Raw genomic sequence first — 242,900 nt, 5'->3', positions numbered from 1 at the left:
AGATATAAGTTGCCCTCTGGTGTCATATCCTTTTCTCTTGAAGAACTTCTTTTAGCCTTGGCCAGCATGCTCAGTGGTTAGAGCGTTAGTCTGTGCACTGGAGGGTCGGAGGGTTGCAGGTTTGATTCCCAATGAAAAGCATGCAGCTGGGTTTCAGGTTGCTCCCCTGGCCCTGGTCAGGGTGCCCGTGGGAGGCAGCCAATCAATGTGTCTCTTTCATCTCTCTCTCTTTCTCTTGCTTTCTCTTAACCCTTCTCTCCACTCCCTTTCACGCTCTCTAAAACTCAATAGGAAAAAATGTCCTCGGGAGAAAATCTAAAAGAACTTCTTTTAGCATTTCTTACAGTACAGGTCTGCTGGCAACAATTCTCGGATTTTTCCCCCCGTTGAGCATGTTTTCATTTCAACTTCTTGGTTATTGATCCATTTTGAGTTCATTTTTGTGTGTGGTGTGAGGTTGGGGCCCACATCGTCCTTTCACGTGCATACAATCAACTGCGCTAGCACCGTTTGTAAAAATACTATTATTCTTTTTCTACTGAATTGCATTGGCACCTTTGTTGAAAATCAATTGACCGTAAATATGAGGGTTTATATCTGGATTCCAAATTATACTGCATTGCTGCTTTATGCATTGATTTTTTTTAACTGAAAGTTTTAGAGAGACAGAAACATTGATTGCCTCTTGCATGCCCCCCAACTGGGGATATATTGATTCATTTTTTTTAATTAAATCTTTATTGTTCAGATTATTACAGTTGTTCCTCTTTTTTCCTCCCATAGCTCCCCTCCACCCGGTTTCCACCCCACTTCCTGTCCTTACCCACCCCCCACTGTCCTCATCCATAGGTATATGATATTTGTCCAGTCTCCTCCCACACCCCCCATACCCTTTTCACCTTTGGGGAATATTGCCATTTTAATAATATTAAGTGTTCTAAATCATTATTAATATTGGCTATTTTTTATTTAGTTAGTTTTTTATTTCTTGCAATCATGTTTTGTATTTTTCAGAATCTAAGTGGTGTACTTCTTTTGTTAAATATATTCCTAATATTTTGTTCGTTTTTTTTTTGTTTGTTTGTTTTTTTAATATTGTAAAGGAAATAGCTTTCTTAATCTAATCTTCGGATTATTTTTTGCAAATGTTTAGAAATAAAATTAATTCTTGTATATTGATCTTGTATACTGCAACCTTGCTGAACTCATTTATGAATTCTAATAGTTTTTTAGTCATCAGTTTAATGTAGTGTACATTTCTAAGAATAAAATTACTGGTTAAAGGGTATATGCATTGGATATTTTTGTTTTATTTTTGTTTTTAAAGGATAGGATGTAATATGCCAAAGTAAATGTTTGTTATTAACATTGTAAAATACTGTTTTCTGATGTGTTTTTTAATTAAGTTCAGTGATCAAGTTTACTGGTTGATTGATATTCCCAGAGAAAACATTGCAACAAATACAGGTAAGAGTGATCTGAATCAATTATTATAGCTATGGGTCTGGATTGCCAAGTTTAGTAAATAAAAATATTATATTACCAAATTGTTTACTATCCCATGTATATGTCTCATGTCATACTGAAAATTGTGGTTAACCTGAAATTCAAATTTAATTGAGGTTTCTGTATTTTTTCCAACAATTGTTTTATAGATTATTCTGACATATATAACATTTATATTATACTTTTTTAGAACTTGAAAATTAAAGTGTTGAGGAATTTGTACACCAATTAATTTTACTAAAACGGAATCATTAATCTTAAAATGTTATAGGCAATAATATATAATACTAGAGGAGGGGGACAGGGGTGTCTCTCAGCCCAGCCTGCACCCTCTCCAATCTGGGATCCCTCGAAGGATGTCTGACTCCCCTAAACGGGCAGTCTGACATCCCTCTCACAATCCAGGACTGCTGGCTCCTACTGCTTACCTGCCTGCCTACCTATTGCCCCGAACCGCTTTTGCCTGCCAGCCTGATCACCCCCTAACCACTCCCATGCCAGCCTGATTGATGTCTAACTGCTCCCCTGTCAACCTGTTTGCCCCCAACTTCCCTCCTCTGCTGGCCTGGTCACCCTAACTGCCCGCCCCTGCAGGCTTGATCGCCCCCAACTGTCCTACCTTGCAGGCCTGATCCTTTCCAACTGGCCTCCCCTGCTGGCCATCTTGTGGTGGCCATCTTGTATCCACATGGGGGCAGCTATTGTGTGTTGGAGTGATGGTTAATTTGCATATTACTCTTTTATTAGATAGGATAGAGGCCTGGTGCACAAGTAGAGGCCAGCCGGTTTGCCCTGAAGGGTGTCCCAGATAAGGGTGGGGGTTCCCTTGGGGCATGGGTCACCTGGGCAAGGGGCTTGTGGTGGTTTGCAGGCTGGACATGCCCCCAGCAACCCAAACGGAGGTCCTGGTATCTGGAATTTATCTCCTGCAATTGAAACTTTGTACCCTGGAGTGGAGCCAAGCCTTCTGCTGGCTTCATGGTGGCAGGGGATTTATTTACCTTCTATAATTGAAACTTTGTTGCCTTAAGTGGAGGCCTGGGCCGGCCAGCGTGTGTGGAAAGCTTGGCTTCCTCTATCACCTGGGAAACCAAAGCCTCCCTCCTGCTTTCTCTGTGGCAGCAGCCATCTTGGCTGGGTTAATTTGAATACTTGCTCTGATTGGCTAGTGGGTGTGGCTTTGTGGGTGTAGTGGAGTGACGGTTAATTTGCATATTACTCTTTTATTATATAGGCTGTTATTTTACTATGGAATCTGCTATTAAGTGTTATGTGGCAGCCTATCTTTGTGCCCATTTGCCATTTGGTGAATTATCTACTTAAATCTTCCTTGTTATATATTCTGTGTACAAGTCCCTTGTCAGATACATGATTTGCAAATATTTTCTGCCAATCTATAACTTGTATTTTTTCATCTCTTAAGAATGACTCTTGAATATCAGGGATTTTAATTTTGATTGGGTCTAATTTAGCAGTCTTTAATTTATGGATTATATTTTTGACATTATAGCTAAGAAATCTTTGCCTAACTCAAGTTTATGATTCTAAGTTTGGTATTTAAATTGCTGACTCAACTTGAGTTAATTTTTGTACCTTACATGAACTGAGGTTAATTTGGGGAGGGGATGAATATGTAATTATTCCAACACCATTGTTGTTCAAGCTGTTTGTCTCCATTAAATTGCTATTTCTGAACTCTCTATCTTTTACCAATACCACACTATCTGGATTACTTTAGCTTCCTAAAATGTCCAACCCAGTACAGAGAAATAAACATTCAAGCACTGGAATAAACGTGGTGCTATCTTTTTTCAGAGTGGGACACTATCACCTTGGTCACTTATCTAATGCCTAAGTCCTCTTTACCCAAAGTAACATGGGTTTTAACAGCCACATACTAGTAGTCCTCTTCCCTATAACTCTTCATATAATTCTGAGGTTGTTCTGAGTTCTTGAATAGCGTGTGAGAGCACATAAACTTCCTGAATACATTTGTCTGGCTTTTGGGCACTGAACTCTTCCACTTCCAGTTCTGGGTCTACCAGATAACACCGTTTACACAGCCTCCTGGCTGTTCTGTATGCATCTTTCACTAACTTGCCAACATCACATGTGAGATTAATGCTTCCTATGTGTTTGGGATGAGCAGGATCGGTACCGCCACCAAACAGAAATGTGTGCTGGGTAATAAGCATGTGGAAAGAGATGCCGTTGGTATAAAACCAACCCAGAAAATATTGGCTACTACTTCCCATGAAAGTATCAAACCAATACTTTTCCTTATATTCAATCATTCCATGTACCATTTATAGGGCCCACATCATTATTTTTGTTTCTGACTTTAATTGAGACTTATAAAAAGTTATCCAAGATGTGTGGATCCTCAGGGCTCTTCTTTTTAACTTTTGTTTTTCTTTATTGATTAAGGAATTACATATGTACCCTTATCTCCCATGCACCCCCCCACCACCACCACCACTCATGCCCTCACTTCTCTGGTGTCTCTGCCCATTGGTTAGGCTTATATGCATGCATACAAGTCCTTTGGTTGATCTCTCCCTCTTACCCCCACCCTTCCCTACCTTCCTTCTGAGGTTTGATGGTCTGATTGATGTTTCTCTGTCTCTGGATCTATTTTTGTTCATCAGTTTATATTGTTCATTATATTCCACCAATGAGTGAGTTCATGTGATATTTGTCTTTCTCTGCATGGCTTATTTCACTTAGCATAATGCTCTCCAGTTCTAGCCATACACTGCAAATGGTAAGAATTTCTTCTTTTTTTACAGCAGTGTAGTATTTCATTGTGTAGATGTACCAGTTTTTTAATCCACTCATCTGCCGAAGGGCACTTAGGCTGTTTCCAAATCTTAGCTATGGTAAATTGTGCTACTATGAACATAGGGGTGCATATATACTTTCTGATTGGTGTTTCTAGTTTCTTGGGATATATTCTTAGAAGTGGGATCACTGGGCCCAATGGGAGTTCCATTTTTAATTTTTTTGTGGAAACGTCATACTGTTCTCCACAGTGGCTGCACCAGTCTGCATTCCCACCAGCAGTGCACAAGGGTTCCTTTGTTGGTGATAGCCATTCTGACAGGTGTGAGATGGTACTACATTGTCATTTTGATTTGCATCTCTAGGATGACTACTGACTTTGAACATGTTTTCATATGTCTCTTGGCCTTCCTTTGGTTGTTTATCTTCCTTTTGTTAAGTTGTATGAGTTTCCTGTAATGTTGGAGATTAAACCCTTATTGGTGATAACGTTGGCAAATACGTTTTCCCATGCAATGGGCTTTCTTGTTGTTTTGTTGATGGTTTCTTTTGCTGTAAAATAGTTTTTTATTTTGATGTGGTCCCATTTGTTTATTTTCTCATTAGTTTCCATTGCCCTAAGAGCTGTATCGGTGAAGATATTGCTTTGGCATATGTCTGAGATTTTGCTGCCTATGGATTCCTCTAATATTTTTATGATTTCCTGTTTTATGTTTAAGTCCTTGATCCATTTTGAGTTTATTTTTGTGTATGGTGTAAGTTGGTGGTCTAGTTTCATTTTTTGCATGTATCTGTCCAATTTTCCCAACACCATTAATTAAAGAGACTGTCTTGGCTCCATTGTATGTTCTTGCCTCCTTTGTCACACCCTTTATTGATTAAAAACCTTCAGCAAAATGGGAATAGAGGGATTATACCTCAACATAATAAAAGCCTTATATGACAAACGTATAGCCAACCATTAGGTGAAATGGGCAAAAACTAAAATCATTTCACCTAAGACAGGAACAAGACAGGGATGCCCACTTTCACCATTCCTGTTTGACATAGTACTGAAAGTGCTAACCATAGCAATTAGACAAGAGGAAGAAATAAAAGGTATCCAATTTGGAAAAGAAGACTTAAAACTGTTCATTATTCACAGATGTTATGATACTGTACATAGAAAACCCTAAAGACTCCACCAAAAAATTATTAGACTTAATAAACGAATTCAGCAATGTAGAAGGATACAAAATTAATGCCAAGAAATTTATGGCACTTTTATACACCAATAGTGAACTTACAGAAAGAGAGATTTAAAAAAAACAATTCCATTTACTATTGTACAAAAACAAAAAAGATATCTAGGAGTAAACTTAATTAAAGAAGTAAAAAGCTACAGGACACTGAAATAAGAGATAGAGGAAGACATCAACAGATAGAAGAACATATGTTCATGTATTGGTAGAATCAACATCATTAAACTGTCCATACTACCCAAAGCAATCTATAGATTTAATGCACTCCCCATTAAAATAACAATGGTATGTTTCACAGACCTAGAACGAACTCTCCAAAAATTCATATGGAATAAAAAAAAGACCCCGAATAGCTGCAGCAATCCCGAGAAAGAAGAACAAAGCAGGAGGGATCTCAATACCAGATATCAAGCTGTATTACAAAGCCACTGTTCTCAAAACTGCCTGGTACTGGCACAAGAACAGACATATAGACCACTAGAATAGAGAACGCAGAAATCGACCCAAACCACTATACTCAATTAATACTGTTATGTTTAAAATTTTTTATGTTTCACGAAAGTTATGCATATGCCAACTTTGATCCAGTCCCATTGAAGGCCAGTTAGGTTCTCCATCAGAAGACTGACTTCCCTCATTGTGTGAGCCAGTTGCGAAGGAAGCTCCTTTTGTAGAGGCATATATGATGTTTCTCACACCATTGCCCCAAGTCCAGGAACTGCTTGATAAAGAGTAGTGGCGGCAAGAGCACAAATAGCAATTGATCTCCTTGGGTCCCAGGTGCTTCAGCAGTCACTGGAAGAGCCATGTCCTTGCTGTGATATAGATCTACCTCAAGCCCTGGGTGGATATGAGCGCTTGTGCAGCTGAGCTGTTTGGGTCAGGCATGTTGTTCATGGGTGCACCCTGGGTTCAGCCTCGGCCGCAGTCTTGGCCTGTTGGCGCAACCACTGCAGGGGCAACCAGGCTGAGTTCATCATCTTTGGGTTCTCTGAGATACCACTCATACTTTCAACTCATCTATAATTTTATATTTAAAGTGGATTTCATAGAGTTAGCATATAGTTCAGTCTTGATTTTTACATCTAATTTGGAAATCTGACTCTTAACTGGTATTATTAGATCAATTGCATTTAATGTAATTGTTGGTATGGTTGTACTAAACACACCATCAGGTTGTTTTCTATTCATCCCATCTATTCTGTTTTCCTTTTCCTTTTATGTCTTCATTCATATTACTTATTTTTTATGATTCGATTTTATCTCCAGTATTGACATGTTATTTATGCTTTAAAGTGTTCTTATTGTCAGCCCTAGAGCTTATACTACATATTTTAATTAATCACAGTCTATCTACTTTTAAATAATATTATACCACTTTACCCAAGTGCATAATTTTCTTTTTTACAAAGCCATGACTGCTCTTAAAGAAAAATTATGATCTAAAATATTATCTAGATTCATTGCTGTGGTGATAGAACACTTCCCAATTCTTTTTTTCTTATTGTATCATCAAAATATTTGTAGGCAGACTAAATAAAATATATATAAATGCAATCAAAATGGTTGAGAAATGAAGGGTCATAATTGTTGATAATGTTCATATGGACTTAAATTTTACCAACATGACATACTAATTAGTTAATTATTTGCCTTTTGTTTTCAAATAGATATTGCAGCTGTAGAAGAATGGGTAGTAAGAATTTCTTTGCAACACGGATTAAATTCTTATACTACTGAAGGAACATTACTGGATAAAGTTCGAGGTAAAATGGGATTTGTAATATTCTCGCAACAAATCTTGTAACCTACTATATGCCTAACTTTGTGCTAAGTACTAGAAGTAAGTAATTAGGAAATTATCATGACTCTGAAGGGGCTCACAATCTTAATGAAGCAGACAAAGAATGAAAAACATGTAGGTAATTGTTAATAGAGTGATATAAAGGGTGCTATAGAAATATGGAAATACGTTCTCTCAATAGCCACATTGCAGGTCAGAATAAACAATGGCTTTCTAACGTTAATTCTCGCATCTTTTATAAAGATGTTTTAGAAGATACTGTTCATTGCATCAGTCTTCTTTAGGAGGACCATCAGCAAAATTTCTTGTTCAGTCTTAATTTCTTGTTCAGTAAGAACATTTCTATTTTTTCATGAAAAATTGGTTAACTTTAAGGTTATAAACACTGAGTGATATAACTGACTAGGTGTTTTGTTTTGTTTTGTTTTTCAGTTGTCTGTTTCATAGCCCAATTTTTGAATTACCTATAATGCTATAGTATAATTTTTTAAAAATTCTCAGCCCTTGATTTTGTATTTATCCTCACTTTCCTTTTTACTTTTATTCTTCACTCCCACTTTAATAGGATGCTATGCAGAGTAAATATAGATAGTACATTTTATTAAAAGATCACCTTGGTAGCTTTAAGAAAAGTAATGATGTCTGTACCACCCCTTATCCCCAATTAAAATCTCATCTCCATAAGTGGGGTCAGGCATCTGTTGTTAAAAGCAAAGACTTTCTCACAGCTGATTGAGATGTGCAGAGCTGCTCTTGAGAAAAGATTCCATAGGTACCAAGAGACATATACAAACCTATTTAATGCAACATTTTTTGTAACAAGTAAGATGGAAAACAACATAAATGTACAGCAATAGGGAAAGGACAAATGTATGTGATATGTTCTGTTAAAACGAAGCAAATAGACCCATGTATGTCATCAAGAACAGAACTCAGAAACATTGAGTGAAAAATCAAGTTTCAGAATAAAGTAGGAAAGCATTTATCTAAAACTCAGAAAATTCATGCCCAGCCATTGAGCATCAACCTATGAACCAGGAGGTCTTGGATTCGATTCCTTCTCAGGGCACATGCCTGAGCTGCGGGCTCGATCCCCAGTAGGAGGTATGCAGGAGGCAGCCCATCAATGACTCTCTTTCATCATTGATGTTTCTATCTCTTTCGCCCTCTCCCATCCTCTCTAAAATCAAGCATATATATATATCAGGAAATTTATTCAAGAAATAAAGCAATGCTATATCTTGTTCATGGGTACATATATATAGTAGTGAATAAAGAAAGGCATTGGACTAGAAATGCACACAGCAATTTCATAATAGCGGTTGCGATTGGGAAGAATTTGGGAATGGGACTGTGGAGGGGAGCAGAGGTATCTTCAATCATATCTGCATTATTTTCTTTCTTTAACTTAAATGAACGTATCTAAAACAAAAGAACAAAATGCTGTCTTTCCTGTTGTCATATTGTCCACAATTTTTATCAGTAGCGAGTCAGTTGTTCAATAGTCATTGCAGGTCTTTGAGACTGTGATATTTTGATGTCTTATGCTACTTTTAAATACTAAAATAACAACATAAAGTTCTATCCATTTAAAAAATAATCTGAAATCTGAATCATCTACATATTGAGATGTACCCAGAGTGTTACATACTGCATTAAAAACTAACGTACACTTATTTAGAGTGTACAGAGCTTAACAAATGAGTAGTTCCTAAAGGTTCCAGATGTAGCACTGGGATCCACCTGTCAGAGGATCTGAGAGGTGACTGGTGTTGGGGGAGCATAGTAAGTGACAGGCAGAGTCGTGTATAATGACCTTGGAGAGGCTGGCAGGGATCATGGTAAAAAGTCTGGATTTTATTCAAGTTAGAGTGAAAAGCTGTTGGAGTGTTTTAAGCAGGAGAGTGATAAATTCTGATTTATGCCTTATAAAAAGATCACGTTGGCTGCTGTGTAGAGAACTGAATATTGGGGGAAGGATGGCAAGAATAGAATAAAGGAAATTGGTTGGCAGCTGATGCCCTATTCCACTCAAAGAATGGTCCGGAAGTCCTTGGGCTGTGGGGTTAGCAGTAGAGGTGGTGAGAAGTAGGGGTCTTCAGAATATGTTTTGGAAGTAGAGCTGATATGACTTCCTGGTGGACTGGGGGTGAGGGAAACCAGGCATGGAGGATAAATCCTAGATCTCTTACTGGAGCAACGCCCTGGAAAGTCAGCTGCCCTGCCCCACATTTCTCTGACTTTTGGCGTGGATTCGTTTGGTTATAAATCGTGTCTCTTTTCCTTCTTGGCCATCCCGACACTATGTCAACCCAGATGGAAATCTAGTTCCTTTCCTGGCTTTGCGCTCCGTGAAAAATATATCATGTGCTGTCTTTGGTTTTGTAGCAGATTTTATTAAAAGTCTGGGGAGGCGGAGGAGGTTTACACTGAAGAAATGTAAACAGTTCAAGAATTGATTATCAGATATCTCTGTTCTTTAAAGTACTTTGACTATGTTTTTGAAACTCAGAGAGCAGTATTCTGTCAGATTTCCCTGGCTTACTTTTTGGATGTTCTTTTCTCATTTCTTTTCTTTTCTTTCTTTCTTTCTTTTTCTTTTCTCTCCCCCCCCCCCTTTTTTTTTTCAGAAGAAAAGAAAGCCTCCCGTTTTCTTATGCAGTAAAATTTGACTTTATTCGGCTCCAACCCTTTGTACATCCAAGAACAGATTGCTGGGTTGAAGCTGTCCCACCTCTGATTGGTTTCTCCTGTAGGTTCCACCCTCTTTCTGTCTCCCAGAATTCCGAGTGTCTTGGCCACTAATGATAACTTCCCTGTTCTCCACTGTTACTCTGGATTTATTCTTGTTTTTATGTCTCTACTGCTGATGAGATGGTGTTGGGAGAAGAGAACAAAAAGTAAATGTAACCAGGCCAGTGTGGCTGAGTGTCGGCCTATGAATCAGGAGGTCAAGGTTCAATTCCCAGTCAGAGCACATGCCTGGGTTGTGAGGTTTGACCCCCAGTGTGGCAGCAATCAAAGATTCTCTCTCATCATTGATGTTTCTATCTCTCTCTCCTTTTCCCTTTTTCTCTGGAATCAATTAAAAGATAATAAAAAATAAAACATAAAAGTACTAAATGTATGGATTCTTGAAGCAGAAGTTGTGCTCCAGTTTATAAATGTGCATATCCTGTGCCCCAAAGATTCAGTTTCTGGGGGTAGATGCTGTGGCCAATTATCCAATTTTCCAAAGATCGCCAAGGCAGTCAGTATGTTCCATCTCACATGCGCTTCTGCAGGGTGACCTTGCCAGGCCCCCATGAAGGGCAATTAGGCTTCATTCTTCCTATTCTGGGAAATAAAATTTTACCTATTTTTAATGAATGAAGAGTGAGGTAATATTCCCATCTTTGGAACAATGGAATCGTTCATTCACGTTGTTGCTCTGAAATCCTTAAAGGAAAGAAGCGATCTTCCATCTTCAAGAGAGCTGCCGCTATTTACACACCTGCACTTGGTTTTCACAGAGCCCATTCTTCAGTGGAACCTCGGGACTGTCATAACAAAAGACAACATCGAAAAGATATTTCCCCAGCTGGCTGACCTGGTAGCCACAAAATGCCCCTGCGCCAACGACGTGGCATTGCTTGGCTTCCTTCTGGACCCGGCACTTAACGGTAAGTGAAGGGCTTTGATGAAAGTGAGAAGTGAGGTTTTGGACTTTGGAACAGCTGGTATGTGTGTAACTGGTGGTACGTGCTAAATGTATGGACATGGGAGTAAAAGCACTTCCTAAAAATACCTAAGGGTTTACCTTTCCTCACGGCACCCCGTCTGCTTGCAAGTGTGATTTACGATTTTTCTCCCTGTGACTTCTTGCCGTTTTGACTTGAGCATCTTTCCTGATTTCCTTTGTCCTCTGCCTTCCACCAATGCCTCACTTCCTGCCAGAGATCATTCTCGGTGATTCTCATCCATCTACTTGTGCATGGCTGTTCCTGCCATGTGTAAATGGGCCCTGCAGTTCTAAGGTACCACAGCATCATTATATTTATTATGTATGTGCTTTGCCATTACTACTGTAATGCTAGGATCCTTTCATTTTTCAACTACTAATTGTATTATTCAAGTTGTTTATCTCAGGTCCTTGATGACCTCCTGGTCCCCCAAAAACCAGTAAATATGAAGGTACAAGTAAATAAATAAATTTTTAAAATAAGAAAATTTTATCACTCATAGTTAATATATATATCCACATACAAGTTCGAAAGACTCCACTGAAAAGCTCTCAGAACAAATGTGGGAGTGCCACAGAATTAAAGGCTATAGTAACAATTGATGAAATCCACTCCACCAAAGACAAAAAAATTTTAAATTTTTATTCAGAAAGTAACAAACCCTAAAAGGTACCTAGAAAGAAACAAAACAAACAAACCCTAAAGAGTTGCAAGGCCTGTTGTGCAGAAATTATAAAAGTTTAATGGAGGCCATAAAAATGACTAAATAGCTGAAACCGGTTTGGCTCAATGGATAGAGCATCGGCTTGGGGACTGAAAGGTCCTGGGTTCGATTCCAGTCAAGGGCATGTACCTTGGTTGTGGGCATATTCCCAGTAGGGGGTGTGCAAGGGGCAGCTGATCGATGACTCTCTCTCATCGATGTTTCTAACTCTATCTCTCTCCCTTCCTCTCTGAACAAAATCAATAAAATATATATTTTTAAAAATGACTAAATAAATAAAATGTTTATGTTCATGAACAGGAACTTCTAGTATCTTAAAGATGTTAATCGTTTATAAATTTATCCATCAATTCAATACAATTCCAAGAAATATTACAGCAGTGTGTGTGTGTGTGTGTGTGTGTGAGAGAGAGAGAGAGAGAGAGAGAGAGAGAGAGAGAGAGAGAGAGAGAATTGACAACCCAATACTTGAAATCATATGGGAGAGTGAAGCAATATGAATAACACAATTTTTAAAAAGAATAAAAAGAACATAAACTTGCCCTACCATGACTTACTATAAAGTAATAGATTCAAACTATGCATTGGCACAGGGAAAGACGATTAGGCTTGCCCCAACTTTTTTTGCACTTCCAATGGCTTTCAGTCTTTGCGATCTCTAGCTCAGTGCCTGCTTATGCCAAATTGTTTAGTTAGAAATGTGTCTCTTTCCCCTCCATCTCAGCTCACGGAAGTTCAGTCCTTGTCCGGCTTGTTCTATGGATGCCAGGCTATGGCCCCTCCTCCTCCCCTTAAACCCCTAATCCTGCCTTACTTCTGTGAGCCACAGGAGAGGAGCCGTGTTAATGCCTTGAGCTCAATATTGCCACACAAGTGAGAATACAGAGAGGGGACAGTCTCTGCTTGCTAAGGTCTCTCTCAGTAGATCACCACCAGGTCTTAAGAAAAAAACTGCTTCAGCAACGTGTTTTTTAAATATGTTTTATTGATTTTTTACAGAGAGGAAGGGAGAGGGATAGAGTTAGAGACATCAATGAGAGAGAAGCATCAATCAGCTGCTTCCTGCATGGCCCCTATTGGGTATGTGCCTGCAACCAAGATGCATGCCCTTGACCGGAATCGAACCTGGGACCCTTCAGTCTGCAGGCAGACTCTCTATCCACTGAGCCAAACTGGTTAGGGCCAGCAACGTGTTCTTTAGATGAAGCCACCTTTCCCCCAGCTGGCCACCACTGCACTCAAGCAAAAAAGAGGCTCCCACAGTATGAAGCTGCCACTGCCACAACTAGCAGTTCCTAGGGGAGGCCCTTGTCCAGTCCCGCAGCCTTCGACCTCATGGAATTAATGGTGGGGACAGGTATCCAGGAGCACAGGGGGTGCTCCAGTTTGCACTTATGACCTGCTTCTTCCTCAGGGACACTGCTTACACCCCTGCCATGCCTCCCATCCTAGTGTTACCAGTCACCCAGAAACCTCCATCTCCTAGGCCACCGATGGTCACCCAAACACACCAACTGTTCTGGTTTCCTTTCATTTCACCCAAAATCTGCCCCTCTCCACCTAGCCAAATCCATTCAGGGCAATTTGTGGTCTGTCATCTGTAAACTCCCCAACACTTCCAATCTTTACTCTGAACACCTCCCTCACTTCCATGCCACAAAGAATAACCTGGCCATTCCCAGGTACCGTTCTTCCTCCTGTAGCCTCCTCCCCCAGGTGTCACGTGTCTCAGAGCCTGGGGGCAGGGTTGTCATCCCTGTTTCCCAGGGCTACTTCTGAATAATAACAGCTCTTGTCTTCTTCTCTGAAATACCCAGTTCCTTTGAACTCAGACTTGCCTCCCTCTACCGCTTCTTATTGCCAGCCTGTGGTGACCTTCTCATCACTCACACTCACTCACTTAGACCCCTGTCGTCCTCTCTGCCCTACTTCTGTTACTATTGTCCCAAACTTATGAATGACCTATGCCATACTCAGTTCCAAGGCCTCCTCTCCTTCACTGATCTTCCCCCATCTTCTATGGTCATATTCTTGACCTCGTTGTCTCTAATAATGTTACTACTCCCAAATCTCCACTGCAGGCGTCTCATACTCTGCCCACTGCCTCCTGTTCTTTCAGTCTCCCCCGGTACTCTCACTCCAACTTCTCTTTGATTTCATTGAGACTTCACCGTGGTGTCCCTCCCACTTTGTTCATCACCCAGAATTTTTCCTTCTTTTTTTCCACCATCATTTGCATAGTCCATCCTTATAAATACTTCTATAACTTCCTCGCCCTTCTCTATCTCCCTTACCTGCATTAACCCAGCTCTGGTTAAAACCACCTCTACCCCTGCCCTGGAATAGCAGAATACTGCTAGAAAAAAAAAATGTATACTAATCCCACTTTAATTCCAGCAGCTGGCCTGACTGTAAAATTTGGGATCACAAGTCTCAAGTGGGTACTCAGCACAGTCCAGAAATCCTCTCTCTCTTCCCTGGTATGTTTATTTTCCCTCTTGGCAAAATGAGCTTAGCACACCTCTTCCCATTTCTCAAACCCTCAACATCACCTTCATTTTCTATTCACTCTCAGCTGCTCCTGTAATTCTTCATGTAAAAATCAAGACTGATTGCAAGAACTCTATCCTTGTGCCTGCATGCTGCCGTTTCACCTGTATTTGTACTCCCCTGCTTTGTCTCTTTCATTGTGGGAAGCGACTCTGCTTGCTATCTAAGGTCACTCCTCACCCTTTGTGGTTTGGATCCCAAGCCCTGCCCAGCCATCTGAAGAGTCTTACTCCTGCATCTGGCCTGCACATCTCACCTTTCATGTATGTTCTTCCGTATGGGATCAGGTCGTCAGCATACAAGCATACCCTGTTATCCCACAGCTTTAAGCAAAATCTCGCTTTATTCCCATCCCCCATTTTTCTGTTTTCCTTCAAAGCCAGAAATTCTAGAAAGAATTTATTTCAGATGGCGGCTCCATTGTCCACTGCCCATGCATTTTCATTTCACCACACATCAGACCTGTTCCCACCACTCTACTGACCGGTTCTTCCCAAGGCCACCCACAGTCTCCACATTGCCAGTTCTCTTTCAGCAGCATTGACCCAACTGACCACTCATTCCTCAAAACATTTTATTCTCTTGGCTTTCTTGACACCACCTCCGATGTCTTTTCTCTTGCCTCTTAATCGCTTCTTAGTTTTCCCAGCTGGCTTCTTCCAGTGTGACCCTAAAATGCTGATGAGCCCCCAGGCTTGGTCCGTGGCTCTCCTTCCTGAGGTAACCACTTTCTCTCCCTGGGAAACCTAACCCAGTGCCAGGGCCGGGAATGCCATTTTCAGGCTGACAGTTCCCACATCTGCATTTCTGGTGCTGACCACACCTTGAAGACCAAACTCCTTTACCTGACTGTCGAGTTTACATTTGTCTTGCTGTGTGATGAGCATCCCAATCCAGAACTCTTAATTCATCTCCCTCTAAAATCAGTTCCTCTTCCTAATTAATATCGGGTAACTCGAAACTACTCTTCCTAATTAATATCGGGTAACTCGAAACTAGAATCTAGGACACATTCTTGACTGCTCTGACTCCTGACATTCCAGGATGGTGCTATATCCAGCGTCTGTCCCCAAGGTGACTACTTTTCACCTCCACTACAATCTTATGTCAAGTCAACATTGTTTTCCCACAAGACTAATTGACGGCTTCTAACATGGTCTCCCCCTTTTCTGGTCTTGTCCCAGTATACTCACCCTCCACACAGCCACCAGAGTGATCTTCTTGAGTGTCAGTCAACTCACATCACTTATCAACTTCCCTTTGCCCATTAGAATAAAATCCAAACTCTTCACAAAATAGGTTTTCACGAGGCATTAGCAAATATTTTTCTATTTCTAAAATCACAAATATTGAAGTAAATCAAACATAATTTCTTCTCTCTGGGAGTTTACAATTTAATTTTTTTCTTTAGAGATTTTTTTTTATTGTTTACTAAAGTTGTACTAATGAGATAGGGACATATTAATGCTCAGAGGGATTTTAGGAAGGAAAAACTCTTCATCTACTTTTTTAGGTTCAATCCCAAGGGATGTGAATTAGACTCTCAAAGATTACCAGGAGAAAAGGAGTGCAATTTTTTATTTTATTTATTTATTTATTTATTTATTTATTTTACTGATTTTTTACAGAGAGGAAGGGAGAGGGATAGACAGAAACATCAATGAGAGAGAAACATCCATCAGCTGCCTCTTGCACATCCCCAGTGGGGATGTGCCCACAATCAAGGTACATGCCCTTGACCGGAATCGAACCTGGGACCCTTCAGTCCACAGACCGATGCTCCATCCACTGAGCCAAACCGGTTTCGGCGGGAGTGCAGTTTTTATTAATATTTACATTCAAGGGAGTTCACAGAAAATAAGTGAATGAAACTCAAAGTACGTAGTAGTTAAACTCAGAAGTTTCCATGCCATTTGAGCAAAGAAAAGGATGATAAAGTGTGGGGAAGTGACTAGGAAATAAGCAGGTTGGGGAGGGGGAATACTAATTAGAGTTATTTTGTAAGATCTTTTTATATAAACCTGTCTCAGTGTCTACTCTAGTGATAAGAGTGTTCTCTTTCTGGTACAATAGGGCACTTTTCTCAAGGAGAAATTTATGCTCTGCTTTAGGCAGAAGAGGGGAAGATAGAGAACTCCTCCTGCATCTATTGATTTCAGTGGCCTTCAACTCAAAATAATCCTGAGGGCTAAGTGGCATGTTTTGGGGTGGCATATTCTGACCCCACTTCCATATAAAACAAAATGCTTAGGAATTAAATCAGATGGTTGGCTAACATCCTGTGGCATAACCTGAAGTTACTTCATCTTCCCAGTGCTTGGGGAGGTGAGATTCAATCTGAGGGCAGTGGAGGGGAGGTTGGAAGATGGAGCAGGCTCTGGCCCATGAAGACCTCGCACCACAGAAGCAAGTTACTCACTTTACCTTAATTTTCCTTCCCTCTCCTGATAGGTGTTTACTTAGGCCTCACCTTTTCCGGATTTTGGCATTATGATGATACCACCTGGTATAACCTGACAGATATGATCTATTCCAAAATTGGAGAAGGTAAATCCTCTAACAGTGCCCTCGTCTTCAACATTTCATCTCTGTCAGCATTTGATCAATATTTCACCTTCTCCTTACTTTGTAATCCACGGTATGATTTCTTCCTTTAGAACATACACAGCTTTCAGTGGTGGATATGGTTTTAACAAATCATTTCTTAGTTATCCTCACCTCGTTGGGACTTTTTATAAGTGGAGATCTTCGTTATCCATCATCCCCTGTTCTAAAGGTATGTGAACTGCTTTGTAATGAATAGTTAACCTTAAATGTCTTTCATGACATAAAGTAGAAACATTGAATACTTGAATTACATATGGTATATCTTAAAATTGAAATGCTCCTTCCTTTTAAAAAATGTAAAAGCATAATATTGTGACTTCTTCTTTTGCCTTATTATTAATATTGTGTTGAATATTTTGAAATGGTGCTAGTGTTGTTATTATACCAATTTATAGTAATTTTTAAATACATATAAGTAGAAAATACCCTATCTATCTATCTACCTATCTAGCTATAGTTATATATGTTCCAAAATGCTTTGATGTGATTTGTAAAGCTAAATATCATAGTACAAAGTAACATAAATTAAATTAACTCTTGTGATTGAGAGAAGAGAATATACATTTTGGTGAAATTATACAATATGCATAGCATGAAATTTTTAAGCATGTTGATGAATACCTCTCAAAAATTACCATAGCAGAAATATGCGTAATAATAAAGATTTAGAAACAATAGAAGAAAAGATGAGTTAAGTATGGAAAGGGCAATTGTATTGGTTGAGAAGTAGATATTTCTTATGCATGATAATTATTACTTTTCTTCAGCTATACCAGTATTCACAGCCTCCCCGCTTTCTCCCCTATCTCTGAGAAAGTACCATTTGTTGCTCAATTAATCTGGCCTTCCGTGTGCTTATCACGGGATTGCTGAAGCAGAGAGTTGTGGACAAAGCACAGAGGGCCTGACCCAGGGACTGCACTGGGCTGGGCAGAAGGAGGCCAAGGAGAAAAGGACAGATTTAGGGTGTGCCTTCCTAATCCCAAGTGGGTGACAGACTTAGTGTATTTCTACACACTTCTCAGCTCCTCCATTTAAATCATCAACAGATGGGGTTTGGATTTCAGGCCCTTTCTGGAATTAAGTTAAGGTATAAAGTAATCAAATGGTGAAACAAGGCAAAGACTGAATAGGAAATCTCCAGGATATTGTGTAAACCTGGTAAGAGGCTGGTTTCAGCGCGACTCTCCTGACCACTGGGATATAAAGGAAACCTTGCATTTAGTGTCACTTCAATTGCTGCAGTTTGTTATGCCTTTTCATATCAAGCAAACATTAAAGTTCCTTTTCTTTTCCTTCTAGTTTTCAAGGGCAGGCTTCTGTGGCTTTGAAAGGGTAAGGAGCTTTACATTTCCAAGGGTTGGTTAAAAGATATGTTTTCCTTTGTGCCCTAAGGAATGAGTACAAGGCAAGAATTCACAATATCCCTGTTAGTATAATATTACTTATTATTTGAGCTAAAAAAAAAATTATATATATAGTATTTCTACCAACTATCAAGCAACGATTACTCTTCTGGTTCCAAGAAAAAAAAATGCCTTCCCTTATTTCAGAGGCCACCGCCATCCCCACCCCTGCTGACCAGGATTGTTTTGGGTGTTCGGGTGTTTTCTGCAGGGCACCCAGTTGAAAAGGTGTGGGGGGGGGGGCTGAAATATGACTAACACTTTATGCCCCATCCATCTACCCCATGCAGGAAGTCACTTTCTAATTTGCATGAAAGGCCATGTAAGCTAGCCACACCTCGGTGTCTGGCTTTTTGTGTGGATCTTATTCTATCAGCTATCTTCCCTCTCTGTTACAAGGTCAAGGTCAAGTTTCATGATTCAATGGGTCATTTCCATCAACATAGAAGCATGCTTTCCTTTGGAAAGCACAACAAAAATGTTGAGTATTCCTAGCCTTTGCCATGACTCCTCCTCAATCCTTCCTCACATAAGGGAAGTAATTCTTAAAAATGATAAGGATTATATGCATGGCTTGGGGACTGAAGGGACCCAGGTTCGATTCCGGTCAAGGGCATGTACCTTGGTTGCTGGCATATCCCCAGTGGGGGGCTTGCAAGAGGCAGCTGATAGATGACTCTCTCTCATCAATGTTTCTAGCTCTCTATCTCTCTCCCTTCCTCTCTGTACAAAAACAATAAAATATATTTTTTTAAAAATGATAAGGATTTACCTTTAGATAAGACCTTTTTTATGATGACGGAAGGAAGGGTGGTAAGAATGGGGTGCTCGTGGCTGTTTGGGCAGGTTTGAAGGAGTTACTACTTGATGACTTACTTACTCATCCATTTTGCAAATATGTGTTGAGTACTTTCTATAGTCTATAGTTGTTTAGACAAGAAGAATTCCATAATTAATAAGACACAGTCCTTGCTCTCAAGGACTACTAAGGGAGATAAGCACACAAAAAATGCATAAAATGATGATAGGTAGTAATCAGGGCTTATTGAAATTAAAACAGGTAATTAAAGCAGGTTAATAGAGAGTGAAGGGAAGATAGCATTCTGCTTCAAATGGGGTGATTATAGCAGACCTCTCCAAGGAGGTGAAGTTGAAGCAGACACTTGAATGACTTGAAGAAGCACATTCGGATAGAGGATAGAGGTAACAGCAGGTACAGAGATGCTAAGTTGGGAAATTGGCATGAGAAACAATTAGGCGCCATAATCCGCTCAGTAGAAATAGTGGGGACTGCCGAAACCAGTTTGGCTCAGTAGTAGAGCGTAGGTCTGCGGACTGAAAGGTCCCAGGTTCGATTCCTGTCAGGGGCGTGTACGTTGGTTGCGGGCACATCCCCAGTAGCGGGGGTGCAAGAGGCAGCTGGTCGATGTTTCTCTCTCATCGACGTTTCTAGCTCTCTATCTCTCTCCCTTCCTCTCTGTAAAATATCAATAAAATATATTTTAAAAAAAGGAAAAGAAAAGAAAGAAATAGTGGGGACTGTGGCCACTTCCTCAAGGATACAATTCTAACTTGTATAAGACATACAAGCTCCTTTGCGGTCGGGGCCTTCCCTACTTCTTCATTCCTGTCATGCCTACACCTCCCCTCAAGCCATTAGCTTCATTCTCAGGAAGTTTCCTCTAACTGTGAGTAATAATAGCCACCAGATTCACAAGCAATCTGTCTAGCAATCCCAACAGGAACACAGTTTCTCTTTCCCAGTAGTTCCATCAAGCTTTCAGGACAGACTCATTAACCTGATTTGGGTCACGTGTTCCATCCTGACCAATCCTTATGACTTGAAGTCGGACCTGGGTCATGAGCTCCTCTTCCGGAATGAGGTCAACATGATTGGATGAGATTACTCCACAGATATTGACTGGGCTCTTACCTGTTTGATTACAGGTAGGAAATACATATAAGAAATCTAAAAAGGAGGAAAAGGAATAAGTCAAGGCCCAATAAAGTTTCTATATTAATTGCTCAGATAGTATAATGATAACCAGGGTGTCCTGCAAACCTGAAGATTTATATAAGAAGTTTCATTTAGTATAACACCTTACCACACCATTCAAACAAATGGTTTATTCTGTTTTGAAAACCTATTTTGTTTGCTTAGCAGTTGTATTGAGGTGTAACACACGCAGCATAAAGTTCACCCATTTAAAGTGTAAATTCAGTGGACTTCAGTCTATTCACAGAGTTGTGCAACCATTCCCGTAATCAATTTTAGAACATTTAAAAGGATTTTAATGCACAGATTATACAGATTTTATTACTGACCTCTAAAAATGTACAAAGGTCTCTCTTTTGTCTCAACAATAATTTGAAAGTCAGACTCTGCCTATAACCAAAAAACCACCTCAAAGTCTTGCACATAATTCATATACAACATTATACAATCTCCCTTTCTTAAAAGCTTCTCTTGTATGACCAGTTTTTCAAAACCTATATTTTTGTGGCTTTCTTCTTATTGCTTCTTGCCCCTGTCAGGCTTCTGTGAAGAGTCCTTAAGCCTGGCTGCAGCTAATGAAAAATAGAGGATACACATGTGACCCATTGTGACTGTGGTGAAAGGCTAATAATTTCTGTGGCTTCCAAATGACTAGTTCAGAGTCTGGGACATCTGCCATCAACACACGCTAATTCAGAAGAAATTTCTTTTTATTTGTGTGTGTGTGTGTGTGTGTGTGTGTGTGTGTGTGTGTGTTGTTCAAAGCATTAGTCTTGTTTCTTGTCCTCATTCTACAACCTTTTATTTGCATATAATTATTTCTCTCTTTACTTGCCCCCATTCCTGAAATATTTAACTTTAAAATCTTTTAAAGGTTTTCTAATTTATATCTTAAATCCATATAATGCCTAAATGATATTTTTATTTATTTATGTAGGAAGACTATGTCAAAGGAAAACTGTGGTATAATGAAAGATGTTTTGCTAACAGAGAACACTTTGAAGGTAAATTTTAGGTAAAGAGATATTAACAGGCTTTTTATTTTCAATCTGTATAGCACATATAGATGAAATAAAATCCTATATAATAAAAGCCTAATATGCTAAGTATGCGGTCCACTGTTTAGCTGTTCAACCAATCAAAACGTAATATGCTAAGGATATGCTAAGGCCACTATGATATGCACTGACCGACCACCAGGAGGCAGACAGTTGACCAGCCAACCAGTCGCTATGATATGCACTGACCACCAGGGCGCAGATGCTCTGACCGGTAGGCTAGCTTACTGCTGGGGTCCAGTCGATCAGGACTGAGCAAGATGGGCTGGACAGACCTTGGAGCCCTCCCATAGTTCCTCCCTGGCTAGCCAATCTCTCATGTTTCTCCCCAGCCCTGATCATGCACCAGTGGGGTCCCTCAGCCTGGCCTGCATCCTCATCTTCTCACAATCCGGGACCCCTCGGAGGATGTCAGAGAGCTAGTTTCAGCTGGATCCCACAGGGGGAGCACCACCCAGCCAGAAGCCAGGGTGACAGCTATCAAGTGCAGTGGCAGTGGCAAAAGCCTCTCTTATCTCTGCAGCAGTGCTAAGTATGTCCGACTGCTGGCTTCAGCCTGCAGCCACAGTCAGACATCCCCTGAGGGCTCCTGGACTGTGAGGAGGGCATAGGCTGGGTTGAGGAACCTCCCCTCCACACACACACACACACACACACACACACACACACACACCCAAGTGCACGAATTTCATGCACTGGGCCTCTAGTGACCAAATAAGGTAAAAATAGAATAAAATGTAAAAATAAGTTTGTTTCATATAAGTTCATGGCTTCAAACTAAGAAGAGCAATTCATTTAAATCTGAAACAACAGACATGTCCTGCAAGAAAATTGATTCTCATATATTTAATGATGAACTTAGAAATATAGATGCTGCTTGTAATTTCTATACCTTTATATTTTATAGTTGACTATATTACTGTCACCTTTGAGAGAAACAGGACTTTAAGTGAGGTATGGCATTGAATATTTTAAAAGGTAAGAACTTCTATTGTGCATGATTTTTATGGATTGTTATTCATCAAAAACAGTGGCAGTTCTACAGCCTGAGAGGCTTAACAACCACTCTTTGCTCCCAGTGGTACCTCTACTGAGGTCAAATGGTGATTACCCAGTCATGCTCAATCTAGACCTGCACAGTGGTTTCAGAAAAACCATCTGTGCCAGAAAGGGATGCTTTCTGAACTCACATCCCCCAGGAGAGACGCACAGACATTAAAGATTTAACACTTTTGCCGAAACCGATTTGGCTTAGTGGTAGAGCGTCGGTCTGCAGACTGAAAGGTCCCGGGTTCGATTCTGGTCAAGGGCATGTACATTGGTTGCAGGCACATCCCCCGTGGGGGGTGTGCAGGAGGCAGCTGGTCGATGTTTCTCTCTCATCAATGTTTCTGGCTCTCTATCTCCCTCCCTTCCTCTCTGTAAAAAATCAATAAAATATATTTTAAAGATTTAACACTTTTATTTTTAGTCATTTCATTTGCTTAAGAGAACTAATTAGAACTTATATGTCAAAAACAACATTAACTTCTTTCTCTTTTTGTAGTCAAGCTCTTGTTTTTACAGTAAAGAGCCATTTCTTGAATGGTTGGCTTGCTTACCTCACCTTGAAAATGAAACGAGAACTGCCAATCCAACTGTAGTAACATTCCTGGTTGACCAAGAGCATAATTCTGGAATCTATCTCTTACATAACAAGGTAGGCCTTACAGCCCGAAAGTAATTGATCTTGATGCTACAGCCATGAAAATTTAACTAAGCAAAACAATTTCTGAGTTCTTGCTATCTTTGGCAATAGAAATTGATAAAATTAGCTACAGCAAAATGATTTATGGCTGATAATATAGATTAGGACACTTTAGAGATTTCTTTCCTCTGCCCTTCAGTTTGATGAAAATGGAAAATACGATACTACTTGTGTAATGATTCTTTGTTGATTATTCTCTGAGACTATAAACTGAGTTAGGTCTATAGAAATGTAATATTTCATAAAAGTGGTTAGTTTAGATTAACAAATAATGGAACTAAGTTGTCATGGATCTATATTTCCTACTAGAGGCTCGTTGCAGAAAGATTCCTACAATAGGGCTCCCTGCTGCAGTCGCTGACCCGCCTGCTCCCCTCCCTTCTTCCCCTCCTCACCTGCTCCTTCCCTTTTCCCCCGACCCACCTGCTTTCCTCCCTTCTCCCCAGCCCAGCTTACTTGCTTCTCCGTAGCTTCGCTCCTTTCTGCAGCCTTGGCTTCTTTCTACACTGTCTTCAGTCTTTGCTTTAGTCTAGATATGCAAATTAACTGCCATCTTGGTTGGATTAATTTACATACCCGCCCTGATTGGCAGGTGGGCATGGCTTGTGGGCATAGAGAAGGTATGGTCAATTTGCATGTTTCTCTTTTATTAGATAGGATTCCAAAGAGTCTTAAACCTAACTGTGATTTGGAGCTATTAAAAACATATATAAGCCCTAGTTGGTCAGGCTTAGTGGATAGAGCATTGGTCTGCTGACTGAGGGTCCTAGGTTCCATTCTGGTCAAGGGCACATGCCCAGGTTGTAGGCTTGATCCCCCATTGGGAGCATGCAGGAGGCAGCCAATCAATGATTCTCTCTCATCATTGATGTCTCTATCTCTCTCTCCTCCTCCCTTCCTCTCTGAAGTTAATAAAATTCTATTTTTTAAAAAAGTGTATAAGTTCAGCCCTTCCCTTTGATTTTTAGGGGAAAAAATAATTTTGTCTACCATCTTAGGTTCAGAAACCGGGGGTCCTTTAAATTAACTGACAAAAGACAGAGTAAAAGAAGAAAAGAAAACTATGTGTGTAGTGCATCTATAGGCAGGTACAAATCAGTGATGAGTAACTCAAAAAGGTGGTTAAAATTGTGGGATTTTATACCATCTTAATAGATTAAGGGGGGTAATAAAGGCACTTAAGGAAAAAAATGAAAAGATAATGGCTTTGCAGGAGATACTAAAGTGGATTTATATAGGTGTGAGTGGTCTTTCTGTCTTCTTCAGCTTATACATCTTCCATGAAGGAAGGAACTGGGGTAGGTTTTATTCATATTCTCCCTCTGAAGAAGAATTGGTGGTGATCTTATTTCTCAAAGTTGCTGCTTTTAGTCAGATAAGAGAAAGCCCCCCCTTTTTTTTTTCCTGCATCTGTTGAATCTCAGATGTCTTCCGCTTAAAATAATCTTCATAACAAAGTGGCATATGTTGGGTTGCATATTCTGATCCCCTTCAAGATCATGATACAGTAGAATTGGAGTATAGGCCCAGGGCCCACAGTTTTAAATCATAGTTTAAAGTGATAGTTATGAGCCTAGGCATTGGAGTCTTTCTGCTGAGTTCAGTCATTCTGCCATTTATTACAGGTCCTTGGACAAATTATTTAATCTTCTAAACTTCATGTTCAACAGCTGTTAAATGGATCCATATTGGGGAAAGCAGAGTAAAGAGGTGTCAGGGGCTGCTAATCCTCCCAGTTCTAGACTTTGTTAATTGGTCCCTATCTTAATCAGCACCTGAGTAGTAGGAAACTCTAAAAATTGTAACACAGATTAGTATTACTAATGGAAAATTTCTTATGATTGCTCATGCTTTATTTCTAGAAAGAGACAACTGCCTCTGTACACATCCTAGAAAATAACAAACCAAGAGTAAGACGAAAATTTCCACTTTTCACGTTTCCTTCATCATTCTCTTCTCCCGTTGGGATGAAATTCCATCCACGGAGCCATTTTCTGTATGCCTACGGCAATCAGGTGCGTACACGTGACATTTCACTTTATGTGGGTATGAGTCATGCTGAGTGGTTATACATCAAGTAAAAAAACCATCACTGGTGATCAGGGAGGTGGAAAGTCCAATGAAGTGTGATTGGGAGAAGCCCTGGCCAGTTTTTCTCAGTGGTTAGAATGTCGGCCCTCGGACTGAAGGGTCTCAGGTTCAATTCTGGTCAGAGGTACATGCCTCACTTGCAGGTTCCACGGGGATCCTGGGGAGGCAACCAACCCATGTGTGTCTCTCACATTGATGTTTCTCTCTGTCTCTATGCCTCCCTTCCACTCTCTATAAAATCAATGGGAAAATGTCCTTGGGGAGGATTAACAACAGCAACAACAAAAATGCATACATAGATAAGGGAGCCTAAGAGGAGAGGAATTCGAGACATAAAATTCAAACAACTCTTTTTAACATTTTTTTGAAAAGTGGATCAGTAAAATAAGACAATGTTTGAAGGACGAAAGGTCTTTTTTTAATGATTGGAGAAATTATGTTGTGTGATGATGGGAATTATTCAATAGGAGACGGAAATTGATAATAGAGGAAAGAGAGGGGAGAAATTTCTGGAGTGATGGATATTTCTAAATGGGTGAAAGAAGAGGTGAACTATGCACTAGTGGAGAAGTTGGCCTTCGGCGGAGAATAATCCTACAGCAACAGAGGGAAGGAAGGGTTTATGGGTTTAAAAGCAGTAGGTGTATAGATGTGGTAATGGAAGCATGCGGGAATCATTTTATCAATAAAAAAAAAATCAAAGTCATTATTTGAGAGTGAGGAGGGAGGAAGAATATTGGGGGTTTGAGGAAAGAGAGAACAGAGTAGAATGGTTGCCTAGGAAGATGGGAGGATGAACTAAGGGAATACAGTTTTTATGCTCATGATTTAAAGTGTGACCAGGACAGCATTACTGACTGTTCTTCTCTATGTTCAATTGTGGAGTATACAAATAGTACAGAAGACAGAGGGTTGTATTTAATTAATGTTGGAGTTCTATTAAGAAATTTATTTATAAGAAGTAAAAGAGTGAAGAAAATCAAAATCAAAAAAGCAATAACAAAAAAAAAGTAAAGGAGTGTACATATGGGAATGCAATAAGACAAAGAAAAAAATAAGTCTTAAAAATTAAAAAGTAGAAAATAAACTCTAAAAGATATGATGGAAGAGTAAATTACCACAACTTTTTAGGAAAACAATTTGGCATTATTATCACCCTGTAAATTTTAATATTGCCTATTCTGTGACCTGCCAATGTCATTTTGGGGGCAAGGAAAAATATATATATGGGGAAACATTTAGAATTTTCATCACAGCACTGTTAACAATAGCATTGGATAACTAAATATAATCCAGATGCCCATGATCAGCAGAATGGATAAATTACATTTTATTCACATAATTCATTAAAAGAAAATTAACTGAACCATATCAAATTATATTGGGGGGAATAAGTTTTAGAAGACAATATATGTATAATTCCTTTGAATCAAAAAAGATTATAAAGAGCAAAAGTAAAATCAAGCAATACATTAAACATACATATGTACTAAAACAAAAAAAATAGCAAGGGAATAAAAAAACACATATTTTAGGACATTGAATATTTTTGTGGAAAGAGGTAGAGTAATAGGATTGATAAGAAATATAGGAAAAGGTAATTAGCAATAAGCTAATTCTTGGGTTAGGCTGTCAGTTTACACATATTCATCATAATAAGTAACATAAGAAAAATAAAAGTGAACATAAATAGAGTAATAATTTAAAACATTTAGAACAATGCTATGAGATACCATTGCTTTCACTCAAGTAATCAGTAACAATTAAAAATAAACTTTTGATAAAATCAAGTATTGATGAGGTTTGGAGAAATGGATACTTACATACATTATTTATCTATATATATAAAAACCTAAGTGACCATTATGACTGGTCCACCATTATTCAGTCAACCGATTGCTATAATGCACACCAACCACCAGGGGGTCAACACTCAGTTCAGGAGTTGCTCACTGATAATCAGTGCACTCCCACAGCCAACATCCCACAGTCCCTCCCCATGGCCCGGTCAGCCAGCCCTATTCAGCCCCAATTGCATCTAGTAAGACTATGATCTGGTCTTGGCAAAATTCAAGAACAGTCTTGCAGTATCTATTAAAATTATAGACATACTAGTACTAGAGGCCCAGTGCATGGGTGCACTGGTGGGGTTCCTTGGCCTGGCCGGTGGGGATCAGGCCAAAACTGGCTCTCTGACATCCCCGGAGGGGTTCCAGATTGCAAGAGGGCAGTTCTCAGGTGACACACCCTAGTACTGAGCTCCCTCCTCTCCGGTTCTAGGTGTGTCACCCGAGAACCACCACTGTCAAGTGACCACATCTCAGCAGCTCCTGCGTTGAATGTCTTCCCTTGGTGGTCAGTGCACATCATAGCTACTGGCTGATCGGCCGGTTGCTTAGACTTTTATATATATGGATATAGATATAGATGCATAGCCTCAGACTCAGCAACTTGGTTTTTCAGTACCTGCTCTAGAGATACACTAACATTAGTATAAATGAGCAGGCAGAAAGGTCATTGTCGTATTATTTATGACAGTGAGCATTTTTATGCAACCTTTAAACTCTCATTCATAGGAAAATAGAGTATCTCAAGTATAATATATCCATAATTATTGGATACTATGCATCAGTACAAAAGAATGTGAAGATCTACATGAGCTAACAAAATGGACTGAAATATATTGAGTGGAAAGTATAACTTACAGCCCAACCGGAACAGGAGGATGCCGTTTTGAACCTTTTGTTCAGAGCTCCCTCCTCTTCCCACCACACCTCCCCACCCATTACTATGCTCACTGGTAACATTTGCATGATCCAAAGCAAGAGTGAAGATGGAGGCTCCAATATCCTATGTTTGGTTCATGGATTGGGCTATGCCAGCAATGAGTGCCACACCCCTGAGTGATGGAAGCGCCCACGTGCTATTTAATAAACTTTCTCTGTGGTGTTTGAAATATGTAGACACACTAAGTATGCAGTCCAGGACAAGGGTCCCTCTTGCCCAAGTATAAAGGTGGTGCCACACTCAGATACATGCTTCCTCCCCTCCTCACCATACAGTGAACTGTTGTTGTAGGTGGTGGTGGTGGTGGTGGTGGTGGTGGTGGAGTGTGATTGTGTGAGAATGTGTAGAAATTTCAAATTGATAACAGTAGTTACCTCTGGGAAGAGATAGAGGAGACCATAAATTATATCAGATGGCATATAAAAAATTATTTAATGGTAGTTAAAGAGACTTCAGACATATTATAATGTTTTAAATGTAAGAAAAGCCTATTTTCAGGTATAACTTACCACTAAAATTAATTTTAAGAAGAAATTGAAAACCAGAAATACTCATTTGAATAACACATAGGCCATTAAAAGAAGTACCAAGTAAGACTCATCCAACCTATGATCTGATTTATCTTTTAACAGCCCTTAACAAATGATGGGGAACAGAAACTTACATGCTACGTATGGTGGAGTATATTTGAGGATTTACTAAGGTCCCACGACACACTTTTACAAATGTCAAGGGCTCTTCCTCACCAAACATGTTTGCGTACATAATTGCCAGGTGCCTAGAACGTGAAGTCTCATGTCGATACGGGGTCAACTCTTCCCCCCCCCCTATCGAAAAGCACCAGCACTTCATCCTTTTATAAACAGATAGATCCCACTTGGGAGATGATGGGAGTAACCTCATTCTTTTATGCCTGCACCATGCACACTGTGCAGACCTGAGCCCACCACATACACTGTCATACAAACTCTAAGAAGGACACACAGAGTAGTAGACTGAATAAGAAAGAGTCCGTACGTGTCAGAGGGAGGAAAGGTGGGGGGGGGGGGCCTAGATTGATGTGGGAATATGGACAAGACCACTTAGGAGAGTAGGCTGATAAGTAATTGCCTACAGTCACAGGGCGGCTCGTTAATGAGGTGTTATCTTTTTATTCCCTTAGATATGGCTTTCAATCGATGGTGCCAACACGTTTGATCTGTTAGCGGACTTTCACGATGATGTCATAAAGAATGCTTACCACAGTTTCTATAATTCCGAGATCACCTTTGTTTCCCAACGTGGAAAGGTTTACTTGACAAAAGCAGGTGAGGAATTCACTTTTACTGGTGTCAGCACTCTATGTGAATCAGGAATTCGAAGACACATGAAAAAAAAAAATTGGCTATCTTAACAAATCTTAAAGTCTAAAACTTATTAAGAGTGATAGATTTATTTTTAATTTAACTGTGGTAAAATACTCATAAAATTTACCATCTCAGCCATTTTTAATTATACAGCTCAGTCACATTAAATACACTCAAAATGTTTCGTAATCATCACTGCCATCCATAGTCAGAATTCTTTCTATCTTGTAAAACTGGAACTATACCTTTAAATGTTTAATTCCCCTCTCTCCACAGTCCCTGGCAACCACCATTCTACTTTCTATCTGTATGATTTTGACTTTCTAGGTCTCTCAAATAAATGGAATCATAGTACTTGTCCTTTTGTGACTGGGGTATTTCATTCAGCATAACGTCATCAAGATTCATCCATGTTGTAGCATACCTCAATACTGCATCCCTTTGCCTGGCTGAATAATGTTTCATTGTAGGGATAATGCACAATTTGTTGAGCCATTTATTAGGATATTTGGGTTGATGGACATTTGATGTTTTTCCACATTTTGTTCTTATGAATAATGTCTTTATGAACATTTATGTACACGTTTTTGTGTAGCAATATGCTTTCATATACTCAGAAGTATATACCCAAGAATCTAATTGCTATGTCCTATGTTAACTCTTTGCTTAACATGTTGAGGAATTGCAAACTGAAGCTGTCCCATTTTACAGTCCTACATGCAATGTGTGAGGATCGTTTCTCACATCCTCACCAGCAGTTGTCATTGTCTTTTTTTTTTTTTTTTTTTTTTTTAGTGTAGTAACTCTAGTGGGTGAGGAATTGTATCTCATGTTTTTGACTTTTATTTGCTGAATGGCTATTGATGTTAAGCATTTTTCCATGTGTTTATTGACCATTTGTAGAAATGTCTTCAAATTCTTTGCTCATTTAAAAATTGGGTTTATTGTCTTTATTGTTGAGTTGTGAGAGGACTTTATATATTCGATTCAAGTCTCTTACTAAATATCTGATTTGCATGTATTTTCTTTCATTCTGTGGGTAATTTTTTTCACTTTAGTGATGGTGCTTTTTGAGGTACAAACATGTTTAATTTTGATGGTTTAATTTTTCCATTTTTTCTTTTTTTTTATGGCTTGGGTGTCATATCTAAGAAACCATTGCCTAATACAAGGTCTTGTTTTCTTCAAAGAGGAGTCATAAGATGATGAAGCTACCAATTGCATAAAAGTAATGCTGAAATTCAGTAACATAAAAGGCAAGGAAGATTACCTTCAGAAACAGAGTCCCAGTAACGCTCAAGTAGCACTTTCATAGAGTATTGATTACGTTTGGAGATTGGGGTAAACTTGGAGATGCCTGATAAGGTCTAACCAGAATGTCCCAAGACAAGCATGAGACCGGTTTCTTTTGGTTTGTTTTTTATATTGTCACCATTCTTGACTATCCAGCTTAAAACCAAATTTTTTCTGGTCTTGTAAGCCTCTGATAGAATTTTAAACAACAAGCTCTCTAAAGGTTTCTGGTCTGACTTCAAAAGCCTGGTTTCTTGGACCTCAGTATTGTGTCCTTGGGGTTCACTGCCAGAATCGGTGCTATCACCATAAAATCTCTGTTGGTCCATCCTAATTCAAGGATAAGGAAAGACTACAACGTTCTGATTCTGTTTCCCCATGTCTTCACCACTGTGTTTACTTATTCTCGATTACGTCAATAAAACTTTTGTTCAATTTATGCTGGTGTCAAGGTTACCTTTGTGGTTTATTTGTCTGAATCATTTGTTGAGACAGCATTAGTGTGTTGGCATACAAGAATCTGACCATCGGCCATCATATGATTATGAGATAAACAAAAATGACTCTGAGTATCATTAGGAGGGGTTGGGAAGAGAATGAGACATGGACCATTTCCCGTCCTCCAGAAAGCTCCCTCCAGCCACTCTCCTTTCAGTGTATCTCTAAGGCTTGCCAGTATTCTGACTTCCAATCCCATAGTTTTGCCTGGTTTTGAGTTTCATATAAACAGAATTATGTGGTATATATTCTCTTGTGTCTGACTTTCCTCGGTTGACATTGCGACTCTGCAATTCCTTCATATTGTCGCACATATTAGTACAGCTTTGTAGTCTTCCATTGTCTGAATATGCTATCATGTATTTATCCATTCCACTGCCTGTGGATGGGTATTTGAATCATTTCCATTTGGGTCTATTATTAAAAAAAGTAACTCTGAACATTTTTGCATAAGACTTTTGCTGGACAAAGTTTTCCTTTGTTTGGTATATACCTAGAATAGAATTGCTGCCATCACCAGTAGAAGTTTGCTGAGCTTTTGCTGAAGGAAAATGAAGTGCTATCAATACTTTTCCAGAGTGAGTGTACCAATTTCCTGTCCTATCAGCAATGGGAAGGCATCCCAGGTACTCATCCCTCTCACCAGCTCTTAGGATTATTAGTCTTTTCAATACTGAGCTGTTGTGGTGACTATGTAATGTTATCTTGGTGAAAATTTAGTTTGCATGATTAATAATGTTGAGCACATTTTCATATGTTCATTGGCCAATTTTTGTTTACTTATTTTTTGATGAATTATGTCTTCATGTCCTTTTAAACCAAGTTTTGATTGAATTGACTTTTTCTTATTGACTTCTATGAGTTTTTAATGTATTATGGATCTGAGCCCTTTTTTTAAAGAAATATACCTTGCAAACATCTCTTCCCAATCACTTTCTTGTCTTTTTTTACTCTCCTCATTCTATCTTTTGATGAGCAAAATTATTAATTTTTAAAAGTTAAATTTATGAATATTTTCTTTTATGATTAGTGCTTCTTGCTTCTTGTATCCTGTTAAGTAATTTTTGCCTGTACCAAAGTTAATATTGTTTCTAATTTCTTATATAGGTCAATAGCTGTGTGTGTGGTATGAGGTAGGTTTATTTTTCCCCATAAAACTCTCAGGGTGTCTACTCTGGCCTTCAGTTGGATATTCAAGGTCATAAGCTTTTTCTTTTCTTTTTTTCTTTTGCAGGCTCTCCAATATATCCATAAAATTTATACCACCCCCACAATCTTTGTAAAAACCATGATTGTCATTGTAATCAAGAACACCACTCCTGTCCCCTAAAGTCTTGCCCTCCACAAGCACCCTAACCATTCTACGACCAGTAATCATTTAAGTAATTGTGATGCCCTTGCTTGCTGGGGATGGCAAGTGTCACAATACCTTTGCATTCCTTAAATGTGTGAGCTACTCAGTCCCAGGATCCCACCTTGATATTCTATTTTCTAGGGACATTTCTAATTTTACAAAATATTGTATCAACCCTAACTGGTTTGGCTTAGTGGATAGAGTGTTGGCTTGCAGAGTGAAGGGTCCCAGGTTTGATTCCAGTCAAAGGCATGCACCTTGGTTGCGGGCACATCCCCAGTGGGAGGGGGGCGGGTGCAGGAGGCAGTTGATTGATGTTTCTCTCTCATCGATGTTTCTGATTCTCTATCCCTCTCCCTTCTTCTCTGTAAAAAATTAATAAAACATGTTTTTTTAAAATATTGTATCAGTTGTAATTCTGGCTGGAAACATAATTCCACTCAAGTGTTTCACCTGAAGAGCAGTAGATATAGTTAAAGAAACCAACAATGATAGCAAAATATCCCAACACTAGCAATGGAAAGAAGTCATTACAGTCCCTTTGATTAAAGGGGTGATGCAAATAAATAGATTATAGATAGATAGATAGATAGATAGATAGATAGATAGATAGATGATAGATAGAGTCCCTCTCCTTCCCTTATTTGTATCTCCTGCTAGTGCCTTTCATTAGTCAAATCCACCCAGAAGCCAGCTAGAGACAGAGCACAGCATTGCAATTCATAGGGGTCAGCCTTCCAATGTACTGGGCAAGAAAGAGAAAGCCCAAGAATGGGTCTGAAGAAATAGGGAGATAGATAATAAGCAGCACGTGCTGTGAAATAAAAATCAAAATAGACTAAGCAAGATGACTTTGAGAACAGTAAAAATAATTAACAGCTAAGAAAACTAAACCAAATTGGCAATATGGATCCTAAACTCTTATAAATTATAGATACAAGCTCTAAAAACATGTCCAGGAGAATCCAAGATGGCTGCCCAGGTAAACACCTAGCCGCAGCCACACACAACAATTTCAATAAAATACTACTAAAATATAAAATGGACATTACCCAGAACTACAGGAAAGTCGGCTGACTGGAAATTCTACAACGAGAAGCAAGGAGAAAACCAGAAGGAAGCGCGGAGGAGCTGGAAAAGCCTAAGGTACGGAGACACGCGGCGCACGGAGAGGACGGAGCCAGAGAGGAGGGAGGCTGAGTGCCTGGCTGGCGTTCCCTAGCAGGAAGGAGATAAAAGCTCCGACTGTGCTGGGCCCCAGTTCTGACTGCTCTGAACCCCAGTTCTAGGCCAGACCCCGGGGACCCAGGCTCATCCATAGGGAGTTGGGCTGTAAGGCGGAACCCCGGGGGAGCTGCGAAAGGAGGTCCCGGAGGCGCACACATTGCACGCAGAGAAGGGATGGTTGGCTGTGCCGCGGGATTGCCCTGGCGGGAAGGAGACAGGGGCTCCAGACTGCTCTGAACGCCACCTCCAACTCCACTTCCAACTGAACTGAACCCCAATACCAGGCTCATTGGGGGAAAGCCTAGACTGTTTGGTAGCAGGCGAAAATCCAGGGCACCTTTCTCTCAGAGGCATTTGCAAGGAGTACTGAAGGACCCTGAGACCCAGGAGCCGCATAGGGCGGGGCTGACGGAAGCCAAGGCTGCAGGCTCCACCCTGAAACCCCGCCCCATCTGTAGCTACGAAATGCGACAACAAAATAGATCACAAACGAAAGAAATGGAGGACAAAAAGCGACTGGATATAGAGTTCAAATCTACGCTTATAAGGTTTTTCAAGAATTTCCTAGAAAAGATCGATAAGACCTATGAGGATATGAAAAGAGATCAACTAGAATTAATAAGGAATCAACAAGAAATGTTAAGGGATCAACAAGAAATAAAGAATACATTGTCTGAAATAAAAAATATTATACAGAGTCCTAAAAACAGAATGGAAGATCGCAAGAATCAAGTCAAAGATTTGGAACATAAAAAGCCAGAAGACACTCCTCCACAGAAGCTAGAAGGCAAGAGAATCCAGAAAATTAAAGATAATGTAAGAAACCTCTGGGACAACTTCAAGCGAACCAACATCAGAATTATGGGGGTCCCAGAAGATGAGAGAGAGCAAGATATCGAAAACATACTGAAAGAAATAGTGACAGAAAACTTCCCCCACCTGGTGAAAGAATTAGACTTACAAGTCCAGGAAGCTCACAGAACTCCAAACAAAAGAAATCCAAAGAGGACCACACCAAGACACATCATAATTAAAATTCCAAGAACAAAAGACAAAGAGAGAATATTAAAAGCAGCAAGAGCAAAGAAGGTAGTTACCTATAAAGGAGCACCTATACGATTGTCAGCTGATTTCTCAACAGAAACAATGCAGGCGGGAATGGCAAGAAATATTCAAGGTGATGAATAGTAAGAACCTACAGCCAAAGATAATCTATCCAGCAAAGCTATCACTCAGAATCAAAGGTCAGATAAAAAGCTTCACTAATAAAAAAAAGCTAAAGGAGTTCATCAACACCAAACCAGAATTATATGAATTGCTGAAGGGGGTTCTTTCAGAAGAGAAAGTAAATAAAGATAAAAATTATGAACAACAAATACATAACTATCAACAAGTGAATCTAAAAACCAAGGAAATTAAAAAAAAAAAAAATCTGATGAACAGCCGAAGCCGGTTTGGCTCAGTGGTAGAGCGTCGGTCTGCAGACTGAAAGGTCGCAGGATCGATTCCGGTCAGGGGCATGTATGTTGGTTGCGGGCACATCCCCGGTAGGGTGTGTGCAAGAGGCAGCTAGTCGGTGTTTCTCTCTCATCGATGTTTCTAGCTCTCTATCTCTCTCCCTTTCTCTCTGTAAAAAATCAATAAAATATAAATTTTTAAAATCTGATGAACAATATTAACTGTTGAATATAATAGAATCAGAGGTATGGAAGGGGAGTGAACAGACGATTCTTGGGGAAAAGGGGAGAGGGGGATGTGGGAAGAGACTGAACATAAACTGTGCACCTATGGATGAGGACAATGTGGAGTGGGGAAAGGGCAGAGGGTGGGGTGGGAACCCGGTGGAGGAGAGCAATGGCTGAGGGGGGAAAAGGAACATTTGTAATAATACGAACAATAAAAATTTATTAAAACAAAAAACAAAAAAACATGTCCATGTGCAGAATGAAAAATCAGTAAGTGGAAAGAATCTGAAATGACAAATATGGGTGCTAGAGATTGAAAAACTGCCAGCTGTAGAAATTTCCAGGGATGCATAGAGAGGGTGGCTCTGTGAGGAATCCAGCCCTTTTGCTTCCTACATTGATAAATGAATGAAGACTGAAAATAAGAATAAAGAAAATCAAAATTGATCATAAAACATTACTTTTTAAAACTAAAAGCAAAACCAATAATAAAAGCAAAAACACTTCTTAATTATTTGAAATAGAAAATGTAAATCAATTTTAAAGCCGCCAAAAAATCAAGCCAGCCTTGTATTTTCTGCTGCAACAATGAATATCCCATGTTTATCTAAAGAACCTCAGAGAAAAATAATATTACCTAAGAATTTAGAGCCACCTACACTAGTTTATTTACATGCAAAGCCAATAAAAGAACGTTATAAACATCAAATCTGAGGTTCACTGACGGTAAGATGCACCCTTAAAACAAAAACTGCAAAGCTTTTTCAATTAAATTTTAACACAGTGGGTTTCCCCCCCCCCATTTTTTATTAAGATATTATATGTGTACATATCTTACCATTGCCCCCCCCCTACCCCACTCCCATACATGCCCTCACCCCCCAGAGTTTTGCCTCCATTGGTTATGCTTATATGCATGCATACAAGTCCTTTGGTTGATCTCTTATCTCCCCCAGATCTCCCTACCCTCCCCACTGTAATTTGACAGTCTGTTTGATGCTCTACTGTCTCTGTATCTAACTTTTTGTTCAATAGTTTATAATGTTCTTTATTATTCATATATGAGTGAGATCATGTGGTATTTTTATTTCATTGACTGGCTTATTTCACTCAGCATAATTTTCTCCAATTCCATCCAGGTTGCTGCAAATGGTAAGAACCCCTTCTTTTTTATGGCAGCATAGTATTCCATTGTGTAGATGTACCATAGTTTCCTAATCCAATCATCTGCTGATGGGCACCTAGGCTGTTTCTAAATCTTAGCTGTTGTAAATTGTGTTGCTATGAACATAGGGGTGCATATATCCTTTCTGATTGGTGTTTCTAGTTTCTTGGGATATATTCCTAGGAGTGGGATTACTGGGTCAAATGGGAGTTCCATTTTCAGTTTTTTGAGGAAACTCTATACCGTTCTCCACAGTGGCTGCACCAGTCTGCATTCCCACCAGCAGTGCATGAGGGTTCCTTTTTTTCCGTATCCTCGACAACATTTGTCGTTTGTTGATTTGTTGATGTTGGCCATTCTGATAGGTGTGAGATGGTACCGCATTGTTGTTTTGATTTGCATCTCTCTGATAATTAGTGACTTTGAGCATGTTTTCATGTGCCTCTTGGCCTTCCTTCTGTCTTCTTTTGAAAAGTGTCTATTTGGTCCGTTGCCCATTTTTTTTTATTGGATCATTTATCTTTAATTTAGTTGTATAAGCTGTCTGTAGATGTTGGAGATTAAATCTTTATCAGTGATAACATTTGCAAATATGTTCTCCCATGCAGTGAGCTTTCTTGTTGTTTTATTGATGGTTTCTTTTGCTGTAAAAAAAGCTTTTTATTTTGATGTAGTCTCATTTGTTTATTTTCTCTTTAGCTTCCATTGCCCTAGGGGCAGTATCAGTGAAGAAGTTCTTTCAGCATATGTCTGAGATTTTGCTGCCTGTGGATTCCTCTAGTATTTTTATGGTTTCCCATCTTACATTTAAGTCCTGTATCCATTTTGAGGGGTTTTTTTTTGTGTGTGTATGGTGTAAGTTGGTGATCTAGTTTCATTTTTTTGCATGAATCTGTCCAATTTTCCCAACACCATTTATTGAAGAGACTGTCTTGGCTCCATTGTATGTTCATGCCTCCTTTGTCAAATATTAATTGAGCATAGTGGTTTGGGTCGGATCCTAGGTGATGCATCAATTATTACTATGACATTATTTCCCCTGCCTTTAGTTAGTTGCATTGCTTGGTGTATAAGAAGGCAAATTTTGCATGTCATTTCAGAATTAAAACATAATGCAATTTCACCTGCTTGTGAGTTTCCTCCTTTCTGAGGTCCCGTAAAATACTTGGTGGTGGTTCTACAAGAAAATGTGGAGTTGTGGTCACTCTTCCAGTCACATTTGGCTTCATTGGTAAATACATGCTCTTCTTTGTTTTCCTCTCAGTAACACACCCACAATAACTGTTTCAATGTCAAATTACAATGGAATATTTTTTAAAGCATTTTTAAATGGCAATAACATTCAGCATGCATTACACCAGTGATTCTGGGAAACTCAAAGTGATGACAATGTAAAGGAAGAGCAGAGGCAAAGTACATGCATGTGTAGCCAATTGACCACTATGGCATGAGTGCCCCCTGCTGGACAATGATTGTAAGACACATCAATGATTCAATGTACAAGATGTTAAAATGTGAAAAAATATATATAGAGCTTGTGTTTATAGATGAAATATGGCATATTGAGCCTTAGCAATTGTAGTAGTTAATTTTATGTGTCAACTTGACTGGGCCAAGAGGTTCCCAGATTAAACACTATTTCTGGGTATGTCTCTGAGGGCGTTTCTGGATGAGATGAGCATTTGGATTGGTGGACTCAGTAACTCCCCCTTCCCGCCCTCCCCTCCCCCCCCCCCCACCTCCCTGGAGTGTGGGTAGGCATCATCCAGTCCTTTGAGGGTCAGAGTAGAACCACAAGGTGAAGGAAATCACCTTTTTGCTTCCTGCTTATCTGCTGGACAGGACGCTGGTCTCCTGCCCTTGGACAGGGACTGGCCTCAGTCGCCCCCTGTTCTCTGGCCATCGGCTCCCCTAGTGCTCAGGCCGTTGGCTCTCTTGGTTGCAGATGGCAGATTGCAGGACTTCTCGGCCTCCATAACTGCACGAACTAAATCCTCACGATCTCTTCCTTCCTATATCGTATTGGCTTGTCCAGGGTGATGGTGGTGAAGGTGGTGAGAAGTGGTTGGGTTCTCTGTATATTGTGAGACTAAAGTCACCAGCAACAGCCTATGGATGAGATATAGGGTGTGAGAGGAATTAAGAACAACACGAAGGTTTTCGCATGGAGCAACAGGAATACTACAGTTGCCATAAATGGAGATGCAGAAGCCTAAGGATGAAGGAGAGCTGCACAGGATGGGGAGTTCAGTTTGGGATGAGTCCAGTCTGAGATGCCTGCCTGACCTGGGTCTGGAGCTGTCAGCAGACAGTTCGATATAAATCTGTTGTTCAGGGAAGAGAACGACTTGGGAGTTTTAAATTTGGGAGTCATACACATAAAGATGGCTTTTACACCCTAAAACTGGATGAGACTTCCAGAGACAGTGAGAGATGAGATATAAGATCTGAGAGCTGGGGCACTCCAGTGTTCAGGTTGTCAGCGACAGGAGGGCAGGTTTCTCAGAAGAGCCTGGCCCAGCTTGGGACGTGTGTGTGTGTGTGTGTGTGTGTGTGTGTGTGTGTGTGTGTAAACCACTCTTGTTCATCCTGAGACTCCAGCTTTCCCTCTGGCTCCACCCTCCATCCTCCAACCTCCATCCTCCATCCTCCATTCAGGGGACTCTCTTCTGGGTGGGCCTATGTCAGTCTGCCCACGGGAGTGCTGCTCCTCTACCAGAGAACTCCCAGTACCTCTCAACATGTTGCCTTGAGGCATGAGAGGAACACACGATACCACATTTGAAACAATATCTAATATAGTTTATGACCCAGTGCTCTTGACTATAACTCCCCTTGCCTGCCTGAGGGTTCTTTTCTCATTGCATCCTATCTATTCAGGAATCTGACATCCTGGTATTAGGAGGAGACACCCCTGTTAAGGGGAAGGTCCCCTCTTTTGTGCTAGACACCTTTAACATCAGCTCACCTGTCTGTCCTTCACCTACTTCAACACATGGGTTCTGTAATAAAATGGAGCCTGGAAAAGACTTCTGAGGGACTTAACAAAAACTGGCATGTATTTTACTAATTCTGGGGTCCTGGAGCCCTAGCCCCACCCCTTATTTAAATGAAGGAGATTTTATAAAGGACACTATTAAAAGTTCTCTAGTTATATTAGGTCAATATCAAGAGACCTTTGTGTTGTTGTTGTTTTTTTTCCCTAACAGGATTACTAAGATATAGTGAAATTGGATCAATTACTGATAAAATTTTCACATTATACTATGATCATATGGGATTCATACATAAACTGACTCCGGGTCGTTTTGAAGCTAATGACAGTTCTAACAGTATTTTTGGAAAGGTCAGTGATATACTACATTGAAGCAGTTGGCCATGTTTTAAGAACAAATGTCACATTTTATGTACAGAATGGAAAAGTAAATTCTTTGGGACAAACTCCTGTGAATGCACCTTACTATCCTTTCTAATAAAAGAGTGATATGCAAATTGACCATCATTTCAACACCCAAGATGGCTGCCCCCATGTGGTCAAAGATGGCCGCCATAAGATGGCCAGCAGGGGAGGGCAGTTGGGAGGGACCAGGCCTGCAAGGAAGGGCAGTTGGAGGCAATCAAGCCTACAGGGGAGGGAAGTTAGGGGTGACCAGACCTGCAGGAGAGGGCAGTTAAGTGCAATCAGGTTGGCAGGGGAACAGTTAAGCATCAATCAGGCTGGCAGGCAAGTGGTTAGGGAGTGATCAGGCTGGCAGGCAGAAGCAGTTAAGGGCAATCAGAAAGGCAGGCAGGCGAGCAGCTGGGAGCCAGCAGTCCTGGATTGTGAGAGGGAGGTCCAACTGCCTGTTTAGATCTGATCCCACCGGCATCGGGCCTTAAAAGGCAGCCACACATCCTTCGAGGGATCCCAGATTGGAGAGCGCAGGCTGGACTGCAGGACAGCCCCCTCCCGCTCCCCCCCTGCATGAATTTCATGCACCGGGCCTCTAGTATGTAACTGAAGGGAAACACCTCCATACACCAGAGCACATCTCCCAAGTCCTATTCAGGGTTACGTAGATTTAACTTTACCCTGGGCAGCCACACCCAATTTCTTCACAGCAAAGCACCACCAAGTAGTCTAAGCCAGACCCATTCCTGCCCCTCAGGTACCCGGTGGATGCTCTTCCTCCCAAGGCTGGCTTTAAGCAGACATGAGTGCTGTTTTTCCTACTGGTTTGCCCTTCTCTGCATGAACCCCACCTCCTCACCTCTTCTTTCTCTAACGCTAGCATAGGAAGGAGTTGTTATCTTTTTCACAGATGGAACTACATGCAGACTTTTCTAATAATCTTAGTGGATAATGTGCCCCTTGTGAAGGTACATATGCCAAAGAACGCATAGACAGGCAGGGAAAGGAGCTCTCCTCAACACATGGGCCAAGAAACAAACAGATTTTTTAAATTTATTTTTATTTTTATTTTTTTGCCTGGGGTGTAATAAAACCTGCCTAAAAAAAGAAAATAAAGAATGGAATAGAGCAGTGGTCGGCAAACTCATTAATCAACAGAGGGCAAATTGCAGTTTGCTGACCACTGGGATAGAGCACTCCAGATCTCCGGGCCAAGAAGGCGGTTGAAAAGACGGTGCTTTAGTCTGCATCCACATGGATGGACCTAGAGGCTATCGTGCTGAGTGAAATAAGCCCTACACAGCAAAACAAAGGCCGCACGCTTTCACTTAGATGTGGAATCTAAGAAAACAATAAAGACCTACAGGCAGAACAGAAATAGACTCATAGATACATGAGAACATTTTGGCAGTTGCTCGTGGGAGAGGGGCTGGGGAAGGGTGAAAGAGGTGAAGGGATTAAGAAGTACAAATTGGTAGTTCCAGAATAGTCACAGGGACATAACGTACAGCCTAGGGAATATAGTCAATAATATTCTAGTGCCAGGTAAGTAGTAGATTTATCAGGTGATCACTTTGTAAATTACATAAATGTCTAATCACTATGTTAGACATCTGAAACTAATACAATATTATTATGTCAGGTGTGACTGGGGGAAAAAACATTTTTTTTAATTATTTCAAGTAGGAAAAAAAAACAAAAGACAGTGTTTTGACTTCCCATCTGAGATACTGGTAGAGAGCAAGGCGGGAACCTTCTTGTGACAATAAAATGCAGCCATGTGACTCCCTGTGTACTTGGCAGTCTGTGGTGTGGTCTATGCATAAATACAAATCCCACTGAGGTGAGCAGGAAGGCAGAGCTAACCAAGAAGGTGGAACTAACTCAATTTCTTTCGGCCTTCGCAGTTTATAAAAAGATGTCTTCGTTCTCTTATGTAAACGTTTAAATAATAAAAATCAACCACCAATAGAAGTTTTTATTATAGTCAGGATGCGTTTAAGGAACTGGCACTCAATAGTCTCGCCTCCCTCCACCCCAAACAGGCCGTGTCTGCATCCTGTCTGGGCAAAAACAATCCCCGGGCTGTATGGGGCCCCGTGGCGTGCCAGGCGCTGTTGTGAGCTCTTAGTGCGAATAACAACTATTTACTTTCTGATGAGGAAGTGAGGCACAGCAAAGCGAAATAATCTATCCCAAAGTACGCCTACCCCTGGCTAGTGACTGGAAGCGGGCGCCTGTCCAGGCCCCTGGTGCCGGGGCCCGTGCGTTCAGGCGTCAGGACGCTGCCTTTCGCTGGACTGCACACACTTTTCGTGGCATGTTCTTGGCATCCCCGGGCCAGAATGTCATGCAGAATTCTAAAGCCTCTCAGCCTTCTCAGGGTCCTTAAGCCATCTGTTCTCAGTCCGCATCGATTCCCCTGGCATGTGTTTCCCATTCTCTCCCCTTCCCGGCGGGCTCCCAAATTTAGGAAACCAGGGAAAGGCGTAACAGAAAATCCACTCTGCACCCCCAACCAGTCTGCCACCCCTCACACCTCACCGCAGAGCAAAAAGGTCAGCTCCAACACCCCCTGGAGGGCTGGTCTCCATCTCTCCTCTCACCCCCTGAGAGTTCCCACAGGGACAGGACCAAGATCGGAGAGGGAACATTAGAAAAGAGACCCTAGAGCCATGGTCCGCAAACTGCGGCTCGAGAGCCACATGTGACTCTTTGGCCCCTTGAGTGTGGCTCTTCCACAAAATACCACGGCCTGGGCGAGTCTATTTGGAAAAAGTGACCTTAGAAGAAGTTTAAGTTTTAAAAATTTGGCTCTCCAAAGACATTTCAATCGTCGTAGTGTTGTTGTTGATAAATTGTTGCTCTGTTGACTAATGAGTTTGCCGACCACTGGACGAGAAGTCAGAAATCGGGCTGAAGGTGCCCGTGCTGAGTGTCAGGGAAAGGCTTGGGACCCAGAAGAAGTGAGACTGGCGTGTGCCACCAGAGCCGGGGCCTCCGCTGGGGCCAGAGCCGTGCGGAGCCACTGGCGTGGGCCTGGGATCAGCAGCTTCCCCGCGCGGACAGGCACTTCCCAGCTCCTTCCCCAAATGACACTGAGCAAGAACCGAGTTTAACACCTGCACCTCCGACTCCTCCTCCAGTGCCCAGGCACCCTTCGGCTCCAGCCTCCTGAAAGAGCGCTGGGCCCTACAGGAAGCTTTGACCCCAGAATTCCTTTTCCTCCTCCGCAGAAAAACCCCTCTTCCACCGAAACCGGTTTGGCTCAGTGGTAGAGCGTCGGTCTGCGGACTGAAAGGTCCCAGGTTTGATTCCAGTCAGGGGCATGTACATTGGTTGCAAGCGCATCCCCGGTGGGGGGTGTGCAGGAGGCAGCTGGTCAGTGTTTCTCATTGACGTTTCTAGCTCTCTATCTCGCTCCCTTCCTCTCTGTAAAAAAAATCAATAATTTTTTTTTTTTGAAAAAAAGAAAAACACCTCTTCCCGGGCACACACGGCTATTTGAGCATATCGCTCCCCTGGGTTAAGCAAAGCAGCCTTGTTTGGCGGTGGGACTGGAAACAAATCTGCTGCCCACGTTTGGTCATAACTGGAGTACAAAACGGTTTAAATGCACAACTTTTTCTCCTGCGCCAGGCTGCTGATATGGGCTTTGAGACTGCACTGGCCCCAGAGTTTATTACCCTGAACGAGGTTATCTTTTATGCCTACGTGCCTGCGAATGAATCCCAGGACACTGTCCACACCAAGAAATTCAGCAACATTCACCTGGGAAAAGTGATCAACTCCAGGTAGTCAACTGACGGTGCCTCCTCTCGTCTCCTTAGACTGCACCCTGGTTTCTAGATTCTCGATTCTGAGGTTGCTTTTTGGAGTGGTTTTTCTGGGTAAAATATCTGGCCTCCCAAGGCCCAATATATTTGTAGACTTTGCAGCTTTAACACACGTACATGTATTAAATATGTTGCTTGATTTGACTAAATGTATTCTTTAGCTATGGTTACCTCCTCCTGTGATTTGCCTTTTTCATACCACATTATGCTTTTTGAGTTTCATGAGCTTCATAAATTACTTGATATTGATATATGCATCTATAATTGACTCTCATGAACATACCACAATTTATTGAACTATTCTCCTATGTTGTCTGATGGTAGTTGTAAACTTTTGCTATTTATTTTTAAGCTTCTAACCTACCTAGAATTGATGTGTGTAGTGGGAAGTGGGAATCTGAATTCTTTCTCTCTCTTTCTCTCTCTCTCTCTCTCTAATCAATTGTCCTAGGGATCCCCACTGATCTACAGTGTCACCCCATGACATATCATAGTTTCATATATGCATTGGCCTGTTTCTGGCCCCTCTTTTATTTCATTACTGATGTATCTTCCCTATGTCACGCTTCTACGCATATTCTCTAACCATATAACAAGTTAATAGCACCCCCTCCTGGTTTTTCTTGGCCTTTGTTCTTGCATTTACATGTGAGATTCAGCATGTCAGGTTCATTAAGGGAAAAAAACCACCAAAACCCACAACTGTGAACAGAAATGACCTCTCGCAGCCACATGCTGCCCTCCATCTGCAGTCAGATCTTGGGTGGATGTTCCTTGCTCTTCTCGCAGTGAGGCTGCTCTCCTTGGTTCTCTTAGAGTGGGAGGCCGAGACAGTGGCCGGCCCTCCTACAGAGAGAAGGGGTTATCATTCTACGCTTCCCTCTTCTGCAGTGTTTCCTTTCCTCTGCCCCAGGGGTGGGTGAGTGGCTTTGCTTCCCCACTCTCTCAGTAGCTTACAGCTTTTGCTTCCCCGGGGAGAGAGGGAGAGAGGGAGGGGGCCGGGCTTCAGCGCCAGCACCCCCAGACACTTTACCCCACCAATGATCACCTCTTCTGAGGCCTGGGTGCAAGAGTGTCTGATGCCCACCCCTCTGTGGCTTCAGGCTTTTGCTGTCTATGAAAGAAGGTTCAGGGAAGTGGGTGATGCTTCCTGCCTGTTCCCTCCTCATCCTCGGATTCCCCGTGCTGCCTGGTCTTCAGCTGGCACCGATCTTCCCCGTGAGCCTCCAGGGAAGCCCGGGGAGGGAGCTTGCGAGTACAAACTCCCCTTATAACGGTGCCACTCCCACCCACCACCCCCAGCTACTGTTGGCATTAACTATTACTTCATATTAGTTTCAGGTGTAAGCCATAATGGTTAGATATTTATATAACTTACAAAGCAATCCCCCCCATAAATCTAGTACCCACCTGGCACCAAACATGGGTATTAATGATCGTATTGATTCTATTACCCTCTGCTGTACTTTACATCCCTGGTTCTGTTTTGTAACTACCAATTTGTACTTTTTTTTTTTCTTAAATATATTTTATTGAAATTTTTTTTTTTGAAGGAAAGAAAGGGTATAGAGAGTTAGTAACATCAATGAGAGAGAAACATCCATCAGCTGCCTCTTGCACACTCCCTACTGGGTATGTGCCGGCACATGCCCTTCACCGGAATTGAACCCGGGACCCTTGAGACACTCCATTCACTGAGCCAAACCAGCGAGAACCCAATTTGTACTTCTTAATCCCTTCATCTTTTTCACCCAGCCCCCCAGCCACCTTCCTGCCACAACTATCAGACTGTTCTCTGTGTCTACAAGTCTGTTTCTGCTTTGTTTGTTCGTTTATGTTGCTCTTTAGACTCCACGTGCAAGTGAAGTCATGTGGTGTGTGTGTTTCTCTGACTTCTGTCACTTAACGGTGCCTCGGCATTTCCGGATCCATGTGCCCGCCTTTGGCGGTTTTAGCATTTTAGCTCACTCTGCCCTCTTGCCTTGTGGCCAGCACTGCATTTCCGCCTCCCCTGCTTCTACGGAGGGAAGGCTGTCCCGTGTCCACACCTTCCTTGGGGTGGCTCATTCCCCTGGACTCCTGGTTAGTTGGTTATCTTGTGGCCTTGGTTCAATGATGGGCTTACGTGTTGACTTTGTGCTTTCTCTATTTCTTCTTGTTTGGGTGTGCATCTTTCTGGATTTAAAGCAAAAGTAAAAGTCTTGCAATTGACTTTGTGTATTAAAAACTTTCAAATTTGCTCAATTCTTTTAATAATTCCAGTACTGTTACTATATATTCCTTTGGGTTTTCTGAGTAGAAATTTTTCTAGGTAGATAATCATATCACCTGCAAAGAACTTGTTTTGTTTATTCCTTAACGCTTCTTAGCATATTGTACCTTTTTCCTGTTGCAGTGTCCAGGACCTTGTTAAATAGAAAAGGAAGATCCTGGGTGTCTTTGTCCAGTCAGCTCCACCCCCATGGCCTAAATCACATCCGAAAAGCCTCACTTTCTAACACCATCACCTTGGCGTTAGACTTTCAACCATCTTTATTAAGATGCTACATAAGCTGCAAGTTCTACCCTGTTTCCCCGAAAATAAGACAGTGACTGATATTAATTTTTGCTCCCAAAGATGTGCTAGGTCTTATTTTCAGGGGATGTCTTATTTTTCCATGAAGAAGAATACGGTACACATTTATTGTTAAATGAAAATAAAGGAAATTTATTACCTGTATACGGTACGGTAGTATGGTAGTTCTCAACACAAACCAGACAAACTGTGAATCCTACAGTATCAAGGATTTACTCATTTATTCAATGACAATCATGTCATCATCTTCTGGAACATCATCATAACAATCCAATTCCTGAATTTCCTGGTGAATTTCTTGTGACCCCATTTCTTTCAGAATCAGTGGACCAAATCTCTCATGTTTAGCCTAGGGGGGCCTTATATTTCACTCAGAAGGGGTATGCCTTATATTTTACTCAGAAGGAAACCTGTAAGTAGGTCTTATTTTCGGAGGATGTCTTGTTTTCGGGGAAACATGGTAACCACTCCTTTGAGTTAGTAATCACTGAGTTTCTCCTGTGTATGAGCATGCCACACATGTGTCTTTTGTCAGTTTGATTTGCAAGGTCCCGGCCACAGAACCTAGGAGGGTAGAGGAAAAAAAGGCTCCTACAGTTTATTTTGGTTAACAGTTCTTTTGTCAGATATGTCTCTTGCAAATATTTTCTCGAGGTCTGTGGCTTGTCTAATTCTCTTGACCGTGTTGTTCATAGAGGAGAAGTTTTTAATTTTAACGAAGTACAGCTTATCAATTATTTTCTTTCATGGATTGTACCTTTGATATTGTAGGTAAAAAGTCACTGCCATACCCAAGATTATCTAGATTTTTTTCTCCCTAGGTTATCTTCTAGGATTTAATAAGTTTGAATTTTATATTTAAGTATATGGCCCATTTTGAGTTAATTTTTGTAAAGGATGTAAGGTCTGTATCTAGATTTTTTTTTTTTTTTTTGCATGTGGGTGTCCTAGGTTAATATTTTTTAAATAGATTGTTTTTTTCTTGATTATAAAGTACATGCCCATTGTAGAAGTTTCTTAAATACAGATAAATATAAAGAAGAAAATGGAAATAATAACTGTTAACACTTTGCTGAATTACTGGTTAGTTCTTTTAATATGCATTTTAACAGTCTTCACTTGCTTCTTTCCTGTAGACATTGTAATATAACCACCTTCCACGTGTAATTAAAAACTCTGTAAATATCATGGTAATAGTAGCATTGTGTCTAAGAAGGTCATGTACCGTAGTAACATCTACTTAATTTTCTTATTGTAATTCTTATTTCTAACTTTTATCATAATTCTGTGATGGACATCCTTATGTGGAAAGATTCCACTCTCACATTCCCCGCTGCTGTGTTATTTCCGTAGGATGGAGCCTTATAAGTAGACTTATGAAATCAGAGGGAAACAAATAATGCTACCGCTCTAAGTGGATATCAAATTACCAAATTTACTTTCTAGGAAGTTTGCATGGATTTATAATACCTTTATTAGTGGACACATGCCTTTCTCCACTCAAATCTTACCACTCCTGAACCTGACATTTAAGAGATCTTTGCCAATTTGATAGGTGAAAACTTGTGTTCCCTTGCTGTAGTTGGCATTGTGTTAGTTAATGAGATTGAAGTACTAATCAAATGTTGCTTTGGTAGCCATCTGTGTGGTATATTTTGTTTGTAAATTATGTGTTCATAAACTTGCTCATTCAAGCCACAGTTTTATCCACATTCCCTAATGTGTGCTGCTTTGTTTAGGAAAACTGGACATGCATACATAAGGAAGTTATTGCAACACAACATTCCTGAAGGGTTTTTGTCTGCAGTTATTGCAGAAGTAATCGATCCTTTTGATGTAGAAGATGTGAGTGAGAGCTCCTGTTTGTCTAGTTCCCTTTCCATTAATCAAGAAGGAAAATTCTATAAACTTACTCTTCAAACACAAAGTAAGTGTGATAATATAATATAGTTCTTATGGCTAATAAAAATTAAAAATTATCTTTTGAAAAGGCCATTCATGATCACTTATGGAACAATATATTTCAAAATTTAGTCCAATTGGCAATCTACAGAAGTATACAACTATGTAGTTTTCTGAAGGAATTTTATATTTATTATGTAATGAAACCTAGCTATAATTTCATTGATATTTACATCAATAGTATTATTTATTATTTAAACCTATGAATTTTTTTATTAAATAGTATTCAGGAGGAACAAAAAGAAATGGGATGTTTGTGCAGACGTTGCCCTTCATAATAAAATAATTTTGAATAACTATTATGTAGGATGTTTCTAGTCCAAATGGTTATATGATAGATACATAGCAAAACTTAGTATAATTTTTGTAAAAATTTTGGTTTTACTCTGAGTAAATAGGAAGTCATTGGAGGAGTTTTGAACACAAAGTGACATGACTGGACTTACGTTTTAATAAGATCCACTTTGGCTTTTGTGTTGAGAATAGACTGGGCAGATGATGGAGAAAGGGCAAGAAGGAAAGCAGAGAAACCAGGAGACCATTACAATAATCAGGTGAGAGGTCATATGAAATTTAAGAAGCCTGTTGCTCATCCAAGTGGAAAAATAAGGCAGATGTTTAGAAAGACAAGGCTGGCACTCAGGTGTAACATCTGGACTGGAGAGATAACTTTGAGCAGTCAGCATACGCATGATAGTTGATGCTATGAGACCAGATGAGGAAATGATTGTAGGTATAGAAAGGAAAAGGTCTGAGGTCCAACCCCTGGAATTCCAACAATTAGTAGTTCAGAAGATGCAGAAGAATTAGAAAGGAGACCGGAAGCTCTGCTCAGAGGAGAACTGAGTGAAGATGTTTAGATGCTCCCAATAAGTCAGGTAAGGTGAGGAAAGAAAACTGGCCAGTGGGTTTCCTGTGAAAGTCATTGGTAACTCTGACAAAAGCTGTGGTTGGGTGGAGTAGTACAGGCCAAAATCTAATTGGATTAAAGTAAAAAAAACATGGGAGGAGAGAAACTGAAGACCCATGAATAAAGTAACTCAGGGAATCTCCCTATAAAGGGAAGGAGAGACCTTACCTGGCAGCTGAGGGGCAGGGGCGGGGGTGAGGATTTGTTGGTGTGTCTGATATGGGAGAAATTAGAGCATGTGTGCATAATCCAGGGAATTATGAGGTTCTTTTCCGACTACTTCTAGTTATTATTTCAGGATAAGGTAAGTATTCTTGATATGTTTCATGACCTATTTAAAACCCTTGATAATGAAGAGGAAAAAAGAGAGAGAGAGAGAGAGAGAGAGAGAGAGAGAGAGAGAGAGAGAGAGAGAGAGAGAGAGAGAATATTTGATAATGATGCCCTCCCTCTCCTTGAAATAGCCTTATTTTGGCTTCTCTTGGATTCTCTCGGATGGCTTTTCTCTGATCAGTTCTTCTTTGTCTGCTTTTCGGAGTCCTTCCATTCCTTACATGATTGTGTTGCTTACATTCCCGCCCTAGAGCTTCTTCTCTTCTAAATCTCCATGCTCTCCCTAAACAACCAATTATTCATCCATTCAACAAGTATTTTTTGAGCACCTTCCATGTAATAGGCAGACCTTCAGGTACCGGGAAGCACTGACTATGTTATCCTTCTCTTATAGAATCACAGTCAGGATTCAAGGTCAAAACTTGGCAGTTTTACAGTAAAGAAATCCGCTTTCTTATAATTACTTAGGCCTGCATGTTTGTTTGTTTTTTCTCTCTGTTGATAATGTTACAAAATCCATTTCACCCTTCACACTGTCTCATTTCAGAAGGTAGTGACTTTACCAGCCCGAGTGTCTCTAAAAACAAAAAGAAACAGATTCAAACCCCTAGCCAATCTGCAGTGGACATATAGCATGAGATAGACCAGATCTTCACTTTTTAAAGCTAAAAACAAATTTAAAAAAATTAAAAAAATCCATTTCATAATCAAGTGTAAAGTATAGGTTTGTGCTTGACGTATTCGTGACACACTTTCTATAAAATAATTTGATTTATAATCTGAAATCTGGCAGATGTGTTTTATGGTTAAGACCGTAGTTTAAAAACTTGCCCTGGCCAGTTTTGCTCAGTGATTAGAGCGTCGGCCCTCGGCCTGAAGGGTTGTAGGTTCCATTCCAGCCAAGGGCACGTACGTCGATTGCAGGCTCGATCCCTGTCCAGTCAAGGTGCATGCAGGAGGTAACCAGTTGATGTATCTCTCTCACATCGATGTTTCTCTCTGTGTGTCTCTCTCCCCTCCCTTCCACTCTCTCTAAAAATCAAGGGGAAAAATATCCTCAGGTGAGAATGAACAAAACATACACACACATACACACAAAATAAAAATGCAAATAGTGTGTTCATCAGTTTTGTCTGCCAGAATGCTGGAAGAACAGTGGCTGTTTTATTTCATAGCAAATCATTTCTGTTCTAGCTTCAGGTGTTGTTTCTTCATTTCAAGATTCGGATATAGAGAAGACGGTGCTGCTTCCTGGTCACAGCAGCTTCCTGATCACAAGCATTGTAGATAACAAAACTGCTCTAGCTATTGCCACCATGCCTGGAAGAGTTCCCAACGGCAAGACTTTTGTAACAGAGTCCTGGTTCTTATATGACTTTAGAGAAAAGAATGGACGAAAATGGAATATATACTCAAAACCATGTAATTATTGGTTTCAGCAACATGATGATTCACTATCCCTCAGTGTCCTGAAATACATTGATCTGGGGAAATCTCAGACCTTAGAAGTTAAGGTCATACCTAATACTAAAGGTAGGTTTATTTTTATTGGGAAACATCAAAAGGAAATGTTTTTGTTTGCCTTGAATGTGAAATATGCACTAATATTTTTCTTCTTTTTAAAAACATTTTTTATTGATTTCAGGGGTGAAGAGGGGAAGGAGAGAGCGAGTAAGAGAGAGAAATATCAATGATGAGAGAGAATCATTGATCAGCTGCCACCTGCATGCCCCTCACTAGGAATCCAGACTGCAACTTGGGCATGTGCCCTGATGGGGAATTGATCCGGGACTTCTAGCTCATAGGTCAATGCTCAATCACTGAACCATGCCAACGAGGATATTTTTCTTTATCTTTGGTTTCCAGAATAGCTGGCATCCTACTTATAACAGTATTAGCTTCTAATTATTGAGCACTTACTATGTGTGAGCTTCTGTATTAAATGATTTTTATATTTTTTAATTAAATGTTTATAACAACTCTAAAGGGCTAGACTATAACCCTCATTTTACAAATGAGGAAAAAGAGGTTCCATTAGCAGGCCAAGCTTACATGGGATTTTAGTTTAGATTTTTTGCTTTCCTCTGAAAAGAAAACCTTTTAGTAACCTTGGATTTTTATAATTATTTAAAGTATTTATTTAAAGCCAAATAATGGTTTTTAAATAAAATTTTAAACCTTTCCCCACTTTTTCAGTCATTTATTTATTTAAAAAATAATAACAAGCCCTAGCTGGTTTGGCTCAGTAATAGAGCATTGGTCCTTGGACTGAAGGGTCTGAGTTTGATTCCAGTCAAGCGCATGTATGTTGGTTGCGTGCTTGATCCCTCATGTAGGAGTCAACCAATTGATGTGTCTCTCTCACATCAATGTTTCTCTCTTTCTCTCCCCCTCTTTCTAAAAATTAATTCTAAAAAATAATGAAATATTAATTATGATGGAGAAATGGCATACTGGGGGGAAAAACAAAACAAAAAATTTAAGTATTAACTGAGCTAGAAAGAGAGGAAGGAAAAGAGGAAAGAGAAGAAAAGCTTGTCACCAGAAATGAAGAGGGTGACAAAAAATGAGCTAATGTGTGGTTTCCCACAGGATCTGAGGGGTATAGGCTATCTAAGCAGAGGGATGGATTATAATTCCCAAATCTCGGCAGAAGATGTGGCTTCTTCCTACTTTGTGTTAGGAAATTGGAACTGAGACCGTTAAACCATAAAGAGGGGATTAGGAAAACTGTACATACCACCACTCAAAGAGGAACTAGGGAGATGATCATTTCCATGGGACTCAAAGGGGAGAAAAAAAATCTCCTGTGAAAGACCCAAACCCCAAGGCTGAGCAACACCAGAAAGTACTCACCAGATGCAGGAATCTGAAGCTGAGAAATGATTATAACCCCAGAGAACCAGCATAAGCTAGCACAAAACCCTTTGTAGGATATTTTCATAACCCAAGTAATGTGGACTTGGGTTATGAAAAAATTAACCTTCACTAAACATGAATGGAGGACAAAAATTCAAACTATGCAAAAAAATGAATCTGCAGAAGAGAGGATCAATAGGCACAGGAGCCGAAACCAGTTTGACTCAGTGGATAGAGCGTCGGTCTATGGACTGAAGGGTCCCAAGTTTGATTCCGGTCAAGGGCATGTACATTGGTTGTGGGGGTGTGCAGGAGGCAGCTGGTCGATGTTTCTAGCTCTCTATCCCTCACCCTTCCTCTCTGTAAAAAATCAATAAAATATATATATTTTTAAATAGGCATAGGAAATAGAAAAATTTAATCTCCAAGAGCTTGACGTAATAGAAATATCCAAAAGACATTAAAAAAAATAAGCACACATAAAACTTTTACAGAGGTAAATGAAGATATATGAACCATAATAGAAGCTTATATGAAAAACAGAACCAAATATAATTTATGTAAATGAAAACTATGTTTTTTGGGGGGCGGGAGAGAGGAAGACATCAATTTCTATTTTCATCATACTATGAACTAAATATCCTGAAAAACTTCTTTCTGAAACCCTTGAAATTCTTTCTCATTGATTGTAATACTAATTGTCCACATTTCATTCATTAGGGTTTCGATTTTATGATTTTAGCTTTCCATTTCTTTAATTTGTGTAGATTTGTTTTGGCGCGTTTTTAAGTGGCTAGCTAGTTGTTCCATCATCATTTATTGAATAGTGTATCTCCACTGATTTCAAAATACAACTTTATCTTAATATATAGCTTACCTATTGTTTTTACCATTTTTAGACTTTCGGATTCTGTTCATTTATTGTCTCTTTATAAACTGGCCCAAATTTCACAATATTCTAATTATTTTAGGTTTAATATACAGTATACCAAATTCTTGTTAAATGGTGCAGTTTTACTTATTGAGTTTGATGGAAGCACATAGTTATCAGCAAATTAACTTAGTTGCCTTCTTGTGAAGAAAAGCATTCAAGGAATGTGTCATTCAAGGAATGGTCCTGGGACCAGTCGCATCTGTGCTACCTGGAGCTTATGAGAAATTCAAGCCCAGCTGGTGTTGCTCAGTTTTTGAGTGTTGATTCATGAGCCAAGAGGTTATAGTTTGATTCCCAATTAGGACACATGCTCAGCTTGTGGGCTTGATCCCCAGTTAGGAGTTCTCTCTTATCATCATTGATATTTCTCTCTCTCTTTCTCTCTCTCTCTCTCTCCTCTTCCCCTCAAAAATCAAATAAAAATATTTTTTTAAAAAAGGAAAGAAAAAAAGAAAGTAATTCAACATCTTTTGTGGTTTCACTTGAGTTTTAGGGTTGTTTTCCCTATTTCTGTGAAAAACTCCATTGGAATTTTGATAGGAATTGAATTGAACCTGTAGGCTGCTTTAGGTAATATGGACATTTTAACAATATTTATTCTTGCAATCCTTAAACCCACGTAAAGGCATTCTTAGACCCTATTTCCCCCACACTAACAAACAATGCTCCAGGCTCCAGCTGGCTGTCCTATAAATTTAACTCAGTTCTGACACTATCTTTCCAGGATGGCATCAGAGTCGATGACAGTTTTGTTCCACAGAACTGCCCCATTCAACTTCAGAATACCAGTTGCAAGCCCAGGTTGCTACCTGTGCTTCAGACTGATGGGCTACCCCCTCGGGTTCAATTACTGTGCTAGAGCAGTTCACAGAACTCAAAGAAGCATGTTACTTACTGGATCACCAGTTTATTATGAAAGGAGATGATAAAGGATGCAGGAGAACCTCCAGATGGAAGCTCTGCAGAGGTCAAAGTATGGGGAAAGGGTGCCAGGGTTTTTATGCCTCTGCAGGCACCCTCCTGCCCAGTGCCTCCCTGTAGTCACCAACCTGGAAGCTCTCTGAATCCTGTCCTTTTGGGTTTTAATAGAGCTTGATTACATACGCATAATTCATTAAATCTTTGGGCATTGGATTGATCTATCTTGTGTGTTGGGGAAGGGGGTAGGAGAAGGATTGGAAATTCTAATCTGCTAATCATGTGGTTAGTTCTCCTGGTAAGTGACTCCCTTCATGAGAGAGTCATCTTATCAGCCTAATAAAATGCATTTTATGTGATTCTCCGCCCTTAGGAAATTCCAAGGGTTTTAGGAGCTCTGTATCAGAAATGGGACCGAAGACTACATATATACTTGCTATTATAAATCACAATACCACAGCAGGATGTCTTTCCACTTACCATGTCTTCCTCAGTATCTTTCATTGATGTCTTATAGTTTTTTGTGGACACATCTTTCGATTCCTTGTTTAAACTTATACCTAGGCATTTTATTCCTTTTGATGTTAGTAGCCATGGAATTGCTTTCTTAATTTCTCTTTTAGATAGTTCATTGTTAGCATATAGAAATGCAACCACCCTGGCTGGTTTGGCTCAGTGGATAGAGTGTGAGCCTGTGGACTGAAGGGTTGCAGGTTTGATTCCCATTAGGGCACATGCCCAGGTTGCCGGCTCAATCCCCAGCAAAGGGGAGGTGGGGGCGGGGAGGAGGCATGCAGGAGGCAGCCAATCAATGATTCTCTCTCATCATTGATTTTTCATTCTCTCCCTCTCTGATATCAATAAAACTTTTTTTTAATGCAACTGATTTTTATATTTTGATTTTGTATCTGAAACTTTACTGAACTTGTTTATTCTAATAGTTTTTTTGGTGAGGTCCTTAGAGCTTCTTGTATGTAAGATCCCGTGATCTGCAGAGGCAATTTTACTTCTTCCTTTCTGATTTGGAAGCCTTTTATTTCTTTTTCTTGCCTAATTGGCTGGATAGGAATTCCTGTTCTATGTTGAAAAGAAGTGGCAAGAGGTAGGTATCCTTATCTTATTTCTGATCTAAGAGGTAAAGCTTTAAGCTTTGAGTATGATGAATGAGTATGATGACCTGCAAGTATTGTGAGAATAAACAAGTTATCTTTTCTGTCAAAGAACAGTTTAGGCAGCTGCCCTTTTGGACTGCATGACTTGGCAGCCACCATTTTGTCTGCATGACTTGCAGCTCCCCTAGGGCCGCCATCTTGAAATGGCAAAGGTCAACCCCTTCCTTTGAATTAGCCAATCATGAAAGACTGTAAGCCTGAGCTCCAGTCAAGAGTAAGGGTCAGGCCAAGACTGGTTTGGCTCAGAGGATAGAGCGTCTGCCTGTGGACTGAAAGGTCCCAGGTTTGATTCCAGTCAAAGGGCATGTACCTTGGTTGCGGGCACATCCCTAGTAGGGGGTGTGCAAGAGGCAGCTGATCGGTGACTCTCTCTCATTGATGTTTCTAACTCTATCCCTCTCTCTTCCTCTCTGTAAAAAAATCAATAAAATATATTTAAAAAAAAAAAAAAAAAGAGTAAGGGACAGACAGGTCATGTGAGACAGGATCAAAAAGCTGAGCGGACCCCCCACTCAGTGTGCACATGCTTCCAGACCATGTGTGCGTATTCTCCTACAGGAGTAAAGATATTTGCTTGCTTCCTGGCTCCCAAGTATGCTTTGTGTTCTTCCAGGACCCCTGAATTTGGGGGCTCACCTTATTTATAACAGTATAATGTTAGCTATGGGCTTGAATATGATGTCATCTATGGGTCTGCCATATATGGCCTTTATTGTGTTGAGGTATATTCATTATATATCTAATTTGTTGAGATTTTTTTTATCATGAATGAATGTTGGATTTTGCCAAATGCCTTTTCTGTATCTGTTGATGTGATCAACAATTTTTATTCTTCATTCTGTTAACCTGGTAAATCACATTCAAGACCCCAAGAGGCCAACACAATTTTGAGAAAGAACAAAGCTGGAAGCATCACACTTTCTGATTTCTAACTTTATTACAAAGCTATGTTAATGAAAACATACTTACTTAAAAACAGACAACCAATGGAATAGAATAGAGGGCCCAGAAATAAACCCATGCGTATCTACTCACCTACTCTTTGACAATGGAGCCAAGAATGTACAAGAGGGAAATAATCTCTTTATTAAATTGTGTTGCACGTGCTTCACTGGACCTGTACATCACTCACAAAAATGGACTAAAATGGATTAAAGACTAAATGTAAATCTGGAAAGCATAACATTCCTAGAAGAAAACTAAGAAGAGAAGCTCTTTGACATTGGTCTTGTTAATGATTTCTTTTAAAATGACACCCAAAGCACAGGCAATAAAAGTGAAAGTAAATAAGTGGGACTACATCAAACTAAAAAGCTTCTGCACAGAAAAAAAAAAAAATTCAACAGAATGAAAAGGCAATCTATGGAATGAGAAAAACATTTGCAAACCATGTACCTGATAAGGAGTTAATATCTTAAAAATATACTGAACTCTTATCATTGAATAACAAAATAATAATAATAATAATTCAATTAAATGTACAAAGAGCCTGAATATAGACATTTCCCCAAAGAAGTCACAAATAGACAACATGAAAAGGTGTTCAACATTGCTAACCATCACAGAAATGCAAATCAAAACCACAATGAGATATCATCTCACAGATGTTACAGTGACTGTTATCTAAAAGACAAGATCACAAACGTTGCTGAGAATGTGGAGAGAAGTAGGAATGTAACATGGTTGGGCCACTATGGGAAGCATTAAAAATAGAACTACCATATGATTTGGCAATCTCTACCCTTCAGTTTCTCTATTAAGTTATCCAGAGTGACCAGTACTAATCAAACGACCTTTACATGCAGAACCTGGCTGACAACTAAGGGGTTGAGCAGAGCAATAATTTTGTGAAAAATGTGGAGAAAATATTTGCTGAGTTAAATTTTTCCAATAACTATTAAAATTAACTCTATATTAACTGTATTCACAGCCATTATGCAGTCTTCATAACAGATTTTGTAGTAGCCAATTATTATTAAATTGTTTAAAACTTTTATGATTTAATATTAACCATTAGCTTTGTTTCTATAGGTGCTCGTACACTTGAAGCACCACTACTGAAAGTAATTGTTGGAAATCCAAATTTGTTGGATATTACAGCTAAAGGCTCTTTTGACAATACTGATAGATTCTTAATGGAAATTTCTGCAGCTAGCACAGTTTTGCATCAAGTAAGATTTTCTTTAATTACAGAGAAATCATTAATTATAGAAAATTTAGCATGTAAGCTAAGGAAAAGAAGAGTTAGGGTTAGGTTTTAAAAGAGTGAGCTCTGGAAAAGACTATCTGAATTAGATCTCATTTCTAGTACTTTCTACGTGAACTTGAGAAGGTTACTTTGCTGTGAGTTGTGTCCTTATCTATAAAATGGAGAAGATAACAATAATACCTACCTCATAATGTTGTTTTGAGAATTAAACATGATGATTCAAGTAGGGTATCTAAAACAGGAAATGTTCAATCACTTTGAGCCTACAGTATTTTTCCCTAAAATTGGGAGAGCATTATATATACACTTTAGAAAATTTGCTTCTACCACTTAACTATATTTTAATCCTTGAGTCAATAAATTCTTTTCTACATATTCTAAAGCTTTTTTTTTATCATGAAAACATTAACATGTAGATAAAAGTAGAATTTCCATGTATCTTTTAAACGCAAATCAGTTAAGATTTTGCTTGTTTTGTTTTATCATCCCTGTCTAATTTTTTGTTTAGATTCTGACATTTGTAAACAAATAGCAAACATCATGTCATTTCTCTCCTACTATGCTTCAATATACATCTCTAAAAATCTGTGTATTATCCCTCAGTGCCATTATCATCCCTAAAACTTTTATAACTGAATTTTTGTCTTACAACTTACAAGTCCTATAAAACTCAATCTATAATCAAATTTCCCCAATTTTCTCAAAAAGTTTTATAGTTGGTTTGTTTGAATTGAGATCCAAACAAGATCCACATAGTATATAATTAGTTTATCCCTTAAGTCTCTTTTTAGTTGAAAAATACTATTCCATTTCCTTCCCCTGCCACTGAATTTGTAGAAACTGGGTCAGACATATTATAGAATGCCCAACATTCTGGCTTTTTCTGTTTGCTTCCTTGTCTCTTATTTAACTTGTGCTTCCCTGCCATCCCCAAATTTTCTTTAATGGTATAATTATGCTTACATCTGGTTCAACGTGTTGGGGCAAAAATTCATTAAAAATAGATCAATTTTAATGGCTACAGAATGTGGGAATAGAAGCAAAACGACTACTACCAAAGTGTACTATACCACTGGCATTATTAGTATTTCTACATTCTTAAAATTCCAAAAATATTGTAAATTTCAAAGAGAATTTATCAAATTTTATTGAATGTTTAATATTGTTCCAGGTTCAAATATACTTATTGTGCATAAATTCCCACTAAAAGCAGATCTGTGTGAAATACAGTTTTTGCTAAGTGAATAAATGTTTTTTTCCAAAATGTGTCCCAATCTGAATTATTTTATTCATATCATCAAAGCAAATAAATATCCAGGTGCCCCTCAGTGACTGGGGGAAGCCCCATCAATGTGAGTTGGATGTGACTATGCTGTTTCTTTAGAAAGGACTTCCTGATGCTTGCTCATTTCCAAAAGTTGTCCATATCCAATTTGATTGGAATGTTTTTCTTCCAGGAAAACAATGTGTTTTCTGTTACGATTTATTCTGACACAGATCTTTTTGTCAAACTTATCACTCTATTTCTGTTTTGTCTTGTTTCCTTTTCCTATTACTTTTCTTTTGGTTAATATGTTATTTTGCTAGGGCTACCATAATAAAATCAACAGACTGAGTGGCTTACACAACACAAATTTATTTTCTCTCGGTTCTAGAGGCTAGAAGCCCAAGTCCAAGGTGTCAGCAGGGCTGGTTCTTCTAAGGCCCCTTTCGTTGCCTTTTTCCTGTGTCTTCACATCATCTTCTCCGTGTGTGTATCTCTGTCCAAATCTCCTTTTGGTATAAGGACACCCATCACATGGAATTAGGACCTATGCTATTCACCTCATTTTAACTCTGGTACCTCTCTCAGGGGCCTGTCTCCAAATGCAGTCACGTTCTGAGATGTGAGCTGTTAAGATATCAGCATATGAACTTTGAGTGGGCACATGCATCCTGTAACAGTTACTTTAAATAACCTTCATTTCTTTGGATATTTCCAGGGTTCAACTTCACTGGCACTTATTATCTGGGGAGCATCCACTGACTGCTTCGTTACAACATTTATACCTACATTGAAAAGCAGCTGTAGTTATCTCAAGTCTTTACACCACATTCCTAGCATAGTTATCCCAATGGAAAACTGGATCAGTGGAAGCTACTTGGACAGTCAGGATTTTAATATGATCAAAACTTTGCCGGTAAAAAAAATATATCTATCTATATATATATATATATATATATATATATATATATATATACTAGAAAAACCTAAGCAGGTTGTTTTAAGAGTACCAGTAAGGTATTACTTTTGTGTGATTGGCTAGCCATTCAGTCTTAGCATTCTTTTCTTAAGGTGCTCACAACATCCCAGTTATTGCTCAGTCCTCATGTCATTTTAAGGATATGATTATTATTTATTTCTAAAATGTAAAAACTTTCAGAAATAATTATTTTTCTTGCTACATTAGTTTCATCATTATTAACATCATTTCTGTATATTAATAGTGGCATAATCTTAGGATTTTGCAAAATGTGAAGTTTTTTGCCCTTATTTTGACCCATCTTGAGTGTGTGTGTGTGTGTGTGTGTGTGTGTGTGTGTGTGTGTAATATATATGCCCCATTTCAATGTAGTGACAATTTTAATTTTTACCTTGTCAGAATCTGTGACTCTTTTTTAAAATATAAATGATTACTCTGCTAACTAGCTTACTAATTATAGTTTTTGTGACAAAAAAAAAAAGCAAATAACTAAACTGGAAGAATTATTTACTATATATGTCACTATGACTTTTTATAAGATGTTTAAACTATTTTGCATTGACTTAATGGCCACTGTTTAGGGTACTAAAAAGTTTTTAACTTATTTACAAGATTCACATTATAATGCCATGGACTAGGGTTGTTGAAATTCCAGAAAATACTGAATTGGGAGTGGAGAATAAACAGAAATTTACTTTAATACCTGGAACTAAAAGCAAAATATTTGCTTTGAATGCTTTTCTGGAAAGTTAAGATATGTAAGTTGAGGACATAGTAAATAATGAGTTCTATATTTTCTTTTTGTTTAATAATCACCTGCAGATAAACTACAGGCCTCCATCTAATATGGGAGTTGCCATTCCACTTGCAGATAATTTTTATAATGTAGATCCTAGCAAACCCATACCAAGAAATCTATTTCACAAGTCAAAGGTAAGTAATTTTTTTATAACTAAGCTAGAGGCCCAGTGCAAAACTCGTGCCCAGGGTGGGAGGTGTCCCTCAGCCCAGCCTGCACCCTCTCCAATCTGAGACCACTTGAGGGATGTTCAACTGCCTGTTTATATCTGATCCCAGTGGCAGTTGGACATCCCTCTCACAATCCAGGACTGCTGGCTCCCAACTGCTCGCCTTCCTGATTGCCCCTAACTGCTTCTGCCTGCCAGCCTGATCACCTCCTAACTACTCCCATGCCAGCCTGATTGATGTCTAACTGCTCCTCTGCCAGCCTTTTTGCCCCAACTTCCTTCCTCTACCGGCCTGGTCACCCCTAATTGCCCTCCCCTGCAGGGTTGATGGCCTCCAACTGCCCTCCCTTGCAGACCTGGTCCCTCTCAACTGCCCTCCCTTGCAGGCCTAGTGCCTCCCTACTGCCCTCCTCTGCTGGCCATCTTGTGGTGGCCATCTTGTGTCCACATAGGGGCAGGATCTTTGACCACATGGGGGCAGCCATCTTGTGTGTTGGAGTGATGGTCAATCTGCATATTACTCTTTTACTAGATAGGATAGAGGCCTAGTGCATGGGTGGGGACCCAAGAAAAGGCCCTGGTATCTGAAATTTATTTACCTTCTACAATTGAAACTTTGTAGCCTGGAGCAAAGCCAAGACTCCTGCTTGCTCCATGGCTGCAGCCATTTCTGTATGGATTTGTTTACCTTCTATAATGGCTGCCACCATTTTTCTTGGGATTTATCTTCTATAATCAAAACTTCGTATCCTTGAGTGAAGGCCTAGGCCGGCCAGGGTGTGTGGAAAGCTAGGCTTCCTCTATTGCTGTGGAAACCCAAGCCTCTCAACTGCTTTCTGTGGCTGTAGCCATCTTGGTTGGGGTTAATTTGCATACTCACTCTGATTGGCTGGTGGGCGTGGCTTGTGGGTATAGCAGAGTGGTGGTTGATTTGCATATTACTCTTTTTCTAAGTAGACTAGTATTTATTTGAATTAAAAAAATCATTGAGTAAAATTACAGTTGTACATAGCTACAGGGATTAAATGAAAAGGTGCATTTAGTACAATGCTCCATCTGCTCTTGATGGTGATGATAATGATGATGATGGTAGTGATGATGCTGCTGCTGATGATGATAGTGGTGTTGATGGTGGTGGTGATAGTGATGATGATGATGGTAATGGTGGTGGTGATGGTGATGAAGGTGCTGATTAATGGTGCTAGTGGTGATGATAGTGGTGATAATGATGGTAATGATTATGATTAATACTATTACTATGGCTACCCGTTTCTCCTACTACTACTTTAGTTCCTCTCGTTTTACTGCTACTTCTGGATATGGTTTTAGAATCAAGGACTCTAAAGAGGTCAGAGAACAAAATAGATTTTTTTAACACACACACACACACACACACACACAACAACAACAACAACAACCCTGCCTTATGTAGTTTACTTTTTTATGGAATATAGTAAATAAAATATGAAAAATTATAATAAGTACAAAGAGGAAAAATAAGGCAGAGGGGTGGGGATGGGTAATAGTGGGGCTGGGAATTACAACTCTAAATAGAGTGGTTAAGGAGGGCTTCACATGACAGTAACATTTAAGCAAAAACCTAAGAACAGTGACAGAGTATGCCGTGTCATATCTAGCCGAAGAACATTGTTCCAGACAGACGAATTGTTTGAAACAGCAAATGCCCAGAGTTGGAAATATGCCTGACATACTTGGAGAACAAAGAGCATTCCAGGATGAGGAGGCCAGTGTGGCGAGAGCAGATCGACCTTGAAGAAATTGGGTCATATATAATGCCAAGGCCAAGTCACGGAGGACTTTCTAAATCATTGAAGGAACCTGCCTTTTACTCTGTGAGATGGGAGGACAATGGGCTTTTAACAAAAGAAGCCATTTTATGTCATGTGTGTGTGTGTGTGTGTGTGTGTGTGTGTGTGTGTGAAAGAGAGAGAGAGAGAGAGAGAGAGAGAGAGAGAGAGAGAGAGAGAGAGAGAGAAAGAGTTCATAAATGAATATGAATGTCTGTACACATAAATAGGCAAGTAGGTGCATTTTTCTAGAGAGAGATTCCACCGGCATCTATAAAATTTCCTCAAGAAGCTACCCTATAATGTACTTTTCCTCTATTCTCTACCTAGTTCTCTCCACACTCTGGAGAGACAGGGTGCTGCTGGGCTGTTTTCCAGGCAGAACCTCTCCAAGAGTTTAAATGTGGCTCTGTTGGGACAAGCACTCTCCTCTGCTTACGGACACCATGCTTTTCCCTGTGCTGGAGATGCGAGATGGGCCTGGGGCTCTTTTCACTTGAGAAAAGATGCTTTCATCCCATTGATCCCATTTGAAATCCTAGTGGGAGCCAAGAGAGGGGTCAGGGGTAAAGACTCCTATTTTGTTATCTTCCTTATCTTTAGTACCAAGAACAGTGCCCAGCATGGGAAATGCTTGCAAATTGTTGAACAAACTAATAATACACATTTACATTCATACTGTTACACGCACATCATGAGGAGGTTGACTTTTTTTTTTTTAAATATATTTTATTGATTTTTCACAGAGAGGAAGAGAGAGACAGAGAGTTAGAAACATCGATGAGAGAGAATCATCAATCAGCTGCCTCTTGCACACCCCCTACTGGGGATGTGCCCGCAACCAAGGTACATGCCCTTGCCCAGAATCGAACCCGGGACCTTTCAGTCCGCAGGCCGACGCTCTATCCACTGAGCCAAACCGGTCCCGGCGAGGAGGTTGACTTCTTACTGAATCTTAGATTTCAAGATAGTCTCTACTCCAGAGAATGAGCAACTATAATATCAAGTTCTTCACTTCCAGTTTCTCACATTGATTCTAGTAAACCTTGTGTCACTGGAGTCAAGCCTCCTCTATTGAAAGATGATCTTACTAGAGTTACATGGGAATCTTTAGGGGTTTTTCAGGTTTTGGCAGGGGAGATTTGAATAAGAAATGTATTTAATGTACACCTAAGTCGATGAGAGTTTTTTATGCATCTTTTTAAATTCAACAAATGCTAATTTCAGCATTTCCAGTGTTCTCAGGTGCTGTGCAGACATGCTCTGAGGACACAGCAATGAACATGATAAGCATGATACCTTTATGGATCTACACTGTAATGGGGGAGAGCAGGCGTTAAAGAAAAAGTTACACAAACTGAATAGCATGATCCAGTGTAGTGTTTGTGAATAGCATGGCCCTGCAGAACTGGAACCAGGATCACTTGGGAATGTTTCTAAAAACACAGCTTTCTCATTCTCACCACATAGCTACTGATTCAGAAACCCTGGGCTGTAGTCCTGAAATCTGAATTTTTTTTTTAAATAAAATCTCCCAGTTGATCTTTACCCTAAAGTTTAAGATAGACATGTAGCAGAGACACACAAAACACACGATACCACTGTGGGTCAAGGATGCCTCACCTAGTCTAAGGGAGCCAGGCTGAAGATGCGAGGAAAAGATGAGGAGGAGTGCAGAGGATAAAGGGCAGACAGAGAGCATTCCAGGGTGAGGCAACACCACAAAGAGTTGGGGAAGGGCTCAGTGACTTTACTCAACAGTATTAGTTGAAAGTTGAATAAAAACTACCATGAGATACTGTTTCACACCCATTAGGAAAGTGATCACAATTTATTACTGGCAAGCAGCTGAGTGATACTTGGAATCAAATTACAAAGCTGGTCTCATTCTCGGTTCTTACAAGTGTATTTCTTGTAGCACATGATCTCACACATCTAGGGGAAATAATGAGCATCATAAACTGATGAACAAAAATAGACCCGGAGACAGGGAAGCATTGATCAGACCATCAAACCTCAGAGGGTAGGCAGGGGAGGGTGGGGGAAAGAGAGAGAGATCAACCAAAGGACTTGCATGCATGCATATAAGCCTAACCAGTGGTCACGGACAACAGGGGGGTGGGGGCATGTGTAGGGAGGGTTTTGGGGTGGGAATGGGGGGATGAGGACAATTATGTGATACCATAATCAATAAAAAAATAAAATAATTACAAAGCTGGGAGACAACATTCAGAAAGACTTATTACTATTAGACTTTTCCCTCTTTCTCAGGGACTTTATTTATTCAAGGGACAAATATTTATTGAAGATTTACTCCGTTTGTAGAAATCCTGCCACAGGGGGAAAAATAAAAAGTCAATCTTTATTTAATTTATTTGCAGAAATCTGGTAAATTCAAACAGTGTGCTAATAAATCTACTCGGGAGCAGTGTAATTGCACAACTTACCAGAAGTTTTCATACTCTGTTACTTTCTCAGATTGCAGAGAAAAGGTAAGGTAATTTTTAATTACCTGAAAACAGAATGCTGTCATATTACTTAGATTTTTTGAAATGTGCGTTTTGGTTACATATGAAAACTATGACATAGAAATAATGTCATCTTATGATATAGATCTAAATGTGATACAGAGATAAAAAGATCTGGATTTAATTGTCCTCACACAAGTTAATTAACATCACCTGTAAAATAGAACAATACTGGCACTGCCCTGTCCATTTCACAGGTTCTTATAGACATACCCATTCATATCTACATGAAAACAATTTGTAACCTATCAAACACCCCATCCACTGCATTATGGCGAACATTGATTCATTCAAAAATATTTAGTATATCAGGTCTTGGATAATAGAAGTTGAAACCCTTATTGTCAAGAAGTTCAGTCTGGTAGTGGTAACAAAATACATCCTCTATAATAAAAGGCTAATATGCAAATCAACCAAACAGCAGAACCACTGGTTGTTATGATACACACTGACCACCAGAGGGCAGTCGCTCAACGCAGGAGCTGCCCCCTGGTAGTCAGTGTGCTCCCACAGGAGGAGCACCACTCAGCCAGAAACTGGGCTCACAGCTGGCGAGCACAGCAGCAGTGGTGGGAGCCTCTCCCACCTCCACGACAGTGCTAAGGAAGTCTAAAGACAGCTTCAGACTGGGCCTAAGCCATCAGTTGGATATCCCTCAAGGGCTCCTGGACTGCAAGAGGGCTCAGGCCGGGCTGAGAGACTCCTTCAAGTGCACAAATTTCATGCACCAGACCTCTATTGACAGTATAAGATGTTGGTGAAGAAGATGGGTTGTCTCAAATATTTCCTTCTGTTAGTCTCAAAGCATTCAAGTTCATGTTGATGTTTGCATTAGCCAAGTTCAGTGTGCACTTGGTAGTGCTTTCAAGTAGATATATCTCAAATATCTTGTAAGACTATATATACTACAATCCTAAGTGATTTATCTTTATATGTAATAAGATATATAGGATAATATTAAGTGATTTATCTCAATAATTGGCATAGGGTTAAAGGCAATAAATTATGAGGGTTGTTGTTTCATACCTCTACAATTCCCCTTTCCTGAATTATAATAATATTTCTCAAGCATTTACTATTTATTAAACACTGCTCTGAGCTGTCACCATGATTTCATTTGAAGAACAGCAAAGCCAGGTAATTTGCCAAAGGTCACGTGGTTCGTATGTGATGGAGTTAGATTTGAACTCTGACTCCAGAGCCTGAATAAATGAAATCCCCAAGAAAGGAGGAAAGGTCCAATAATAGTAAGTCTTTCTGAATTTTGTCCCCTTGCTTTGTAAGCTGCTTACCAGTAACAAATGGTGATAGCTACCCTAATAAGTATGAAACGGTGTCTCCTGGTGGTTCTGAGTTGCCTTCCCTCATAACTAATAATGTTGAGTACAGTTACTGAGCCCTTCCCCATCTCTGCCCTGTGTGCATGGTATTTGACTGACAGGGAGAGAGGTCTGAGGGAGCCAGACAGTATTCAGGCCATGCAGTGGCTTATGGGATCTATGTTAGTCAAAAAAGTTTGTATATCCTCATAGTCAAGTCCTGTGAAAAAGGCCCAGAGAAAGTTATGAATTTTGTTAGCACGATGTTTGCAAATTACTTTTGGAGTTCACATTGACTTTGCTGTATATAAGAAGCCCGTTTCATTTAGAGTAGCTTAACTCTTGAGGATGTAGCTATGCTTTCTTTACCAGGAAATCAAATTAGTATTGAATTTTCCAAATTTACATTCATTCTTGGCATTTGTCTTTTAGGTTCCTCGTTTTAAGTTTCCCGTTATGCATTATCCAATTTCTTTGGAAATTCACAATGATTATGGAAATATCCCAGTGGAAGCACCATATCTGGTTACTGTGGTGGAAGTGAATGGGAGGAAACTCTGGGAAATCAGTAGGATTTGCTTCTTTTCTAAAACTATTTTATCTTATATGTGGTGTTGTTATTAACTAGATAAGTGGTTACAAGAATTTCACAAAAGACAGCCAGGAGATCTTTGGAAAAGAATTTGAATTGTAGCCGAAACCGGTTTAGCTCAGTGGATAGATCGTCGATCTGTGGACTGAAAGGTCCCAGGTTCGATTCTGGTCAAAGGCATATACGTTGGTTGCAGGCACATCCCGGTAGGGGGTGTGCAGTGCAGGAGGCAGCTGGTCGATGTTTCTCTCTCATCGACATTTCTAGCTCTCTATTCCCTCCCTTCCTTTCTGTGGAAAATCAATTATATATATATATATATATATATATATATATATATATATATATATATATATATAAATAATGAATTTGAATTGGTTCACACATTGCTATTCATTCTACTCCTACTGTCTTCCACTTATTTCATCATCGCTTCCAGTGACCTGGGCTCTTTGGCATAAAAGCATTTTTGAAGAATTTAAATGTGGAATATTTGAACTCTCTTCTGTAGATATGTAGCAAAAATGATTGATTGGATTTCTGCTACTTGTTGGCCTAAGTGTCCCCTTTCACAGGAGACTACAAAAGGTTTTGCCAGATAATCTATTGGATTTATCTTCTAATCATATAAGAAAATTTCTTAAATATTTTATGGTAAAATAATTGGAAAGACACAGAAATATTTTTAAATAAGAATAACATTTTCCACAATTCAATTTTATCTCAAATATGTAAGCTTTTATTGCATGTTTTGTGATTGTTTTATTGCATGTTTGGTGACTGATCAAAACAAAATTTTGATCAGTCACCAAATATCCAGACTTTTGATATTCAGTGAGTCTTACTCTACCCTACATATGCATTTTTGAAATGAAAAATTAATAAAGAAAACTAAATATTTTGCTTTAACTAACATCCCATTTTCTGTGGCATGCCAGAACCTGCTGTTACCAACTTTTGAGCATTTTTAATACTGGTTGTTAAAACATTGGTAGCTTGAAATTAGCTATGGTGAGAGTATTTGCACCATTGCAATTGGAAAATGCTACAATCATAGCTTTTTTTTTTTCTCTTTAGATCCTGCAATTTCTAACTCCATTACTATACATCTGGGTTTAGAAAGAACTATAAGAAAGGCGGGAATAACTGCTAACTTTGTGGGGAAAGGTTTCAAATATCTAATTGTAAAACTTTCCAGCCACCTTATTTTAAATCACTTACCATCCACTAAGGTGGCCCTGAAGTTATCCCATTGCCAAAGACACAAAGTATGTGTAGAGTAGGACTGGTCATGAGCCTGAATTTAGGTGATTGGAGGTCTTGTCTGTTTCAATAATGCCGCTGAAAAGATGTAATGCAAGATGTGAGGCCTACTCTCCCGTAAATGTATACTCCACAAAGTCAAGTACAACTAAAAATATAGGATAGCTTAGTCATGTCATGGAGTGGAATCTTTTGTTGTACCTCAATGTATGTAACCAATTTTATACAAAATGAGAAAATAGCATACGTGTGCCTAAAATACACTTTTTTGTACTTTTAGAAGACATTGTAACAGAAAATGTAGAGAGGCTGCAAAATTACTTACAATCTATGCTTCGTGTTCCAGTATATAATCCTTCAGGCCTCAACTTAAGCATAATGGTAAGTTGGCAGCATTTTTGTTTCTCTTGTTTTGAGTGTAAATAAAATGTATATGTCTAGCCCTGGTTGGGTAGCTCAGTTGCTTAGAGTGTCATCCCAATACTCCAAGGTTATGGATTCAATCCCTGGTTAGTGCACATACGAAAATAAACTGGCTGGCTGGTGTAGCTCAGTGGTTGAGTGTCGACCTATGAACTAGGACAGTGGTCGGCAAACTCATTAGTCAACAGAGCCAAATATCAACAGTACAATGATTGAAATTTCTTTTGAGAGCCAAATTTTTAAAACTTAAACTATATAGGTAGGTACATTGTTATTAACTTAATGAGGGTACTCCTAAGCTGGCCTTTGCTAAAAACCCAAGGGGCCAAAGAGCCGCATATAGCTCGTGAGCCCCAGTTTGCCAACCACTGAATTAGGAGGTCACAGTTTGATTCTTGGTCAGGGCACATACCCAGGTTTCAGGCTCAATCCCCAATAGGGGGCGTGCAGGAGATAGCCGATCAATGATTCTCTCTCATCATTGATGTTTTTATCTCTCTCTTCCTCTCCCTTCCTCTCTGAAATCAATATATATAATATATTTTATTTTATATATATATATAAATTGATTTTATATATATAAAATCAACCAGTGAATGCATAAAGAAGTGGGACAACAAATCAATCTTTCTCTCTCTCTCTCACCTCCATCCTCCCTTCCTCCCTCTCCCTTCCTCTCTCTCTAAAAAATAAAATTTTTAAAAATCAATAAATAAAAATTTACAATTCTTTAAATGTATATGCCTAAACTTAAAGTATATGAAGAGTGTTTATTTTTCCTACATTTCCTTCTATGTTATTAATTCTAAAGATATATGTAAGTTAAACTTAGCATTAACTTAACATTTTTTGAGCTGATAGACAAGACCAAATCATTATCTATCAAGGTGGAGCAAATGGGTATATCAGAAGCTAGGGGGAAATGGGCTCTGGTTCCAGCTGCCCATTCAGACACATGAAGTTGGTGTGATCTAAGTAACTGTTGAGAAAGCCAATAAAAGTTAGGGGACCTATTGAAACCATGAATGTGAGGATTAGCTCAATGTACGCATCAAGGCCATGTTGGGTTTCACATTTCTGTTTCATCACTCTAAAAGTACAGTAGCAGCGATCTGATCCCTCTGTTTCAAACTCTTGTCCTTCTCCCTCCGTTTTTATTTTACAAACACAGTATATGCTCAGAGCCTTCAGGGGACTGGAATTTTTAACATAACGTCTATGGGGAAAGGGGCCCCAGTGTATACTTTTACTTAAAGGAACATACATGTCGATGCTAATAATGGTCCGGTATGCTTATTCCACAGGGCTCCGAGCTTTTTCACTTCAGAGTGTCCGTTGTTCCAGGAGTCACCTTTTGTAACTTTGTTGAAGAATTTCAGGTACAGTAAATACACAGGTGTCAAATGGAGTGGTGGCTGAGGAAATAACACCACAGGCATCTGTCCAAAACACACTGGAGGTTAAAAATGGCAGAATCTGGGGCTGGCTTTAGCTCAGCGGTTCCTTCGACAGCAAAAATGGCAGAATCTGTGTGACGGACAAGGCTTGGAGACAGGGGACCTGTAGAACGAAGGTGACATTGTCAGGGATGATGTTGTTAGGGCGAGTGACAGGTGGCAGGACCCATCGGTGCTGGGGAAATTTTAATAAGCATCTGTATTTATTTTTGTTCCCTCTCCACCTGCCATATTCATCTAGGTTTCCTGACTTTTAATGCTCTTCCTCTCACCCTCCCCTTCCCATAGTCACATGTGTCTGTAAAAATCACAGTTTTCAGTGCTACCCTGCCTTTGGGTAGGAGCATTGTAAGAGTAAGGTTTTAGATCTTCCAAAAGCTATCAAGGTCTAAAGGATGTGGAACCCAAATCAGCCTTCCCACATCCCCCTATGATGTGCAATGACTCGCTTTTGCTGACTCATACATTGACATCTGCTGCCAGTGGGGAATGGGAAGGGATGAGGATCTGATTACATTGATTGATTACTCATTCATTGACAAATACTGATGCAACATTATCAATAACAAGATCAACCCGCCCCGCCCCCACCTCCTTTTCTTTCGCTGTCCTGGCCCTCCCCTAAGCCTCACCCCAGCGAGGGATCTCAGACCTGCGGTGCTGAGAGGCCATGGCGGCAGTGCAGAGGCCCAAGATCCTGAGAGAAAATCCTTCTGGCGAGAGAAAGTAGGAAAGAGGCGCTTGATCTATGAAGCTCATCAGAGGGAATCCCATGATTTTCCTCTCCCTTTTCTCACCTCTCTGTTCCAAAGGCAGCCCCAGTTTCAGGGAACACCACCAAAGAACAGGGACTACGAGGGAACTTAGCGAACACTGAGGGAGCAGAACAGAGCGATGGAGAAAAAGACGTTTAATTACAAGGTTTCCGCTGATGTTCCCTAACCTTGGCACAGAAAAGAAAAGTCGCCTTTGCAATTTCATGTGGCACACGATTGTCTTTCTCATTGGCTACAGACCAGATCTTTCTTCATAAAACCAAATATCTGGTCTCCTCTGATGACCCAGCCCCAGGAGAGATTTTTTATTATCTTGTAGTGCCATAATGAAGACCACGTTCAAAATCTAACATTTTTCTCTCAAATCTCCAACAATTCCAGTACCATTGGGTACATAATCTGAGCTCTAAAGTACAATAGGAGATGGTTAAACCAGTGAATCCATTCTGATGACGATATTATCTTTCCATATTGGAAAGAGGTTTCTCACTGCTCTCCACACCACTGGGCCAGATCTACCTTTCAAATTGTGTTGATTATAACACCTACGTCTGCTACTAGTTCTATATGTTCAAGATTCTTTTAGTTGCATAAAGCAACCTCACTTTTTTTTTTTTTTAAGTGTTTTGTAGAGAGGCTGGTAGTTAAGATTACTCTGACAATGTGTTGCGCCCATATGGGCTGACAGCTTGGCCAGGAGTAGCTTTTTATACAAAGTGAGACAATAAAGCTCGAGGTAGCAATATTGGAAGTGGGCTGAAAATGATGAGTCTGAAAGGGATTCTGGGAGAATTGATGGCATAGGGGGTCTGATCTGAGAAAACAGCTACCTCCTCGGGTCACTGGGAGGACGGTGGTACCTTTAACTTGCCTTTTACCCCAATCCAACCTTTTTCTTATCCATTCGCACCTTCCCATATTCCCCACTGTTCTATTTCCATTCAACTCCACTTTTTTTCTACCTCAAAAGATGCTCTTGCTTCCTACTTCACCCAGAAAACATAAGCACCTGGGTTTGAAGCACCTTTGTCCCCATATGCGCCCCCTTCTGCATGTCACAGGAATGGAACCCGTCTTATCCAGAGGCTCAGAGGAAAAGGCATTTCTGTGGGTCCTGTCAGTATCCATCTCTCCTCCAGGAACTTGTCCACTAATTACCCATTCAGGCAGAGAAACCATTTGGAATACAGAGAAACTTTTCTCTATTTTAGCACTCAAGTGGAGGGTTTTCTAAAGAGAGGATAGCTTGAGCGAGCACATGCTTATTCCCTCTACCTGGAATGTCCCCTCTGCTCCTTCTCTTCCGGGAGCTCGCTTATTGGGTGAGATTCTGCTCAGGAAGCGCCTTTCCTGACCATGTGGGACCGTTCAACATGTCCTGGTCATGTTCCCACGGCACTGGGCGTCATCCTCCAGAACCGAATTTAGGACATTGTCCCGCCACCTGTGCTTCTATCTGCCCACCTCTGCCCCTAAAGACACAGGATAAAGGCCTAGGACAATCAGAATTCTCCTTTCCTGTCTATTGAGTGCAAGTTCCTGCGTAACCAAATTATCAAGAGACTGGTTCCAAATCTAACATTGTGGCTGCTGAATAAGTCTGGGCGGAATTTTGCTAAATGCTTGCTAGTGTCTCCATTGTGTGGGAACCATAAAGTTCAGTGTTTTGAGTGATTAGGCTCAGAAAGCTGAGAGACTTTGCTTCTTCTGTTGCAGATTTACGTCGACGAAGTACCGCTGCAATTCCCAGGACACACGCTCATTGCCATCACCACCGCTGTGGTCCTAGGGGGCTTAATTTTTATAGTATTTATGTTTCAAATTCATAACATAAGCCTGGGCGAAAGATACCAAAAATTCATTATAAGAAACAAAGTGAATTAACCACATATCAGTACCAGTTGACTAAATCATGAAAATCTGAATAGTGAATTTAGGATTATCTTCATTTTTCTCTTTCTTTCCTCGTTTTACTAGACAATTCCTAGAACAATGCATTTAAACGTTAATATAAGAACTAGATAAAATACTACAGAATTGTCATTAAAACTCAAAATTGCCATTTGTCTATGTGTTTGCCATTTTGTTCTCCTATTTTATTTTAAACACATAGAATATTGTTCTGTTGACCCTTATATATAGGATTTTCCCTCGAGATTCTTAGAAAAATATTGAATGATAACCATCTCAGGGGGAATTGGATTTTCTGTATTTTTCAGCTTTTATTGACTGGAGCCCATTCTGTGGGACCTGGACCCCTGAGCCTGCTGGGGTATGGCAGGTGGTGAAGGAGACTAACCTGCAGGTGTGCTTGTAGAGCATCTTGAGAATTAAAGTCGGAGCCAGTTGGGGTTCTCAAAGCAATCTCACCAGCAGATTGTAATACAGCAAGAGACACAGGACCTCCCTCTTGGGGGTGTTGGAAGGACATCGTGTCTGGGCGCATAATGTTTGACAAACCTCTGTGCAGAGTGTAGAATTCCAAAGATGAATCTCTGTGTGCTGTCCGACTGCCCGTTCCCACACTGTCAGAGGATGGCCATCCATTCATGGAGCAGTCAAGCTCCTGGGGAAGCTCAGGAGCAGCAGGACGGGAGGAGAGGCGAGGATCTAGCCCAGGAGAGCCAGTTCTGAGAGCTGGACATCATGGCTGTGCTGTCCAACATGCACATTCTTCTGCGAAGCTTGGGAGCAAGGCAGGTACAAGAATGAGCCTCAGGAGCCAGACATCTGTGGTTTGCCCCTGCATCATCACCTGGCATGATGCCAATACTGGGCAGGGTTTACCTCAGTTGGTCCAATCCCCAAGAAGCCCAGCTACAGCCTTAGCCGGCCTACTGAATGCCAGTACAGAGTCACTGTGACAATGAACTGAGAACATGTTATGTTCTTCAGTCTTTGATCAAACATCTCCTAACTCCCAGCCCAGGAAAACTTCCCCAGAGGGTTGACAATAAAATGAACACATCTCTATAACTTGCAAGTGCATGGTGTAACTCTTTTCTATTCTGATTTTGCTTAACACCCTCCCTCCATTTACTTTGAATCAGAATCCACCATTTGATGAAGAATGGGGCACAGGAGGGAGTTTGAGCTTTAGCTACATGGGCAAGTGGTGAAGGTTTCACCAAGGGAAGCATTTTGATATTTGGTTGCCTGAGTAGACAATCAACGTTTACAGTAGCAGCACCCTTCCGATCTCAGCTCTCAGTGGGCGTGGCAATAAACATGTGTTTCTTGCTCACCGGTCCGTGGACAGGCCGTGGTGGTTCTGCTCCAGGCAGGTCTGTCCCACACATTCGCCCTCTGCAATATGGACTGAAGGCCATAGTCACCTGGCAGCTCTTCTTATGGCACAGGCCCAGACACCAGACCCAGCCCAACCATCGGGACTGTCTAAAGCAGTGGCTCTCACCCTTCCAAATGCCTCAACCCTTTAATACAGTTCCTCATGTTGTGGTGACCCCAACCATAAAATTATTTTCGTTGTTACTTCATAACTGTAATTTTGCTACTGTGTTTTCCGATGGTCATAGGCCAGTGGTCGGCAAACTCATTAGTCAACAGAGCCAAATATCAACAGCACAACGATTGAAATTTCTTTTGAGAGCCAAATTTTTTAAACTTAAACTTCTTCTAATGCCACTTTAAAGACTCGCCCAGGCTTTGGTGTTTTGTGGAAGAGCCACACTCAAGGGGCCAAAGAGCCGCGTGTGGTTCGCGAGCCGCAGTTTGCCAACCACTGTCTTAGGTGGCCCTGCTAGCAGTTCTCGGCCCACAGTAGAGCCTAAGACCATCGGAAAACACAGATATTTACATTACGATTCATAACAGTAGCAAAATTACAGTTATGAAGTAGCAACAAAAATAATTGTATGGTTGGGGGTCCCCACCACATGAGGAGCCGTATTAAGGGGCCACGGTATTAGGAAGGTTGAGAACCACTGAAAGCAAGGGACGCACGTCATGCTCCGTTAGCCAAATCAAATCACGCTGCCGCTTGCCCTGTACCAGTGGACAGGGAGGCGTACTACTCTCATTCCAAATACCAAGTGTTTAGGATTCCACTCTTACCCGGATGCTTAGGTATCTGTTGCCCTGAGACCACCTCCACAATTCAGTGACACAATAACCATTTTATTGGCTCAAGGTGGCGTAGTCTGGGCTGAGCTTAGCTGCCTGGTTCTTCTGGTCTTGCCAGTAGTCATTCGCACATGGACTTCAGCAGGCAGGGGCTGGGCCCCACTGAGCACCTGGTGTCTGAGCTTCTTTCTCTCTCTGGTCTCAGGGCATCTCCCTTTTCAAAAGGCCAACCCTCTTGGACTGCCTATCTAGCATCTCTATCAGGGTAGCTGGGGCCCTTATATGGCCACTCAGGTCTCCTAAAAATGCAAAAGAGGAAGCTGCCACACACGCCTAGTACCAGCACAACATTACCCATATCTTATTGGCTAAAGGATGTCTAACCCGGATTTAAAGGGAGAGGACTATGCATGATTATGAATATTGACAGGTGAGGTTCCTTGAAGGCCACTTATGCTACAGACTATCAGAAACCACCTGCTCAGCAAGCCCAGGCTCCTTTGTATGCTGGGGCTGGAATGTGCAAGATGGCTTCCGAACTCCCATATCTGGCTCCTCAGCTCGTTTGACTGGAGTAGCTGTGGGCTGGCCGGCATCTGTCTCCCTACATGGCCTCTCCATGGAGGTAGCTTAGGCTTACTTACAGACTTATGCTGTCATAACAAGTGGACTTCCTACATGAACGTTGGCTTCCAAACCACAAAAATGGGAGCTGCCAGACCTTCTTTAACATTTGGATAATGAAGTCTCAGAATGTCTCTTCTGCTTCATTCTATTGGTCAAGGTGTCTGAATGCCAGCCCAGATTCAAAGAGAGGATAAATACACTCCATCCCTTTGGAGCTGCAAGGTGACATTGCAAAAGAGCCTGTGGGTCAGGAGGAATTGTTTTGGCCATCTTTGGAAATGTAACCTGCCACTTAGATGTTCACCAAAGAAATCTACTTGGGCTGTGAATTCAACTAGCAATCCACTTTGGAGATCCACAATATCAGTTTTGTACCAGCTCTTCATCATCTCAGCTTTTTTTAAAATATATATTTTATTGATTCTTTACAGAGAGGAAGGGAGAGGGAGAGTTAGAAACATCGATGCGAGTGAAACATCAATCAGCTGCCCCTGCGGATGTGCCCACAACCAAGGTATGTGCCTTTGACCAAAATCGAACCTGGGACCCTTGAGTCCGTAGGCCGGTGCTCTATCCACTGAGCCAAACCAGTCAGGGCTCATCTCAGCTTCTGACCAGCAGGCAATGAAAGCTTCATTCAGACGGATCACAAAATAGCTCTGACCAAGACTATTTTGTATAGACCGGTGATTTAGAAATTTCAGTTTGTCAGCACCATCAGAAACAACCATTCAAACCTGAAGAACCAACATTCCTATATTCAGTATCCACCCCCTTCACCGCAACCCAGCCCCATGTCATGTCACACTCAGTGGGCCCAAGACCCTGCCCTACCCCAGGCAGCTCCAGGCTGCAGCAGCAGGCATCCCTGGACTTTTTCACACACGGCCATTGTGTGACTAACTGCTACCCCACCACAACTTCCTTCTCTGGGTCTCTGACCCACATTAAAAATCCTAAGCAAGAATTGGCTGAAGGAGTCTAAAGCATTTGGTTATTCATAGGTGGATCAGCTATGGTCAGGGCACCGGGTCACGCAACACAGACCTAGCGCTTCTGTTCGTTGGGACCATTCCCAGAGAAGAAAAAAAATAATCATTTTCCAGCTTGGCAATGCCTCCACTTGGCAAGGAACAGGAAACGGTGCCTGCAGCCTATGGAGAGCAGAGAGGATGCCTGAGAGGTGAGTATCAGGGACTATGAAAATGGAAGCAATGGGCTAACTGCAGTGCTGTGCAGACGGAAGGGAGGGGGGAAGAGCTGGGATTGGTGGACCAAGCTGGAAGTGGGACAAACATTTCTCCTTCCACCTTCAAGCAGGTAGTGTGCTCACCCCATCAGCCCCATCAGTGCACCAGTCTTTTCACCTGTAGCTCCCAATGTGCAGCCGTGGCCCCGGAGGGGCAGGGCAGGGGTGCTGCCAGTCACCTAAGCTCAGCACCTTAGTTTGGTGGTGATGAACTCCTTTAGCTTTTTTTTTATTTGTGAAGCTCTTTATCTGGCCTTCGATTCTGAGTGATAGCTTTGCTGGGTAGAGTATTTTTGGTTGTAGGTTCTTGCTATTCATCACCTTGAATATTTCTTGCCATTCTTGTCTGGCCTGCATGGTTTCTGTTGAGAAGTCAGCTGACAATCTTATGGGTGTTCCTTTATAGGAACCTGCTTTGCTCTTGCTGCTTTTAATATTCTTTGTCTTTTGCTATTGGAATTTTAATTATGATGTGTCTTGGTGTGGTCCTCTTTGGATTCCTTTTGTTTGGGGTTCTGTGTGCTTCCTGGACTTGTAAGTCTAATTCTTTCACCAGGTGGGGGAAGTTTTCTGTCACTATTTCTTTCAGTATGTTTTCTGTATCTTGCTCTCTCTCTCTTTTTCTGGGACGACCCCCATATTTCTGATGTTGGTTTGCTTGAAATTGTCCCAGTGGTTTCTTACATTATCTTCAACTTTCTTGATTCTCTTGTCTTCTTGCTTCTGCAGAGGAGTGTCTTCTAGCTTTTTATGTTCCAAATCTTTGACTTGATTCTTGCGATCTTCCATTCTGTTTTTAGAACTCTGTATAATATTTTTTTATTTCAGACAATGTATTCTTTATTTCTAGTTGATCCCTTTTCATATCCTCATAGGTCTCATTTATTTTATCAGCCTTTTCTAGGAAATTCTTGAAAAACCTTAAAACCATGTTTTTGAACTCTATATCCAGTCTCTTTTTGTCCTCCATTTCTTTTGTTTTTTATCTGTTTCCTTGTCTCAGCATTTTCGCTGCTTCCCTCAGTTGGTAGGGTGGCTTTGTGTGTTAAGGTGACCTATATGGTTCAGTGGGTCAGCCTCCCAGTTACCTGAGGTGGATACTCTTGGTACACCCCTTTGTGGACTGTGTGTACAGCCTTATTATAATAGTTAAGTCTTGATTGTTGTTGGTATCATTGGGAGGAACTGACCTCCAAGCCAATTGGTTGTGAGGATCAGCTGTGTCTATGCCGAGAGACAGCCTTATTTGACTAGACGTGGAAAATTGCAAAAGCCTCTGTGTTCAGCTTGGATGGAATGAAGTTTCAGGGTGGAGCCTATAGCCTTGGCTTCCTGTCAGCCCCATCCTATGAGGTTCCTGAATCTGTGTTCCTCAGTGTCCTTTGATACTCGCTGCTTTGGTACTCGCTGCAAGCACCTCTGAGAGAAAAGTGCCCTCGAGTTTCGCCCACTACCAGACTGTCTAGTCTCTCCCCCAATGATCCCGGAACTGGGGTTCAGTGCAGTTGGAAGTGGGATTGGAAATGGGGTTCAATGCAGACCGGAGCTTTTGTCTCCTTCCCGCTAGGGCAATCCAGCGGCACAGTCAAAAGTCCGTCCTCTGCGCACAATGTGAGTGATTCTGGGGCTCTGCCTTTTGCTGCTCCCCAGAGTTTCCACCTTATAGCCTAGAATCCCTCTGTATGAGCCTGGGTCCCCAGGGTCTCGCCCAGAACTGGGGTTCAATGCAGTCAGAACTAGGGTTCAGCACAGTCCGGAGCTTTTATCTCCTTCCCGCTAGGGAACACCAGCCAGCCAGGCACTCAGCCGCCCCCACCTCTCCAGCTCAGTCCTCTCCCCATGTGCGCACCGTGTCTCCATACCTTAGGCTTTTACAGCTCCTCTGATTTTCCTTCTGGTTTTCTCTTTCCTTCTAGTTGTAGAATTTCCAGTCAGTCAACTGTCCTGTAGTTCTGGATAATGTCCACTTTGTATTTTACTTGTATTTTTTTGAAATTGCTGTGTGAGGCTGCAGTTAGGCATTTAACTATGCCTCCATCTTGGTTTCTCCTGTCTGGGACATTTAATTTTTTAGCATAATGGTAAAACTTTAGGGTAATAACGGTAATGCTATAAAGGCCTTTGTTGATGATGGCTAATTTGGACTCTCTTTTCTAAAATGGCAAACATTTTCCCCTCTCCGATCAAGACCTAGGAACACACTCATGTGTTTTTGCGTGGTGGCAGGTGTCTGTAATAAGGGGGCCTGCTGGAGAGGATGCAGGTTAATTGTGCTGACTGGGGGCTTCTGGGCATGTTGGACTAAAGGTGTCTTTTTCTGATGAAAAAGAACTTTTCTGGCAGAGAAAAGTTATAACCACAGTCTTTCTGCCTTTAGACTTGTAATTTGACCTTCCTCAAACATTCCTGCATTCCTAGAATAAACCCTACTTGATCGTTATGTTTTGTTTTTCTAGTACACTGTTGAGTCTGGCTAACTAATAATTTATTCTGGACCTTGCGACTGTCAGTGTAACTGAAATTAGCCTATAATTTTTTCTTTCTGGAACTGTCTGTGTCTGGTTTTGGCATAAATGTAGTTCAATCATAAAATGAGCTTGGCAGCTGTCCCTCTCCTCTTTCATGGAAGTGTTCACTTAGGACATGGGTTGTGTGTTCCAGAAAGATGTTATAACTCATTGGGAGAAAAGATTGACAGCAGCCTCCCTGGGCTTCCCTCTTCCTTATACTTTATCCAACCTCCTGGATTTACTAATGTTTCATTTTACTGAGTAATCTGTTTTTCATTCTCATTTTCTACCCCAACGGCTTTTAAAAGCACTTCTTCTCTTGGTCTTCCAGCTTAGTACGTTCTTCTTCCGTTATTCATTTGACCATTTATTTATTCCATATGTTGAGTTTCTTGAGTTGACATTATTCACTTATTTGACAGATATTTATTCAACTCCAGGCGCTGTTCTGGGCCGCCACTAATAAACCTGGATAAGGGACAAGGAGCAGGTTGTCTTTCCCTCCTCCAATAGGTATTTCCCCCTCGGTGATGGAAGTGACATTTGTTTCTTAGTTCAGCCCTTGTTTAATATCGGAACAGATATGTTTATTGTGGTTCTCCTGCTTTCCATTTTATTCTATACTAAAGATGCCTCTTTTTTCTAATATCTAATATATATTAAAATTTATATTTCAGCTTTGAGGTGCCTTTTTTCTTTCATTTTAGAGTTTAGAAATAGCGTCTACATCTTGAGGTAGGTTCTAATCATTTGTTTTAATTTGGTAGAGAGAATTTTCTCTTTGTTTTCTTTCCTAATTTGAGAGCATGAATACCTACTCATCACAGGCATTCATTCATTTGTAATAGATAAATACGTAATATGTACTTGTTTGGTTAGCATGTGTGCTCCAGGCCACATGCTAGGTGTTGGGGCTGTAAAGGTGCAGAGAGTGTGTCTTCTTCCCTTATAGAATCTGGGATCTACCAGGTGGAAAAACATAAGTTTAACCAAAAATATTCAGGTATAGTGCCATTACAAAGAAGTTGTTAGCAACATGAATAAATGTAAAGGAAAGAAGGATTTAAACTCAATAGAATTAGCAAAGAGTTTGAATAGGGTAAAAGGCTTGACCTATCTATAATTACAGGGAACGGTGTGCCTGGGACGTGGGTCTTGAATAAGAAGAAGGAAGGGTATTGACACATGGGAAGAATAAGTTGTTGTTGTCATCATTTTTGCCTTTTTCCTATGGTATTTTTTCAGATTATGGTTACATTTTGAATAATATTTGGGCCTTGCTAACTTTCCTAGAAATAAAGAGTCTCATAGGTTGATAAGCCATTCAGGGTAATGCTGACCATCATCATGGCCCTCGTGGTCATTTTTTTTTTTTTTTTATCAAAATATGTCCCTTCCCCACAACTTCATACAGCCCAAAAGAGTAGGGCTTAAAACCCTATGTATTTACTTTTTAACATTTTCTTTAAACAGGTGCCATTAAGATTAGAAACGCTTTTTTTCCATGATGTGTTCTTTGTTACAGAAAACTGATGCTGTTACCTGATTGGTATTCCAAGAGAAAAAAAATAAATCACAGTACAGGTAAAAATAGGCTGTAAGTAGGTGATAGTTTAAATGTCAATTATACATGTATTAAAATTTATTTTTGACTAAACTATTTTGAACCAAACTTTGAAGTTCATAAAAAGGTTAATAATTGGTTTTAATCGCTTCACAATGTTAAACTTAAAACATTTCAGTCTAGCCCAGTTGGTATGGCTCAGCAGGTCCCAGTTCAATTCCTGGGGTTGTGGGCTCAATCCACAGAAGGGGGTGTGCAGGAGGCAGCTGATCAATGATTCTCTCTCATCATTGATGTTTCTATCTGTCTTTCTCCCTCTCCCTTCCTTTCTAAAAATCAATTAAAATTTTTTTAATTATTTCAGGATAAATACTTTCATACTAAAAAAGTGTCATGTAACCCAAGTTTCTAATACTATAAATATTTAAATTTGTTATTCTCAAAAAAATTTTTAAATATATTCTATTGACTTTTAACAGAGAGGAAGGGAGAGGGATAGAGAGTTAGAAACATCCATCAGCTGCCTCCTGCACACCTCCTACTGGGGATGCGCCCGCAACCAAGGCACAGGCCCCTGACCAGAATCGAACCTGGTACCCTTCAGTTCACAGGTCGACACTCTATCCACTGAGTCAAACGGGCTAGGGGCAAACGTTTTTTAATTCAGTACTTCCATATGGACCAATGAAGAGATTAACTTCAGCTAAAAAAATTTTATTAAGAGGAGTAAAATTAAATAATTTTTCAAATGATAAAAGCAATAATGCCACTGAGCCACACCAGCCGGGCATGATGGTAGTTTTAGAAGTTCAGTTATAAAGGAGCAACAGGGAACAAAAACTTGGATGTAAAGTATTTAACTTGGCCAAAACCAGTTTGGCTCAATGGATAGAGCATTGGCCTGTGGACTGAAAGGTCCCAGGTTCAATTCCGGTCAAGGGCATGTACCTTGGTTGTGGGCACATCCCCAGTGGAAGGTGTGCAAGAGGCAGCTGATCGATGATACTCTCTCATTGATGTTTCTAACTCTCTATCCCTCTCTCTTCCTCTATGTAAAAAATTAATAAAATATATATATTTTTAAAAGTGTTAATGAGAACAGCTGTTTGAATGTAGGTTGGTAGAATGTGACAGGAAGGTAAATTGGCAATATACTTATAAGCTTTGGATATAGTCATACTATTTGTCTCAATAGTTCCGCTCCATGAAGTTATCCCAATGAAACAACCTTAACTAACCACTAAGAATTAGGGGGAAGAAGGGCTGATAGCCAGAAATTTAAACAATTACTGTGGCCTACAACCAACCACTCAGCACGAACACCTTCCTAATCAGATGGGTCACTGTTTGTAAATAACCACTTTCCTTATACTGACACATACGTATGAGCCAAATGGCAGCCTGTATGTGAGGGTGTTCCCCACAGGATTGCTTAGACTAGTAATAATTAGAAGCCACTTAAATGTACAATAATAGGAAATTGGTTAAATTAGTGTTGATACATCCACATGGTAGAATACAATAAAGTCAGGATTCTAGGGAATAACATAATAAACTTAATGCCGAGTTACAGAATTAAGTAATTATAAAATACTATGCACTGTATGATCCAAATATGCAGTGCAATCCAACTTTTATTTAAAACATACAAATTGAGAAAACAGACTGCAAAATTACCAGCGGTTATGTGCAGGGTAAGAGAATCACAGCTGTTTCCAATTTTTTAAGTTTTGGAAATTTTTACAACCAACTTGCACTAATTTCACAAAAGACGAATGTGTTGACCAATATTATGAGAAGAGATATTTTTCATATTTTGTGTTTTCTCTAGGGAACAGGGCTTTATTTGGAGACACTGATGATGAAAAAATTGTGGCGATTCCTGGGTACAGTGATTCCTGGTTAGTTTCCATGTTACTGAAATTAGGGATAAGCAGAAAACTCTGGTATTTGCCACAGGCCTAAAAGAGTGCCTGTTGCAAAGACTTGATCCTTATGTGACTTTAGATGTCAAGATGACATTAAATGGTTGCTTCATTCCAGCAAATGTCAGCATTGGGTTGAAAAGTCTCTTCTACAGAATGAAGTGGTCTTAGCATATTGACCTGTGGTCATTTCAGGATTTTATCTTTGAAATCATCCCAGCTGGTAAAGGTGAGCTTGATATGTGTCCTCTATCTTTCATATCTACCCCAACTTTATCCAAAAAGTCTGTTTACTATGTTTTATTAGATGCACAATGAAATCTGGTTGATTTTAGCAATTATAATTCATTCAGAGAAGACATTTTTCTTATTCCCTTGAATTTTCAAAATTCTCTCATCTAAAAGTGCTAGTATTATTTTCATACATAGGTGACTTTTTAAAAACAGCTTTATTGAAATAGAATTTATATACCAAAAATAATTGACCTGTTGAAAGCATATGGTTCAAATATTTTTTGCATATTTAGAGAGTTGGGCAACCATCACTATGATCTAAGTTTAGAATATATCATCACCTCAAAAAGGAACTTTATATACCCAACTAGAAGCCCAGAGCATGAAATTTGTACATGAGGGGGGCAGCAAGATCATCCCCAACCTCCCTCCCCTGCCAGCCAGATCACCCCCAACTGCCTTCCCCTAAGGGGCTGAAGGGACTGGAGGATGCCAGCTGGATAAGGGGGAGGAGAGGCTGAAGGAACTGGGGAATTCCAGCTGGATGAGGCATGCTCTGCCTGCCGCCCCCAGGCAGGGCTGAGGGATTGGGCACTGCCATCTTGTGAGGGCATGATGGTTAATTAGCATATTCCCTGTTTATTAGATAGGATAGTAGCCAATCCCCATTCTGTACAACCACTAATCTATCTTCAGTCTCTACAGAGTTGTTTTTTCTGGACATTTCCTATACATTGAATCACATAGGATGTGACCTTTTGAACTTGCTTCTTTCACTTAGCATAATTCTTTTAAGTTTCATTGCTTTTTATTGTTCAATTCTATTCTATTATTTTGAGTAACACCACATTTTATTTATCCATTCCTCGGTTGATGGATATTTAGGTTATTTCAACTTTTATGCTATTATGAATAATGCTGCTATAAACATTCACATCCAAGTCTTTGTGTGGATATATGCTTTCATTTCTCTTGAGTGGAATTGCTGAGTCATGTAGTAACTTTAGATTTACTGTTGCAGTGTTTGTACATTCTCACCAACAATGCTAAGAGTTTCGGTTTCCCCACATCCTTACCAACACCATCTATTGTCTGTTTGGTTCAAACATGAGGATAAAATATCAAAAGGCCGATAGCTTGTTGTGTTCTCAAGAAAGGAAGCCTAAAGCATGTTCTTCCCTTTCATGTTTAAAAAGGGGAAGGAGTAATGGGGTCTCACTTAGCATATTAGAGAAAGAAGTCAGGGCCTCAGTAAACCCCTGAGGCACGGCAGCCAATGCATATTGTTGGTCAGTACAAGTGAAGGCAAAAGGTCTTATGAATCGGGTGATAAAAGCAGAACATAAGTCAATGGCTATGAAGTGAGTGGCCTGTAAGACTGAAATGGCATGGGGTTAGGAACTAGGGGACAACTGGGTTTGACGTCCCTTTTCTTGTTCACAAGGCTTGCACTGGCCAGTCTCTATTGGCAGTAGCTTTGATGAGAGGATGAAGGGACTAAGAGCCCGTTGTCAAGGAGACGGGAAATTACAGGCTGAAAACTGGAGGGCTTCTGCTTTTAGAGGATATGGCAGAGCCCTGTCTGGGTAGCTCAGTTGGTTAGACTGTCCTCACCATACACCAACATTTTGGGTTCAATCCCTGGTCAGGGTACATAGAAGAATGAATGCATAAATAAGTGGGACAACAAATCGATATTTCTCTCTCACTCAAATCCATAAACAAAAAAGATAATTCCAATGTTATCTGAACACTTGCACAAGAAAAAGAAAAAAGTGAAAACTGCCCAGTTCTTTTATAAAGCTTAATAACTTTAATGATAAGAATGAGCAAGTTTACTTTTGAAGCTAGATGCAGAAATCCCAAGTAAAATATTGGTAAAGAGCACAGCTGTGTCTCAAAAATAAATAAATAAATAAATAAATAAATAATAATAATAATAATAATACATAATCAAATAGTATGTTTCAGGAATATATGAATCAGGAAGCTATTTCATTACAATTGCAACAACAAGTTGAAAGATTTGACCATCAAATCAGAGGTTTGCAACCTCTGACCTGTAGATGGAAAGGTTCTCCTGGTAAAGGACTTACAAGGTTAGACATACAGAAATCAGACGTATGTTGGTTATTAAATTTTAACTGACAATAGTGGCCCGGTGGTTCATTGGGCCTTCAATTCTGTTCTTCACCCCCTTCTCCTCATTTAGAAACATAAAGGTATACTTAACTTCAAATCTGTTTAAAATGCAGCTCTCCACCAGGCACTCTCACATGGAGTTTATCGAATGAGCCAACACTCTTTTAATGTTTTGTTCTTTTTAATTAAGTTCATGCAAGTGGTGTTGGTTAATAAAATTACATAGGTTTTAAGTGTACAGTTCTATGATACATAATCTGAATATTGCATCGTGTGCCCATCACCCAACTTTCCCCCCATTATTTAATGTTTTAAAACTCAAGAAGTGAAGGCCATTATGAATTTTCAAAAAGCGGACTCCCGAATTCAAAGAGAATGTTGCAAGTCTTGAGTCAGGGACTACCAGGGGCTGTATTGGGAGGGGGGGATGATCATTCTAGTGAGGAACATCTCCACCTTCTGGCACAAATAGGAAATGCAACAGAAAACAGTATAGGGAGCCACTAGACATGATATGCTCAAAGATCGAAATCCTTTGAAAATTAGTATAACGTTGCACTTTCTTTTTTCTTTTTCTTTTTTTCTTTTTCCTTTTTATTTTATTTTATTTTATTTTATTTTTTCAATTTCAGTATGTATACACTTTGACTAAGTGCTTTCATAAAAAGTCCTGAGAATGGATACTGATATTTGAGTCACTGGCGATCCATTATACAGAACAGTCCTCAAGGTATTCTGAATGGATATCCAGTTTTGAGAGCAACCATCGCTCACATTTCAGAGGTAGCATGCCCAAATTCTATGCGGCCTTATTTATTTTTGTACAGAAGACATAGTGCACATGTAATCACTCTTTTCAGTAATTGGTTGTAAAAGGATATAACAGTCATTATTTAAGAGGCATTCAGGGAAGGTGAGAGAATGAAAAAGTATAAAGAACACTTGGATACTTGAATCTGACCTAGAGCAGCCCTGATCATGTCAATTGTTTCATGGGGTTTTTTTGTTTTGTTTTGTTTTGTTTTGTTTTTTGGTTCCACATATAAGTGAAATCCCATGGTATTTTTTTTTTTTTTTTTGTGTGTGTGTGTGTGTGTGTGTGTGTGTGTGTGTGTGATTTATTTCATTTGTCCATCCATGCTTTTGCAAATGGCAAGATTTTGTTCTTTTTATGTCTGAGTAATATTCCATTGTATATATGCACCACTTCTTCATCCATTCATCTATCAATAAACACTTAGGTTGTTTCCATATCTTGAATATTGTAAATAATGCTGCAATAAACATAGAGATGTATATGTCTTTTCGAATTCACGTTTTAGGTTTCTTTGGAAAAAATATCCAGAAGTGAAATCGATGAATCCTTATTTCTCTCTTATTATAATCCTTGTTTTAAAGTCAATTTTGTCTTATATAATTATTTCTACCCCAGTTTTTCAAAAATTTTCAATTGCATCACATATCTCTTTCTATCCCTTTACTTTCAGGCTGTGTGTCTTGATCTGCAGTTGGTCTAATGTAGGCAGCACAGGTTTAGGTCTTGTTTTCTTATCCATTTAGCACTTTATGTCTTTAGATTGGAGCATTTAATCTATTTACATTTAAAGTAGTTTTTAATATTAATGTAGTTAATGCCATTTTAGTCATATTTTTCCCCTTCTTCATCTTCTTAAAGAAGGCCTTTTAAAATTTCTTGTAACACTGTTTTGGAAGTGCTGAGTTCTTTTAGCTTTTTTTTGTCTGATAATATTTTTATTAAGAGTGCTTCCTTGCCGAAACCGGTTTGGCTCAGTGGTAGAGTGTCGATCTGCAGACTGAAAGGTCCCAGGTTCAATTCTGGTCAAGGGCATGTACATTGGTTGCGGGCACATCCCCGGTAGGGGGTGTGCAAGAGGCAGCTGGTCGATGTTTCTCTCTCATCGACGTTTCTAGCTCTCTATCTCTCTCCCTTCCTCTCTGTAAAAAATCAATAAAATATATTTTAAGGAAAGAAAAAAAAAAGAGTGCTTCCTAGATATTGTTAGGCTAATTGTTGAAAATGTAACAAATAAAGTTCCAATCATTTTTTCACAGAAAACTTAGAGGATATGAAATTGTAAAAACCCCTTTAGCTTTTGAAGCATCATATCCCCAGAGAATGTGAAGTGTGTAAACCTTAGAAAAATCTTACATGTAAATTAAATTCCTCTTCAGAAGTTACAATATTTCCAAAGAATCTTTCCAGGTAGTTTTTTTCCCCATAAGTAAATTAACTGTAAAATTTGTAATTCAATATCAACTAGTATTCAAATAGTTGCAGAACATAAATTTTTATCATTCATAGGCTACTAAACAGGATCGAAACTTCTGCACACATTTGTTCACTTTGTATTTATCAGGCTTTTCATTTAGGACTACTAGTGGATTAGTAATTGCGTATTACTATAGCTATGTAATTTATACTACAAAATGACATGTTGACAGTACTTAGTTTAAAAAATGGTGTTTGCCGAAGCCGGTTTGGCTCAGTGGTGGAGCGTCAGTCTGCGGACTGAGGGGTCCCAGGTTCGATTCCCGTCAAGGGCATGTGCATTGGTTGCGGGCACATCCCCAGTGGGGGGTGTGCAGGAGGCGGCTGGTCGATGTTTCTCTCTCGTCGGCGTTTCTGGCTCTCTATCTCTCTCCCTTTCTCTCTGTAAAAAATCAATAAAAATATATATTTTTTAAAAAATAATAAAAAAATAAAAAATAAAAAATGGTGTTTATAAACTGGATTCTATTTAATATTATCAGTTAATGTTTAGCACTCAATTTCTAGTTAGTCAATATTCTATTTGACCTTACAATTTGCTAATGTTTAGAACTCAATATTCTTTTTCCTTAAAAAAAGAATAATTTTCCTTTTTCCTAATAGAGAGTCATAAAGATATCCTTACAGTCAAGTATTTTATATTGAACTTTCTCTTCCTTAGTTGTCATTAAATGTAGTTTGATTATGATATTTTCTCTGAATTCAGCATTACTTCCTCTTGGTTCCATGTTCTCACCTGCATGTTATGTATAAACAACTGTTTTGAACTTGAAAAGCATCTGTAGTTATATTGAAACCTTGTATTTTCTTTCCAGACATTCTGTTCCTTTAAGTGACTGGGATAAGGTTGGACACTGAGACTAATATGATCAAAACACTGCTGGTAAGAAATGTAAGTAAACTGGATTCAATTCCATTAGTAATATAAATATCAGGCTACTCTAACTTAGTTCCTTTTCTTTGAGATACTTAAAACCCTTTATGACTATTAATATAAAGACTTTCAAAAATTCTATTTATTGATTTTAAGAGAGAAGAGGAAGAGAGAGAGAGAGATTTGTTGTTCCACTTATTTATGCCTTCGTTGGTTGCTTCTTGAATGCAGCCTGACTGGGGATCCATCCATAACCTTGGTATATTTAGGGTCAACACTCTAACCAAACTGAGCTACCCAGCTAGGACCTAGAGAAAGACTGCTTAAGATTTTCAGCCTACCTAGACAGAAAACAATGATAATATTCAAATTGTTTCCTAATGGCTATTATTAACCTTAAGATATCATCATAAGAGTAGCTATATTTAGCCCTAGCTGATTTGGCTTACTGGATAGATGGCCTGGAGACTGAAGGTCCCAGGTTCGGTCAAGGGCCTGTACCTTGGTTGCGGGCACATCCCCAGTGTAGGGTGTGTAGAAGGCAGCTGATCAATGCTTCTCTTATATATGTTTCTAACTCTCTATCCCTCTTCCTCTCTGTAAAATATCAATAAAAAAAATATATTTTTTAATGTATTTTTATTGATTTTTTACAGAGAGGAAGGGAGAGAGATAGAGAGCTAGAAATGTCGATGGGAAAGAAACATCGACCAGCTGCCTCTTACACACCCCCCACCGGGGATGTGCCCACAACCAACGTACATGTCCTTGACCGGAATCGAACCTGGGACCTTTCAGTCCGCAGACCGACGCTCTACCACTGAGCCAAACCAGTTTCGGCTATTTTTTTTTTTTTTTAAAGAGTAGCTATATTTAACTTTATTTTGCATTATATCACCTATAGTGAGGTCAGTGGTGGCCCTTAAAAACACAGACCCATGTCCTACTTCCTGAAACTTCTGAATGTTCTTATTGGTGGGAGAGGGGGCAAAGGTGTGGGGGTGGGGGGTCTTTGCAGAGGCAATTAAGTTAGTGATTTTGAGGTGGGGAGGCTGTTCTGGATTATCTGAATGAGTCTTAAAAGCCATCACAATTTCTTATAAAAGAAAGGCAGAGGCAGGTTTGACAGACACACAGAAGACACAGCCGAGGAGGAAGCCATGTGACCATGGCGGCAGAGACTGGAGTGAAGCGGCCATGAGCCCAGGAGCACCTGCATCCTAGAAGCTAGAAAAGGCCAGGAGCAGATTCTCGCCCCTGGAGCCTCTGGAGGGAGTGCAACTCAGCTAACACCTCGATTTCCGGCCTCTGGCCTCTGGAACAGTAAAAAGTGGGGTTTCCATTGTCCTAAGTCAGTGTACAGAGCACTAAGTTAAGTATACAATTTTACCTATATGTTCCCAAAAATTCTAGTTTAGCACTTCTTAGTTGGGATTCAGGAATTTGTATTTTAACAACTCCACCAGGTGATTCTCCTCATGAGAGAAGTTTGGGAAACACTGTCCTAAGTCATGCAGTTTGTGGTAATTTGTTACTGCAGCTCTAAGAAAGGAATTAGATAATTATACCCATAATCAGCATCTGGTTGGTGTAAGACAGGTGGTTAAATACATGCATAACTATTGTCATTGACCAAAACATCTTTTCATCCCATTTACAAGAGCCGTTTCTTAGAATGTAGGATGTAGTACATTTTCAAGAATGAAATAGATGGGATTTAAATAGTCTTGTATTTCAAAAACTTTCTTCTGATATGCTCCTTATGTTTTATAGAACTCTTTACTTAAGGAGATACCATGACTGTATGAAATAAATTTTTGAGCACAGTCTGGATCTCAAACTTCTGACACAGGCTCCAACATTTCATTTGGGAAATATAGATCAGCTCTATTAAAACAACCTCACAGAGAGTGCATAGATATTTTACAATATTAGACTTTTAAATGTCTCTGTGTTTTACATAGGTGTCTTGAATTTTTTGCTTAAACCTTTGTTTCCAGCAGTGTCAGCTCCTGCCCAAGTTCTCAGCCTGCTGCTGACCTGCCCTATGGATTTCAGACTTGCTTAGTTGAACCCTACTATCTATATGCAATTCCTCAAAATCTCTGTACAAATGTATCCTACTGGTTGTTTCTCTAATAGGACCCTGACTAATACAACTCAACTGGTTGGTTGGTTTTTTTTTTAAGATCATATTAAAGAGTTCATTTAAACATAATTAATTTCTTTTTTTAATTTAAATTCTTTATTGTTTAAAGTATTACATGTTTCCCTTTTCCCCCATTGATCTGTCCCGGGCTGTTCCCAACCCCCAGCACATGCCCTCACCCCCTTACTGCCTGTGTCCATGGGTTATACTCCTATACATGCATACAAGTACTTTCATAATTAGTATTTCTTATACATAATTTTAAATCTTTTTTATTCAACAAATAACCCCCGATATCCAATTTACTTTAAAAGTACATTATAAGAAAACATGATTTTTCCACAAATTATTTCAGGTATGGTGTAGGGATCAAATAAGCAATAACACGAGTAGATTTAACGATGTCTTTCTGGGTCAAAGTAGATAAAATTATTGCCATGTCTTGATGCTTGAAATTTTTGCATTTTACTTTTTATAAAAAAACAATGACTTTGTTTTTTATGATTTTCCAGGATTTAAAAAAAATAAACTATTTGCCATCAACCTTATTTCCGTTCTGTTATGAATTTGTGGAAGAACAGCTTAGGACCACTCCGGTTGTTCCTACCCATTTGCTGGCCTGCGCAGGGGGGGCTGCAAACAGGTCTTCAGTGGCAGGCTGAGCAGGAAACTGCATTATGGGCACAGAGGGCACCTGCACACCTTCAGGCCTGTCTGCCGACCTCAGGCTGAGCAGCAGTGAACTTGGGAGCGGGAGCAGCCCATTCACCCTGAAACTTCTCCTTGGTCACAGCCTTTCCAGCAGCAGCTTGCTCTTCCTTTTCAATCTCTTCAGTGTCTCTAATTTTCATTTTGTTTGTAAATGATGGAACTCTCAAGCTGCCTTCTCAAACACTTCTTTGTATTTGAGCATTGGGGAAGAAAGAGCTCAGGCCTCCTTCTGAATAGATGGTTAGAACTCAAACTAAGTTGCAAGTTTGATGTGAAATTCCTGTTAGTGTTGAACACCTGAACCTGCCATAAGGGTAGACATAGCCACATGTGGCTACTGAGCACTTGAAATGTGGTTAGAGGAACTGAATTTTAAACTTTATTTTTTTATTAAATTTTTAATTAAAAAATTGGTAGTTGATTCAGTTTGGAAACATTTTAAGTATGTTTGAAATAACGAGAATGTGAATATTTTTCTATGGTAAATTTAATTAAATCTAAATACAGGTCAGGTATTTCCAATGAAAAGTTAGCATGCAAATAGAACTTACACAAAGGGTAATATACACATTGCATTTTAAACTTATATGCAGGGTAATATGCACATTGCATTTTAAACTTAGTACAAAAAAAAGGAATGTAAAATGCCTTATTATTTATTTACTAGAGGCCCAGTGCACAAAATTCCAGCCTGGTGTCCCTCAGCCCGGCCTGCACCCTCTCCAATGTGGGATGCCTCTCATAATCCAGGACTGCTGGCTCCCAACTGCTCACCTGATTGCCCCTAACTGCTTCTGCCTGCCAGCCTGATCACCTTCTAACCACTCCCCTGCCAGCCTAATCAACACCTAACTGCTTCCTTGCCAGCCCAATTGCCCTTAACTGCCCTCCCCTGCAGGCCTGGTCCCTCCCAACTGCCCTCCCCTGCAGGCCTGGTCCCCCAACTGCCCTCCCCTGCAGGCCTGGTTGCTCCCAACTACCCTCTTCCGCAACCCAGTCCCCCTAACTTCCGTCCCCTGCAGGCCTGGGTCCCCACCAAGTGCCTTCCCCTGCAGGTCTGGTCTCTCCCAACTGCCCTCCCCTGCTGGCCATCTTGTAGTGGCCACCTTGTGTTCACATGGGGGCAGCCATCTTCTGTGATGGAGTGATGATCAATATGCATATTACTCTTTTATTAAATAGGATTAGATATGATTAATATTCTTGAGATTGCACTCAATAAAATAATTAAATGTCAGCAGTTTCTTCATACTTTTAAAAAGTGGCTACTATAAATTTAAAATTACATATATGGCTTGCATTTTATTTCTAGTGGACACCCATGATCTAGACAGCCTGGCAAATGGAAACAACCCCTTAAATGGTGACTATTATTTGCAGGAAAGGAGTCAGAATGTTATTTATTACAATTAACCATGCTTAACATGTAACTTTATTTTTGTTAGTCCCTCAAGTTGTTTTTGCAACAGGGAGGGATAGAAGATAATTGTCCGGATAATGGATAATGAAATGGAATTATAAGGGGAGATTTCAGACTAGTCACTTCCTGGTTTTTTTGTTTTGTTTTTTTTAATCCTCACCCCAGGATATTTTCCCCATTGATTTTTAGAGAGGGGGGAGGGACTAGAGGAGAGACACATCCATTGATTGCCTCCCTCAGGCGCAGGGATCAAGCCTGTAACCCAGGTATGTTGCCCTGGACCCAAATCGAACACCCGACCCTCCCATCCGAGGGCCGACGCTCTAACCACTGAACTGCCGGCCAGGCCAAGACTAGTCACTTTCTGAACATGGTCCCAGGCCCAGAAAATGTCCCAAATTTCTACACTCGCAACACCAATGAGTGCCCCCCACAGCTCCCAAAGCCAAAAACCTATGGCCTTTCCCTGAAGGTTTTCAATTATTTCCAAAGGAGAACCGCCTCGAGTTCGAGAGGCTCCGGTGTCCCCAAAACTCCGCGCTCCAGGTTCCCAGCCCCAAAGGCGGCCCGGAAAAGACAGTCGCAGAAGCGGGCTCGGGCTGGACCGCGAGCCGCACGGGAAGGCGGCGGGCCAACTCAGAGAGCCCCAGACAACCCCGCTCGCTGAGGGCCCAGAAAACTAGCGCAACCGCCCGGCGGGAAGCGGGCCCACGACCCTGCAGAATCCCCGGGCCGGCTTGATGACGCACACAGAGCGCGACGCACGCACAAGGCGCGACGCACGCCGCTCCGCGCTCGCACGACGCTGCGTGCTGGGAGCGCGAGGGAGTCCGGCCGTCACCGGCGCGACCAGCGTCTCCCCCTCCTCCGTACCCTGTCCTCCCGCCACCTCCGCGGCTCGGCGCCCGCCTCCTGCCTCCGTCCGAGGCCTTCGAGGTAGCGAGGCTCCCGGCCTCGCTCCTGTCTCTTTAAATGGTGGGGTCAGTGGGCCGCCCCTGCAGCTGCTGCCTGGGTGGCCCCGCGCGCCGCTATTGAGGGGCGAACCAAGATGGCGGCGGCTTTGGCTCCGTGAGGAAGACGGAAGAGGCGGCGGCAGCGGCGGCGGAGAAAAGAGGTTTCCGATAGCCTGGGGCGCTCAGCTCCCGGGGGCTCTCGGAGTCTCCCGCGCAGGGGAAGTAGCTGCCGCTGGGGCAGGCGCCTGTCGGCCTGGGACACTTGAAGCCGGAGAGCGGAGCGGAGCCGCCGGCTGCGGTGGCAGGGCCAGGTGTAAGGGAGGAAAACATGGCGGCGGCGGCCTGAGGAGGCGGCGGCGGTGGCGGCGCGGGAAGCGGCTTGGTTGGACATCATGGTGGGAGCGGGAGCAGGGCAGTGACCGGCGCCCCCAGTTTGCACCGCGGCGGGAGGCTGCGAAGCGCTGCGCCCCCCCTCCCCTCGGGACGGCCGGGCTGGCCGGGGCCGGACAATAGCGCCGAGGCCCCGGAGGCGAGGAAAGGCGGCGGCCCACAGCTCTGCCCGGGAGCGGGCCATGCGGGCGGCAGCGCGGCCCCGCGGCGGCCAGCGGCGGCAGTGAAGCCCGGGAGCCCTCGGCTTGCGGGCGTCTTTCCGCCTCGGCTCCCGCCTCCCCGGCCCCTCTTCCTGGGCGACTCCGGCGGGGCCTGTGGCCCGGCCCCCGGGCGGCACGATGACCGACACCAGGCGGCGGGTGAAGGTGTACACGCTCAACGAGGACCGGCAGTGGGACGACCGGGGCACCGGGCATGTGTCGTCGGGCTACGTGGAGCGGCTGAAGGGCATGTCCCTGCTTGTCAGGGCCGAGAGCGACGGTGAGTGACCCCCTAACGCGGCGGGACCCACGGCCCTGGGCCCCCTCCCAGGTCCTTTTGGGCTAGGGGGGCCTCTTACTGCGAGGACGGAGGGGGCGAACCGCCGGGACCCCGGCCCCGGGAGCTGCTCGGAGGGCGCTGCAAATGGGTTCTCCCTCCCAGTGCCTGGTGGCTCCTGCGGGTAAGAGCCCGGCCGTTCGGGCCGTGCCGTGCCGCCTGGGAGTGTGGGGAGGTCGGAGACGGGATGGGGAGTCCGGACTGGGTTGTTGGGCGCTCCAGTGACCTTGAGAAAAGCACTGATTAATCCGAGCTGCCTCCTTAGTTCACCCATCTGTAAAGCAGGCATGCAACTCTTTTTTTCGGAGCTGAGAAAGTTCTTCGCCGTCTCCCTCTTTGGAAGAACATTTCGCTGTGTCTTTTTCTTTTTTAAACGTTTCTGCTACACCTTTCTGATCCTGTTGCAGGTTGCCTACAACTGGTTCGTGGTTCTGGCACCTCTACACGCGGTAGAGAAAGAAAGAAAAAAATGCTTCTTTGCTGTGAGAAAATAGAGTTGGGTTGCCCCAGCGTTAGTTTTCTTTTTCATTAGTGATGCAAAGTTTTGTGTGTCGTTTCACCGTGTAACTGTCTTGCAAGTTTGGAATCGTTCGGTGCCAGCTTTTTTCATTGCTTAAAAGGTGTATTCGTTATTTGGTTCGGTTAACAGGTGGGGGAAAGTTGGCAGATAATCTGAAAAACCGTTCGAATCTGCCCTGGTGCCTGTGCTTCAAATATTTGGAAATAGCCCTCAAGGTTCAAAGACCAAGTTGTTAAAAAAAAAAGTTTCACATTTTTAAAGATTTACTCTTTTGTGATTGCCAATTCCCTCTGTGGCATATGGTGAATTTCACTTAAAGAAAAATGTTCATGTCAGGTAAAACTATTTTCAAATTGCTTTTTAAAATTTTGTCCTTTTTTAATCGAATTTTTTGGAGTGACCCTGTTAACAAAATTATACAGGTTTCAGGTGCTAGAATTTTAATTGGACTCTCTACCCAGAATTCCACTTACATAAAAAACAAAAACTCACCCTTGTGTAATTGAAGATTCTAGGAACATTGATTTTCAATTTGAATGGAAAAAATGGTAATTTGGAGTATATTGCCAACAGGTTAGCTAGTTTTTTGTTTTGTTTTTTACTAAATTATTATCTGTGTACATATACTGTTGCCCCCACACACACACATGCCCTCCCTCCCCAGAGTTTTGTGTCCCTTGGTTGTACTTATATGCATGTATAAAAGTCCTTCGGTTGATCTCTTATCTACCCCAGATCTCCCTCCCCTCTCCGCTGTAATTTGACAGTCTGCTTGTTGCTTTACTGTCTCTATATCTATCTTTTGGTTCATCAGTTTATAATGTTCTTTATTATCCATAAATGAATGAGGTCATGTGGTGTTTTTCTTTCATTGACTGGCTTATTTCACTCAGCATGATGTTCTCCAATTCCATCCAGGTTGCTGCACAAGATGAGAATTCCTTCTTTTTTATGGCGGCATAGTATTCCATTGTGTAGATGTACCATAGTTTTTTGATCCAATCATCTGCTGACGGGCACCTAGGCTGTTTCCAAATCCTAGCTATGGTAAATTGTGCTGCTATGAACATAGGATGCATAAATCCTTTCTGATTGGTGTTTCTAGTTTCTTGGGATATATTCCTAGTAGTGGGATTACTGGGTCAAATGGGAGTTCCATTTTCAGTTTTTTGAGGAAGCTCCATTCTGTTCTCCACAGTGGTTGCATCAAAGTTAGCTAACTTAATATGGCTGCCCCAAATAACTTAAAACGGGAGAGAAATTGGTTTTGAATGCATCGGGTATATTTTTTCTGAGACCTATTACAATATGTTTGAATGTCAAGTATTAGTGTGTGACTATTAACCTCTACATTTGGGGATGCTTGTAACACTTTACATAATAAATTGGAAGGCATAGGCTTTGTTCGTAGGTTCTGTTAACTTTTGGGATGAAAGCATGAGTAGATTTGCCATTAAGTCTCTGAAATCTTATAATGTGAGAAAATCCTATTTCACATCATGTATTTAGTTGGATTCAAAGTCTTTAAAGTGTTTTTAAAGCATTAAATCTCAGTGTCTTAAATGTCTTCAATGTATGGGGAATCATACTCTTTTTAACGCAATAATTCTGGAATCTTCCCCCTCCCCCTCATTTTTATTTTCACTACTTCAGAAATAGCCTCAAACCTCCTCCCTCCCTTTGGAAGGTTTGGGACCCTGCAAAAAGGCTGCTTGAATGGCTAAAACAAAATGGTTTAACTTTTCTCTAATAGGGAAAGAGACGAAGTGAGTGGGTTTAGAAAATTCTAAATATTTGTGACATATTGTAAATAATGTTTGTTTGATGAGTAATTGTGTGTGTTTTTTCTAACAGGAAAATTGCAAATAGGAATAATCAAATTTTTTGAGTGCCTACTATGTGCCAAAGATTATATTGGTATTCTCTGGTATAGGACCTATTATTGGCTGTATTTTACAAATAGGAAAACAGGTTCAGAGAGGCTTCTTAACAGCTTAGTTAAGAAGCAAGGTCAGTGTTCAAACTGAGTTTGATTGAGATATCTAGTCTGTGGCTTGAAACTAGTATCAATTTTATTATCATTAATTGTTCACCGTCTTAAATTATCATATTGTCTATTTGCATTTGCTGCTTTATACTTAGATTCAGACTTATCTCAAAGAAAATTAAAAAATTTAGCCTAAAGATTTTAAAATTATAGTTTATCTCCAAGCCACACATGGAAGTTTTTGTATTGACTTCTAGTTAGGGTTATCGGTTATTGTGTGCGTTCTTCATTCTCCATTTAAGATAATTGAGAGGTTTCTTTTTATTGTGATGAACAAAATAGAAAGTATATATGATTTTCTATACAATGAGTCGTTTACCTTGCTAGAATAGCTTATACACTCATCTCAATTTCTGAATGGAAGTACTCTGGCCTCCCAATTACAGGGCACACCATCTGGGTAAGTATGCTCTTTCCCCATGAAGCTAAGTGGCTTGACTAATCTTAGCCCATTTTGCCTTGGAAAGGATAGATGTCCCAACAAGCCATTGAGTCCATTTTCTCAATTGCATCCTTATTCAATAGGTTCCTATTGGCAAGAGATGTTGTACTTTTCTTTAATAAGATAGTTTACCTCATTTCTCAGGTTTGTTGTACCTGCGATGTTCCATCTTCCAATAAAGATTACTTAGTATTTTTCTTCTTTCAGCTTATGCTATGTATCTGTTAACTTGGCTGAAGTGTGGATAATGTCATCTCTTACTGGCTCTATCACTTTTTTTTAATATATATTTTATTTATTTTTTTACAGAGAGGAAGGGAGAGAGATAGAGAGATAGAAATGTCGATGAGAGAGAAATATCGACCAGCTGTCTCTTGCACACCCCCTACCGGGGATGTGCCCGCAACCAATGTACATGCCCTTGCCTGGAATCGAACCTGGGACCTTTCAGTCCACAGACCGACGCTCTACCACTGAGCCAAACCGGCTTCGGCAAGATTCTTACTGGCTCTATCACTTTATGTTCTAAATTCTTTCCTCCATAATGGTCTTTACCACCTCCACCTGCCAATTTTAGAATCAGTAATAAATTGAAATTTCTCTACACACGTTATTTCTTTGAACAAGAAATAATGTTCACGCACTTTACTCTGGTTTACTTGCCAAGCATCATTGCTAATGTTCTTATATTTGTTTTTTACCTTAAGTTTTATAAAGTATTTTTTACATTTCAGAAGAGTTTTATCTATTATCTGACTTGACTGTTTCAGAGTTAAAAAGGTTAAATTTTCACTGTTATAATGAGGCATGAAGAAAATGAGACACGTGGAAATGTTTTGGTCAAGATAGCACTGCAAACTAATGGTAAACACTGAAATTCTGTGCTTCTGCCTCTGGTGGAACTTGGTTGCCTCTACTCCTACTATAATTAGAAAAGGAAGTCAGAACACTTTAGGGTGGGCAAGTCTGACTTGTTTTGGTGCTATGGTGAGAGAAATGAACAGAGAAAGCATCAGCTTTTTTCTTTTTTTCTTTTTTTTTTTAATTCCCATCATAGTAGTGAAGATATTTTCCCAATGGTATGCAGAGAGAGTGGAAGGAGGGGGAAGGAAGAGAGAGAAATACCTAAGTGATAGAGATACATCCATTGGTTGTATCTACATGTGCCTAGAGGTGGGAGGGCAGGGATCTGACTTGCAACTGAATGGGACCTGAGACCCTCCCAGTGCACAGACTGATGCTCTAATCACTGAGCAGGCCAGCCGTGGGGTGGCATAAGCATTTTTCATTGCTGTTTGTATAAATCTTGCATTCAGGAAGCATTTCAGATTTAGCTATCAAGAAGAGCTTAGTGTTAGTACAAAGAGAAATAGTTCATTTGAAGAGTTGATTTAAATACTTTTTTTCTCGTGTAGACCTATGTTGTAGAAAATTAATAGGTTTAGGGTAACCAAATCCTTATTTATCATCTGTTGCAAGTGATAACAAAGTTAAGGGGCATTAACTACATTGGATATAGTTGATGGGCTAGAGTGTAGTGAAGACTAGACATAGGTGTGGCCCCTTTTAATGTAATGCTACCGATTTTTTTTTTCCCCTAAACCTTAATTTCAGTTTTTATACATCATTTGTAATTTGATGGAACACATAATCAGGAGAGAGGGCTTGGAACACAGACCTGCTAGAGTTATAAAGCATTCACTAGTCTCCTATCCAGATGAGATTTGGACTTCCATTACCTCGTTTTTGGTGGTGTTTTTTCCTACCAATGGAACCTTGTACCTGAGTTTTGAGCATTGATAAGAACTATATACTGGAGAAGCCTAGAGGTTTAACTGCTTACTCAGGAGTGACAGAGCTGGAGCTGTTCATTCTGAAATCCTTAAATGTTTATCCAAATCAAAAGTAAGGACAAGACGTAAGCTTCTTTAACCCAAACCAGATAATCCCACACTGCCTGAATCTGATTGGTTATTGGTTGATATTAAAAATAAACCACAGAAAGTTATAGAGACTCTCTAATATCTCAGTTTTCCAATAAAAGGAAATAACTTCTAAATATATGAATTTTCTAGATCAATAAAACTGTATATTTTAATACTCTCAACAATTGAGATTTAATACTCTCAACAATTGAGATTTAATACTCACAACAATTTTCGTGTAATGTTTCTTAAGTATATGCTTGAATGTTTTTTTAAGCAGTGTAATGAGCCTGTTGGTTAACCTTTCATTTGTAATGTGTTTCTAGATCATCATTTTCAATACTAATTTTTCTACTATATTCACCAGTACAGTGATGCCAGTGACATGATATTCTGTTCATGCTCTAAAAAAAAAAGTGCTAATTATGTACTAGATACTACGATAGGCATTTTAATATAAATGTTTAGTTATTACAGCATCCCTATCAGGTATTATTTTTTCCAACCATAAGTCTTAGTGTATTGAATTTTTTAAAAATCCTCACCCAGGGATATGTTTTTATTGATTTTGGAGAGGAAAGAAGAGAGAAACATCGATCAGTTGCCTCCCATATGAACCTGAAGCCTTTTGCTGTATAGGATGATGCTCCAGCCAACTGAGCCACACGGCCAGGGTATATTGGTTCTTTGATTGGAATAGTAGTGGTCTTTTCCTGCACCCAGCAAGAAATCTAGATTTGTTATAATGTAAAATCTTTTCATTTTAAAATTTTCACACAAGTGTATGAATGTTTGTTAGACTAGGAATCAAACAAGCTGTCTGCGGCTATATCCAGGCTAATTTAAACTTTTTGGAATGATGATTTGGTCTGCACTATCAACTACCTTCACTACCTTCCTGGGAAGTGCTTGTTTTGATGAGGTTTATTGGGGCTTTGCAACAGGATACAAAAAGAAAGAAAAAAGCTCTCTCATTTCATTTTATAGGAGGAACCAAGGTATCCTCAAGCACGGAGGAAACGTTAACTGTTTATACTCAAGTTGTACTATTTTATTGTCAGTTTTTCTTGCTGTCGATGTATGATTGCTTTGACCCATAGTTGTCTTGGTGTTCTGAGTGGCATTTCCCCTCTACTACCATTGTTCCCCATTTCCTGAGTGTCCTATAGACCTCCTTTTTGTCAGTATATTTGGTGCATCTGTTTGTGTCAGGATACACAGATCTATCTCATCTAAAAGTAGAATAATCCACTTATGTTAATTCACACAGTACATTGATTGTGGCACTTCTCAAAATTTTTCCTCAGGATACCTTTACACACTTAAAATTGAGGATCCCCAAAAGCTTTTGTTTATATAGTTTGTATCTGTTGATATTTACCATATTAGAAATTAAAACTAAGACTTTCAAGGGCTTTTCTAAAAAATTTTATTGAAAAAGTGTCATTATTTTATATTTTTACAAATCTCTTTAATGCCTGGCTTAAATTTTTTTAAAAGGAGGATTCTCCTTTGCATTTAGCCTGTTACAATATCACAGTATGGACACTAAGAAAAATAAGAATAGAAAATTCAAGTGACTTTTTAGTAATATGAATATAATTTTGATTTTCCAGACTCCTTAAGATCCCCACACTTTGAGGACATTTGGCATTGTTTCTAGTTTTTTATCATTGACATCTTTTCTTCCTTTTTTCTTTTTTTTAATGGTGTTTTTTGTTGTCGTTGTTTTGTTTTTGTTTTTGTTTTCAGAGAGAAAGGGAGAGGGAAAGAGAGAGAAATATCAGTGATGAGAGAGGATCAAGGATCCGCCGCCGCCGCCTCCATGTTCCCCACTGGAGATCAAGCCCAGAACCAGGCACGTGCTCTGCCAGGAATTAAACCGTGACCTCCTGGTTCATGGGTTGATGCTCAATCACTGACCCACACCAGCCAGAGCAAAAGTTGTTAATTTTGATCTTTTTTTTTCTTTTGGTTAGGTTGAGCTTTTGTGCAATTTCACTTCTAAAGAAGCTTTACTTACTTAGTTGCCTTAGTTCTATGACACTAGACATCTTGCATCTTCTGAAATGTTATGATCTAGATGGTTTGGTCATTCTACTGTATTTTTATGTTTTCTAGAGATGATTTTTTTTTTTTTTTAGGACATGATATATTTCAAAATAGGTTTTTGGGGGTTGTGTTTTCTTATAGAAACCATGTTTTAAGTGTAATTATATGCCATGATTCATCTTTAAAAAGTAAGTTTGATCCATAATATACCTAACATACTCTGATTTCTTTGGGAAATAATAGAATACAATTTTTGTTCTGGTAGTTAAAACAGTACAAAATATTTACAAAGTTAGTTGAAGACTTTTGATAAGCGCCCTTTTCTCAACTGTCTAGTCACTATTTGGGACGGGTAAAGCAGCTGTTAAGTGTAATATGAGAAGAAATGAAAGCTTTGGGTGAGAGACAGGTGCAGAGAAACCTGCTTCTTCTCAAGCATTTTGGGCCAGAACCTGTCTAGATTAGTGCATTGGGGATTAAACAAAATGGTTGATGAGGGGAAAGAAGTTTAGATTTAAAATTTGCTTTTTGTCACAAAGCATAAATCATTTTCTATATATCATGAGTCTTATGATATTGCTGGTGGGAGAGTGGGGGAATCAGAGGTGTGCAGATTAGCTTAAAGTGAAAAATAAATTATTTGAAGATGGAGAAGTGTGGTAATTCCTATAATAAGACATTTCTTTAGCTGAAATTGTATGTGTATCAAATGTTCAAAAAGAAAATATGTGTGTATGTAAGGAATATATAGTTTTGCTGCTTTGCAGTTACATAATGGAATATCTTTTCTTTTGTTTCCTAGGCTCTCTACTTTTAGAATCCAAAATAAATCCTAACACTGCATACCAGAAACAACAGGTAAAAATTTGAAGATGTGTTTTATTTTGCATATTATCCTCTCATATTTTGGTGATTAAATGAAAATTTACTCTGATTTCTTATAATGAAAAATTAAGAACAGATTACAACATACTTTGCCAGTCTAATTCTAAAATACAATTTCATCAATTTTTAGCATATGAAACAGTCATTGTAAATTTAAAAAAAAAACTTGATTTGTATTAAACCAAGTTTATGTTCCAGATAGTCTAGCAGCTGAGCCTTGATTCTCAAAAGTTAAAACAACTTAATTTTATTGTTTCTGCCTAAAGTGTAAAAAAAAAAAAAAAAAAAAAAAAAAGTGGCAACTGATGTAATCATGAGCCATTAACACAACTCCTTCACTGTTGTAGATGCTAGTGCAGAAGAAATATTTGTATCCCTCTATAGCAACTCAGTGTAGATAAGAATTTGATTTTTTTATTTTTAAATATTTATTAATTTGAGAAAGAGGGAGAAAAAGAAACATGATTTGCTGTCCTGTTTAGTTAAGCATTCATTGGTTGATCTTGTATATGCCCTGGCCAGGGTTCAAACCTCTAACCTTGGCATGTTGGGACGATGCTCTAACTAAATGGGCTGAGATTCTGGTCAGGGCAAGAATCTGATTACTTAAATAGTTTGAAGAGGACCTTATACTGATGCTACAGTTTTTAAGGCAGCTTTCAATTTGAGTATATTCTTTATTGTATCTTCCTGATATGTAAGAGATACCTGGATGTAAATCTTGCCCTCACTTAGTACTACTAGCACTATCGTCAAATGATCTCCTCCTCCTATATAATAAAGAGGTAATATACAAATTAACCCTCATGCCCTCACAAGATGGCTGCCTATGACCACATTGGCAGGGGGTTTTAATGAGGGACGACCAAACAACTGAACAACAGGCTGTGTGGGACAACCAGGCTGGCACGGGGGGCAGTTAGGGGCAATCAGGCCAGCATGCAAAGGCAGTGCAGGGGGATCTAGCTGGCGTGGGGGGGGGGGGGACAGTTAGGGGTGACCAGCAGTCCAGGATTGTGAGAGGGATGTCTGATTGCCCAAACCAGCAGTTGGACATCCCCAAAGGGGTCCCGGATTAGAGAGGGTGCAGGCTGGGCTGAGCCTCGCCCCCCCCCCCCCCCCCCCCCCCCGCACAAATTTCATGCACCAGGCCTCTAGTTTATTTAGAACTTGCACACAGCCAGTGAAATCGGTATCAGTTTCCTCATTGCCCTGAAGGTGCAGAGATAAAATAATTTAAAATAAAGAATATTACCAACACATTCATACGTATGTTACTATATAAATATATGCATGTATCATTTTACAAACTATGAATGTGCTTTGCTTCATCACCAACATTAAAATACTGCTAGGAAGAAATCAGTATTGTCTTTATTTTGCACATTAAGTGATGCCTAAAGATTGTGACTTGTTTGAAGACACACACAGAATACATAGGAAAGCTGATATTAATTCCTAAATTTATTGAAGGATGACTTATTTGTCCCAAAACACTGGTACAAAATGAATCATTTTTCTAGTAGCTTAATGGTCTTTGCTATAGTTGGTGTTCTTAAATAAACTTTAGGTTTTATTGGAATGGTTGGAAACTAGACTATTTGGGTTTGATGTTTTATACTTAAATACATAAATTCATGTTTTGAGGTTTTAGCTGAAATGTAAAAACATATCGTAAGAAAAAGGAAAGATTGAGTCTGTTTTGAGGATAAATGAGCAAATCCATGTCTTAACATATTGCTTATTAGCAGGCAAGGTGATTTGATGAAAATTAGGCTCTTCAAGGAAAACAGAAGAGCAAGTTATAAAAATTTTCTAATTTCCAGCCAAAACCGGTTTGGCTCAGTGGATAGAGCGTCGGCCTGCGGACTGAAGGGTCCCGGGTTCGATTCCGGTCAGGGGCATGTGCCTTGGTTGCGGGCACATCCCCGGTGGGGGGTGTGCAAGAGGCAGCTGATCAATGATTCTATCTCATCGATGTTTCATAACTCTCTATCCCTCTCTCTTCCTCTCTGTAAAAAAATCAATAAAATATATTTAAAAAAAAAAATTTCTAATTTCCAAATTGCCACATGGATAATTGCGGGGGCCTGATGCGGCAGGAATCTCCCTTTTCCATGTCCCGCAGGGAAAGAGATGAACGAACCGGTTCTAAGTGGAGGCTGCCAGGGATTGAGAAATATTAGAAATAAAGAGAGAAATTTTTAAGCTGGGAGCTGGGTGGGCGCCATCCTGTCTACTGGAGAGGCAGGAAGAAGATGACTATGACCCCTCCCAGCGCATTTATTTTATACCCCCAATACCAGGAAGTAACACCAACTTATTTGCATTCTTAAGTAGGCCCTATTGTGCCTGGATTTACATATCTAGTCTCGCCTTTGCCTACACCTGGGCTGATATGAAGGCCAAGCTAACAACATGCCCGCCATCTTGGGGAGACATGTTCCCAGGACGTGGCTCTGCTTAGGCCTTGAGTTCAGCTGCCAATAATTAAGGAAGATGCCCCTGTGCCTTCCCAGGCTGCCCTCTACAGATAATTAAGAGCGGATGTCTAGATGCACTCTGATTGAAACCTCCCAATGATTCTGAATATACATTGTAGCAGAGCAGTTACTTACAGTTATATTAAATCTAATATACTAACTAGAGGCCCCAGTGCACACATACATGCACAGGTGGGGTCCAGCTGCCCTGCCCCAATGGGGCCCATTGGGCTGGGCCAGCAGCAGGGAGAGGCCATGGGCGGTTGCCTGGGCCGGTCCTGCCCCTAACCAGGGTGTTGGGGGACAACTGGGGGCTGGGCCGGGGCAGTGGCTGATCGGCCGGGATCAGGCCTGTTGGCTGCCACAGAGTGTGTCATGGCCACTGGTCGTCCCATCATTCCAGTCTTCCAGTCGCTTTGTGTGCGTACGTATGTTCCAGTGCGTGCTATTACCACTTTTCATTACAGTATGCATCAGTACTCATTTTAAAGTTGAAGAAAATAAGCTCAGGGAGATAATTTCTGGCATGTTTATCTCACAGTGTTCATGTAAATTATTTTGAACCTGAACAGCTACTCACCAGTGTGGGACAGATTATCTGCCTGGGATCTATGAACTCTAAAACTTCTTAAAGATAGTAAAGGGGCGAATTTGAGCTCTTAAAAATTCTGAATAAGATTATAGATTTCCACTACAGTCAAACCTCAGTTTTCAAACATTTCCCACCTTGAGCAATTCGGTTTTCAGCCAAGTTGTTCACAGAAAAAAATCTTGGTTGTTGAACAAAATTTTGGTTCTCGATTCAACAACACAATCAGTCACATGTCTTTCAGGAGTCAAAAAGAATGCAGGAGTATTAGTTGTTAACATCTCAAGAAATTGTGCCATGAATATTTTTGTGGGGTTTTTTTTTGGTTTTGTTTTGTTTTTTGCTTTTGTTGCTGATTATTAAATGCATACAATAAGTCACCATGGATCTGAAGAATCTTAGATCAGTAATAGGAGCATAGTGAAAAGGAAAGTTGTAAGAATAGATAGAGCTTAAGATTGTACGGTATATAAGAAAGGTTAAGATAGAATCATTTGGGGGTATGGAGTGGATTTATTCAATTTATAGTATTTCTAATGGAGAAAAAGGAGTCAATTTTCGAACAAATCCCTTCTTGAACTGCTTTCCAGACCAATTAAATTCAAAAACTGAGGATCCACTGTATTAGTAACACTGCACAGCCTGATCAAGTGTACACTTTTGGCTAATATCACTTTAGTTCAGTGAGAGAGTATATTGGTCTTATGATGGACAGATATATACTTGACTGAACAGAAAATGCAAGTTTAGCATACAAATTTTTAAACCTGGGATCCGTTTATGTACAATAAGACGTGTCTTTGATAATGAGTAGTATTAGAAACTGGCACAGTGTTAATAGAAATCCTTTAAGGTACCTTACAGATAATCTAATCATGTTTCCTCAATACAGGAATTTGTAGTACCGTGGTCGGCTACCCTAATACCGTGGTTGGCAAACTGCGGCTCCCGAGCCACATGTGGCTCTTTGGCCCCTTGAGTGTGGCTCTTCCACTAAATACCATGGCCTGGGCGAGTCTATTTTGAAGAAGTGGCGTTAGAAGTTTAAGTTTAAAAAATTTAGCTCTCAAAAGAAATTTTAATCATGCTGTTGATATTTGGCTCTGTTGACTAATGAGTTTGCCAACCCCTGTGCTAATAGATGCCTAGCCAGCTTCTGATTGGCTCTTTTCAGTTGGATTTAAATGTAACTCTCCCTAGCATTTTATAGACTTCTCTCAATTAGAGGACCCCCTTTTTTTTTTTTTTTTTGAAATGGTTGATTGCTGTGAAACACTGGCATGTTTATTTAGTCAGTAAGTTTGAAAAGATACCTAGACCCTGTAAATATTTTTATTATACTATGAACACACATTATTTTGTAATTTAGGGAATATAAAATGGTCTCTGTTTTAAGTGCAGTGTCTTGTTGAGATATCTTAGTAAAAACTGTTTATTAAATTTGCCATTAAAAAAAAAGTGGATAAGTGTAAAGAGATGGTAGGAGCTTGCTTCTTGAACCACAATACTGGTGCTTGTTTTAAAAAATCTGTCTAGATAAGTACTCACATACTACACATTTAGCCAATACTTCATTGGCCCCAGGTAAAGGGCACTTGATGTTGACAACAGGAGGAGGATCTAGGTTTATCAATCTCATCCTCATAAATATGCCCTAGTTATTAAATACTCAGACTTTTTTTTGAGCCTAAATTGTAACTGTGCAAGCATAGGATACAATGTTCACTTTGTATGTTTTAATACATTTATTGTATGCTCATTTTGTCATGCTTTTCATATATTGGTTAAATTTCTAAAGGAAAACAGTTTTCATTTTATAGGTTAGATAAAGTGAAGTGTAAAAAGGCATAGTTAATTACTGATACCTGTGTTGCAAAAAGTAAAAATGAGTATTATTCTCAATTCTTCGTTGTTTTTAATTTGCTTTATACTTTGAAGTAGCATGTGGTAATGTATGTTAATAATTCATACTTCTATTTTTTCTTTCTTTCAAGGATACTTTGATTGTGTGGTCGGAAGCTGAAAATTATGATTTGGCCCTTAGCTTTCAAGAAAAGGCTGGATGTGATGAAATTTGGGAGAAAATATGTCAGGTAATTTTAAAAACTAGAAAACTAACATACTCTTAAGTATTTTGTGGGGGGTTTTTTTTTTTGCTATGCTTTTAGCTCATGCCCAAGATTTTAAATAAATTCTATATACAAGCATTTCATATAGATCTTATATGTACTGCTTTCTGTAAAAAGCTTGAATTATAGAAAAGTTCAGTTTCTTGACATTAGACATCCAGCCCAGACCTTTGCTATATGCAAGAATTTTCTTTTAATTTTTTTTAATTTTATTTTATTATTTTACTAATTTGAGAGAGAAAAATTGATTTGTTGTTCTACTTACTTATGCATTCATTGGTTGATTCTGGTATGTGCCCTGACCAGGGATCGAACCCACACTCTTGGTGTATGCCAGAGCTAGATGCCAGTTTTCTATTCAGCTGCATTTGAGAACGCACCCATTAGTGCTCATTTGCATCTCAGGTTTAATAATCCAAAACCAAACATAATCTCACTTAGATCTGTTCATTCTCCAATACCCTTCATCTCATATGAATGAGTAAATGCCATCTAGTTGCTGACACCAGAAATTTGAGGGGTTGTGTTTATCCTTCCTTCACTCCTTATATTCATTCAGTTGCTCAATTCTAAATCTTAAATTCCTTCATTTATCTTCATTTTCACTGTCACAGTTTACTAAGCCACCATCATTTTGCTGATTTATTTGCTTTCATCTTGACTGGTCTTTTCAAATCGATAGCATAGCAATAGTGGTCTTTTTAAAAAATGCATATCACTCTTTGTTCAGTAACCTTTATGTCTCTTCACTATTTCTTCATCTTGTGTGTTCTAGTTGATTCTGAACTTTCTTGTGACTTTAGTACCTCAATCTATAATCTCCATAATCTTTCGTGAATGCATTTTATGTGCTCAAATGGTTTAAGTTATTGGCTCTTGTTATGGACTCATTTAGATTATTGAATCTAAAGGATAATTTCTCTATCTAAAATTTATTTTAGATGAAGAATAATCTTTAGCAGGTTCTTTAATTCAGTAGCTGTCGAGGTTTAGTCCTCAGACCGGCAGCATGAGCATGGCTAATTTTAAAAATGTTTTTATTCATTTTTTGATAGGTTGGGAGAGGGAGAGAGATAGGAACATCAATGACGAAAGAATCATTGATTGGCTGTCTCCTGCATACTGGGATCGAGCTCACAACCCAGGCATGTGTCCTGACTGGAAATCGAACCAGTGACCACCTGATGCTCAATCCACTGAACCACACCGGCATGGTAGAGCATGGCTTTTATAAGAACTTTAGGTCAGATTTTCTCTGTAAAGGGTGAAAACTAAATATTTTAAACTTTCTAGGCCACACACTTTAACAGATATTCAACTGTGCTGTTTTAGTGCAAAAATAGCCATAGATAACACTTACATAAATGGGAGTGGTTCTCTTCATGTAAAATTTATTTACAGAAACAGGTGGTAGGCCAAGTTTAGCTATAGATCGTCAACCCTTGCTTTGGGCAATTCTTTTGCACCCTGAAATTTGGGAACCACTGCCTTACTAGAAGCTGCAGTGTCCCTGATACACAGTTTTTCCTTAATTTATATAATTTATTTCTGCCATGTATTCTACTCATCTGTGTTTTTCAGAAATTAACCTACCTGTCAAGCTGTCCTTTCCTTCTAAGTGACTAGCATCTAAATGTCTCCTTTGTTTTCTGTTCCATACATTATTTTTATAGCATATTTCTCAAGATTTTGTCCATGGAGTTCTCTCAAAAAGAGGTGAAATAAATGAGCTCGGGTATGCTAAAATTATTAGCACTCATTCAGACAAGTTTTGTTCTCCTTCACCTTTCTGAGTTGAACAGTCACACTCTGGGCATAACCTTCTATTAGGCCAATATTTAACTCAGACCTGCACTAAATCTATTTTCATGTCTGGCTATCCTTTAATATAATTACTGTACTTTTCCTTAGTCTGTATTACCATAAATTTTTAGTCATCTTCATTTGGGGCACAGATAATATAGTACTTGTATGCTTTCCTAGGAATCACTAGCTATTGTTCTTTGCTAATCTTCTCCAACTTTTATATAGTGTGTGTTCAGTATTTTCTTTCTCAGTCACTCTTTTATAATCCTGTTTATACTTTCAATCATATTTCTGGATCCTGGCGTATACTGGGGAACTCATACTTTGCTCTCATTTAAATCTTACGTTTCTCAAGTTCTCACCACTTTTTGATCTAGAAACATTTTCTAGTATACTCTTTAATAGCAGTTATGTCTGGTATTTATCTTTTCTCTCTCTATATTTTTCATGACCTTCACATTCTTATTATCTTCATATTTATCCAGACTGACTTCTAAAATTTATACTTTCTCTTAATGAAAGCTCTTTGCTAGCTTATTTCTTTTGTTTTCATTCTTCCATTGTTCTGAAAGTAAGACTGAAACATATTTGTCAAATTGTACAATTCCATCTTAATTTCCTGAGCAGATCAGATTCCAAGAGTATCTTAAGTACAGACCCTTTTAATTCGTTACCTTATCTGTTTTATTTCCAAATTAGCTCAAGAAGATAGCATTTTCATTACAATGAAGGCTCTTGTTTCTTTCCTTTTCCTTTTTTTTTTTTTTTTAACATAATGCTACCATTTTTAAAAATATATATTTTATTGATTTTTTACAGAGAGGAGGAGAGAGGGATAGAGAGCTAGAAACATCGATGAGAGAGAAACATCCACCAGCTGCCTCTTGCACACCCCCTACCGGGGATGTGCCCGCAACCAACGTTCATGCCCTTGACCAGAATCGAACCTGGGATCTTTCAGTTCGCAGACCGATGCTCTACCACTGAGCCAAACCGGTTTCGGCAATGCTACCATTTTTTAATAGGTAAAACCATGGCTTAAAAATTAGGAATCTAAAGCTATAATGAGAACTTATGTAATTAACAAATCCAGAGCTAAACTTGAGATCATGCCAGGTACAAGCTATAAATGTGCCTAGCCTCCTGTGAGTGGTGCTGCCCACTGGGTTAAGGTCAAGATGATATCACTTTACAGCATAATTCAAGACATATTCCAGGCCTCTTTCCCTTCCAATATTTGTCAACAATAGCCCCCCCCCCCTTTTTTTTACATTTTTATTGATTTATTAAAAAGGGGTGGGAGGAGAGAGACAGATACAATTGTTTTTTACTTTCACTTATTTGTGCATTTATGATTGCTTGCATGTGTCCTGATCAGGGTTTGAACCTGCAACCTTGATTTATCAGGATGACACTCTTAAGTTCTCTGACCAGGATACTATTTCTTAACTATGCTTAGTTAGCAATTTAAGTTTCTTGGCCATTTCATGTAAGACCAAATTTTTCCATGCTTTCACTATTCACTTTGGCCTATTGGGCTGCTCTAGTGGTAGTTTTGCCAAGAAAACAAAATGGTTTTGTTTCAATATATGTCTTTGACCTTTTGTAAAAATGTTCTTTTACCTTAAAATGTATTCAGCTGTAAAAACTTAAGTTATCTTTTTATAATTAAAGCCCCTACACTGACAAAGTTGGGGTCTTATGACAAAATTTAGGACTACTGGAGGACCATGAAAGCTACAGGTTTGTGTATGTAGACAGGGAAACTCTTCTGTGGTTTGGTTACTTACCTTTTAGTAGATATTCTAGGGGATAGCCGGTTGTGTGGTTCCATTTTTGTGTGGGTACACTTGTTTCCCACTCGGTTTTCTTAATCATATTTTTGGGCTACCAACCAATCAATGACCCACTTTGGTTCAAAGCTATTTGTATATGCCCTTTAGCCCTTGATTTCTATAATTGACATTAAGTATTTTCTATGTTGCTTACAATTATATATATTGTCTGAGGTCTCAGCTTTATGATATTAGTTTGAATTTAACTCAAATTTTAACTTTGAGGAGTTTTGTGACTACCTCGAAGCACAGTTCTATGAATGTTCCTGAGACTTACCCTGGTCTCTTGGAAAAGGGGACGATGGGTATAAGATGTGAGTTTGTGTTTCAGTATCAGGCCTCTACATTGAGGGTCTAAAGGTAGGATCTACAGGGCACTCTTTGGTTCACAGGTAGATTAGCATATCCTAGAATGTTTCTGTTACTGGTAAACCTTGCACTTATGAGGAAACTCATTCCATATTTTAAAATAGAAAGTATGTATTATTTGTATATAGAAATGTAACTTAGGAAAGTAGGCAGTGGGGTCAGGCTTGCAGGAGTCTTAAACTTTAAAATTATCGTTACAGTTTTCTTTTCCTTTTTTTTAAAAAATGTTTTTATTGATTCTAAGCGGGGGGGGGGGCGGGGGGGGGAGATAGAAAGATTGACGAGAGAGAAGCATTGATTGGCTGCCTCCTGCACACACAGCTCTCCGCTGCCCCCCCAGTCAAGCTCACAACCCAGGCATGTGTCCTGACTGGGACTCGAACCGGTGACCTCCTGATTCATGGGTCAATGCTCAACCAGTGGCCAACACTGGCTGGGCTCATTATAGTTTTCCTAGAACATCTCTTGTATTTATGTAAGAATATCATTTCAGTTTGCTTGATTATATTGTCAGCTATCATAAATCTGATTTAATAGGTTCAAGGAAAGGACCCTTCAGTGGACATCACTCAGGACCTTGTAGATGAATCTGAAGAGGAGCGTTTCGATGATATGTCATCACCAGGTTTAGAATTGCCATCTTGTGAATTAAGTCGTCTTGAGGAAATTGCAGAACTTGTGGCATCGTCTTTACCTTCCCCCCTGCGTCGTGAAAAACTTGCACTAGCACTGGAAAATGAGGGTTATATTAAAAAGCTCTTGGAGCTTTTTCATGTATGTGAGGATTTGGAAAATATTGAAGGACTGCACCACTTGTATGAAATTATCAAAGGCATTTTCCTCTTGAATCGAACTGCTCTTTTCGAAGTTATGTTCTCTGAGGAATGTATAATGGATGTTATTGGATGCTTAGAATATGATCCTGCTTTATCACAACCACGAAAACACAGGGAGTTTCTAACAAAAACAGCCAAGTTTAAAGAAGTGATTCCCATATCAGATCCTGAGCTGAAACAAAAAATTCATCAGACATACAGAGTCCAGTATATACAAGATATGGTTCTACCTACCCCTTCAGTCTTTGAAGAAAATATGTTATCAACACTTCACTCCTTCATCTTTTTCAATAAGGTAGAAATTGTTGGTATGTTGCAGGTGAGTTTGATCATTTTTCCCCCTACTTAATACCCATTGGATCAATACCATTTAAACTTTTGTCTTCAGCAGAAATAATTTCGTGTTTCCTTTAAATAAGTTTTCTTTTTACAGTATGCCCAGTCTCAAATCTGGTGTTTTAGGGTGCTTGTATCGGAATGGTTTCGGCTGCAATTTTCTGGATTCTGCCCAAAAATACCATTCAAAATCTGTGAGCTAGCTAGTAGTCTGCATTTGTAACACTCCTGAAACCAAAAAATCTTATCATATCCCATAACATGTGAATTGGTCTATTCTAACTGCATAGTGGGAAGGTTTATGAGTTGCATACTTTCCGTTTTTTGTTTCTTTGATGCCCATATTATAAGAATAACAGATAGGTGATATGATTTGAAAGATATATTATATCTTACCTGAGATCTACAAACAAAATAATTATTTGAAACCTGAATTTGTTAAATAAAAAAGTAGGCAAATATCAATAGAAGCTACTTGGTAGCATATGTTATAAATAAGGCAGCAAATTTAATTTCCACGAATGTATCTTTTTAGACAATTGCTGTGTTTTCAATTTCTTTGGCCTTTGTCACCCTTTAAAAAAAAAAGTCACTTCAAATAGAAGTCAATTTTACCAAAACTACTTTCCTGGAACTAGTAATAATTCCAGTTCATGTTGACTAATTTGACATGTTTTCCATTCATTTAAGATGGACACAAATAATATAGGCAATACAGACCAGCAAGTATACTAGTAATCTTCTATACAGTGTATTATAATTGACAATGGAGGAGGAAGAAAGGTTTTGGTACCAATTTCCATGTGTTCCTTAATATGAAACTAGTTTTTGCTAGTTACCTAGTAGAGCCTGTGTTCTGGTCCAGTTTTCATTCCTGGTTTCCTTGGTAGTACTGAGTGCTATGGGTCTTTTTCTTTAGCTCCACATGGTTCTCATCTTGCTATGCAGTGATTTGTCACTTCTGTGTTTTCTTGGTCTTTATACCTATAAAATGCCAGTTATTAAGTATGAATAATTGCAGGTTGTTAATGCTTCTTTGAAGAAGGGAGAGTTTTACAAATTTTTGACAAGGAGTGATAGAGGTATGATTTAAAGCAGGTTTTTACCCACCTTAAGTACATAATCATATCTCTTACCATTAACTGCTCTACTTAACATTATTAAACATTCTTATTCTTTTTACTTCTGTACCCCAAATGCAGCAGTTTAGAGAATCTTTTTTAATTATTTGATTGCCTTTTGGTGGAATACATTATATCTGGGATACATCTTGAAATTGGATGTCATTTTAGGTATGACCTATTTGTACTTTGTAGTAAAAGTAAAGGTGGGAGTAACCAAACTACATTATCATAAAATGTTCCTTGAGCGCTTAGAACGGAATATGAAGGTTATAATCTAGTGGCATATTATGTGTGTATATACACATACATATATGTAGGTATCTTACCCAATAATAAACAAACATGTAAATTGACCGTACCTCCACTACACCACCAGCCAATCAAGAGTGATGGGCAAATCAACCCAACAAAGATGGCGGTTAATTTGCATGTAGAGGCACCCTATGATGGAGTGGGACACAGGTGTTCTGCCCCACCCCCGGTCTCTCAGGGCCTCTGGGCAGTGTAGGAAGGTGGGGCTAGAGTGGATAGAGGGTAAGCCGGAGTGGGAAAGGCAGTGCCAATAGCTAGGGAAAGGAAAGCCCATTCTAGCATGAATTTTTGTGCATCGGGCTTCCAATCCTAATATAAAAACCCTGGGTCGTAACAACCGGAGGGTGACTAACTGGAAGTCAGTGCTAGACCCATCCCCAAGTAAGTGGTGAGGGGCAATCAGGCAGGCAGGCAGAGTGATTAGGGGTGATCAGGTAGGCAGACCAGCAGTTAGGGATTGCAAATATGGTCCCTCACATTCCAAGTGGTTCAAGGTTCAGGGTTTGGGTTCTGGAGGAGGCCGCACACAAATGAAAGATACTAGATAAGAAAATATTAATTTGGAAATATTGGGGGCCAGGCGGGAGCCCCGCTCAAGAGGAAGGACTACACTTTGCTCTGGCCTTGTGATCCCTTTTATTCAGGTTTGGGATCCACCCATAGCCTTTAGGCAGGCAATTTCCAATAATAGCTCGATTTACATAAAGACTAAAAGGTGGAAGTTGCTTGCCAGAGCTTGAAGGTTGACCAGCCTTCCGGGCTCCTTGTCCACCTCTTTCTGCTAGTGAAGGCTATGGGCAGCTTCCACCATAGGGTGATTGGGTAGGTAGGTGAGTGGTGAGGGGCGATCAGGTAGGCAGATGGCCCCTTGCAGGGCTGGCCCTGCCCCCTAGCAAAGAAAGCGGGGGAGGCCCAGGTCAGCTAAATCATTACACCCCAGCCTGTTACCTGCAGAGGGAGGCCACCAGTGGGGGGGGGGACGGGGAAGTAGTGCTGCACAGATGGCAGGCAGTGGCAGGGATGAGGCCAGCCGAAGGTAAGCCCTGATAGGCCCTGATCTCAGGCCAGTCCTAGGGACTCTACTCGAGGGGTCCCAGATTGTAAAAGGATGCAAGCCGGACTGAAAGGACCCCACCCTCTGAGTGCACGAATTTTCATTCACAGGGCCGTGTGTGTGTGTATGTGTGTGTGTGTGTGTGTGTTTAGACTTAGGCATGTCTGTGTGGCTGAAATAATGTTGAATTTACTTGTAGCCTAAGGTAGTATGGAATTAAAATGAAACAAAAATCTTAAAAATAGTGATGGAAAAAAATTAAACAGGCCATCAAGAATGCTCTACTATCTACTGTGCTTAGGCTTGGAGTAAATTTCTCAAACTCTCTCAGTTATAAAATAAGGAGGCAAGATAATACCTGGGGTTCTTTCCAAATTCTTACCATATGAGAATGTATTTTGAATCCTTTTCAAAATTTAATGCATATTAAATTGTGTATATGTCTATCTTCAAATAATAGATGTTTCTTTAAAAGCTCTTTATTCAGCCTTTTAAAAAATTGTCTCATTTCTGTGTCTTTAAACATCAAGGAAGTTTTATTTTCATTTTAGTCTTTGAGCTGTTATAGAACCTTAATTTCTAAAGTTAAAATTATGAAACCTTAAAACCAGGGTGTATAAATATGGCCCATACCTGCTTTTGTAAATAAAGTTTTATTTGAACACAACACAATCATTTACATACTGTGTATGGCTGCTTCCTTGTATCACAACAGAGTTGAGTAGTTATGGCAGAGACCATGTGGTAAAATATTTAAAATGTGGCTCTTAAGCCCTAATCTGTTTGGCTCAGTGGAAAGAGCATTGGCCTGCGGACGATTTTGCATGTACCTTGGTTGCGGGAGCATCCCTAGTCTGGGGTGTGCAGGAGGCAGTTGATTGATGTTTCTAATTGTATCCCTCTCCCTTCCTCTCTTTAAAAAAAAAATAAAAATATTTTATAAATAAATAAATAAATAAAATGTGGCACTTAAATAGTCTTAGGAAATATGAGTGCTGCCAAAATATAAAGAACAATCTGTATAAATCACCAATTTATCCTTTAATAGTTTGGTTTTCCTTTCTCTCTTAAAAAATAGCATCACCAATACCTTCTTTCCTTTTTGCAGTTATTACAACTTGTATCTTTTATTATAGCATCTTGAATTTTTATTTATTATACTCTTACCATTAAGAAGAATAATTTATCCTTTGATTTCACAGGAAGATGAAAAATTTCTGACAGATTTATTTGCACAGCTAACAGATGAAGCAACAGATGAGGAAAAAAGACAGGAATTGGTAAGAACTTTGATAATATGGAGAACATGAAACTAAAACAACTGATCTTTTTTATTCACTGATCCTTTTTCCTAATTTCAGGTTAACTTTTTAAAAGAATTTTGTGCGTTTTCCCAAACGCTACAACCTCAAAACAGAGATGCTTTTTTCAAGACTTTGTCAAACATGGGCATATTACCAGCTTTAGAAGTCATCCTTGTAAGTCTGTTTCTCCTTATATTTAATTACTATTATGTGTTTAATCTACGGAGATAATATATATGTAACATGCAAATATTTGGGTATAGCTAATATTTAATATTAGCTGTGTATTACACAGTATCCTACATAATAAAAGCCTAATATGCAAATTGTCCCCTCGGGTGGTAGTTTGACTGCTTGCTATGATGTGCGGTAACCACCAGGGGACGGCCTGAAACTTGGCAGGCATTGGCAACTCAGCTCTGGCAGCATGAGGATCTAGGTGCCCTTGAGGAGCTCACCCCGCACCCACTCAGCCTGTTCCGGGTGAGCCGAGCTGTAGCCACTGGGACCACAGCTGGTCGGGCTCCCCATGGATTTGCGCAGGAGCTGGTCTTCAAAGCCAGATGGCTTCCATGTGATGCTGCTGGGCAGCCCAGAGGCCAACACTAAACCCCGGACCGCAGCATCTGGCTGTGCTCACCGCATCTCCATGTGGGGACTCAGGCGCCTGTGACTCAGGCGGGCATGGAGGCCCAGGTGCTGCCCAGGGCCCAGAGGTCAGCTGGGACCTCCCTTCCATGCTGGATGCTCACACTTTGATCACTAGCCAGGCCTAGGGACCACGGGCCTCTAGTTAAAGAGCGATAAAATTGTAGTATTAGAGTTCTTACATAGTACTGAAAAGAATCCTCAGGAATTTTCCATCCTATATATTATAACCCTAAAATGCAAATCGACAGAATGGCAGAACTGCCTTTGTGACGTGCACTGACCACCACGGAGCAGACACTCAATGCAGGATCTGCCCTCTGGTGGTCAGTGTGCTCCTACAGGGGGCGCGCGCTCAGCCAGAAGCTGGGCTCATGGCTGGCAAGTGCAATGGCAGTACAGGAGCCTCTCTCACCTCTGGCACAACTCTTAGGACACCGTGAGGACCCCCTCGGTGGACGTTCCCCCGAGGGATCCCGGGCTCAGGGGACCCTCCTCTCCCCTTCTTTCCCCTCTTCTCCAGTGCCCAAATGTGTGTACTGGGCCTCTATAGTCTATAATAATAGAAGGGTAATATGCTAATTATGCTAATTAGCTGGATGTTTTCCGGACGTCATTTGGATGTTCTTCCTGACAAAGCTAGGGCAGGAGGGAAGCCAGCCAGGGTCCCGGGTGCCTGTGGGTGGCCTGAGGGTAGCCTGCCCAAGTTCTGGGTGCCAGAGGGAAGCCGGTGGCAGCAGCTAGGGGAAAGAAGGCCAACTCTTGCATGAATTTTTGTGCATCAAGCCTCTAGTTTTTAATAATAATGTGTTAACTTTGCAGCCTATTAGATGACATGTTAAAGTAGAAAAGTAAATAGGAATAAAAGAAAGTATAATTTGCCAAAACCGGTTTGGCAAATTATAGAGTGGATAGAGTGTCAGCCTGCTGACTGAAAGGTCCCAGGTTCGATTCCAGTCAAAGGCACATACCTTGGTTGCAGGGACATCCCCAGTAGGGGGCGTGTTTTTAACTCTTATCTCTCTCCCTTCCTCTCTGTAAAAAATCAAAATATATATTTTTTAAAAGAATGTATAACTTTATCCATGGAAAAGGATTTTTACATGCAGCAGAATTTTCTTTACTTCTTTTTTTATTGCAATGTTTCTTTATAATTTGTTAGGTTTTGAATTTATGAAGCCATAAGTTCCGTATTTTTATAATATAGGAGACATAAGTTCTTTTTATCTGCAGGGCATGGATGATACACAGGTGCGAAGTGCTGCTACTGATATATTCTCATACTTGGTTGAATATAATCCATCCATGGTACGAGAGTTTGTCATGCAGGAGGCACAACAGAATGATGATGTAAGTAAGAAGTTAACAGAGCAAAAAATAACCAACAAGGTAAATATTATTTGCACTAACAGTAACTGTATTTATTTAAGATTTAAATAGTTAATGTTTGGGAAAAGTGTAGTCATCATATCAAATGGCTATTCTTCCCCTAAATTGGCTGCTGTCTCAGTTTTAAAGTGTGTCTTACAGCAGTTATTTGTTAATGCTCAACTTAAATTTCTTTTTAAATTTTTTAGATTATTCTGAAGTTAACTTTCTGTAATATTTAAATCATTTAATCAGTAAATTGTTTTCTGTATGTGGAATTAATAACTTTCCTAGGTAAACATTGACTTTGCTAGGGATTGAGTCTCAAAATCAAGAATGAAGAAATGAAGCACATTCCTTTGGAAAGTATTTAGGGTGCCTTACCTAACCATAGGGAACAAGCTGTTGTCTTGTTCATACACATACATATTTTAAGTAAGTGAGAGAATATATCCTGGTAATGGGAAGGGCACTCCAGCGTAAATGGTGTGTGGCATATGTGACAGCCCTAAATGTATGTGCTCTGTTCTGTTTTCAGATAAAGCAATGATTCTGATTCCCCCCACCTCCACCCTTCTTCCCCCATAAAATCTTGAAAGTAATTTTTTTCTTAATAATAAACTAAGATGTTCTGCCTTCAACTTCTGAGGTTGGAATTGTGTGGATCTTTTATCATAGTTTTACAAAATGAGATGATCAACTTTTACTTTTAAAAAGATCCTAATTAATGTGTTGTGATGTCAAAATGAAATAGACTGTCTAATAATCTATATTTAGGGTTGTTGTTTTTTTTATTGTAATGTCAGGGTAGGTACAGAAAAGTACAAGTTTGTACTGTTGAATATTACCATTTTCTTTTATAAAATAGACCTATCTTGAAAGCCAAAATATCTAGATTAAAATAAAGGCTATTCTTATTGGTCTTGTAACCCACTAGTTGAAGATACATTAATGTAGTTTACTCACATTAATTCCTAGTCTCTTAATTCCTAGTCTTAATAATCATCATTTCCATATACTTTCTGCATGTTCTTTTTTGTCCTATCATTGTATATATAGGCAAGAGCAGGGATTTTCTCATTGAATCCTCAATTTTTATTTACTCCTTATGCTAGGAACACCAGTCATAGTGACATTTGGAATCTATAGAATACATTTATTCTCCTGTGTTTTCCTCTAAATATTATAATCTTGTTTCCCCAATTTCAGACATTCAGGTACCAATTGACTTTTTTCTTAAAATGGAAAGTTTATATCGTTTTCATAAATGGAATATAGCTATAGATATCATTTTGCATGAATAGAAGGAATCCCATAAAAATGCATTGAAAGTAGAACAATGTTATAAATTTTAGCTAAATATTCTTACTGTTAAAGTTATGAACCTAAGGCCCATTTGCCTTCTTTGGGAAGGATATTTTGTTATCAAGAGATGAAAAGATTATTAGCACCAAATTGAAACTTAGTTTTGCTTTCATCAGAGGGATTTACGGATACTAGAAAAAGAAAGAAACTTTAATTTTGGTAGTGTTTAGTGTAATGTGCCCGTGCCACATTTTAGGGAAACACTTCCATATACCTGTTAAGTTAGTCAATCATTTCATTTTGTTTGAGGTTAACAAGATTGCTAGAGCTAGCTATAATGCTGTAGTTTGTCATAGTATTTGCTTTTTCCATTCCCCCATAATAAATGATCCTTATTGTATTTTTCTCACTAGGATATTTTGCTCATCAACCTCATTATAGAACATATGATTTGTGATACAGACCCTGAACTTGGAGGAGCAGTCCAACTTATGGGCCTGCTTCGAACTTTAGTTGACCCAGAGAACATGTTAGCTACTTCCAATGTAAGCACAGCTGTTTTTCTGTTTATCATGCTAGTGTATTGTTTATTGCTGATAGTAATCAATGCAGTTCAAGTTCATGAAAGTGTTTTTGGTTCCTTAGAAAACAGAAAAGACTGAATTTCTGGGTTTCTTCTACAAACACTGTATGCATGTCCTCACTGCTCCATTACTGGCAAATACAACAGAAGACAAACCTAGTAAAGGTAAGATAATGCAGATTGGTAGTTCTTGGTTTTTGAATTCTTAAACTCATGGTATTAACATAGAGGTCTAATGTATTTTCAAAAGAGGTGTTCAAAATAAAATTTCTTTAAATGTTATAGATAACACGTCAAAGACAATAAGATAATTGCTTTCCGATTTTTAAATTTTATTTTAATGGGGGAAGGAGGGCGCTGGAGAGATTTATTGTTCCATTTATTGTTCAATGCCCTCATTGGTTGATTTTTGTCCACAATCGAATCCGCAATCTTGATGTATTATATGACAATGCTCTAATCAACTCTAGCTATCTGGCCAGGGCGCCTTCATAATTTTAAAACAATTTTTTGTTAAAGCAATATTTGTTTTCAGTTTGCATTTACATAGGTGAAATAGATGAAAAAAGTCATGTTAAGTTATTTATACTCACCAGATGTGTAGTAAAGCGAAGCTTGTACTCAGTTTGTTAAGCTATTTATATTTGCATTGAGGATGAATCCTATATAATCCTTTATAATAAGCTAATATGCAAATCAACCAGACAATGGAACAACTGGTGGCTGTGATGCGAAATGACCACCAGGGGGCAGACACTCAACTCAGGAGCTGCCCCTTGGTGGTCAGTGCACTCCCATAGGTGGAGCGCCACTGTGCTTAGAGGCCAGGCTCAAGGCTGGTGAGCACGGCAGCGGTGACAGGAGCTTCTCTGCTTCTCCCACCTCCACAGTTGCATTAAGGATGTCCAATGATGGCTCCCCAGCGGGCCTAAGCCATGAGTCAGACATCTCCCAAGGGCTCTCTGACTATGAGAGGTTGCAGGCCAGGCTGAGGGACTCTTCCTCCCCTCCCCCACCAAGTGCACAAATTTCATGCACTGGGCCTCTAGTCAAAACATGATTATTATTCTGCATTTTATTCCTTTAGCTTTTAGCTTGTCTGTTTAATTTAGAAATAAGTTGTAGGTTCTGCCCTACCTGGTTTGGCTCAGTGGATAGAGCGTCAGCCTGCAGACTGAAAGGTCCCAAGTTTGATTCCAGCCAAGGGCATGTACCTTGGTTTGCTGGCACATCCCCTGTAGGGGGTGCGCAGGAGGCAGCTGATGGATGTTTCTCTCTCATCGATGTTTCTAAAACTATCTATCCCTCTCCCTTCCTCTCTTAAAATATCAATAAAATGTATTTTTTTAAAAAAAAAAAGGAAGTTGTAGATTCTTCATTGGGAAATTCCTTATTGAAGTTTTCAGAATAATTGTATTATTTTGTCATATGAATTACTATCAGTATAGAATATTTTAACTTACAGCACCAATTAGAAAATAGATGTTAAATTTACTTTAATGACTTTGGAATCAAGTCTTAGAAACAAGATACACTCATTTCTCCTACCTACTTTATTCCTACTAAGTAAAGTTTGAGGCTTTTTTCCAGACCCACATGTTTAACTCATCAAGCGTTTAAAGGTATGTGCTGTAATCTTTAGGGGCTTAATTGGGAAATTGGAAAAAAAAATTAGTAAAATACTTCCAGAGGCTTACTGCCTGGTGAGGAAGATAAACCAATCATTGTAATTCAGTATGGATTCATTATGTATAATAAAGGAGGCGCAGAACACACTTGATTCATAGAAGCAGAGAGAGTAATTCCACCAAAGACTAGATGTGTCTGGCAGGACCTCCTATGCTATGCTGAGGGATGTGTTAAGATGTGGTAGAGCATTCTTGCACTTGGAATAAAGCAGATCTAGTAGATTTATATCCCATCTCTGCTTTACTAACTTTTAAGACTTGGGTCTTGTAAACCTAATTCCTCATGGAGTTATTTAAATTAAGTAAGAAAAAATGTAAAGCATCATTCTTAGCACATGGTAGGCATTCAGTGAATTTTACTTTCTTTTTCCTTAACTTTAAAATATTTGGGTTAATGGAAGGAATTTTACTTGATTGGAATTTAGGTTCTTATATTTGGGGAGAAAAAGAAAATTAGCCATTAAATATAAATTGTATTTTGTTTATTTTAGATGATTTTCAGACTGCCCAGTTGTTGGCACTTGTATTGGAATTGTTAACATTTTGTGTGGAGCACCATACCTATCACATAAAGAACTACATTATTAATAAGGACATCCTCCGGAGAGTGCTAGTGCTTATGGCCTCGAAGCACGCTTTCTTGGCATTATGTAAGTGTTGCTTCTGGTAGAATTACTTATCTGTATATTATCATATTGTTGGTATTTTTAGGTCTCATTGCCTAAGAAGAAATATTCACTGATTTCAAGACAGGAGAGTTAATACTAAGTTACACTGTTTATGTTTTTGTGCCACATTCTGAGCAGCTGATTGTCCTGACTTTCTTCTTTCTAGTTACTATCCGGCAAAGGGTTAAAGTGTATCTGTAAAGTATATTTCCATAAAGTGTTATAGTCCATCATTGAGATGGCACTTGAGATTATTCTACCTCAGTTACCATTCTTCAAACTTAGCATTGCATTACTAATTACTAACTAGGCATTCTTGTTATACTAGTCTCAAAATCATGAAGAAACTATTTTCATAATTTGGAAAATTTATACCTAATAGAACGGAGTTCTCAAAGCACATTCTTAAGTTACAGAATGCCTAGCACATTTTTTAATTCCACAAATAATTTTTCTCCAGCTTTATTGCAATGTATCTGACATATTATATAACATTGTGTTACCTCACATATGTTAGAGCAGGATGACAATTGTAGCAAAATCTGACCTGTATTCTATTTCTGTGCAACTGGCAAACTGAAAAATGGTGTTTATGTTTTTAAAGAGTTGTTAAAAGATGAGAGGCCATATGACCATAAGTGGCTCACAAAGCCTCGACTATGTCCTGTGTACACCTTTATGGAATGGCTTGTTAACTCTTTTAGAGCAACAGGCCTTTTAACAAGATTGTTTATGGTTACACAGTTCTCTAAAATTGACTTTCACTGTATTCTTAAGACCCTACTTTATTGAAGTAAAAAACATTTTTCTGTATTGGAAATAGGTTAATCCATTCTTGATCATATAGCAGCCAGCCTTCTTTGGTTAAGTTGGTAGGCCAATTTCAGGGGTACCTAGTGACTCATTAAGAGACATCTGGTAACAACTTACACTTTGGTGTTTGTAGGTAAGTTTGTTGTTTTGTTAATGGCATCACAGTCATAGACCCTTTTTTGCTCTTTTTTTTTTTAACATCATTTAAAAATTTTTCCCTTGATTTTTAAAAAATTCCTTAAATTATAAAAACATTATATAAAGAATGCTTCTGCTGTTGATTTGTTTTATCAACATTTTATCTTTTATCTATTCTGTATTAGAAATAGGTTTCCTTCTAAAAAATTCATTAAACTTTCTATCAGGATAACAGTTGTTACACTTGCCAGTTTTTCAGGCCTGTGTACACATTGTAGTATATATTGAGAATACATCTGGACAGAGTATATTTTTAATTTTCAGACATTTAGCACAGCTACTTTCTGCTAATTATCCAGAACCTTTGATATTACTTTAGTGATCATTTTTTCCAACCAGAAGTAATAGTATTGGTGGCATTAACCTAGACTGCTAAGGACAGGGGAAAAATCATTATTTTTGTTCTATTTTGCTTTTGCATATGTTTATGAACTTATTAGCACATGAGAAAAGTGCTTTTAAATTAATGTGCATTTTCCTTGTATACCTATCACAGCAAAAGTGAGCCCCAAGACCCAAGTTGAGAGGGAGTTTATAACGAATGCTTCTTTGAATTATGTCCACCATAGAAGGTTTTGTTTGAGTGTGGGAAAGGGAGTTTGTGAGCAGGTGGGATGGAATGGAACAACTGAATAAGTTTATCAGTTTATTTTAATAAATTTAATAAATACTACCATAGTTCATTGATTCTAAGGCAGCAGTCGACAATCTTTCGGACCACACGGACCACCAGTGGTCTGTGGACCATTGGTTGGTGACCACTGCTCCAAAGGTTTTTTTAAACCCAACTGTCACCAACCTTTCGGACCTCAGACCACCAGTGGTCCACAGACCACCAGTTGGCGACAACTGTTCTAAGATAAATATTTGTATGCATTTATTATTTCTCAAATTAAGGTAAGTCTTAACAGTTAATGGCATGATCTGTAGCTCTTTCTGTTCATTTGTTTTCTTAGTAGTAGAAAAGATAAAGAGTTTTGCAATCAGTGGCATCTTCGATTTGAAGAAGTATGATATATACCTGGAACTGGGAAAAGGAAGATGATTATAACCTGTATTCAGTTTATTAGGAGGAGATAGTCCATAAAAATCAAAACACATCATCATAAGCACTATATTGTGATGTGTTTAGTGGAAATGGTGTATTCTACGTGAATAAGGCAGATCAGGGAAATTTTGAAGAGTTCAGTTGAGTTTCTATTTATTAGTCATGGGGGGGGGGGAGTGACATTCTTGTTTGAACATGCTGTTAACATGTGCAAATGTGGCAAAGTGTGGTGTGTGAGTGTTTTGGAATAGGTAGAACACAAGTCGCATAGAAGAATGGCAGGAAAGGTCTCTTCAATTCTCCATCTCATTTGGTTTGCAGTATTGCAAAGAAAATGTCTCATAATTTAATGAGAACTATAAAGAGAATCATTACAAATTAGTGAAAGTTTATCTGTTAAGAAATGTAAGCATGCCAGATAAATCTTGGAATGTTTTATTATTAATATTTTCCAAATGAAGTTATCAAACCTAACCCTCAATTTATTCTCAGTGTGGCTGTCTTCCCAGTACTGAAAATATAAGTAGCTTCTGAAAGAAGATGCCAGTCAGTAGAAATGAGCTCTTTAGGACTGGCTTTGCATATACAGGAGTTTTTATCAAGGATTTCTAAAAGAGCTAAATAAAATTTGAGATGAGTTTTAGGTATTTGTCTTCTGAGAAAGGAGTACATTAAAATGCTAGGTATAGTTTGTAAGAGAGGGTTTTATAAGTAAATTTCGATGCATACTTGTAAGGACAAAATAAAAATGAATGGCCGAAGCCGGTTTGGCTCAGTGGTAGAGCATCGGTCTGCGGACTGAAGGGTCCCAGGTTCGATTCTGGTCAAGGGCATGTACATTGGTTGCGGGCACATCCCCGGTAGGGGGTGTGCAAGAGGCGGCTGGTTGATGTTTCTCATCAATGTTTCTAGCTCTCTATCTTTCTCCCTCCCTGTAAAAAAATCAATAAAATATATTTTTAAAATATATATATATATAAATGAATGTTTAAGTGTAAACAATTTGGGGACTCGGGGAACTTTCCGTTTTTTATATCTGCAGCTGCTTAATTAGTATACTTTTATCATATTTAAAGACAACTAATCAAGTCTGTAGCTGAGATCAGCAATACTTTCAAATATAGGTTAGAGATATGTACATACACACACACACACACTAACACACTCTAGTAATAGCAGTCTTAATTCTTTGCCTTTTCAGGATTCTTGGAATCTTACATTGTAGCTTTCTAGGTCATACTTTTATGTTGTGTGTATTTTTGTTGAAAATATGGAAATTTATAAGAGTAATGAGATAATTTTGTTGGAGGTGCTTTTATTCAGCTACCATTTAATTACACAGGAGGCATAAAGTCTCAAACTTATTACATGAAATCTCATGTTGTATAAGGTAAAGATGGATTACTTGTTTTAGAGATGATTAAAACTAAGCACAAAAGATTTCTGGCCTGTTAATAATGAAGGCTAGAGGTGTGAGTGGAAGTAGAGTGCACTTTACATTGAAAATCCTATGGTTATGTCAATTTGACATGTCCCAAAAGCTTTCCCTAAAACCCCGTTGAGCAACTTGACTTCTCAGAACTCACTGGTAAATTTTTGAAAGCAATTTTTATTTAACAGCAAAAAATAGTGGTTGGATATTTTTGATGCAGGTTTCTTTTGGGGGAAAGGTTTGAGTGGAAACAATACAGGTTTTGATAAAAATAAATGAGGGAAAATGGAAATGAGCAAAACAAAAAGACCATTAGTACTATCTTCTATATGTGCTATCTGCAGACCCTTAGTCTTAGTGAATTCTAGGAAGGGAGCTGCTTGTCACTAACCTAGGAACTGCATGCAGACCACAGGGTTCAGCTAGTGTGTGTTATGGTAGGACACAAGTCTCCACAAGGCCTGCAAAGTTGGAGTGCCAATTCTTAGTAGCTCTTGCCTCAATTACTGAAAGCTTAAAATTTGGCCTTAGTAGCATGAGCTCTAAAGTATTGATTTTTATTCTCACATATGGAACTGCCTTACTAAGTTCATTTGTCTAGTAATATTAAAAGAAAAACCAAACTCTAAAACCATTGTTTTGGGGAAATAAACCCTTGTTCTGGTTTGACTTAAAACACAGAAAGATGCCTCTTATTGTATAAAATGTCTTATTTCACCATGCTTATGTATTTGAAAATATTCATTAGTTTAAAAAATAAAATGCAATTGCTATTATATAAACTACTTTGAAATTCCCTGCCCAGAGTGTCTCTTTAGAAAGAAACACTCTTAAAGTTGGATTGTTAAGGCAGTTTATAATCAACTGTACCTGATTGGGCATTCACTTGTGCACCTCTTTTCTGCCAACGAAAGAAAAATTGAGCTGCTTTACTCCTCTGCCTTCCCACCCAGAAACCGTGTCAGCATGGTTGCCTGGCTACCTGCTCATGAAGGACTTGATTAATAACAAATTGGCAATTTAACGAGCCACTTCCATGATCTCCAAAGAAACCAAAATACAAACACAATATTTAATCTTGCCAACCGAAGACGATGTGACTGCATGAAGTGAGTATGCTTTTTTGAACTGTTTACAATAACTGGGGCATTAACTTACTGATAATTCCATCTAGGTAAAGAGGGCTTTGTTGAAGTCTAGCTGTCTGCGTATATTTGGATCTTGACGAATGGTGACTTAACTCCCCATACCTCAAGATGTAAATATACCTTTTAATCTGTAAGTTAAAGCCTAATTAATTGTAAAAAAGGAAAACTATGAAAAAATTTAAAAAGCATACTCGCTGCAATAAGCATAGAGGACCACATTTTAAAAACAACATCCTCTAAATTCTAAAATATAGGAAGGCAAATTTTGGGTCATGCAGATTTCTGTGGTTTTATAGCATTTCTACAAGCACGCCCACAAATAAACCAATGCAACCATCTATTCTGATGCAAAATAATAAAGTGTTCAAAAATAATGGTCAAATTATACCAGTGGATTGCCCTAATAAAACAATGGTTTTTCTGTTGTTTTTGACGATGTATATAAAAGGATATATTTAGATTCTCATCTTAATGGTAGGTTAATTCATTCATTAGCTCTATCTTAGCTCCTGTGTCAGGTGTAAAGTACATTTTAGTCATTAGTAACTTCCAGAATTTTTCTAGCTCTCTAAGACTTGTGTTCTATGATGACACACACTACTCTTAGAATACATTTTTCTGATAACCCTTTTATAATCCTTATCTTTAGGTTCTGGAAGCAGTATCATCACTGCTCGAAGAATTATATATGTTAGACAGTTGTTTTTTAAGTCTAAAATATGGAAGTGTGGTATATAATTTGAATAATGCCTCTTCATTTCAGGTGCTCTTCGTTTTAAGAGAAAGATTATTGGATTAAAAGATGAGTTTTACAACCGCTACATAATGAAAAGTTTTTTGTTTGAACCAGTAGTCAAAGCATTTCTCAACAATGGATCTCGCTACAATCTGATGAACTCTGCCATAATAGAGATGTTTGAATTTATTAGAGTGGTAGGTTCTCTACTTTTTTAGTTAGGTTTTGGTTTTAATTACTCAGGAACTTTAATCTGCATTATTGGTACTTTGGCTTGAGATAATTATATTTTAAGGTAATTTTTAAAAAGAAAACGTGTGTTACCAAAAGCTTGTGAGAGATTCAATTTAAACTAATAAAAACCAAAATAATCTCTCTCCGCAACTATGATTCCTTTTTGTAGGATAGTTTGAAAACTGCTTTAATACTGTCACGGAAATCATTTTAAGAGAGTAACATTACATTTGATTATTATTTGGATGTGTTTTTGTTAAACTTACTTTCTCCCACATATATCTTTTATTTTTTTTCCTAAACTTTTGTCTATTTTAATATGTTTTTATTGATTTTGGAGCGAGAGAGGAATGGAAAGGAAGAGAGAGAAATATCAATTGGCTGCCTCCTGCTTGGCCCTTCCCTACTGGGGATCAAGGCCGCAACCTGGGCATGTACCCTGACCAAGAATTGAACTGGCAACCTTTTGGTGCATGGGACAACTCTCAGCCAACTGAGCCACACTGGCCAGGGCTCTCCCATATATTTCTAGAGAGTAATTTCATAATAAGCTCTACTTCATTCTTTAATAATATATTAGGTTAGTGTTTCTCAAATAATTGGTGTGTGTTAGAGTTATCTGTGGATGCTTTTTAAAAAATTATGGTAAATTATATATAATATAAAATTTCCCATTTTAACCATTTCTAAGTATATAATTCAGTGGCTTTAAGTGTGTTCACATTGTTGTGCAACCATTACCACCATCCACCTCCAGCACTTGAGTATGATTTAAAATACGCCCAGATCCTACCCCAAATACACTGAGTAGGAATCATCTAGGGATGGTACCTGGGCATTTATTTTGGAAAGACCTACAGATAATGATGAGCTACACCAAAAATTGGGGACTACTGAAGTACCCAATATGGTATGTCCATTTTCATTGTTTGATGATCTCTAAAGTAGTATAATTTAATGAAGTTAAACTATTTTGGGTAGGTTTGTCAGTTCAGGACAAGGAAGTCATGTCTTCCTAAAATAGCATTTCATCTCATTTTTTCTTTTTTTTTATAGGAAGATATAAAATCATTGACTGCTCATGTCATTGAAAATTACTGGAAAGCACTGGAAGATGTAGATTATGTACAGACATTTAAAGGATTAAAGTTGAGATTTGAACAACAAAGAGAAAGGCAAGATAATCCCAAACTTGACAGGTAAATTACCTCATATTTGAACCTTTTCATTCAGTGACAAGTTGTAGGGCGATGGCTCTTATTTTGCTTGTGTTTTGCTCTTTGGATTGGAAATGGGGGGGAGTTAACAGCAGCTAGTGACCACAGTGATAGTGTTCTATGTAATGGTCAGTGTAAGTGTTTTCCTGAAGGGGTGTAGGTGGATTTGATCTGTGGGCTCTTCCTCAAGCTTATATCAAGCTAGAAAATGAAAAAGAAAAGCATGCCACTAATGTAGCATTGAGGCTTTATGTCTCCAGACAAACCAAAATATTATTTTACTTGCTTTGAATTACTTTAAAGTTACAAATTATTTTAAGAAATCTTGTACCTTATCCTAAATACCTGAATTCACATACTTATGCTGTATTTTAAAATCATAAATTATAGCTTAATTCCTAATGTTATGTTTAATAGCTGATCTGTAATAGTATAATTTTTTTTTATTTGTAATAGTATAATTTTGATAATAGGAAGTTTGATTCCACTAGATAATACTAGATATGACAGTGTGTTTTTAAATTACATGTTGGGTGAAATCTGTTTTTGTCAGTCTTGATTGTATAAATCTGTTTTATCCCATTATCTATTAACACTATATCTAATTCAGAATAATACTTGAAGAATATCTAGTGAAGTTTTTATCAGTCTGTTTACTCTTATCTTCTCTTTACTCATAGTATGCGATCCATTCTGAGGAATCATAGATATCGAAGAGATGCCAGAACACTCGAAGATGAAGAGGAGATGTGGTTCAACACAGATGAAGATGACATGGAAGATGGAGAAGCTGTAGTGTCTCCATCTGACAAAGCTAAAAATGATGATGATATTATGGATCCAATAAGTAAATTCATGGAAAGGAAGAAATGTATGTTGAAAAGATGAACAAGGAGATATGAAGTCTTTCTCACCCTAAGTTTATTCTTATTTTGTGACACTGATTAGTATCTGATTTGTGTGTATGGCAATATAGATTTTGAAGATGTTGCTTATAAGAGTGAATTGATAGCTCTGTTGTGAAAGCATAAACTAAATTTTCTTAATTTTAAGTAAGGAGAAAATATTTCAGAAAGGGTAGAAACACTGAAAATGATACTGAAGGTTTCACTCCTTCTCAGTAATAAAAATTCAGTGGTAATGATGTTTAGTATTTTGCTAAATAAGTTTTGTTCAGAGATTGATCTTCAGTGTTTCTCCCTAGCAGAGGAGTAAACTATTTTAGTGAATCCTCATTTGGGAGATTTTTAAAGATGAGTATGTTTGACAACTATTGACAACATTCTTATTTTTAGTAAAAGAAAGTGAGGAAAAGGAGGTACTTCTGAAAACCAATCTTTCCGGCCGGCAGAGCCCAAGTTTCAAGCTTTCCCTCTCTAGTGGGACAAAGACTAACCTCACCAGCCAGTCACCTGCAACAAACCTGCCTGGATCCCCAGGGTCTCCAGGATCCCCAGGGTCTCCAGGATCTCCTGGATCTGTCCCTAAAAATACGTCTCAGACGGCAGCTATTACTACCAAGGTACACTTTTGACTCCCAGGCCTATCTAATTTAAGCTTTCTCAACAGTAATTTTTGTGACAATTGCTTACTTTTGGAAATGATTTAAATTTGTGAACTAGAGAATCATTCTCCTATCATCACTTGAACTTACCTAAGTTGAGAATTTTCTGAACTTTTTTTTTTTTTTTTTTTTTTTTTTTTTTTTTGTAACCTAAACAGGAGTCTGAATATATACTAATTTTGGTAATTTGCAGTTTAGAACCTCAGGTTCAGATTTGTATGTGTCAAAACATTTACAGGGATTTAAAAGTTTAGGTTATTTTTTTATTTTTAAATTATAAATACTTTTATTGATTTCAGAGACGAATGGAGAGGGAGAGAGAGATAGAAACAATGATTAGAGAGAGTCATTGATCGGCTGCCTCCTGCACACCTCACACTGGGGATTGAGCCCGAAACCCAGTCATGTGCTCTGATAGGAATCGAACCCTGAACTCCTGGTTCTTAGGTCGACTTTCAACTACTGAGCCATGCGGGCTGGGTTAAGTTACTTTATTTTTTTTTATATCAACTTTCCCAATTAATACCAAGATAAAGACTTTGTGGGGAAAAGATAATCTAAATATCTAGACACTTCTAACTTTATTTTGTCAAGCAAAGTTAATAAAAAGGAGTAAACCATTTATTAGTAACATTTCATTTTTAAAAAAGGATCAAAATTTTAACACCAAAAATGTAGGAAAGACAGATTCTCACAATGAACATCAATTCTTTTGGCTGCTTTATGCTGCTCTGGATTAGTATAACAGACTGGCATTTGGGATTCATTGATCTAAATCAGAAATATAATGCCCATCAACACATACATGATCATCCCCTTATGTGAGCAGGAGATCCCTAAGGGCTAAAAGTGAATGTGAGATGAAGGGATAGGCTCCAGGCAAGAACTGTTGGAATTTCAACCACCCATCCTCTACCTAAATAAGTGAGCTTCAGTGGTTTCTGGTAAGCAGGACTCTGTGAAGTTCAGATGAAATGATGGGGAGGGGACAGAGCTGAATCGCTTTCCTAATGTTTGATAGTCAGTGAACATCATTTCCAGTGGTCTGTTTAATCTTGTTGATTATTTTGATATACTATATAAACTTGGCTTAAAAAACTGTAGTGCATTGTTAACATTAACATTTTAAATTTAGTCATTAATGTTTTTATCTCCTGGGTGATTTACTAGGATTAAAAACTACTAAAAATTTTATATTTTACTCTGGAAAATTTAGGAAATATATAAAAATAATGAATTTTCAGTTATATATAATCTCACTACCCAGAAATACCATGATTGTATATTGAGATGGGGGTGGGGTTCTATGTCCTTTATCTTTAGATATTCAAAATATGTGTGTTTTTGTTTTTTTGTTTTTAAATAATCCTTGTTTTTGAACAGGGAGGCCTTGTGGGTCTGGTAGATTATCCTGATGATGATGAGGAGGATGATGAGGATGAAGACAAGGAAGACATGCTACCATTGTCAAAGAAAGCAAAGTTTGAGTCATAATGACAACTGCCTACAATCAGTACCTGTTGAAAAAAACTGGTTCTTCTACCCCTATCCCCTACAAAATTCACAACAAAGCAGTGGTCTCTTGTGAATGACTGACAGATCAGCCTCGCACACTTGACCTCTGCTCATCAAGTGCCAACTCAATGGAGCAGAAGGAGGGGATATTACACACTAGGGGAAAGACGCAAGCCTTGAGCTCTCCAGCTTGGACCACACATTGCCCTTTTCTCAGGGAAGGAAATGGAAACATAAAGCCAACAGGGCAGGGGTTTTGTAAGTGGAATTCTGGATTGACTGGTCAGTTGCTACAATCAGAATATGCTTTGTCGGACCATGTTTGGGACTCAGAAGAATAGGCTTTTCAGCCATAATTCTTCACTAGTTTAGAATGCCAGCAGTTTCTTTGTATAAAGAGACCTGCCTTTAAAACCATACATTCTGAACATTTTAGTCAAGCTACAACAGGTTGGAAAACCTATGGGGGAGGGGCGAATATAAAACTTCCTCTTTTTTATCTGTTCCCTTTGCCCTTCGAACTGCAGATTTTTTTAAAAGTGGGGATTTGTCTCTACTTGATTAAAGATTGAGTGGAATTCTAGATGTGGTCATTTGTGTCATAATTTTTTTGTTTTATTTTGGTTTTGATTTTTTGCTCCCCTGAGTGTATGCTTAGTTGAATATATATATTTGGGACCATTAAAACTTTTTTTTATGTAATATAACCTAACGTTGTGCTGGTACCTGTTTTACCATGTGTAATTTTTGTTCTACATCACAGTTCTTAATTTGTTTAGAGTTTTATGAAAGATGGTATAGTTTTTATTGACAAAAGCAAAGTAATCTTACAACTATGTGCATACAAAAGCAATACTATTTTGTGACTAAATATTTTATATTAAAATTTACATCAGCAACTGTCTTGAGAATTCAGGGAAATAGAGTGGAATTTAAACTTTCAACAGTTTTGTTAAACCTAGAACAGTGACATTAGTATTCCAAAGAGATTCTGAAACTTCATATCTTGGGAAAATGACGGTACATTAAATAAAAATTGAGGATGGATGATTTAAAAATTAACATTTGACTTTTGAATAATAAAAAGAAAAGTGAAGAGTAATAGAAATTGTATTAGTTGTATGTTTCTTTTCTTTTTTTTTTTTAAACTACTCCCTTTGGAATACCAGTTGGAGTTGGTAGTGGTGGTTCCTATATTAATACCTGGCCAGAGGACCATCAGCTCTAGTACCTTTTAAAACAGTTTTTTTAAATAGGTTCTTTTTATTGTCTTAGGTGTGCTAAAGTGAAAATAAATATCTCAATTCCACATACTCTCACTTTAAGTGAAGATTTTAGAACTTACTGAAGAATATATTTGCAAATGTGAGTAAAAATTCATATCCAGGAAAGGATACTGTTTTAATTAAGCACTGTGTGCTTCTAAGCTTTTCTTTTGCTTTGGTCTTTAGTAAATTCTAATTTGTGGTACCAAAAATAAGGTTATATTGAATAGCTGAGTGGAAAGCCAGAAAGCAAAATATGCTGCACTCATGAGGAGAATTTTGTTTTTAGCTAATTGAAAATTTGAGAGTATAATTAAATAGAAGAGTTGAAGTATATTTCACTACAGTATAGGGTTACTTCTGAGTCATAAGTTCTGGCTATTAATAATTGAAGTTATATCCACTTATCTTGCAAATAAAGATAAGAAAAACCTAATAGGATCTAAGTTAATTATATTATGTACCATGGGAAATTAAAGTACCATGTGAAATGTTAATGCTTTAAGCATACAGCTTATTATTTGTTTGTTTAAGAACTTAGCTTTCGTTTTCTGGTTGTTTTGTTTTTTGTTGGGGTTTTTTTTGGTCTTTTTATGACAACATATTGAATGCTGCAATAGCATATTGGCTCTGGTGGCATCATGTAGGTTTGTAAAAACCCCAGGCAGGATGTCTTTCTGGAACACAAATTGAGTTAACTTTGCATCTGTTTTGTTAATTTTCAACCCAGGCTACTTTTTCCTATTGATTTTTAGAGAGAGTGGAAGGGAGGTGGGGTGGAAATTGGTTGTGCCCTGACTGGGGCCAGGATCTAATCTGCAACCAAGGTAAGTGTCCTTGGCTAAGAATTGAACCCAAGACCCTTCACTGCTCAGGTCAACGCTGAGCAACACCTGCCAAGGCTAAAGATACCGTTTAAACACACCTTTCTGACTCCTGGAATACTTACTTGCCTTTGTATTCTGAACATTCTTAGGTAGAGCATTCTTGGTTTTGCCTTCATCAATTATGGTGTATACTAAATTTCTTAAAAAGATCCTATTGGCCTTGGACATTTAAGAGATGCCCTTTAATTGATGGATTGTTGTTTCTTTAGTGATGATGGTTACTGAAGCAGAAACTTAACACAAGTTGCTGTAATAGGAAAAATGAAGTCTAAAATAGCTTGTCATTTCATTTAGGAAGACTTAGCAATAAATTAGCAAAAAGACTATTAGCTAGAAATAACACTTGAATTGCCACAGTTCCATCTGACTCAAAAGTCCATGCTCTTAAGCATAGATAATGTCTTGGTAATTGATATAAATATAATGATGTGAATAGATTATTTTCCATTTTAGTGATACTGGTTCTTCTGCTCATTTGTAATGCTTAAAATAAAAAAAACTCAGAGTGATTACCAAACGATTTCTGAAAAGGATGTGTAATTGCTGCAGGAAACACCTTGACATCCTGAGCTGTCCAGAAATGCTACCCGGGCATTTTATTTATTTTTTTTACAGGATGAAGCCTGATGGTTTTTCCCTGCCTGATTGTATTCAGATCCTGCTCTTTGTCCCCAGGAATTTCAATTTGCAAGTCAATTTTTGTGAATTTGGAAATGGAGAGGCATAGAGCAGGGGGAAATATTCTTCCTAGTTCTGTTCTTAATTTAAGCAGCAGTCTCTACTTAGAACAGCAAGTTTAAACTGGACGATTTCTTAAAGTAGAAAACTTTTCAAATGGTCTATAATTTCTAGTATTTACCATAAAAAACTTTGTTTAGAACTTTGGAAGGAAGCAGGACCATCAAAATCTCATTTGCCTGTGTTCCTCAGTGGTTGAGCATAGGCCCAGGGACCAAAAGGTTGCTGGTTTGATTCCCAGTCAGGGCACATGCCTGGATTGCAGGCTCAATCGCCAGTAGAGGTGTGTGTAGGAAGCAGCCGATTGCTGATGTTCCTCTCTCAGTGTTTCTCCTCCCTTCCTCTGTCTCTAAAAATAAAATTAAAAAGCATTAAAAAATTCTTACAAGGTTACATTAACTGTCATGACATTTGGAACAAGAGGATTATTAAAAAGGTTTAAGGGATGGGTTATTGTCTACCATTATACTGGAACATGGAGACGCATAAGGCAATGGGGCAATCATCTGCATGGGTGATACCCAATGCTATTGTAAATCACTTTGATTTCTCTGCTTGGCCTTAATGCTTCTTGGCTCTTCATAATGAAGCTGTTAGCCTTTCTTCAGAGATAAATGTCTTAACTACTGGAGTCGGATATCTTGTTCCCTAAAATAGCACTGATTGGAGACAACTTGACTTTTTGATTTTCTAGGTGTTATTCCATGGGCTCAGTGAATAGTGATTTCTTCAACATGATGCTAAATGGGTTTTTGTTTTGCTTATTCCTATTCCCACCACCCAAAAAACTGCCTGGTGTAGGTCACACCCTACCTGCCAACTCAGTGAACACCTTTCCATCCTTATTATTACTTCTGCGGCATTTACTACTATCTCCTTGATCTCTTTCTCTTGACTTCTATTGTACCATGTGCTTTAACATTCATGACTTTATCTCTTTTCATGGCTCCTTTTTTCCCTTAAATGCTAGGATTGCACCTTGGGTACCAATCTTCCCAATCACTAGCCAGGCCACATTGCTTGTATATTCCTAACTCAATCATCCTAAGCCCCAAAAGACTAACTTAACTTGTGAGCCCCTCTCAATGCTTTCCCTGCCTTACCTTCTGAAGTCCTATTCACCTTCCAATATTCAGAGATGTTCCTTGAAGGAAGGGTATGTTACAGCCTTTCAACTATGTATTCCTAGTACCTAGTATGACACGAGCCCACAAATGGGTCTCCAAATGTTCACTGGATGAATGGTCAAAAGACTGAGTAAAAAAAAAAAAAAAAAAGACAGAGTAACATGCACACAGAATATACAAACTGGGAGAGTCTTTTAGCTGATGCCCTAGCACAAAGTTAATGATTAAGACCTGGCCCAATGGCTCAGTTGGTTGGAGCATCATCCCGTACACCATAAAGTGGTTTCAATTCCCAGTCAGGGCACATACCTAGGTTGTGTGTTTGATCCCAGGTTGGGGCGCATATGGGAGGCAACCAATGGATGTCTCACATTAGTATTTCTCCCTTCTCTGAAATCAATGTATATCCTCAGGTGAAAAATTAAAATTTACTTAAAAAGTGATTCATATTTTAATTGGATTTATGGAGTGATAACTGGTCAACAAAACAGATTTAAGGTGCACAGCTCTACCACACATCCATCTATACACTGTATTCCACCCCTAGCTGATTCATTCTTGACCACAAAGTTCCCTCTGGTGGATATAAAGGGAGGACTTGAGATTTCTGTCCTTTGTACCACTGTGTTTTAAGGTAATAGCATGAACAGAGGTTATTTTGGGTTCAGGAAATTACTTTGACTCATTTCAACAACTGCAGTCCTTACTTAAGCCTTCCTGTTCTATTTGTCCTGGGCTACAGCACCTCTTACACCTCTGGTCATAGGTCTTATAGATAAGTACAGACCTTTTCATCACTGGACCTAGCCATGAGCTATAGGTTTCATAGACCACTTATCTTTGGTCTGCTGTTTACAAATCTCATGCTCTTAAATGTTAAATGTTACAACATAGATGAACCTTGAGGACATTGGGTTAAATTTAGTAAGCCATTCATAGAAAGATAAATACTGCATGTTTCCACTCACATGAGGTATTATGGAATAGTCAAAATTATAAAGACAAAGTAGAATTGAGGGGGGGAGCTGTTTTGCCAGGGGCTGGAGAATGGGAGTTACTGTTTAATAGGTATAGAGTTCGATTTACTCAATGAAAACATGGGGATGATAACTGCACAATGTGAATGTATTTAATATCAATGAACCTCAAAATGGCTATGATGGTAAATTTTATGTGTATTTTAACAAAATTATAAAAATAATATATGCTCATTATAACAAAAAATACAAGGACACATTAATAGTCATTCCTCTCTCCCTCAACTTGTACAAATAATTTAAGCTCCTATCACATAACAGAGATGCCATTAGCTTACACTGCTAAGCCAACATTTTTTGAGAGGGGCAAAAATTCCTTTATAAAAATGAAGATTAAAATTACAATACTGCTTCTGTTTAGGAAGCAACGTATAAAGCAGAGAAATTTTATGTAAAGGTGGACAGGGTAGGCGGGATGGAGGGCCACTGCTTAGTGATTAGTATATGATCTGTGTGTGTGTTCCCTAAATCGTATGCCCCAACTGGATAGAGACTTAGGGGGAAATAATTCTTATTAAAGTAGTGGTAGAAGAGGGAGAAGGTGAGAAAGATGATTATAAACCCTTTTACATGCATCACTTTCAACCTCAAAATTATAGTCATAGGGAAAATGATTTTATTCTGATTTTCGGGATTAAGTGACTTAAGAGGTAACTTGTCACCTTGGTTAGTGTGATTCAGTTGAGCATCAACCTGTGCACCAGGAGGTTGCTGGTTCAATTCCAAGCCAAGGCATGTGCCTGGGTTTCCGGCTCCATGCCTGGTAGGGAATGTGCAATGTTTCTCATTGATCTCTCTCTCCCTCTACCTTCCTCTCTCAAAGAACTTGTCCTGGTCATCCTGCTATTTGAAACCTTCCAACACATGGGCACCATTCAGTTTACATAACCAAGTAAAGGATGCTGAGTCAGCTCCTTCTGAATGTGAGGTAGAGTCTCCAGCTGAACTGAAATATCAATGATCATGAATCAAGAAACAGCAGCTATCTGACCCCAAAACAAATTCCTGACCTGGCTGCAGCCTAGGGACTGTCAACCAGGGACAAATTGTCTCACCATGGTAGGAAGTCTCACCACAGACTGGTAGAAAGCTTTTGTCTATGCATGTATGCATGTATGATGGTACAAAAAAAAAAAATTGAAAATCCCTTCCTTCTCTTTCCAAAAGAGTTAGGGTCAATGTGAAAAAAAATTCTGGCCATACGGGCATCCCTTACTTTACAGAACAGGCCGCCTAAATAAAGATGAGTGTGGATACAACTTCTACCCATTTTCTAACCGATTTTACAAAACTGTTGAATTAAGGAATTACTGAATTTCTGGTGCACAAGGAAATCACATAGACTTGAAGTTTTAGTTCCTGCGCAGTCCCCCACTTTCTTTTCTGTCACTCTGACTTCCACACCTTCTCTTTAGGAAACCCTAACTGCCCATTAGGCTCCTGGGACCACACACCTCCTTGCCAGTTCCAAGAAGGGACGACAAAAACTCGGCTGCAATGCCACATCTCACCGACAGGTGCCGCAACCCTCACTTGACAGCCGCCAACTTTCAAATTACTAACCACAGGCAGCCATTTAGTGCCTCTTGTATACATTGCCTAGAGGCGCTTCAGGTCAATCCCGCACTGGTGGGGTAACACGTGACACTTAGATTAGTTAAATCGTATAAGGTGCTTTGCATGACTGAATTATGGTGAGGCGGCAAAGAAGGGCAGGAACTCGGGTCTGCTGCAGCTGTTTGAGCCGGGAAGACTGGTGGGGGCCCTTGTCCTTTTTCCCCCATTCAGTGGGGGCCCTTGTCCTTTTTCCCCCATTCAGTGGGGGCCCTTGTCCTTTTTCCTGTCGCTTGCCACCAAGCTGCTGCTATGTCCCCCAGTTTGAAATCCGGAATTGGGCTCCTCTCTGGCCAAACGGCAGTGGTGCTGGGGGCAGGGGAAGTGGTGTCACAGCTGGGCCTGGCCCCGGTCCATGTGGCCACATTACCGGCTTCCTAAAGGAACTTCTAGAAGGCTGACGGCCCAGGAGAGAAAGAGGTCACTGTGGTCCGAAAGGCTGGCGAGCGCTGGACCTCCAACTTTCCTCCTCTAACCTCCGGGCCTGCACTCCGTCTGCCTGCGAGACCCACCCCGGCGAGTGAGGCGCGGGCTTGGCTCTCCCATCACCGGCGCCAGGGGGGCCGCTAGGCGGTACCGGGGCCGCGGCTCCCCGCACCTGCCCGGGGCCCGCAGTCTCAGAGCCGGCCAGGAGGGGGCGACCGCGGGAGGCAGGACGGCGCGGCGCCCCGCACGCACCGGGGAGGCGCGGCGGGGGCGGGGGCCGGGGCCCGCGCGCTCGGGGGGGGGGGGGGGGGGGGGCTCCGCCGGGTTCCACGGAGACGCACGCGCGTGCGCAGGGAGGCGCCACGTGCTGGGCCCGGAGCGCGCGGAGGCCGAGCGCGGCGAACCCACGTGCGGGGCCGCCTCACGGAACCGCCCGCCTCACAGAACCCACCCGCCGCCGCGCCCGTGCGGGCCGCCGCCCCCGCCCCCGCCCCGCGCCCAGCCCAGCCCAGCCCCACTCGGCTCAGCGGGAGCCGGACCCGGGTCCGAGCACCGCGAGGCGGCGCCCCGGCTGCCGGGGGCTGCCGAGGGGCGGGGCCGCCGTATTGTTCCTCCCCAGAGGCCGGCCCTCCCTCCCCTCCCCTGGCCCCGGGCGGGCGCGGTGCCGCCGCCGCCGCCGTGGAACGCGGGCCCGCGCCCCGCCTTTGTCTCCCGGCGCGAGCCCCGGGCCGCCGCCGCCGGAGCCGCTCCGTGCACGCGGCGCCATGGACTCGGGAAGCGGGGACGACGGGCGCGGCGAGGACGCGGGGAGCCTCCGGGTGGACGTGACGGTGTCGGAGCTCATGGAGCTCTTCCTGCAGAGCCCGCTGGTGACCTGGGTGAGTGCGCCCGGCTCCCGCCCCATTGTTAGTGCCCCGGCCGCTCTCCCGCCGCCTGCGGGCGCCCCACGCCGGCCCCGGCCAGCCCCGCGTCTCGGGGTGTCTTAGCAGGTACTCCGGGATGGAGTCGGGGTCCGTGTCCCGGGGCCCCGAGGCGTTTCCAACTCCGGAGCGGCGCGCGCGATGCCGGACCCGGCGCGCTCCCCGCCCCGGGAGCGGCTGCACCTGTTCCCGCCGCCGGGGCTCCGGCCGCCGCTGCCCGAGCGCACCGGGTCCGAGTGGTCACCCCGGCCCCTGCGGCTGTACCACTCGGGAAAGGGACTCCCTTCCCCAGCGTCTCCTCGTGTAGTTTTTGAACCCGAGACCAGCCGGTGGATGGCGGTGACGGGTGGGGATTGGGGAGGGGGTGGTAAGGAGAGTGCAGCGATTTCCGAGTGGAAACGCGTACGGGCTGCGGTGGGTGCAGCGATTTCCAGTAGATCTGAGACGCGAGACATTTGTTGAAAAGTCCCTTTTATTTTTTATTTCCCCCCTCCATTCTGGCATGCCGGGGAAAGGTGGCCAGGAAGTTTTCCTCCTGCGGAGTCGCGTCTGTTGCCTGGAGCGGGGCAGGGAGGCAGGCCCTGCAGAAAGGGGGGCTCGGTGCCTGCTGAAGCGGAGATCGGGGGAGGGTGACCCCTGCAGGCCCCCCCCCCCCAGGGCCTTCCCCGCCTTTGCCCCGAGGAGCTCTAAATGGGTGCATGTGGGGTAACGTTTCCTGCCTTTCTCTGCACATCCCCCTCCTCGCAGGTGAAAACTTTGGGCCCGTTTGGAAGCAGCAGCCATGACAACCTGACTCTGTACATGGACTTAGCCGACGGCATCTTTTTGAACCAAGTCATGTTGCAAATGTAAGTGGTCTCCGGGGACAGGACGGAGGACAAAAGCGGTGCTTCCGGAGGTTTGGGTTAAGGTTGTAGAAATGGAGCCCTGTGGTTGCTATGGGAGGGCTCTCGGCACGTGGGACCAATGGCATCTCAGCACAAGGTGCCCTTTGGCCGCCATCCGTTGGGGTGAGAAGAACCCCAGGACAGGACGAGGTTGGCAGCTTGTTTGATGAAGAAAATACGGGATCGAAGGACTGCCAAATGCTTCATATGGATGGTGCGGTTACCGTCAAACCGCTTAATGTGATTTCAGCAACGAAATTAAAAAAAATATGTATTCGGAGATCAGCGAGCTGTAACGGACAGCGTCTGGTTACAGGAAGTGTCGGGTGGGTCGGGAGCATCTGTGAGTGACTAAGGTTTCACTCTCGGGTAGGACGCCTGTGCTGGTGAGCTTTCTTTCATTTCATCTTCCACGTCCAGTGGCCCCCTAGCACTTCTCGTGTCCCGGGTGGAAAGTCACGTGTGCGAGGAGGGGCTCAGGGAGTCAGGATGCTGTGGGTCCGATTTGGAGCGTGCATCTTCAGCAGGGTCTTGACGAGAGTTCTACTTGTTAGCGAGCGTGTGTGACCACATCCTTTCTGGTGGCTGAACTCTGCAGAGCCGGCTGACTGACAGCCTGCCACATGCAGGTGTTGGCTCCTCCCGCCTCACTCTGTTTTTAACTCAGAAACTGCCGGGCAGATGCTGGAACTTGGTGTCGGTGGCACTTGAGTCTTGGGCGCTGGAAGGAAAAGCAAACATCCTCATGTTCTCTCCGGATCAGTCAATCCCTTATGCTCACCTGCAGCTAAGTGTCAGCCCTGAGCCCAAACCCTTCAGCTAAAGAGAATCAGCTTCCTTTGTGGCCCGCAGGCGGAAGGGGAGTTAGCTTTGACATATTCAGAAAGTGATTTAAGTAGACTTTAACCTAAAAAGATCTGTTTTAAGAAATCCCCCAAGAACGTCGCTCCTTCTGTTTTCATAAAAAGTCGTGTGGAATCGGGCTGTGGGAGAGACTTCCGTTCCAATGGGGTTTCTTCAAAAGCACTACCAGCCGGACCGATCCTGTGTTTGGTTAGATGCTAAGCGACACATCGGTTGGCTTTGCCAGCGCTTCTCCCAGAACGCTGACGACAGTGAGCTTTCTCGGGTTGTCCGGTGGTATAGTCGCGTTCTGGACCCCCCAGAATGACTGGATTCCGTGCGGTGGCCAATGAAACTCCAACCTGTCCTTACCCAAGCCCAAGGCTGTTTATTAAAAAAGCCAGCAGTCTCCCCAGCCTTTCCATCCAGCTTTCACACCCCCGCCGGCCGAGGGAGAACAAAAGCCACAAAAGCCGGGGGTTGTTTCTCTTTCTTCCTGACCTTTGGAATTCCTGCCGCTTTTACCACTCGCTTATAAATCAGGGAAGCTTGTTGGATGTTCCTTTGAGAAATGCCAGCTCATCTGGGCTCGTCCACACTGGGCCCGCAGCTAAATTCAGTGTATAGGGCTTCTCGCCTCCCCTTGAAAATTTGAAATGCTATTTTCTCCTCGGCGATTTGCCAAGGTAACCAGTCTAGAAGGGAGAGCTGACGAGGGTGGGCCTAAGGCCCTCATCAGGGCTTCTGGGTCTTTCCGGTCAGGGCCAGGCACAGGAAAGGGACAGCAGGGGAGCCGTTGGGTGGCTTTGCAGGACGGGGAAAGCCAGGAGAGAGTGCACCGGCAGCTCTGTACCTGTTGGCAGGGTGACAGAAGGACCTGCTCCAGGTGCAGGAATGAGAACGTCGGTAGCCTTTGGAAGTGGTGGGGATTGCCTGGAAAAGGGGTACAGGAAAACTGGGTAGAAGCTTCCTGTAAAATGCCTGGAGTATGTTTCATGTTTTAACTCATCAAGCTGTAACTTAAGATACATGCATTTTACTCTATGTAAATGCATACTCCCTCAATTAACAAAAAGCAAAAATGAATTCCAGCCCCAGTGTCATCCCATAGGGAGCCAGCCTGGGTTTGAAGTCCAGCCAGCTCTCATCCTGGCTGCCTGAGCCTGGGCCTGGGCCTGGCACGCATCACCTCAGTTTCCTCGTCTGTGAAACGGGCACTGAAGTGCCTCCCCTGAGAGATGGTCGTGAGGGTTAAATGAGATGGTGTGTTAGCATTTAGCACGGTGCCTGCCATTTAGAAGGTGTTAGTGTCCGTTATGTATATACTGTCTTCATCCAGGAAGGATTTGAGGCATCCGTGTGAGATGGGTTTTTTCCTTCAGTCTTTCCTCCCACATTGCTCGTCTCCTAGATTGCTGGTAATTCTTAGCCTTTGCCCTCTCCCAGTGAGGTCTGGGGGGCGGAGGGAGGGCATGGCCTAGCCCCACATCTGACACTGTACTTAAGCCAAGCCTCCATTTTCTGCCGAATGGAGAAATGTCCGCTGCTACCCAGCAGGTAAGGCTCTTCTGCTTTACCACCCATGCCGGGAGCTCCCACTGGGTGCTGCTCACCTGCTTTGATCACTTCTCCCCGGGTCGGTGGGACCTGAGAAGAGAGCAGTGTGCTAACTGGCTTCCCGGAGAGCTCAGATAAGAGGCATGCTACCTGACACTTCAGAGCCATATGGAGCTGGCTGGGCTCACGTGACTGCACCTGGGCATTGTCTCTGGCAACTGAAGAAGGCTGCGGCAGTCGTCGCTTGGCCCGGCCTCCCTCCCGGTGCGGTGACATCAGCGCCGGGAAGCAGGAAAGCCCTGTGAGCTCAGCTTTCAGGGGAGGCCCCGGTCTAGGAGAATTCCCGAAGGGAAGGGAGGCATGGGGTGGCGGGGATGGAGATGAGACGCATGGGAAACCGCTGAATAGCTCCTCTGTAAACGCTGTCTCTGGGCACCTCCTGGTCCCCCGGGGAAAAGGAGGTGTCTGGTTCACGTCGGGCACATTTTCCACTGTCTCCTAGGAAAACTACCTAAGAGCTTTGATTCTAGCATGAGACAGGCAAGTTCAAATCCCCCCTCTGCCACTCACTACTTTACTCGGAGCAAACTCCTTACTCAAACTCTCTATGCCTCCATTTCCTGATCTGTAAGAAGGGGGTGGTACTTTACAGATTCAGAGAGGATTAAAAAAGATCGTGTGTATAGAAAAATGCCCAACAGATGTCAGTCATCATCGTCATTAGAGTGAGGCCCAGAATGTGTGTGTGTGTGTGTGTGTACACTTGAGAGAGAGAACACTTTTGATCTGACCCAAATTGGAATCAGTAGCCCGTGATGTGTCCCCCACATCTGGGGCAGAGTGGGAACAGACAATAGTTGGCTTGTTTTGATTTGGTTCCTAATAACCTTTCTTTGCCCTGAGAGCCTTCAAGGAGGGAGTATTAACGATGGTGATAATTAGTTCACTTGCTCGCATAGTAAATGTCAGGGCGCTTTGGGAGTGTGGTTTCAGTTAGCTACCGCTCTTCAGAACGGACGGGGGAAGCAGGCACGGTCAGAACCCAGGCCCCGGCCCTGGGGCGTGGAGTGTCTTCCAGGGGCAGCGAGCGTCCCCGTGTGCTGAGGCCCTTGGCTCCCGGCACTGCTGGGGTGGTCCCCGTCTGACTGAAGTGAAAGCTGAGGCGACAGTAACGACAAAACACAAAAGGCCCCGCGTGTCCTCTGAAGTTCTGCTGTGTTACGAAGCACGTTTGTCACTCTGTGAAATGGCTTTTTATCTTTTCACGTACTGTCGTCAAGGGAGACTTGCATCTTCAAGGTAAACTATTGTGTAAAGCAAGGTGCACTTCTGCAGCTAAAAGTGCCTTTGCCGTTTAAATTCTGAACACCTCCTCTATTCCTAAACTAATTTCCACGGAACCATTAACTTTTTTTTCTCTCATGCATGCCCCCATGAGGGACATGTAACATGTAGGCTGGCTAGACTCTCTTACTGTGTGGAGACAGTAAGAAATGTTGTCACATGACCATTGTAAAGGGGTCCTCTGGCTTCCCCACGGTTCCCACTGACTCTTTTAGGGGCTATGGGTTGACTGCATAAAACCCCTGGCTGAGTATTGCATGTAATGAATAACGGGGTTCAGATATACACAGTGCAAGGTGGGGACTCATAGTACTGCTATCATGGCTGAATTTAATTTAATTAAATTGGTGCCATGTTAGGACTTCTGAAAGAACCAGCGCAGGAAAGATTGTCCAAACAAAGACCTCCTCCTCCTCTTCAGCCAGATAGGCAGGCTCCGCACCTCCCCAGCTGCCCTTCGTTGCTCCCAGTCCTTCTCAGATTTTTCCTTGAGAATCTTTTTCTTCTCTATTTTTTCTCCAAATTATGTGTGTGTGTGTATATTTATATATATATATATATATATATATATATATATATATATATATATGTATATTTGTACAATATATTGATTTCAGAGAGGAAGGAAGAGGGAGGGAGAGATAGAAACATCCATGATGAGAAAGAATCATGGATCAGGTGCCTCCTGCAAGTCCCCCACTGGGGATTGAACCCACAACCCAGGCATGTGCCCTTGACCAGAATTGAACCTGGGACCTTTCAGTTCGCAGGCCAACGCTCTATCCACTGAGCACACCAGCTAGGGCTCCTCTATTTTCTTTCATCTGCAGAACTCTTCTCTGATCCGGCGCCGTGATGGCATAAGCAGGTGCACGTTCAATCCGGGGCGTGATAGCTTCACTGGCATTGACATGCCAGTTGGTTATCTTACTAGCTTCATCCCAGGTAACAGGAAGGCTGCGGTGAGGCTGTTCCACCAGCGGTTCCCTTGCTTAGGCACAATTCCTCAGTTAATGTAGCCAGCTGTTCCCCACCTCTGCTAGGCCGGTCAGTTCGTAACTGCCATTTCCTTCGTGGCCATGTTCACATGCTGGCCCACTGGCACCTGCTACCTTCTCTCTCTCCGCCCACTGGCACCTGCTACCTTCTCTCTCTCCGCCGGGTCTTCACTTGGGCTTCGTTTACGTTTGGATAACTGTGGTGCTCCAGTCCCCCGCTGTGATCGTGGCCTCTTCCCTCATCGCTTCACCCATCCACAGTTTAGTCTCCGTCTCTGTTATCTTCAGGCTCTTGTCAAAATCCAAGAGTTTGTTTTTCTCCATTGTTCTTCCAGTGACATTTGAAATGATTTCTACGTGTAGATTTTTTTTTCCCTGTGTGTCAATTTTGTATTAATTATTGACTTCCAATGAGCCGAGTGTCGTTGAGATTGACTTCCATACCCTCCCAAACCCCCCTTCGTTTACTGAGGGGGCGGGGTACGGCCGAAAGAGGAAGAGGCCTGTCTCTCCGCCATCACACCGGCTCCCAGGAGGCTCAGCGCCCGCCCTCATCACCGGCTCGGGTGACAGATGAAACCGTGAAGACAGCCCTCATTTGAATTAGACATCCCTCCTGGGTCTTGGGACAGTAACGCGAGGGGGAGGGCTTTGTTATGAAAAGCAGGAGAGGTGGCAGCTAAATCGTCCTGTTCTGTCTGTTCTCTTCAGATAGGAAACCCTTTCTGTAATGGAGAATCGTGAGGCGTATCATGTACAGATATGTAGATGAGTGCAATTATAAGTCACTGGGTTCAGATGACTGCTCCCATCGTGGCCACACCGGACTTTTGCCAGAGAGTGGAAAGTAAATGACGCTTTGGGGGTTTCCCGCAGGCGATGCTTGTCTCCACACGGTTAGCATTTCTCGTGGGCTGCGTTGTACACCGGATAGTGCCACGGACTGATGTCCGTTGTCCAGGTGGCATCCTGTCCCTAGAATGTGAAACCACAGGCAGGATCAGCGTGAGGCCAGTGCTGGTGACGGGAAGGGAGCCCGTGTGAAGTAGAACACGAATGATTCTTACTGATTTACAGAACATGTACCATTTTTTCCCCTTTTTTCTTTCTTGGTGATTCGTATGTTTTCGTGTGTTCAGCTTTTCATCTTGAAATATATTTGGGGGTAGGTCAGTGATTTTTACCCTGTAACTTTCTGGGTCTGCACTGCATTTGGTGGTGGTGTAGGGGTGCTGCCAGCAGTGGGAATGGGAATGGAAATGGGAGGGAATGGAAATGCCATTGATGAAGGGCCTGAGGAGGGTGGGGGCGTGGGAGCCGGAGTGGTGTGTGTCTACAGTGCAGCAGAATTGGGGTTTGAATAGCCCCCACTCACCTAGGCGTGGGGAGGGCTGCCCAGCGCGGGGAAGGGAGGTGCGGCCGGTGCTGGGGTCGCCGTTTCCATTCTCGTGTTTCCTCCCCCCGCAGAGACCCCCGGCCTACGAATCAGCGCATCAACCAGCACGTGAACAACGACGTGAACCTCCGCATCCAGAACCTGACCGTCTTGGTGAGAAACATCAAGACCTACTACCAGGTGAGGGCAGCCCTCTGCTCCCCGGGAGCCTGTGCTCCTGGCCGTGTGGCCACTCCGACGGTTTCCCCACAGGAAGCCCGCAGGAAATGCTGCTCACGCTCAGGCATCTGCTGGCGGCCAGTTGGTGTGTTTTTTCACTCGCATCTGTGTTTTGCATTGTGAGGGGGTCACATGTCCAGGGGATGGCCTCTGAGCGGCGTGCGGGGCATCGGGTCTGGTGCTGGGAGGGCCCCAGAGATAGATGAGCCTCCGGTCGCCCCTGTGGCCCCAAGCACCAGCCTCCCTGGGAGTGGCCGGCCTGGGCACCGGGAGGGGCACCTGATGTGGTTATCACCCACAGCTCAGCGAGCCTTTGTACAGCAGCAGTTCACGGGGTGGAGGGAGATACGGGACACTGAGGGGTTACATTGGGTCAGGACTGTCATCGGCGAGCCTCCAGCGTGCACACGGGAGCCGGAGTTCACCTTCACCGTGTGGAATGCCCGCCTGTCCGTGCTCCCCGCTCCTCACTAGCAGACAGTCTGTGGGAGGAGGACCTGACGGGGAAGGGCTGTTAACATCCCCTCCCCAGCCGAAGCCGGCTTGGCTCAGTGGATAGAGCGTTGGCCTGCAAACTAAAGGGTCCCAGGTTCGATTCCGGTCAAGGGCATGTACCTTGGTTGTGGGCACATCCCCAGGAGGGGGTTTGCAGGAGGCAGCTAATCGATGTTTCTAACTATCTTTCTCCCTTCCTCTCTGTAAAAAAACCAATAAAAATTTTTTTAAAAATCCCCACCCCGGTGAAGTCTTTGATATTTGCAGTCTTTATATGGCCAGCACTAATGCAATACGGACTGAAACTTCCCCACAGGGCCCTGGTTCTCAAACCTTTTCTGAGCACTGAAACTCCCTCGCGCCCCCCCTCCCCGTCCCAGGAGTTTTTTTAAGGTCTCAGGTGACACCTAATGGCTGATTGACTTGGGGGTTGGGGTGCTTTCTGCTCAGCCTCCTCTCTCCTCGGGGCATCTCTGTGGGTTCCTGGGACCCCAGGGAGCATGGTTGAAGAACCACTCAGAGCTCATCGACAAGTCCCAGATCATGCCGAGGTTTCACTGAGGCCCTGGGCCAGACCCGGCCTGTGAGCCCCGTCCTCAGCCCGCAGCTGTGCTCATCCCGTCGCCTGTTGGCCTCACAGCACCGTGCCTCTCCCAGCAGCCCCTGGGGCATCTAACCAGCCCCCTCCTTTCAGTTAGAAATGCCAGCGGCCCTGAGGGGCTGGGAGGCAGGGCAGGGCAGGGCCTGGGAGGGTGGGGACCATGGGGCTGGAGTGGCTTTGTTTCTTCATCTGAGGGGAGCCACACTGAGGGCTGGGCGTGCCCCAGGCTGGTGGGCTTCAGCTCCTGCTGCCCTTGGGACAGCCACGGGCAGGGGAAGCTGGGCAGAGGCGGTGGTGCTGCCGTTGAACTGGGGCCTGGGCGTGGAGGGGCTTGATTCCTGGCTGCGGGCACCATTCGTGGTAAACAGGTGCTTTTGATGCTGAGTGCTAGTGCCGGGGAAGTGGATGGTGCCAACGGTGCAGTAGACAAGAACCCTAACTCCGGCTGCGTGGGGGGCATTTGGGAATGCTTCTTGGAGGAAATGGCTCCTGAGTGGACTGATGGTGGGCAGCTGAGTTTCCAAGTTTGGAGGATGACGGACGGGAAGGAAAGAGGAGGAAAAGTGTTGAGGTGGAGGAAGTCCTGGAGGCACAAGACAGTCCTGTCCTTTGTCCGTCACAGTCAGCACTGGCCCAGTTGCTGGGGTGAGGGCCTGTTTCTCCTGGTTCCAGATGAATCAACACCAGGAGAGGTGTCAGGCCTCCCGTGGCGGGCAGGCCTCCCACCGCAGGTGCTGCTGGGAGGTCGTGGCCTCTCGTGGCAGTGATGAAGGCCTCAGGTGGAGATGCGGTGTTGTTTTTTTTGTGTTTTTGTTTTTTAAATATATCTTATTGATATTTTTACAGAGAGGAAGGGAAAGAGATAGAGAGTTAGAAACATGGATGAGAGAGAAACCGATCAGCTGCCTCCTGCACATCGCCCACTGGGGATGTGCCCGCAAGCAAGGTACTCGACCTTGACCGGAATCGAACCCAAGACCCTCAGTCCACAGGCCAATGCTCTACCCACTGAGCCAAACCGGTTTCAGCAAGGTGCGGTTTCTGAGACTCTCCATGAGCAGCCCGGGCAGTCAGGCCATGCACAAGCCGGCCTCTGCCTCGCTGGCTGAGGAGCGTGCACCCTACTCAGCCAGCGAGGCAGAGGCCGGCTTGTGGTCGGGTCTAGGCTGGCCCAGGGGGCCCGGCACCGCTTGGGATCAGGCCGTTTGCTGCTCTCGTAGAGCTCCAGAGCACGGGAACCTCGTCAGGAAGGAAGAGAGGGCATCCTCCCTCCGGGCCCAGAGAGAATCGTGGGGAAGGAAGGAGCCTGCCTCCCAGCTCGGCGCCTGCACTGTTGGCCTCTGCTCTGAGGGCAGGGCCGTGAGCGCAGCAGCCCCCACACACCACCCCCCCCCGCCTGCCCGGCGCCCAGGGTAAATGTTTGCGGAGCCCTGGCCCTCCGTCCTGCTCACGCGGACAGCGCCACAGGACGCTTGCCTCTGGGCCGACCCGGGTAGGCGTGGGCAGGGTTGAGCTGTGTGTGTTCTTCCTTCTGATTTACTATATTATAAAATAAAGTTAAGTCCTGGTCCTATAAGGCAGTAGTTGGCAAACTCATGAGTCAACAGAGCCAAATAGCAACAGTACAACAATTGACATTTCTTTTGAGAGCCACATTTTTTAAACTTAAACTTCTTCTAATGCCTCTTCTTCAAAATGGACTCGCCCAGGCCGTGGTATTTTGTGGAAGAGTCACACTCAAGGGGCCAAAGAGCCGCATGTGGCTCGCAAGCCTCAATTTGCCGACCACAGCTATAAGTAATACGTGCTTTGTATAAACAGCTTGGAAAACAAACAGGCAGCCAGAAAAGAGACCCGCGGGAGCAGTGTTAGCGTTTCCTCCCAGTGCGCCCATGAATAGGTTTTGTTTCTCGCCGCTGTGGTCGTGCCTTACATACAATCGCACATCCTGCCTGTTTCCCTCCCACCTGACATTGTGGCAGAAGCATAATTGGTCATTATTGTCAGGCAACATTCAAGCAAGTTTTCCAGAGAAGTGCTGCCCAGCGTCCCCTGGTGTGAGGGCTTGGGTGAAGTGAGGCAAACATTCCTTACTCTGACCAGGGAGGATCACCCCCAAGTAGACGGGGACTCCCTCCTGCCCCTGGCTCTTCAGTCAGACCCGTCAAGGCCACGGAATCCAGCCCTGGGCCGTGTTTGCCAGGCAGCGGGTCTCGCCCAGCCGACCTTTCCTGAGGCCCTGGGGCCAGAGCAGTTAGGAAGGCCAGGGTCTCTCTCGAACAGCATGGGCTTGTTTCGCAAGAAGCTTATGTTTTGCCTCTGAAAGCCTGTGGAGACCTTGTCCTTGACCTTTTCCAGAAGACAGAGGTGGGTGAGAGGCACAGGCCAGGCTCAGTCTGACCGCCTTCTCCTGGCCTGGGGCTCGGACTCCTCTGGGGTTGGGGCTTGGACTCCTCTGGGGTGGGGGCCAGGACTCTGTATTTTCAGAAGTTCTCCTGCTGTTGTCTTTTTTTTTTTTTTTTAAATAATTTATTTTTTAAATTTTTTTAAATTAAATTATCTGTGTACATATACCATTGCCTCCCCTCCTCCCATACATGCCCTCCCTCCCCAGAGTTTTGTGTCCCTTGGTTGTACTTATATGCATGTATACAAGTCCTTCGGTTGATCTCTTATCTACCCCAGATCTCCCTCCCCTCCCCGCTGTAATTTGACAGTCTGCTTGTTGCTTTACTGTCTCTATATCTATCTTTTGGTTCATCAGTTTATAATGTTCTTTATTATCCATAAATGAGTGAGGTTATGTGGTGTTTCTCTTTCATTGACTGGCTTATTTCACTCCGCTGTTGAGTCTTACCGTCCTTCCTATTATGCCGGGAATCAGTGGGCTAGAGTAGTGGTTCTCAAAGGGAGGTTCCCAGCCCAGCAGTAGGGAACTTGTTAGAAACACATCTGTGTCTGCATCTGCGTCTGCGTCTCTAACCAGCCCCTCCTAAGACCTGCTGTAGAGGTCCTGCCTCTGTCTTTAGCCCCGCAGAGGATGCTGCTGCACCCTCACATGGGACCCCGGCTACAGAGCGTGCCTAGTGATGTCTGGAAGAGGCGTCTTCCGCCAGTTCCAGGGCAGAGAGAGCTCAGTTCTCCCAGTGGCTCGTCTGCATCATGTACAGCAGAAACACACCTCCTCTGCCCTGGGGCAGGTGCAGGCCTTCTCTGGGCCTCTGCGTTCTCATTGGTCAAGAAGAGGGTGGGCCCTGGGAATCCGATATTCTGCTGCCCCACAGTGACAGAGATGGCCAAGATTTAAAGTTACGATCACCTCCAGGAAGTTTTGTTTTATGAGTTCCTTGAACTTGGCTCTTCTGACTTCTCGTCTCTCACTTTGGTTAGAAGGCACAGCAGACCCAAAATATTGTTCCTTTCTAGGGGACACTTAGTATGCTTTTATTACATGTTAACTGTTGTTATTAGCTGATTCGATTGTTGTTGTTTTTTGGTTTGGTTTTGTTTTTTAATATATTTTATTGATTTTTTACAGAGAGGAAGGGAGAGAGATAGAGAGCTAGAAATGTCGATGAGAGAGAAACATCGACCAGCTGCCTCTTGCACACCCCCTACCGGGGATGTGCCCACAACCAACTTACATGCCCCTGACCGGAATCGAACCTGGGACCTTTCAGTCCGCAGACCGACGCTCACTGAGCCAAACCGGTTTTGGCTGATTCGATTGTTTTTGTTGGGCTTTTACAATTTTTTATTGTTGAGAGTATTACAGATATCCCTCATTCTCCTTCTATACCCTCCCCCCAAATATTGTTCTTTATCTCAGAAGAAACAGCAGAATAGTCTACAGTTGCTATGTCTTCTGTAATCTGTTTTTTCCTTCATTGCTTTGAAGAATTAAAAATAAAAAGTACCAGTGTTTAGAGGCCCTGTGCACGAAATTCGGGGAGTGGGCCTAAGCTGCAATCTGGCCTCCCTCTGCGGGAGGCGACCAGCTTGTCATGGGAAGGCACAACCTCTATCACCCCACTGCTGCTGCCACTGCTGGCCACTGCAGCCACCCAGGTGTTTTCATCAACATGGACTCCAGTCCCTTCACCACAAAAAGATGACAACTTTCTTTGGGCATTTTCAAGATGTGTCTTTCATAGGATATGACATTTCTCTCTTTCTTTCTTTTTTATCCTCATCTGAGGATATTTTTCCATTGGGTTTTAGAGAGTGGGAAAGACAGAGAGAAACACCAATGTGAGAGGGACACTTTGATTGGTTGCCTCCTGCATAAACCCTGACCTAGGCCCTGGCCACGGAGGAGCTTGCAACCTAGGTACATGCTTGCAACCCTGCGGTCCACAGGCTGAGGCTCTATCCACTGAGCCAAACCAGCCAGGGCAGGATATGACATTTCTTAGCTCCTCCAGAGTAGACCTTCGTTTTTTCCTCCAGGAGTAAGGTGGGAAAACCCTAGATCACCTTCTTGGATTATTATTACCCAAGTTACAAGGACACTGTGAGTGGTGTACAGGGAGCTTAGCCAATGAGCGGTCAGAAAAGGTGTTTCCTCTGCAGCTCATGTGCAGAGGCGGGACTGCTGGCGCACTGTCCCCCAGTGAATATAGACATAGATATGGTATATAGATACATTACTGTGATATCTCTAGGTAGAACTTCCATACATTGTCTGTACCTTTTCCCTACTCAGCCTTGTTTTTGAGACCTGTCAGCTCTGCGTGGCACTTGTATGAGATAAGCATGGGCTGGCTACTAAAAATTAGAATCATATCTTTAGAAATGTGCAAGCTTGGTTTCAAAAAAATGAAAGACTTTTGTTCAAAAGTAAGAATAGTAGGAAGTGTACATTTGTGATTGTCGGTGGGAATGTGGTAAAGTCACGTAGCTCTGTCCCGTTCGTGTGGCCTGGAGGGTGAGTGGAAGTCCCCTTAGGTTGGTGAGACAGCGGTCAAGGAGCTTATGCTTCACTTAGGTCACAACTGCAGGTACCACCAAAATTCGCTTTATGAATAATAGCACATTGTATTTAATTGGCAGGGGAGGGATTCCGTGCTCTCCTTCTGACTTTAAAGGTTAAAGAGGAGGAATGTGAGATGGATATTCTTGATTTCGTAGCCTATATCTGAGTTCTGAAGAAGGGTAGCCAACACAGAGGGAACAAGTCAAGAGAAAAAAGTGGGGGGGGGGGGGCGTGTCAAAGTAAGGTTTTGATCATAAAAATATTTTCTGATTGCCAATTGGGAAATATAAAGACACTTAAATCCACTCATTGGTATTTATGCTTTCTGACTTCTTGTCCATGTGTATGTGTGTGTTTCAAGATGTTGAGATCATTCCTATTAATGGTAACCTTTCTTTCCTTTTACTGTGTAGTAAGCATTTGGCTTGTGTCATTCAATATCCTTTCATAGTACAGAATTTAGTGTGTTCGTGACATGTCCTCATGTGGCTGTACCACTGTCTTGGATGCTGTTAGTTCTGTCCCAGAATGATAACCAAAACTACCATGAACACACTGGGTACATACATTTTTCAGCTACTCTCATTTCCTGGGATAAATTCCTAGCTGGAATTCCCGAGCTGAAGGGCATGAATACTTGGAGGATATATGCTGCTGATGGCCCAGGTTGCTGTTTTTATAGGCCTTTTGTTCTCTGTTGGATCGTGTGCCTGTGATGGCCCTGCTGGGATGCAGGGTCCTGGGTTCCCATTGAGGGCTAATTCTGTCAGGTAGAAGAGGGCTGAGACAGTTTTTCCTGTATGTCTGAACCAGAGAGACCCCCGTGCCCTGCCCCATGTCAGCTATGGGGGCCCTTCTTCTGCTATGGACCTGACCCAGGAGCGTCCCGTCCCCACTTCCCTGTGAAGGTTTGCCTCCGTCTGAAATGCAAGAGCGAGCTCCCAGTCCGTGTGGGGAAGTGACCCGAAGAGGGCAGTGGTCTGCGAGGACCCCTCCTTTCCTCTTTCCTTCCTCTCAGCTCCAGCCTCACATCCTTTCTCCTGCGGAGTGATGAAACCAGGAAGCCTGGTGGCCTGGGGAGGTGGGCGTGGCTCACACAGTTCTTTTTCTTTCTGTCTCTTGTTCTTAAGGCTGCTCTCCTGCCCGAGATGCTCACATCTAGTGTGTGGGAGGGAGGCCAGTTAACCAACTGCTAAAACCCTGTGTGTGCACAGACACGGGGACATCATAGGACATAGGAGGCACTTCCCCAGCAAGGGACGGGCGAAGCTCGTGGAGAGCTTTCTCAAGGGGGTAACCCTTGATCCGAATCTTAAAGGATTGTCAAGGAGCCAGACTGGCAGAGAATGGAGTGCATGGGGTGTCCTGGGAGAGGAACAGCACCTGCATACTATGGAGACATAAAACAGCCTGCAGACTAATTAAGTCACTTCTGAGTGGCTGCGGGGAGTGACTGCAGGAGGCTGTGAAGGTGGCAAAGTTCCAGGGGTGAATGCCCTGCTAACGAAGTTGAACTTCACCCTGACGACCTCCGGAGTCCTTGGAGAACCTTTAAAAGGGAAGTTTAAGAAAGAAAACATCGGTGCACATAGTTAGAATGGATTATGGGAGGAGGGAGGAGGGAGTCAGGGCAGGTGGTGGGGCCCTAGACCAGGGCTCGGGCAGAGGAGAGGGGATGAGTTCCGAGAGACTCACGTGGGGCCGTGGACAGCAGTGTGCTCAGTGCCCCACCGGCGTGAGCATCAGCAGGGAGGATACATCTACAGAAAGCTGCAGGCCGGGCTCCAGGGGTCAGCCAGACAGGCCACAGGCAGGGGGGCAGCTTTCAGGCCGCCAGAGCTGTTTTCCACACTCAATGGAAGGCATTTGCTCCTAACCTGCTGGCCAGGGACGGAGCAGACGGGGCTGGGGACGCCTGGTCACGTACTGCCGGGCCCCAAACCTTTCCGGGGGCAGGTGTTTCTACAGTAGCACTTGCTTTCCTTTCTGTGCTCGCCTTTTTGTGTTTAGAAGAAAAGCTGTCAGGACCTACTGAACGGCAGCTGAGGACTCTGGGACTGGGCTCTGTGCCCCGGGCACAAGGTGGAGAGGAAACGGGAGTGCCTGCTGGGAGCCTGGCTCTGCAGGAGCTTCTAGCCTCCTGTGAGGAGGAGCTGCTGCCCCTGCTACGTGAGGGAGATAAGGAAATGGCACGTTTTTTGGGGCCTCGGTCACTTGGGGAAACTTCTAAGAAGCATGCTCTCCACAATCACTCACGTAGGGGGGTGGCCTGCTGCCGTTCTCAGGGGTTGGCAGGATCTGCACGACAGCAGGCGGCGTGCACCTGGAGCAGATGCTCGCTGACGCTGACTGCCAGGCCAGGAGGGCCGCTTCTGCGGGGGCTCCTGCTCTGCTCCCCCTCATTAACCCGATTTCACACCAGCCCAGCCCCAGAGGAGGACTGGATTGCCTCAGGCACCTCTGAAGCCAGCACTTCCGGGGTTGGGCCCAGGGTGGGACCCAGGGGAGTGGCTGGCCCAGACTTTACCCCCACCCCCTCCTCCCCTCACCCCAGAGCAGCAGGAAGCAGAGAATGGGGCTAATGGCAGGGGCTGGGAGGGGTGAAAGGTGGGCCTGAGGTAATTAGCAGAGCTGGCATTGGGCCAGGCCATGAGGCTTAAAGCAAGGAGATGGGGAGGGGGGCTGGGGAGGAAGGAGGGGTGTGTGTGTGTCTCCCTCCTCCTGGCCTGAAGTCCAACCTTGGATTGCTGGGGGGTTCCATTCTTTTCCTGAGCTGCCACTTCCTCCTCTGCCTGCACAGAGGAAGCAGCTCCAGAGTCTTGAGTTTTGGTCTGTTCTGCACAAACTGAGCCCAAATGCTCAAACAGTGGCCCCAAAGACCCGCTCAGACCTTCACGTTTACAACTCTGGGCTTTCCCCTGTCTGATACGTGTGCCCTCACCTTGTATTTACTTTGCATTTTTTGCTTAAGCTTTCTATTAGTTTGCAGCCTTTTGTTTAACATAAAAAAAATGGGTGTTTCTGAGCCCTTCACCAAAGAGAGCCACAAAGCTGTGTGGGGTTGGGAAGCAGGAGCTCCGAGTCGGCGCTTCCGGCAGAACGTGAGCTGAAGCCATGGCTGAGCAGGAGCCTCGGCTCTTCGCTGGAGCTCCTTGGCCCCCTGAGGCCTTGGCCCCGCGTGGTCAGGGCCGAGCGGCCCGGCGGGGAGGCCCCAGCACGTCGCTGGGTGAACGAAGTTGCAAACACAACTTCTCTTAGTGTCCTGAGCGCCAGGGAGGTGGGATGTGGGGAGAGGTACCCCTTCTGGTCGTGACCAAAGGGAGGGAAATGATTTTTCAAGTTGTTTAAAGAGAAAAAAACTGCCTCTCCTTCGCCTTGGGTTTTGGTGTGAAGTGCCAAGCTCAGTGTGTTTGATGTTCTGAGTGGTTTGTCCCAGGAGTTCTGGAGAGCCTGCCCGGGCAGGCCCTGCCCCTCCGAGGAGCTGGCTGCGTGCTGGCATGGCCCAGGGCCAGGACTAATAACAGTTTTTGGTATTTGCTGTTCTTTTTGGAGAGGCAGAGCCTTCTGCTGCTTTGCTGTGGCGTCCAGGGGCTTGGTCCTTGACAATGTGGCTTCAGTCCTGTTTTTCTCACTATGAGGAGAAAGACAGTGATGAGGACGAGGTGCCTGTCTTTGGCTGGTGGGTTCTGCCAAGACTGCGGGGGGGGAGGGTGTTGAAGAAGCTGTTCCCCCACCACTTGGCTAAGCTGGGTCGTTTAATTCTTTCGGGAGTCCTTGTGTGTCACTGTGCATCATCCAGCTTTACATTGTAGGTTGTTGTGAGGCAGAAGTAACACCGGGTTTTTGAGTCAGTGAACCGTGGCCTGAGGCCCGCTCCCAGGCTGACTCCTCAGGGGCTGCCCAGAGGGCGGTGGAGGGCCGAGCCCCTGGGAAACGGAGGGCTTGGGAGACTGGAGGACAGGTCCACGGGCAGAGAGGAAGAAAACTGCACACCCATCGCTCACAGGGGCAGGAGGGGCAGGCTGAGGGCTCCTTGGAGCTCACTGCTCCTACCTGCGTCTCCAGCGCCCAGTGCCTGCCTCAGGACTAGAGGGAGGCACCCATGCCGGTGGCGCTGCCCCCACTGAGCAGAGGGGGGCGTGCTGCCTTCATCTGTCAGCAGGTTATGGCAGGGCCCTCCCAAGAGCTGCCCCTGAGCGTGGGGTTTGGTCAGTACGTACGCACCGATGTGCTGGACTGCGCCCACACGGCTTTCTCCTGGGCGGTAAGCTTTGCCTAAGCTCACTGTGTGCTCCCAGCGGGCTGCGTGTCTCAGCGCGGCACCTCTTGGACGCCTCGGATTGTACCTGCCACCAGCGTGCAGCGTGTCCGCAGCAGGCACTGCCTCTGTGCCACCCTCAGCGTGTGCTGGTGACAGCAGAAGCCATGACTCCTGGATAAGTAGTTGAGAGACAAGTCATTCCGTTCAGAAAGCATGTTGTTGTTCTGGTCGCAGGCCAGGGCCTCTCTCGAGGCTGAAGCGAGCTCTCCGCATCCCTGCTCTGGTGCCCCTCCCCGGATGGACTGGGCCCTGCTTTATTCACTCTGTGGCCCTCTGTCTGACACCTGCCAGGTACCTAGCACCTGACTGTTCTGGGGGTTCCGGGGGCCCCGCGGGACAGATGCCCTGTGGGGGAGGGGGCTGGAGCCTGTGAACCCCACTCTCAGAGGGTCCCCTGCCGCTCTCACACCCACCTGCAGGCTTTGCCTGTGGGGCTTGCTTTGTGGATGGAGATGCCATATGTCAGGTACTAGGCTCAGTCCCTGGGGGATGAAAACAAAATTGATTGTTTTCAACTTTGTCTAGCCAGCGCGGCTCCCTTGGGCTTTCTAATGTTTAGGCTTAATGACTTTAAAACTTCAAAAATAAATGCCTCCCATCCAGACCAAGGCAACTGAACAACAGGCTCATCCTCCTGTTGGTGTAGCCGTCAGAAGAGACTGTTTTCCTTCCGATGGCAACGGGGCTGCTTAAGGAATTAAGCTCTGAAGCACTGGTGCTCATTGGTCTTCTCATCCCTCCCCCACTCCACCCCACCTCGCCCCGGTGATGCCTAGGACAGCAGCATCCTGTCCGTCCTGCAAACAGCAGGCTCCTCCAGAACCACCTCACTTCCTCTGCACAAGTCGCCGTGACCCCTCCACACGGGTTCTTCCGTCACCTGGGGATGACAGCTGGACTGGACTGGACTCTGGGCTGTGACGATTCAGGCTCACGTGGTGCCCGCTGAGAGCTAAGGATGGTGGGCGTGCTGTCACCGGGACGGGGCTGTGCTCCCTCCTTCCCTCCCTCCGTCCCTCTCCCCCTCTTTTCCTTTCTCTGAAATGATTATAAATAAGTAGATAAGTAAAATGTTCCTACTTAAATGCATCCCCTGTGTTGAAGCTTTAGGTCTTTATTGACCGTGGGGTTCAAAAGGTGGGGCACATCGGTTTCTAAAGGCAAAGCCACTTGTGCAAGCCTTTCAAGCTGGTCCCTTTAAACTCAGACAGCCTTTTAAGCAGCAGGTATTTGGCATGTGACCATAAAGCCTTCCTCCTTCCTTTATCCCTTTGAAAGGATCCTCCTCCAGGGCTGGCTGGGGTCGCCACTGCTCTGGCAGCTCAAGTCAGGACCTCACATCATCATCCGCCTCCGAACTTCCTGGGCTGGGTTTCACAGGGGTGGGGGCCCATGGCAGGAGGGGCACAGTTCATAGGCCGTTTAAACTCCTGAGTCTGTCTGAGCGTCTCATAGGCACAGCCTCAGGAAGGGAGAGCTTGAGCCACTGGAGATGGTCAGTTGGCAGGAGCAGGGTCAGCGAGGTGCCGCTGTGGGGGTGGACCCAGGTGGGGGTTGGGGGCAGTGTCCAGGTGGAGTTGGGAGGTAGAATTCATGATATGAGTCTAATATCCAAATCCATCTTCATATTGGGTTGGAAAGAGTTTAAAAAGTGTGAGGGGTAAGATGACTTTAAATTCCTGAGTAGACCAAAACTAAATATATGTGTATTTAAAAATATATGGGATATGCCCTAACCGGTTTGGCTCAGTGGATAGAGCGTCGGCCTGCAGACTGAAGGGTCCCAGGCTTGATTCTAGTCAAGGGCATGTACCTTGGTTCCGGGCACATCCCCAATAGAAGGTGTGCAGGAGGCAGCTGGTCGATGTTTCTCTCTCATCGATGTTTCTAACTCTCTGTCTCCCTTCCTCTCTGTAAAAAATCAATAAAATATATATTTTTCTAAAAAGGAAAATCCAACTTTGCATCTTTTAGATAGTGGCCTGATTTCAGAAATCATCTTTGACTTTAGAAAGCAAGGAACAACACCCACAGTCATAACAGCATGATTCACAAAAGGTGGAAGCACGCCCGTGTCCACTGGTGGGTGAGGGGATTAACAAAACGGGTACATACATGCTGTGGAATATTATTCAGCCTAAAAGAGGAAGGCAAATCTGACACCTGCTGTAACATTTAACGTGGGTGACCCTGGAGGATAGTGTGCTGACTAGAACCAGCCCGCCACAGAATGATACATGTTGTGTGCGTGCACTTCCATGAGGTCCCTAGAGCAGTCAGATTCCTAGAAACAGCGTAGAGTGGTGGTTGCCAGGGCCAAGGGTGGGGGATGGGGAGTTATTGTTTAGGCCATTAAAACCAAAGCTTGGTTTTACAGGACGCAGAGAACTCTGGAGATTACTGAACTTGACTCTTAAAGTGGGTGGCGATGGTCAGCGTTAATTAACGTGGATGTTGTGTGGTTCTGTGTTAATGTGTGTTGTACCGTAATTTCACCAGGAAGGGGGTTGAACCCCACACCCTGGCTTTCTGGCAGCCTCTTGCACGCTGCTCTCTGGCTCAGATAGGTGGCCCGTGGCTCAGGCAGAGGAAGCAGGACTTCCCACTTTATTCTCTGGACTCGGTGAACCTCCGTGATTTGGGGTTTTTGTTTGCTTGTTTTCTGACTTACTGAGAAGCTGGGAATCCTGTGATAGAATGAGACTAGCTGTTGACTTCTCGCATACGGGCCCTGGCAGGTGGTTTTGGTGGCACCTCCGGAGGATGTGGCAGGCGTAGCTGTGGGCTTCATCTCCTGCGGTCCGGCGGTGCCCGTGTGGGACAGCCAGTGAGCGCAGCAGGAGGCTGGACTAGTGAGTGTCTGCCTTACAGCCCCAGCATTGCCCGGGCGGGGGGTAGCGGGGGAGCACAAGGGACTCAAATTAATGCTGATACTTCTGGGATGCCAGCTTGTGCTATTTCTGCACTTGGCACAGAGCGAGTGCCTGTTTCAGGTGCTGCCCTGAGTTAGAGGGTCCGCACCCTCTCTAATATGGTAATACGACGGAGCTGCTAAAAGCATAAATTAAGAGGATAGAAGGTTTTTATGTAGCTTATGGCTCTGTGCCAGACATGGGTCTCAGATATTTTCTAAAGGACTGAAGAGGGCCTCTAATAAAAATATGTCCGTGACATTAATCATAAGAGGGTTTGAAGCCCCCGCCCCAGCTTTAAATGTGGCTTAAGGACACTCACGGCTGGTCGAGCAGGATCAGTCAGCGTTCCCCTCTCCCTCCCCCCTTTGTCTTCTCTTGTTTGGTTTAAAGGAAAACCTTTTCCCTTGGAGTCAGCAGAGGGGTTTTTCCACATCGAAGCAATTCATCTTCCGCCCTGACAGCCAGGATCCTCCTGCTGATGACGGATAGATGGTCCTGGGGATCTGAGGACGCGTTAGAATCCGTGCTTAAATCACACCAGGATTAAGCTGTCAGGCACAGAAGCATCCCTTGCCCCTTGAAGGCTCTTGGGTCTAGGTCAGTGACTTCCGCTTTGAACTTGGAATCAAGCATCTATTTAGAAAAGCAGTTGGCAACTCCCCCTGATGAAGCCTGGGAGGGTGAGGAGGCAGGCGGTGGGGTCAGGACACACAGCTCCCCTGTTCTGGGAAGGAGGGGGGATGGAACCATTTTTATTTTTTTTTCTTTCTCATCTCACCTACCCCCACCTGGCCCATAAAGACCCCATTCTACTCGGCCATTAGCTGTTGAGCCCTTAAGCTCACTTATTTGGCCCCTGTCCACCGGAGGGGGGCGGGGGAACAGGGGTGCTCCCTGCGTACCTTGATTGGCTGCATCTGGCACTGGCCTGGCATCCAGGCTGACGCCCTGCCTGGGCCGGTCAGCAGTGGCTGGGGAAGAGGGCTTGTCCCTCTGGGAGTGTGCCTCCCCGCCCCTGAAGGAGATCTTCCCACCACACAACTAAGCAGAGCAACCTGGAGGTGTCCTCCCCTGCTTTCTGTTTTTGTCACATAAGTGATAGCAATCAGAATGAGTCTCCGCAGAATAGGAGAGAAGGCAGGTGTCCCCACACCATCCTGCCGCCTCCTGCACAGGAAAGTGGCTCATAGTTCATTGTCCTGCGGGCCTGTGGCCTTCCCCGGGAAGGGAATCAGGCTTTTGTGGGGACAGCTGAGGGCTATTAATACCCGAGGAAGCCCTTTCACCAGCCCCGAGGGGAGGAGCCGACATCCCTCCCCAGGGGGGCTTCGGAGGTGCAGCCCTGTGAGAACGGATCCCTGCCGTTATTGGGTGGAAACGTCACGTGCTGGAGTGGTGCGGCCCTTTTTTAGTCACTTTCCGTGTTTCACTAGCGGCTGACAGCTTGCCAAGCGTGTTTCTTGTTTGCAGATGAGTTTGAGAGCTTACTGTGAGCATCGGAGTTAAGCCCCAAGCAGCAGACGCGGTCACGGTTGTTCTCGGAGGTTACGGTAGCTTGTGTGGCACCGGGAAGGCCGGAGGCCCTCCGCCGGGATCCCGAGTCGCTGTGGCAGCGCGTGACGGAAGCCTTAGCCGGGGGCATTTCCACCGAGGTGTTCCTGGTACCCGCCTGGACCTCAGTGTGCCGGAGCCGGCGTAGTCAGCACCAGGGCCTGGGAAGCTGGGCGGACTGGGGCGGAGGAGTGGGGAGCCTGGCTGGGGGGTGGCTGTGGCCACACGGTGGATACTTACAGCAGAACTGGACCCCAGCTCCCATGTGACATGACAGATCTGATCACACGTCGGTTGGGACTCACATACCATCCCACCCTCCCCCACTTGCCAGAAGGTTGGCTGTCCCTGGGGCTCATGGAGGTGATGGTGTGTGGCTGGTGTGAGGAGCGGCCGGTGTAGGGGTTCTCTCCCCTGGGCACCCCGCCCCACAGAAGGAGTGTCTGATGTAAGTGGTCCGGTGGGCGTGGGTGTCAATATTGCTGAAAAGCTCTCTCAGAGGCTTTAATTAGATGATTCTGGCTTGTGGCCAGGCTGAGAACCACTAATCCCGTTCAGCCTGCAGCTCATTTCACAAATAGGAAAACACAAAGACAGGCCATCGAGTGGTTTTCTTTTGTCCCTTCGGCTATTGGAAGGTGAGTCCAGGGCTTAGGCTCCCGGCTCCTGTCCACGGGGGTCGCTTCCTCCCTCCTTGCCTTGCTCCCCGCCAGGCACTGGCCAGGGGTCTCCGTGCACCGGGGCAGCACGGGCCCGCGTGCAGAGTGGTGGGCAGGTCACCTGGAGAACACCCGAGTCTGCTTCCTGTGCCTCCTTCTAGCCTAACAAGACAGGACCTGGCGCTTGGGCTTTCATCGGGCTTTGGAACTTTGGGGGAGATAGACAGAGAGCCCTCAGACACGCGTGTGCGCTCACGTGCAAATACACACAAGCTCTGACACGGATCTGCTGGATGCATTTGCTTTTCTAACTATACGTTTGTCATGGGAGAGAGAACACTCAAGTCATCGAAAGATGTAGAAGCCCTAGCCGGTTTGGCTCAGTGGATAGAGCATCGGCCTGTGGACTGAAGGGTCCCAGGTTCGATTCCAGTCAAGGGCACGTACCTCGGTTGCAAGGCTCCTCCCCAGCCCGGGCCCTAGTCGGGGTTCGTGTGGGAGGCAAGAGATTGATACGCTTCTCTCACATTGATATTTCTGTCTGTCCTTCCCTCTCCCTTTCACTCTCTCTAAAAATTATAAAAATTACCGGTTTGGCTCAGTGGATAGAGTGTTGGCCTGCAGACTGAAGGGTCCCAGGTTTGGTTCCGGTCAAGGGCACATGGCCGGTTTTCGGGCTCGATCCTCAGTGTGGGGCTTGCAGAAGGCAGCTGATCAATGATTCTCTCCCATCATTGATGTTTCTATCTCCCCCCCCCTTCCTCTCTGAAATCAATAAAAATATCTTTTAAAAAAATAACGGAAAAATATCCTTGAGTGAGGATTAAAAAAAAAAAAAAAGATGTATAAGACGTGTTAGGTATTATAGATGGTTCAATTATTATTCTCCCCTTTCACGGGTGAGGACGAGGCCCTGGGATGTTAGTGGCTTGCTCGGGGTCACAAGGGAAATGGACCCAGGGCTTTCTGCTCTTGGTGAAGCGTTTTCTTACGCGCTGTGTGGCCTCTGATACAAAAATGCATGCGGATAATTCTCTAGATAGACAAGGAAGTGGGTAAGAAGGGCCATGGGCAGTGAGTCTGTGCACAATCCAGTAGAAAAACAGGCTTCAGAACTTCGGAATACCCAGACCCATTTGGCACACCTCAGCCTACCCAGGAAGGGCACAGCTCTGTCTTCAGAGCCACCACACCTGGTGACCAGAAGCCCATCTACAATCACAGGTCTCCTGTATGAGGTGGGGTGGAGTTCCCACCTCAGATGGCTGGGCATGCAAGACACCTGCCACCTTGCTGGCTCCTGCCCAGTGGTGCCTCAGTGAGGCTGCGGGAGGCGCCCTTTGTGCTGCGTGCCTGGGTACTACTGACTGTCAGAACTAGAGGACATGTGGGACGTGGGCCCAAAGAGGGTGAGGGGAGAGTGCAGCTACTGGGGCATTTCTGGTGCTCAGGTTCCTGGTTTAGGTGGGACAAGAGAATTCTGGGTATAGGAGAGAGATGCAAAGGACTCTGGGACCTGACTTGGGTGACATTTGTTGGTAGACTTCTTTTTTCCCTAGGTTGTTAGAAATGTCCAGAATTCGAGAGAGAAGTCACCTGACTGCACTTTGCACCTGGCGTTCTGTACGTTGGGGTCCTGCAGGCTTGGAAACCAAAGCCTCAAAGCAAAACCAGCCCAGGATGCCGTGTTCCTGTGGACCTTTCCCTGGGTCAGACGGGAGGGTTTGTGGTGCTGGCCTCACCATGTGGCTCAGTAGAAAGAGCTCTTGGCAACCTCAGTGATGGCATTGCATTGCTTCATGTGGAGAAGTTACTTGGAAAGAAAAAGGAACAGCTTGTCTTTGGAGACCATATTGTCCTTTGATGTTGGGTGGGTGGTGACCTAAGAGCAGCCCCATGCTGTGGGTTTGAGGGACAGGGTATGTGTGACCAGGAAGGGGCGGGGGAGGGGGGTGACCGGTAAGGACTACAGGGCCCAGAGTCCAGCATGTGACTCATTAGCACCACACTGACCAGTTTTATTCACCGGCTGGCCCTCAGAGCTGCTGAAAGTGCAGGAGAGCAGTTGGTGGAGGTCGGGAGGGGGGCTGTGGTGGGGGGCTGCGTTTTCTTCCCTGTGCTGGCACATTGTTCATAGTACGATAGTCAAAGGAGGGTCTTTCCCCTGAAAACACATGGGTGATCCTCATTGCTTGGTTTTGATGCATCGAGTCCCTTGCTTCAATCTTCCTGAATGTCTGAGTGCACAGGGGTCTCCAGGTGTGCCATCCTCAGAAGCTCAGGATGTCTTCCCAGCTTGCACAGTGCTCGGGGGTGCCCAGATGTGGGTCCTCAGAATGTCTGCCCAGGCTGCACCAGTGCCCGGGTCCCCGGGGATGGCACCCCAGGGTGCACGGTTGGCCTTCAGAGCAGAAGCAGAGGGATGCCTGTCTGCAGGTTTCACAGCATCGTCTGCTCCTGGAAGTTCGCACACACAGATGCATCGTGTCTGTCTCGCTGCGGGGAAAACGGGCCTCTATCGTGTGGTTTGGGGCGATAGCCTGCCGGTGGTCCATCCCGTCCACGGGCGGCTTCCGCTCTCTGTCCCCGCACGCTGCCCACAATGAAATAAATGGTTTATGACCCGCAGGAGGGCTCGTCTTTTCCCAGCGCTTCACGTTCCCAGGGGTGTCCGGTTTCCCGCCACCATTTACCAAGCGCTGTCCTTAAGCAGCAAGAACTGGTTTTGCAAAGTAAACGGATACCTCCATACCCCCGGTATCCTCTTCGAATGAGGATGCGGGGGGCTTAATAAGTTACTGGCCCCTGGAGGAGGCAGCCTGACCCTTCTCCTCCCCGCCCCCTTCTCCTGGCTCCTTAACACTTGAGCAAGCAAGGAGAATGAGGGAGGGCCCAGCCTTCCCTTGGCGTTGGGGCCGGGGAGGAGGGCTGGATCAAAGGAAGCCGGTCCCGCCTGGAGCCCACAGGGCCCCTGAGGTTCCTGGCCGACCCCCCACGGGAGCCGGCAGGCCTGGGCTTTGAGCAGCCGCCTGGGAGATGAGCCTTCCCGCTAAACTGACTGCGTGGGGCGCCCGGCGGAGTCAGGGCACAGGGCCCCCCCATCTCCAGCTCTGAGCTGATGATGGAAGAGGGGCCTTCCGCAGGCAGCTTCTCGTGGGGTTGGCAGAAAGGCCCCGGGGCTTGGCAGCAGGCCAGGTGCAGAGGGTGCAGTGGAGCACGGAAGGCTCTGGAAGCCAGAGCCCTGGCGTCCTGCAGCAGGAATCCGACCTGACCTCAGACTGGTCCGTGCAGGCTGTGAGGAGGGGGGACAGCCCGGCCTCCGTAATGTGTGATGGGTCTGGTGGCTCACTGCACCCTTCTTAGGACGGGGGGATGGTGATCTCGGGCTCCCCACAGAGAGAGCCCTGCACCTGTGCCTCTGTGCGGCCATTGTGTGGAGGGAGCAGCTGCTCTCAGCAGGTTAAACAAAGGGTGGATCAAGGCCCACCCTGCCTCCTGTCCTGATTTTTAGCTCCTTTTTTCACGCTGGACAGGGTGTCTGGCACTGCAAGACTTGCTTGATTCCTCCACCAGCCCAGTTATTACTCCTTTACGTGTCATCAGCCCCCAGTTTCTCATTCTCTCTGGCCAGTGGTTAGCAGGGGTCTTCAAACTACGGCCCCCGGGCCACATGCGGCCCGCAGAGGAGTCTGATCCGGCCCGCCAGGTTTTTTGGGCAGCCGAGGTGTTACAGTAGGAATTAGTAGTTCATATAGTCCGGCCCTCCAGCTCTCTGAGGGACCGTGATCTGGCCCCCACTTTAAAAAGTTTGAGGACCCCTGGGTTAGAGTCACAGAAGGAGAAACTAGAAACCTACACGGGGCTTGCACATCAGAAGCTCTCCCCAGTTGTCTGTCTACAGTGTCACCAATGCGGATTCTATATACGCAGTCCTGCTACCTCCTCCCCACCCCTCCTGCTCCCCTGCTTTCCCACTGCCGGGCTGACCTCCCTCCAAAACATAGTGTGCTTCACTTTAAGGAGCACATAGGGAAAACATGCTTAAAGCATGTAATTGTGGACATGTAAGAAAAATGCCAGTGTTCTCTAGAGGGGATTCTGATGGAGGGTGAAATGACATTATGTTGGAGTTTGCTTTTAAATTCTTTTTGGCCCTGACCGGTTTGGCTCAGTGGATAGAGCGTCGGCCTCTGGACTGAAGGGTCCCAGGTTCGATTCCGGTCAAGCGCATGTACCTCGGTTGCAGACACATCCCCGGTAGGAGGTGTGCGTGAGGCGGCTGATTGGTGTTTCTGTCTCATTGATGTTTCTAACTCTCTGTCCCTCTCCCTTCCTCTCTGTAAAAAGTCAAAACATATTTAAAGTAAAATAAGATAAAATTCTTTTTGTTTTTTATATAACAAAGGGGAAAAGAGGGAGGAAAGCCATCTTGCTCATTGTTGAGTTGGAGCGGTGGGTACATGAGGGTTTATTGTGCTGTTGTCTCTCCTTTTTTTTCTTTCCCTTTGAAACTTGTCACTATAGCAGTGTTTTTAAAATGGATAGGATTCTCCTGGAAACTTTCCCGGCTTGTGTATATTTTTGATGCTCTTTCACAGATTCTTTACCTCCTTAGAGACGCGTGTCCCACTCACATGCTAGCCCTTGGCTCTTATGTCCTTGCTTCCTCCCACTTGTTGAACACGCACGGGCTTCTTTATGTAACGGTTTCTGAAAGCTTGCGTTGTACTCACACCCCCCCCCCCCCAGGATGCCCAGAATTCCACCAGTAACATTTTCTGCAGGTTTTGGAGTACTTCCGTTTCAATAGTAATATGCGTCTTGTGTTTATTGGACAAACGTTTATAGAGCGTCTATATATGAAGACAAAAACCTGAGGACATGAGTCATGTGGGCGAACGACCCTGCCATAGCACTTAGATGCAACCCCAAACCCCTTTTCCGTCACCCTGCTCTCAGGGTAAACCCGTTCTCCAGTAATTAACTTCTTAAGGGCAGAGAAAGCTCGGGGTTTTTGTGTGCTGGTATCCAGCAGGCCTGCGGGAAATGGGAGGAGTAAGGCACTCCAATGGGAGGCCCAAGCACCGGTGCAGGTTCCGGACCTGGCTGTGGCGGGCCACCGCTGGCACCTGTCCATGTAGCCTAGGAGGAGAGCAGGTGCTGGGATGGAGTGGAAGGGGGCGAACTCGCACTTGCGTGGCACCGTGAGCTTCCCGCTCGCATGGGCTCACTACGAGTCGGGCAATAAATAACGAGTGAGAGAACACTGGCCATGCCAGACCAGTCCACCTTACAAAGGCTTTCCTCCCTAGGTCCGTTCCCTGGGTGACAGAGGCTGGATTTGTACAGAATGGCCTGGGTCTCTGAGTTTCTGCTCTTGACCCTGCACTTGACCCTGTGGGGGTGTCCTCCTTGGTAACCCTCTGCCTGCAACATCATCCTTGCCCCTTCAGCTTCTCCCTCTGGCAGGAGTTGGCCTGAATGGGCGGCCTTGGTGGAGGAGCGCTGGGTTTGAGAGTCAGGCTGACTGAGGTCAGGACCCCCACCGGAGTGTGTGATGCTGGGCAGCGTCTGTTCCCTGGGAGGGATCCAAGCTCTTGGTGAACTCCAGCACCCACAGGGGATGCAGACTGGTGCCGTCACTAGAGTGCAGTCTGGCTCTAACGCCTAAAGCTCACCATCCACGCATCCTACGGCCCAGCCAGTTTCAGGCCTAGGCGAACACCCGAGAGACACTCCCGCGCACAGACCCGGGAGACTGTGCAAGAATGTTCCCAGCATTTCTGGTCACAGCCGCGAAGCCTGGAAATAGCCCAGATGCCCGTCAGTGGAGACGGGATGAATGCACCGCGTCATGGCCACACAATGGAATATTATACAGCTGTCCAAGCACGTTAGCTACAGCACGTGCAGTGATGTGGATGGTTGTAGCCATAGCATACATATGAGGCGGAAAGAGCAGGGGCTCCCAAAGGTCACACACAGCGCTATTCCTTTCCTTACAAAGTTAAGAGCAACTAAAATAAATGTACCTTTTAGAAATATTGACCGGTCCAGTAAAACTGTAACAAAGAGAGTGAGGGAGTGTGTGCTTTTTTTTCTTAACCATTTTTAGAGAATTTATTGGTGTAACATCCTATATAATAATCCTATATAATAAAAGGGTAATATGCAAATCAACCGAGCATCGAAACGACCAGTCCCTATGACATGCACTGATCACCAGGGGGCAGGTGATCAACACAGGAGCTGCCCCCCCGGTGGTCAGTGCACTCCCAGAGGGGGAGCACTGCTTAGCCACAAGCTGGCTGATGCTGGTGAGCTAACGGCCCACCTCCACGGCAGTGCTAAGGATGTCCAACCACTGTCAGACATCTCCCCGAGGTCTCCAGGACTGCTAAACGGTGCAGGCCAGGCTGAGGGGACACCCCCCTCCCTGAGTGCATGAAAGCTGTGCACTGGGCCTCTGTGATTCAGGTGGATGGTGTCTTAGATGGGAGGAGACAGGGGTGGGGCTGGGGCCTCATCTAGTTAGACCAGTGGTTCTCAACCTTCCTAATGCCTCAACCCTTTAATACAGTTCCTCATGCTGACCGTCTTAGGCGACCCTGCTAGCGGTTCTCAACCTGTAGGTTGAGTAGAGCCTAAGACCATTAGAAAACACAGATATTTACATTACGATTCATAGTAGTAACAAAATTACAGCTATGAAGCAGCAGTGAAAATAATTTTATGGTTGGGGGTCCCCACCACATGAGGAGCTGTATTAAAGGGTCACGGCATTAGAAAGGCTGAGAACCACGGAGTTAGACAGAGGTTATTGTCAGAGTCTTAGCCCTTGCTTTGGGTGCTGGGTTTGCAGGTGGTTGTTACAGTGAGAAGGAGCTACATGAAAGTGAGCCCTGTGTGACCACAGACGAGTGTCAGGAGCCAAGGATTATGATTAATAATTAGCCCAGCTCTGTGCACGTTAGGCCCAGCGCTCCTCCCCACCCCAAGTGAGTTTTAGCTGGGGTGGGGGTGGTAACTTCTCCGTAGCTGCCTCTCCCCCCTCCTGCTTCTCTCTCTGCCCGCCGCCTGCCTGTCCAGCTTGGGTCTCCCTCCGCAGAGCTGCTGGCCGGAGTCACCGTGGCCACCGGGGCTGTGCGCTTCCTTAACTACTTGCTTCCTATCTGTCACACAATCGGCGCCTTGTTACCCAGGCCGCTCCCACTAATCACCTCCACACGGGTGTGTCTTCCTAATGAGACGTGGTTTCCCCAAGGCCAGAGGGCGTGTTTTATCCCTCCCATGTGGCCAATGGTTCCCCAGCTCCTGCTCACTCCTTCTTCCTTAGGAGGAGAGCCCCGCTCCCCCATTCCAGCTAGACTCCACCCAGGTGGGTCGAGGGGGATGGAAGGGACTGTGTTGAGGGCTGCTTCTGGGAAGCCTTCCGAAAAGGAGGAAGGCAGCGTGCCTTCCTCCCCCTTCCTCCTCCTCACTCTCCGGAATGCAGTGCGATGCCCAGGTCCCTGGCTCCCGCATGGACTGCCTGTCTTCTCATAGCTTGGATTTTGTGTAAGTCACTATTTTTAGGTCTCCGTTACTCTGAGATTACTGTAATTCACGGGGATGTATCGCATCACCAGCGCTGACCCCCGTGGTCCTAGCACTGTGAGTACCTAATGGACTGACAGGGTCAGCAGGATCTGACATTGGCATCTGGACTCTGAGGAGCTGGCATTGGGTCCTGCGCCCCCCTCACCCACAAGTTAACCCCACTGAACTCCGCTAATTCCGGGAGCTAGGGACCGTGCCGGGGGCACACAGCTCAACAGCCTGGATCGTCAGCTGTTGAGTGCTGTGTGCCCCCACACTCATTCCTGGAGGTGTAATTTTCACAAGCGAGTGTCTGTGTGTCTTCACTCCTGCTCAGGCAGACATTACTCATCGATCGTGGCACTCTGCCTCCGAGCCCAGATCCAGCTTCCGAATTCTTCTCAGAACGGCGCTCCATGTAGCCAGCACCAGCCACCTAGGCCTGGCACACAGGCTTGACCCCTCCGTGACCTCTGGCATCTCAGTGAGAGCTCCTGGTGCCTCCCAGGGCATCTGACCCCGGGAGCTGTGGAAGCCCCGGGGACTGTTGGGAATGCCCTCAAAGGTCAGGCCGGGCCGCCAGCCTCGTGCTGGCGAGGACCACCCAGCCCGTTCCAGCTGCAGCACCTGCCTGGAGTCCTCTTCTCCCACCTCTCTCCCGGCTCACACCTTTTCTCCAGTTTGTGCGACTGTCACTTACTTCCCCGGCAGGCCCTCTCTGATCACCTGTCTGTGTTAGCTTCCTTTTCCACCACCCTCGATCGTCCTCCCCTGCTTTCTTTTCCTCTGAGTACTCAGTCCTTCCGGGCACAGGCCTGTGGCATGTTTATGTGCTTATGCATATCCCCGCGCCTGCCACAGCATCCCCAGTGGTCAGAAACGCTCCTTGATCAAGTGTATTTGCCTGGCTGGCTGCAGGTGCACCAGGAGTACCGCTGGACAGTTAAGGTTAAGTCGGGGTGATACACACAGTATGGAGCCCGGCCTATGGCTTATTAAACACTGGGATGAATTATCATTCCAAAGAAAGCGTCCTTTGTCCTCTGGAAGGGAGACGGTGTGTGCAGTGGTCTGTCCGAGGCCCGCAGGGCCTGTCTCACCAGACCCTTCCTCCCTGCGGTCAGTCGGCTCAACTGGTGAGCAACTGCTGTGAGCAGCCCCCGCAGAGGACGAGGGGCAGGGAGGGTTCGGGGTGAGCACGCCACAGCACCTGTGCCCGAGCGCCTGAGGATCCCAGCCGCCCTGAACGTGGGGTGCGGTGTGCCGGGCTGGGTGTGGGAGGGCAGACGACGAAGGGGTCATTCCCACCAAGGGCCGTGGGTCGTTACGGTATTGGAGGGGAGTTGCAGGGTGGAGGAAGGGAGAGCATGGCGTTAGGTGGGGGGGGGGGGGGGGTCAGGCCACCCACAAGCCCCTGCCCACCCCCAATGCTGGCACCTGCCTTGAAGGCGATACCATCTGTTGAGATTTCACTTCCTGCTGTGAGGTTAGTCATTATAAGCTTGTCGTTTCTTAATCTCCCTCCTCAACTGTGTCCTGAGCCGCCCTCCCCCGGTTTCCTGCTGCAGAATGAACTCTTGGCGGTAGAAGAGGCCCCCCCCCAGGCTCTCTGCTCTCTAGAGGAAGCCGGTCACTTGCTGCAAACCCCCAGCTGAGAAGGGACCATTCTGCCACTTTCACGGAAGTGGGGAGTAGAGGGGCGGAGGCCAGAGGCGGTAGCCGTCTCACCTCGAACACTCGCCCACCGTGGGCATTCACCGTTACCTCGGTGCTCACACAGGACCGAATGACTGTGCTTCAGCTTTTAGTATTTCCTGAGTGCGGGTAGTGTGCCCCACCTGCGGTTGGCATCACTCATCAGCCAGGCACACCTTCCCCGGACTGGCCCTTAGGGTTCCCAGCGCCACACCTGCCAGCCCTGCCAGGCTTTTCCTCTTGAGACCAGAGGGAAAAGACAGGACGTGAGAGTGAGGAAGGGGCGGTCGGGCACTCCCGTCCAGTCCTTCCCCCTGGCTCAGATGGCTCACATCCCCTTCGTTAGGGCACCGGACTTGCCAGCCAGCGGGTCTGTCTACTCCCAGGCTTTGGGTTCCTCGAGGACAAGGCCCAGCCCCATGCACACTTCCCGGGCACCCTCACTGCTTCCTGCCAGTTTTGTTCAGTTTGTCTGTCTGCATTTCCTGGGTTTGAGGACAGAGGTCTTGTCTTCTTACACCCCCACCTCCAGCCAGCACACCACCTGCCACCCAGGCGGTGCCCAGGAGACACGGTGTCAATAGGAGGATGGAAGGCTGCCCGCTGTCCTCCCTGCCCCAGCCTCCTGCCCGGGGAGATGGCCCTGGAGGCCTGGTCGGCTCAGGAGTCTCGGTGCATTTCGTCCTGTGACGTTCACACTGTGGGTGACGGGGGTGGAGGCTGGCTTCCCTGCCTGCCTTTCCCTGCTCTCACAGGTCCCAGCAGGCTGCCACCCAAAGCTGGAGGCTCCCTGGCACACTCTGCTACTCCGACATGCCCCTGGGGGGGGGGGGGGGCTAGCTATAGCGCTGTGAGGCAGCAGGTATGCGTGCCGAGGGGAGGTGGGGGGATGAGTGGTGGGGTGAACAGAGGGGGCCACAGTGGCTCTTTCTATGCCCTGTTACCCCCAGCCCAAATACCTGCTGACACGGAAAGGCCACGCCTGCCCCATTGAGCTCTGTGGCCATGCCCAGGGCAGAAGGTACCTGGGGGGAGGGGAGGCCGGCCTAGAGCCACACGCCTGACGAGGGTGCAGGGTAGCAGTGTGGGTCCTGTGGACCTGGTGGCAGTGGTGGCCCTGCCTGCTGTGAGCCCTGCACTGTAGGTCCATCTTGGCCCTGTGTGCCCTCCCCACCCTGCACCTCTGGCTGGTGGCTGGTGCCGGCTGTTCAGCCCTGCCCCTTCCCTCGCCTGCCCATCAACAACACTGTTGACTTTTCCAAGAAGCTCAAAGAAAAGGGCTTTACAGCTGCCGGTTCAAAGTGTTAGATTCCTCACTGCCATAAAACAGGGTTCCTACATCAACCCCAGCCACAGATGATGCTGTGTGAGTGGGCAGATGGGGACAGGGCACCCAGAGCCACCACACACACACCCTCCCCCACCACTCACCCCACCCCCCAGCATGGAAGTGTGAGGACAGGTCCACGCCTCTCCCCCTCCCTGGCCTCCTGGCCTGATCCTCTCAGTCCTTCCTCACCCTCCCCTGAAGCCCCCACCGGAGGGTGGCCCTGGCCGTGGGAGGCCCTCAGTGGACACTGGATGGAAGTAAGCCCCGGGAGAGCTGGGTGTCTGACCTGATCCAGAGTGAGGCTGTGCCCGCAGGATTTCCTTCTCCGGGCCCCGTCTCCCTGCTCTGTAGAGAATTTGTAAGGCTCTTCGGGTCTTAAATGCCCATTCTTACGCCCCCCTTTTGGCTGTGTCTGTATGCAAGGGTGTGCGTCCACCTGGGCCCCGCGTGCCCTCCCCCCTGCACCTGGGGCTGTGAGGGCATCTGCTGAAGCTCATTCCTGAGGCCCAGCTCTGGCTGCTGGTGTGTAAGACGTACTGTGCACGATGGCCCCTGAAGCACCATGTATGGGCAGGAGTTCTTCTCAGAGCAGATGACAGCAGCGCCCACCCCTGCTTCCGGGGTTGCCCCACTCCTTTCGAGGTGCAGGCGCTCAGAACACGCACTTACCGGCATCAGATGCGTCGGCTGCACCCACAGAGCAACCCCCGGTGTCACGCCAGCCCTCGAGGGAGGGTGGCAGGCCCTCGTGGGGACACTGAGGTGTCCCCCGTCCTGCCGGGTTGGGTTTCCCCCGGGCTCTTCCAGGACACGTGGGCACGCGCCTGTTCTCAGAGTTGGCTGCTGTCTCAGTAAAGATCTGCTGTGCTCCTCTGTGCCAGCCCTGTGGCCCCGTTTCCAGCCTCCCCTTCTTAGAGAGCCCATCCTTCGAGATAGTCTCAGTCCCTTTACAGATGAGGGGGTGGCTCAGAATGGGGTGGTGACTTGCCTGAGGTCACACAGCAAGCAGCTTTGCCCTCCCGGGGTGGTGTATGGTGGCTGGTGTGTTGTGTGTGGTGGCTGGTGTGGTGGTGTGTGTGGTGGTTGGCGTTAGAGTTTCCAGGTGCTCCTTTCCACAGATCTCCTCCTCCTCCATCAGCTCAAAGGAAATATTTGTTTTCCTTTCTGCGGACTAAGAATGGGTTGGGTTTGTTTCTGTGAACACAGCCCTGAGGACCTGCAGTTCAGAGGTCCCCGGAGGGGGTTTTCTGATGATGCAGCGACTGCTGCAGCCTGAGTCGGTGGCCTTAGATCGCTGGGTCCCACGATGCTGTGTGGCCTCGCTAGGGAAGCTGTGCTCCTGGGCTTGGCGAGGCCCGAGCGGGTTTCAGGCCCAGGGGACCCCGGATTAATTGAGACGAGGCAGACCAGATGGCTCCGGTCTCTCGGCAGCTCTCCGAGACGGCCTCTTAACACGAAGGCACTTCATTACCCGCTCATTTCGCCAGGGCCCCACCCCAACCACAGCCCTGGTCCTGATGGGATTTTAACACGTGGCCCCGTGGGCCCGGCTCCAAGCAGACGGCCGAGGATAAATCATCGGGCTCACACCCCCTCTCGCAGCTAAATTAGAAAATAGTGCTCTTAGTGGAATTTGCTGTGGCGCCTGGTTTGGGGTCAAGTCTCCGCTGTACTCAGATGGGGTGACGTGGTGGGAGGCATGATTGGTGGGAGGGGCAGCGGGCTGTCACTCACGAGTCACTGGAAGCTAGCAGGCAGATTGGCCGTAGGAGGCAGATTGGCTTCAGGAGGCAGATTGGCATAGGCAGTGCCTTGGTTTGGCCATCCAGAGGCTGGTGTGGTATGGGAGACAGCTCGCCAGCCTAGTGTGTCCGACACTGGCCTTGCGTTGGGTCCTGCCATTAAGCCCCGTCACCAGCGCTGTGCTTCGGTTCCCTCGGATGGGAAATCCTGCCCATCTCCTCCTGGCCTCCTCACGGGAGTCGGGCTGAGCGTAGAGATGGGACCGTGTCTGTGGATGGGAGTGTGTGCCCAGGCCAGGCGGTCGGCAGTTGTTTGGGCGGAGAAGTTGTGGCAGGGCGCTCAGAGCCCTCCTGCCAGATCCGGTGGGGGTGTGGGGGGCGTCACCTGGAGGGGTGCTGGTGATGCATGGGCATACGCCCCAGGATGCGCGCAGGGGCCCTGACTCCCCGCAAAAAAAAAGACATTTTTCAAAAACTTAATTAAATTTTGAGGAATATTTTCTGATCAGTCTAATTTCTTCAGCTCACTGTTAGCAGCTTTTTGCTGCCTCTGAGCGGGCAGTTACCTGACAAGGCAGAATGTCAAAGTGCCGTGAGGTGGACAAATAGGATTAGTGTTGAGAGGGGAGGAGATCACGGGATGAAGGGCTTCCGGGTGGCTGGTGGAGGAGGTGGCTCATGCACGTCCCAGCTCTCGCCTGTTGGACTCCACGGCTGCTGCCTCCCTGGGAAGCCTGCACTTCCTGGGCAGGGTTGGGTGGCGCTCCTTGCTATGTCGCTCTGACACCTGTTCTGTGCCGGGATCAGAGCTCTCAGCTCACAGATGCTGTGGAGTGTGTGGGGCACACTCCCCTGAGGCCGTCGTGTTCCTGATTCTCAGTTGTGACTGAGACCGTGGCCGGGCTCCTGTATGTCTGTGGCCGTGTGGGAGGCCCGTGGTGATGTCCGGACCACCTTGATCTCCTTGGCGACCCCGAGCATCACCTTCCACCTGGCTGCCTCTGCCGGGTGTTTGCGTTCACTGTTCTGGGAGTTGCCTCTCATGTACTCGGCACCAGCAGCTCCTGTTCACACCCCCAGGGAGGGTCCTTCCCTGGGCCTCACCTCTGGTCTTTAGCAGCATTTATTTTTCCTCCCCAGCAAAATGTCAAGAGATAACATTCCACTTCATTCAGGGGGAGAAAAGGTTTCTTCCCGCTTCTTTAAGAAATCATTGTTCTTAACCCGACAATCCCGGGGTTTGGAATGGAAACGAGATAACCTTTGCCGGGCACGCACACGGAAGTGTTTGCTCCCTGCAGCTCTAACAGGACCTGGCATCTCCCGCCAGCGGAGAACACGGCCTTTCTTGTGAGCAGGCGCAGGGGTCAGCGTGGGCCCTGGCGGGACGGGAAAGCCTTTACAGCCAGCCCCCTGCATTGCCTTCGGGGCGTGTGGCACCGGGACCCCAAGCCTCTGTCTCCAGTGGCTGGTGCTCTGGGAACCCTTCCTCCCAGCCTCCTGCCATCGCCCCGCATGCAGGGCCCAGGGGAGCAGGCATCTCGTTGGCATCATATCATGGGCACAGTGAAGCCATGGACCTTGGTGCCCATCTCGCTTGCTGTGGGTGGCAGAGAGGTCCCCTCCTCCACGACCCCAGGGGTGTTGTCAGGTGTGCGTGTTGCATGTAACCACGTGCCTGTGGAGTCTGCTCTTCGCCCTCCCTCCTGCACTGTCCTCCTGTCCCTAGCAGAGCTCCATCACCCACAAAGCCCGGAATGGGCGCCCCGCCGTGACCTGCACTCTCCCCACCGAGTACTTGTCACGAGATCATTCTCGTGGGAAAGGGGTGTCTTCCTGCCACTCACCTTCCTGGTTCTGTCCTTTGACCTTCTCTCCTGAGAGCCAGTGCCCCAGGCCTGGAGACTCTCCACCACCACCACCACCACCACCACCACCCACCCCCTCTCCCCATTCACCCTCGGCTGCCTCCAGGGCTCCAGATCAGGGAGCGGGGAATCTGATGGTGGCCTGCTGGCTGGGCTTGCTAACACCTCTGCCGACACAGATGCAGCCCTGGGACCCGCCAGCTGGGGTGACAGACGCTTCCTGGGGCGTGTCCCGGCCTGTCCCATCCCTGCCTGACACGTGTAGGGCCTTGTTTTTATCGTGACAGCCCCAGGGGAGCCATTGGAACAGATAAGGTGCAGCCTGGGTGGTGTTCATTACAGACACTTTCCAGCCCCCCCCCCCCCCCCCCCCCGCTGCGGAGAATCCAGACACACCCACCCTCCTCTGGCCCATTTTTGTGACTTTTCCTTTGATTCCAGTACAGCAGGATTCCCAACAGGATAAATGCCGTTAGTCCAGTTCCATCCACGAACAGGAGAACTTGGGGTCTCCCAGCATCTTGGGTTAGGATCCGAGAGCAAACCTGGTGAAAGTCCAACCTGGCTCACCGACGTCAACTCCCCGCACCCTCTGTGGGGAGGGGGCACCCTCTGTGGGGAGCGGGCACCCTCTGTGGGGAGGGGGCACCCTCTGTGGGGAGCGGGCACCCTCTGTGGGGAGCGGGCACCCTCTGTGGAGAGCGGGCACCCTCTGTGGGGAGGGGGCACCCTCTGTGGGGAGCGGGCACCCTCTGTGGGGAGGGGGCACCCTCTGTGGGGAGCGGGCACCCTCTGTGGAGAGCGGGCACCCTCTGTGGGGAGGGGGCACCCTCTGTGGGGAGGGGCCTCTCCAGAAGGCCGAACTTCGAGCCTCACTCTTCCCTCCTGCCTGAGCCAGGCCTCAAGGACCGGGTGACAAGACGGAGGCTGCATGGAGGCTTGTGGGCACCCTCATCCCTGCCCGGGGATGTGACAGAGCCTTTGTGAAGGCCTAGGTGGCACTAGGAGGTGCCCGCTTTGGGGGGTGATCAGGCACACCTCTGGGCTGGCACTCCCTCGCCTCGCTCAGCCCCACCCCATGCCAGCCGGTTGGTGACCAGGTGCCCGCCGAGCAGGCCAGCGTCAGCTGCCGCCTCCACAGTGGCTTTCTGTTCCCAGTGCCAGGCGGGAGGGCCCACTCGTCAGCAACCTCCTCACGTCCCCGCTAGATGGAGGCCCTGGCAGGCTGCCCTGGAGCCCTGCCACCCCGAGGGGACCCGTTTGCTAGGCTCTCCTCGGGGCCTGATGGCCACCAGGTCCCCTCGGCATGGGTGTGGGGGTGCCTGACACCACGAGCCACCTGGGGCCGTCGGAATCTCCCGATGCGGCTCATGTGACAGGCTTTTTCATTTAAATGTAAAAAGTGGCGCTCGATTCAGTCCAGGGGACACGTTTCAGTGTGTTTGGGAGGACTTGGGTATGCGAAGCCACTTCCCAGATCAAGTGTCTCCAAGGAGAACGTAGTGTCCGAGCTGAGATGTGCCGTGAGTATAAACGACACACTGGGTTTCAGAGACTCAGCGTGAGGCAAGAATGTGAAATATTCACGGCTTCCTGCCGGTGGTGTGGTGGAGTGATAATACGTGGGGTATATTGGCTTAATTAAAGTATATTATTAGAGTGTTTTCACCCGTTTCTTTCTGCTTTTTGAGGGGAGCAACAGGATCATGTGAAATGACTGTCTCCGAGTCATATTTCTACTGCCCTCGACACTCACCCCCTGAGCCTGCTTTTGCCGGAAATGTGGGTGGTAGTCCCGTAGGGGATCAGTTAATTGCTCTGGAGTGGTTTGGGCCACAGGATTAGACCCTAGAGACCCATGCTGTTTTGAAAGGAAAAAAAATTTAAAACACACAAAATATAGTTTGTTCATAAAACATAACTTTTTAAAAAAATACATTTTATTGATTTTTTTTTTTTTTTTACAGAGAGGAAGGGAGAGGGATAGAGAGTTAGAAACATCGATCAGCTGTCTCCTGCACACTCCCTACTGGGGATGTGCCCACAACCAAGGTACATGCCCTTGACCGGGGATCGAACCTGGGACCTTCAGTCCGCAGGCCCATGCTCTATCCACTGAGCTAAACTGGTTAGGGCATAACTACTACTACTTCTTTTTTTTTTCTTTCTTTTTTTTTTGCAATTAATTTTCAGTTTTGAGTATTGCAAACATTATTTCTTAACTGCACACGTGACACCTATTTCTTGGGCAAAATTAGCAAGTGCTGACGAGGCGGTGTTAAACACGTGGGCCGTCTAGCAGTGCTCCCAACCGGCTTTTGCTTTGGTCCTCACATGGCAGAGATGCCACTGTGCACTATCGCAGCGACCTGCCCGGCACCCCACCCCCCCACCCCCCGTGCCTCCGTGAGAAACCTGTGCCTGCGAGCGCCCTGAGCACGGGTGGGCTGCTGCTCCGCACACGTGGACAGGCCGAGGGAAGCCAGCCTGCACCCGGAGGGGCTGAGGAGAGCGGTCTGCTGGAAGTCGGGCTGAGCGCCCAGCCGTGTGGGAAGGTGGGGCAGAGCCTCCTGGACTCGGGGCTCACCCGGTGGGAGTCCTTCCTCCTGCTGGCTGAGCCGCTGGGAAGTGGATTCCGCCCCAGAGTGGACTGTGGAACCCCTTGGTGAGCCATTCACTTGAGAGACAGTTTTTTTCACGTTGAATTTTCCCCAGGCCTGAAGGAGGGCTGGGGCTGTTACACAGCTCAGACTCCTGTCCAGCACAGGTGCTTACCCGCTGACAGGTTAAGAAAACAGTAGCCATCTCTGATGTGCCATGACCCCAGGTAACAAAGAAAAACTTTCTCCAACACCAAGTGGAGAGGCGCCCGATGCGTTGGGAGTGGGGTACACCTCACATTTTAGCATCCCTTCCCCCCGGGTTCTGGTGTGGACAGGAGCCACGGAAAGATGATAAGGAGGGAGGATAAAGTCAGTGCATTCGCTGCCTGGTGGCGCTGGCATCCCCCGGCCTGCGTGCCCAGGCCGCCATTCTAGCCCGATGATTCAGAGCGGGAGCCCTGGGGTGTTCTGCTGGGCCGACTGTGTGATCGTCCCCCCTTTCTTTATCGGCGCTCGGCAAGGTGCTGAAGGCAGAGCTTCAGCAAGTGACACAATCGAGTGAGTCCTGAAAAAGGTTGGAAACATTTTAAAAAGGCATAAGAAGAGCTTTTGTTGGTGAAGGATTTCTATAGCAACCACTTTTTTTTGTGTGTGGCAATTTTATTATTTATTCATTTATTCATTTATCTTATTGTTTAAAGTATCACAACTGGTAGTACACATGTCTCCTTTTCCCCCCATTGACCTGCCCCCCGCCTCCCCTACCCTCCAGTGACCACTTTCGTAAGGCCAAGCATCCTTATGAAACCTACCCCCTTCCCTGTCTTCTGTGAAGCTAGGTTTCTCTCTCCTCGTTTGTAAGCAGTGAGGCCCATCGGGACAGGGAGGAGAGCCTGCCCTGGCGGTGCTCTGGGGACGCAGTGGTGGCCAGGGCACACTCCTAGGAGGGCTCATCAGAGGCACCAACACTGGGCATGACTGATAGCTGCAGCCGGGCCAGCGTTCAAAGCCCCTCGGTGTGAGGGCCAGAAGGCAGCCCGCTCCCCGCGCCACCTCTGACGGCGCCGATTAGCGGTGATTTATCCCTCTCCCTGGGAAGCCGCTGCTGTCAGCCGAGGCTCCGCATTTGCCAGGCGCACACAGCATCCTGAGCCGTCCGTTACTGACCCCTCGGCAGTTCTTTAATTCTCACTCTGGGTTTTTAATTGCACGAGCAAACCATGCCATAAAAATAAAGCCATCTTTTAAAAAAATAAATAAATAAAATTATATATATATATATATATATATATATATATATATATATATATATATATATATATGTTATTGACTTTTTACAGAGAGGGATAGAGTTAGAAACATTGATGAGAGAGAAACATCAGTCATCTGCCTCCTGCACACCCACCCTGGGGATGTGCCCACGACCAAGGTACATGCCCTTGACCAGACTCGAACCTGGGACACTTCAGTCCGTAGCCCGACGCTCTACCCACTGAGCCAAACAGGTTATGGCAGTGGTCGGCAAACTGCGGCTCGCGAGCCACGGGCTGCTCTTTGGCCCTTTGAGTTTTTAGCAAAGACCAGCTTAGGAGTCCCCTAATTAAGTTAATAACAATGTACCTACCTATACAGTTTAAGTTTAAAAAATGTGGCTCTCAAAAGAAATTTTAATCATTATACTTTGATATTTGGCTCTGTTGACTAATGAGTTTGCCAACCACTGGGTTAGGGCAATAAAATCGTCTTTTAAAAAGACTCTCACCCCCAATCCTGCTGTCCTGGCATGTACCATATCTTCTCCCCCAGGTCTCTGTACATGGGCAGGCATAATGTTCACGTAGTTATGATCAGGGCAGAAGTACAGCTCGGGTTGACGTCTCACATTTGTGTATACCCTAACTGTTCCTTCCCGTCCCACAGTAGCATGTTCATAGTTACCTTGTGGTGGCTCCACACGCTTCCAGTCACTGGGTAAGCTCTCATTTGGGTCATCGCTCTTTGTTTCTGTTTCCTGTTCTTAATGGTGTCTTTTCCTCTTTGTTTCTGTAGGAGGTTCTGCAGCAGCTGATCGTCATGAACTTGCCCAATGTTTTGATGATTGGCAAAGACCCGCTGTCCGGTGAGTGAAAGCCGCCCCCCGGGTGCTTGGCCCGTGCCGGTGGCTCTGGGCAGCTGTTGGACACAAGAGCTCTGGCTGCCGGCTCGGAGCCAGCATGGTGAAAACAGTGACCAATTCGGTGACATTTTAGAGGGTGGGTTTATCACCCTGAGGCATGAAGCCAAGATCTTCCTTCCTTAAGAAGCAATCCTTGCAACCCCTCACGTACGAGTGCAGAGGCAGCAAGGCCACTGCTCCGTGGGCTCAGGGGCTGGAGTTGTATGGTGGCCTAGTGAGGGATTGGAGGGAAAGGGGGGTATCTCTCCTCGGTAAATGTGGAATCCATGACACTGTGGCGGGGCGGGTACCTTTTGGGAAAAAAGTAAGAATCTGTTAAGGGCCGTGGCTGGTTTGGCTTGGTAAATGGAGCGTCGGCCTGCGGCCTGAAAGGTTCCAGGTTCGATTCTGGTCACTGGCACATGCCCGGGTTGTGGGCTCCATGCCCAGTAGGAGGCCTCCAGGAGGCAGCTGATCAATGATTCTCTCTCATCATTGATGTTTCTCCCTCTCCCTTCCTCTCTGAAATCAATAAAAATGGTTTTTAAAAAAAGAATCTGTTGAGGGAACTCACATCTCTCCCTCGGGGATCCTGTGATGCTCTTTGAGTCCGTGGTAGGTCTCACGACTGCACCTGAGGCCTGCGAGGGCAAGGGTTCCGAGTCCCAGCCTCGGACCCTGGTGTGACCTTGAAAGACTGAATAAAATGGCTCCTGGACATCTTCCGGAAAGTCGGAGCTTAATTCACACTGGTCAGGTAGTTCCCGCGCTGTGGCTCCCGGCCATCAGCTCACAGGCCTCAGGGACAGACGTCTCGCCATCAGGGGCTTCCCTTGTTCCCGTGGAGACCTCGCTGGGTTCTGGAGTCTCCTGGGGCAGGCCAGGGCGGGCAGGAAGGTCCTCCACGTGAGAGGCTTCTACAGAGGAACCAGCCGCCCTCTGTGGCCAGCTCCTCCCCTGCTCTCTCCGAGGCTGGCCATCCCCGCTCCTGACAATGTGACAGCAGCTAGAGCTGCCTTGAGAGGGGAGGGAGAGGGCGCCGAGTGGCCAGCAGCCGCTTTGGGGCACCGGGCCAGGTGTGGCTGAGCAGTATTCCTGTTGCTGGGGGGAGGGGTTCCTCCTGAGCCCGCTGGCCGATATGTCTGCCTTTTGTCTGCATGTGCAAAAAGGAAGAGGTTTTGTTGACCTCCGGTTAGTCCTCTGCTCGGCTGGCCCGGGAGCCTTACGTTGGCTTTGCTCCCAGCCGCACACACCCTTCCCCACCCATTCCCCCCCTCCCCCAACCCCCTCCGCCGTTGGGCCATTTGTTTCCTGGTTTTATTTCGTGGTTCCCCCAGCTGCAGCCCTGGGCCTGGAACAGCGGGGCCTCTCATGGTTTCTATAGTAACTTCATGAAAGTCGGGGTCTGCTTTGCTGAGCAGAACTGTTGGCTCTCCTGGTCTGGTGGGAGCTGGTATTCAGGGGAGAGGAGAAAGGTGCCCAGAGAGGTGGGTGGTTCAGGCTCAGTTCTGCTCTGCCATCTGACCTGGAGGTCACAGCGTAAGGTGAGTGGAGGAAGCCTGAGGAGCTGGGCAGAGGGACGCCTGTTCCCGAGCCCTCGGGGAGCCCACCACGTGGTGGACATGGTACATGGACCACAAAGTGGAATGGAAGGCGCTTGTGAGATGGGCTGTGCCATCCCTATTACAGGAGGAAACAGGCTCTCCGAGTGTGAGTGACAAGCCCGGGCCCTCGGTCTGTAAGCCGAGGTGCCGACTGAAATCTGCTCCGTTCGAGCCTGAGCTCCCCATCTGTACCCCACGCAGACACACACGTGTCAGGCTGAGCTCTAGGCGCCCGCCTACAAAAATAGCCGTGGGTGTGGTCCGACCTAATATTAATAAACGTGTCCTCCGCTCCCGCCAGCCACCCTGCCGCCTCGTCACCCTGCAGAGCTTGGCTACTTCCTGCCGACGCCTCCTCTTCCCCTCCCTGCCCGTGTCCCCACTTCCTGTGCCCTCTGGGGACCCCTGAGCCACCAGGCACCTCCACACACCACCCCGGGCTCCAGCCCTCCCTCGGCGGACTCGGGTCCGGCCCCTTTGTGACCCACACGGGCCGTAGAGAACACAGGTCCCCGCCTGGGGTCTGGCGCTGAGCGGAAACATCTGCAGAGATGTGGATGCCGATTTGAAAAAAAACACACAAACCCAGCTTAATGAAGGTGCAATTTGCGCACCATAAAAATTATGCACGATGTAGTGACCTTTTCCATAGATGGACACAGCCCTGCAACCTTCACCACAATCCAGTCTTAGGACGATATGAGGAGCCGGATTTAAAGCTGTGACAGGTGAACAGAGTGCCGCCTGGTCCCCAGCATCGCGTAGAATGGACAGACATCACCCAGAGGGGCTGTGGCCCCCGCTCTGAAGAAGTGGGAGATGAGCCGGGGAAGCGAAGGAGGAGAATGCCGCCCAGGGCGCAGGCTTGGGGGTGGGGAGACTGTTACCATGATGTCAGGACCAGAGGGACTTGGGCTGGACACGCGTGTGGGTAGGTTAGGAGGGAAGTCCTGGGGGGAGGACTACCGGGGGCGGGGGGGGGGACTCCCAGCACAAAGGAGTTGGCAGGCCCCTCAGCGAGAAGACGCAGACCTGCGTGCCAGAGCAGGGGGACGCGTTTATGGGACAGGGTTTTCTGTTTTATGTTTTAAAAATAGACCGTGATGCATTCGGGGCTTCTTTGTCACTAGTCCTCGAAGTCAGTTTCTTTCTGCAGGGTGCCTGGGAGGCAGGGCTTTCTCACGAACGCCGTCACACGTGTTTCGGGAGCTCGCCAGAGCTCCTTCTGGCTGGTGTTGACAGTGTGCTGTCATTTGTAACATTTCGCCGTTTTTGGTTATTTCTCGTTTTTGGCAAAGGCAGCACAGTGGAGTCAGGTGCCAGGGGCAGGACAGACCCCAGCAGTGCTCCTAGTCCACCCTCCCCCGTCACACGTGACACTGAAAGGCTGAGGGAGAGCACTCATGGAGGCACTCAGCACAGTGGCCCCTTGGGGAAGAGATGTACTTCTCATTAGCTGTTTCTGTGTGGGGACGTCAGCCTCTGATCCCAAGCAGCTGTTTCTAAACGCCCGGCAGGACTCCTGGGCCGAGGAGGGGCTGCCCCGCATCCACACCCTGCGGGGTCCTGTCTGTGAGCACCATGGCACCTTGGAGAATGGCCTGGGGTCCCACCAGTTGCTCTTTGGCGGTCTGGCCCTCAGTTCTACCTTTTCTCCCTCTTATGGTGGTTACACAGGGTCTTCAGGGCACAGAGCAAGCACCTTGAGGAGTCGGAGCCTTCTGAGTCCCAGAGGCGGCGAATGGCCTTTCTTCGCAGCTCCGTGCAGGCCGCTGCTCTGTCTGCGGCAACCACGGGGCCAATGCCTGACCTCCCGATAGGCCAGGGGCCTTGCTGCCTCTCCTCCTCCTCCGAGCAGGCTGCCCGGCCAGCGGCTCACACAGGAGCCCACCCCAGGCTCGTCCTCCAGCTTCTGTTGTCTAACGCCCACCTTGCTGGTCCCGGGGGCCCAGAGGTGAATTGCTGTCTCTGCTCCAGAGCCCCCAGCCAGTGTCGGGCCAGGGAGGGGAGAAAGCACCCAGAACCAGGTCTGTTCCAGGGTGAGCACGCTGTACCCAGCGTGCAAAGCAGGTCATGAGCTCTGCCTGGGCAGGCAAGGAAGACTTCCTGGAGGAGGGGCTGTGTGACAAGGCGTGGCAGAGCAGAGAGCAGAGGGAAGGGTCCAGGTGGGCGGGGCTCAGAGGAGGAGAGCTGTGCTGGGAGTCCCATGGGGAGCCGCAGGCCCAGGGCACAGGGAGGGAGGCAGGCTCCGGTCCCAGGAGCTTAGGTTTCAGAGGCTGGAGGGAAACGGAACTCCTGACACTGTCCGGAATTTAATATTTAACCCTCTCCGTGTTTACTCGCTCTCCTGTCAAGAGTGTCCTTGAAGTGCTCTCCGGGTCCCATGGAAACCTTCCCTCACAGCCCACACCGCACACAGCTCTGCTTTCTGGTGACTGGCTGGGAACCAGGAGACCCGAGTGCCCAATGGTTTGTTCCCCGGCCCTGTGGCAATCGAGGAAGGCGGCTCAGAATCTGATTGGTTAGGGACAGCCTTTTTGCCACTGAGAGCGTCCTTTTAAAAAGCCATGAGGGCTGTCTCCCTTCCCCTGCCGTGGGCCTGGGGTTCTGCCCGCCCCACTGCCCTGCCGGCCCGGCACCTGCTGGGTCCAGGGTCTCCCGTGGGGGCTGGCGAGCATTATGCCCTTTTTCCCAGCCTCAGTGTGTTCACTTCTCCCTAACTCCCATCTCTACTCTCTGATATGTATCTTATTTTTGCATTTGCAAAAATCTAAGTTCCTTTGAATGAGGAAGAAAAAGTAAGCGAGACGAATCCTCAGGCATCCGATCCTATTACAGTTTCCTGTCTCGTCCTGGAGGGAGCAGGTCCAGAAAAGCCCCGAAACACTCTGTCCAGTGCCGGGCGTGGGCCGCTCCTTGGCTCCTGCGCTGCTGCTCAGTCCACGCAGAACGCGGGGCTGCTGGCGTGGGAGCCGAGAGCCAGCGCCCCGTTCTTCGAGGAGCGTGAAAAGCTTGCCTAACCCCAAGGCCAGGCGAGCGTGGCAACCCAGCCAAATGCCGGCCTGTGAACGCCCCCGGGACCTGCCTGGATACCAGACGTTGTTTAGTCAACTTCTCGGCGGTGCCGCGCACACACAGCAAATGCTCCCGGGCTGCGGCCACCTCGCCATGGCTTCCGGCAGGACTGACCTCCGTGGCCGCCCGAGGAGGGACCAGATGCTGTTTGTCAAAGGTCTCTGTGCTCCCCGGCAGCGTTGGGGCTTTGCGTTTTCTGCGTGGGGGGCTGGGAGGGACCCTTTCTCAGATGGTCCTCCACCGCCTCGCCTACAGCCAGCACAGCCCTGGGTCCCGGTCTGCGCTCTTGTGGCTGAGTCTCCGGTGCTGACCTTCAGCCGCTGGGTGCTAGGCCTCCGGCTCCCTCTAAGCCTCTGCGGCGGGGCAGGTGGTAGGTAGGGGTCATTCTCAGTGGTGACACTGTCTGAGGGCCGAGGTGGCTGTTTCAGATGGTTCTACGGCAGAGGCTGGTCGTTGTCTGCGAGCAGCGGTGCTGGGGATTGGGGAGTGCGGGGCGCAGGGGGCCGACGTGGATGCGGGTGATGGACAGACGCTGGGATAAGGGGCTGCCGGCCTGGATGCACTCAGGGGGCCCAGGCACCATTGCCCACGTGACCGGGTGCCGGCCAAAGTCTGAATTTGATAAACGTTTATTGAATGACTAATTAAACAAATGGGAAGGGAGGCCTGCTTACGTTAATGCCCGTGGGGGCCTCATGTGTGACGTTCTCGGTATAAGAAATCCAGGTGCGGGTTTCCCAGGGGTCGCTGTCCAGGCTGCGCTGTGGTGTGTACAGTGCCTGCCTCGTACCCCATGGGCCAGGGTGGGCACGAAGGGTCCCCAGGTGCCCACCCAGAGGAATTGACTATCCACACTGTTCTCAGCAGTGCCATGGATCTGACTCGGGGTGGCCCCGGCTAACAAAATAATAGGCAGCTGTTCTCGTCGTAAGTAGGGCCCCCAGGAGGGCCCCCAGAGCTGTGCCCGTGGGCTGAGGCCTGGGATGTTGTTACTCAGGAGACATACTCAGGGCCATGGTCATGTTCAGTGCCATGCTCTCTTCAAACCAGCGAGGCAGCCCCATAATCCTCCTTATGAGGGGGCGGGTTTTCACATGTGAGATTAGGGAAGGCGTGGTGAGTGGTTGATTCTCACACGTGAGTCCGAAGAAAGCAGAATTAGAATTAGTAAGAAGATACATGTGTGTACTAACTTCTCACTTAACGTTGCCTGTAGGTTCTGTGACTTTAAGTGAAACACGTAGACTGAAACCAGTTTTACTCTATGTGAATTGACATAATCAGGAATTAAGTTCCTACAGCATCTCATCATCTTTACAATGAAGTGACGTTGACTGAAATGACATTTGAGGTCACTTGTGCCATCCCAGCAAGAAAGGAAACAAAAGTTCTCTGTGCCCTTGCCCTGGGACTCGATGCTGACGGTTCACGTCCGTCCGTCCGTCCGTCCATCAGCAGATGCTGGTGAGCGGCTGCACCGTGGCCCTGGATTGGAAGCGGGCCGAGCTGGAGCCCTGCCCTAGAAGGAATGTCAAGGGACGACAGTTTCGGGAGGAAGGGGGTAGTAGAGATTATTGGAAAGCAGGTGGGGACAGAGCTGGGACCCAATCTCAGTGTGTAACTCAGCCTGTTTGAGCCCCGATCTTGCTTGTAAAAGGGAGATGTTGTCCACTGGGGAGTGCACAGTAGCCTGTTGTATTTAAGTGCAGCGGTGGTCTGTGGGAGCGAAGGACACGGAGGAGGGCAGGCTTAACCACCGGATTGGGTTATCACTTCCCCGCAGCCTCACTGTGGCAGGTCCTGGGCCTCTGGCTGTGGAGAGCTGAGCTCGCCAGAGGGGAGCGTGCTTGTGCCTGCTTCTCTCTGCCCCTCCCTGCGGCTAGCTCACAGTGCCTGCCGCCCCCAGCACGGCAGTGTGTGCAGTTTGGGGCAGGAAGAGCTTCCTCTGGGAGAGGGCTGTTTGCTTCCTTGACCTCGTCCCCACCTTTGTACCTAAGTGATCATTTACAGACAAGATTTATTTTCCGCACCCAGAGACCAGGGAGTGAGAACATGCCAATGGCTGCATCTGAGAGAATCGCAGAGTAGAACCGAAAGGGGCCCTCGGGGTCACGGGCCTGGCCCAGAAGACAGGTTTGGTCCCACGTTGATGGCAGTGGCCGGGAGGGCTGTGTTCACAAGGACCCAGAGGCTAAGGCCAGGCTCAGTAAGGAAGCGCTGTGATTGGCCATGTCTGCCCCGGACTGGAGATGAGAAAGTCAGGGAATTGCCCAGCCCTGATCTGACCCACCCTGCACATTTGAGAGGTTGGTGTGGCTTAACTGTCCACCCTTACAGCGCAGCACGTGTGCTAACAGGTCGTGTCCCTTCTGCTTTGGGAGCTGATCGCTGCAGACGCCTGTGGCCTCATGTGTAGCTGAGATCAGCCTAAGTAGTTCCATTTCTGCTAAGACAGACGGGTGAGTTTCTCTGTGTCAACCCTCCAGGAAGCAGGTAGTAGAGGAAGTGAGGTTTTTCTTAGATTCAACCAGTAGCTCAGGCAGTCGTGGGATTCCCCTCGAGTTGTGAGGTTGTGGTAGACAATATGGAGGGTGCCTGATGTTTCCTAACCTCCCCCACCCACGGTGACTCATTCAGCACCGACATCCACGCTGCTTCATGCCCCCCCACCCCTCATTTCTCACTCTAAAAACCAACTCTAGTAAGCTTAACCACAGAGCATTTATAATTCGACCAACACCATGTTCTCTTACCTCTGGGCCTTTGCAGGCGCTGTTCCTGTGCCTGGAACACTCTCGTTCACCTGCCTCCTAGGTCTCGGCTGGGTCTCGGCTCAGGGGCCATTTCCGTGAAGAAGCCTTGCCCGACTCTCCCTGAAGACTCCTGTCCTCCTCCCAGGTTCCCTTGACATTTTTCAGATTTTGTTCATCGTTGATTTTCTGATCTGAGTGCAGAGGACTGTGCTGATTATGACCGAGCTCCCGGCAGCCAGAACACACGGGTGCCTGGGAAAGGGAGCTGTCTGTAGGTTTGTTTCTTCTTCGACTGCTTAACTGTGTCACTGAGCCAATCTCATTGGCAGGGACCCAGTAGAGAGTCGTATGTAATGTTTTGAAACTGTTCAAAACCCACAATCTGGTAGATAGATGAAAATAGCAGTTCTTCCTACTCCTGAAATTGTGTGAGAAATTGGGCATCAGCCTCACTTGAGAAATGAGGGAACTTCTCCTGCTCTCTTTCTCTCTCTCTCTCTCTTTTTTTATAAGTGTCATAAGAATCCGTGTAGGGATGAAAATCACAGGATGCACTTGTGATCAGCACGTTTGTATTCACTCAGCCTCGTGAGAACAAGCACAGCACTGCTCCGCCGGAATGAAGATTTTTCTAAAATTAATTCTCCACCTATAAAACCTATTTCCTTCCTCTCACAAAACTCAGCAAACAGGAACTCCGTATTTTTCTAATGGTGTGCTGGATCCGATTTAGGTTTGCCTGGATGCCTAATGGGTACGAGTGAATGAATGAATTGAATGAATGAGCTAGCCAGAGGCTCATGGTTGTCACTGTGTGTATCTGCAGGGTGCCAAGGGAGGAGAACCCTTTGCTCTTTCACTGAGCAGCTTCAGACTGTAATTGTGAGCTCGCTTGTGTGCATGCATGTTTGTGTGGTGTGCATGTATGTGTAGTGTGCAAGCAGGGTTTCTGGTCTCCTCCTCGTTTATGCATTTGCTATCAGCAGCAGGCCTATCCTATGCTTGTTCCCACGTTCAGTGCTGTCTTCCTCTGCTGAGGCTGGGAACATGGATCTCAGAGCAGTTTAAGTTATTCTAGAGTATGGTACGCTTAGATCCTCTGCTGTGAACAGAGTTCATAAAGATTTCCTGTGTGAACTCTGCCTTCTGTCTCTATTAAAAAATAAAATAAAATAAAAAAAAACACAAAACAAAACAACAACAAAAATTAGCCACCAAGGTGTTGTTTAGCATCATTTAGATTAAAGCACCGAGAATTGGAGCCTCTGGGAGGGGATTGGTGAATGAGTTTGTGGCCTTTGATGCAGTAAGTAGGAAACCATCACAAGTGATAGGTGCATGTTGTCTGGGGTTTTCTTTGGACTACTTCAGCCAAACATCAATACTGAATTATGGGGAGGGGAGGAGTGGAATGGTTGTGCAGAATCTTGAGAACCTGAAGCTGGGAGATGAATCCGGGGGCTCATCGATCTGGAATGTTGCACGATGAAAAGGTAGCATTGTATGCCGTCTCATCTTAGAGCTGACACAGTATTTCCTGTGGAGACGCCTCTCTGCCATTGGGCTTCGCTTCCCACACACACTAAAAAGAGATGCATAGGATAGGCCCGCTGCTGATAGTTGAAGTTGGAGCCTCCTGATAGTTGGAGCATCCTGGGAAGATACTTATGATATATTTGAGTGGAAAAGGACCACAAATAGTTACGTACATAATTTCCATGTGGCTTAAATAAGGTAGAAAACAGATGGAGTGTGTACACCCAGGTCGAAATCACTGGGTAGAGAAATGATTTTTGTTTTTAGCTTTTCTACAGCACACTCGTGTATCGGTGGTGAGATATTGTGAACAGATGAGTCTAATTAAATACGTTGCTCTTTTGATTCAGGGAAGAGTATGGAGGAAATCAAGAAGGTGCTGTTGCTGGTGCTGGGCTGTGCCGTCCAGGTATGGCATGGGCAAGGGTGGAGGGGGGCCTGGCCTCAGCCATCCTGTGTTTGGGTTTGTGGGGATAGACTCCCCCTTAGTGAGTGAGGTAGGAGGGAAGCTGCCTTCAGCCCAGCATGACACGTCCCGGCTTCCTGAGCGATGGGACCACTCCGTAGGTGGCAGCCGATTCTAGTCCCTTTGGCAAGAAGCAGGTGGGGATTCCTCAGCCCAGGGTGCCCTTAGCAAACCGTACCCAGAATAGGGACACCTCGAGCAAAGAGCAGCAGCTACACACAGCCCGTCTCGGGAAATAAGGTTCATGGGAACAGCCCCCATGGTGACTTCCGGTACTATCTCTGGCTGCTCGCACAGCATGAGGCAGGCTGAGACTCAGTGGTCCGATGTTTTACCATCCATCCCTTTGAAGACGGTGTTTGTCGCCATCTGGCTTACACCAGGTGGTCTTGGTTTTGACTCATTTAAGAATCAATGGAGCTTGTTTAATGTGCAGATTAATCATCCCCCACGTCTTCAACCCGATGGGGCTTTTTAAGAACAAGCACCCCAGGTGATTCTGATGTAGGCTCTCAGAGCAACTTGTAATAAAGAGAAACTCAGTCCTCTAGAGCAGCGGTCGGCAAACTCATTAGTCCGCAGAGCCAAATATCAACAGCACAACGATTGACATTCTTTTGAGAGCCCAATTTTTTAAAACTTAAACTTCTTCTAACGCCACTTCTTCAAAATACCACTCACCCAGGCCGTGGTATTTTGTGGAAGAGCCACACTCAAGGGGCCAAAGAGCCGCATGTGGCTCTCGAGCCGCAGTTTGCCGACCACGGCTCCGGAAAAACCTCAGTCTGAGGGGCGGTGGGGACGTCGAATTCTCGGTTACAAAGGAGGAAGCCAGGGCAGGCGGGCAGGTCCCTGGGAAACGCTCTGTGGCTGCGGCGGGCTCCGGTCGCCTTGCTCTCAGAATGCTCCATTAACACGCGTTCCCCCGCAGTGCGAAAGGAAAGAGGAGTTCATCGACAGAATCAAACAGCTGGACATCGAGACCCAGGCCGGGATCGTGGCCCATATCCAGGAGGTAGGTGTGTGGCTGGCTCCGTGGGGCTCAGCCGTAGGCCCCCACTCCCATGTCAGCCAGGAGGCAGGCTCTCCCCACCCAGGAGGGGTTGAAAGGCTACATCCCCCGTTAGTGAATCCACTGATTTTAGGTTTCCGATACCACAGAAATATCGAACCTGTTTGGGAAGCTAGTCCTCGGCAAGCTAAAGTAAAATGGGGGTAAGAATTCGAAGAAGAAACAAATTTAAAACACCTCAGTCAAGTCATCTTTTGCCTCCTCTTCTTGCCTAATATGGGCTCAGACTATTTTTAAGGGCTGTCAAGTGGTTGGACTCAGAATTTGATTTGCGGGCCCTGAAAATATATTCTGGCATTTGTCGCCCTGCTTCACACGGTTGAGTGTCACGGAGAAAGGTTGTCCGTGTCTGTCAGGGACGTGGCAGAGACACGGCTGCCACCCCCTGGGAAGAGAGAAACCAGCACCTAGAAGGGCTGTCGCTGTGGACTCGGCCCCTGGGGTGGGGTCGGAGGGCTCTGTACTGAGGATGGTCCCTCTGCCATGGAGCTTGGCAGAGGTGGTCACATCAGACGTGGTTTCCCTGGAAACCGGGCCTGTGGGGGCAGGCACTGACCGGAAGTTTATTTTCCTGACATCCCCCGCTCCCTCCAGAGGAAGCCTTGTATGATTTAGTTACCTTAGGACCGTGGTTGGCAAACTGCAGCTCAAGAGCCACATGCGGCTCTCTGGCCCCTTGAGTTTGGCTCTTCCACAAAATACCACAGCCTGGGCGAGTCTATTTTGAAGAAGTGGCGTTAGAAGAAGTTTAAGTTTTAAAAAATGTGGCTCTCAAAGGAAATTTCAGTTGTTGTGCTGTTGCTATTTGGCTCTGTTGACTAATGAGTTTGCCGACCACGGCCTTAGGAGAAGTGGTTCAGCCCTCAATCTCGTTGGACAGATGAGGTAACAGCATGCAAAAGGCATGAGCAGGAGCGCCTAGGAGCAGGTGTGTGACTGGCAGGGGCAGCTGCACACAGCTCCCCAGGCTGGCACCAGGGACAGGCTGGGCTGACGGGTCCCCAGCCTCCAGGCACCATGGGGTGATGGACTGAGTCAGCGCTGGGAGTGGCTTGTCGCAGTCGAGGGGAAATCCGCATTGTCCTAAGCACACTTAGCCATTCCTGACAGTGAGGGGTCGCCTGTCAGCCTGGGGACCTTTCTGCCTTTTTGTTTTCCTGTGGGCCCACGTGTTTTGAAAAGGGATGTGTCTGGGGACTAGGTCTTCACTGCGCACTGCCTCCCCAGCTCAGCCAGTAGGATACTTACAATGAAAGGGGGTGGAAGGCAGCTCTGCGTCCTGAGTGGTGGTCAGGTTCAGGGCTGGCTGTGGGGACTGGGCTTCAGAATTAGTCGGGTGCTTCTCAGTCAGGCGCCCGGCCCCACAGGAGACCCACACCCCCCCGGCAGCACGTGGGAGGGGGAGGGGCAACATGAGCCTTTATTAAAGCTGCCCGGGGGGCCGTGTGCCGCTGGGGTAGTGTCCCCGGACCCCCTTTCCAGACATGAGAGGCCTTTCCCAGGCCCTGGGATGGGGCGACCTCCAGCCAGCCTCCGAGTCCCCGAACCTGGCCTTCGGGTGCCTGGTCCCGTGGGCTGAGATTCCTCCAAATCCTCCGAGGTGGGCCGACCCCGGCTTTTCCCCTCTGTGAGGTGGGAGAGCTAAGGGAGTGGTGTCATTGAGAAACCGAAAGGCCCTGTTTTCTTGTTGTGGGGTGGTGTGCTGTAGTTTTTTTAAAGTTATTTTCTACCTCGAATATTATTTTAAGTTATGAAATATTTCCCCAGAAAATAACCTAAGATTGTTATGTACCCAACATTCGGACATAAACTTTTTATTTAAATATATTTTATTGATTTTTTTTTTACAGAAAGGAAGGGGGAGAGAGAGAGAGAGCGCTAGAAATATCGATGAGAGAGAAACATCGACCAGCTGCCTCCTGCACACCCTCCACCGGGGATGCGCCCACAACCAATGTACATGCCCTTGACCCGAATCAAACCCGGGACCCCTCTATCCACTGAGCCAAACGGGTCTCGGCAACTTAAGCAACAGAAAGCCCCTGTTTTCTGTTTTAATATTTTGCCCTCCTCACATTCGATTTTAAGGAATAAGACGCTATTCCTCTCCTCACCCACCCTCCCCCACCCCCGGGCTCCCCTCCTGTCTGTGATAGATTGATGGTGTGCTACTAAAAGCACCTGAGGACAGTTTGGGGCACGACTGCCTGTAGGGAGAGCTTCAGGGTTACAGTCAGCATCCTCTGAATGAGCGTGACGGTGGCGGTTTGTGTGCGTGAAGAACGTGGCTGCAGGGAGCACCCGAACCCTCCCCCCACCCCCACCCCCACACACACACACACCCCCTCCCCCCCCCGCCTGCCACAGAAGCTTCGTGGCTGAGGTTAATGACCGTGAGATGGGTCGGCTGTGGCAGAGTCTGCCTGGGCCCACGAGGCGTGGCCTTGTGGGGGGTGCTCTCGGGGACCCCCGCAGCTGCTCCCTGCCCAGCCTCTGCAGCCCCGGACCCATGTGTGCCCTCAGGTGACCCACAACCAGGAGAACGTGTTTGACCTGCAGTGGCTGGAGGTTCCAGACGTGGCCCCAGAGGAGCTGGAGGCCCTCTCGAGGAGCATGGTGTTTCACCTCCGGAGGCTCATAGACGATCGCGATGAGTGCAGGGAGGTGGGTTTGCCTAATGGGCAGGGCAGGGAGGGGCTTGGGCCTGGGGCCCGAGTTATGGGCCGCGCTCCTCATCCTGACTCTTGCTCTCAAGCCTCTCTTTCTCTCGTGATCCAGGTTCCGTGGGGGTGGGACGTGGGCACTCTCCCTGGGGGCACCGTCACCTCCAGACACCTGTGTGAGGGTCGGAGTTGGGCGTGGAGACCCTGCTCCATTCACACGCCCCTTTCGGTCTCAGTAAATGTATCCTCGCTTTTTAAAAACTCACACCGCCTTTCTCCCGCCTCCCTCATGGCCTTGCAATATCGACTGACATCTCTTTTACTTCCGTGCTCTGGTCCTTCTCACCAAGGGCTAAGGCGGGCACTGTGCCAGGCACAGGAGCACGCCGTGAGAGCCCTCTCTGCCCGCCGCAGCTGATCGTGGACCTGACTCAGGAGCGGGACTACCTGCAGGCGCAGCAGCCGCCCAGCCCGCTCGGGTCCTCCAGCGCCGAGTCCACGCCCAGCCCCACCAGCAGCCTCTCCAGCGAGGACAAGCAGCACCTGGCCGTGGAGCTGGCGGACACCAAGGCCCGGCTGCGCCGCGTCCGGCAGGAGCTGTGAGTCCCCCGGGTCCCGTCCTCTCTGCTCTCGGGTCGTGTGTCCCCACACATCTCTGACACGTGGCTCACTGCCAGGCGATGCAGCAAACGGGGGCACTCTGACTGGCACCCCGGAGTGCAGGCACTGCTCCGAGCTCAGGCCCTGTCTGGCCATGGCTAGTCCACCCCGCGCTGGGGCCTGCGCGGGAGGGGTTCTGCTGGGCCGTTAGAGCTCCCGCCAGTCCAGACATCACAGGCAGAGCAGCAGCCTGCTGTTGATCCTCGGTCCCAGCGAGGGGGTCGAATGGCCACACACTAGTGTGTGTGTTCTTGGCTGCAGGGAGGATGTGTCTCGTCCCGCGTGGCGAGCCTGTGCCCTCTTCCCTGCGGCTGTGATGCCACGTGCCCGTCATCTCGGGAGCTGCCCGCCTTCACGTCCCCGCCAGTGGGCCTCGCTGCCTGCCTGGCCGTGGAGGGGCGCAGGGGCTCCTGGGGCTCCTTCCCCGTCCCGCACCCTCAGAGGAAAGCTCGGTGTCTGGCGGCTCTCGTCCTAGAGCAGGCACTGAAAATGTAAAAATGGCTTCGGAGTCGGGAGTGATTTCCAAGCCCCACATACAGACTCCCTTCTCACACCCAGAAGCCAGGTCCCCATTCCTTTCCCGCTGTGGTCTCCCCGGTGGTGGGCTTTCTGGGTGCTTCTGAGGAAGCCTCACCACGTCCTCCCATCGCCCCCAGGGAGGAGAAGACAGAGCAGCTGGCGGACACCAGGCATGAGGTGGATCAGCTGGTGCTGGAGCTGCAAAAAGTCAAGCAGGAGGTGCGTGAGCCTGTCATGTGTGGGGGGGAGGGGGCGAGCGAGGGGCTAGGATGCCCCCATAACCATGGCGCTTGGTCCAGGAATGTAACCACGGGACCTTCCCACAAAGGCTTGGCTCCTTCCCACTCAAAACAACGCTGCCTGAGAGCCCGTTGTCCTGCGAGTTGCTGTGGGGATGACATATTTTGGTGACAGCGTGTGGGGCCCCCGCGGTGGCCTGCACATGGAGCCGCTCGGCCGCCAGGGCCCGGCTTCTCTCGGGGCCGCAGGGTCTTGGCTCCTTGCCCCCCAGCCCGGACGGTGCCCTGAGCCAGGTCCCCTGCCTTTGCCCACCTCCCAGAACATCCAGCTGGCCGCCAGCGCCCGGTCTGCTCGCGCCTACCTTGACGAGCTGGACTCCCTGCGGGAGAAGGGGAGCCGCGTGGAGAGGCTGGAGATGGAGCTGGTGCGCTTCAGGGAGAAGCTGAAGGACGCGGACTTCTACAAGGCCCGCATGGAGGTGAGCCCAAGCCGGGCAGGCGCCCACGGCGCTTCTGTCCTGGAGGAGGGGGAGGAGCTGAGATGCTTTCCCAGCTGCCCTTGCACCCCGACCTGTCTGCATGACCCCTGGGTCTTCCTCTGTTAGTGGCAGGAATAGAATTGGGAATATGGTTGGAAGGCCTAATTCTTTTAGGATTTTTTCTTTCTACTTCATGCCACAGTGATGACCTTTCTATTCACAAATCTTTTTTTTTTTTTTTTTTTTTTAATATATTGATTTTTTTTACAGAGAGGCAGGGAGAGAGATAGAGAATTAGAAACATATATGAGAGAGAAACATTGATCAGCTGCCTCCTGCGCGTGCACACGCCCTGACTGAGGATGTGCCCGCAACCAAGGTACATTTCCTTGACCGGAATCGAACCTGGGACCCCTCAGTCTGCAGGCTGATGTTCTATCCACTGAGCCAAACTGGTTTCAGCTTTTTTCTTTCTTTCTTTCTTTTTTTTTTTTTAAGACTTGTAATTTCTGTGCCTAATCTTGCCAAGACTGTTTCTCCATCTGTAAAACAGAGACAACTGTACTCGTTCATGGGGTTTATACAGTGAAGGAGTTAAGATACCTGGTGTAGGAGCAAGTCCCGTAGTAAGCTCTCAGTGGCATAGCCTAATAGGATCCACTCAGGGGAGGGTGGCAGGGATTCTGAGGCAGGGATTTTGGTGCTTTGACCTCTCACCCCGACTGCTTCAGGTCAGCAGTGGGTTCCAGAGCTCTCTCTCCCGAGGGTGTGGGAACTTTGCCCCCTTCTGCAGGCCCCAGGGGTTAGAGGCAGTTCGCAGTCCCCAGGCCAGGTGGCGGCAGGTGTGCTGGGACAGGCTGTTTGGCCAGAGACCTCAGCATGCTCTCCTGCTGCAGACGGGCCCCGAGGTCCCTGGGCCACTGGGCCACGTGGCGGCAGGCTGGAGACGGCTGTTTGTACCTCCGGCCAACTCAGGGTGTGTCTTTCCCCAGGAATGTGGGTGACACGCTCGCCCCTTGGAGAAGGCGCCCCGGGTGCTGTGCCAAGGCAGCCTGGCCCAGGCAGGGTGGGGGTGGAGGCCGCTCTCAGCTTTGTCCTGGAAATGGCCTGCTGGCCCTGCTGGTGGTGAAAGGCGTCCATCTGCAGCACAGACGGGTTCCGGCATACGGCACGCTCACTCACCGGGAGTGCCATCGGTGGGAGGGCCGCAGACAGTCACGTACAGGCTCCCCAGACCGCTGCCTCTGCGGCCCTCCTGCACACCGGGGACCTGCGGCAGCCCCCACACCTCACCCCAATACTGTCCCGTGGGTGGGGGTGCGTTTCGGGGCCTGTGCAAGCTGCCTTGCTCGGTCACGCAGACACGGCGACCAAAGGCCTGTGTGGCTTCCCCGTGCCGGGAGCGCCTGGGCTGTCGGAGGGTTTCGCATGGGAACTCCTTTTCCTTGTTCTCCACTTTCCTGCCTCTGGGTGATGCAGCAATATTTTTCATAACGATGAACAACTTTTCTGTCCAATTAGTAATGCCTTAGGCCTGGCCGGTTTGGCACAGTGGATAGCGCACCGGCCTATGGACCAAAGGGTCCCGGGTTTAATTCGGTCAAGGGCATGCACCTCCATAGCAGACTCCTCCCCAGCCTGGGTCCTGGTCTGGGCGCGTGCAAGAGGCAACCAATCAATGTGTTCCTCTCACATCGATGTTTCTCTCTGTCTTTCCCTCTCTCTTCCACTCTCCCCAAATAAAAAATCAATGGGAAAATATCCTCAGGTGAGGAGTAACAACAACAACAAGAAAAACAAAAGAAAAAATTAGTAATGCCTTAAATTTTGCATTTGTTTGACAAGTTAGAGAGAAACGGTGTGGTTCATGGAGCCCAGGCCAGGCGGAGGGGGGTCACACTGTCCTCGGAGGCCCGTGTGCCAGGGCCCAGGAGCAGTGGGGACGTCCTTAGGTCGCGGTGGCTCAGCAGCCCTGCAGACTGTGCACAGGCCCGGCCAGCCCTGCTCCGCCAGGTTTTCCGGAGGCACCTCGAGCCCCCGAGGGGAGGGACAGGGTCGTAAGCGACTGCCTGCCTGGGGCCCTGCGCACACAAGGCACTCGGTAGTCACCCCACAAGGACAAACCCACTCCCAGCAGTGAAAAGACTGGGAATCTGGGGAGAAGGACGGGGAAACATCACGAGGTTTAGTCTCCTTCCAAATGGTGACGCTTGGGCTGTGGTGGGCAGCAGGTCAGAGCGCCGAGGACAGTTCCCCTCCGCTTGGGGACCAGCCATCAGGCCCCTGGCCTGTGGCTTCATAACGTGGCCCCTCAGCTGTTGGCTGGGCTGGGCTTGGCCTGTAAATAGCCTCCCAGTTCAGTTGGGGTCAGGCCCCCAGGGCCAGGCTGGCTGTGGGCAGCTGCAGGGCTGGGGCCCCTCCCCTGTCCAGGCCAAGCCCTTTGCCAGCTTGAGGACTCTGGCATGGCTTCTTGCGGTCTGGTCTCTCCCTTCTGAGGTGGCAGGTGCACAGAGCGAGTTTAGATATTTCTGACGCCTAACACACGGCGACGTCTACACCACCAGAAAAGGAAGACGTGTTTGAACAGTAGCTGTAGGTCACTTTGTTCCACGCTGTATTCTGCTTCCGGACACTGTCCATCCCTGCATGTGGTCCATCCAAGTCTGGCAGGGCCCAGCTCACTGGCCACCTCCGATTCCCCCTCATGGCGTGATTCAGCTGACAGGCGTCACTGAGCATTTCTGGGAGCCCCCAGGAACAGAGAGGGAGTGGTCCGGCGCTGTGGGACCAGCCTGCGGGAGGAGGACAGGCCAGCTCAGTGTTGCCCCAACTTGTGGGCACTTGGGGAGCCTGAGCATCTGAGTCACAGAGTGGAGTTGCAAGCACTTCTCAGAGGGGGCAACTCCAGCTGGGTTTTGAAGGCCAAGTAGGAGTTGGTTGTAAGGCAAAGGGGCAGGCTATGCTGTGGAAGCTCAGGGCCTGAGAGTGCTGGAACACAAGGTGAGAACGCTGGGGGCCGTGGCCAGCGAGGGAGAGCCGGGCCTCCTTCATGCTCGTGGCCCTCCATGGGCTCCAGCTCACATCACTGAGAGCAGTCTGACCTTCTTCCTCTCCCTCTTCTTCTACACACACACACACACACACACACACACACCCGGGGCTCCGTAAGAGAACACATGTCTGGAGCTCTCTAGCAGAGTTCAAGCCCCAGCTTCGCCCCTCGCTGGCTGTATGGCTTGGGGCTCATTCTTTAATTAACCCACAGCAGCATCTTCGTGCGTAGGAAGGAACTGTCCCTGCCTCCCCCTCGGGGCTGCTGTGAAGAGTGAATGTGCAAGGACAGAGGGCACCCAGTGCAGGGCCGGGGATGGGCAGGGAGACGGTGCCCAGGTGAATCCAGGGTCTGTGAGCAAACCCTTCCTGCTGCCAGGCTTTGATCAGAACTGTGTCCACTGATGGCAGGTCCCCAGCTTCTCTTCTACCCAGAAGCTTGGGTTCTGGCCCCTGTGGGGAAAATGGACATGAGATGGAAAAGCAGCAGCTACCGCCCACTCTCAGTCTTTAGAACCCATGAGTGGGGCCAGCCTTGGAGAACTGCCCACTGAGAGCAACGGTCACATCCCATGTATGCGTGTTCCCAGACTGTGAGGGCATTCAGGGGAGACTCAGCCCCTAAGACACCGAGTGGTTCTGGAAGGGCTCCTGGGGCGGGAGCAGAGATGAGGGGAAAGAGCTGAATGGCTCCCTCATGTGTGCTGGGCACTGGGACAGGAGTAAGTCCAGCAGACTCCTCTGGTGAGGGGGCCTGTGAGGGACCAGCCACGGCATCCCACACCCAGCATGTGCCCGACTCCCAGAGGCCCACAGTATTGTTCGTTGTGTCTTAGCCCTCATGTCCAGGAAACTGCTGAGAGCCGCTTTTCTAAGAGGACGTGCCAATAGGAACTGTGTATTGAACAATAGCTCACCCGGATAGCCATTTATTTCCAGTACCCAGATCAGAGGAGTGACTATTGACTTGAGATGCCTAGGCTCAGCCCTCAAATCTGGGACAGACTCTCAGCCCCTCCCCTTCCTTGTTAAGCGAAGTGGCATACCTGTCAGCGGGCGCACTCGTCCAATAGACAAGGCTGTACCCGTGAGACACGCTGACGCCGGGGCTGGCAGAAAGTAGACGCTGAAGAAGTGTTCCCTTCCCAGGGTCCTGAGGCAGAGGTTTTCTCCATAGAGAACGTGCACCTGGCCCGGCCTGATGGGGAAGGGGCAGGTGCCCCAAAGCAGAGAGAGAACGCCCCGCGGCGGCAGCGTGACCCTGAGGTGGCAGGTTTGGGTGCAGATGCCTGAAGGGGCCTAGGTCTGATGGTTCTCGTGTGTGTTTTCGCTGACCAGGAGCTGAGAGAAGACAACTTCACGTTGATTGATACCAAGTCCATTCTGGAGGAACAGCTGACGGCGGCTCGGGCCCGGGTCGATAAGCTGTACGAGCTGGAGAAGGAGAACCTGCAGCTGAAGTCAAAGCTGCACGACCTGGAATTGGTACGGCGAGTCGTTGTCCTCACGTGTCCCGCAGGCGGGGCCATTGCAGGCTCACATTGTGCCCTTCTCTGAGGTTCTGCTGCTGGGCTGGGGCTGCTGCCCACACAGGGACCCGCCAACCGCGGAGACTTACTTGCCAAGCTCACCAGCGTGAGTGGACACCACTTAAGGCCCTCAAAACAGACAGGGCCTGACTTGCATTGCTTTTCTGTAAGGATGGTTGTACATGGATGTCTTTTGCAAAAAAAGGTCTCTGCTGGTGTTTAGGATGTGGGTTGAGCTGTGCTTTGGGAGTTCCTACAGCCATTCCAAGGCATGTTAAACCTGCTAAGGGACCGCAGAGCTGCCCGTCATCATATTACCTGCTTTAAAGCCCTGTGCTGTGCGCCACTTTGTTCAGACACCACTCAGAGACGTTGGGTGTCTTCATCACCTAGGCCACCGGGCCAGCGTGTCTTTTAGTGGCTGTAGGTCTCCCAGCTGGGCCCTGTGTTGCAGTCACTTCTGTGCAGCTGTGTTTTGGGAAGTGAGCAGGTGCATGGAGCCCTTCATCCTGGGGAAGGAGGGTGGGTGCACAGGGGCGGGGCCTGCCCAGAGGGTGGCATGGGGGCATCCCCACCACTCCCTCTTTCTGCACTAGGACCGGGACACGGACAAGAAGCGCATTGAGGAGCTGCTGGAAGAGAACATGGTCCTCGAGATTGCACAGAAGCAGAGCATGAACGAGTCCGCCCACTTGGGCTGGGAGCTGGAGCAGCTCTCCAAGAGCGCAGACCTGTCAGACGGTAGGCAGCAGCCCCGGGGGCCTGGGAGCCAGGCTGGTTACGGTTTCTCCCTCCTCCAGGGAGCTGAGCCCTTGGCTCTGAATCTCCTGTGTGAGCCCATCCTCACCCCAAGTGAATAGGGTTTTACTCAAGGGCCATTGGAACTGTTTCATTGCAATTCTCCCCAAGGGGAACTTGAAGGGTCTGGCAGCCGTGAAGTCAGGACATGAACTACAAAGTAAGTGTTGTCGGATTTCTCAGCTCCCATGCGGACAGTCCCAGGAGCTTCCAGATGACAGCACGCTGACACCCAGAGGATGGTTTAGATCTATCCATGGGGGATTGGAAGCTCTGGATGGCAGGAGCCTTCCCCAGAGGTCACAAACCTCCAGTATAACTAACCCTGGGCATGATTTCCTCCGTTCATCTCATAATCGGGCAGATGGGTGCAGTCTGTTCTCTGTCTCCCTGGGCAGGGGCTGCTATGTGTCTCCTTCTTAGGGGAGCCAGGCCGCTTCCCCTCCTTTTGCGTGCCCCCTCAAAGCCCCCACAGGAGGTGTGGGGTTGGCCAGGGGCAGGAAGTGCACCCTGCAAATAAGTACCCACTTCCTGTGCTCAGCAACATCACGTGCACCTGAGCCCAGGAGGGACTTGGGGTGGAAGAGGTGCTGCTTTTCTAATTCTGATCAACATCCCTAAGCATCATGGAGAGGCTGTTGAAAGCAGCTGGATATTCCTTCTCCTCAAAGGTTGCCATCAGTTCCAGACCTAAAATCAGTTCATTGAGCTATGAATCCGTGTGAGAAGTCAGTTCTTTCTGTGGTTTGGTGTCTCAGCACTCCTGGGGAAAAAGGGACAAATCGGGGATCCCTGTTCTGGAAGTTCAGATATTTACTTGGGAGGACACTGCCCCCTGGTGGAAGGCAGGAGTGGTGCCGGCTGGCAGGGAGCTCTCAGACCTAATGTTTCTGTGAGACCAGGGAGGCTGGGGGTTGGCACCCTCCCTGCCTCAGGCACTCTGTGTAGTTTGTGAGCCCTTTCAGTTCAGGGTCCATGACTTCTTGGTGTTCCCACCCCTGCTGCTCAGCTGGCAGCTCATGAACAAAGCGTGAAAGTACTTTTGTATGGATGGTGTGGTGGCTTCTTGAGTCAGAAAGGCCTGGCTTCAAGTCTTGGCTCCTTCACCTGTTAGCCAGGTGACCCCTTTTAAATCTCAGTTTTCTTATCTGCACAATGGGGGTAGGGAAGCTGCCTCGCAGGGTTCCTATGCGTATCTCTGAGGAGACAGTGAAGCCTTGCGCTGTGCCTGACCCCAGGGCACCAACAAAGGATGGCTGTTGGCATCCCCACTAGATCCTTCCAGCCCTGAGGGGGTGAACAGGAAGCAGGTGGGGTGCAGCCCTAGGAGCAGTGCAGTGTGATAGGGCTCCCAGGGCTGAGGGTGTGGGCCTGGAGCGACAGGTGAGGGAGCACCCCAACCCCTCATCCATTCGTTTACCTAAAGTCACGCCCCTCCTTGTGTCAGGAAGGAGCTGAGATCTCCCATTCTTCTCCGGTCTCTGCTCCTTTTCTGTTCTGCATTCAAGCTGTATAAAAGCAAAGGAGAAAATCTGCCTTCCTCTGTCTTTACCTTACGTTGATCTCGCTTAGACTTTTTCAAGCAATTTAGATATACTGTCCGATTTCTTTTTTCAATGCAGTTGTGGCAGTACAAAATGAAATGTGTCCAAAGGCCCTGTTCAGGGCTGGTAAGTACTGGGCATACTTGCCCCAGAAACTCTACCACCTGCAGGCATACTGGTCATTTATCACGCCCCCCACAGCCTTAGCTGAGCCACCCAGACCCCCACCACTCTGAGGGCTGGCACAGAAAATGAACGTCATCTCTTTGCCATCTGCTAGTCTCTGAAATCCTTGACCTGACGATCAGCTTAGAACTTGGTAAAACGTGGTTCCAGCAGTTTCACCATCTTGAGGTGTTGCATTGGCCTCTCCGCCGTCACCTTCTTCTTAAGCTCCGGGTTGCTTCCCTACCAGGCCCCAGCTGAGGCAGCAGTGGGGCCATAACCGCCTGAGGAGCCCTCAGGTGCCGACAGCAACAGCACCCTGTGAACAACGGAGGGCACCCAGCCGACCTTCCCAGGCCCCTCACACCTAGAGCTCGGGGTGATGGTTCTGACCCAACTTTGCTCTTCAGCCTCCAGGAAGTCGTTTGTGTTTGAGCTGAACGAGTGCGCCTCCAGCCGCATCCTGAAGCTGGAGAAGGAGAACCAGAGCCTCCAGAGCACCATCCAGGGGCTGCGGGACGCCTCCCTGGCCCTGGAGGAGAGCAGCCTCAAGTGCGGGGAGCTGGAGAAGGAGAACCAGCAGCTCAGCACGAAGGTAACGGGGCCTGGCTGCCTCGGTCCTGACCAGCAGGGCTGGCTTTGCTTTCTCCCCCGAGCCTAGCACGTCCTGGGTCCTCCCTGACGTTAGAGGGATGGTGCGCCTCGCCCTCCGCTGAGCACCACAGGGGGCATGGCCCGACACTGGCCTTCCTGGAGCCAGGGCACAGCCTTGGGCGCGTCCAGATGGCATGGTCACTCAGAGGCCTCTGAGAAGGAGGGCACAGGGTCAGCCAGGACACGGCTGCCCAGAGTCCCAAGCACCCTGGTGCCTGCTCGGCTCTTCCACCAACCGAGTGTCGCCCAGGCTGTAGGCTGACTTCGGTGGGAAAAGCCTGTGTAAACCAGAGTTCCCGAAGTCCGTATTCCTCCACGAGACTCACCACCCTGCTGTGGGCCTTAGAGACGGTGCCTTCCCATGCCTCATTTGCATTGATGTCCTCAGTTCATTCCTCCCGCCAGGAATCCTGGTTTTGAGAGGAAAAGGGGCAGTCTTGGAGGCCCATCATGGGAACACAAGCCCGGCACGGGGGCTGCTGGCAGGTCCCTGGCACCCACGTGCTCTGGGGCCGTAGAGCCTCACCACATGAGCCCTCGGCCCAAGCCCGGTGCCCGCACAGGGAGGATGGGAACCCCCTTGAAGCCAGCCCCCATCTCAGCCCAGCAAGCTCTCCCTAGGGAAATGGAGGTCCTTCGGGGATGGACAGGCATAAGGAAGGCCCTGTTCCCATGACAAAAAGAACCAGACGAAGAAAGATGGAGGGGTGTCTAGCAGTGGTGGGCGGGACGTGGGCAATCACATCTTCCTCCTAAAAGCAATAACAATCAGAAACGCAAATGTTGGAATCTCATTCCTTTCTCTGTGAGGGAAGAGGCGGCAGGGGTGACGCATTAAGAGTAAGGTGGGAGAGGGGGTGAGCAAGGTGGGGGGTTGGAGGACACACACTCCAGGCCCCAACTGAGTGAGAGCAAGGCTGGGGCTGGCCCATTGCTGTGCGTTGAGCCCTGCCTCACCCTCAGGATAGTAGTGGACAAGGCCTGAGACAGAAGCAGTGCGAGTGAATAGGGCAGCGGCTCAGGGACGCCACCTGGAGCCAGGCTTCCCTCCTCCCGCTCTGCCAGCCTTGGCAGTGGCTGCTGTACCTCCCCAAGAAGTGGGCAGGAGGGTTTTTCCTTGAGAAAAGGCCTGTGAGAGTGTTCTGTGGGTGACAGGGTTCGGGTCTGCTGTGAAACATCGTTCACTTCGTGAAACTGACTTTTGCACGGGCTGGGTCTTTGGCTCTGCAGATTGAAAAGTTGCAGCTCCAGCTGCAGAAGGAAAAGCAGAGCAACCAGGATTTGGAGACCCTCAGTGAGGAGCTCATCAAAGAGAATGAACAGCTGCACAGTGACATGGAGACCCTGAAGGCTGACAAAGCCAGGCAGGTAGGCCCTCTAGAGCGCATGCCTCCCCTGGCTGCAAGGAGGAGCGTCCAGGATCACAGCCCTGTCCTGGTCATTGGTCAGTGATTCCGGGGTGACCAGTTCCTCACTCACCTGCAGCTCAGAGAGGCAATCCTCAGCTGTAGCAGGGGGATGGGGACAGGTATCACCTCCCAGGGACACTGGCCATCTCGTTTTTGATTGACAGGACATGGGGGCGGTTTGGAAAGGGAGGTGCTCCTGGCTGTGGTGCAGTGAGGCCAGGGATGCTGCTGAATGTCCGGCAGCCCCTGGCACAAAGAATGATCCCGCTCCATATGTCCAGGGTCACCCTGGCAAACCTCCACGGCAGATCCGCCTGGCACTACCACAAGGCCCAGGGATGGCAGCCCAGCATTGGGACAGTGGCTCAGTGATGCCACTCAGGGGCCAGGTTTCCCTCTTCCTGCTCTGCCACCCTTGGCAGTGGCTGTTGTACCCAAAAAAAAAGTGGGCAGGAAGAAGGTGGAGGGTGAAGAGACAGAGGGAAGGCCTCCCTAGACCCTCTTATCGACATGTCATTGACCAGACCCAACACATGACTACCCCTAGCTACAAGGGCGGCTGTGTATCAAGAACTTGGGTTTTTCAGCCTCTCTAGTAGAGCAGAAAGTGGGGGGTGGGATAGTGCTATGTATAGTGAAGAGGCAGGCGAGGGCCCCCTCTCTTGTATTGTCTAGAAGGAAGAATGATAGGTGACAAGCCAGGTGACTTCAGATGAGTGCTATTGAGGGAATATACGTGGTCCAGGGAGAGTCTTGCTAAGTGCAGGACGTTTGGAATCGTGCAGGGCCTCTGAGGAGCTGACACACTGAGCTCTGGAGGATGAGAAAGAGCCAGTGGTGCTGAAGGCCAGGGGTGGAGGCCGGTGAATATTCACGGCAGAGGGAAGATCACGTGGAATGTCTGCAGGGGAGAGTGGCGTGAGGAGCGGCCACAGGGGTGGGCGGCCAGTTCGTCGGGCTGCTGTGCACCAGGATAAAAAGCACTGAGGGAAATCACTTGCATTGTTTTAAGTAAGGGGAGGTGTGGCTTATGTTTTCTAAGCCTTCCTGGCTGCTGTGAATGTGTTTTGACTTCACCTGACTCAGTGGGGATCTCCGTGCCCTTCACCTTGTGTCCATCTCAGGCCTCCGGAAAAATTAGGATGTCCTTTGGGTCCATGGTGGGGTGTCTTTCCCAAGTCTATTCTTCAGTCCCCCAGTTTGGACCAAATCACCGGAATGCTTTCATGTGGCCACCTGTGTCATTTCCATTGTGTTTTCCTGCAGATCAAGGATCTTGAGCAAGAAAAGGATCATCTCAACCAAACGGTGCAGTCGCTGCGGGAGAGGTCAGAGGTCAGCAGCGAGGTCCGCGTGAAGGACATCGAGAAGGAGAACGAAGCCCTCCACCAGACGGTGACGGAGACCAGCAGCAAGCTCAGCAAGCTGGAGTCGGAGCGGCAGCAGCTGCACCGGGACCTGGAGCAGGTGAAGGAGAAGGCGGCACGGGCGGAGGGGCTGGAAAAGGAGATGCACCGGCTGGAGAAGGAGAACGAGAAGCTGGCCCGGGAGGTGACCTCGCTGACGACGGCCACCGAGAAGGTGGACACCCTGGAGCGCGAGAGCCAGGGCCTGTCGCTGGAGAACCGGAGGCTGCAGAAGTCCCTGGACACCCTGCAGAACGTGTCGGTGCAGCTCGCAGGCCTGGAGCGGGACAACAAGCAGCTGGACGAGGAGAACCTGGAGCTGCGCAGGATGGTGGAGGCCATGCGCTTCACAGGCGCCAAGATGGCTCAGATCGAGAGGGAGAACCAGGAGCTGGAGCGGGAGAAGGAGGAGCTGAGGAAGAACGTGGAGCTGCTGAGCACCCTGAGCAAGAAGTCGGAGCGCCTGGAGCTGAGCTACCAGAGCGTGAGTGCCGAGAACCTGCGGCTGCAGCAGGCCCTGGAGCGGGAGCGCGGGGAGCTGGAGGCGCGGAACCAGGCCCTGCAGCGGGACCTGGAGGCCCAGCGGCTGGCCAGCAAGCAGCTGGAGAGGTCCGAGAAGGACAAGGAGGCCCTGGAGCAGGAGGTGGCCCAGCTGGAGAAAGACAAGAAGCTGCTGGAGAAGGAGGTGAGTCGGCTGTGGCAGCAGGTGGAGTTCAAGGACACGGTCTTGGACGACATCACCACCAAGCTGTCGGCCGCTGAGAAGGAGAGCCGCACCCTGGACAAGGAGCTGGCACGCTGCAGGGACGCGGCCACCAAGCTGAAGGAGCTGGAGAAGGACAATAGAGACCTCACCAAGCAAGTCACCATGCACACCAGGACGCTGACCACGCTGGGAGAGGTGAGCGGGTGCAAGCAGCTCCTCCGGGGGGCTCGGGGTTAACGTCTTTGTCCAGAGCAGCACAGGTGTGCCATGAGGGGTGTGCTTCCAGATCGAACTGGGACGGTGTGTCCTCCTCCGATGCCTTCCTTGGTTCTAGACAGGATAGTGCCGAAAGGTAAGAAGAACTGACTGACACGCAGCTGTTCTCTCACTGCCTAGAGATAACCCGGACTCTGGCTGACTTATTTTATTCCAGCATTCCTCCCATGCATATCATGTACACGCACACGCACACACAACGTTTATTCTCTGCATCCTAACCCTATTGTATTTGTTATGCCTTTTCTCATTACGTTAAATAAGCTTTATATCCTAGCTGGTTTGGCTTAACGGATAGAGCTTCAACCTGCAGGCTAAAGGGTCCCAGGTTCGATTCTCATCAAGGGCACATGCCCAGGTTGTGAGCTTGATCCCCGAAGGGAACGTGCAGGAGGCAGCCAATCAATGATTCTCATCATTGATGTTTCTCTCTCTCTCCCTCTTCCTTTCTCTCTGAAATTAATAAAACTATATTTAAAAAGTAAATTAAGCTTGAAACCACATATAACTTACTGTAATTAATTTTTTTTTATTTTTTTAGCATTTAGACTGTTTTTGCTTTTTTCTACTTTTTTTTTTATCAACCATTTATCCCCGTTATGTTCTCTTTCACTTCCTCCCACAATCACCACATGGTTCTCTCATGTCCATTAATTCTCGCTTTTTTCTTCCCTGTTTGCTCAATCCCTCCATCACTGTCCTGAACACCCACCCCCCACCAGAGCTGCCTGCCAGCTCTCTATGTATGAGTTTTTCTCTATTTTGCTTGGTGGTTCTATTTACTTATGAAATTCCCACATGAATGAAATAGTGCGGTACCTGCCTCTCTCTGACTGGCTTATTTCACTTAAGATAACGCTCTCCAGGTCCACCCGTGCTGTCGCAAAGGGTTCAGTTCCCTTCCTTTTCACGGCAGAGTAGTGTTCCATTGTGTAGGTGTACTGATGATTTTTAAGTCGTCATATCCTCATTTGATCCCTTGCATTCGGTCTTTTAAAATGTTTAAATTCTCCTCCACACTTTCGTCTCCTCCACACTTTGATGCCATAGTTCAGTCCTTAGCCGTCTCCTCCTTTTACTTTTTACTGATGTGTCTCCTCTCCTTTAACGTGGGCTCCGGCCGAGGGAGGGCCGAGTGGGCGGGAGCTGTGTGAGGAGAACCCAGGGCGGGGCTCTGGGGTTAGAGCTTGGACGTCAGCCCTCCTGGTGTCCTGTGTGGAGTCACCCCCGCAGCGCGGAGGGCACCTTCCTCGGGCACATCTCTCCCCTGGCGGGGTGCCGGGCGGGGGCAGGGAGCCTCCACTAGTTAAGTAACACTGGACATGTGCACCTTCACAGACAGGTTTCTTTTCTCAGGATTAGCCTAGAAGTATCATTGCAGGACCAAAGGGTGTGGATTGTTTTACAGTTTCTTGGCAAATGGGTGATCTGCTTCCCTGGAACCTTCGGCCTGGGCCACGGGGCGTGTCTGCAGCGTGTTAGGGGGAATAGTGCTCTGGGTCAGCTTCACCCGAATGGCCCGACACGGAAGCTGAGTCTCAAGTGTGTGGGAGCTCAGTGTGGCTATCCCCGGGTGGCCCTGAATGCAGCGCCTCGGGCACCTGGCTTCTTCCATCCGGGGGTTCGGCCATCCCCTAGAGCCGTGGTCGGCAAACTGCGGTTCACAAGTCACATGGCAGCTTCTTGGCCCCTTGAGTGTGGCTCTTCCACAAAATACCACGGCCTGGGCGAGTCTATTTTGAAGAAGTGGCGTTAGAAGAAGTTTAAGTTTAAAAAATTTGGCTCTCTAAAAGAAATTTCAATCGTGTGCTGTTGATATTTGGCTCTGTGGACTGATGAGTTTGCCGACCACTGGCCTAGGGGAGTCCTCCCCTGGCTCCTTTGCATGTGGCCAGCAGAGGAGAGAGTGAGCGAGAAAGACCACACTTCACGGGGCAGAGCCCAGCCACACGACTGAACCTAGTGACAAGGGAGGCTGGGAAGTGTGTTCCAGGAAGAAAGGGAAATAGATTTGGCGAGCACTGGTCTCATCTCAAGCTCACAAGAGCACAGTCCTTGCAGACAGATGAGCGTGCTGCCGACCCATAGTCCCCGCCTCTGTGAGCATGGGTGAGCTTTTGCTGCAGTAACAGACAGCACCAGAACCGCAGTGGATGGCCACGTGCAGGCTTACTTCTCACTCACGAGCGTCCAGGTGACTCTCCCGGAAGCCTGTCACCTGTACCGGGACTCAGCCGCTTTGATCTGACAGCACCACCACCTCAGCACCAGGTCTGGGCGGTGGCCATGGCTGGGGAAAGGCAGCTGGTAGGTTACACACCAGCTCTTCTCAGCTCTGAGGCTAGGAAGTGATGAGGTCATTCCACACACAGCCCGCCGGCTGGAACCGGTCACTTGTCACCTCACCACAGGATGGCTGGAGATTTGCTGGTAGAATGAATGGGGAGCTCCTTTCTCGGTCATACTGGTGGTCCGAGCCTGCGGATTTGGAGGGGGCAGGCATGCATGCAGCTAGCTGAGACACCGGGTAGAAAACTAGCTGCTGGAGAGCTGCAAAGAGGGGTGGGAGCAGGTGGACTAACTACAGCAACCACCTCAATGAGAGCTGCACCCACTTTGGAAAAGTAAATCAAAACCAGAATTTAAAATGAAATCTTCCTCCTTTTTGTACTTTGTGTTTGTTCCAAATTCTCTGCCACAAGCATTTAATTACAGTCCTCCCTAAAAGGGTCATTGGAATGTGAGCCTCCTAACCAGAGATCCATGTGACAGTGTTTCCAACACACGTGTATGGATGTGCGTGGAGCTCATTGGCCTGGTGCACGGCCGTGTGGCCTGGCCTTCTGCGCTGGCTGGAAGGGTGTGTTCACCCTTCTTTCTGGAAGAGGGGTTCACCCGCCCCCATCAGACCGCCGCCCAGCCCCAGTGCCCTGGGAACGCACCTGCTCAGCCTTCCAAAGAGCCTGCGCTCTGCCGTCTCCGCTGGCTCCCGGCCCAGCTCGTCCCCTCCCTGTTCCTACAGGAACTGGTGCTGGAGAAGCTGAAGAGCCAGCGGCTGACCAGCGAGCTGGACAAACTGGGCCAGGAGCTGGAGAAGGTCGGCCTCTGCAAGGAGCTGCTGCTGCAGGACGACAACTGCGACAGCGACCGGTGAGCACCCTCCCCGGGACATCCGCAGGCCCCACAGCCCGCCCCCGGTGCGCCCGCCCCCGGTGCGCGCGCCCTTTCCCCCGCCCCCCGCCCCCCGCTCCCAGCTCTGCTCAGCCTTCACAGCCCAGGGCCTTCGTCCTTCACATCTAGTCCCCTTCCTGGAGGTTCCCAAGGAGGAGAGGATGGAGACTCTTTTGTCCACAAAAAGGCTACTTTTGTTTGTTTTTTTTAACAGATGCTTTTATTTTAGAGTAGTTTCGGGTTCGTAGTAAAATCAAGGGGAAAGTATCGAGATTTCCCATATGCCTCCCCCACCATCACCGTCGCCCCCCATGGTGGTCCATTTGTTACTTGATGGACCTGCACTGGCACGTCCGTGGTTTAATGAGGGACCACTCCTGGTGAGCCTCGTGTGGGCGTGGCGAGATGGATAATGAGGTGTCCATTGTGGTAGTATCCATGATGTTTTTACTGCCCGAACAGTCCTCTGTTCCAACTACTCGTACTATCCCTCTCCAACACCCCAGCCCTTTAATTAAAAAAACAAACAAAAAAAAGCTTATTGTAGCCTTTTTCTGCAATGCTCTCCTAAATGATCTCATTTTTCAAGGGAATCCAGTGTCCTTAATTTTTTGCTGGACTTGTAACTGACAACATCCACGTGCTAGAGAGAATGGCACGGTGACCTTGGGCAAGTGGCTTAACCTCTCTGAGACTAAGTTTCCCCTTCTGTAAAAAGCCCGTGATGACTCCTCTCTATGGCAACGGTTATGCAACTGCCCAGTGATGTGTGATGTGTTACAAGCGTGTTGACAGGGAGTCCTGGGTGGGCTCTGGCGGGCTGGTCTGGGCGGCATGCTGCCCAGTGCCGAGGGAACACGCCTGATGGGGGAGGGAGGTGTGGCAGCTGTGTGGAAAAGGCAGACAAATGATAGTGTTGTGTCGTTGTATTCTTCAGAAAATACAAGATCTTGGAGGGCAGGAATGAATCGGCATTAAAGACGACGCTGGCCATGAAAGAAGAAAAGATCGTGTTCCTGGAAGCTCAGGTGGAAGAGAAGGCCAGCCTGACCCGCGAGCTGCAGAAGGAGCTCCAGGCGGTAAGAGCTGCTGTCAGGGATGGTGCTGGGTCCCGCCGGGAGGTCCCTGCCTCGCCCTCCCCGGTGCCTCGCCCGGCAGCAGAGGGGCAGCCTGTGCGCCCTCTCATGGCGCAGGTGTGGGTGAGCCGAAGGGTTGGAGGGAGCTATTTCAGATCATGCCGTCAGGGCTGGACATGCAGAGAGTGAGTCAGGTTTGTGGGGAGAAGATCCTGGTGAGAACCTACTGAAACGGGCATGGGGCCCCAGACAGTAATGGGCACCCTCCATGGGACACACAGGTGCACAGAGGTGCGTAAGGATGTGCAAGTCTGCTCCTGGTGCACACCTACTGTCCATATGTGTGCTATCCACACATGTGTGCACACAGGCACCCTCCCGTCTCTCCTTTATGAATCCTTGGCATGTTTCTTGGTTGCGTGATTGGATAAGGAATCTAGAACAAAGCTATTCTAGAGCCGATAGGGGCTTTCTGACATCACCTGGTCCCTCTTCTCCCAGCTCACCTCCCTCTGAGGGGGCAGACCGCTGAGGCTCAGGGGTGAGGAGACCTGCCTATCGGGTGGCTAAAGTCAGGCCGGGGCAGGATGGGGTCCCAGGCCCCTGCCCTTCCTGTCATCCTTGGAGGAAGGAGAGCAGGACAGAGGCGGTGTGCACCTCCACCCCAGCTACTACAGGGCATCTGTCTCCTTGTCCAGCTGCTGTGGGGGAGGGTGGGTGTGTGGGGGCCGATCCCTAGCTGCCACAGGCTCTGCACCGGCCTCTTCCCGCCCCACATGTGCCTCTGTGCTCCTGTGTCCCGCAGCTGAAGGAGTGCGAGCTCCTCAGGGAGGGGAAGCACCTGCAGAACTCGCTGAGACACCCTGCGGGGACCTCGGTGGCCGGCCACCAGGAGAAGGAGGGCTGGGGGCCGAGCCACAAGGAGGCCACCATGGAGCTGCTCCGGGTGAAGGACCGGGCCATCGAGCTGGAGCGGAACGTGAGTCGCTGCCCCCCTCCCCCTGTCGCTCAGGCCATCCCACTCCTTATCCTCACTGGAGAGGACACCGGATGTAGGATCTGCTGGCTTAGCCTGGTCTAGTTGGACACTGCTAGTGTCCTGGCAGGTCCTAGGAGCTCTGGGTTCCTTCAGCATTCCTGACGTAAAGGCGTGATCCCATTTCCCCACAGTGACCTCCCTCCTGCCCCTCAGACCTGGCCTGTGGCCCGTACTCCGTTTCCGTCCCGCTGTGTCGGTGCTCTGTGCCAGGGTCGGCAAGCCAGGCTGGTGCCTGCTCCTGTAAAAAGGTTTTATTGGTGTACCTGTCGTGTGGGCAGGGCTAAGTGGTGGGGTAGAGACCACAGGGCTGGCACCCAAAATGTTTACTCTCTGGCCCTTCAGGAAAAAGTTTGCCCATGTATGTCTGAACCCCAATTTTATTCCACCCTCCCCGTTGTCGTATGAGCGGATAGTGATGGTTTCACCACCTGACGGGTGAGAAAGTGAGACAGTCCGAGACCTGACCGAGGTCCCATGCTAGTGAGGTAGCCCACGGAGCCCGGCGACCCCGTGCCCTGGCTCCTGGCCAGGTGGCGGCACATAGGAGGGCTCCATCAGCCTCATGGAGCAGGAGCCACCTCTGGGACACGCTCTCGGGTGTTCACCAGGAAACGGAGAAAAGCATCTGAGAGCAAGGACACGCTGCCTCTGCCTCCCGCTCACACCCCCAGTTCAGCAGAATCCCCTTCCTGTGTCTTCTTTTCTGTCTTGAAAGCACATACCCCCCAGAACTAGGTGTGGTTTTTCCAGGAGAGAGCAGGCTCTCACCTGGAGGACGCTGGCTTTGGGCCCCAAAGAACCCACTTCTGAGGGTTCCTTGCAACTCCAGCACCGTTCGCCAGAGGGTGTCTGACGGCCTCGTGCTTCCCCCCAGAACGCGGCTCTGCAGGCCGAGAAGCAGCTGCTCAGGGACCAGCTGCAGCACCTGGAGACCCAGAACGTGGCCTTCAGCAGCCAGATCCTGACGCTGCAGAAGCAAAGCGCCTTCCTGCAGGAGCACAACACCACGCTGCAGACCCAGACGGCCAAGCTGCAGGTGCGGACCAGCCCCGGGCGCCGATGCCTCTGAGTCAGCAGGACAGAACACGGGAGAGTTTGGGGTTCCGTTATGCCCTGTTTATAACCAGTTCTTTGTAGCCTCAGGGTCTTCAACGGTAGCGATGGTTGATGAGCCGGGTTCCGTGAGTGAGCATGTGGCTGCGATCTCATCTGTTTCCCGACGTCTCCTCTTGGGAACTTTCTTAGGAATGACATGGAAAAGAGTCTCTGGGGTCGGCTAAGTTGGTTCAAGAGCTGACCAGGCTCCTTTACCGTCAGGCCTGGCAGAGCCTTTTTAAAGCTACTGTGGGCTTTTCATCTCCGCAGGGGAAGGCGGGCGTGAAGTCAGGAGTGCGTCCAGCAGACCTGGGCCACACAGGCCAGGGCGTTGGTGTATAGTTATGGTTAACAGATGGTGGGAACACGCGTGATCGTTTATTAATGCCGTTCCCGAGAGAAGTGTTTGCAAATAACGTAACTCAGGGGTCAGGGACAGTAAACAGGAAGCCATTTGGCAAAGAGATTGGGATTTGTTCTATTAAAATAAAATAGGGTCTTGGTTTGTAGTTCCGTTTTTGTTGTCTTTTTGCTGTTGTCGTGTCTGCGTCTGGCTCGGACATCAGGGTCATTCTGGCCTCGGAATGAGTTAGGACGGGCTTCTTCCTCTTCAATTTCCTGGTAGTTTTGGATGTTGGGTGGTTCTGGAGGTATCAGGTTAAACTGGCTGGTAGTCTTCAGATGTTTCTATATCTTTACTGATTTTCTGTGTATTTAGTTTTTAATGGGCTTTTAATGGTCATCCAAGAGGGTACCCAAGGTGCTTATCCAGAGAAAGGGCATGGTTGTGCCAAAGAAGTCATGTGTGTGGGGAGGGGCGCAGACTCAGTTTAGCACCACATGAGAGTCCATGTCTGCCGGACTGTCCCCTCAGGCAGAGCCGGGAGGGGAAGCACCTGCAGAGCTCGCCCAGACCCCTGTGGGGACCTGGTGGCCGGTCTCCAGGAGAAGGGCTGGGGGCCGAGCCACAGGAGAAGGGGGGCTGGGCCCTTCCAGTGCAGGTCCTTCACAGCTGGGTTTTGCCGCCCTGAGAGTCCCTGCTATTTTGGTATCTGCGCTTGGCCCCTCAGTATGTGCGGGGGTGCGCGGCTGGGGAGTCTGTGGCTCCTGGAGTCTACGCCCGGTGAGGCATCGTCACCTTCTCCCTCCCGGCAGGTGGAAAACTCCACCCTGAGCTCCCAGAGTGCCTCGCTCACTGCGCAGTACACGCTGCTGCAGAACCAGCAGGCGGCCAAGGAGAGCGAGCACGAGAGCCTGCAGAAGCAGCAGGAGCAGCTGGCGGCCGCCCACGAGGCCCTGCTGCAGGACCACGCGCGCCTGGGCGCGCTGCACGAGCACCTGTCCGTGGAGCACGAGGCCCTCCTCGGCCAGCACAGCCGCCTGAAGACCCTGCACCGGACCCTGGAGCTGGAGCACAGGACGCTCGGGGAGAGGTGCGTGCCCGGCTCCCCGGGCTCCTGCCCCCTTCGCTCCGGCCCCTCGGGGTTCCTCTGGACCCGCTGCCTCACAGTGAAGAACAGTGAATGGGACATCCCCCTCAGCGATGTGGGGTTGGTGCAGCTGGAGGCTGAGGGCAGGAGGGTCCCTGAGGGGAGAAGGGTGTGCCCAGCTGATCCCGGCTCTGGGAAACCATGAGTCAGCATTGGGGTGCCTGCTCCCCTGGGCATTCCTGCCCCCTCTTCCTCTCCTCTCCCAGCCAAGCACGAGGAGGAGACGTTCCTCACAGCTGCCGGCGGACACGGATGTGCCTTACCGGCCAGGCCTTTTCTTCCCTGCCCAAGTCTCAAAGCCTGGGCTTTTTTTTTTCTTTCTTTCTTTCTTTTTTTAATTTTGGAAACTTTAGAATATATGTCGTGGTTCCCAGTAGGGTAACAGAGGGAGGCTGATTTAACAGGGACTGGAAGGTACTCTAGGGACACGTCAAGTGGAAGGAGGGGGACTCCGAGACTGGAGGAGACCCCCAAAGCTGGCCCAGTGTCTGTCCCATCTGCCACTCTCCCGTTTCTCTGTCTGGCCTCACTCCCTGCCCATCCCCGTCTCCCAGAGAGCGGCTCTGCAGAGAGAAGTCATTCACGGAGGCTGTGCAGTCTCCTGCGGTGTCTGTTCCCAACAGGTGTGTTTCCCTCCTCAGGCACGAGGACCTGCTGAAGCACAAGGCGGAGCTGGAGGAGCTGGAGAAGGTATTGACCACCGAGCGGGAGGCCCTGCAGCAGGAGCAGAAGACCAACGCCATTGCCACCAGCGAGAACCAGAGGCTGCGGGGAGAGCTAGACAGGTAACCGCCTCCGCCCCTGCTGTGACATCCGCCAGGTTTCATTCAGAGCAGCTCACTCCGCACCCACTGAGCTAAGCTCAAGCGAGTCTCCTGGCAATGGAGTATCTTCCCCTCCCTGTCATGTCACAGCTGGACGCTCACAAGGTAAAGGCCCACCAGCTGGTGGCTGGATGGAAGGATAGCAGCACTGGGATGCCTCATTGTCTAGGCTTGGCTGCCCTCCCCTCCCACCTTGATGATGGTGATGACTGTATCGGGCATGGGCCCCTTCATCCTCCACACCAGCCATCCCGTGAGGGAGAGACGCTCGGTCCTCGGCATTCATGCATTCCCTATTGGTGCATTCACCTCCTCGCTGAAATGCACTTGAACCCCAAATCAGTAGCCGTGGCCGTTCATGGGCCTGTCCAGACTGTGAGCTACTGGAGTTTGCAGATGAAGTTGAACAAGACCTTTGGCTCCTGCCTTGTTTCAGCTCTCACACTGCAAACCAGAGTCCCCTCTGTGGTCCATTGAGTGCCATGGAGTTCTGCTTTTTGGTGGCAACATCGCTGTTTGAAATGGCCCCCAAGTGGAGTGCTGAAGTGTCCCCAAGTGCAAGGCTGCGCTGGGCCTCACGGGGAATAAAGCAGCGCCACATGGGTTCATTTTGGTCCCGAATGTGGTGCTCTTGGCTGTGAGTATATTACACAAGGCGTCTTGACAACTTGATCAGTTGACAGAAATGTGGCCAGAGACTCATTTGCAGATGAAGTTGAACAAGACCTTTGAACCAGCGGGGACAGTTTCAGTATCCACTAAATGAGTGTTCTCGGTGGCTTCATAGGACATTATACCGTGAATCATGAGAATTGACTGCAGTATTGTTATTTCTTTTCTTAAAAAAAAAAAAAAAAAAACAGATGAGAGAGGTTCAGAGAGATTAAATAACTTGTTCAAGTTCATGCTCCTAGTCAGGATTTAAATCCAGGTCTTGTCTCAACCCAGAGGCAGGACCATATGAAGCCTTCCTTCTCACAGCCTGGTTTTAATATGTATCGGGGCTACAAGCTCAGGTGCCTCCGGTGGTCAGGCAGGTCCAGCAGGTGGGGAAGGAGTGTCAGTGTGAGAGCAGACCCTCGTGGAGAATACACAGCCTCTGAGGGCTGTGAGCGGGGAGGCAGGCCCAGGCTGCCAGGGCATCCTTTTGTTTATGCTTCCCCTCTTCCCCCCATAAGCTAGACATCTAAATGTTGATGTGAAACTAATTAACTTTATTAAAAAATATAAAAAATTTTAAGTGTTGATAAACTAATTAATTTACCAAAAAAAGACTCTGTGAACCAAACTGGACATTTCTATGTTCGAATTGAGTCCATAAGCCTCTGGTCATGTGAGCTTTCTGGTATAAATCTTCCCCCAGGAAACCCAGTTGGATGATGATGATGACGATGATGATGATGATTTCAGTGGCTTTACATCATACTCAGAATCTCATATTTTATTTGTCTCACAAGTTGAAATTAGAAAGGGAATTGGAATTGGGAAGAAGAGCTGGGCACAGACATAGAGTTTTAGAGCAAAATGTTCTGATTCCATGTTTTTTAAAAGAGTTTTAATAGAAGAACCTTTTATCCAAGTCGGCAGACGTGCCAGAGCCTTCCATAAGAAGGACTTCTTCAGTCCGGATGCTCTGTTGAAGTGGTGTCCGCGCCTGCCTGGCCTGTCCGCCTAGCCCACAGAAATGCACCTGGGCTAGCCTCCTAGAACCCCCACGGACACAGTGTGAAAACCGCTGATTTTGTTCAATCCTCATTTACACACGGGAAAAACAGAGGCCCAGAGAGGTTGTGGTTTTGATTAAGGCGCACACCGGGGATGGAGGCTGGGCGTGCTCCTCAGCCCTCGGCCCTGTGGCTCTCCACCTCCAGGGTCAGCTTCCTGCACCAGCAGCTGAAGGGGGAGTATGAGGAGCTGCACGCCCACACCAAGGAGCTGAAAACCTTGCTGAACAACTCACAGCTGGAGGTGAACCGCTGGCAGGCCCGATACGATGAGCTGAAGGAGGAGCACCAGAGCATGGACCTCTCACTGACCAAGCTGGACCACCACTGCGAGGTGAGGCCTGGGCTGGTGGGCTCAGGACACCGGGCTTGTGCCCTGGCCAACAGCCTTGGCTCAGCCAGGTCAGAATGGGTCCTCACTGGCGTCTGTGCTCAAAGACTGAGTGAATGCCACACACAGGCCGAGAGGAAGCTGGGGGCATTTGAAGGGGACAAACTCCATGACTGGTGGGGTTGTGTTAGAAACACCTTTCACCTGACCTTGGCTTTTGCAGGGTCAGGGTGGTGCATGGTAACAACCAAATACTGTTTTATTTCTGACCCCTCAGCCCAAAATTCAGATCTAGCCCCCCCCCATACCAGTTTTTATATATCTATGAACCAGAAATGGGTTTTACAGTTTTTAATGGTTGGGAAAAATCAAAGGAAGAGTGATATTTGGTGACAAATGAAAATGATATGAGATTTAACGGTCTGTGTCCAGGAGTAAAGTTTGTTGTGTGTTTTTAACACTGCCCACCTAGGCATGTACATCCTATCTCTGGCTGCTTTCCTGCGGTCATAACAGAGTTGAATAGCTGCAACAGAGACCGCCACCCTGCCTGGAAAGCCTGAAACACTTACTGTCCCGCATTTCAGAAGAAGTGTGCTAGCCCCATCTAGAGCAGAGAAGTCCAATAGGAATATAATGCAGGCCAGCATACGCAATACATAACTTTTAAAAATGAAAGGAAACAGGTGGGATTCATTTTAATTACATATTTTATTTAGCTGTTATATCTAAAATATCACATGTAACCCCCAAAAGCTTATTAATGAGACTTTTAAAAAATGTTTTTTGTTTGTTTTTTTTTGGGGGGGGGGCGCGCGGGAGAAACATTGATGAGAGAAACATGGATCGGTTGGCTCCTGCACACTCCCTACTGGGGATTGAGCCTGCAACCTAGGCATGTGCCCTGACCGGGAATCAAATCTGTGACCTCTTGGTGCATGGAATGATGCTCAACCAACTGAGCCACACCAGCCGGACAGCTTATTAATGAGATATTTTTAAATAGTTAAATCCTGAGAACCTGTTGTATGTCTTTGCACTTATGGCACCACTCATCTCAGATTGGCTGCGTTTTCAATACTCAGCGGCCACACGAAGCCAGTGGCTGCCTGATTGGATGGTGCATTTGGCCATCCCCATGTCATTGGCTGTGTTGGTCCTTCCCACTGGCGTAGATCATACCAAAATGGCCCTCTTTGTGCACATGGCCTGTTTCTTCTTCTGGAGGTTGGTTCCCAGCAGCGGGATCACAGAAGGGTGTGTGAGACATTGTCCATGTGTGTTTCAGCTGCTCTCCCGTCTCAAGGGGAACTTGGAGGAAGAAAATCATCACCTTGTGAGCCAGATCCAGATGTTGAATGAGCAGAACCAGAGGCTGCTAGAGCAGAACATGGAGAACAAGGACCAGTACCACGAGGAGCAGAAGCAGTACATGTAAGTGGTGTGGGCTGACCTGTCCACAAAGGGGTCCTGGCTTCCAGCTCCACGCCTGGGCCTCGACATTCTGGCCAGAGGGCCCCCTGGCACTTTAGTGTCCCAAGGGCAAGGGGACAGACCACCTTCCCAGCTCGTCCTCCTCTTGTTTTCCCTGGAATGGTTCTAGATTTCTGCCAGTAGGGGTGGTTGGCTTTTTTATTTTTAATATATTTTATTGATTTTCTTACAAAGAGGAAGGGAGAGGGAAAGAGAGAAACATCGAAGAGAGAGAAAAATCGATCAGCTGCCTCCTGCACACCCCCTACTGGGAATGTGCCCGCAACCAATGTACATACCCTTGACCAGAATGGAACCTGGGACCCTTGAGTCCGCAGACTGACGCTCTATCCACTGAGCCAAACTGGTTAGGGCAGCGTGGTTTACTTTTGTTTGCTTTTTAAAGTCACTGCCAGACACTTCTTAATCTGCTCTTAGAATAAAGTTCACTTTTTAAAAACATGACAGCTGTAAAGAGAGGTGCGTAGGGGAGGAATTTATATGGTGGGCTGAGCTGTTTCTGTGTGATTTCCCTTAGCAGGCTGGAGAGAGAGTCTTGGTGCACTGTGGTTGTTCTTTTCCTGCCGACACGACACATTCCTGGCTTTGGCACAGGCCCTGCGAGGTGCACAGACCAGTGACCTGGTGGCCAGGAACTAGTAGGCATGATGGGATGTGAGCAGAGCTGTGTGCACAGCAGACAGATGATGAGGAGCTTCATAGAGGCCTAGAAGGAAGCGTGGTGGTGGGAGTTGGGGTGCTGCTGCTGACCTGGATGGGGACAGTGCTGGCCAGTGGGGGGACATGAAGGTGGAGGACGGGGGTCTGGGTGCAGGGAAGGTGCAGGCAGTGGCAGGAGGGAAGGCGGCAGCAGGTGGCGCCCAGCTGTGGAAGGCGTCCATGCCCAGCTAAAGGGCAGGGTTCACAGGGAAGTGAGTGTTGATGGGAAGCTGGTCTGCAGGCCCAGGAGCTGCCAGAAAGGAGGGCAGGAGGAAGAGTCTTGGTGTTGGAAGCCTTGTGGTTGGAAGTCAGGTAACCTGCGATACATCTTGTGGGTCCAGGGTGGTCTTCCCCCCTCGGTGCTGTGCTGCTGGACTGTCCTTCCCTGTGGTCAGGAATGGCTGGCCATGTGGACAGAGGGACATGGCCACAGTGACCACGGGGGCACTGTCCCAGCTCCCCGGGGTCACGGTGCTGCTTCCCTACTCTCTCGGATTCTTCTGCTAGTCTACAGGTGGTTGGCCACCTACCCAGTTTTGGGGTAGAGATGACTGTGGCCTGAAGTTGGCTCTCGGTAATGCAGCGGGTAAAAATGACCAGCAGAGGTTGGGCAGGTGCCAGTGAGAATCATGGGGCCTGGTGCCCAGTGGTTTTGCATTAGACAGTGTCTGCAGGAGGCCAGGGAGATGGCAGGCTTGCTGAGCCTGCTCTGAGCAGAGTGTGCCCCAGTCCGGGGAGGGTGTGCTGCCTGCCCTGCGGGAGTCTGTGCGCCCAGGGGTGGAGGGCTGGTCAGAGCCCTATGGGAAAGCGCTCTGGCAGAAGGCCAAGCAGCAGGGCCGTGGGGAGAGAAGAGCACAGACATAGAACAGTGCCAAGGGCGCTGGGAGCAGAGAGGGTGCTCAGGGGCCTAGCAGTTTGAGAGCCATCACTTTCACGGGGTGCTTACTTCATGGTGAACTCTCGGGAAAGCCCTGGTGGTAGGTGGGACCTCGGGAGCTTCATGGCCCAAGGAGCCTGAGCAGCTGCCTCGGTCGGAGGACTCATTTTCAAGCCAGGAAGCCAGGATCTGAGCTGTTAAGGCCACAGAGAAGATGAGGGAACAGACGGCCTATGGGGGACTCTGGGGCAAGACAAAACGAAAGCATGCCATGCCATCTGTCTCAGGGAGGCCAGGCTCCCTCTCCCAGTGAGCGGGGGTGCCCTCCAGCAGCCCAAGGGGTAAGAGGTGTCTCTGGTCCTTTCTGTGTTTTTGAAAATGTGAGCTGATTGCCAACAGAAATGAAAAGATTTTTGCTTCACAACCTGGGTTTCTGGATCCTTCTGGAAAAGTGTTCTGAAGTTCCGCCACATCGAAAGCGGCGCTCAGTTCGCAGGGCCTGCGTTCAGTCCCACGTGGCGCCCTGTGCTCAGCCGTGCTGCAGGCCCCACCCCTCCCTCCTGTCTTCCCAGGCCCCCTTTGCTCCTCAGCTTCTCTGTCTGGCCCCCAGAAGGCTCCGAGTTCATTTCCATGGAAGTGTATCAGAAACCCAGCATGGGGCCGGAACCGGTTTGGCTCAGTGGATAGAGTGTAGGTCTGCAGACTGAAAGGTCCCAGGTGTCATTCCAGTCAAGGGCATGTACATTGGTTGCAGGTATATCCCCAGTAGGGGGTGTGCAGGAAGCAGCTGGTCGATGTTTCTCTCTCATCGATGTTTCTAACTCTATCCCTCTCTTTTCCTCTCTTAAAAAATAAATAAAATGTATTTAAAAAAAAAATACCCAGCATGGGAACAGGCCAAGGTCTGAGGTCTGACTTTGCTAAACTGACTTCTTTAACCTTCATGCCCACCTACCTCGCTGAGAACTCTCCCACCAGTAAAGGTATCGCTCGTCCGGCCCCACAGGAGCCAGCCTCGCCTGTGTCCGGCGCCGAGTGCCCAGCATCCCGAGGGGAGCTGGCCGGAAAGTCCTCCGGGTTTCCGACCCTGAGTTTCAGGTGGTTGGGGGTTTGTTCTCCTACAATGACATGCAGCCTGATCCTCGGCACTTCAGCCGGTCTCCACGTGTTAGGTTCCCGGAGCCATGTCACCTGCTTCCGTCTCCATATTCCTAATCGGTGATGATGACCATCATGAGCAGTGTGATGTCCGAGTCCCAGGAAAATGCCGGCCACTCTGGACCAGGTCCCAGGCTGGGCCTATGAGTCAATTTATGTGTCCTATTTTAAAAACCAGATTGGTTTTTTTCTTCCTTTTCTATTTATAGAGACAAACTAAATGCCTTGCAGAGACAAAAGGAAAAACTGGAAGAAAAAATCATGGATCAGTACAAGTTCTATGATCCCGCTCCAAAGAAGTGAGTCAACTTAATTAGCAGTAACTTAAGCCAGGACAGAGAGCCTGCTCTTTCACGCGTGGGGGAAGCCGTGGCCAGCTAGAGCAGGGACCCACCTTCCCCTCTATGGCAGGTCCCCTGTGTGCACGTCTCCCAGCTCTGGAAGGATTTAGAGTTTCTTTCGGTCCCGTCCTCTGTACTCAGGGTGGTCCTGGGAGGGATGGCGAAGGCCAGCTGGCCGTGAGCCTGTGGAAGGGACAGGGAGTCTGTGCTTTAGAGCCACTGAAGCAGGACCCTCAGGCTGTGCCCCCAGGTTTCAGGACCTGGAACGCCGTGTTTCTGTTTGGGGAAGGAAGCGTGGGCTGGACACCCGGGCCAGCGCCCATGGTCTTCAGGCACAGGAACCTCTCGGTCTTCCCTGCATTCCTCTGGAGTCTCTGGGCCCCAGGTGGTTCACAAACACGTTCCCTTCTGCAGAGCAGCAGCCCTGGGGTAGAGGCCGGCTCGGTCCCCAAAGCTGCTGGCCCGCTCCGTACAGCAGGGCTTCCCCAGGCGCAGGCCTAAGCCCCAGGAGCTGGGCCTTCGGATTGTCCTGTCCCTGCCCAGCCTTGAGCTCATATCACCATGAATCCTGCAAGACCTCTTGTTGACATCACAGAACCACAGGATGTCCCACCCTCCGCCTGACCCTTCTGTTGACAGGGAACTGAGGCATCGATGAGGAAATTAAACCATTTGTGTAAGCACGGTACTGTTCCATGGCAGAGCGGGGATTAGAACCCACACATGGTTCTTGTTCTAGTCGAATGCCTCCATTTCCGGTTAGCTGCAATGTATCACCCTTTAAATTCATTGTTTTTAACTCAAATGGCCCACTCTGCACTGCCCTCTTCCCCCTCACCCAGACTCCTCAATGCCGGGAATGGGCAGTGTGCCAGCCTATGTCACCTATTACTAACTCCAGCTGAAGATGAGGAGGTCCCTGACTCTTCCTGAAAAATGGCATTTTGATGGAAAATGCCAACAAACATAGACAAGCACAGCACCTCTTCCTGTACTTTACAGCGATCAAACGTTGAGAGCTGTATTTGGAGTTCTGTTTCCCCGAGAGGCTAGCGTGGGTTCCTGCCACAGTGAACACCCCTGCCATCCCCCGGTCTGTGCAGAATAGCTGCAAATGGTGTTCCACCCTGAGCCCCACATCCGATGATCGGAGAGCACCAGCCTTCTGGACCCAAGCTAATGGCCACTTCCCCGGCGGGTGATGGCACTCCCAGTGACCCACTGGAGGGGCAGTGAGGGTTGGCTGTGTCCTAAAAGTCTACTTCTGATAGGAAAAACCACTGGATTGGAGCCAAAGCCTTAGTCAGATTAATGAAACCAAAGAAAGAGGGACCCAGAGAACGACCGAAGTCAACCACAGACAGCCCTCCCTGGCCGCTGGAGTCCTCAGACCCAGCCTCACCCAGTGCTTCTCAGCCTCCAAAACCCCAGCCGGAGCCCGTGGAGGCCTCGCCATCGTGCTCGACGTGGGCGGAAGAGCGAGTCACCCACAGTGCGCCTGTGGGGAAAGGTAGGAGGCTGACTTGGCTGCAGGCGGGAAACGAAGGGGAGGACCTCAGGTCTCCTTCGTGGACAGGGCAGCACCAACCACATGGCGTGCTGGGTGTGCACACGTGTGAGGAGCCTGAAGGGGGTGTGCTCCCTCCTTAGATATGTGAACAACCAGATAGAAAATATAAGCCCACGTCAGTGTTGGGGCAGTCTCATCCCAGAACAATTTAGTTCCTTCAGCATGAGACCCTCCCCCATCACACACAGGTGGCAGGTCCTGGAATGTCCATAGCAGATCTCCATACAGTTCCCACAGAGAGAGCTCAAGAAGGTATGATTTGGGGTTCCTTGTATCTTCCAGGCTTAGGATAAGCCACTTGTGGAGGGAGATCCCAGTGCATTTAACATGTGATGGACATGTGCAAGGTCTTCAGCAAGGCCTCGGGGCCTCTGATCTTTCTGTCCCTCTGAATAGAAGGTGGGGTTCTCTTCTCCCACCTTCCTGGCCTTGAGTCCTCCCATTAGGGGGCGCTGTGCCTGGTCATTCAGGGCTGTGGATGGGAGTGAACCTGAGGTTCCACAGTGGATGTCCAGTTGCATGAGCTGCATGTGTTTCATGAGATCTGAGAGCTGTCAGTTAGAAGCTGCACGATTATGTGCCCATAAAAAGAAATGAATGGATGGTGGCAGTGACCATTTTATCAGAATTGCCACCTAGCCGACAGTGACTGTGAGAGATGTTTGAAGCTGCATCCTGATTTCAGAGATGTGAGGTTTGGGGATGAAAATGTGCATCTTATAATTGATTTAAAAAGCCCTTGTCTTAAACATGGCTTCCTTTTTAAATTCACTTTTAATTAAATATCATTGTGAAGATTATTTACCTATAAACCTGCCCAACATGCCCCTGAGGAAGCTAAATGTTAGGAAGGACACTAGGGCTTTCTGAGGACCAGGGCCGTGCCTGACACTCACGTGCTCTCAGAGGATGGAGTTACAGCATCTGACAGGACCCAGGGCCTCTGACAAGCCGCCTTCGGAGCGTGCACAAGCCTCTCCGGGTGGCATTCACCACTTCAAGTCCTGGTGTGTCACTCAGGATGCAAAGGTGAAGTGTGCACACGCATGCCCCCTGTGTGGGGACTGAGCTTGCATTCCCAGTCTGTACAGCAGGTGAATGCTCTCGTGCAGGTAGATGATCATGAAGCTTACTAACACTTGTTTTATCTAGAGGGGTTCTGTTGCCTCAGGATTTCATACGGCTCCTTAAATGTTGTGACATTTATCACCTCAACTTGTGTTACACTGACTTAATGAATATAATCAGCCTAATTGAGTTAGCAACCCTTTCAGAGAAAGAAAAGTTTGGCTGATCCAAACTGTTGTTGGGCTCCATGAATGAGCAGGTCAGTGTAAATATTAGTAACGGCAGCTGTGCAGTGGTGCTTCCTGGGCTCAGCACCTTTAGGTAGTGAACCTGCTTTATCTACCGCCTTTGGGTCTAACTGCCGGGGAGGTAGGCACGACTCCTACCCCCTTTCCAGAGCTGGGAAAGTGAGGTTTGACAGGGGTAAGCACTGGCCCAGAGAATAACTGGAGCTGGGATCCGAACCCAGGTCTGACGGATTACGGGGCTTGAACTTTACCCCTTGAGCACTGCCTGCACTTCAAGCTGCTTTGGTCCCTGAAGATGCTGAGCCTGGGCCCCAGCATTGAGCAGTCAGTCCTTACCCTGTGCTGTGAGCTGTGGTCAGCAGGTGGCGCTGTGGGGAAAGAAGTAACCCTGGTTCCTCTATGGACTTTGAACCCTCATTCAGAAATCATTGGGTACATCAGTTATGTTCATGAACATTTCTACTCTGATCAGACTGTAATTTAAAGGCCGTGAAGGGAAGGTTTAGAGTAGAGGATGCATAGGGATCTAAATGGGAATAATTATTGATGGAGATGGTGTTTCAGTATCAAAAGGGTATTTTCATTACTTTTAAACTCATCCTGCTACAAGAGGTTATTTAGTAGTGAAGAGTTCAAGTAGGCTATTTCATTACAGCAGGCCAGAAACATACCACTGAGTGTCCCAAGGTCTTTGAACAGGAACAGGAGTTAGTTGTGTGTGAGACACGTTGTCAGGGAGCCTGTCATTAAAATGGATGACTAAGAAAAGCCAGGTCCTAAATTAATAAGCATCCTTATTTAGTAACTTAACACTTTGAAACTGAAAAATGGTCTAACGCATCAGCTCCTAGAGCAATATAGACTTCTCACGTGCCAAGGAAAGCATTGGCACAAAGGTGCCACTGAATTAACTAAACGGAGTCGGAGCCTAAATGATTCACCGAGTCCTGGTTCTGGTTGTGCCGTGAGTATTGTTTCCATCTCTCCTGGGCTGGGCAGGATTCTGATTCCCAAGTATGTTTAGCCAATGTAGCGTCATTTGTTGTTATTCATTTCATTTATTTGCTTTTTTTTTTTTTTTCCTTCCTCTCTTGGGTTATCCAGGGGATAACAATTTAGCGACTCGGTGCAAAAAGAGTCCCTTTTTGAGAAGCAAAAGCAAGGACAAAGACAAGTCTCCAACAGCCCACCCGGCTTTCTCTAAACGCCTGCGGTTCTGGTCTTCCTCTGACATCCTACCCGCCTCTAACTACCCTCCCCCTTTCTCAGAAATTGGAGATTTCTAACCCTTTCCCTTTATCAGTGTCATCATCATGCACCCTCCTTCATTTCTGAAATCCAAACAAGCTAACATAGAACAGTACCTAAAGGCCAGATGACCCATAGTGGACCCCTCCTCCTGACCCCAATTCCAAGCCAAGCTTAACGCAACCAACGTGGATTCTGATTTCAAAAGAAGATGAGTTGTCACACCCTCTGGACGGCACTCCAGCGCAGCGCAGGGTTAGGGGAGCCTCGGGACGGCCATGCCCAGGCCCGTGGGCCAGGATGTCCGTGCTCCGTGAGTCCCCGCCTGGCCGCGTGCTGCCCTCGCCCGCACCCGCAGGCTTGTATGTCATGCCGTGTGTCACGCAGAACTGATCCGCTTCCTAAAATGTGCAGCCTCCGTAAAGACTTGTCTTTAAGCAGCAACCTTTGAAACCACTGCCCTTTCCCCACTTCCCTTGTCGGAGCAGGGGATGGCTGGCTTGTGCAGATAAGTCCCTTTTTAGATGTGCTCTATGTTTTGAAGAATTTATTGCTGCACTCAAGCATGTAGGATAATTGGATGGATGTTGCTGAGCCAGGGTTCAGCCCGGAGTGCCATTGTAGGACTGTGCCATGGTCCTCTGGCGTCTTGGATGCTGCTGTGAGGGCAGAGTGGACGGACAGGACATCAGCTCCCAGTCCCCGTCGCGCTGGGAGCGCTGGTCCACAGGGGCCTTTAGCTACTGCCCTGCTTTCTGTCGTCAGCCATCCTCACACCATCTCCATGCGTTTGCCATGTCTGTGTCACCTCTGTGATCACTTACATGTTTCCCCTTGAATCGATCCACCGTTCCCATTTAACTTTACTTTGAAAGGAAAGGTTATTATGGGTACTGTACATGGAAAGCCAGTATCACCATGGGAACAAGGTAATCATCGACATAAATCCGTTACTGCCGCACTGTTCAGTCCGTTGGTGTGGCACTGACCTCGTCTCATGCTCCTGCTCTGGTTCCCGGGCGGCCACGTCCCGGTCCTGCGCCTGTCTTCCCAGCATGCTGTTGGAAACGTGTGGTGTCTCTGCCATTGCTGCTGCTTGCTCACCTCCGCCTCTCCTCTGCTCCTCGTGTTAACTGCATGCAGTGGCCGCCTGTCCGATTCATCCCACCAGCCTTGAGTCTTGCTTCTCATCAAGGTTACCTTTCATAATCCAAAATGTCCCTTGATTTTGAAGTCGTAAGACTTGGGTGCTTCAGACTTGACCGTGAGTCCAGATATTGAGTGGCTGAGGGTCGGGGAGGTTCAAGTCCCGGGAGAGGGTGGAGACGGGTCAGAATCCCAACAGCAGACACGGCTCTGGGTCCACGCCCTTGGGCAGCCTGGAGCAGGACACTGTGCAAAACAGCCTGGTCCTTACGATTCTACAACTCCACCCACATCAACTTCTCCCTCGTGTTTGGAGAGCCCATCCCCTTCCTACTGAGAGGTCGTTGAAGATCTTTTAGGTTTTTTAATTAGGATTTTATTTAACTTTGACAAGAGTATATGTTCACGGTAAAAAATTCAGAGATTGCAGAAAGTTCAAAACACCAGGTAAAAATCTTGCAGGGATGAAGACTTCTTAAATAAATGGTCGTTAGGGTGGCAGTAAACTTTCTCAAATCCCAAGGGCGCACTTCCTGGACCTTGCAGGCCCAGGCCCAGGTCTCCAGTGGCCCTGAGCAGACACCCATCAGGGTCTTTTTCTTTTCTTTCCTTTTTTTTTTTTTTTTTTTAAATATATTTTACTGACTTTTCACAGAGAGGAAGAGAGAGGGACAGAGAGCCAGAAATATTGATGAGAGAGAGAATCATCGACCAGCTGCCTCTTGCACATCCCCCACTTGGGATGTGCCTGCAACCAAGGTACATGCCCTTGACCGGAATCGAACCTGGGACCTTTTATTCTGCAGACCGACATTCTTCTGAGCCAAAGCGGTTTCGGTGCATCAAGGTCTTTTTCAACCAGAGATTTGAGTGACAGTGTTACACTGCAGGAGAGCCCAGTAGTTAAAGTGTTGGGCTTTTAGCAGCGTTTTGTTGAGCCTCTTGAGTTGGTCCTTTATTTTCTCCCAGCTGCTGGGGCTCAAAGTGTGATTTGTGGTGAGAGCGAGGGCTGGCCTCCTGGGTCCTCCAGCTCAGGCCTACGGCCAGGCCCTGCCATTCAGGCCACACCCCATGAGGCGTGCAGCCCAGCTTTGTCCCTGTGCTCTGTGTGCCTGCCACCTCTGCTTCTAGGCCTCGGTGTGACCGCCCCACCTTGGTGTGGGATGTTGCAGCCCCAACACTCACTGTCCTCCTCTGCCCCAGGCCCTGGGGACCTAGTACCAAAGCGAGGGGCTCCCCATGGAGGCAGCCTTGACCGCACGGATGCCTCCGCTGACCCAGCCACCAAGCCCTGGCCGGCAGAGCTGGGCTCCCGAGCCTGCTCCTCCTCAGCCATCACTACAGCTCCTTCCAGCTCCACCCCCATCTCCCGGCACCCAGGCCGCACCCAAGGTGAGTCATGTGTCCCTCCAGAAGTGAGAGGGATGAACATCTGGGGCCAGGGTCCTCCCCGTAGAGCCTGGCTCTCAGGAGCGGGCAGGGGCCTCTCAGACTGAGGTGGTCGGCAGATTGGTGAAGCTGTGGACAGGCTTGGCGTCCCTCGGACACAGGTTCAGACCTCAGCACTGCTCTCAGCGGATAACTCCACCCTCTAGGGGCCCAGGCCTATGCTGCTCACAGGAAAGCCCTAGAACCACTGCTCAGAATTGGGGGCACCGATTAGCTCCCGAACGGGGGTGAACCAGAGCGTGGGCTAAAATCGGGCGACGCTGGAGGTTTATTCTCCTGGGAGGAGACTTGACGGGGTCTCTGAACTGGAGGGCGGTTGGTGGAGTGGAGGGCAGGAGTCCTAACGAAAAACAAGGGGGTCTGGGGAAGGATTTACAAATTGCACGTCTCCCGGGAGGCCAGTGGCATCCACACCATAGATGAGATCCTGCAATCCTCTCCAAGGCATCGGATTAGCAGGAGATAATCCCAGCAGAGCAGTCGGGTCACGTCATGCCAAGTGAGGAGTTCAAGACCCAGACACCAGAGAGCCCGCAACACCGAGACAAACGGGTGTGAGAGGCAGCAGTCAGCAGGCATTAGGCAGAGATGTATGCTTTAATACGCCGTCATTAGCATCAGTAAACGAAGTCGTACGTGTGGAACAAGCGGGACGCTATAAAAAGGAGCATGGGGGGAGGGGGAGCACTTGGAAAGTGAAAATGTGCAACAGAAAGGGAAAAATAAAAACACCAAAACAGAGACTCAGCTTATAGCTTAGAGATGGGGCTGTCTGAATACCGCAGAAAGAGCTGGAGTGTTAGGAATGGACAAGAACAAGAAGGGTGACTGTTTTTCATGATCAGACCCCCCACTGGGCCTGGAAGCTGTGGCATGCATAAGCCTGGATTGACAAGCCAACACAGACAGGGTCCCTCCCTCAGACTGCCTGGGTCAGGACCTGGCCCCTTGTTTACAAACCGGAAACGCCCTCAGAGAATCTGAGTTACGTAAGCACTGGGCAGCCAGGTGGTCCTTCCAGACACTGAGAGGGCAGCCACTGACGGGGGCGTCAGGGGAGCTGTGCCGGGTGCGGCCGGAGAGCCTGCTCTGGGGTCCATTGTGGGCAGTCAGCTCACCGCCACTGTCTCTCAGGCTTGAGCAGGAGCCGGGAGCACCATCTCCCGTCAGGTTTCCAGCGACGAGTGTGGCTCCCGGCCTGGCCCTCCAGGCTAACCACGGGTTGTCTCGGCCTGGATCCCACCCTGAGCCAGAGCCCACACCTGTCCAGATGCCTGCAGGGCCTGCCCGAGGCCGGCCACACTGCACACCCAGCACTGCCCACGGCGATTCCCTGGCCGCCCAGTGCTCACGCTCAGGTGGACGCAGAACTGTGGCAACGTGGAGACCCGGGGGTCAGTTTGGAGGGGACCTAGGGCTGCTGTCAGCAGGAATCTAGCAGGCGTGAGGCACAGGGCAGCGTAGTCCTTCTCGGGAGTGGCCCTTGGGTTCCAGACTGTTTCTGGGGAGGAGCTGCTGGTCCAGGGCTCGGTCCCTAGGGAATCCACATCCACACTCTGGTGGTGGGTTCTTTTCCTCTTCCTCCTGCCATGGAGAGGTGAGGCCCTGGGAGAACTGCTTTCAGGCCCTCTGCTTCTGTATAGCTGGGAGGGAGTTTGGAAGGGGCTCCTGGGGCATTAAGTCTCAGCGGCTTTTGCTGCATTGCCCTGAGGCCAGAACGCTGCCGCCTTCATTTGGAGTCCGGCATTGCACAGGCGGAAGCATGATTTACCAGTCAAATAGGACTAAGGCTATTTGACTGGTAAATCATGCTTCCAGGAGAAATAGGGGGAGAGGTAGTACAGACAGGTCCTAAGGGCACTGTCCACACGTCCCTCCCTCCTCCAGGAGCTGGACACGACCACGAGGCAGGGGCTGGGCCAGCGTCAGAGGTGGCCGCCTGGCAAACGGCCCAGGTTCCCCCTGGATGTTCAGGTCCCCTGACTCAGCCCCATGGTCTCCGCAGGCTATAATTCCGACGACAGCCTCTGTGAGCGGTCCCTGGAGCTCGAGTTCACCAACCACAGGCGGCACGGTGAGTGGCCGATGCATGGTGCCCTTCAGCCTGGGCTCTCAGACCTATTTCCATCAACCGTGCTTTTCCTTCGAGCGGAGGCATGTGTGCACGTCCCACACACAAGGAGGTGAAAGTGGAGGTGTTACGCCGGAGTGGGAATGGGGGACCCACAATTTCCCAACGCTCCTTCCCTGCCTCCCCCAGGGCGAAAGCTTGCGGCTTCTGCTTACATCCCTCCCGTGAGGGGGAAGTCGCTACCTGTCAGGGCCCTGCTTCCGGAGGCTCTGACTCCCCTTGCTTGAAGGGAGGTCTCGGGACCCCCGCAGCGAGCACTGGTTGCAGGGGCCTCTCATGTCCTCCCCTGGATGTTAGTTGCCCAGAGCAGCTCCAAGTTGTCAACTTCACCTCAGAAAGTGTGAGAAGCACTGGCCATCTGACCGAGGGGTGTGGGAGTTTGTGCAGAAGGAAACGGTGAAGGAGACCAGCCTTCTCACTTTCTTTCCTCCCCAGGGTCCCAGCACCCGCTCGGGCCCAGAGGTCATTGTTCACACGTGGACCTGCACACGTGGCCGTGTCCTGGCTCCCGCCCTCGCCAGGTGGTGCAGCGCTGGTCTAGGCACGGTGTTTCGTTTCTTTTTTCTTTTTCTTTTTTTTTAATGGCATTCCTAGCCGCATTTTTTTTTTTTTAATATTTTATTGATTTTCCACAGAGAGGAAGGGAGAGGGATAGAGAGCTAGAAACGTCGGTGAGAGAGAAACATCGACCAGCTGCCTCCTGCACACCCCCTATCGGGGATGTGCCCGCTACCAATGTACATGCCCTTGACCGGAATCGAACCTGGGACCTTTCAGTCCGCAGACCGACTCTCCATCCGGTTTCAGCTAGGCACAGTGTTTCCAGGTGCATTCCAGAAAGCTCCATGCGGCATTCTGCATGAGATTTTCTTTGTGAACAAAATTGTTAGAGGCCACAGCCCCCGACCTCACAGGCAAAGGTAGACAAGTCGCCGTTCCACGTAGCCCGTGGCTGTGCACGGGCCTCGCACTTGGGTGAGGCGGGACCCCTCCTAGGGCCGTCAGGGGGATCCCAGGTCTGTCCTACCAGCGGGCGTTCCCCTGGACCGTGCAGTCGCTTGGTTATGTCATTGTTTTCCTATGGGACGGGGTAGTCCGGGTCAGGCTTGTCGTCGGCCCTTCGGTTCAGCGTTGCTGTTTGCTGCAGGGTCCCGGCCAGGCAGCGTGGAGAGCAGCAGGAACCCGTCCAGTGACAGCTCCCCTCTCAGCCTGAAGGGTAAGCCGGCCTTTCCTCCGGGCACTTCTCAGTGGACTCGGATCTCCACCCCGGGCTGGCGTTATGTGTGTGACTTAAAAAATACCGTTAGCCAGGTTCTTCTAAGCATGGTGCGATTGCATTCATAGGGCCACATCATGCCATTTGAAGGTTAGGCCTGGGAGTTTTGACAGATTTGGGTTCAAATCCCTCCTCCACTAACCAGCTCTGGGCACCTGGCAAGCCACCCATCCTGCAAGTCTGAGCTCCTTCCGCTTCAGGATGGGGACAGAGCCAGTGGTTCCCGTCCACAGGGGTCAGAGGACACGGGGGTCGGAGGACACGGTTGGCTGGTTTCTTTGCAGAGTACAGTTTGCACTATTTCAAGAGCAATCTAGTGCGATACCTTACAGCTGTTGATAATTTAAGCTTTAGCAGAAGCTTTCCACTTTTATCCCAAGTTATTTTGTTTTTAATGCCAGCGTGAACTTCTAAGGAATTCCAGAACGCCCTTGACATCCACAGTGCCAGCCGGGTTCCCGGGCAGGGCTCTGTCCCGTAGCCGAAGGCAGCACAGAGCACATGGGAGGCGGGCGAGCAAGAGTGGGAAACTGACGTGTGTCCCTCTGTGTCCCCTCGCCCTGACACCAGGCTCCTCCGACCCGCTCCACCGCAGGCCCGAGAGCTTCAGCAGCGAGGACCTGATCCCCAGCAGGGACACGGCCACTCTGCCCCGCGATGCCAGCGCCCCAGGACGGACTACCCTCAGCCACCAGGAGTACCCGCCACCCCGGAACGGGCCTGTCCCCCAGGAGTGCATCCAGAAGAGGGGCGTGGCCCAGCCCCAGGCCCGGGTGCGGCCCTGCGCCTCCCCGAGCAGGAAGATGGTCACCCTGGAGGAGTTCCTGGAGGAAAGCAACCGGGGCTCCCCCACCGCCGTGAGTGACCCGGGGCTCTCTCTTCCCTCGCCCCCCCTTTCCGCGCTCCCCTCAGGTGGACGGACACCAGAGGCAGAGACCTTGACAGCAAATCACAGAGAGGGACGGGGCCGAGAGTTTCTGGCTCCTCCAGGCTGGGAGGTGCTGGCCAAGGGCTGCGGTTGCCAGAGGAGGGTCAGACCTGGGCTTCGGACTCTGCCTGCGCAGCATGGTGGGAAAGGACACTGGTTCTCTGGCCACGGAAGCCCAGCCAGGCACCTGCTCAGCCGGGGGAGCAGCTTGAAGGAAACAGTGGCAGGTGGCCCACCACCGCTCTGCCTTGCACCCCCCTTGGGGGCCCGCCTCGCTCCTTCCCACCACTGCCTTATTCAGATCAAGAGAAAGGTTGCAATTGCAAAAGGAATTTGTGTGTGTGTGTGTGTTTCCATTTCTTTTTCTCGAGTTTTGTTAGTATACAGGAAGGCAGTGGATATGGATTTTTGCACATTGATTTTGTATCCTGCAACCTGACTGTATTTGTTTATCGTTTCTGACAGTTTTTTGGTGGAATCTTTAGGGTTTTCATGTCATCCACAAAAAGTGACAGTTTGACTTCTTCCTTCCCTGTTTTGGACGCCTTTTCTTTCTTTCTCCTGCTTTATTGCTGTGGCTAGGACTTCTAGCACATGGCCTTGTGGTGAGCGTGGACATTCTTGTCTTGTTCCTGATCTTAGGAAAACTTTCAGTTCTTCATCATTGAGTATGATATTAGCTGAGGGTTTATCATACATGGCTTTTATTATGTTTAGGTACTTTCCTTCAATTTCTATTTTATTGAGCGTTTTAATCTTAAATGAGTTTTGTATCTTATCCAGTGCTTTTTCCTGCAACTATTGATAAGATCATATGTTAATGTAGTGTATTACTGCTTTTGCTGCATCCCAGACGTTTTGATATGCTATATTGTCATTCTCATTTGTCTCTTTATATATTTTTATCTCATCTCTTATTTCTTCATTGCCCGAGTCATTTTTTAGTAGTATGTTGTTTAGTCTCCACGTATTTGCAAGTTTTTTAAAATATATATATTTTTATTGACTTCAGGAGGAAGGGAGAGGAAGAGAGAGCTAGAAACATCAGTGATGAGAATCATTTATCGGCTGCCTCCTGCACGCCCCACACTGGGGATCAAGCCCAGAACCCCTGAGTTTGCAGGCCAATGCTCTGTCCACTGAACCAAACCGGCTCAGGCTATTTGTGAGTTTCTTTACTTCCTTTTTTGCATTTGATTTCTAATTTCAAGGCATTGTGGTCAGGTAATATGCTTGGTATAATTTCAGTCTTCATGATTTGTTGATGCTAGCTTTGTGACCAATATATGGTCTATCCTTGAGAATGTTCCATGTCCACTGGAGAAAAATGTATAATATGATGTTCTGTGATGAAAGGTTCTATAAATGTCAGTTATGTCCGTTTGGTCTAGTGTTTCATCTAAGGTTGATATTTCTTTTTTTTAATATATTTTTATTGATTTCAGAGAGGAAGAGAGAAATAGAAACATTAATGATAAGAGAGAATCATTGATTGGCTGCCTCCTGCACACCCCCTACTAGGGATCAAGTCCGCAACCTGGTCATGTGCCCTTGACTGGAATTGAAAATGGAACCCTTCAATCTGTGTACTGATGCTCTCTATCTACTGAGCCAAACCAGCTAGGACAAGACTGATATTTATTAAGTTTCTGTTTGGTTGATTTGTCTAGAGCTATCAGTGGAGTAGTAAGGTCCTCCAACTATGATTGTGTTTTGATCTGTTTCTCCCTTTAGTTCTGTAAGTAGTTGTCTTACATATTTTTGTTCTTCCTGGTTGAATGCATATATATTAAGAAGTGTTATGTTTTCTTGATGTAGTGTTACCTTTATCATGAAAGTGTCCATATTTGTCTCTTGAAATATGTTTTGTCAGATATAAATGTGGCTACACCTACTTTTCTGTGGATCCTGTATGCTTGGAGAATCACTTTCCACACTTTTACTTTGAATCTACCTTTGTCTTTGTAGCTTAGATGTGTCTCTTTTAGGTGACGTATAGTTGGGTTTTGTTTTTGGATCCACTCTGCTATTCTGTGCCTCTTATTGGTGAATTTGGACCATTTACATTTAGGGTATTTATTGATATATGAGGATTTCTATAGCCATTTTATCTTTTGTTTCTTTGTAGCTCTGTGCCTCCATTGGTTCTTTTTCCTTTATGTTTCTATCGGGGGGTTTTTGGTGGTATTCCATACATCTTTCCTTAGCTTCCTCTTTTTTTAAGCTATATGTCGTGATTTGGGGATTTTTGTGTGTGGTTACCATTAGGTTTATAAAAAATGAAATTGCATATATAACGTAGTTTTTGTTCAAGTGCATCTGATCTTCATCTTCCTTTGCCAGTTCAGACCTTCCCCCTCCCCTTTTATGTTTTTGTTGTCACAAATTATTCCTGTTTATGCTGTAAGTTTTTCAATGGTCTTACTAATAGTGTTGTCACCTTATGTTCTTTTTTTCAGGTAGAATAAGTCCCTTGAGTATTTCCTGCAATGGAGGTTTTCTGGTGATAAAAATCCCTCGGCTTCTGTATGTCTGGGAACATCTTTATTTCTTCTTTATACTCAATATATTATTAATGGCTGGTAATTTCTTTCAAGCCCTTGAATATTTGGTTCTACTCTCTTCAGGCATGTAGAGTTTCTACTGAGAAATCGGATTAAATTCTGATGGGTTTTCCTCTGTAAGTCACTTCCTTTTTTTCCCTTGCCACTTTGAGAATTTCTCTTTGTGATTAATTCTTGACAGCTTCAATACCAAGTGCCTTGGAGAGGGCCTCTTTGGATTGAGGTAACGAGGTGTTCTGTGTGCTTCTTGGATTCAAGGATCTAGTTCTTTCCATAGATTTGGGAAGTTCTCATCCACTGTTTGTTTGAATAGGCTCTCCATTCCATGCTCCCCCTTCCCTCCTCCGCAATACCTGCAATTCTAATACTGCTTTTTCTGATGGAGTCAGATAGGTTTCCTGGAGCTCTTTCATTTTTCTTTATACTAGGTCTCTTCTCTTCTTCTTTCTGCATCATGTCATGATTCCTGTCTTCAGTATCATTAATGCTTTCCACCATGTGGTTGGTTCTGTTCACTGTTAAGCTCCTTAATTGAATGCTTCATTTCCTGGATTTCTGATTGGTTCTTTTCTAATATTTCAATCTCTTTGGTAAAGTACAAATTTGTTCATTGATTTGTTTTTTGAGTGCACTGAATTGCCTGTTGGTATTTTCTCACATCTCATTGAGTATTTTCAGAACCTTAATCTTGAAATCTCTGTTATTTATATCACATAGTTCCATGTGTCCCAGCTTGCTTTCTGGGGATTTTTCATTTTCTTTCTAGTCATCCTCATTGTCATGGTTCTCCATGATATTTGCTATCCTCCTTTGCTTATGCATTTATCTCTGAAAAGGTCTATTACTTGCCAGTAAAGAGCACTGAATCTCAAGATTTTTATTTTTTATTTTATTTTTTTACCTCTATTGCCTCCCAGTCTGAACCTCCACAGCTTCCGTAAGACAGTACAGCCGTGCTGCTTGGAGATGGGGTTAGTTTTGCCCTCACCATCATGGTGACCCCTAACCTCCAGGGACCCTCCTGGCCCTCAACTCCTGCCTCTCAGTTCTTCCTCTCTTCTCTATAGGACACTCCCAGTTGCCGGGATGACCTGCTAAGTGACTACTTCAGAAAGGCCAATGACCTCTCAACTGTCGGAGGCCAGCCAGGCCCACCTGCCAGGAGAGAAGGGGCCAGGATGCCCACCAGCTTGGTGGCCCCCACCCTCAAGATGGCTGTCAGCACCTCGGAGGGGAAGCTGCTGAAGCCAGGGCAATACGTGAAGCCCAACTTGAGACCTGCTGATGCCGAGACCCCACCCAGTGCCCCCCTGAGGCCGGCCCACCCTCCCCAGAGCCTTTCTCTGGGTAGAGCCCGGCAGGCCACGATGCCCCCGGCCTCCCACCCCCCTGCCAGCCGGAGCGCGTCCCTGAGCAGAGCCTTCAGCCTGGCCTCAGCTGACCTGCTTCGGGCCAGCGGGCCAGAGGCCTCTAAACAGGACTGTCCTCTGAAGCCGGGGGGTTCTGAGGCCTCAGGGGGCAGGGAAACAGGCAGCCACACCCCGCAAAGCCCCACACCCCCCAGCTCCCACAGCCTGGCCCGGGAGAAGACCCCACTTGTGGGAAAGGCTGGCGGCTCCTATCAGGCCCCGGGTCCCCGAAGCCGACCACTGGACATGAGGCGCTTCTCGCTGGCTCCCCCAAAGGAGGAGAGGCTGGCTCCCCTGCCACAATCCGCCACAGCCCCAGCCATTGCCGGCGGCGGCAGCAGCGGTGGTGGCAGCAACTCTCAGCCCCAGCACCGCTCGCCGACTCCAGCCCCAGCTGTCCGGACTAGGCCCCCCAACCCCCCGCACTCAGGGGAGGTGGCCACCGTCGCTCCTGTCCGGGTGGCGCTCAGCCTCTCAGAGGGAGATGGGGCCCCAGGACAGGCCCACAGAGAGGGGCTCCCTGCCAAGAGCCCGGGCAGGTCTCCCGACTTGGCTCCCCACACCAGCCGGGCCCCTGAGGACTTCAGTCGTGGGAACAACTCGAAAAGCATGCCGGCGTCCCCAGAGCTGGGTGGGGACCCGCAGACCGTGTGGTACGAGTATGGCTGCGTGTGACACGCCTCCTGGACCCGCGGTCCCAGCCTTAAAACCACTGATGCGCCTTCTGATGACTGTGGCCGCCTCTCCTGTCTGCCTGGGTGCCAGGAGCGGGCTTTGAACGAGGGAAGGGGCTCCATGTGCTTCTTCCATTTGTTCTCTTAGTGACAACACTGTGCCAAGGTGTGGAACACGTGTCTGATCCTCCAGCCACTGGTACCTTTTGAACAAATCCACTTTGGCCTGGGGATGCTCACAATGTAATGGCAAACTGACTTTCCTCAGGCAAACACTATGTGAGCGGGCCCCTTAGAACACTTGTTTGCAATTTGACCTCCATTAAAGCGTGCGTGTGCGTGTGCAAGTGAGCAGATAAACACATGCACGCATGTTCTCAGGGCTGAGCCCTAGACCGGAAACTCTACTCCCTCTCCCAGAAGCCTGATGGTCCCAGGGGAAGCCCAGACCGGCCAGACTACAAAGACTTGGAGGCCCTGGGTGGACCCTAGAGTCAGGCTCACTGTTAACCCAGAGCGTGGCCAGCCAGGCCTGGGCCCATGTACTTCACCACTGGACCAAGGTGGCCTCAGGCTTTGCCTCTCCAGCTGGCTCCTGGGGCCACACGGGGACCTGCCTCCCCTGCTCACTTTTCTATAAACACTGGGTCTGCCCGGCCTGGGTGACGGGGCAGAGAGAAGCCCTGCCCGCCCCTCCCAGCAAGTGGCCACAGTGTGCAGAGGGGAGCGTGTGCGAGAGGCAGGGGCAGCCTGATTTGGAAATGGCTGCAGCTCCCCAGTGTCCCCCCTCGAGGGTGAGACGTTAATTGTTTTATTTCTGAATAACTTGTGTCAGAAACCAAATTCCTTTAATATATTACATATATATGTGCACACTCATAAAATATATATATTTTGATGGGGAGCCACAGGGTGTCCCCCCAAAAAATGTACACACTAACAGCTGATAACTCAATTTCCACTTCTTTTCGGGTTAACATTTGAAATAATGGGTGAAGCCAGGCTAAGCTCTAAACAAGGATAACTTATCCCCTAGACCTTCATTAAAAATAAAGTTTATGGTACAAAATCGGCAACAGTGCCTGGACCACAATCTAATGCAAAGCAGCGGAATTACAAACATCAAGAATCATTTCGTTCCATATTTACGCTCATTCTCTCTCTGCCCTCAGTTCCTTGACTGTTGCCGGTTTTGTGCCATAAACTTCATTATGTATCCCCCTAAAAAGTCTGGTGGATAAGTTTTTTTTGTTTGTTATTCAAAGCTTAGTCTGGCTTCACCCATTGCTTCAAACAAGTTAAACCTAAAAGGGATGAAAATGAAGTGAGTTATCAGCTGTTAAGTGTGTTTTATGTTCCATTGGGAATCATCATGCATTTCCATCTGGAGTCTGACCTCTGGATACATTTTGGGGTGACACCCTATATTTATATTCCATGCGGAGTCATTCTCTCCCATCGGAAGTCGCACCTGCTGCTGTGTGTATTTGGCCAGGCTCCTGAGACGTTTTGTTTCTTGTTGTTCACTAAGGTGCTGTTCCTGGTTGTACCAACTTGGTGATTTGGATTTTATAAAGATTTTTTTTCCCTTTTGAGCTAAAGTACTGAGAAGGAAATGAGAATGTTAACATGGCCGATTTTCGGATTGCTTTGGGTTGTCTGTTAAATAGCCATTGATTCTGGGACACAAGGATGGGTTTGTAATAAAATGAGAAGTTGTAGAATTGAGTCCTCGTTTTCCTCACTGATCGTCGCTGGCAGCGCTGTCGGGGCGTTGGGACTCCAGGCTCCCTGCCTCAGCCCCAGCATCCGGGCCGGGGAGACCCGAGAACCCACCAGTCCCTTTGCCTGGGGTTAGAGCGCGGGAAAGCGAGGTTTCCTGTTCACCAGGCAACAGCTTTTTTCCAGGCTTGTGTTTAAGTTCCCATAAGTTGAATCCCATTTAGATACAGGATTTAAATCATAGCAGGGGCTTAGCTTAACGTGATCCTTGGCTCTGTGAGTGAAGTGTCCAGAAGGTGGTTTGGAGAAAGGGTTGAAGACATGAAATAACCATTGTGCCTCTAGGCCAGTGGTCGGCAAACTAGTCAACAGAGCCAAATATCAACAGTACAACAATTGAAATTTCTTTTGAGAATCAAATTTTTTAAACTTAAAATTCTTTGAATGCCACTTCTTCAAAATAGACTCTCCCAGGCCGTGGTATTTTGTGGAAGAGCCACACTCAAGGGGCCAAAAAGCCACATGTGGCTCGAGAGCCGCAGTTTGCCGACTATGGCTCTAGGCTTTTGTGACCCACTGTTTGGCCCTGGATCTCGGCCAGGAGCTGCAGCAACCAGCCAGGTTTCCTGCCCGTGACACACTTACCGATGGTCAAGAGCCAGATTTTTCTAACCGATCTTGTTGCTATTTCTCCTGGTACAGGCTGGTCAAAGACCAATTGTGGACAGCAACCAAGGGCCTTGGTTCAGTCCTGAATGGGTTTTTGTAACTAGGTTCAGTCCTGAATGGGTTTTTGCTCCTTTTGGTGGGCAGTCCCTACCAGTAAATTGCAAACTATATAACTTCAGCCTTACAGGTCCTGC

At 46.0% G+C, this 242,900-nt stretch overlaps 3 protein-coding genes across 6 annotated transcripts; all 3 read left to right on the top strand.

Annotated features, from left to right (window-relative positions):
• Positions 1–3,647: 3,647 nt before the first annotated feature.
• On the top strand, positions 3,648–74,032 carry CATSPERB (cation channel sperm associated auxiliary subunit beta; the record flags this gene model as incomplete). Its single annotated transcript, XM_084866147.1, has 22 exons — positions 3,648–3,720; positions 7,199–7,294; positions 10,845–10,994; positions 16,780–16,875; positions 16,986–17,104; positions 18,238–18,270; positions 21,275–21,341; positions 22,303–22,349; positions 22,942–23,094; positions 25,005–25,157; positions 29,183–29,350; positions 43,619–43,773; positions 48,130–48,317; positions 50,817–51,128; positions 57,510–57,649; positions 59,670–59,867; positions 60,753–60,863; positions 65,088–65,198; positions 66,986–67,121; positions 68,689–68,789; positions 70,136–70,210; positions 72,781–74,032. 22 exons carry the CDS (start codon positions 3,648–3,650, stop codon positions 72,946–72,948), a joined length of 2,850 nt encoding a protein of 949 aa, XP_084722273.1. The 3' UTR covers positions 72,949–74,032.
• A 19,591-nt stretch (positions 74,033–93,623) lies between these two features.
• Positions 93,624–133,518, top strand: PPP4R3A (protein phosphatase 4 regulatory subunit 3A). Of its 2 annotated transcripts, none has more exons than XM_084873801.1 (15): positions 93,624–94,665; positions 102,511–102,566; positions 107,660–107,758; positions 112,342–112,959; positions 116,669–116,746; positions 116,828–116,944; positions 118,652–118,807; positions 120,505–120,636; positions 120,737–120,839; positions 122,854–123,012; positions 128,433–128,602; positions 129,696–129,838; positions 130,537–130,727; positions 131,152–131,378; positions 132,804–133,518. In XM_084873801.1, the coding sequence occupies exons 1-15, from the start codon at positions 94,524–94,526 to the stop codon at positions 132,912–132,914; spliced, it is 2,502 nt and encodes an 833-aa protein (XP_084729927.1). In that variant the 5' UTR covers positions 93,624–94,523; the 3' UTR covers positions 132,915–133,518. The 2 variants fall into 2 exon arrangements, with proteins under 2 accessions (XP_084729927.1, XP_084729928.1); XM_084873802.1 differs by having other exon boundaries at positions 93,625–94,665; positions 118,652–118,768.
• Positions 133,519–140,556: 7,038 nt separating this feature from the next.
• LOC311617402 (protein Daple-like) lies at positions 140,557–242,039 on the top strand. Of its 3 annotated transcripts, XM_084873797.1 has the most exons (30): positions 140,557–140,907; positions 141,697–141,797; positions 148,046–148,154; positions 182,576–182,645; positions 192,000–192,058; positions 193,047–193,130; positions 195,711–195,851; positions 196,265–196,449; positions 197,167–197,248; positions 197,589–197,747; positions 202,137–202,283; positions 202,924–203,068; positions 205,245–205,429; positions 206,719–206,856; positions 208,164–209,204; positions 212,308–212,435; positions 213,394–213,535; positions 214,338–214,511; positions 215,446–215,607; positions 216,822–217,099; positions 217,798–217,941; positions 219,852–220,038; positions 221,324–221,469; positions 224,473–224,562; positions 225,876–226,114; positions 231,088–231,276; positions 233,339–233,407; positions 234,612–234,680; positions 235,311–235,597; positions 239,300–242,039. In XM_084873797.1, exons 1-30 carry the CDS (start codon positions 140,794–140,796, stop codon positions 240,314–240,316), a joined length of 6,081 nt encoding a protein of 2,026 aa, XP_084729923.1. In that variant the 5' UTR covers positions 140,557–140,793; the 3' UTR covers positions 240,317–242,039. The 3 variants fall into 3 exon arrangements, with proteins under 3 accessions (XP_084729923.1, XP_084729924.1, XP_084729925.1); XM_084873798.1 differs by lacking the exon at positions 239,300–242,039 and having other exon boundaries at positions 140,562–140,907; positions 233,339–233,516; positions 235,311–235,449; XM_084873799.1 differs by lacking the exons at positions 231,088–231,276; positions 233,339–233,407; positions 234,612–234,680; positions 235,311–235,597; positions 239,300–242,039 and adding an exon at positions 228,595–231,032 and having other exon boundaries at positions 140,562–140,907.
• The last annotated feature ends 861 nt before the right edge of the window (positions 242,040–242,900 follow it).

Source organism: Pipistrellus hanaki, assembly GCF_964339955.1.
Source record: "Pipistrellus hanaki genome assembly, chromosome: 1".
NCBI classification, from domain to species: Eukaryota; Metazoa; Chordata; class Mammalia; order Chiroptera; family Vespertilionidae; genus Pipistrellus; species Pipistrellus hanaki.
Note: the sequence above shows the minus strand (reverse complement) of the source record. Positions and strands in the feature narration are given on the sequence as shown.

Bases quoted from the DNA above. Each gene is read 5' to 3' on its own strand.
- LOC311617402 (XM_084873797.1), top strand. From the start codon at position 140,794: ATGGACTCGGGAAGCGGGGACGACGGGCGCGGCGAGGACGCGGGGAGC. The intron at 209,205-212,307 runs GTGAGCGGGTGC...CTGTTCCTACAG, and splicing joins CGCTGACCACGCTGGGAGAG to GAACTGGTGCTGGAGAAGCT. The intron at 226,115-231,087 runs GTAGGAGGCTGA...CCTCTGCCCCAG, and splicing joins CAGTGCGCCTGTGGGGAAAG to GCCCTGGGGACCTAGTACCA.
- PPP4R3A (XM_084873801.1), top strand. From the start codon at position 94,524: ATGACCGACACCAGGCGGCGGGTGAAGGTGTACACGCTCAACGAGGAC. The intron at 102,567-107,659 runs GTAAAAATTTGA...CTTTCTTTCAAG, and splicing joins CTGCATACCAGAAACAACAG to GATACTTTGATTGTGTGGTC. The intron at 128,603-129,695 runs GTAGGTTCTCTA...TTTTTTTTATAG, and splicing joins TGTTTGAATTTATTAGAGTG to GAAGATATAAAATCATTGAC.